This window comes from Phaseolus vulgaris, chromosome 7 (assembly GCF_051622355.1).
Source record: "Phaseolus vulgaris cultivar YP4 chromosome 7, ASM5162235v1, whole genome shotgun sequence".
Taxonomy (NCBI): Eukaryota; Viridiplantae; Streptophyta; class Magnoliopsida; order Fabales; family Fabaceae; genus Phaseolus; species Phaseolus vulgaris.
The window spans coordinates 52,667,273-52,953,317 of record NC_143504.1 but is presented as its reverse complement, the minus strand read 5'-3'; the positions used below and the strand labels follow the sequence as shown (position 1 = coordinate 52,953,317).

The following is a 286,045-nucleotide window of genomic DNA, read 5'->3' as shown; positions in this document are numbered from 1 at the left end:
ATAAATTATTATTTATTTATTTATTTTTGAAATGGTGCTAGATAGGGAAATAAAAAATAAAAGGGTGCTAGATAGAGAAATAAAAACAAAAAAGTGCTAGATAGGGAAATAAAAACAAAAGGGTGCTAGTTAGGGAAATAAAAGTCTTTAGATAGGGAATTTACCTTTTTTAACCTCTACTTTAAAAAAAAAAGTTTTAATTTCTATTGTGTGAAGAATTTATTGTTTTGGTTAAAAATGATTTGTTAACTTGTATATTTTTGTCTTGCGCTCTTGAATAAACAGTAATATATTAACTAATTTCTCAAAATCAATCAAAGAATGACAAACTCAATGAATTTTGAAAAGACCATTTGATAGGCAGAACTTATTCCCCCATAGAAAATATAGATGCCGAATCAATTACGAAATGCGACTTCAACAAAGAATTGACGACCTCAAAAACCCATGTTCTTTTACAACCGTCATCAGTGATATTTTTAAAATCTTCTTTAATTATACGACAATGATTATCCTAAGCCTACGGTATTGACATTATAATAACGGTTGTTTTCGAATCATTGTCGTATCTGTTTTATGACAAGAGTTTTCTACAAAATTGTTATATATAGTGATACTTTAGACGTTTACTTATAGACCTAGAAACATTTAATATACATAATTTTAATTAGGGGTAGTTGATATTGTGAAAGAAGGTGAAATAAAATAGGATTTTTTTTATCCTATATGCGATGTTTCTTAAGGTTAGTAATAGTATATAAAGATTTTAATTTTAGGAAAAATCTTAACATAATTTTAATCTCGATTTAGGAATGATTAAGACTGAGTACTCATACTCAATGATTATTCATGTCTTCATGACTTGAAGATAACATCTTGATTAAACATTTAGCTTTAATTGAATATTAGTTTATAAGAATATGTCAATTTTTTTATATTTACAATAACTATTTTTTTTATCACCAATAAATAATAAATTAAATATGAATCACTTCAGGAGTTGTATAACCCTTATACAGAACCTAACAGACCTTACAAACCAGCTCTAGAACTATCCAACAAACATACATCACTTAACCGACCTCAAACAAACCCAATGATCAATGCACCCGTCAGAATAAGAGAAAGAAGACAACTATATTGTTTATATGTATAAGAAATATTGTCAAATGTCTACAAAGAGTTAGTTCACTCCTTTATTTTGCTTATGTTTCTTAATTTTGTTGTGATTGTATTTCGACACAACAACAAATGATTTTATAAGTATCAGATTTATAGAGTATTAGAATAAAGTTCAACAAATCCTTTGATTGTTCTTTATTTTGTGCTTAAATAAAAAGGTGTAAAACATATATTTATTAGCATTAACTCCCATTAGAACCAAGTGTCTTATTTAGTCTAACATATGCAATTGGTTTGCAAATATTCTCCATTTAATAAGATTTTCCTAAGATAGACAATAATTATACTTTGTCGGATAAGTTTTTGCTTAAATAAACGGAAGTGAGTATACTTTGCCGGCAAATGATACGCCTTGAATTTTATTGGTGTACATGGAATACTTATAAATACTTATTCTCTGCGTAGGGAATGTCTATCTCTTAATTTTTTTCAAGAGAATCTCACAACATTTTGTCACTGTCATGATCTCTTGAAAAGTGTGCCAAAAGTTGATCCATGCATAAAATTTTCTACAAAGGAAAAATGCTAATGTTGCAAAGTTAGACAACGATATTAAAACTTGCACATTATGCTAAAGAAAAAAGAACCTACCTGAATAAGTCTAATAAGACATGTCATGTTTCAGAGAAGTTGTGTAAAAAAAGCAAAAGCATTTGTGCTTGAACATGGTTAGACAATAGCTGATGAAGATGAAAGGTTTATAAATCTCACAACGACTTCAAAGGATTTTCAATTACTCTTTTCTTCTCACCTCTATATAAAGAAGATCTCTATGATGAAGTAATGTTGACAAAACTCTTTCAATAAGAATCTCTTAATCTTAAGCAATCTTAAGCCTTGTATTTGTTAGGAAGAATATTTTTCATGTTCAAGAGCAACCTAAATGAGTGAATCTTATCTTGTATCCGTCTTAGGACATTATCCTGTTTTAGTTAGCAACCCAATGATCATTTGATCACACTCTTTGTAGCAATTTTTTTAGTAAAAATTGATTGTTGTCCAAAGAATACTTTTAGATTTAGCTAGGAGTGGATGCATTCTAAAGAATATTGAGTTTTGGCCAAAAGTGATTGTGTTCCAAATAATATTCGGTCTTAGTTAGGAGTGATTGCGTTATAAAGAATACTTGTATTTAGCCAATAATGTATGTGTTCAAAGAATACTTATTGTTTAGTAAGAAGTAGTGAGTCCAAATAATACTTATTTTGTATCTGTGTAGTGTTATTAGTGAAACCATAATCTTATTAATCAAGAATTAAACGTAATTCGGATTATCAGACAAACCAGTATAAAAGTACCTTACATAAATATTTTTCAACTCTTTTCTTTTTACATTACATATTATTAAACTATAATTAATTTTAAAAAAATAATTTTTAAAAAAAATATCTTTAAACTTTTATTTAGACAACTCGTTTTTCAGCTTGAAATTGTATCTCATAATCTTTCTTCAGACACAGTTCTTTAGAGTACTTCTATTCAATTATTAAACTTTGTTAGTCCAAATTTATCAAACAAAACTTAAAAAATGAAAAAATCTTAAAACAAAATCTAATGTTTTTTTTTATAATATTTTTAGGATTTAGGATTTAAGGTTTAGGATTTTAGTATTTCAAGAAATTATGTTAAATTTTTTTAGTATTCTTTTGTTTTATATATGTTATATTTAGGGTATATATTTTGGTTATGAAAAAATAACCATGTAGTGAATATGCAATTGAGATTGAGAGGATGGTGTATAAATTTGTATGTTTTATGTGAATTTAAAAATGCAAAATTTGGGTGTTATAGCAACCTATGATTGGACGAGAATAAAAGGTTCCTTATATTATTGGCATGGATGAATCACTTGTATTATTTGCTTTTCGTACATTTTCATTTTGTTTTTTTTAATTTATTTGGGAGAGCATAATGGTCACACTCGACTGTATCTATTTCTTAATTTATGAAAATAATAGCATACAATCAAAGATAACTTTTTTTTAATAGTTTACATTTTGTGTTAACATTATTTTATGTTTTATCTTTTAATTAATATACATAATACAATTGTGTTACTCTAAAATTTAGGAACAGATACGTAAAAGAAAATACATACGCGAAAGCTGAATATGGCCTTGATAGAGATTTCATACCATATTTATTTTAATATATAAGTTATTATAATAGAATTTATCTGAAAATTAACATATACATTTACATAATTCACATGTGAATAAAGTTTTCACTTAATATATGTTGCGTGAAATAAATCAGGATAAAAGTTTTCTGCAGCTTCTTCCTTCACCTCCGTATGTTTTGGTGGCATTTTTTCCGTAAACGTCCTTTTTTTCCGTAAAAGTTAAAATTATGAAGTTTTGGAAATATTTATCCTAATATTATTAAATTCATAAAGTATATACACATTTTAATTAATTTTAAATTATATGATCTGTAAGATATTTTAGATTGTAAAATACAGATGTAAATAGAAAAATTTTCGGATTGTACGATTGTAGAATCTAAAATGTCCTATTTTAAAAACAAAATAGTATTTGGGCTTACCTATTACGTGTCAGGAGAAACTATGCAGGAAGAAACGCCTTCTATGCATGCGCACCTTCACACTTAAATTTGGGCCCAATTCGTTTTTTGATTTGAAATCATATGAGCCTAGCGTCCTATTTGTTTCCCGTCAAGTTTTTTTTTTCTCTTTTTCTTTTCAAGATCAATAAGGAAAGAAAAAGAAATAATGTATATTATATTTTTCTTTTAAAAAAATTTCATGTTTATTTTATACCATTTATTTGACTCAAGCTTAATTTGAATTTTTGGTTTTAAAGTTTAGGGTTATAAAAAAAATTAAAGTTTCGCTAAAAGTAACTAATCTAGTTTTTAAATAAAGATTAATTATTGATTAGGTAACACTATTAGATATTTAATACTTAGCTTCCCCACATTAAGTTTAGTTTTGAAAACCTCTAAATTTTACTAGGATAAAACTTTGAAAAAGTATTTTGAATTGAATCACTTTTAATCAAAATTTCAAGAATTTTGTTTAATGGTTTCTCCAAGCAAAATTTTCAAATTTTTTTTTTCATAATAGCTTTCAAGCTTGATACACATTCCCAAGAATAATTGAAAAGATATAACAAATCGAAAAGTATTAAATACACAAATGTAAAATTTAAGTTTAGGTTTCTTAAGAAATACATTAAAAGAGAGATAGTAGAATATAATAATACAAAAAAAATCATACAAAGATAGATAAATAAACTATTGTTCATTACTTGTGTCAGTACTTATATATATAAAAACGCAATTTAGATGTGTCACAAACGCATAATTAATACAATAATTAGTTAGTCAATGGGACGATGCTCACTTGCATAAGAACTACAGAGACAAGAAAATGACAATCAAATATAAATAAAATTACGAGAAATTGCACTTATCTCCTTTAAGATAATGTTAAATAGCACTTGTACTCTCCCTAATTTTAAATAAACACTCATTTTTTATGTTTTTAATAAAACGATATTCACACTCTGTCCGGTTTTTATATAAACATTTATCTAACAAATGACATTCATGCCCTTATATTTTTAAGAAAATAAGACTCATTTTCTTATTATATTTAAACTATATACAATATTTTTTTTTTATAAAAAACTTTAATTCTTATACTTTAAACTTTAATTTTCAATTTTCATAATGTTTTTACTTAATATTTAATTAATATGATATTATTTAAATAAAATGAGTAAGTGTCATGTTATTAAAAATATGAAGGAGGAAAGTTTCATTTTATTAAAAAATTAAAAGATGTAGATGTCTATTTAAAAACTAAAAGAAGCAAGTATCGTTTTATTAATAACATAATATATATAAGTGTTTATTTTAAAATTGAAAAAGTATAAGTATAATTTAGTATAACTTTAGAAAAGATAAATGTAATTTCATCTAAAATAAAGGTTGCAATATTTTAAAGGAAAAGAAAAAAGGAATTTAAAGTTTAGGATAATAATCCATGTGAAATTGTTTAAGTAGTTAGTTGAAGTTGCTAAAAATGGTGGTGCCCTTATTATGTACTCAACAAGTGTACCAAATGATATAAATAACATTACATCAGTAGAATATCATATCCCAAAAAATTGGTGGAATACTTCCATAAAATAATATTTACACTATCTAAACATTGGGAAAGACAATTGATTAGCCTTATGAAAATACAATTGCAAATTAAATTATGATTAAATAAATAATCAAAATTAGAGTTATAAAATAGGTAGTTTGGTCCTTATCGATCTGACGATGAAGTGAAAATTATGTCAATTTAATTCTATATATATTTTGAATGGACAAAAATAGTTTGTTCAAATTAATCTTATTCCGGGCCAACAAAATATCCGGTTTAAAAGAAAATGAAAAAATGAAAAAATAAATTATTTTATATTTAAATTACATAAAGGAAAATAATTTTAACTTTTAGATGTAATAATTTGATATGATATGTACATTATAACCTCTCTCTCTATATATTTCAATAAAATATTTAAAATTATAATTATTATTTTTTAAAACAAATTGTACCCAGATTAATCATTTAAATTTACCTTATTATTTTTTCAATCAGACGTAATCTATTTTAGTTGCTAATAGAGTGAACTCATCTTGATATCTAACCTATTTGACCAACTTTAATAAAAACTGTTTTGAATAATTTTATAAAATTATGCAACAAATTTGGAGTTAAATATAATAATGGGAAATTTCCAAGGTGGGACTTGGCGTGTAACTTAAGACTTTTAATTCGTTACAGTTAATAAAGAGAAAGCAAATAGATGGCAGAAGGGGTTTAATGTGGAGAAGCAGAAACAGGGGGCAGATTATGCAGAAAATCAAAACAGAGCCACAACAAGGATGTTATTTCGGTAGCTGCAACAACTGAGTAACATGTTACAGTTTGAAGGGTGGAAGGTGCCTAATTGTGGCCTGTTATTAGAATTCCCTACTTTTAATATAAACTCCTATGTGTTTTATTCTGGTATTTGGTTCAAAATTAGATGGTCATTTAGTATCATTTGGAAATTCTTTTAGGTGAAGAATAGATTTTGGACCTTTTATTGTATAAAGATTATTAAAAAGCATTAACATTATTAAAAAGTCATAAGATAGCAAGTTAATTCCAGTTTTACATAAGATTTATTTCAAAAAAATTATTAAGTCTTCATCCAAAATTTTATAATATTAAATACTTATTTTTTTTTTTAAGTATTTTGTTATTGGATTCTTTTGTCAATAAGATAATATTACTCTTACTTGTGTTTTTTCATCTCTAACTTAATCGATAAGTCAGAAGAAGAGATTGAAGAGAAAACGAGTGAATTGATCAATAGGTTAAAGATGAAAAGATAGGAGTAATGGTAACATCACTCTGATAAAAGATAAATCAAACAGTATGATACATAGATAAATAAAATATTTTAATAGAGATTCAATTGAAAATATTCAAACACAATCTAATTAAAATTTAATTAAATCTTATAAATATTTAAAATTAATTACTTTTAAGATATTATTTAAATATATAAATAAATTAAATAAATTAAAAATCATACATAACTGTTGAATTATAAAAATTAATTAGGTAATATTACAAGAAAATTTAGTGTTAATTAAGTAGTATAACTCTCATAAAGTGTTTTGAGTCACGTTTGAATTCATTTTCGATATAAAAGGACTTTTCATGTAAGTATGCATAAGCTTTTTCGTCTCGTTCGCTCGACTTGAGGCTATGTCGATTATATGTTGATACGATCTTAATCGGATATAAAACCGATGCAATATAGTCGGATAAGTAGTTAATATGGTTAAACTCTATTTTTCTAACAGAGAAGCGAGTTTTTCATCCTTTGTTTATCTCCTAAAATTTTACCAAGATATCATGAATTCTTTATCTTTCAGTTACATGGAACTAGGGAACAACTGATAAAATATCGATTGATAAAATCTTTTATTTAGATGTGATAATTTTTATTCCTTATAAACTCACAATTGATGTAGGAAGATAAAATATATGATTGTTATTATTTAAATCTGTTATGATGTTATTCTAACGATAAAAGATAAATACGAGGAAATCGACCAAGAAACTCTATAAAAAGAGGATGACCCCCCAAAAAATAAAATAAGTATTATTCTAAGTAATATACACTGAAAAATTTTATGTTCTCACTAATCATCAAAGTAATGTCAGAGTTCTCACATTCTTTTTTATTTTTTATTTTCAAACATCAAGAAGTTGTAGTTGGAGACCATCTTCAATCATTCGACCTCGTCCCGACGAAAACAACCATTAGTAACAAAATGTATAAAAACTATTTTAAATTATTTAGATAAAATAAATCAATTTAGTTTAATGTATATTTTTATCTTGGTATTTTTCGTATAAGTTAAAGATTATTAAATACGCATGCTTAAATACTTTTAATTACTTAAAATTAAATATTCAAGAACTTTTTTTTTTCTGTTTTTGTATACAATAAATACTTTTACTTTCAATAAGGAGCATGTTATATCTTTAACCTATAACAAAAATAGTAGTACATTGCCAATACTTATTGAAATGTTAGTGGTACATTTTATTTTCAATTTAAAGCGCAAAGCATTTATTAAAAGAGGAATTAAAGCCAATACTTTTTGAGGATTTATTGACCATTTTTAGCTCTCCTTTTGTTTTTTTTTTTAAATATTGCTCTCTTTTTTTCACTTTCAATTCTCTTGAGGCATGATAATGGATAAAGAAAGTGGTGTAAGTTTGTCATATTTTGATGTTTATATTGATAAGAAATGAATTTGAGATTTGAGATATAAAGATGTAGTGGGTAGATGAGAGATGCCCTTGAGTGGCTAGATTCCTCATACTACCTTTATCTTTAACTTTGCACACCCTTCCATGCGATCATATTCCTTCCACATTCGTCTATAAATAATGTACCAATACCAACTACAAACCCTTATACTCTCTTTTTTCTCAACCCGCTCCAAAAGAAACAACTCATATACCTAAATACACAAATCATTACCATGTTTCACACTTACCCTTAACCAGTTATTACTATTAATTTTCTTTTTCCTAATGCCTTTTGGGAATATTACTAAAGTAAAGAGGGATAAATCTCAACTAAAACATTTAGCTTTGCAAAAAATACAAAGATTTGTAATCAAGTTGTTGTTCTATCTTCTTCCGATCATATACATCCTTTTATGTTTTGTTTTCTCATCCTTATGTCTCTGTCCTGTTTTTATTTTTTCTTCAATATTAAATGTTAATTTTCTCTAAATAAAATTGTTATATTTAATATTTATTTTCGGTTAACATTATTTTTAGATGAAATTTTATCATAATTCTAAGAATTTTAAAACTATTCACACCTGCCTTATGACACAATATTCTTTAGCTTGAATCTGAAACTTAAGAAATTAATTAATTGGAACTAATCCATGACACTCAAGTCCTCCTATCTTAGACCAATACCTTAAAAATTATCTAATCGAAATCGATGCATGACACCAAAATTACATATAACGAGGTGTTGGCCCAAATATTTTACAGCACGTGATTTATGAGGAGGCCATTTGATCTTGAAGAAGGTATCAAAAGTCACAAAGAAATCTGAATTTGGATTTTGTGAGGCATTGAGTATAAAAGGTGTATGTATATATAATAGAATGATAGTGAATGAGGAAGCTTGGAATTGCAGCAAAATAATTACAATAGACTAGAAGGAGTGGAGAATGCAGAAAGAAAGACATAAAAGTTTGTTTAAGCAAGCATCTGAGAAGGGCCATATATAGCAATTAAAATAAGAATATCCTTGAATCCAATTTAGCAAGTGCATGTTAATTTTCTTTTCATCCCAATGTTTGATGTCTTGCAATGTATGGTAACAATAATAGCCTTTGGAAGGTTGGAGAAAAGGTGTGTGTGGTGGGTGGCAATTACACTTAGCCCGTGCGCTGACCATCACTTTTTCTCACCGAATGCATCAACACCTTCCTTCATCCGAGTGGCTACCGCGCGTGCAAGTTTCACAAAAAGAATTCCTATTTCTCATTCCCTCTACTTCACACTCCAACTCAGTCAAGGGTCACCATCAAATCAGACACTGATCAATTTTAAACAGTGATTAAAACTATTTAAAACATTGAACACTTGTAATAATTTGAGTCACAAATCTTCTTATAATCACTGATAATCACGTAATCATCATGGCCTTTTGTTTTACTTTCTAGATTTTGTTTATGCTATATATCTTCATGTTACCTTAATCATCTTTAAAGACACATATGTGAAAGCAGTTCTGGAATTTTCTATTTACGGTGATTGATTTAACCAGAACCAATTTATCCACTCGCTTGAATAAATTATTTGTTTGAGATATAAATTAGTCATTAAAACATTATGATTGAGATTCAATATTAATAAAATAAAGTTGTCATAAATATTATTTTTTAAAGAAAGTGATAATATTATTTTTTTATATATAAAATAGAATAAATTATTTGATATAATTTAAAAATTGAGATTCTCTCACACAATAAATCCATCTTTTCTTATTTGCATGTCTAAATGAATTCAGATAAATGATGAAGAAATTATTTGTATGACTATGTAGGAAGCAGTTCAATTATTACGTATCGTACGCATGTAGAGGAAATCTGGGAGACCAAGCTGAGTGCAATAAGTTAATTTAATCGTAAATTCTGATTACGAGGATTCATTTTTTTCCTGCATCATCAAACTCGGCACTCCAGAGTAAAGGATAACCAATAACCAAAGTGATTGGATTGTAATAATACACAATTTTTTTATCCAACTTGGAGTTGTTAAAGAGGTGATACTTTTAAACTAAAGATGTGACACTTCAAAGTTACTTCAAATATTATTCACTTATTTCTCCAAATAACTTAACATTGATAATTTAATCGCTTTATTATACTATTCACCTTGAATTATATTTATTCATTTTTTAAATACTTTTACAATTCTCTAAATCTTAAAAACAAAATATCACCAAATTATTTATAAAAAATTATTTACTCTATGATTCATACACTTTTGTTTTTTCAAGTAAGTTCCTACAATTATTAAGAATTTTGTAACATTCTATGAATTTAATGTAAATGCACTGATGCCATTCATTCATATATATATATATATATATATATATAAGTGTTTTTAACCTTTATAATAATTAATTTCAAAGTCATATCTAGCATAACTTTTTTAGAACCTTTTACAGAATCATTAATGTGCATGCAAATTAAAATTAGTTTTTATACTAATAAATTCATTCAAACAAATCCCTACGGTTTTCCCAAATTTTTAATTGGATCTCTATACAAATTATAAAATTTGATGATAAAACCTAAAACTTTTTAAATAGCAATATAGAATGGCAATGTGGATACTTTATAAACATATATTAGGCAGCTATCAATTAGTACGAATCTATTTAGGAATTTTTATAAGTAAAGCTATAGACCACATGTAGTGCGATAATAATTAAACCAAAACTAATCCTAGCCTCTATTATTCTCTTCCAAACTCCTTCATCCTAAACATACCCTATGCATTTAAGATTTATAACAACACACCGCAAAATTTATAAAGCCATGGTCCATGATGATAAAAATACTACGGTATCTATCTAGACTTGTATAATTAGACTTGAAGTTTTCACAAGTTCAAGCCAAACTTGCATTACAAACCTGACATAACTATGAAAGATATACTCTTAACAATTGGGGAGGAGCATAAAAAACACAACTCCTCAGCAATCACAAAATAAAACTCAAGATCATAACTATAATCCTTAATTACTTCCCTAGTAATTATACAAATACATACACACAAGTTTGCTTTACACCCAGAATTTAGTGTCAGCAATGATCTATGTCATTTCCTGAAATGGACTGAGGGAGGCCTTCAAGCAAGCAAGAGACTGGGGGAATGGTTAGTGTCTGAGAGATTCCATAGGCACTCCAGCAGTAAGGATCATGCACTATGTCTCCTTCAGATGGAAGAAGTTCAATATCTGAGAGGGTCAAGTTGGTGCATGGGACAGAATCACTGCAAGCAAAATGCATTGGAGGGTGCCTTATATCATATGTTCCCTTTATGTTTGTGTAAGATATATTCGATACAAAGACTGCAGAGGTCTTGTTGGAGCAATCCTTACTGAGGCAGTAAAACTGATCAATTATAATGGGGTTTCTTACACTTTCCATATGAATATTAGTAAATGTCACTCCTGATACTGATCCTGAGCCACCTTGCCATGTCTTGATTCTAACCCCGTTATCTGATACTTTTATAACCGAGTCCCTCACCGTTATGTTTGAAACACAGGCTCTGGAGTTGTGATTTCCCAGACTACCAATACTGAATTAAAATAATAAGATAAGATTAGTGAACTAGAGGAACCTTTTCTTGAAAATAAATAATAAGTTAATTTACCTTATACCATGTCCAGGTCCACATGTTATGTTCTTTATATCAACATCATGGCAACCGGCTCCAATGGACACGCAGTCATCACCTGTATAAAAGGATAATTCATGAATGACTTTTGAGTTTCGATACAAAAAGAAAAGTAGTGCTTTGTTTTGTGACCAACCATTAGAAATGACCGAATTGTATATTTTGACGTCATTGGTATTTTCTATGTGTATTCCATCAGTGTTGGGGCTGAGTGCTGGAGATGTTATGTAGATTGATTCCACGTGGACGCTTTCGCAGCCATCAAATCTGAAGTGGAATTGGGGGCTGTTCTTGATTTTAAGTCCTTGTACAGTCAAGTTGGAACTCATGAAAAATCTTAATGCCTGCAACATTCGGAGTTACATTACGTTTGAACAGTTGTTTTCAACCACAATGCAACTTGTATTTGTGTTAGAACTACTTACAACAGGGCTGTCGCAAGGTCCTGGAGATGTTGTCCCATGGGGTCCCTGTGCCATTTTATCATCGGGATCAGTGTTTCAAGCATCAAGATTGAATCTTTTTTTGTGTTTCTTAATATTTTTAAATCATCAACAGTATACCTTATGAGGCTTACAAGGGAGGTCCCACCATTTTTCTCCTCTCCCATCTATTAATCCACTTCCTTCAAGTGACATCCCATTGATTCTATAGAAGACAAGCCATTGACGCCTACTGTTGTTCTTTGGCCAAGAGTCAGGTCCATCGGGTGGCATAAGAGTGCCATCAACCTTTTCACGAGTGCCAACAGAGTTAATTAGTGAGCATTACCCTTAACCATTTGTAAGAAACAAAATAATCACTAACTGTGTAAAATTTTATTACACTGTAAGGTTTGTCATGATTTTTTGTTTAAAGTATAAAAAACCCTTTACATTAATTATAGTAAGTGTACAAAAATTAAACTATAAGAAGAACCAAACATGTTGCAATTTGCAAAGTACATTACCTTTAGTACTAAGCCACCTTTACAAGGACCTGTGAAAATAGTAGATTGAATAATGAAGGAGAGACCGTGGGGAACGAGGATAACTTTAACCGCTGATTCACTTTGGCAGGCAGTGTCCCATGCCATCTTGAATGACTCTGTATCATCAGTTACTCCATCTCCGATGGCCCCAAATGCTCGAATATCAAACAAGTTATTAGATGTGTTGTGGTAGTTCTCATCAACAGTGGGGCTAGGAGAAGGAGCTTCATCAGGGGCGCTAGAAGGTCCAGGCAATGGAGAAGGAGATGGTGAAATTTCAGGTGCATTATGATAATGTGAGTGTTTGTTTTTATGGAAATGGTACCTAGCTTGGGTGGGAAGAAACAAAGTAAGAAAGTATAAGGACAATGCTAGTGATAAAATATGAGAAGGCCTCATCGTGAGTATATTCTAGTAGTGGAGTTAAAAAGGGGCTTAAAAAGGTTTAGATGCTAAAACTTTGAAAACTAGAGACTCTGATTGGGTTGTGGCTGTGAACAGCAAGATGAAAGGAATAAAGAATCTAATTTTGGAGTAATTGGGCAGCCTGAGTTTTGGGAAATTGAAAGAAACTAGTGGTTCTACCTTGCTTGTAGCAGTAGTGCACAAGTTGCAAGAAGTTTAATTCTTGAGTTGGGCCCTTTGGAGTACATGCAGAATCAGAAAGAGTGAGTTACTATATATAATGAGAAGGGATAGTGGACAATATGTTAAGTTTCATCGGCACATTATCAATATTTAATTGGTTTTGGAAGTGGAAACGACAAATACTACATAGGCATTGGCCTTCTTTTAGAGATTGTGGAGTCTGCATATGACAACTCTGAAAAGAGCAAAAAGGAATAACCAGAAGTCAGGCTGGGTACTAGACAAACCTCCCATGTTCCTCCCATTACTTTTTTTTCTTCCATAACTAAGAGGGATTTTTTATGGATAATATTTCTTAAGACAAAATAATTATATCACATAAAATCTTGTTTTCATTTATTACTAATAATACATTTTTAATATTTTTAAATAACTCATACAGTAAAAATGTATAATTAATCAATGTTTGGAGGCACTCCTTTTACAAAATTTCCGCTACTAAAATGAAATACTTACATAAATTTAGCTTAGTAGTGATTTAGATGAAATAAGTTGATAATTATAGTAAATTATGATAATTAATTATCAATATGGTAGTTAATGATGTGATTGATGTGTGCTATTTGTAGTTATCAATCAATGAATAATGTACGCATATCCCTATAAACAAAACTTGTCATTTATAATATTTTACTAGTTTTTCTCCCTATTACTGAAGTTTTAGTTTCTAATAAAGTTTTAAATTACCTTAGATTCTCTATTTTTTACTTTATTTTAAAATTGATTACTCTATCCATTTTGGTCAATATTTATTGAAAGAATAAGGTTATTTTAATAAATTTGTTTTAAAAAGTAATAGATTTGTTAACTCTTGTTAAAAAAATTGTTAGTAAAGGATTTTGAGATTATATATGATATGTGAATTGGATTAAATTCCCAATGAATATTTTGTGAATTGGATTGCAGTGGTAGCTTAATCCCTGTATGCCTAAAATTCAGAGCAGAAATATCAGAAAGAAACAGATAGACAGGGGTATGTCCGTGTGCATGTCTAGAACATACCATATTTATGTTTTCGGTCCCTTTTGGGTTCCCCCAAAACCGTGTCTATAGTCACAAATAATTTGTAGATATAAATAATTCATCCACATGGTCAATGGGTTAGGTTTCATAGTATATGAATTTATTTGTTCCTTTTCTTTGGAGTTTTGTGACAGTTTTATTTTAATTTATATATATATATATTGATTTCGATTTTTAAATGATATAAAATTATATTGGATTTATCAAAAAATTAGATATGTAAATTAATTTTAAGTCGATGAATGTAATTGAAATGTGTGGTTACATTAATATAATATAATCTGCATAATCCATTTTAGTAATATGGCATAACCGAGTTTTTGTAGTATATAGTAATCTTATGTTTATATAAAATAAATTATTATAAATTACACGTATTTATATAGACAAAATGAATTTAGATAATATTTAGATTTTACGGTAATAATTGTTGTTGGTGTCGGTCGCTCTTTTTATATTCGTTTCTTTATACTTAGTCGTTTATCTTTTGCTCCAATTATGTTTTTAATTAAGAACTTCAACTCCTTAGGTCTTTGATTTTTTGGTGCTTGATCGGAAGTAAACCTATAAAATGTTCTTTGACAATCAAGTAAATACTATGTATTAAGAGTGTATGATATAATTGACAACTCTTGTCCATAAGGCTCATTTATAATATTTGATGATGAGTCATTTTATTCATAGATACATATTTTCAATAGATCAGTGTTAATTGATTTAAGTTACCATACTTATCATTTATCATTTATGTTATTTATGTTTAATTTACTTCTTATTGTATTTAATCACGATTAGTAATAGTCTCGAGTGACTCACGTCCCTAAACTCCAATAAATACATTACATATTTTTTAGAAGTGTATTTTGTTGTTAAGTTTATAATGAATAGGATTGCATTGCCTCATAGGATACGGAATACTGATATTTAAAAGAACGTACCAAATCTATATATCTGTTTGAGAACAAGGTTTATAGGAAGAGAATGAATTATCCTACCCTATATGTCATAAGATGGTAAAGGAAAGATTTAAATTTTCTAAAACGAGTAAAGATAAAGTAACTATTTATTGTTGATGAAAAAACTAATAGTTAATATTTCGTTATGCGTGTTAATATATTAATTGATTTTTTTCATTGTAGAAATTTTTTCTGAAATATATCTTTTTTAAAAATAAATCTTTTCCACTTTATTTATTAAATTAGATACTTTTATTGTTCATCATAGGTTACCATAAGGAAAACTGTTTAGTTTTTAACTTGAAACACTCTATCCACCTATCACTCCAAAAGTGATTATATTTTCATACTGAAAAATTAAATATAACTATACAACTATCTAACTATCTTGGACTATCCTTGTCCAAAATCAAAAGTGAACTATGATAGAATGGAAGTTTAAGTTGATAATTATTTTTAAAGATTCACATTCATTATTAGTAAAATTTATAGAAATTTATCAATATTTGTGTGATTTTCGTTAATTACTTTAAACAAGTTCGTCTCTACATATATGCACTTACTTATAGGGTTAGATACATTCGGATCAATAATCAATAATTTAATATAATTTTTAAATATTTAGTCCGATTATGGGATATTATTATAAAATTTATTTATGACTTATAAAAACCATTTAATGTATTCTTAAATGGTCCGGGTAGGTAAAAGTGGATAGTTATTCTCCTGAAGTATTTCAATCTTTACACCGGAAACATTGATTTTATACCTTATACATAAATATTTTTATCTTTTTAGAATTTGATTTTAGAATTTAAGATTTAGTGTAGAGTTTAACATAAAAAAAACCATCTTCTTCTTAGGAAACCTCCGTCCATTCACATTATTATCGATAAAAGAGTCCTATGACTACAACCTCAAAAGTTTTACGACTCAATTCTCAATAAAAACACTAACAAATTCACTTCAATAAATTAATATTTTAATTATATTTTAAGATTTCTGTAACATTTTTCATGCATTAATTCTTTCAACCTCTCTCACAGCAAAAACTATCATCTTTCTTTCTACCCTTTTCTTAAGCTCCAAGCACTCAGTCTTACGCTGCGAGTTGCAATTCATCTTATCTCTCAAAGATTAGTAGTCTCCAGGTAAAACTTGTACTTGTTATAACAAAGGAAACAACCATCAAGCTAGAATGAAGAGACAAAAGAGGAGCAACGTGAACCATAAATAGTAAATAAGTCTACCTTTGATAAATCAAATTGAGTTAATTTTTTAAAATAATATTATTTAAAAATATCGCTTTTATATTTCTCTATTTTAAACTTATATTACTAATATATGTTATTTACTCTTAATTCAGTTATACATTACAAATTATTTTCACACAAACACAAAATTTAGTATTTTTATACTAGAGGCTAAAATTCTCCACCGGTCACATGCCAGAACTCCTCTTAAACAACAAGAATCCAGTTTAGTAAATAAGTTAGAAAAAGACTATTTTTGTAATTTTTTTAAAATTGTATATATCAGAAGAAAAAAAAAATCAGTCAACGCGCGTATTTTCCACAAAAATGTTGAAACAGGATAGCAAGGAATCTATCAAACATTTGTAATAACGTAATCACGATAAGTTTTTTTTTGTTTGTTTTTTTTTTACCAGCAATAATAAATAAATAAATATGAATCACTAAATAAGTGATTCAACCCTTATACATAATGACAATCTTAATCACACCCAATAGATATACTCCCAAGTATGACTATACAATATACTTCTAACTTAATCAAGAGAAAGACACCTGACATACTAAGTAAACATCTCATAAGATCATCATAATACAAACCATCGGATCTATGCACCAATCAGAAAAGGAAAAAAACGCAGACTGTGACTTGGATGAAATCTAAGACCAAGTTTTTAGTTGGACCAACGCGAAAACCTCCACTACATCTACTACTCCCCTTTAAAGATAACCCTATTCATGTGCCTCTAGACCTCATTAACTACTGCAATCCAAATCCCTCCTCAAACCTCATCCATCGAAAACATTATGAAACACACTCTGCACACTCAATCATACACAACAATAATTCTACAATAATCAAGCATATCTGCACTCGAATAACTCATGCATACTAGTCTCATCCTCCATCCCGCAAATAGAAGTTGCAAACAGTATGAGCTTAATTACGATAAATTAGACTAGTTTTATGTTTTGAATTGTGGATTTAAAGAAGCCGCATGCCTAAAAGCAATAGGAAAATTTATGCGGCTGAAGTTAATTTACTTTTGAAAAATGCAGTCCTTAAAGTGGATATAGTTAATTAATTATATTAGGCATATCAATTTAAATATTGATTTGGCTGTATCTGTAACCGTCCATCCACTCCAAAGTTCAGAATTCATGGCTCTTGCTTTGCTTTGCTTCCACTCACAACTTCTCAACTCACCATATTGCTCTCTCTATCTTTCTCTATCACCGCCCAAACTCATACTACCACTTTTTCTGCTCATGCTTCTTCACTTCCACACACAAATACAACTACGCATGCTCGTTTACTACTTTTCTCTTACTTAATTGCTTTTAGTTGCCGCCTCAAATCTCAAATCTCAGACCACAGTTTTTTTATTTTAACTAATCACCATACTTAATTGCTGTCACACTTTCTTTTTCTTTACTAGACTGTGGCTAATCTTGCGTTTTATCAAGTTAACACGCTCACTAGATCAAAACTATAGCTTAAAGCGCGAGCTATATGTCTAGTAATATTAAAAGGTGCTACATTTAACATGCAAAAAGTTGCTGCTCAAAACTGAATCCACAGTGTTTAATAATTGAATGGTTTTTACCTATCATAACCAAAATGGAAAAAGGAAAGTATAGCTTAATTAAAGGTAAGTGGCTGACTTTAGCAGCAATTGGCCTACCCAAGTTGACGAATAATATATTTTAAATATATATACTCAAATGATGGATCACGTTAGTGCTACTTATGATACACCCATAGAGAATCTACACTATCCACATACGTACTTCTATACCCCACTTTTCATATATATATATATATATTTCATAACATTTAGTAGTAGGTTGGTATATTTTCTATAATTATCAACAAAATAAAATTTCACCTAATCTTTGTTACTTACAAGCAAGACAATGTTTTCGTATTAAAGGTTGAGTTAAGGCTTAGTTTGGAGTTTTATTTTTTTATCATTAAAAAATAATTGATAAATATATGAATATTTTAAGAGTGATTCAATCCTATTACAAATTAAATCGAAAACAATCAGCTACTTCATTCAATTAAACTTAAGCTACTAAACAGATAAACATAATAACATCACACAAGCATCCTACTCAAACTAGAAGTATGTGAAGTATGTAAAGTGAATTTTTTTTAATAATAAACAAACACGTCAATGAGTCTAAATATCAATCAAATCAGAAAAAACAAGCGTGCACAACTTTAAATGTAATCCAAGACTAAACCTTAGATAAAAATAACTAAGAAAAGTAATATGAAAAAATTATAAATTTATCTTATATTTTGAGTTAAAATAGTATGTTGATCTTTTATATTAATTTTTTCATAATTTATTAGCATGAATATCTCTAAATAACCTATTGATATACTAGGTTAAGCGTCTTTGCCCAACCCTAGAATTTTTATGATCGATTCTATGGAATTGAAAAAAATAAAAAAATATGTAAAAGTGTTTTGTGTTGCCAAACAGAGGAAGCTGGACTATTCTGAAGACGAAATAAATCGAGGTGAAGCTTGAAGAGGCAATGAAAAATCATTTTTCGGAGCATCACTCAGAACTTTTCTTTATCTTTGTGTCTTGTCTTTCTTTATAATGGACTTCTATAACTTCTTTGTTTTCAAATAGGTTTGTGAGATAATTACTTTCCTGATTTTAGGTATTCTTTACTGATTAGTTTCTAATTCGTATGATTTTCATTTACTCATAATTTGTTTTGAAGAATTTTCGTGACATTAGAAAAAAGAGGGTTGTATTTTCATGATTTTAGCCTTATTCTTGTTCATAATATCTTAAATTGTGTATTCCTCTTATAACTTTTAGGAATTATTTTACTAAAAAATATCATAAATTAATTTAGGATTTTTGTTGTCCTTTAATCCATTAAAACGTATTTTTAGAACACAATGATATTATAATATAAAATTTAACCGTAGCTGAATTCTATCTATTTCAACACTTAAGATGGAACTATTAGTATTTCTGCACTCTTACATTTTTTTTAGTGCTAGAATAAAAAACTAAATACATATTATTTTATTGTAATTTAAATTTTAAATTTTAAATTTTTCTAATTTTTAAACATTGTTTGCGACAATAATTTAGTACACATGCTAAAATCTTATCCCCTTTTATCCAATACCTTATTATATATTTTGAAATTGAGAATTAATTTTTGTATATGAATTCAGTAGGATTTATATACAAAGGGCCTGTATATAAGTTATTTTAGTGGAAAATTCTCTCTTAAACATCGTTATTTAAACTACTTGGGTGATAATTTATCATGTAAACATGAATGTTTCAATTATTCTTTTCATTAAGTTTTTTCTAAACTTTTGTTAGGAAAATAGCACTTTACTCATTCACACACATTACAACACACAAATGTATAGGTCTCAGATTCCCAAAAAATGTTCTTATATGTATAAAACTGGGTAACATTTGATTGAATGAATTTCTAGGACTAAAACGAAGATGTGAAAATGGTTTCCTATTGAGAAGTCTTCCTTCAAATTATTTCAAAGGTTCTTTGTAATGTCTATCTAAACCACACTCAGCTATTTATGTAGTCAAGATGTAGTTAATTTAGGATAAAATTATTATTTTACATCTTTATTCTGCTTCAAATAAAGGATGGTCATGCTCAAACATATTAATGCTGTCACAACAAACTTTAATTTGTTTTTAGGTAAAAGAGGTTCTTCTCAGGATAAAAATAATAAGCATTAGAAAAATTTGCAAAAAAATCCATGAAGATATTGGTCTTGACAGTTGAAAAATCTATAAAACAAGAAATGATGAGTTAGAAAAAAAAAATAGAAAAAACACAAAAATTAACAATAACAAAGCAAAACGAAAACAAATCTTTCAAGCATGCATGAAGCGGTTATCACTAGTGCAGAACAGTGTTTTAACGATGGTTAAAAAAATTATATAAAGACGATTCGATAACCATAGCTATTATGGATGTCGTTGCAAATCAACAATTGATAACTATGGTTCCATAATATTTGTTACAAAACCACATTAATAACAGTTCTAGAACTGTCGTTATAAATGTTTTATAAAGACAGCTTTCAGATAGAATCGTTGTTATAAATGTATTCTTTTTACAATAATATTTTATTATTTTATATATACTCTATTCTACATAAAATATCAAATTTTCAGAACAATAATGTAATATGAAAGTGTACATTAATACATATAACATTCTACATTTTTTTTTTATAAATATATGAAAAGAATTTATATCATTCTAATAATTCATCACATGGTTACGACTACAAGAAAATCTGGAACCAAAATCTATAATTTATTCCTATATCTGGAAAAGACTTCTAGATTTTATAAAACATAATGTATTTTTTTAATATATAAAACATAATGTATTTTTTAAATAAATATATTCTAAATTTTAGAATTCAGAATATATTTTTTCAACAAATACATTTCAGATTATATAATCTACAACAAATACATTTCAAATTATATAATCTAGAAGTCTTGTACAAATATGAAAATACCTATCAGATTTTCGAATCCAAAATGTATTTATTAAAATAAATATTTTGAATTCTAAAATCGGAATTCTTTTCAAGATCTAGGAATAGATTTTCGTCCAAAGGGAGTTTCTTTCTACATCCCTATATTTTTCTTCCAACACCCCTTTACTTTTTAAAATACCAAAATTACCCTTTCACAGTTTTATGTGATTCTGAAATAAAATTTTTGTAAGGAAAAAATATTTTCAAAATAGAAGTTTAGTAAGCAAAAAGTGTTTTCGAAATAGAAAATTTGGAAGACAAAAAATATTTCAGAATATCCTTTCTAAAATACATTTTTATTTATTTCCAGATTGATAAATCCATAATTAATAAAATGTGTTCTAAAAAATATGTTTTGGAAATATTTCGGAAAAAGCAATCCGAAAATCATTTTAAAAGGGTAAAACGGTTTTCTTAAAAAATATAATGAAGTGTAGAAATAAATTTATTACGATGCAGGAAGAAACAGTCTTGTGCAAAATGTATTTATAAAAAAAAAAAGCAATCAGAGGTTCAAGTAGTAAAAGAATAATGAAAAACCATTCCAATACCAGTAAAAAACAACATTTTTCACCATATAACTAACACAAACCTTCGATGCAGGATAAACGGCCTGTGAAACGCTCTCAAAGAGTATAAAGAACCACAACAAAGCTTTAACATACGCAAATGGATTAGATCAAGGATTTAGGATTTATTTATTTATTTAGTTAAGGACAAAAACATCTTTTCACATAACCTATAGGAGTCCAAGAAAAATATGGAGGTGTAGTAAGAAACAGCCATATTGTCAAGTTAGTTGGGCTACTCAACATTGGCCCAACCATGGTTCCTCTTGGGCAACAAATACGAAAACAATAGAATTGAACTTGGATTAGATCAAGGTTCTTTAACTGTTAACTCTTTTAGTTATTAACTATTTTTTCTACTTCATTTTAACTTTCACCTAATTTTTGAGTGACTTTTATCAAATATAGTCATATACAGTTGAAAACGGTTTTACACATTTATTAATTATATTTATACGCATTTACTTAAATAGTTTCTAAAAGTATCCTTAAAACTGATATCATAATTTTAAAAATAAACTATGCAAATGTGTATAAGTTCAAATTTGATTAATTTTTAAAATAACTAATCTAAATTACTCTCAAATTTTTATTTATAATGTTTTAGATAGATTTCCGATTTTTATTAGATTAATTCATTTATAAATGAGTAGACAGTCACTTTAATCAATGGACTTATACAAGTCATTCTCACATTAGTTCTTGAACTAAAGAAAATTTTAAAAAAATGTTCATCAAAATATTTTCTTAAAAATGATTATGATTAATATAATGATATTAACATATATTTAGAATCTAAAATAATAGTAAAACTATGTTCAGTAAAATAATTGAAAAAATAGTTAGAAACTGGGAACTGCTGCATATTAAAGTTGCTAAGTTATTTTATTGAATTTTTTTTAAAAAAAATGAATTGAAGAACAAATATTTAATATTTTTTTTGAAGTAACTGACAAACGTACTATAACATAATATATATATATAACTATATGATACTTTTTTTTTATAGATTTATGTTTTACTTTATGGTTAAAAATATATTTTCAAGTGTTTACAATTTAGCTTTTAGTTATTTGTAAACTCTTCTAAAATTTTATTCATATATATATATATATATATATATATCAGTTTTAGCTTCCACAACTATATATTTTTCACATTATCCATTCTATAGATATTTTTGAATAAAATGATTATAAAAAAAATTTAATTATGTTTTTAATCTTTAAAATTTGAGATAATTCTTTTTTTCATTTTCTAAATTTAATTTCTCATCCCTAATAATTGAAATTATGATTTTAGTCTCTAAATACTAAATTTAATGGACTAAGATGATTATTTTAGATTTTAAGATTTAAAATCTTATGTTTAGAGTTTAAAACTATTTAAAATTATTAGGAACTAGAATAATTTTTAAAATTTTAATAATTTAAAAATATTTTTTTTTAAATTTGGCAAAACAAAACTGGAGTTATCCCAACTCTTATTGACTAAATATAGAATTAAACTAAAAAAGACATGTGTATGTTTGAAAATGCTCTATTTTTAATTTATGTTGACTATTATGATATATATAAACTAATATGCTTGAAAATTTGAAGAACCTAATGAAAATAACTATTAAAAAGGGGAAGGGGTAATTGTGGATTTTGAAAAGGATTACTATTTGGTGAATTAGAAATTCTTTTATTACATGATGCATATACTAAGATTCTGCAATAAATGAATAGGATGAGTGAAGCGGTGTTTAGAATAAGCTACTGTTTAGTCTTGGTTAAAAGGAGTCTTACTAAGGAATTCAAATCCACAAAAGGGTTGAGAAAAGATATCCTAAATCTCATTTTTTTTTCCAATATTGGTAGATTGAAATTCAAATCCACAAAAGGAAAAAGGGTTGAGAAGGTTTATCATCGCATGGTAAGACAGGCTGTCAAAAAACATATATACAATAGATTGAAAATAGGAAAAAGAAATACCGAGGGGAATTTGCTACAATTTGTTGATGACACAATATTTGGGTGTGAAGCAAACATTCATAACTTTGGTCTTCGATGAGAAGGGGAGGTCCACCTAAAAATGACTCTCTTATACTAAAGTCATTAAGAGCACAAATATAGTAAAATCTTTAGAGAATGAGAGATAAGAGTATGTGAGATAAGATAGATTGTACTTCCTGGGAAGTGGAATTTATAGGTTTATTAGGTGGTATCCTCTCTGAGTTGATTGTTACGAGTCTATTGGATTGGTCACATAACTACTATTTATTGTTTTATAAATAGTCTTTCATCATTTAAGACTCATTGAATATGTCGTTTTGCTTATGATGGTCATTAATGACAATAAAGACTCAGTTATGGAAGTCATGTAGTCACCCCGAACTCTTGGACGTTCCCGATTTTAAGGTGGGTAGGTACAATATTATATACTGATTGGAACACTCATTTTGTGCTTCCTATTTATATCCTTCTTTTGTCAATAAAAAAAAAACTTATTACGAAAACAACATATGATTTATATGAAAACAATCTAATACATGTTTTAATTATTCAGATATAATATACATAAGTACTTCTTAGAATTATAGGCCTTAAACAAGAGGGGGTGAATTATTTATGGAAGATTTTCGCAAATATTGAAGGTAGATTGAATCAATCAATTAGAAATCAGTTCAGCCAATTAGAAAACTGCTTTTAACTTTGATTATCAATAAAAAAAAAAAACCGGTTGTTTATATTAGCAGTGTTGAAAATCAAAGCAAAAACAGATTTAAAGAGTGTAAGGATAGAGAGATTTAACACAGAATATTTATACTTATTCATTTTTTACCAAAAGCTACATCCAGTCATCAGCACCATGAATTCACTAAGTAATCAAAACCTTGATTATACACAACACACCAAAGTGATGATCTTGAACTCTTCAAGAACACACCCCACCTTTGACAAATACAACACAATTTTCAGAACAATCTCTGAAACTACACAACACCAATTCACACAAAATTACAATCATTAAGAAAGAAATGAATGGAATACACCTAGATACAATCAAAGATTAAAGCACAGTGAATACAACACAATCCTATTCCACACTTCCAAAGATCTTTGAAATCTTGAAAAACTTATTAGAAGAATTTCTCTTAGTTGATTAACAACCTGAAGCGTAAAACAACTTATTTAAACTCCAAACAATTGGTCAAAGCATTTAATTCCATAACCAGAATCAGTTTTAATCATTTAAAACAAATTAAAGCTACTTAACAGAATTCTATTAAGGTTTTTAGAAACTCAATCAATTGAAAACACGAATCAATAAATTGAATTTGTTTGACAGCAAAGTCAAAGAAAGTCAAATTTTTTCAAAAATACTAACAACCGGTAATGTTGATTTCAACAGGTTGATTTTTCACTTCCTTTTAAAAACATATTTTTTCAAAAGAATTGAAATCAAATAACCTTGGATCATCATATAGAGTGAATTAACAAATTCAAATACTTTAGACACACAACCAACAACAATACATTCCACTTAAATTTGGAGACATTAAACCACCTTTTTCAACAACTTATACAATACATTCTTCCTTATAAAAACTCTGATGAATTATGTTGTTTACTAAACTGCACCCAAATAAATTAAGTTAATTAGTTTATTGATTATGTTCTTTATAAATACCTAACAGTAGAATTTAACTCTTTTTTTTCTATAACACTCATCATATAGAAAAGAATTAATGGGCACTTGCTTTGCCACCTGTTATGAAAAATATTTAAGAAGATGTTGATCAATTGTTAGCCACACCTAACTTCGTTGGAAGATATTTGGGAAAAGCAGGAATAATATTACCCACTTCACTTTCTCATTCATGACCACTCAGTTCCCATTCTGTACAACAATCCCTGCTTATACATCTTATTTACAAATATGAAATTATATCAATATTTGAAAAAGTAACCAACAAAGATGCGAATTAAAGGAATTTACGACAACACTAGGATGGACCACCAAAAAGTAAATAAATTGATATGATTAGTGTTTTAGAAGAAAGAGAATTCATATATATAGCCATATTTTGTATTCCATTTAGTTTGCATATGCATGTGTTGTTAAAGACAAATGTGAATTTGAGTATCAAAGTGAATAAAAACCCAATATGTGTTATGTTTGATGATTATAATAGGATTGAGATAAACTACAAAAACAAATAATCACGAAAATATTGAGTGATGACCACCAAAAAATTAAAAACAGATGATGGAGTTGTTAAATTCAATACATATATAATATTATTTAGTGAATGTAAATTTTGTGAGTTGAAACTCAAGTTTGCTACTTTGCTGTGAAAAATGGAATAAGTAAAAGAGCCTATGATTATAACAATAATGATAACAAAGGGGACTTTTATTCTCTGTGATTATTGTAACAGGAGATTATTAGTTTCAGATATTAAGTTTTTCAAAGGTTATTCCTAGGATAGGATCATCAAGTGATGGGAGAGACTTCATGAGATGAATATATTTTTATTTTTAAAATCATCCCATCTTTTGGTTTAGATGGTTAAGGATTAATCTTATGAAGATTAACCTTTTGATTTTATCATTTACCATATGTAAGAAGGTTTTAATTATAATACATATTTGGCTTGTTTATTATTAAAATAAATTTGATTGCCAAATTAATTATTTTAACTGGGTTCATATATATTTTTATTGAGGTTGACATTATTTTCTCTCCTAAAATATCTCTCAATGTTGCTGATGTATTTTAATATAGTTAGACATTCAACTCAGTAAGAATAAATTATGGATAGTAAATATTATTGAATTCATCTTTGCTTACCAAAATTTCAACCTATTTATAGAATTTTGTTGAATTTTTCCTCTAAAATAGTTATTTACCATTTTCATATAGATTTGGGTTATTTTTTGCTATTGGATGATGTCACACATCACCAATGTTGGTGGGGACTGAGAAACGCGTCAGCACCTATGAACACAAGAAAACAGTTATATTAATCGGTCGGCGTTACTCGAACTTCCTATCTTACCCCTCTTCCAACCGTAACCAACCCTCGAGTCAAAACTGACAGCTTATATCTCTAAGGACCTTATGGTCATTTCGGATACGCAACTCCCCAACACTTCAAAGGTCACACGTCAACCTGTAAACACCGTCACGTGTCGGTTAAGCCAAGCCTCAACGCGTGCAAGGCAAACGCGTTGTGGTACTAGAAACTCCACGTGTCCGTAAAGCTAACGAGGGTACAGGCAGCCGCCGGTTCCAGAGTGGAGCCTCTTATATTGTGTTTCAACCCCTTCGTGGCAGAAGCTTTTGATCACCAATCCCAACAGAAACCGCGAGAAAATTCCCCAGAAATCTCAACAGAAGAGAAGAAAATCGGAACAGTTTTTAACATCAATCAAGTATTTTTGGAACATAGCACAACAGTTTTCAGCTTTGTACAACGTTGGATTTGGATCAGTTTTCGCGAGAGAAGTTTAGAGGAGGAAAAAGAGAAAGCATAGAAGAACATGGTGGCTGAAGCAGAGGTTGTGTGTCCACAGAACGTGGGTGTGTTGGATGTGAAGCATTTTCCAAACAAGGGAAGCGATATTCACGAGATCGGAGATGCAGATGCTAATTTGCCTTCGAGTTTTGACCGAGTTCGTGTCACTGAGTTGGTCTCCGCCGAGTTACTCACTTCTCAAGAAGTTAGATTTTGAAAACCCTCTTTTTCATATTTTTTTTTCTTGTGATTTTGTGGGTCTGTTGTTGGATGACATAGATGGTCATAGAACTGATGGGGTTCTTTAATTCTTTCTGTTTGCTTGCTCAATCATGTGAATTCTTTGTTTCTCTTTCTCGGATCAAGGTCCCTCCAAGAAAGGAAATTTTCTTGAAACTTTTGGATCAGGGGTTAAGCGTGTGTGTTGAGCTTAGGTGAAGATAGCTGAATTTTGTTGATTTCGTTTAGGTTATTTACTTCAATGTTTTACTTGTTAAATTTTAGAACGTGTGTTTAGTTTAACGGCTTATTTATGATGATTCCAATTGTGTCCTAGCAACAGTAAGGGAATTTCCCTGTTCATTTGATGTTGAATTTAATGGATGTGTCTGGATGGATTTTGTTGTAGTTGGTACCTAGAAGGGTAACATTGTTGCTCGCCAACATCTGTTGTTGATCAAATCCTCCATGAAGATGTTTGTAATTTTGCAATAGATTTTTGAAATTGTGATTTGATTGTTAGCATGTGCTCTTCTTGTGGTTTGGAGCATCAGTGGTTCACAAAGTTTTACAAATAGTGATTCTTGTTTTGCTGATTTATATTTAATTGTTCTTCTGTAGGATTTTAAGTCTGCAGACAGGATCTCAGATGCTGCTCTTGAATCTACGGTTCTGCAGTTTATACCTTGCCTCCGTTCAGGTAGTTTTGCTGACATTGGGCCACGGAGATACATGGAAGATGAACATATAAGGATAGATGATTTGTCATCTCATATGGGATCACTATACAACTTTCCAAAGCCAAGTGCTTTTTATGGGGTAATCAATTTTTCACCTCTGTCTCTTGAACTTGTTCGTTCTTATTCTAAATTTAACTGAGGTTTGGCAATATCCTAGGTGTTTGATGGCCATGGAGGACCTGAAGCTGCAGCTTATATAAGAAAAAACGTGATAAAATTCTTCTTCGAAGATGTCAGTTTCCCCCAGACTTCTGAAGTCAATAATGTATTTCTGGAAGAGGTAGAGGATTCCCTCAGAAAGGCGTTTCTTTTGGCTGATTCAGCTTTGGCCGATGATTGCAGTGTGAATAGTTCATCAGGCACCACGGCCCTTACTGCTTTGATATTTGGAAGGTAATCCATACTTTACATTCTTTGTTCTTCTTTATTTGTACACTTTTAGCAGCTTACTGGATTATATTTATCTATCTTACTTGTGTTGTGTTTGGATAAATTTTTCTATTAACATTCATAGAAAATAAAAGAAACAAAATAAGTTTTTCCTATTAATTGAAATAAGCTTATTGATAAGCTAAAATAAGCTTTTAAAGATGCTAAATGAAATAAACTATTACAAATTAGTTTGTCTAATTTTAGTTTATAGAAAAAGTTTATTTATTTTTTCTTTCTTATTTCTTCCTCTTTAAAGGTTATGGAAAGTTTATCAGAATAGGTAATACGTGCAGTTTCTTTTATAAAATCCAGTTCTTGGGCATTATTGGGGTGTTCTCTATCATTGCTTCAAGATTTATTGTCCTTTTATTGGGGTGTCCTATTATTTCTTTTTTCTTTCATATTTCGTGAACCTGCTAATGTTTGAGAGGATAGATTTCGCTTTTATTGCAGTCTCTAATGTATGGATATTGTTAGATTGAAAGAAGATGTCTTTCCCTCTCTATATTTCCTTTGCTGATTTCTTGTAAGCTTCTTTCAGGCTTCTAATGGTGGCCAATGCTGGCGACTGCAGAGCAGTTCTCTGTCGCAAAGGAGAGGCCATTGACATGTCTCAAGATCACAGGCCTATTTATCCATCAGAGCGGAGGCGTGTTGAAGAATTGGGTGGCTACATAGATGATGGTTATCTCAATGGGGTTTTATCAGTTACTCGAGCACTAGGGGACTGGGACATGAAGTTACCAAAAGGTGGTCCCTCACCTTTGATTGCAGAGCCTGAGTTCCGGCAAGTTGTTCTAACAGAGGAAGATGAATTCCTCATCATAGGATGCGATGGCATATGGGATGTCATGTCAAGTCAGCATGCAGTTAGCCTTGTTCGCAGAAGCCTGAGGAGGCACGACGACCCTGAAAAGTGTGCCAGGGACCTGGTTATGGAGGCACTACGCCTGAACACATTTGACAATCTCACTGTGATCATTATATGTTTTTCTTCCCTCGACCACATGGAGCCAGAGCCATCCCCTCCTCGCCAACGGAAATTGAGATGCTGTAGCCTCTCTGCAGAGGCTCTTTGTAGCTTGAGGAGCTTGTTGGAAGGCAGTGCTAGCAACTGAATGTGTATACACGGTTCATCAAAGAATGCTGTTGAGTTTATACATACTGTTTTTGGCTGCTTCAGTTTAGACATTGGAAAAAGCAGCCATCATTTTTTTTAACGTGGTCGGTGGATGTACATAAACTGGGCCAGAGGATGGTGGTGTAAATATGTAATGTCGTTACATTATTATTTTGTACTATACCCAATTTTTGTTGACTGCCATATGCATGTCAGATTCTTGTGTGTCAATAAAACTGTTCGTAATGTCTTAGTTTATATTCCACTATTTGTCAGCAATTTTATATGATGAGGTGCAGACTGGGTGAAGCTCATTTTCATTTTCACTTTCATAGAAAAGTACCAATAGACTCGGCATAGGACTCACTGGAGCTTCGGTCCTCCAAAAGGTTTGGCAAATTTTACTTGCTAGGATCTAAATCGGAACATTTCTGAAGCGTTCAAAGCAGCTTTACAAATTTCGGATTGCGGTTTTAAGAAGATACTTTCAGCATTATGTCTGATGTGTTTATTATGCATTAAAAAACTAAGAAAAAATCTAAGCGACTCTTAAGACCATCCTTCAACATAATTTCCACTTACAAATTGGGTAATCATTCATGCAATAAGATCATCCTTCAGTAATTCAATCAATGGACAAAATTGAGATCAATATGAAAATAATCATCTATGCTTATACAAATGTATCCCATCTATAAAATTCGGGACCATAATAAAATCTTAGATGTAACCTTTGGCGAATGTAGCAAATCTTTCCAAACCACGTTGAAGTAAACCTTCAAGAAAAGGTTGCAGTGCCTGCCAATTAAATCATGAAGGGGGGAACGTCAGAAAAAGGTTCAAAGCGGTATAAAAGGTGAGAATATAACTACTATAACCGGGTGAAAATTCAAAACAAGCGAATAAAACTAGTAAAACAGTTTTCCTATCCCCTAACTTGCTCACACTAAATGATAATTAGAGATTTTATCACGGCTTTTTTCAACCTAAGCTATTACGAACTTAATTATTTTCCGGTCAGATTGCTCACCGATGCCACTGGAGCTAAAAGTTGAGGAACCTCATACGAGACTGTAAGCTGTAACGACAAATATGCAGTAGTTAGTGCTTGAGTAAGGGCCGCTAAGGTAGAAAATTCGACAAAAGAACAATAAATAATCACTTTCAAGTTCTCCCAATTTCTTGATAGAAGTCAAATGCGTGGAAAAAAAATGTTAATGGGACCAACATGAAAAATTATTACATAGATACATACATGTAGTGCACCACCTAGTTGTGCACTGGACTAATCGGAATACGCGATTAGTTGGACCATTAGGAACATGCAGCTAGTTTGACAAATACTCCGTGAGAGTTAAAATGTTATAGGCGTGCCCAAAAATTTTAAGCATGGGATCAAAGTATGAAACTCCACAAATACCCATATAGGCAACATTGGTAGATAAAAGTTGTCTTAAGAAAGATTGAATGCTTATAAATATCAATATATAGAGGTAAAAAATGTAAAAATTTGTATGAAGAACCTTACTTCTACTAAACACGATGAAGGACCTTTCGGATAGAATCGTACAGCACCTCTGCCACATGAGAAATCGAACAATTAAAAATCTTAAAAATACTTAATAATGCAATATAGTGTCTTTAGTGTCCATCACATCAAGTTTTGATTGTACATACAGTAGACTATGACAAGCGCTGATGAAACTCATGATTCTAGTGTGAAAGATGAAAAGGATGTGATAATGGATAACAAAGAGCACCCACAATATGAAAGCTCTGTTCTAGAAGGAATAAGTGTGGTGCTCGTTTGAGTTAGTTAACTTGACAATGTGTCTACTACATTATCCGTATTTCAAAACAACACCGTGCTCACATGATTAACAACTTTAATCCTTATTGAGTATCTTTATACGTCACAGCCGTACCAGTACTTATGTATAAATTCAATAAATCAATAAAAAAATAATTAAAATTACTTCAAAATTTCATTCTTGGTGGGAAAATGCACTTGATCAATTATATATATACATACACACAAATAAATAAATTATAGGGATAAGATGAGGCGGGACGTGGTAGGTACTATATTATCTTACCCACTATCTATATTAAAATTTGCAAATAATACCTAATATGGACCCATCCCATTAAGCAAGTACCTTACCTATTTGTGGATACTTTTGAGGATTCACTTTGTCATCCCTATGTGCTGATTGTTAGTGTGTTAGAGGAATGATCCTCGTGATGTGATAGGGTATTTAAAGGGCTGGGGTGCATGAGAGAGGGGGTTCATGAACCTTGGATTTGTCAGGCATCATGTTGGGCAGAAAATTTTTTCTCTAAGGAGATAGGCTTTGGCGAGGCCTGTTCATGGTTCGGTTTAGCTAAGAACACCAAACAAAATTGAAAACAATTCGTCCAGACCAAACTGGAAAAAGGTTCATCCAAACCAACTGAACAGTTTTTAAATGAGAATGGAAAAGTGATATGAACGATCGTGTGTAGAAGCGTCTAGGTCCTCTCGTAAGAGATTTCGAAGAACGATTAGGCTTTGGACAAAGGGAACCTTTAGGGGGCTTCCGATTATACCAAGAACAAGAACAATGATAGAGAATTGAGAAACGGAAACAAAGTGCATATATTATTGATATCTCAAGTAATAGTTCAATACTCTATTTATAGAGTACTAAAGATTACAAATGATAAAGATAAATGCTAGAAAGATAAATGATAAAATCCTAACTAATTAAATCCCAACTAAAGATAAATGATAAATGATAAAAGTACTTAATTAAATCCTAACTAATTAAATCCCAACTAAAGATTTAAATCCTAACTAATTAAATCCCAACTAAAGATAAATGATAAATAATAGAAACTACTAATTAAATCCTAAAACTTTAGAATATAACAATGCCCTCCCCATAACAACATTCTTGCCCTCAAGAATGGAACAATGGGTACTTCTTCTTCAAATCAAAGTAGAACTCCCAAGTTGCATCCTCAGGAAGTTGGTGCTTCCATTTCACTAAAACCTTTGTGACTGCCCTTCCTCTTCGCTTAACTGTCATGCGGTCAATGATAGCTTCAGGCTCTTTCAGTTGTAGTGGGTCTTCAGATTGATAAGGCAGCGTAGTGGAAACCACCATGTCTCCCACATGTTTCCTTAGTTGTGATACATGGAAGACATTGTGAATCTTAGAATGCACTGGAAGTTCTAGCATATAAGCTACCTCCCCCACCTTATCCAAAACCTTGTAGGGCCCAAAATACTTTGGGCTCAACTTAGCATTTGGTTTGAAGCTTACGGATACCTGCCTGTAAGCTTGCAACTTAACGTAAACTAAGTCACCAATCTCAAAACCCCTCTCGGATCTGTGTCTATCTGCTAGTTGCTTCATTCTCTCTTGTGCTCGTTTTAAATGAAATTTTATCACTTTCAACATTTGTTCTCTCTTGAGAAGGCTTCTATCTACCAATTCAATGCTGGATTCTCCTGGTAAGTATGGTAAATGGATAGGAGGTGGTTGACCATACACAATTTCATAAGGGGTGGCTTTGATGGCTGTATGGAATGTGGTATTATACCACCATTCTGCAAGAGGAAGCCATTGCACCCATTTGTGTGGTGAGTCAACACACATACATCTCAAATAAGTTTCTAAGCATCTATTCACCACCTCCGTCTGGCCATCTGTTTGGGGATGATAACTTGTGGACAGTTGAACTTGCACTCCTTGTACTGCCATAAATTCTTTCCAAAATTGGCTCACAAAAATCGGATCTCTATCACTGGTAATGGTTTCTGGACATCCATGTAACTTGAACACGTTGTCCAAAAATGCTTGAGCAAAACTTCTCGCCGTATAGGGATGAGTTAGGGCCATAAAATGGGCAGCTTTGCTCAACCTGTCTACTACCACAAAAATGACTTGTTTACCTTCTGAATGTGGTAACCCTTCAATGAAATCCATGGTGATGTGCTGCCAAATGGTCTGCGGAATGGGTAGAGGTTGTAGAAGGCCTGGAGTAGCAGCGGTGTCATATTTATTTTGCTGACACACAGAACACCGTTGGATAAAATGTTTGATATCTTTATTTAAGCCTTTCCAATAAACCACTGCCTTGACCCTTTTCACTATTGCATTCATACCCGAATGACCGCCCTCCGCTGAGGCATGTAGCCACTGCAAAATCTTCTTTCTCAATAACCCATCTATCCCTACAACCAGCCTGCCTTTTCTTCTAAGTTCATTGTTTTCCCATGTATAATGTTTATGGGAACTTGTATTCGCCTTTAACTTTGTTATGAGTTTCTGTAAGTGAATATCTGTAATCCATGATTGTTGTATATCCTGTAGTAACTCAGACTGTAGTTGTAAGGTAATTAAACCTTTGCATTCCACTATGTCCCTTCTAGATAATGCATCAGCGACAACATTTTCTTTTCATTGGCGATATTCTATGGTGAAATCAAATTCCATCAGCTTGACTAGCCATTTTTGTTGAAACTCGGTGGACCATCTTTGATCTAAGATGTATTTAAGGCTGTAATGATCCGTCTTGATAGTAAAATGACGATTCAACAGGTAATGTCGCCATTTTTGCACAGCAAAGACTACTCCCACCAATTCCTTTTCGTATGTTGAATAAGCTTGTTGTTGAAGATTAAAAATTCTACTAATAAAAGCTATGGGATGGTGGTCTTGCATCAAAACTGCTCCCACGCCTTGCCCAGAAGCATCTACCTCCACAACAAAGACTTTTGTGAAATCAGGTAGTGCTAAAACGGGAGTACTGCTCATCATCTTCTTAAGGTCGTGAAAAGCTTGTTCAGCCCTCTCACACCAAAGGAAATTGTCCTTCTTAAGCATATCAGTTAAGGGTTTAGCAATGATGCCATAGCCGCGGACAAATCTTCTATAATACCCAGCTAAGCCCAAAAACCCTCGTAATTGCTTTAGGGTTCGCGGTAGAGGCCAGCTTACCATAGCAGCAACTTTGTTGGAGTCCGTGGAAACGCCATGTGCATTAATAATATGGCCTAAGTACTCCACTTCGGAAACAGCAAAATAGCATTTAGATCTCTTGGCAAAAAGAGAATGGATACGGAGAGTCTGCAATACTTCTTTGAGATGTTGTATGTGCTCCGTTATGTTTTTGCTGTAGACTAGAATATCATAAAAAAACACCAACAAAAATTTCCTTAAAAACCTCTGAAAAATGGAGTTCATTAATCCTTGGAATGTAGTCGGAGCGTTGGTGAGTCCAAATGGCATCACCAGGTACTCATAATGTCCCGAGTGTGTTCGAAAAGCTGTCTTCCACACATCGTCGGGATTCATTCGAACTTGATTATAGCCTGCACGTAAATCAATTTTCGAAAAAGCAGTAGATCCTGCTAATTCATCCAGTAGATCATCAACTAAAGGAATAGGAAATTTGTTCTTGACTGTGCCCTTATTCAGATCCCTATAATCAACACAAAGTCTCCATGAACCATCTTTTTTGCTTACAAGAACCACGGGGCTGGCGTAAGGGCTGCAGCTTTCCTGTATAATTCCGGATTGCAAATATTCATGTATAAGTTGGTCAATAATATCTTTTTGAGTTGTGGCATACCTGTAAGGCCGTTTGTTGACTGGATTAACTCCCTGAATCAATGGAATATGATGATCATGGCCTGGTCGAAAGGGTGGTAATTGTTGTGGTTCTTGAAAGATATCTGCAAATTCTTGTAAGAGATTCGCGATCTCAGTTGGAATCTCCTGTTCTGCAGCATGTGTAGTCAAGGACTGCAACAACATGTCCTCCCCTGCACCCACGTGTATCATAGACAAATGTACACCGTCAATAAAAGCTTTGCTCAACTGTTGCTTGTGTGCAGGTTTAAGCTTGGGGGCCATAGAGCCACGTAGAACATGTCGCCTTCCTTGTACCTTGAATTCCATAGTGAGTTTGTCGAAATTCCATAAAATATCGCCCAATGTTATGAGCCACTCAATTCCCAACACTAAATCGCAACACCCCAAAGGAAGGAGTAGCATATCAGCAGTAAAAGTTGTGTTGAATTGTCCAACTAAAATTTTTGACCACGGAAGATATCTTGATCTTTGACCCATCTGCTACCACGACATTCAAAGGGGCAATTGTCTCAATTACGCACCCATATTTTTGAGCCATTTGGGTATCTAAGAAATTATGAGTGCTGCCACTATCAATGAGAATATGTAAAGGTCGTTTTTGATGATATCCAGTGATTCTCATAGTCCTGAACCCAACCACTCCTGTTAATGCGTTGACTGAGATTTGTGGTTCCTTCCATTGCAATAAGTCAGTATCGTCACTGGGAGGACTATCCTGTGCGTCATCTTCTTCCTCCATCTCCATGACGTGAAGCTGTAATTTCTTGTGTACTCTACTGTGCTCCATTGAGTGGGGTTCATCACAAAAATAACAAAGGCCTTGGGCTCTGCGTTCTGCTATGAATTCTGGCGTTAGGTGGCGTGTGGGTTTAGGTTTGGGAACCGCAGTGATTGGAGATGACGATGATAGAGGCACTGGAGCTGGACCTAAGACTCCCCTGTGGAATTTGGTCGTCGACTTGCTAGAATTGGCTGCTTCATACGTCCTGGCCAAAGTAAATGCATGTTGTAGAGATGTAGGTTGGAACATGCGTACCATCATCTGGATGTCTTGCTTTAAGCCACCAAGGAAGCAACTGAGAACATGATCATTAGCTAACTTTAATCTTGTAATGATGGAATCAAACTCTTCATGATAGGCATCAACGGACGTCTTTTGTCGCAGAGGCATTAGCGCAACCATGGGATCATCGCCAATTGCACCAAACCGATCTTTTAGACTTTTGGTGAATCCCGACCATGAAGGTGCAGCCATATCTAAATCAGAGTTCTGAAGTGCGGTATGCCATTGCAAGGCCTTTCCTTCTAGATGCACAAGTGCCAGCTGTACCTTGAATTCCTCTGAGTCTTGTCAATGAGAAAATAATTTTCGCATTGATAAATCCACTGATTAACATTTTCGCCATTGAATCGGGGAAAGTCGATGCGTGCCAACCGCGTGCCACAAACATAAGAAGACCCCGTTCGAGGTCCGCGCGACATTGTCTCAGGTGAGGGCCGAGGGGAGCGTTCACCTTGAGATTGAGTAAGTAAATCCTGGATGGTGTCTTTCATAGAAAGAGTCAAAGTTTCCTTCAACGTAGTCGCGAGTTCCATAAACCGATTATCCATCCTTTGGGAGAGTCGATCTTCCATCTCCCTAGTAGCTTGAGCGGAGCGTGTTGATTCTGCCATTGAAGTACTGGAAGGTCCTAGCTGATACCAATTGATATGAACGATCGTGTGTAGAAGCGTCTAGGTCCTCTCGTAAGAGATTTCGAAGAACGATTAGGCTTTGGACAAAGGGAACCTTTAGGGGGCTTCCGATTATACCAAGAACAAGAACAATGATAGAGAATTGAGAAACGGAAACAAAGTGCATATATTATTGATATCTCAAATAATAGTTCAATACTCTATTTATAGGGTACTAAAGATTACAAATGATAAAGATAAATGCTAGAAAGATAAATGATAAAATCCTAACTAATTAAATCCCAACTAAAGATAAATGATAAATGATAAAAGTACTTAATTAAATCCTAACTAATTAAATCCCAACTAAAGATTTAAATCCTAACTAATTAAATCCCAACTAAAGATAAATGATAAATAATAGAAACTACTAATTAAATCCTAAAACTTTAGAATATAACAAAAAGGCTCATTCAAAGAAAACCAAACTGAATTTCCTGGAATCGAATCGAAGAAACAATTTGTCCGAACCAATTCAAACTATTTCCCTTTTAACTTACGTTTTGGTTTGGTTCATGGTTCAGATTTTCATTAATACTTTTTGAACAACCGTAGCTCTGGTATAAGCTGTTTCTATGAAAGCTTTCTTGAAAATGAATAAAATCAGACTAACCCGAATTCTCTAAGTTGCAGACCTGGTTTTATGACGAGTCTCAACAAAATAACGAAATAAAGCCTCCTAAAATATTCAAATCCTGCTAACCAGTGTCTTAAGAGCATTGAATAAGAAAATAAAAAGGAGAAAGTTTTTATTGGAAATCATACAGGAACGCATTTAAAAATCATGAAAATTAAAAATTAAAAATTAGGGCGATAGTTAGCATTTCCCTAAACATTTCAAAATATAAATATATATTCTTTAATGATATATTATATTACATATAAAATATTTCTCTACTTGTATATCTCCACACAAATACAAAATAAAGTGAAGAGGGGTTTAATTATTTGTGAAAATTAAAATTGTTATTAGAAATTCTTCTTTTCTCACATCAAAGTTGTGTAACAAAAATATGGAGTCTTCAACTCACCCCCATCCCCCTATATCAATGCTAATCATGATTTATGCAGCAAATGTATTTTAGCTACAGTTAGATAGTGTGAACAAGATACAACTAGGTATTCTTTAATCATGCCAGAAGCATTCCATTCACATTCTTAGAGTTCACTACAAGTGCGAAGGCATAGATTTATCTAATATCTTAATGTATAAACACACCACAGATAAAGGTAAGGAGAAAAACGCTAACCTAATTACTAAAGATCGTCACTGCTTTAAAGGTGGAAGGGTCTTTTTACTCCATGAAATTACATGACAATATGCACTATACACAGCACAGAAGCATACCAGTTTCAGGTCAGGCTCTAAGAAATGAAACCATAAAATGTTTATATCATAGGCACAAAAGTTGGATAGTGATATTCCTTACTAGCAAAATATTACTATAAAAAACAGCTAAGGACTAAGGTGTTTAATTTATAGGATATATATTGGAATAAACTACTTTTATATTACATTCATGGCTGAATTTAATACACATACAACATTTAAGATGAGGCATACATAAGAATCTTTCTCTTTATAACTTTGGGACACTAGTGAGAGCAAGGATTTATCCTCCCTTCTTTTTTTGGGATTCATATACAAGAAAAAGGGCATAAAATCTACGTCATAAAGTAAATTCTGCCAATTAAGCATAAGCTGAGTGAATATTATTGAATACTATGCATGGGAAACAAAGCAAAGCAAGAAAGATGAAGCAAGATAATAATATGCATGTATCACACATTCCCATCTAAATTTACTCTAGATTCCTCTGCCTTCCTCAAATATGTACATACATACAAAAATTAATAGAACAAATAAAATTCTGTTAATTTCTATATTACTTCAGCATATCATCATCAAACATTCCAAGTTCATCTCTGGTAGCTGATCTAAATATAATGTATTACCACCATTGCTAGGAAAAACTACAATAAAGCTTGGACAGTTCAATATGATATAAAGGATAGTCGGTCAACAAAGATAGTGTATCTGAACTTTTCTTTGTTGTTGTCATACATCTCAAATATCTCCACACAATGTTGAACTACCAAAATTTAATTAATCACATGACATTCACTTAGCAAAATATTCTTGTAAGTTACCTGTTTGGAAGACCTTCCATAGATCGCCAGTGGATTTTCTGATTTGGAATGGGCTGCAAGAAGATGATATAACGTGAATAACAGATACCAATTGCAATTTGTAACTAAAACAGAACTTTATTGGGAAAAAAGAAGTATAGTATTAGGTTGGGGATCTTTTCCTGCATATTACGAGCAAGCCAAGAGAATTCAATATCACGACCAAAGGCCTTATATTTCAAGGTCCACCGTGATAGGTCAGGTTTGTCTGGCAGTATCTGCGGAACAAATACAACATTTGCATGAAATCAAAACGATTATTTTTTTCAGTTCATGATTATTGAACGAAAATTACAGGGCTTCAGTATTCGTAGGCACCATTTGGATCCAAATATAAAAACACCTAGACTCTGATTGTAATGTCAGGACATCCTTCCTTGGCAACAAGGCAGGGAATCAAAGATTTCAAACACACCAGCAACTTGTTTGACTAAGCAAGGAAAAAAAGTAAAAATACCAAATCTACTGTGTTACACCTATCAGACAGCCATTGTTGATTATTTATGACGACCCTTTATAACTTATTAGGTTCCATAATATCCTAAGATTTTCTGTGATGCTAAGAAAAACAGGAGTACAAGATATAAGTCACACATAAACAATTACGGGAATTTATTTCCCACACCCCTTACAAGGCCCTATCTCAGTAATTCAGAAAAATGATCCGTGAAATAGAAGGTGGGAAGCAAAGCAAGCAGACCTTAACAGAGGAAATAAAGGGCATCCATTTTGGGATGGCTTCGCGATCGGAATAACAAGCATATGCTACAGAGATGGGCACATCAATCTGCATCTTAACCCTGAAATTGGAAATACTCTTTTCTAGTTATCAACCCCAAGCCTTGTAATTAAGGCAGTATTACGAGTGGAAGAGGGTTTCTAAAGTACTCACTCAATCACACCTCACTAGGCAAATGTAAAACTGTGTGAAACGAATGATATAAATGTAAAATTCTCACGAAACGGTTTCATAGTAGCTGCTGAGTTATGAATACAGGAAGCTTAATCGTTAACATTAAGTAAAACACGAAAGAGTGAGAAAAGAAGAAGATACGTGCAATCCTGCCACTCCATGACAGGGGAAAAGCGCTTGAAGCCACGGAAGGTTGAGATTCGCTTGGAAGAAGCAGTGTGAGTGAGCCTGAAGAAGAGGAGATTGGAGGAGAGTGGAGTAGTGGGGAGCCTTGTGGAGGTGAAATTGGCGGCAAATGTGGCTCTACAAAAAGACGACATGGGAGTCAAAGGTGGTATGGAGCCTACCACAGCTGCAGACATGGTCAAAATTTTCAGAATTCAGAGACACACTTCTCTTGCTCCTCTCTCTCTCTCTCTCTCTCTTCCCTCCGTGACAATCGTGAGGATGTGTCATACAATAATCAGCATCGCACGTTTATGCGATGCCCAGATGTTGCTGTGACGCTGATGGATCCCACTTTATTTTATTTTCTCCATGAATACTTAAATGCAAATATGGGCTTTCCAATCTTTCACATGCTACTTCTTCCTGCACCCCATAAATTTTATAACTCCAAAAATATCCTTTTGTGAAAAAGTTATAATGTTTGAAGGTTTGGTGATTCTTTGGATTACACGGTTCATAATTAATTAAAATATTTGTGTACTTTCTAGATTAGATTAGGCAATCTACAACTTGTGTCTGTATATTCAATAAAACGTTATGTATTAGTGAATCGGAATGTAAATTTTTATTTTAGATTAGGTAATTTGAAAATCAATTTATGATCTGTGAGTCAGTAGAATTGAAAAAACACATTTCATATTACATAATTAAAAGTTTTTTCCGAATCTAGAACATACTTTTATGAAAAATACATATAAATTACATAATTATAAGATATTTTCAAATTTTGAAAAAGTTTAGAAGAACACACTTTTTTAAAAATATACATTTCGGAATACATAATCTAAAAACGATTCATATTCATGGATGTAAAAAAGATTTTTAAATTATGTAATTTAAAATATATTTTTAAAAAAACGATACAATGTTCAAATAACTGACAAACCATTAAAAAATAGTAAAATACAAATGAAAAATCAATATTTTTTTATCAAAGACAAATTCTCCTTCCACCTCCGTATCTTCTCCCTATACCTCAATACTTTTTTAAATTCAATAATATCATTCTAAATGTGGTGGAGAATTATTGTCTTTTTTCATTATAGGTGGTTGTTTGTGGTTTTAATCAACTCATCTACCCTTCAAACACCTTAACTTTCGGATAATAAATAAATAAATTAGAGATTTTAGTAATGGAGACAAAATGGAAGATATTTTAATTTAAGATGAAAGGAGAGGAGAAATTCTAATTGAATGAAGTGTTTGGTTTATAAGAAAAAAAAAAGGAAGTGTTACAAAATTATTAATTTCTGTATTTTTATGATTTTAAAATTTGAAATAAAATTTAAAATATTGTAATTATTACACTTAAAATGTTTTAGTCTCTTTTTACTTCAAATATTTTCAGTATTCGAGGAGAGAAAAATTAATGTATACTCCAATGTTTCTAAATTTAAAACCCTAGATCACAACTAATTGACTGTTATTAATAGATTAGTTAACGGTTTTTTTGACCATGGGTATATTTTTTTATTTTTACCAAAATAGGATGCATTTAAAAAAAAATTACAAATTTAGGCAAGTCTTGCCTAATTGGGACGACTTCATATGCAGAAGTCGTACCAATTAGGCACGACTTCTACCATGTCATACTAAAGTCGTGTCAAGTTGGCACGACTTATGCTTCATACTGAAGCCGTGCCAATTTGGCACGACTTCTGCCCTATCATACAAAAGTTGTGTCAATTTGGCACGACTTCTGCCACGTCATATTTTTTTTTTAATATATTGGGTAGTAAGTTATGTAATGTTAAAAATTAATTTAATACATAATTTTCTAAGAGTGTTAATTTTAAGGAACAAAAAATAGGTTTACGAAAAATGTATTATTTGATTTGTGATAAAAATAATTATTAGTTCAGACAAAAAAAATCATAATTTATGATTTGTTTATAATTTTGTTATTTGTGATTTGCTACATTAGTCAAATTATTTATATTATTTGACTTATTTAAAATATATATAATTATTTACAATTAATTAATTATTTGAAAATAATTACAATAATTATAGAAGCATTTTTTTATGGCATCCAGACGTCATCTACCTTGTGATATGTCTCTATTGCGCCTTTAAAATAAGCATGTTACTAAATTCATTTGGGAGGGTAACGAACGATTATCCAATTTTTTGTTCCTTAAACCTAACACTCTTAGAAAATTATGTATCAAATTAATTTTTAACATTACATAACTTACTACCCAATATATAAACAATAAAATTTAAAAAAAATTAAAAAATTATGACGTGGCAGAAGTCGTGTCAAGTTGACACGACTTCAATATGACGGGACAGAAGTCGTGCCAAGTTGGCACGACTTCAATATGACATGGCAGAAGTCGTGCCAAGTTGGCACGACTTTAGTATGACATGACAGAAGTCGTGCCTAATTGGTACGACTTCTGCGTATGAAGTCGTCCCAATTAGGCACGACTTGCCTAAATTTGTAATTTATTTTAAACGGATCCCATTTTGGTAAAAAAAAAAAAACTCCATCATAATAAAAAAACCTTAGTTAACTCAGGTATTAGTATTATATTTGCTTGTATTTTTTTTTTCAAAATTATCCTTAAACAAATAACTTATGGAAAAAAATACGGTTGATAACATTTACTGATACAAGTATTATTTTCTCTTCACTAATTAATTATTTAACATAATTATGAAAATATTGTAATTATGACCAATACTATTAATTAAATTAATCAGTTTTTTAGTAATTATATTTTAATTATAAAAATAATATATTTAGAGAGAAAATATGTTATCAATTCTACATATATATTTACATTATTGTTCTAATTAATTATAAGTAGAAAATAATATTACGCTCAGACAACTAGTTAACCATCTGTTTTAAGCATAATGTAATGATTAAAAAAAATTAACCTCTATAATTGGAAGCTTGGCATTACCTGGCTCTCATTTTGTTGCAAATGAAGGTATCAAAGATAGAAAAGTTCTCCGCCGGCTCTGTGGCTGTTGCAAGCGAATAGTCATACTTCTCCATCCAATCCAAAACACTTAACAAAATATATTAAGTCAGAGGACAACAGCGTTAACACAACCCCGCCACAATAAGAAGATTTCAAAGTCTAATTGCTTGAAGCACCATCTAACAGTGCAGGCCGAAGACACGGTTTGGTTAAAAAGGTAAGACCCACTCTCAGCTTCACAACATTATTTCTCAACCTATAAATACAGTTCCTTCTTCCCTCTTCTCTCACACTGCAATCATATATATTACATACAAAAAATGGCTGGATTTGTACACGTGCATGCAATGCTCTCAAGCTTCCTTCTAATTCTCTCCATTTTCCCATTGGCCTCCGCATCTTTGAAGGCGGATTTCTACAAAACCACGTGTCCTTCGGCGGAATCAATAGTGAGAAGTGCTGTGGAGAAAGCCGTTTCTCTCAACCCAGGCATAGCCGCTGGTTTGATCAGAATGCATTTTCATGATTGTTTTGTGAGGGTAAGCACTTCATCTTCTTCATCACTATCTATCTATCTATCTATCTATCTATCTAGTTAATTGGTGAAGTCACATATCTAAATATCTAAGATGAGTTGTTGTAACATAACATGCAGGGCTGCGATGGTTCTGTGCTGTTAGAATCCACACCGGGGAACCCATCGGAGAGAGACCACCCTGCCAACAACCCAAGTCTACGAGGCTTCCAAGTCATCGACGAAGCCAAGGCCCAAATAGAGGCAGAGTGTCCTCACACTGTCTCCTGTGCAGACATTCTTGCTTTTGCTGCTCGAGACAGTGCCAACAAAGTTGGAGGCATAAACTACGCAGTGCCAGCTGGACGCAGAGATGGTCGTGTCTCTATCAGAGACGAAGCGTCACAACTTCCCCTTCCAACCTCCAACGCAGACCAACTCATTGCTAACTTCCGACGAAAAGGCTTGTCTGCAGATGAAATGGTGACACTGTCTGGAGCCCATTCCATTGGCGTCTCACACTGTTCCTCCTTCTCCGACCGCTTGTACTCTTTCAATGCGACCTTTCCTCAAGATCCTTCTATGGATTCCAAATATGCTACGTCCTTGAAATCCAAGTGTCCAGCAGGGAGCGATAACACAGTGCCTCTGGATGCATCCACTCCTAACCGTTTGGATAACAAATACTACACAGAGCTGAAGAAGCACCGTGGTTTGCTCACCTCAGATCAGACGTTGCTCGGCAGCCCCTCAACCAGGCCAATGCTACTCACCAATGCTAAACATTCTTCAGTCTGGGCACGCAAGTTTGCTAAGGCAATGGTCCATATGGGTTCCATTGACGTCCTCACCGGTTCACAGGGCGAGATCAGGACCCGTTGTGCCCTCGTTAATTGACTCTCCACATCCTTAAATTCCTTCTTCCTTCACTCAATTGTTCATACCTCCAAATATCTATTTCTTCTTTCTTTCCATTCTTTCAATTCTTTTCCTTTGGTTACCTTTCTTTCTAATCTTCCCCAATTAAATTCAATTATTTGTAACCCAACTAATTCAAAGTAATATTCTTATCTGTTTTTGCCCTTAATCCTAATATTCTTATCTTGTCTTTATTATAAAATTTTGTATAATAAACATGAAAACGATATTTTTTATTTATTTCTCTTATAACACTACAACTACAAGAATACACAACATTAAAATCGATCTGTACATGTAAACCACACAAATAAATTTGAGTAATTCTGGTTGTATTAACATTAAGCTTGGAAGGCTAAGTGGTTTCTACCATTTTTTATTTTCGCTTCGGATTTGCTTGAACAACATCATCAACATCATGTATGATCACAAGTGGTTATTTACAAAATGAAGTTCCCACATCTATGCATGGCCAGCATAGAACTTAGATTTATTTATGGATTTTAATTTGAACTTTTATTTGGATTAGAAATTATGAATTGCATTTATATTGAAAGACTGAATATCATAAATAAGTGATTGGATGATATTTGAAAATGCATAATCAAGTGATTATGTGATTCTAAACAGAAGCAACAACTATTATTTTTACTCCTACTATTTGTGGGCTTAGCGAGGGCTAAACCCCCTTCAAGCCTTTTCGTGTTTAATCAAGATAGGGTTTGACCCTCACTATTTGCTTCTATGTTAAGGTTAGTTAAGACTTGTTCCTATCTAGATTAAAGTGAGCTAGGGTTTGACACTCGCTAGGTTAGAGTGAGTTAGGGTTTGACCCTTACTAGGTTGGTGTGCTAGGGCTTAACCCACTCTATGTTGTAGTGAGTAACGCTTCCCCTCTCTAAGTGAGGATAGAAACTTCTAGTTGTCTTTAGCCATAGTTGGGTCTCTCTAGGTTAGAGTGAACATCTAGTTTAGATTTAAAGATTCTCCATCTCCTTTAGCTAGGTTTTGGCCCTCTCACCTTTAGCTGCCAATAAGCGAGGGTCTAGCCTACACTATTAGCTTCCACCTAGAGAGGGCATAGCCTACACTGATAGCTACAACCAACAAAAATAATTAGCTTCCAACCAAGAAGCATCCATTGTGCATTGGACATGCTCATGATAATTATTATGTAGTTTGTGTGTTTTTTTAGTTTTTCGTTTGTATTTGACCCATGCTATATAACGTTTTTCTTGTAGTGTAAATTTCAAATAAAAAATATGGTGATATATTTATAGTAAAATGAGTTTAATTTTTTATACTATTAATCAATATATAGTATTAAATAGTTTAAAATTATTATAAAGTAATTATTATATATTTATATTCCGATTAAATATTTTGATTATTATATTTTATCTTTGTAGTTTTTCTTTCACCTAAGATAACAGAAGTGGACGTTGGAAAGATGATGAATACAAAAGATATAAAAACACGATAAATATGGGCACATGACAATAAATGTAACTTTAATGCATTGAATTTATTTTGAAGAAAATACATTCCTTACTCAATTTTATTATTGTTTGAAACAACAAAATCATGGTTTGTTTACGAGGGTTCAAAACAAAAAAGGCATATTACAAGCATATTGTTATAGTTAAAATAAGTATAAGTTTAATGTTTAGGAGATGATTACTCCCCAACTTGATCGATAATCAATGTCATACATAGTTAAATGAAATGGTTGTGTAATTGTGAGAGTAGTTTCAAGCTCTTCAACCGTTTTGTTTTCACATTATCATCATTTTTTTTCTTGTTCTTTACAATTAGTAACATTTGTTGACCCATTACAAAACATTTACAAAGTAAGAAAGTTCAATTTCATCCTATTCAAAATGAAGATTATTGATTTACTTATAAGAATCAACTTGCATACTACCTTAACATGTTTTATAAAAAAATCACAAAGATCAATTATTAATCATATCCACAATAAAATGGATTCCAACAATAAGTAAAAAAAAATCTTATTATCAAAACAAATGTTATAATAGAAAAAATCATCATGGGATAATGATTTTTTTTTTTCAAAATTTATAATATTTATTTTCTTACTTTATTGGAATTCTTTTACTTGTTAAGAGTTCTTCTATAGTATTATAAATATTAACAACATAGTAAAATAATATTTTAAAAAATTATTAAGCACTTATTTTCTTAAAACCATAATAAATAAACATAAAATTTAAAAAAAACACTACTTCCATAAGTTATTAAAAATTATGTGTTGGTTTAACCAAAATAAAAATAAAAATTACATATATAAAAGTTATGTTTTCAGGCATAGCTTCAATATCTTTTATTTACAACACGACCATCAATAATAGAATTAAAAAAATAGAAATAATATTTTTCATACACGATTTTAATTTTAAAAAATAAAAAAATAAAAAAGTATACTTGTATGTATGGCTTAAAAAATAAAATCAAAATCAAGAAATCAAAATGGAGTAGTATAAACACATAATAGAAAAAAAAAATGGAAAGTCATCTCAAACATAACTTCTTCATAAATGAAAAAGAAGTTCAACACTTGCTTGTGAAACACAATTTCTTCAATATGACATCTTACTTTACGAGTATAACTTACTTTTTCACGTAATAAATTTTAAATTTGTCCATTATGATAATAATTTATGTATAGTAAAGTTGTCCCTTTTTTTCCTTTTATTTTATGGATATTTTTTAACTTAATTATTTTATTGATGGTATTATTTTCTTTGGTCATTCTAAAATGATTTATCCACCCATATCACACTTTTTTATTTTACTTTTATCTCATAAAAAAATGTCATTTTTTTAATACAAACTTTTTATTAATGATATTTTTTTCTTTCGCTACACCAATTAATTGAAACTTCATATTTATATGGATGAGAAGGACTACTGGCAATGGGTAGAGATTCTATGGTTAAGGATATTTTAAGTGTACGTGTAGTTGAAGGCGATCCTTTCCCATAATCCATCCACTCAGATATGAAAAATAAAAATAGTTACTTTAAAAATAACCCAATATTCAGATTTAGATTCAACGATAACTAGCTAGACAAACACATGGTTGTTCTTGAGTAAACTTGTATCTTTAAAAATCAATTTAAGTATTTATTCAAAAATTTGAAAGACAAGGTTTAGAGTGAGTTTTTTTGTCAGAAGATTAATAAGTTAGTCATAAACAATAACTATTTTCCAAAAATAATCAATTTAGACAAGCACTTTAGTGTTTGTTTGGATTCCTTTTTATATAATTATAATTAAAATCTTGAATTTTATCAGTTCATGTTATTGAGCTTTGGGACAATATTGTCGTGTAGAATTTTCAAAACTTGCTGGTTGGTGATAAAGCTGCAATTATGTTATGTATTCATTCTTGTAAGTACTAGTAACTAACAAGTTGTTGAGCAGGTATAGATAAGTAGTCAGAACTTTCAAAGAGAATCTGATTGAGAGGCAAAATTATGAAAATGACCTCTTTTTTCATTGTCAAACTGATGTGATCTGAAATTTCCTATAGTATACAGATCAATAAAAAAATTCTGTAGTCCAATTTGAAGCATTTTTGGAAGAAGAACGCTTGAAGGGGAAAAACCTGCTTAAAGTGTAAACCCAATTTTTGTTTATCAAGACATGTAAACAAGCCACTCCTAGTTTTCTGCAATTTCCTATGTCCTAAACAATGCTGGAGGAAAGAATCTGATAAGAATCATATTTTTTGCTTTCACTATTAGTGAATAGAAGCCATAGCAGGGTATGTGAACTACCGCCAAACACAAATACCTGTATAGTAGAGAAATATGTGTAGATAAATACGTGAAAATAAGATGTTTGTTTTTGGTATAGAAAGCATAAGTTGAAGAAGACAGAACATTTGTAGTGCTATATATAGTATTTTACCAAATGGGAGCCCACGGGGTATCAAGCTCAAGAAATGGGTATGGCCACCTGTTAGAAGAAGAAATCCTCGGGTGATGAAAGAAAGCTTTTAGCTGATAATGCAATTAGTATGAAAATACAGTTACATCTTACCACGTAAAACCACATGCGTGGATGATCCATTGGAAAATTATGTAGCCACAGCTCCAGAGCATAAAATATGTGACTCTAAACCAAGGAAAAGGCTGAAAAATAAGAATATGGCAAATTGAAACTATGAGCTGCAAAAGAGAAGGACCTAGTCGTTCTTAAATCAGTTCCAAGTTTCATTTCCTTGAGTGTTACTTACAAGGTTATTCAACGCTGTATCCAAAAGAAGGAAAACTGCATTCAGACTATGCATGGCACCCATCAACTGCCAAGTGAAGACCAGCCAAAGTCATTGACTGTATCATTACTTCTAAATGTCAAGTATAATATAAGCGCTTGTTCATCCATGTAGACAAATTATTAAGGCCTTGTTTGAGTGTTGTGAGAACAAACATTAGAGGAAAGGAAATACAAAAAGACTAGAAAAAAATCATCATGCAACTTATGAACCAGTGAGCAAAAGGGATTTCGAAACAAGGTTTAAGTAGAGCAAATCTACTACTTGTATTCAGTGAAAGCACAAGAATAGAAAAGGAAAGCATGCGCAATAAAATTCAGCTTAGAGAGAGAGAGGGTTACATTACTCTCACCATGTTTAGCTTGAAATGAGAAATTGATAAGAATGGGACGATAACACACCAAAATACAATATCTGTTAGGATGACAGCTCCTGCGCTTGTCTGTGAAATGCAGAATATCAGTTCAATGAATTGGTGACAAATTAAAAAAAAAATGAAAAATGAAAGAAAAGAAGAAGTATCCTTCAAGATCTTGGATCTTGTGAATTGTGTGCCATACCATAAACTAAGTGAAACGCTGGTTTTGGTAATATCTATTTCAATGTATAGAATTTCACTACAAGGAGATGCTGTAGTAGTTTACATACAAGGACCCAAAAATAGGATATGCATAAACTTGTCAGGTTTCAATGTCTAAAACCAGACATCATCAAATAACAATTGTAAGAATAATTATCTAGAGGAAAATTGGAATCTAATATAGGTTTGACAAACCTGATAGGTAATCTGCATGAGGTACCCCCAGAATCCTACTATTTGTTTAAATTCCTCTTCAACATATTGGCTGTACAAGCTGATGGAAGCTTTCGTTTCTTTGTCTTTACAGGCAATAGGGTTTGTAGGCATACTCTCCTCCAAGTCCCTTCTCAGAAACAAATCCACTTCCTCATTTTGAAGCGGAGGTTTGTTTATGTACTGCCAACATCCGTGTGCAGATATTATTGTCCCCAACTACATAAACAAAAATATAAACGCAAATTAGATGATACACCTTCAACTGCACCGCTCATAACTCCTCATTCCCTAGAACATGTGATTTTCCTAGGCCCTACAATTTGAGATGGTAGCGCTTTACTTACAGCAAAATATATCATAACTAATGTGAAAGTCCACCTGAAATTAAAAGCAAAAAGATATAATCAGATCAAATTGTCCTCACGGTCCACGAACAAGACAAGAATCACGTGAATTGAGGCATAACATCTGGTGAGTGATACATGGTTAGAAAGTGAGTTTAAGTCCACTCATCCTCCTAGTAAAACTTTCTAGTAAAACTAGTGGCACTTATATCATTTCTAGTCAATGGAATCTCCAACAATAATGAATGATCTTACTGAGTATGATAATAGAAAGAAAAGGGTCCATCCAAGGCAATGATATCAAAATGAATACGAGCGAAGCAAAAGAATGCGAAAGCTCTGTACAAGAGAAGCCACAGAGGAGTGAACAGGGAATCCACAAGTGATTGTGGTACAAGGGCTGTGCTTTGGTCTTTATAATGTGCATTGAGGATGTTATGACAGAGAGAATGAGGATCAAAGCACAAAACGGAACTTGGCAACGAAGCCAGTAGCTGTAGCCATTAATGGAATAAACGAAGGTATGGTTTTGGTGTGAACGACATGATGTGAAAGAGGGTATTGGTTGGTTGAGGTGGAATTGTGAAAGAGAAGACGAAACGTTGGAGTTTGAAGATACCTTGGATCAGAGAGGAAGGGAAGAGGCAGCTGAAAGTCAGACAACGGTTGATCAGATATAACTGTTTTCTAAACGAGATTTTGCTTCATTTAACATTACTTTTAGGATTAAGTATATTAAAATAATTCATTATTTTTTATTTTCTAAATTTGAAAATCACAACCTTTTATAATAATAAATTTAGATATTAAATGCACTGAACATCAAATTATAAATTATAAATTAAAATTATATATAATACTTTATTTGTACTGAAATACATACGAATAGAGGAGACGCAGAGATATATATTATTTCTAGACATTATTTTTCTTCTTCATTCTACAATTAGTATTAGAAAATAATGTGGTAATTATGTCTCAACCAAAATCATAGGAAATAATAGAAGATTGGCAATTGATGCTATATTATTTCGGTAACAACTAATTATTTTAATAATTAAAATAATTTCACATTAGCTAAAAAATATCAAAACCTTATTTCTAAAATCGATTCACAATGTAACTAAGACAGTTTCAATTAAAAATAATAATTAAATAAATATATAAAATTCTATTAAATAAATATAATATCATAATTTTCTAAAACTCTAAAGTAAAATAAACACTCAAGAATATTAAAAAATCTAATCGAAATATATTATTATAATTATTTTTAAATTTGAACAAAATATAATAATACTCTTTAATGATAATAAGTTTAAATACAAAATCATGTAAAGTAAGATATTAAGACTATGTAACATAAATCTGGACTAACACGAATACAGATATACGTATAATCTTAAAAATAAAAATGTAAGACATGAGACACATATACAGATCTATAAATTGACAATAAAGATTCATGTATATAAATATGTTTGAGATGTTTTTTTGAAGCACAAATATGTTTTTCATGGTTAGTTCAAAATAATTTTTATTTTATTTTTATAATAATAATAATAAAAATTTATACAATAAATTTGAGTTTTTAGAAAATTAATGTATTTCTCCTTTTTAAAATTGTGTTATAATTGTAAAAAATTGAACAAATATTTTTTAAATTTGACACTTCACCGATACATGTTCTACAAATGTCAGATACACATTCTACAAGTGAGATGTCCGATTCGTGGGTCCTAGAATTATAAGTTAATATAAAATTAGTTAAAAAGAAAAAGCATGAATTTTAGTTCTTTACGCATGAAATTTTAATCTTTTTTAATTCTTATACAAGCCTAACCTAAAAATTAGTGTATGACTAGAGGATGAAATATGGTGGAAATTGGAAGGAAAGAAAAGAACAAACTCAGTATAGTAAACGAAGATGGTAACATCGTAGTCACAAACATCCAACGTTTGCAAGACGGCAAGGGTGAGAAAGGAAAGAAAACGTATGAGCAAGAGCCACAAAGGGTGCATTCCCGGCCAACAACTGCTCCATAACTTGGTGCTCCTCACGCCACCGATCACCGTTCCATTCTCTTCTCCACCCGCCAGAAGCCTCTCATCTTCGCTTTTGGAGGACCCTTCGTGCATCCAAACCACCCATAAGGAACCTACCAAGGTCACACCAACAATGCCGAAACACACCAGATCGTACCACTCTAATTCTATTGCCATGTTGTTGATCATCAACCTTAGACCATGGCCTGTAATTGTTGGTGGATTTTTTATAACTGTGAAGGTTGCTTTGGTAGAGGTTTGGAGTATCTACAGTTATATATAGTACTTGCCATTGCAACTGGTAGTTTTGACTTTTGAGTTTGACCGTCTGGTTTGGGATAGTTCAGGGAAGAATGTGCTTAAGCAAGAGAATTACAAAGTGGTGGGGACGCAAGAGTAGCTGCTGAATTTCCAATAATAGTCTTGAGAAGAAGCATGGATAGAGGGTCTTTTCTCAATTTTGACGTTGATGTATAATCAAAGTAGATGATGTTTTAACAATTCCAAACAAAAAACAATCACTCTATAAACTAATTTAATAAAAATATATATCAGGATTTTAAGATAAAAAATATAATTAAAATATTAATATTTTAGATTATAAGGTAGATTTTTTTTAGTGTAAAAATATCCTCATCCTATAATAAAAGTAGGAGAAATATAAAAAGGTGCAATTCACTTTGAAAAAATTACAAAAAAAATTACAAAAAAATAAGTATTTTTGAGTTAAAATTATCAACATCAGTTAAATTTATATATTTGTTACTTTATTTTTAATTAAAGTTACCAACCGGATACTTAAACTTAAGTGTATTTTATCTAAATTGAAATTATTAATTATTGACAATTTCAGTTAAATTATTTTTAAATAATTAATATTTTTTAAAATTAAAAAAATTATATAATAATAATTTAAAAATTGTTTAAATTAGTTATGCAGTAAGTTATCGATCTCACTACCCACCTTTCTATTACTCCACTCCACTAAATTCCATAACTTTCCTAAGTCCCTTTACCTTATAAAATTCTTTTCCAAGCTTAATGTTTATACAACGAGAATGACTCAATTTTATTAGTGTGGTTTAACATGAGATCGTTTTTAATGTTGTGTATTCTTCTATTGTTATAAGAGAAATAAAATAAAAAATATTGTTTTCATGTTTATTATACAAAATTTTATAATAAAAACAAGATAAGAATATTAGGATCAAGGGCAAAAACAGATAAGAATATATTAGTTTGAATTAGTTGGGTTACAAATAATTGAATTTAATTGGGGAAAGAAAGAAAGGTAACCAAAGGAAAATAATTGAAAGAATGGAAAGAAAGAGGAAATAGATGTTTGGAGGTATGAACAATTGAGTGAAGGAAGAAGGAATTTAATGATATGGAGAGTCAATTAACGAGGGCACAACGGGTCCTGATCTCTCCCTGTGAACCGGTGAGGACGTCAATGGAACCCATATGGACCATTGCCTTAGCAACCTTGCGTGCCCAGACTGAAGAATGTTTAGCATTGGTGAGTAGCATTGGCCTGGTTGAGGGGCTGCCGAGCAACGTCTGATCTGAGGTGAGCAAACCACGGTGCTTCTTCAGCTCTGTGTAGTATTTGTTATCCAAACGGTTAGGAGTGGATGCATCCAGAGGCACTGTGTTATCGCTCCCTGCTGGACACTTGGATTTCAAGGACGTAGCATATTTGGAATCCATAGAAGGATCTTGAGGAAAGGTCGCATTGAAAGAGTACAAGCGGTCGGAGAAGGAGGAACAGTGTGAGACGCCAATGGAATGGGCTCCAGACAGTGTCACCATTTCATCTGCAGACAAGCCTTTTCGTCGGAAGTCAGCAATGAGTTGGTCTGCGTTGGAGGTTGGAAGGGGAAGTTGTGACGGTTCATCTCTGATAGAGACACGACCATCTCTGCGTCCAGCTGGCACTGCGTAGTTTATGCCTCCAACTTTGTTGGCACTGTCTCGAGCAGCAAAAGCAAGAATGTCTGCACAGGAGACAGTGTGAGGACACTCTGCCTCTATTTGGGCCTTGGCTTCGTCGACGACTTGGAAGCCTCGTAGACTTGGGTTGTTGGCAGGGTGGTCTCTCTCCGATGGGTTCCCCGGTGTGGATTCCAACAGCACAGAACCATCGCAGCCCTGCATGTTATGTTACAACAACTCATCTTAGATATTTAGATATGATAGATAGATAGATAGATAGTGATGAAGAAGATGAAGTGCTTACCCTCACAAAACAATCATGAAAATGCATTCTGATCAAACCAGCGGCTATGCCTGGGTTGAGAGAAACGGCTTTCTCCACAGCACTTCTCACTATTGATTCCGCAGAAGGACACGTGGTTTTGTAGAAATCCACCTTCAAAGATGCGGAGGCCAATGGGAAAATGGAGAGAATTAGAAGGAAGGTTGAGAGCATTGCATGCACGTGTACAAATCCAGCCATTTTGTGTATGTAATGTAATATATATGATTGCAGTGTGAGAGAAGAGGGAAGAGGGAACTGTATTTATAGGTTGAGAAATAATGTTGTGAAGGTGAGAGTAGGTCTTACCTTTTTAACCAAACCGTGTCTTCGGCTGTAGCCTGCAGTATTAGATGCTGCTTCAAGCTATCGGACTTTGAAATCTTCTTATTGTGGCTCATCACCATACTTGTGTTCATACCATATTTAATATTAAATTTTGGGACAATATGACTATTTGGTGCATCAGCCACCTTACCTGCCGGAGAAATTTTCTATTCTTTGATGGCTGCAATAACTGATCATTTTGATAAAGTGAGAGCGTTTGGTATTAATTAATGGAGGACCTGGTAAGTGCAAGACAATTTCTTTTTGAAAAATTAATCAGGATTCTGTCACAAGAAGACAGAATCTCTTCTATAAGTAATAAATTAAGTGACAAGAAAATATATAAAAATTAAGGTCTTCCTTTATATTAATGAGTTCATCCAGAAATAGGCACTGGAGTGTGTTTTTGTACCTTTGGGTTGAATTTTATAACTCATTTGTGTTGAAATTTGAATTTGATATATGTACTTGAATTATTCAACTTGGGAAAGTGATTGCTAATTCAATTGGGTTGTCTCTTTGACATGTATGATTGCGTATATTGTTCTTAAATTAATTATTCAGACATTGTCATCTCTGAAATAATCTTTTAATAGTTACTTCCTTGAAAGATAAATTAATTGTCTTCTTTTTTAATCTTTGACTGAGATATCTCTTCTTTAAGAGTTTAATTTTAATAATTAACATATTTTTTATAGTAAACTAGTTAAAAATAATAAGAATATAAATAAGTTGAACTATTTTTAAATTATTCAAATTTGACTAATTAAGTTTATTTGTTTAATAAAATAAATTTAAAATTTAAATTAATTTTAATTATTGTATATTATGGATAATTAACATCACAGAGATTAGATTGAACACATATTTTTCTTTGTAGATTATAAATTGTACTACCTGATGGCCGAAAGGTCGACTAGACGACCAAGCCGACTAGACGACAAGATGCAAAGCTAAACACATAATTAGGTATAAACAAGCCAACTTAGGTGATAAGCACGGTTAAGGCATAATTGGGCCTTTGTTTGGACCCTAAAGCAGGCCCATAACAGCCATAGCCCATTTAGAGCAGTATAAATAGCAGAAGAGGCACAACACTCAAGGTAACTATTCACTCCCCACTCTTCTGGTACTTAGCTCTCGGTCTGACTTGATCGTCGGAGTGTCTTCGCAGGTACTCCCCCCGTCGTGTCCAAGCCGAAGATCCAGTTGGAAGAAGACCAACCGAAAGACCGGCAAGACGAGAAGAACAGCACAAGACATCATCAAAGGAAGTGTTCTGCAGGGTTTAGATCTTGTAGGAACATTTTGGCGCCCACCGTGGGGGCGAGAAGAAAAAACCCCACGAATTGTCCACATGGTGACTACGAGGAACATGACGGGTAACGATAGGAATGCGTAAGAAGAAACCAGCCATCCAGACCCTATGACGTTAATCTTGAAGATGCAGAAGGAAATGGAAGCTTTGAAGAAGGAGAATGCTCGGATGAAAGAAAAGCTTGCTGAGAAGCCGGAAATACCGGAAGCTGTGGATAACATCCTCTCACGGGACCACGCGAATGCGGACACACATGAGGTCGGAAGCTCGTATCAGGAAAACGTAAGGCCGACCTCGCATAACGTGTTAGGCACGACACCCCGAAGAAGCCCCTTTGCCGAAATCGTCCTTGAAGTTCCCTTGTCGGGAACCTGGAGCAATCCCACGTTGGATAAATATGATGGAACCACAGACCCAGACGAACATGTGAACGCGTACCTAACCCAGGTTGGCTTGCACACGGCAGAAGACGCGCTATGGTGCCGAATATTTCCCACCTCTCTTAAGGGGGCAACCTTAACCTGGTTCACCCGACTACCGGCTCAGTCCATAGATTGTTTTGACACACTTGCAACTAAGTTCGGAGCTCAGTTCACTACCAGCCGACCACACCACCTCACTTCGATCGCCTTGGTGAATATCCGACAAGAGAAGTCGGAGTCCTTGAGAGCCTTTATGGACAAATTTAACAAGATGGTTTTGGACATACGGAACCTAAGTCCCGAAGTGGCGATGCAACACATGGTAACTGCGCTAAAGCCGGGACCGTTTTTTGATAGTTTATGCATGCAGCTGACCACGACAATGGATGAGTTGCGCCAAAGAGCCACCAAATACATGCAGCTGGAGGAATTGAAAGAATTCCTAAACAAGGCTCGAGCACCTGATGAACCCGAGAGGACGGGGAGTTCCCAAGACATGGAACGCCAGTCGTTTGAAAATGTATTTTAGCTGATATGTATTAAGGGTGTATTCTTTCCTACCTTCAATCTTTTTTCCCAAGGCTTGTTGATTGAAGAGGTTTTAACAAGGCACCACATTTAATGAAATTAGACTTACCAGCTACGTATGAATTCCTTCGAAAGAAAAACCTCTCGGCCAAGAGAGGTCACAAGAAAACCTCTCGGCCAAGGAAGAATTCACCCAAGTGAATCCCTACCGAGAGTACGAAAGCAAAACCTCTCGGCCAAGAGAGTTGAAAGAAAACCTCCCGGCCAAGGAAGAATTCACCCAAGTGAATCCCTTCCGAGAGTACGAAAGAAAAGCCTCTCGGCCAAGGAAGAATTCACCCAAGTGAATCCCTGCCGAGAGTATGAAAGCAAAACCTCTCGGCCTCTCGGCCAAGAGAGTTGAAAGAAAACCTCCCGGCCAAGGAAGAATTCACCCAAGTGAATCCCTGTCGAGAGTTGAAAGAAAAACCTCTCGGCCAAGGAAGAATTCACCCAAGTGAATCCCTGCCGAGAGTACGAAAGAAAAACCTTTCGGCCAAGGAAGAATTCATCCAAGTGAATCCCTGCCGAGAGTTGAAAGAAAAATCTCTCGGCTAAGGAAGAATTCACCCAAGTGAATCCCTGCCGAGAGTACGAAAGAAAAACCTCTCGGCCAAGGAAGAATTCACCCAAGTGAATCCCTGCCGAGAGTACAAAAGAAAAACCTCTCGGCCAAGGAAGAATTCACCCAAGTGAATCCCTGCCGAGAGTACGAAAGAAAAGCCTATCGGCCTTTCGGCTAAGAGAGTTGAAAGAAAACATCTCGGCCAAGGAAGAATTCACCCAAGTGATCCCTGCCGAGAGTACGAAAGAAAAGCCTCTCGGCCAAGGAAGAATTCACCAAAGTGAATCCCTATCGAGAGTACGGATGAAAACCTCTCGGCCTTTCGACCAAGAGAGTTCGAAAGAAAACCTCTCGGTCAAGGAAGAATTCACCCAAGTGAATCCCTGTCGAGAGTACGGAAGAAAACCTCTCGGCCAAGGAAGAATTCACCCAAGTGAATCCCTACCGAGAGTACGAAAGGAAAACATCTCGGCCAAGGAAGAATTCACACAAGTGAATCCCTGTCGAGAGTACGGAAGAAACCTCTCGGCCTCTCGACCAAGATAGTTCGAAAGAAAACCTCTCGGCCAAGGAAGAATTCACCCAAGTGAATCCCTGCCGAGAGTACGAAAGGAAAACATCTCGGCCAAGGAAGAATTCACCTAAGTGAATCCCTGCCGAGAGTACGAAAGAAAAGCCTCTCGGCCTCTCGGCCAAGAGAGTTGAAAGAAAACCTCTCGGCCAAGGAAGAATTCACCCAAGTGAATCCCTGTCGAGAGTACGGATGAAAACCTCTCGGCCTTTCGGCCAAGAGAGTTCGAAAGAAAACCTCTCAGCCAAGGAAGAATTCACCCAAGTGAATCCTTGCCGAGAGTACGAAAGAAAACCTCTCGGCCAAGGAAGAATTCCCCCAAGGGAATCCCTGCCGATAGTACGAAAGGAAAACATCTCGGCCAAGGAAGAATTCACCCAAGTGAATCTCTGCCGAGAGTACGAAAGAAAAGCCTCTCGGCCAAGAGAGTTGAAAGAAAACCTCTCGGCCAAGGAAGAATTCACCCAAGTGAATCCCTGTCGAGAGTACGAAAGAAAACCTCTCGGCCAAGGAAAAATTCACCCAAGTGAATCCCTACCGAGAGTACGAAAGAAAAACCTCTCGGCCTCTCAGCCAAGAGAGTTCGCAAGAAAACCTCTCGGCCAAGGAAGAATTCACCCAAGTGAATCCCTGTCGAGAGTACAGAAGAAAAACCTCTCGGCCTCTCGGCCAAGAAAGTTCGAAAGAAAACCTCTCCGCCAAAAATTACATCTAGCATACGTCTTTCACCACTACATCTACACGCGCCTCGAGTAGAAGTAACCACATTCGACATCCAACAACAAAACAATCACGAACACAATCGGCATGCGAATACTCACGGCAATTCGACTCTACGTTACGTTTAAACCAACTCACTCGAGCCTGGGGGGCATATGTACTACCTGATGGCCGAAAGGCCGACCAGACGACCAAGTCGACTAGACGACAAGATGCAAAACTAAACACATAATTAGGTATAAACAAGCCAACTTAGGTGATAAGCACGGTTAAGGCATAATTGGGCCTTCGTTTGAACCCTAAAGCAGGTCCATAACAGCCATAACCCATTTAGAGCAGTATAAATAGCAGAAGAGGCACAACACTCAAGGTAACTATTCACTCCCCACTCTTCTAGTACTTAGCTCTCGGTCTGACTTGATCGTCGGAGTCTCTTCGCAGGTACTCCCCCCGTCGTGTCCAAGCCGAAGATCCAGCTGGAAGAAGACCAACCGAAAGACCGACAAGACGAGAAAAACAGCACAAGACATCATCAGAGGAAGTGTTCTGCAGGGTTTAGATCTTGTAGGAACATAAATCATCTAGTATTAAAATGTTCACAAAATATTAAATAAGAATTAAACAGATTGATATGTATTGAACAAATATTTTGGTTTCAAAAGTATACATCATCTAGTATTAAAATATTTATTAAATACTCATTAATTGATACAATAATATAATTTAGGAAAACTTTTGGAAAAGTATTGCAAATGAACTCAACATCCCAAAGTTTATTATAGTGAATGAATTAAATTTCAGCAACCCATAAACTTAAATTTTAAGTACTCTTACTTGAAATTGAAAATCTTAGACAAAAGTTTTAGAGCAATTATAACAATCTCACTCTTATATTTACGACATTATAATAAGTAAATTCTTAATTTAATATGCCTGAAATGTCCTTTAATTTTTTTTTCAAAGCTAACTCCATTATATCTTTCAGAATATACAGACATGACGACATAACATGAAGTGTTAAACTTAATAAAATGAAATCTCCGATAACTTTTACCAAAGCTTCTGTCTGCAATCATCCAACTATGTGATACTATCACTACTGTTTTGTACACAAAATTTCACAAAAATTTAGATTTTTAGATATGTAATCATTCGATAAATTTCCAGTGCTTGAATTCGTTACCTAGAAAATTTGCCTTGTTCTTGACTTTGATGAAGATGCATACACTAAATTTGATACACTTGCGGAAAATATCCCCAAGGAAATATAATCATGTATATATATATATATATATATATATATATATATATATATATATATATATATATATATATGCGGGTTGTGTACAGTAGTTTGGCTTGTCTTTTCTTGTACTTGAGTTGGCTAAGCTTGGCCTTGATGCACTGAAATAGAAAGCATTTGTTGATTGTTTGCTTGCTACGGTTCTGGTTTGCAAAGAAATATAACGTACAAAATGGAATAGTTCAAATCTTACTTGTACCAATTTGCAATATGTAGATGCTAGAAACATAACCCCAGAGATTAGTAGGTAGTTTTCTTAATCATTGTACATAAACTGCAGTGGAGCAATAGGCTTTCAAAAAGAGCAGTTGGAGGTTCCATCAAGGAATGATTACCATACAAATAAAGGCAAACAAAAACGGGGGAGCAGATGTAACACTCTTTGATATTTTACATTTATTTCCTATCAGATTCTTGTCCCTCATCTTCTTCAGATTCTGTTAGTTATATGCCTACGTGGGGGATTAATGTGTCTCTTCTAAATTGACATTGCAGCATGAGATATACAAAACGAATCCTGGGCATTCTTTAGTTGACACTTTGCATCTTGATTTGTTAATCGTGTTCCCTTACAGTATTTTCGCTGTTAATGTTTCTTCATATTTTAAAATAGGACGAGGCCGTTGAGGGATTGGCCTTTTATTATTCAAGATGAAGCAAACACAGACAGGCTTCGATACAAATAACAAGTTGATTTAACCATGAGATTAAACAGACAGAAGGATTGAATATTGATCAAATAAACCCATGGAATGATAGCATAAGTTTCCCTAAGATAAAAACATATACATTGCAAATGGTTGACAAATATATGAAAGACGAACATTTGTTTCCCGTTTGCCTTAAACAACTGAAACGTGCACAACATAGTAGATATAGATGAACTATACCAACCGAAATAGTGGTCTAAACTCTAAAGAGATGATGAAAACTTCTCATATTTTTTCCACACTCAACAAGGGTGTTATAGGCAATTTCCTATAGATCAGTGGTCATGAACTCTAAATCCAGTATAATCATTTAAAAACCACACATTATTTATTTATTGGCAAAGGTTAACCAGAACATAACAATCAATGATAATTTCCATACATATAACAAATTTATACAAGGTTTCTTGATCGTTACATCACAAAGTCAGGGTTGGACATTATAATGTACAGGGTATAGTTTAGTTTATGCACGAGCCAAAGGTTTTTTCAGTGCTATAATACATGTAAAGATATCCATCCTCATCCTTGAATGATCTGTAGACAGAGTCCATCAAACTAGCTGTAATAATCACAAACACAAGAAATTTCAGCGCCCCAGCAACAACAATAAAATTGAATAAGAAGAAAGAAACCATTGGGCTCATAGTACAGGCTTACCAGTTTGAGGCAAGGTATTCTTCACAAAAACAAAGAGAGCTTTCCCAGGGGGCAGACTAAGTCTGGAACTCAAAATATGAATGAAATGCCCAACAGACAAGTCTCGAGGAACAAGGTATCTAATAAAAACATTAAAAACCGAAATCATGATTATATTTTATGCATTTATAAATGTAATCATATATGTTCCTAATTCAATTTACGGCTACAGTTGATATCTCTTATGATGATTTCAATAATGCAAGCCGCTGATCTTACTTTTTCTTCTCCAACTCAGGCAGATCGCATTTGGCATATCTTTCCACAATCACCTGCATAAGAAAAAGAATAATCGGATTATAAAATGAGCAATTTAGGGCTACGGAAAGCATGTTCAGCGTTTCCGAGTGCTTATATAAAAATTTGGCACGTGAATCGTTCGTTATAAACAGTAGAGTGCAATGATGAACAGAGCTATAAGGATCCATCCACAAACAGAGATTAAATATTACGAAAACAAATATTGAATGATTAAAAATGAGTTAGTAATTCTAGAGAAGAGTGTGATTAGAATGAAGAAGGGGCTTACAGGGACTCGATCGGGGTATTTGGCCACAATTTCCCGCGATTCTTCGAGCCTTTGTTCTGCGCACAAATGAAATAAAATTGGTTTCAATAAGTCAACGCTTAACAAAAGGTAATAGTAACAATAACAGATTTGATTGAATGAAGGAAGAATTGAACGCACCGAAGGTATACTCATCCCTGAAACTTGAACTTCCTCCCATTGTTAGGTTGTTGTAGAGCTGAAGCAACTGGAGAGAGAATGAGAGGAAGAACGGTGTGAAGCCTTTCTTCCAATAATTCTTAACCCGTATGAAGAAGGACAAAACGTTCACGTTTTGGATAGACACGCATATTACACGTCACCACCTTTATAATTTGTAATCATAAATTACTTTTTAAACAAAAGTAAATAAGCGGGGATAGCTCAGTTGGGAGAGCGTCAGACTGAAGATCTGAAGGTCACGTGTTCGATCCACGTTCACCGCATTTTATTTTCTTTTTTACCTTCTTAATAATTTTTTATTTATTAATTATTTTATACTTTTGCAAATTTAAAAATATAATTTTATTTTGAATATTTAATATCATAGTTATTTATTATGTTTGTTTTATATTATAAGAAATTTATTAATATTAAAATAGTTTTTATTATTAATAAAATTTGTAAATTAATTTTTAAATTGGTATTTAATATTGAGTTGAGTAAAAACAAATTAAGACATTTGTAACTTCATATATAATCGAATGTTGGGATTGAATCCTTTGATCATACATATAATTATATATTAAAATTTCCATATTTCACAATATTAAATCAAGTTAATTTTTGACTCTTTGTCATTAAAAAATATATTTTAATATTTATAATTTTTTATTATGTTTGTTTTCCTTTTTATGATGCCATTTTTTATTTTATATTTTAGACTACTATTATATTTTTATTGTACTAATTGATAGTTTATCTCGACGAGTGAACCAATTTTAACTTAACACATTTAAAAAAAGATTGTCATATCTTTAAGGAATACCAAACACTTAAATAGTTAATACATTTTTTAACTAAAACTTGCATAGAAATTATATATGAAATATTGAACAAATTAAACATAAGTTTACATATATTGAGCTTATTAAGAATAAAATAAGACGATTGTAACTTTATATATGATCCAATGTTAGGATTGAATTCTTTAATCATACATATAATTATATATTATATATTGAGTTTTCCGTATTCCACAATATTAAACCAAGTTAATTCTTTAGACTTTGTCACTAAGAAATCTAACAATAATAACTTCATTTGATTCCTTAGCTAAGAACATAACAATTATAACAAAAAAAAAAACATCAAATCTGTTCCCAGCAACAACTATAACCTTTGTATGATTTAGTTTATTTCTGAAAAAAATATATATTTTCCAATAACATTCCAAATTCAAATTCAATAATATAAATTTATCTACTTGTAAGCACTAAGTATAAAACTAAACAAAGAATTAAAAGACACAATATAAAATACACTTTTATATATATATATATATATATATATATATATAAATTACAACGAAGTTTCAAAATCATTCAAATTTCAAGATAAAGAAAGATTAAATAGTCATCATGAGTAGGATAATCCTTAAGGAGAAGAGAAGAGAAAATAACACAATTGATGTATTTAAGCTTTCAACTTTGTGGTACAAGTATTATTTTTCAACTTCAAAGTATTTTTTAGATTTCACAAAAACAAAATATCACTACACACTATAAAAAAAAGTATTAAATAAAAATTAATTTTAAAAATAAAAAATAATAAATTGCTATATTAACTAAATTATATACTATTTTAAAGACTAAAAAAATTATTGATACCAAAATTAATTTCTATTATTCATAAATAATTTTTAAATTAGTATCTAATTAGTTATAAACTATTTATCAATAATAGAAATTTAATTTTTATATCAATAGTTTTTATAATCTTCAAAATAATATATAATTTAGTTAATATAACAATTAATTATTTTTATTTAATGATTTTTTAATAATATCCACTTATTTATCTTTCAGCTAATTATATGTTGAAAAATTCATAACCTTTCACTGAAGCTAGTGTTTTTCGCTAAGTGAAACTAACACTTCAAGTTAAATAAATACTTTTTTTTGGCTAAAACGAAAATACCTTTGTTGGGGCGAAATTGATGCTGAGAGACTACTTCTACTTTTCTCCTTTCCACTCAAATGAAAATATTTGGCATGAACGAACCTTGTCTTGTACAATTGGCCTCTTCTAGTTGATTAATTCATTTTTTTTTTCATTATACACAAAACGTAGAAGATTAATTCATTTATTTTTCCATTATTCACAAAATATTTTTTCTTTTTTTCATCGATTAGTTGATTTCTCTTTAAATTTGGTATTTGCTACTGCATAAAAGTATACAAAATATTATTCTACATTGAGAGAAATTATGATCAAAATTAAAGAAAAATCAAGCTATTAAGTGTTCAATAAAAAACCATAATTTTATTGAATTTTGCCACTTAGTAGCATTCATTATCTGAATCCTTTAATAATAGTTTACTACCATATTTTATTCTTATACTTTATTATAATTATCAAATTTATTATTAATTTTATTCACATATGTCTATGATATGTTGTGTTTATTATACTCTTATTTTATTATTATTTAAGATAATGTCTTCAATTATGTAAAACGTGAAGTTTAGATATCCTTTATAATTTTTAAAGTAATTATTATAGAGGTTAATATTATTCTATAATTGAGAGACAATATATAATTTTATATTATTTATGTTAAATTACTCAGAAATGATTCCAAAAGTGGAGGAGAGAGGATAGCATAAAAATTCAGAATTGCGGTGAACGTGGATCGAACACGTGACCTTCAGATCTTCAGTCTGACGCTCTCCCAACTGAGCTATCCCCGCTTGTTTATTTCTGTTTAGAAAGTAATATATATTTATACATTCTACACAATATTAATTTAATACTTAGGTTCTTACCTAAAGCTGAAGAACTAAGATTTTAATAAATAAAACACCAAGTAGTCTTGTCACATCAGAATAGGGCTTGCCAAATTTTATAATTTTAGTCTCTAACTTTTCCAATGTTATGTAAAAAATCTATATATAATTATATAATCGGGAAATATTCTCATTTCTTACCTTTATTAAATATAAAACTTCCATGGATGAAGTGTTAGGTTTAATACTTATCCAAGAATTTGTCCATATATTTTAAAATTAATAACATTATTGTTATAACAACAAAAAAGTAAAGGGCTAGGGTCCTCTGCAGCAATTCTTATATTTACTTCAAATGTAGGAAATATATCATAATCATAATCTTCTTTTGATTATGTTGTTCTAGTATATTATTATATATGGGTTTCGTACCTCTCTTGTCAAATTTATGCTATTTTGCTTGATAAAAATGTACGTTTACTAACATTACTCTTTAAATAGTAATTTTTTTAATATTTTCTCATAAACAAAATGACTTGTATAATTGGTTATTAAAGGAATTTTAAAAATTCATATTTTGCATGCCACATTTTTAATTTTCTTATAATACTCATGATATTAATTTGAGTTTAAAAATTAAAATTTGACACTTTATGTGAAATTGGTAAAAATAGAAATAATATTTCTCAATTTAAATAGTTTATTAACATACATTTCACCCTCATTTTAAAAGTCATGTATCTAATTTATTCTTATCTAACAAAGTAAATTCTAGTTATTCTCTCTCTCTTTTTTTTTTTTCTGAGAGGAATAAAACATGTATAATTTCCATTGCAATAATAAGCTCAGTACAATTGGGAAGATATGAAAAACATGGGAGCTAGCTAATGTAAGCCCTTTTAAGAGAGTGAATAGTTACATTGATTTGCTTCCTAAACTTAAACTTAAAGTTATAACAATATTTTTTTGTTGTTTAAACTATTTTTTTGTTAGAATATGTTAATGTAATACTTGGAGTGTTTTAAAAGATTAACCTCTAAATATGCTCATGAAAATCATACTTAAGTATTAAATTACGTTGACCTATATTTAATGCCTTTTACTGGCCCTTGACCTATTTGGATGCAGCAACATAAAATTACTGCATGACCTCTACTCAGTTTAAGAAAATGCTAAAAGAAACAACTCATGAATAACATTGTCTTTTATATAATAATGTCGACCAAAAGAAAAATGGTTTCTACCTTCGAACAAAATATCTTAGAGTACACAAAAAATAATTAAAGATTTTAATCAAGAGATATTTAACATATATTATTAAATATTTGAAATAAATATTAAGTAGGTTTAGTTTTTAACAAAATCGTTTTCTTAATATTTTTTTCTTATATTCGTCAGCATTTTCAAAATTGAAGTTGGTAAGAGAGCGACCGGAACCATCAGGTAACACGTCACCGGGAATTTATGCTTAGGGAATTATGTGTGTCTAACGCAATTATTTTTCTCTCTCACCACCAACCGTGACAAATCGCAGCCATTCATTTGGCCGTGAAATCTAGCCGTTACTTGGCTTCTACAAATAAAGCGTTTGGAGGTGATGCTGTGTGATTCTCACTGCTAACTGCAATTCTACGAGCTCTTCTCTCTCTGCTCTGTTCCAAACTATTATTCGTATCTCTCTCACCACAGGTACGCATGTTTATTTGTTTTTCTCTCTCTCTTTCTTTCATCGTATTATTGTTACATTTTTACTTTCTGTCATTTGTGTTTTGAGGTTTTGCATCGCTTATGTCTCTGTTGGTGCTGCTATTCTACCCTGTCGGTAGCAGTAACACTTAATATTCAAGAATAGTTTGTAGACCGTTACAGTTACAGATCTCAATTTTTGATTTATTTTTCTCTATTCCTCTTTTGAATTGCTCCGCTTTGGTTAACTTTGTGTCACTGTTCGCTCTGCGTCGTTCACTCTTAGATATCTGTTTGGATGTTAAAATATTGATTCATAAACCTGCTGTTTGTTTCAGTTCTTTTTCTAGTCGAACGTTGTTTTTGGAATAAAATTCCGTGTTTTCTCTCTCTCTAAATCAGATCTAGAGAGAGGAACAAGTGTTTTTTTAAACAACATTTCTCATTTTGTTTATGTTACTTTTTTTAATTTAACCTTAGCATTATTTCCATTGATTTGCCTGGCTTAGAGGATATCCTCATTGCAACATTTTGAAATGCAGTTTTTTTTCCATCTTTAGTTAGTGACATATATTTACAGAGTAATGTTTCTTTTCATTGTTGCTTTGTACTTTGAGATAATTGTTTATGGATTAAGAAATGTTCAATAGATGAAAATTTGGATTAAAAACCTTATTTTACACCATGTCTTAATTTTAGGACTAGTAAAATAGTATTATAAATTCTTACTCGTTTAACTAATTGTAATAATAACAATGTTGATTATTAAAACAATTTAGTATTTGTCACCAAACTTTATTGTTATTCGCTACTTATATTGGTATTAATTTGGAGTAATTAGACCTTATTTTAAAGTGATTTAATTAATTCTAGTATGTTATAGGTATTTTCACTCTCTCATAAATATAAAAAATAATAATCTAAGTTAGTTGAAAAATATTTTAAATAGAGATGTAATTGAGAAAAATAAATGATTTAAAACATGAATTGTTTTGTAAAAATAAAATGCAAATAATGAAAAAAATATGGGAAGAAGGATGTATTTTTCTCAGTTTTGCATAAAATATTACTAGATAGATAAAAAATGAAAAACGTATTGCAATTAGAGTTTAACTTCGACAATCTAAAGTTTTTCTGCAAATTTTTATTATTCAGATTATTTGAAAACTTAATTCTTGATTAAAGAACAACGTAAACAACGTCCAAGAAAATATATATAAATTTGTCTAATGCAGAAAGAGAACCACCTTATCATTATGCACTTAAAAGAAACATCACTACATCAAGTTCTGATCTCAATCTCGTCGAGTTTTATTTTAAGAAAAATACAATTTTCGTAATATGTCTTGTCATTTTATTTTTATGTTTCATGGTATGTTCTTTATTCTATACTACTCTTTGTCAGATGCCGAAGAAATTGATCTCGTACTTTGTTATCTTGGCTGATTTTGTTTTCCTAGCTAAACTTTCAGAAAGAAAAGATAAACTTTTCAGTCAGTTTCAGCATCAAATTTCAGGATTTTCCATCAATTTGCTTCGCTGGATCTTTTGTTTTTCAAGCTTTTGGGCCATGTTAGACTAAATATTTTGTTTTGTTTTCTATTTTATGCAGCTTGAGAAATGGCAACAGAGACATTTCTATTCACCTCTGAATCCGTCAATGAGGGCCACCCTGACAAGCTGTGTGACCAGATCTCAGACGCAGTGCTTGATGCCTGCCTTGAACAGGATCCTGAGAGCAAGGTTGCCTGTGAGACATGCACCAAGACTAACATGGTCATGGTCTTCGGAGAGATTACAACCAAAGGCAACATAGACTATGAGAAGATTGTTCGCGACACTTGCCGCAACATTGGATTTGTCTCTGATGATGTAGGTCTTGATGCTGATAAATGCAAGGTGTTGGTGAACATTGAGCAGCAGAGTCCTGATATTGCTCAGGGTGTGCATGGCCACTTCACCAAGCGCCCAGAAGAAGTTGGTGCTGGTGACCAGGGTCATATGTTTGGTTATGCCACTGATGAAACCCCTGAATACATGCCACTGAGCCATGTCCTTGCAACCAAACTAGGAGCTCGCCTTACTGAGGTTAGGAAGAATGGAACCTGTGCTTGGTTGAGACCAGATGGTAAGACACAAGTGACAGTAGAGTACTACAATGAGAATGGTGCCATGGTTCCGGTTCGTGTCCACACTGTCCTCATTTCCACCCAGCATGATGAGACTGTCACTAATGAACAAATTGCTGCGGATCTTAAGGAGCATGTTATCGAGCCTGTGATTCCTAAGAAGTACATGGATGACAAGACCATCTTCCACCTTAATCCTTCTGGTAGATTTGTCATTGGTGGCCCTCATGGTGATGCTGGTCTCACTGGGAGAAAGATTATCATTGATACTTATGGTGGGTGGGGTGCACATGGAGGCGGTGCTTTCTCTGGAAAGGACCCTACTAAGGTTGATAGAAGTGGTGCCTATGTTGCAAGACAAGCAGCAAAGAGTATTGTAGCAAGTGGACTTGCACGCAGGTGCATTGTTCAAGTCTCCTATGCAATTGGTGTTCCAGAACCATTGTCAGTCTTTATTGACAGTTATGGAACTGGAAAGATTCCCGACAAGGAGATTCTTCAACTTGTGAAGGAGAATTTTGACTTCAGGCCTGGAATGATCACCATTAACTTGGATCTCAAGAGGGGTGGCTACAGGTTCCTCAAGACAGCTGCTTATGGACACTTTGGAAGAGATGACCCTGATTTCACCTGGGAACTTGTCAAGCCACTCAAGTGGGAGAAGCCTCAAAATTAAGCTTTTGTTGGATGATTGATTGGAACCAAGTTTTATTCATGCAGTAGAATTTGGATCAAAATTCACTGTAGGTGACCCCCTTGCTTGGGTGTTTGCTATGGAGGGGGTAGATTTTTACCCATTCAAAAATAAAGTGTTTTGCTACACAATTTTCATATCGAAAATTGTTTTCTATGTTTACATCTGCGTTTATTTAAATAATTATAAATTTAATTGAGATTAACCCTCGTCAAAATCTGCTTTTCCGGGAATAAACAAATGCAATAATTTTATAAAAACCAACATTCTTTGTCTACTAATTGATTGGTACCTCCATTATCAAACGCACTCCACCAAAGACCAAATAAAAAATAAATAAAAAAGGAGAGAGAGTATCATCAGTTCTTTTTCCTTTCCAAGTTGAAACCAAGGCCAATTTATCAAATGAATTAAAAACCTTCCACTCTAAATCGTATTAAAACAAGTTGAAGATTTTGAAGAAAAACAATAAATCGTATATGTACCAAACCATTGGTTTTCTTAACCCAGCTTTAATGTCTCATTTTATGCATTGATTTTAATCTTCACCATGTTAACTCACATCCGAATACATAACAGACTAACTTCCTTGTAGTTGTATAGTAAAATTAGAATTGTCACATCCAAGTATGGGAAAAGGCAGGAGATAGAAGAAAACAACGAAGAAAGTTATGGGTTCATATAAATTGTAATCTATCATAGCTGATATAACAAGTGATATCAACTAGTTCTAAATTGACGAACTTAGTAAATAGTCTAGTTGGTATAATAAGTTATATGAACCATAAAATATAATATGTGTTAGTAGTATATCAATCACAATACATCCACGATTTTTATTATTTTATGTTGCGCTTACTAGGTCGTGTGTGTTCAATATTCATGAATATTCCAGAGATCTTGCTAAGATCTCATGAAAGCGGCCTCCATTGACACTCGTAGAGATGATTTCATCAAGTGTATATTTCAAATCATACATCCCGTATGAGATATGAAAATCATTAAAAATCCAAGTATTTTTTTTTAATTGAATAAAGTCCTAATGGCCTTATTCCGATGTTTTGCACCACGAACACTAATAACTTCTAAAAAACTTGTTGAATCATTTTCAACTAGATAAGTGTAAAAATCATCTCCAAAGAAAGTTTCCTTTTTGTCTTTTACTTTTTTGACATCATCACACATGACATCACTAGCAATATCTATATGTTGTTCATATATACCATTATTCTTTTAAGGGATGTCCAAAGAACTAAACTTTTTTTATTTCTACTATAGTATTACGTTCAATTATATTACTATTAAGAACAAAAAATCTGTAGACAACACTATGTTCTGCATAGCCTAAGAACATGCAATCCGAAGTTTTAGAATCTATTTTTGTTTTTAGGATCAAGTAACATCACTTTAGCTAAACACTCACACACTTAGGTATTTAATATTAGGTTGATAACTTTTTTCACAAATCATATGGTGTTTTACCAGTTTTCTTATGTGGTATCCTATTTTGTAAAAAACATATTGTAAGAAGTGTTTCACCCCCTCAAAGATTATCAGGAGCATTAAAACTAATAAGCATATCATTCATAATTTATTTAAGAGTCATATTTTTCCTTTTAACTACTCCATTAGATTCAGGTACATACAATGAGGTTACTTCATGAATAATACATTCTCTAACACAATAATCATTAAATAAAACATATTCACCACTTATATATGATCCAGTCCTTTTATTTTTTCTATTTAATTGATTTTCTACTTCTATCTCATCTTATATGTTAAAAACATATCAAATGCTCTATAAAATTAATCTTAGATATTCAGTTTGATGTTCTATAAAATGACATGTTTTCTTCATTATTTTAGATTCTACATATATATCACATTTTCTACTTTGTTTGTCATGCTTGTTAATTAATCCTAATAATTGAAATTTAATAACATATGAAGAATTTACATGTTCTAATCTAGCATGTCACACATCATAAGAGTCAACAATATAATCAGAAGACCCAAATCTAGATTCATTGATCATTTATATATTTATCTCCCAAGTAAATATAAGAAATAGTAAAAAGTAAATTTATATATTTATTATAAGTATAGGCTAGATGTGAAAATATACTAGTAATTAAATGTGATTAGCAAAATTATAAAGGAGACCTAAGTGTTGAGCATTTTAACTTTTACATTTTAATTATCCAACACAACTGTTTGTGAAAATCATTTTGGAAACTGTTTTCTAGTAGTAACCTTCATTAACTAACTAGTTCTTTTCAGCAAGGACGGATACCTTTGTCCCAATTCTCAGAGATTATTCCTCAAAATCTTGCTTGTAGTTATTTGACTATCAGAACATATTGAATTATATATTAACTGAATCTTAAAGACCATAACTTTTTTAAAAGTTGATTTATTTTGTAATTTAGGACATATTTTTGGGAAATTTTCTCTTATAATTTAAACAAATCCAAACACGCTATAACCCTAGGCATTCGATACTTCAATATAATTATCATTTATACGAACTCGTCGTTTAATCAAAGGCGGGTGTAATATTCCACACAAGTATTACACTAAAATAATCCTATCAAATAAAGTTTGAAGTAGAGTTGCATCTACATACATTGTACAAACATGACAATTTAATGACAACAAATACGTAAACAATATTGCACAGTTTAGCTAATACAAAGAACCAATCCTACAGGAAATCTCAGTCATTCAGTATATGAACGAATCCTTACATTACCTATCAAGTTTTATTGAGTTGCAAGTTAATGAACCTTAGCTTGTTCCAAAGTCCAACGTTTCCCATCTGAAGGGTCGGAACATACATATTACTTCGGGAGAGCTCTTAAACAGAAGGGCCACACAGACACAGACTGCAGCTATGGCTACCATTGAGAGCATTGCAGGTCTGTATACCATAGACTTCCCTACTGCGGTTCTGCAGAACATTTTACTGTCACAGAGTTTACAAGGCCTTTGGCTAAGCCTTACTGCAGGCTTTCCAATCTCAAAGCTAGAGGATGCCTCATTCTGCTTCTGGTTTGTATTGCTCTCTGTCGTGTTACTTGGAATCTCAACCACCACATGAGCTGCTCCATGTCTCTTGTTAATTTTCTTCTGCACCAAGTGAATGTAAGCATAATGACCACGTAAACGTGCATAATCCTCAGGTGTAGAGCCTGTGCTGTCACGAGCATTTTTCCATGCTTCAATTCCAACCTGTATTAAAAACTCCATATTAACTAACCTGAAAACATTAAGCTCCAGATTTCCAGCAAGGCATAAAATCGTAAAAAAGGTTATTTCTATCAAGGTTTCAGCTCATTCAAAGTCAGACAATATTGTTGGTGTAAGTAGTTCTGTTGGTAACCAGTTACACAGATTGTTTGTTTTCGGAAAACACAGGTTAATGATGCCCAAAAAAAATTAAAAAATGCAGAGTATGCAATGGTGACAAAAATTCAAATACTGTAACATCTAAATGCAGTATTTGGATACAGAATGTGCAAGAATTAAATGCGATGGAGGTGGTCCAAATAAAACTGAAGTAATCTCCAACATAGTAAAAGTCAATCCTCACTGATATATAATTTGATGTAGCAGAAACTTACCATGCAAGGATCATTAGTTAAAGCATCGAGCACATCCTCGGAACCATCTTTCCCAGCTGCTATATGGAGTGGTGTCAAACCAGCAGGACCAACAACATCAGGTCTAAACAAGAAGGTCTTGTTCTCTCCATCAACTAGAGCCTTGACTTCAGGTTCTAGTTCATCTGAAACATTCTCAGGAACATATCCCAAAAGCAACTCCACTAACTGCTTGCTATTTCTCCTTACAGCTTTGTGAAGGAGACCCATCTCTGAAAGTGCAAGATACAGGGAAGGGTGATCTCCTATATTTACAGTTCCATCAAGCAGTAGATTTAGAAGTTTTTTCACTGCTGCACACCAATCATGATCCATGGAAAACTCCATAAGCCACTTAAACCGTTTCAGTGGATAGAGTTCAACGCTAGAGTTCAAGTGAACCATCCTTAATTTCAACTGGCTTCTGTGAAGAAGCCAGCCCATTTCATGAATAAAATCCATGGCTTGATTTTTGGCTTTAACTTTTCCAGTCCCTTCAATATCTGGGTCAGTTTCACTTATTTCTAGAAGAGGCTCAAGTGTACAGATTTCTGAGCAAACATCCTCCTCCTCCACAACAATGAAAGGAAAAAAGCTGCTACTCAAACTCTGGTCCTCAATCTAGCAAAAACAAAAGTATAAAAAATAAAGCTCAGCCACATAGAATTAGTACATCATTGCCTATCTTACGTTAAAAATGACACACTAGTAAATATATATATATATATATATATATATATATGCTAATGTCAATAAGATTCAACTATCAGAGTTAGGAAACAGAAACCAGTGTGAGTGAAAGTGTGTCATAAAATAAAAGTAAAAACAAGGTAATATATAAATATGTTTTTCTTCTTCATGGATAAACTACTGTCCATCCCTACTTTTTAGGGTTGATAATTTGGGAGAATGAAGAAAAGCACCTCAATAAATCCTCGTCCATTCATCACAGGGACAGAACATGAAAACTGGATGCACTGAAGTTCATCAGGCTCTTTGGCACACTGATCCATTGACATATGAGCATCTTCACAGACCACATATTTCCCTTCTACAGCACACATTAACCTGATGGTAGGTTTAAGGGTCATATAACATGATAGTTCAAAAAAAAACATAGATATATTTAAACAATGTCCTGGAACTCAGATAGTACGTAAACCATGCAAATGATTGACAATTCACAAAGCAATAGAGATTACCTAGTGGCAGGGCACATAAGGTTGACACCCTTAACAGAAAACTGAGCTCTCTTTGATGCTGGTACAGCAATTGGACTAACAGTCAAAATCTTGCTATAGTTGTTACTTCTGAAGGGTAAGGAGGTATCTATGACAACTTGACCTGCAGCATGAAAAATTGCAGCAAGATAACTAATTAGTCATAATGACGTATAAATACTGTTATTCCTGAATGATATAGTTTCATACATAAACCACATGACAACAATGTAGACTGTAGACAGCATTAGAAGCACCATAAAACTAAGAATGCTCAAAGCAATCCACCACCTAAAGTTATATATCTGGTTAAGACACAAGTTAAATATAGACAAAAGTGTTTAACATATATGTCACAGCAAGTTGAAACTTTTACACATATAATAAACTTGATTACTGAAAAAATAAATCTGACTCCTGTTATCTTGATCCCCTAACAACAATGACAAAAACAACAAGACATGGCAAGAGACCATTAAAAATGAAGGCCATCTGGTGCTGCACCCTGATGTGAACCCATCCATTTCTCCAAAAAGTGTCATCTGAGACATCCAACAGCCTATTCAAACTGGAAGTCAGATCATAGCAAAGCTGCAAAAGAGGGACGAAGCATACAAGGTCAAGAGTGTCCCCAGTTAAAATATAAAACCCCGTATAAATAGTTTTAGAAGAAAAAGGCTTACTTCCTCCCACAAAGCCTCAGCCTGACGTAGATAAATGGTCAAAACAATACAACCAGGCCGAATGTAGCTCTCCATATCAGTAGGACTGTGAGATAACCAGTCAAGAATCTGGCAATTGAAACCCTCAGTGTTATTAAATTTCAAATAAAAGACAATAATAGCACTTACTCAGAGACTTTGGAAAGCATAAAGTACCTGTGCTCTAAGTACAAGAGGAAAATCATTGGGCTCTTTACCAAAGAGCTTAAAAACAATTCGATCTGTACGACTCTGAATGATCGGAAAAAAAAAATTAACCGTTAAATAAATGGCAACAACAATAATAAGTTAAATACAAAAGAAAGAGGAATTTTTTCAACAACCTAAGTGAAAAAGGGGAATTTAGATATTTCTTTACTAGTGTATTTAGCTATTCCCACCAACTCTTACCATCCCTTCACCAGCTCTAGAAAAAAGAAACCCTCCAAAACAAATACAAACCGACAACCTGAACTCAATTGCCCCCCACTCCTGCCCCCAGCCACTCTTACCAATCAAAGGTCTTGAGCCATGTTACTTCTTGGTTAATTTAAGCAGTTCACTTTTCTATAATTTTATCACCAAGCTGGCACCACATGTCAAGGTGGCATCAAAAGTCTATGAACCAAGACCACACACTTCCTTAAGTCCTTAATATACAATTCATTTACATGGTAATTTCTATCCTTTCTATTCAAAATCACATAATTATGGGAATGAATTGTCATTTTTTTTCTGTAAGGACAGTGAAAAAAAGCACAAGTAAACAGTAGATTAGCCAATTCAAAATAATGCAACAAGAAAAACAAACCTGAGCTTCTCCACTGGAACTAGAAGGAGACTGGGCAGAAGCCGAATCAGAATTTCCACTTGTTTGAGGTGGACTTGAGTGATGAGAATCTTGTTGTGCCCATGGGTAATCAAGAGAGCTAGTAACAAGATTTGCTGAGACAGGCAATCTTTCTAGATCTTCCATACCATCATCTGAGTCAATATATATGTCATTTAAATCAAAATTATTCATCTTGATCTGTCCAGAAGTACTGTCTCTGGCTTCTGAGTATGCCGGAGGACTGTTTGACATGCTGGGCTTTATAGAAGATGTAATTTGCTGTTCAGAGGCCCTAGCATCATGTGCATGCATAACTTGTTGCTGCAGTTTAGCCATGGACACAGCTTCATGCTGTCTTGTAACAGTTGGAGAACCTTGAGAACCATTGGAGAATAAAGTTGACACCATCTCTGACTTCCTTGATGAATCGCCTTCTATCAACAAATTCTCTGGTTCTCGCAAAAGGTTAGAAATGTTCTTACCCCCTTGCTCGCCATTCTGACTAGCAAGACTCCTCAGAATATGAGTTAGTAGATCCTGATCTGTAGTCTGATCTGACCTGTCAGCTATAATTCAATTAAAAATTCAATTCTCCATTCCCCAAAAAATTCTCAGTTGTAGCAGAAATACAGATCAGAAAAATAGACGTGAATATTTTTATTAAGCAAACACAATTAGATGTCATAAAACTAAAGGATCCCAAATGCCAGACTAACCATATGCTGCAATAAATAAGTGCTTAAAATAATTAGTCTAATGAGATCATAATCATAACATCACATAAGATTGACACTATTGCATAAGCAAATATTGTAAAATCATCCCCCAAAAATACTTATTCTTCAATGAAGGAGGACAAAAATTATTAGATAGCCTTGAAACTTTATCATTTTCAGTAACCATCCACAAATATAGTAACCTAACTCCTGTATCCTCCTTCGGAGAGGCCAATAGTTGGTCTCTTCATGCCAACTTGACAAAGAAATGGGCATAATTCATGTTAGTTTTAGAAAACTTCAACAATAAGACAGACCAATAAAGCTTATTTAATTACTGATTCCATTAAGTTCCCCGTACATATTACTTAATCAGCAATGAACACAGACTTAGTATTGTTATAGCTACTCACAATTCACAATATAAAGCCGTGACAAATTATTTGACTAAACAACTTAATACCATTTGGAATTTCTACTGCAATGTGGAGATATTAATCAGTAGTGAACATAATCAGGCTTTTAACAAAGCCTAAAACCTATGCCTATAAAACAAAGACGCATCAGAGAAAAAAGTCAAATAGCAAATAATCACCAGGTCAGAGTGCTAATTTAGATTTTTTATCACTTTCTCATCAGCAAAGTTGAGAGAACAGAAAGATAATTGAGCTTGCCCAGCAATTAAGGCACTAAAAATAGATTTCATATGGTAATTACCATAAGTAGATGTTGTCACAAGTAGGAAGAGCAAGGCTTTTGGACAACCTTCCAGTGCATCACCAACAGCAACAGGAAGTTTAATTGACAAAAAATGCAAAAATTGAAAAACATTTGTCCCACATGTTGTCCATCAAGATACTTACAAATTCTTATTAGTTGAAACTAATCTTGAGATAAGGGCTTACTAGGTAAAGATAAAAATCAAGCTCAAACCATTTTTGTTGCCCTCTCCTAACCTGCTAGACATTCTTCTTCTAGAAAGCTAAGATATTATATATATATATATATATATATATATATATATATATATATATATATCAATAACCTTCATCTTTTCAAACTAGAGAGACAAGAATCAAGCAATGCATATATAAAATAATCAAGCATATTACATGAAATCAAATGCTTTGGGCGCTAGATACAGAGATAAGGATTTAAAGAAATACTCACAATGCATATTTGAAAGTATCTTCAATAAACTTATCAACAGATAGCTACTAGTCTGATCATCATTTAATGAACTTCCATTAGGAACAGGTTCATGATTCGTTTTCCTTCTTCGTTTATTATGTCCTGCCAAGCGTCTTCTGCAGCTTCTCTTTCCCTCATCAAACTCTTGAAGCATGTGAAACCTGTTGATAGAGTGCCATAAAATTATATGCTAGCATAAAAATAAATAACGAACGGTTGTTTGAAGGACTGCCAAAAGATACTTATTGTGATATTCAGCTGTATTCAGATATACTTTACAATTTTCATGATTTGCTACATCTTCATATCGTAATTAATACCATTTATTCCCTTTACACTAACTGTAAATAAGTTAAACAAATTCGAACTGATCAACTACAGCAAAAGCTGAAACCAATAAAAAAAGAACGGAAAATTACCTGCTACATTGTTGACAGAATCTCTGCATTGCATTTCCGACAAGTGCCCTACTGGCCTTGGAGTGCATCTCACAAACTTTATGTCGTCTGTGATAATCCTTAGCTTTGCTTAGATCAGCACTGCAGTCCTCCACCTGACAAACAGCTCGATTTGAAGTACTTCCAGATACTCTACTCTTCTTCCCATTCATACCATCCCAGCTCGCAACTTCCCTATCCACCACTGCAGAAGCATGCCCACCAAGCTTTAAACTAAGAGTACCCGTTTCCTCATTCAAACCATCATCCTCCAGCACAATAACTCTCCTTTTCTTGTCCCCTTCCTTGCTCCCCATGGGATCCCTAGGATCTACTTCCTCAGAGCATGAAGAACTGTTGGAGGGACCTCCGGCCACCGGGATCCCAGACCCTAGAGGGAAAAATTGCTGTCCCACTCCCACACCATCCGCTGGCACTGGATTCAACCGGCTTGCGATGAACAGATCGCCATCCCATCTCCAATCATTCAAATCCCACTCCGAGGACCTCTTCCCCACACCCCTCAAATCCGAGGAAGCACCCACACCAAAAAGATGATAAGCTTCCGCACCAAATCTAGCCTCCATGGTCACAACCAAAAACTCCAAACACCAAAATCCACAACTTAATTCAGTCACAGTACGAAATTAACCACACGGAATCACAACCACTTAACCTTGCTTCCACCCCAACAGTCCCAAAAATAGTAACCCGACGCAACCATGGTTCCAATTAAGCACAATCAGCATGACCACCAAGACTTCCAATTTCCCCAAGTCAACCACAGAGACCTTGCTCAGCTCAAGTACCAAGCAACAACCTCCCCCTTCCTATCTTCAACAAAAGAAAAGGTTTATCTTAAAACTCACCAGGAAGAAAAATTAAAACAATAAAAAAGGCTATCAAGTATAATTGAAGAACAAATTGATGATTAAGCAAAGAGAAATATCGTACCGGTACGTCTTAGGTTTGGCGGGAGAAGCAACGCAGATCGGCAGCGAGTGGATGTCAGTAAGTGAGCACGCGAATGGCGAACAGGTTCTGTGGACGGAAACGGTGTTGCTGCTGCTGCTGTTGATGATGATGGCGATGTGAATGTGAATTTTATTTCTTTTTTATTATTTTCCACTATGAGAAGGTACATAGATATTCTAAGAAAAGAAAATAATAATAATAATAATTATTATTATTATTATTGTTATTAATAAATTAATAAATGGTGGTGGGATTGGGAACAGTACACCCCACCAGCCACATAGTGGTAGGGCCAGTTGCACACTCTGCGTGTCCCTCGCTCTTTACGTTATGGAAGGAGGACCCAAAAACATTAACAAAAGATGCCTTTCCTTTCCTAACCCTGCACCCTCTGCACCAGATCCACGCCGTTCATCTTCGTTAAGTAAACGTCACATTCTTCCACTCCTCTGCAACACTTTTTTCCCTATCATCACCACATGCCCACCACGTGTGACACTCTTTCGCCCCCTTTCTCATTATTTCTCTAATGCAATTTTAATCACACTCCTACCATTATGCGCTGTCTCTAACTCTTAATTATCTTACCATTATTATCCTCTTTCACATTATCGATGCTCATTACTCAACACATACCAATTTTCATAACTGTTTAAATACTAACACTCTATAATACAAAAATTATGAAATATATTATCACATCAAATTTATCTCATATATTCAATTAATATTTAATTAATGATACAAAAAAATTCCTTACTAGCACATGCAAATGTATTGCCTATCTTTTTCCCTAGTTGAGATTTCTTTCAATGAATAATGTGGAACTGGAAACTTTATTTCTTTTTCGTATATTTAGCGAGAAAAGGAGAAACTTTTCCACGTCCCTTCTAATATCATCCATTCTTTTAAATGGTTTTTTATAAGTTGGAGGCGAAGATAATGTTTTATATTTCTTTCTTTCTTTCCTATTTAAATAATTCTGTAAAGGTTTGTAATTATTTTAGTGTTGTTTTTAATTACATATATTTATTTTCTAGGAGTCGTGGTTAAAGTTTTAAATTGTTTTCAGACGAACTTTAATAAAATTGTTTTTGAATAAAACTGGATTAAAATTAATTTTGATGTAGAGTAATTTATGTTTAAATGTTTTTATTATAAAATAATATAATGACGAAATTCAGTATAAATATTTTACCTGTAGCCAAAATTATTTAAAATCAATTTTAGACAGCTAATTTGATATTGTTTGAATATTTTAAAATTTGAGTGAAAAATTCTTTTTACTAAATAAACATTCTATTTATTATACAATAATATATTCTTTTTAAAACATACAAATAAAAAAAACAGGAAAATAATAGATTATTTATTTACTAATAATATCTATTGGATTTAGATTTTTCTTATTAAGGAGCATTATTTTGCTTGAAAGTTAATAAACAGTATACTGTATTAAATATAAAATAATGAAAGAGATAAAACTTTTTAAATCAATGACAACTATAAATTAATTTATTAAAATTAAAATGAAACGCTTTTATTGATACAAAATATTAAAATTTAAAGTTTAAAAATCAAATTCAAATTCAAATTATTTATGTTTTGAAACTTAATGAACCAACCAGGTATATAATATAAATTCAAAATAAACCACAACTAAGAATCTGTCAAATAATGAAATAACCGTCAAATTAGCAAACAATAGAAAAAATAAACTTAACAAAATAATGTTTTTTCTCAAAAAATAAAAATAAACCTGAAATATTACATAATTTTGTTTTAATTTTTATGATCTTATATTTTTAAATATTAGTTTATGTAGTTTTAATTGTAAAACAGTTTTTGACTAAATTATACAAATGATAATTTATTTTTATTTTTTATTTAGTTTGTTTTCTTGTTTAAAAAAAAAAACAATTTATATCTTTAAATCTTAAATCATACTTGTAAAACTCGGATTTAATAGATAGACAAGGTCGAGTTGTTATTCAAACTGAAAATATATTTGACCTGGATGAAGACATCTTAATCTATTGAGTTAATTGAAAAAAGTTGATAATTCAATTAAAATATTAAATTTATTTTATTCAATTTCTATTTATGGATTTGTATTGATATTAAAAACTTTATTTTGCATATTAATTACTTTATCTTAATGATGTTTAGAAATTTAAATTATAAAATCATAGTGCCGTGAATTTTCTTTATTATTTTCATTTATTAATACTTTATTTTAATAAATATTTAAATTAGGATTGGATTTATAAAAATATTAGACAAATATAATATATATTTTAGATAAAGTCAACTAGATTAATCAGTAACCTATGTCAGTCATTGATTATCCAATCATTAAATTTATCCAATTCTTACAAGACTTTTTTCCCTCTCCACTGTTTATTTGTTTATTCATTCAATCAATCAATTCTCTTTGTAAGAAAAAACCCGCTTTTATTTGACACAATTAAGAACCCTAATTTAAATTTCATATCAAAGTATAACTTTAGTTACATGAGTTTGACAACTAAATTTTATATTATGAAAGAGATTGAAATCAATTTCTTATTAAAGGCTGAAATAATACTTTTGATTTATAAAGTGATATGCATTATGCATTTAATTTTGTTATAAAGTTCTTATGTTAAATAGGATTTGATATTTATTTATTTATTTATTTATTATTATTATTATTATTTTAACCCCATCCTATTGCCTATAATTATTTTTTGTTTGTGGTTAGGTGGGAGAGGAAGAAAAAGAGATTAGGTGTAGTGAGAGAAGTAGAGAAAAAAAAAAGAGGGACCAAGGAGAAAGGTGGAGAATGAATTAAAAGGTTAATTTAAAATATTAACAGAATTAAATTTAAACTGAAAAGAAAATGATCTGCTTTCATAATAAACTAAATTTAAATTTAAAAAGAAAACAAAGTGAATAAAATGCAAAAAAGTTAAATTACCATTTATATAGTATAGCCATAATTTTATTAATACTGGTTTGACTACAATTAAGTCTTGAAGTAATGTGTCAATTATTTTAATGACCGCCGCCTAATTTAAAAAGATTGGAAATGATGATTGATTATGATTATATTAATTATATCTGATAGAAATCTTCGTACGATGTATCAGTAGCTAAAATTAAAATTAATAAATATTTAAAAGAAATTAAATTATATAGTATATTTTTTCTTTCTTTTCAACAAGATTCTTTATTTTTTGTTGGGTAGTTGTTGTATATATTGGTTCTATTTTTATCTCTTCATACTCTTTTTTTTATCTTTCTCTCTACTATAATTAGAAAGTAAAAATAAGTTATTTAGAATAAAAAAGAGTAAAAAAATGAGTTGGAAATTTCTACATTATTTTTTATCTTTAAACAAAATAATAAATCAATTAAATATATAAATTAATATTTATTTATATTTATAATAAACATTCACATACAATTCACTAAAAAGACAATGAAAGAAGAAAATTTTATTTCTTTTTTGATTTGAACAAAAATTCGCTCGTGAAAATCTAGCGGAGAGTTGGATTGAGTTGCAATTCTACTTTTGTTCAAGTAAACAATCATTCACTTGGTTTAAGCGAAAATATGATTGAAAGGAAGGTTGGTTTTCAATTCTATTAAGAAAAATAGGCCAAAAGCAAAGTTTGAATTTTCATTCTATTTCCACTTTAGCAAAAATGTAAGGACCTAAAAAATAGTTTTAGAATAGTAATAGTATAATTAAAATGACACATGAATATTTTATTATTAAAGTAAAAAGTATATATAAATAAAAAAATCAGTTATTCATTTTTCATTTTTAATATAATCACCATCTCTCTAGAAAAGTTTTCTTTTTCTCATTTGTCTTCTTTTTAAATTTCCAACCTCATCTTTTATAAGACTGACAATCAGAGGCCGCCACTAGATTACTAGCAGTGAATAGAACAAAATTGTCAATCAAAATTTTAATTAGAGTAAGTTCAATTATATTCTTTTTCCTTTGAATTAGTTTTATGTTTTCCTATTTACTTCGATAGATTTTCTTTGCATGAGGTACCCGAGACTTTAGGATGAGTCTCTAAGTCCTAATGATATGTTTGAACCATTGATCATGACTCTATGGTGCATGTTACGTTATCACTGTATTTTAGATCTCTTAGTGGGCACGCGTACTTCTAATGAGGTAAGAGAAGCTCGTTTTACTTTTCAATAGAATCATAGGTTAGAAGATTTCGATGTGAAGGTGATGTGGTCACAAACTTCATCTTTTCTTGCAGTGTTTGTTGTTGAGTAAATTAGAGTGTTTTGATTGATATTGGATGTAAAATTATAGAGATGGTAGATTTTGTTGATTATGTAAATTACATGTTGATTTTGACGAGATGAAATTCTTGAATATGTTTGAATTGTACTATGAATCATTTGAAGTGTGGTTGTTTGAGTTTGAAATTGAATTTGAATGAATCTGGTTTAGAATTATAAATGTATTGGTATATAGGTTGGCATAAAAGTTCAAGAAGAGTAACTCTCCAATTTTGAGCAAAGTGATATCATTTTAATCTTGTATGTTTTGTGAAAATATATATTTGGGTATTTATTTTTTAAAGAACACTTGAAAAATAATAAATTTTATAAAGTTTCTTCTGATATTTTTGGTCAAGTGAGAGATTTTCGCTTAAGCGAAAGATCCTCGCTCAATCTAGAATGTAACAGTAAAATTCACTTTGTTTCGGGCCCATTTTCACTTGAGCGAGAACTCTTGGGTCTATTTTTGCCCAAGCCAGAGGATTCTCGCTCAAGCGAAAATAATATTGGAATTGAACATGCTCTTCGTCTCATTTTCACTCAAGCGAAAAAAATTTCGCTCAAAAGAGACCAATTTTTGCTCAAGCTAAAAAAAACTTCTTTTGATTTTGTTTTTTTAATAATTGTGTAATTTTTTTTTAATTTTAATGAATGTTTATTTTTATATCTATAAGTTAAATATTTTATCTTTAATGGATGTATGATGTGTGAAATGATTGATGAATCAAGTGAAAGTGTGATCACTACATACGATTTTCAGGAAAGAAAATATTGTGTTAAGATTTTTAGGGGAGTGTATTTATTTGTGAGAACCATGTGAAAGAGATAATCCTCACTCTACTGATATATTGGAATCATATATATGAAGAATATCAAAGAAGGTTCATATGACTAAATTTGAGATTTTAAAGAACTTATTAGAGTAGATCATATGGATTTGCTCGTGTCATGTGACGATGAATTTCTTGAAGGGGAGATTATATTGTAATGAGAATATGATAATATGACATGAGTAGGTCTCTGAGTTCTATTTTAATACACTGGTCTTATGGAAGTAGAGTTGAATGTCTATGTGTTGGTGTGAGTAGATTTCTAACATGATTCATGTTAAACACTAGATATTTATGGATACTTGCCTTTTTAGTACATAAATTTGATGAAGTGTGATGATTGATGTGTTGTGATGTAAACTGAGATATATGAGGATATTCTTGAATAAACAACAGTTAAAGAATTGAATTGAAAGTTTTAAAAATACTAGTTTATCCATTTTTTTTGTTTATGGTTGTTTTTTTAAAAGCTATAATGATTGTGTTTTACACATGAGTAGAGGTTACAAGTAATGGATCTCAACATTGATAAGCTGAGGAGTTAGTAGAGAAAAAATTAAAAATCTTTTATCTTTTTGTGTATATAAATTTGAAAATCCTTATAAAAAGGGATAAAATTTTGTAATATAATATTGGGAGTATAAAACACTCTTTAGGGAAATATATTGGTGGTAGGAAAAAGTACACCACCTTTGCATTGCTTCAATTGAAATAAATTATAGGTTCTCGATATCTCTTTGTTGCTCAGGTGTTCTAACCAGTATGCTCCATTGCTTAAGCTTTTCTGAACGTGAAACGATCCTTCCCAATTTGGAGCTAACCTCCACACTAGATCTCCTTTTCGAAGGATCTCATCTTGACTTTGGTGTTGTATCCACGGGCAACCCTTTGCTTGGACGCTTCCTCTCATATCTTAGCTTTATCCTGGAGTTTTTGGACTAGGTCAAACTTCTTTTTGAGATACTTATATCTAAAAATAGTTTATACAATAAACTAAAACTAGAAAAATTTAAAGGAGAAAACATAACATAACTGGAATTAAAATTGCAATTGAAATAAACTAAAGTTAAAAGAAATTCAATGCATAAACTAAAATGTAAATGTACAAATTAAAAGGAATTGCAATAAGTAGAAGAAAATTACATTCAAGAAATGTGAAATATCAAACAAAACCATAATCAAGTTATCTTCAACTTTGAATGCATGAAACCCAAATTTAAATTCTTTGCTTAATAAAGAAGACACAAAACCAATCAATTTGTATATTCAAAAAGAAAAAGAAAATCTTAATCAATAATTGAATTTAAAAATGAATCAATAAAAGAAAACAACTTGAAGAAAGTATCATCTAACATAGTTTGATATTTGTTATCACCTATTTCAAGAATTTAATCACCTTTCAAATATAAATTTGCATAAAAAATAAATAAAATAAGACAAAACCTAAGGGATTGAAGAATAATTGTGAACTAAGGAGGAGAGAAAATGAAAAACTCAAATATTTAAAATTGTAAACTACATGAACTGAAAAAGCAAAGAACTAAACTAATACTAAATTAGTTAAAATGTATCTGTAACAATTAATAATAAGATTACAATTTGTAAGTATAGTTTAGTGTACACTTTTTTTATCAGTTTTATTCTGTATATCTTTATATACATTAACTAACTCTTTAATTTTTTTATCCTAAAATACCGTCTATCAAAATTAAAAGTATTATTATTACATAATTATAATTATAATTTTTTTTTAAAAATAAAATATTTTATAACTATTTTTCATACATATCTGATTATAATTTTACTATTTATATTATAAAATGAATTTTAAGCCTAACTTAATTCCGTAAAAGCGACTAATGAGGTGAAATTTGCACCCACTTATATATATAATGAAATGTTCTAATCTCCAACCATTTATTTGGATGAAAATTTACAGATGTTCATATTATATAATTATAACATTATAAAAATTGTTAAAAAAAGTTATTTTATAAATTTTAGTAATATATGTTTAAATTAATTCTACTATAATGATTTTTTTTAATTGTCATGTGCATAAACGCAACTGTTTAGTATATATAAAAAGATCGACAATGTATAATTTTTAAATAACATTATGTTATAATATTATATTAAAAGCAGTTATTACAAATTTGGAAGAATAAAATAGTAATCCACACAATTAGTTTTAAGAGTAACAGCATTGGAAATAATGGATGGAACACATAAGAGACAGTAATATTTAGTACTAATTATTGATTTAGTAAGTAATACTTTAGTACTAATATGTTCAGCAGCTGTATTAAATTATAATTGAAAAGAAAAATATGTTTTGTTAACTAAAATATGAATCTCATATTGAGAGACAGAACAAATCACACAACTATTTGTAAACTGGTTCTTTTACAATGTCCAACTAACATACTTTTTCCATTTCCATTACATGGAAAAGTTAACATTTTCGATCTCTTGAGAGCCCACAAATCCAACCAAAACCGCGTAAATATTCTCCATTGTTCCTTTCAACCATTTTTTAATATTTTTTCTGCTGCATATTGGCAATAATAGGAGTGAAACAAATAAAATCAAACACATATTACCCATTAGTTGCTTAGCTTTTGCCATTAACTTAGTTTAGTCACAAAAATCCTGTAGTTTTACTCTAAATAAACCAGACCACACACCATAACTACAATCTGCCAAATAACACAGAGCAACCCAATTTGCTCCAACTACAAGACAACGTAATGCTGACACAGACACGAAAATTTGGAATTTTTGCTCCATCTTTTTAGCTTTGTCTCTTTAATTAAGATACCAATTCCGTGACGAATTCATCTCGCAACATGCATGACTCTGTTTTGGATCCCTTCCAGGTGACACTCTTTGTTTTATTCATTTTGTTTAACCAGTACTTTAACTGCAACAATATTATTGCTTCAACATGTCTAGCTCAATACCTTAATTTTTGATTCCTGAGATATTCATCACGTTGCAATGTTTCCTGACAACAGGTGACGGATTCGATTCCTTTCATCTTCCATCAGCGTAATTTGGTTGAAGAAACCAAAATCTTCCAGCAGAACATTTTCTGCATTATTAACCAATAATTGCTTTGCTTCAGCATGATTGATAGACACAATATCTAGTTATTGTTTGAAAATAATCGATAGTGTTTGTGAATCTATTTTAAATTTCTTACATGGTCTTATCTAGATTTCATTTTATTAAAACACACCATCACATTATTCGTTTCCATTGTTAATTGATTTACTAAACTTAATTGTCATTTATATGTGATATGTATAACTTGCCCAACCCTCCTAAACCTGGCCATTAGAGAATTGTGGAAATTTTAAAGTTAGACCAAACACTAATCCATCTATTTCCTTTTTGTCTAAGTCGATATTATATTTGTTTCCTTTTTTTTTTAATTAGGGTAACTCATTGAAATATAATAAAAGCCACATTATCAAGACTACAATTGCTTCAGCTGCAACCAAGACTTGGTATAGTCTTCTACCTATGAATTATAATGGGACAAAATGGATAAGACAATGTTGTCTTCAAAATAATAATTTTTGTTTTATTCTATAACTGCCTTTCAATCTTAAATATTTGGCAAACAAATTTCAGTGATGGTTATCATGGTAAATTTTGATTGGAATAGTCCAGTCAAACTAATATTTTATGGGTAAATAAACATCATATTTTTTGACAGACTTTTTAATGAATATGTTGATTCAAATCTAAACCCAGAGTTAGGTATCCCTTCTAATTACCAGTGTTAGGGACGGGTAAGACTATGCAAGTATTGTGGTTAATGGAATCCGAGTGATAATTATAAATATCTTTGTTATTATGTATTATTAACAAATATCAATCAATTATGTCTTTAATCCATCAATGATTATCTTAATATCAATAATTTATTTGCCAATCAAAACTAATGATCTAATAATAAAGATGTATCCAATGAACCTTTCTAAATAACCAATGCTTGATGATTCCTTCATATACATATAAAATAAACATAATGTAGTTATTAGAAACAACTGAATAACGAAATGAATAGAGGTATTTGGGTTCAAAATCACTCATTATATAAATCTCTTATACCTCATGTTTATGTTAATTTTTATTTACTATTATGTTACACCTAAATGTTCTTTTATTAAATTTTTTCAGAATGGAATTAGAGCCTAATTATTTTTTAGTAGTTATGATCATATTTTAAGAAAAAACAAGCTCTTTCTTTTTTATATTTAATTTTTTTTTTAACACAATATCTAGATTTTTTTTTTCATTTTAGGAGTCAAACTTGTTTCATTAATGTTTTAAAAAGAATAAATTTAAGTTATACATTTTTGTTTTTTTCTTTTTATATTCAAAATTATGTTAATATATTTAAATTGAAAATTTATTCAAAATACTAATCAAAACAAAACAAAAAATCCATAAAACTTTTATTTATTTATAATTAAAATAATTAAGTTTTGATCATCAAGATTATGAAAATTTATACAAGAAGAAGTTGAACTATCCTATGGTCAAGTTAATCATCTTGATTCCTTGAACTTTGTAAGCCTTCTTGTACTTTGCATATCAAGATTGAAAGGTGGTGAAACTGGGTTGGTGACTGTGCTAATCATCACGGTCACAACATAATCAAGATAGTAGGAATCACAAGTTCATTATAATTGCAAATATCTTTAATGTTATTATATATTGATAGAGAATTATTGAATTACCGTTTATAATCGAATATGATTTATGTATTAATAGATATCAATCAATAATTCTCTTAATATTATACAATAATTCTCTTGATATATCAGTCAATAAGTTCAACAATAAATAATAAAGAAGATGTATTCAAACCAGAATTATAAACAAATACATCTTTATGAATAATATAAGAAAATTAATTGGGTAAAAAAGATAAGAGTCATTTCCACATAGGAGAGAACAGTATCCTTACTGGACTAGGAATTTAAAGATTATTAGAACAAATCAAAAGTTGTGAATCATATTTTCTATTTGTCCACACTATTGTACAGGAGGGAGGAAATTGTCTACACTGCTTTCCAAAAGAAAGGAAATTGGTGACTTAACTATCATACAAAATAAAAGCGCGTCAGTGGGACACATAAAACTATAAAATTGTTTCTTTTTCCAGCAGGAGCTGTGCTTCTTTAGTTCTTTCATTGTGACTCTACCCACTCATTATTGACGAACTCAACGACTATTCACCATTCCACACTATTTCTGATTTTTCTGCTATGAATTGTCAATTAGTCTCGGCTAATATCTTTCTTAATATGGCCAAAGTCATGAATTAGACCATGTCTCAGCTGATTTTGTTTCCCAACTTAAATTCTTTTACTCAATTAAGAATAAGAAATCGTAAATACATTAAGATATATCTCCACAAATAAATTAATCAGACAAACACATATTATATTCATAAACCAATCCAATGCTATTGTTTGTCAAAAGCGATTTTGAACACATTAAACACGCGTTAGCAGTCACTATGACAAATAATTACTAACTTATAACATTGAAAAGATTATGTACCAAACTTACTTTCTAAAATATTATAACCTTAAAAATTCCCGGTGAGAGCACAAGATCTTTTTAATAATTATAATGATTTAATTATGAAATTTTGATGTATTTATGAAGTTTTAATGGTTTAATTAATTTACATTATGTTTAAATAAATTTTCTCATAACTATTTCTTCTAGAGAAAACAACTTACTTTTCAACTATGAAAATGATTGAAGAACTTGTCTAAACATAATTACATTGAGAGGGTCTTTATATATATAACCAATGCATTTTTTTAAAATATACATATAGATGAAAATGGTTCAAGAAAAATTTGTTCGTGATAAAAAAGGAAAATATTATTATTTGCTGTATTATATATTTATTTAAGTAAATAAAAAAGTAACTTATAAAGATATTTTGAAATTAAAAAAAATTCAATGTGTTTTGTTCTTAATGTTGACTGAAACACGGTGAGGGCGAGACTTAGTGGTATGTGTAATGTTTATACCTCGGAAGTCAAGTCTGGGTAGCAGGGTCGGTGCAGAAGACGTAAAAGAGGCTGAATTAATGGTATTTAAATACTTGATGAATCATGATACTTAGTTGTATTTTAGAGAATATATAATAAAAACAAATAAACCCTGTAACTAATAATAAACTTGTAACTCTGTAACGCAGCACAACAACCATAATTCCAATTCAAAGCGAGTCAAGAACTTCTTCCACTCTTTTATCCTACGCACTGCTCCCTGCTTATCCTGCGCCTCCTTTGCGAGATCCTCCCCTTGCACCGTCACTCTCCGCGCCTCTACACTCTTAATTCCGCTATTTTGTCATCTTATTTCGTTTCAGGTATTCATCGATCTATCACACTATTCAATGTCACTTCGTGAAGACAATTTCTCCGTCTTATTTTCAAATTTGCGATCGGTTATCCTTTTCTGGATGAACGTTTTTTTTTAATATTTCTGGCAAAATTTGATTTCGGCAGTTTTAACTTGTTCTGCGTTTCACTGATCTGTGACTGATAGCATGGGCTTTAGTTGCACTTTGCTCTGATTGGCGGAAACTGTTTCGATCCGTTTCCGCTTAGCTTCTGTATCGATTGAGATTTTGCTAACAAAAACGTTGAGCTTATCATAGTGGACTGGACGCAAACGCTGATTTCACCTCTTTGAAGTTTTTACACATCATTTGTTGTTGAAGGATGATGAAATTGTGCGAATAATTTCGTATATAATATTTCAGTTTTCTATTTGATGGTATTTGTTAGAGTTAGACAATGTTATATTGCGCTTTTTAATTGATATGAATGAAATGAGTGAAAGCATTGCGTGTATTCAAATTTCCATATCATGCAAATGAAATGAAGCTATGCTGAAATACTTCAAAATAGAAATCATTGTAAATGGACAGACACTACACCTAACAGCACTATTTCCTTCCTTCTTTCCTTTCGAATTGATGAAAATTGCAATTGTCACCGGGATGTGGACATCTTTATCGATGCATTTTTTTAAATACAAGATTAAAAATTAACTGTTATTTAGTGTGATTTAATGGGCTAATAAATATTTCAGTGAGAAAGAATCATGAGTTGTTTCAGCTGTTGTGAGGAGGATGAACTCCAGAAGTCTGCTGAAAGTGGAGGACCCTATGTAGTAAAAAACCCAGCAGGTAATTTGGCTCATACAATGCTAGAGCAATTCATCAGGGATGATATATGTTTAGTTTGCTATTCTAAGCATTCTGGCATCTTCGAGTGATTTTAGGGTTTAGGGTTTAATTTGTTTGATGTTGTTATTTTACATGAAAATTGAATTTGACAAAGTTATTGTGATAAATTCTATTATGCAGGAAATGATGGAAATTATCATGCTTCTGAAACTGCAAAGCAGGGCACTCAGCCGGTTAAAGCTCAGCCCATTGAAGTTCCAAATATACCAGCAGATGAACTAAAAGATGTTACAGATAACTTTGGTCAAGATGCTCTGATTGGAGAGGGGTCATATGGAAGAGTATATTATGGTGTTCTTAAAAGTGAGCAGGCTGCCGCAATCAAGAAGTTGGATGCCAGTAAACAGCCTGATGAGGAATTTTTAGCCCAGGTATGTATATGGCATTCTTGGTTTAATACATTTTTGTCAGGTCATTAAGTTGCTCAATTTCCATTAACCCTCTTATTTTTAAACTTTTAGGTTTCAATGGTATCAAGGCTGAAGCATGAAAATTTTGTTCGGTTGCTTGGGTACTGCATTGATGGAAGCTCCCGTATTCTTGCTTATGAGTTTGCATCTAATGGATCTCTTCATGATATTTTACATGGTAAATAGTTTTTCTTTGTTCAAATTAGAAAAATACTAACATCGATAAATGGCTAAGTTGAAATTTTTTCTGTTAGAAGAACTGAGGAGAGGAGACCATGGCTTTTGACATTGTTTTATTTTCTTTTTGTTGCCTTCACTGGCAGTATTACAACTTGAGAGATTTTAGTCAAGTCTGTATCTTTATTATATATAAATGTTCTCACAATTGTCATTGTTCATGCAGGCAGAAAAGGTGTTAAAGGTGCACAGCCTGGTCCAGTTTTGTCATGGGCACAAAGAGTAAAGATTGCTGTAGGGGCTGCAAGAGGACTTGAATACTTGCACGAGAAGGCTGATCCCCACATTATCCACCGGGACATCAAGTCAAGCAATGTGTTAATCTTTGATGATGATGTTGCTAAAATTGCAGATTTTGATTTATCAAATCAAGCTCCGGACATGGCTGCGCGTCTTCATTCTACTCGTGTCCTTGGAACCTTTGGTTATCATGCACCAGAGTAAGACATGATTACAAACTAATCAATTTCCTTTCTGTCACTAGACAGACGTTAACAATTCCTATAAATTTTGTCTCTTTATCATAGTATCAATCAATGTTTAGAAACAAATTTTTATTATATCTGGCACCTTGGCCTCTCTGACAGACTGCTGAATTACTATCTGTATAATATTGTGGATGCAGATATGCAATGACTGGACAATTGAATGCAAAGAGCGATGTATACAGTTTTGGCGTTGTCCTTCTGGAACTTCTGACTGGAAGGAAACCTGTTGATCATACACTGCCACGTGGACAGCAAAGTCTGGTTACTTGGGTACTAATTTAATCTATATCTTATCTTTATCCCTCCTCAAATACACTCCAATCAAAAGGAGGAGAAAATAAACCTTTGTTACTAGGGTACTAATTTAATCTATATCTTATCTTTACCCCTCCTCTAATACAATCCAAAAAGGAGAAAATAAACCTTTTTATTGCTGTCTATTGTTGACTCTAAAATCCTAGCTACTGACACTGATGACAGCAATGGATATATGTTGTTTCAGGCTACACCAAAACTCAGTGAGGATAAAGTCAGGCAGTGTGTTGATACAAGACTAGGAGGAGAATACCCACCCAAAGCTGTTGCTAAGGTGCTTACTGTCATTTAGTATACTTTTCTTCACAATTTACTTTTTTTTTCATTTCCTTGCTAATGTCGTATTGATGTCCTTGAAAATATTCTATTGCTTATATATTATGAAATTGTATGCATATGAACTGGAAAACTATGTAAAGCAGCTCACTAGAGGTAGCATCTGAATTCTATATTTTGTTTAGGTAGTAAATACTAAATATGCAGAAGACCAAACTTTGAATCTAAAATGTTCTATCATTGGAGGCAGTAATTTTGTGTTGTTTATAATCTCAATTTTAATACTAGTTAAAGGAACCTTGCACAGAGGAAAATATACAAATATAAAATGTAGGAACCTTGCACAATATTCTTTCCCTGAGAATTTTCATAGGAACTACAGAAATCCTGGACAACTGTCCTTCACGATAAAAGATCAATTTAAGAACAATATTCATACTTGGTTAATTACAGATGGCTGCTGTTGCTGCACTTTGTGTGCAATATGAAGCTGATTTCAGACCAAACATGAGCATTGTAGTCAAAGCTCTTCAACCTTTGCTGGCTGCACGACCTGGACCTGCCGGTGAAACACCAAATTAGTTCTCTGTTTCTCTGTCTCTATATTTGTGAGTATGTGCACAAGTTTGCATGCAAAATATAAAAGTGCTTCAGAAGATGGTGGTAAATTGCTCCAACATGACTTTATATTCAATTGTTTACACTGCATTCATTTTGTTCATAATCCATGAGGGTCTTTGCTTATATTCATTTTAATGTATTTGTTTTATAAGTTAAAAAATATATATTTGTTCTCTTTTTTTTTCCTTTCTATCCTTAACTTTTGGATGATTGCCATCTTTACGATAAAGAATTGGGAAAAGTACAAAACAAAATTGAGTATACTCAAAGCTAAGTGCAAGTCAATGGACTGCTGGAAACGGATATCATTAAAGAGCCCTTATTGTTCGATTGATTCTTTTAATCTTTTATTAAGATGTTTGTTAAATTGAGAGTTGTATAAATTACTCAGAATATCAATTTCAGAAGTTAGGAAAAAAAGGAAAATATTGTTTCACTGCTCCATTTTGTGGTGGTTGTTTCATTTGTGATTTAGTTTTTAGTCACATATATTGTTTTTTGCTCGAATGATATTGTGTTAAAAAAAATATTTGCAATGCAAAGTATTTTAGGATCATCCAAGTCTTCTTCTCTGAGTGGATCTGTCTTTAAATTGAGGTGTGATTTAATATAAGTGCATGGTTATGTTAACATAGTTTGCGATGTAATTTGCATATTTAAAGTAATTTTTTTTTAATACAAGTTTTTCATGATGGCTTTAATAATGTCACACATAAAAATAATGATTTGATTACCTATGATTAATCGTGTGTAATTAAGGTATCTTTTTGCACGGGTTGTACAGTTAGGACGGTATTTTTTTGCACGGGTTGTACAGTTAGGACACTATCGTTCTCCTCTGTTATGTTTGGTGATTTGATCATAATCAATTTCAATAGCAAATAATAATCAGGCAGGATGATGAGAGGTTTTGATGAAAATAGTTTCAAGGTAGAAACACTAAATAAACTTCGATCGAGAAGCTTCAGAAACAGAAACAAAATGAAATTTCTTCTGGTATTATCTCAGTATCAGGTTCTTCGTTTATAAGAAAAGATTCATTGAGTATAAGGCGTTCGGTATGTATGGAAATAATCGACTTTAGAAAATCATTTGATTTACAACTCAGTTTTTAACAAGGATTTGTTTAAAATGAAACTAGTATCAATCTTACGATACAAAGTAACAAGTGCTTAAAGATTACTTACACGAAATAGAAGTAAATAAGGAACATTTTTGAGAAACACAAAAACTAAAAAATTTAAGTTATCAAGACAAAAAAAGGCATGAAGTTACACACACCAACCAATGCATAGTGGATTTTGTTTTGGAATCTACTTTTTTATTTATTGAGAAGGGTGTGATTAAAAAAAACACTATAATGGTCAAGTTAGCGAAGAATAAGTGGAACTAATAGATGTGCGATTAATAAATAATTTATCTAAAATCATCAACCATTTATAGAATTTTGACAAATCTTTTAAATAGAGGAGCCTAGGTCAATCTAATTTATTCATTTCAATGTCTAATTAGTGTCCAAATTCGTGATTATGCATGTAATCTTCTTTATATAGCTAATACAAAGTGATGTTGTTTTAGGTGACTGAAACCATCTTGATATCAGACAATACATTAGCCTCCTAATCTCGAGATGGTTGTTGAGAGCTTATGAATGATGATATGAATCTGTTATTTCTTATTGTCATTTCCTTCACATCGGAACATTCATCGCTTTTTAAGAATTTGAAGATGATTTACTACAAGAAAATCATTAAACAAAAATCAATTTTAGAGACTAAAAATAATTAGTTACTATAATGACTAAGTTAGATACTATTGTATAAATTAAAAAATTATTGGTATATAAAATAGTTTTTATTCTTAATAAAATTTACAAACTAGTTTCTAAATTGATATCTAATTTTTAAAACCTTGATAGCTAATTAGATATCAATTCAGAAACCATTTAACAATACTAGAAACTAATTTAGAAACTATTTTTTTTTTAGTTTCTAAAATTGTCTTTAATTTAGTTAGTATAACATCTAATTATTTTTTGTCTCTATAATTGGTTTCTATTTCATGATTTTCTTGTAGTGATTTTAGAAACTAAAAATACTTTTGGTTTCTAAATTAGTTTCTATTATTGTTAAATGGTTTCTAAATTGGTATCTAATTAGCTACAAAAGTTTTTCTACCAAATTTAGAATCTAAATAATTAGATACCAATTTAGAAACTATTTAACAATAATATAAACTAATTTAAAAATAAAATAAAAATTTAGTCTCTAAAATGGTCTCTAATTTAGTTACTATAAAAACTAATTATTTTTAGTTTATAAAATTAATTTTTATTTTATTTTATGATTTTCTTTGTAGTGTTGAGAAATTATGCCATTTATAATGAAATCAATTCAGATTATTTACGACATTCAACCAAATATGATAGAAATCAATGTCTTATCATTTAATACTTACCTTTGCATATAAAATTAAAAAGGAAAATTGAACAGAAAGTTCTTGTGTTGATGCAATTAATTTGCCTAGAGGTGGTTTGTTTTTTAAAGTGCCCATAAATGAATATGATTATTAGATTTAAATTTTATGTAGTCTTTTAAAAAATTTACGTGATTAATCTGCAAAAGCATGTGTTTAACCCTAAATTTTAATAAAATATTTTTATATAATCAGAAGATATTTGATGCCTTTGAAATCCAATTAATATTAAGTAATTAGTGTTTTAAGTCCATACACTCACGTGTATAATTAAGACTGAAATGGTGTCTTAATGCACAAAGCCTTATAATCTGAATTAATGGTAACGAGTCCTTCAAGTTCATCACCAATAATCCTGCGGTTCTGCAAAACCAAAGGACTGCTTCAAAATATCCATGGACCAAAAAATCCAGGCTTAAACTATTCATGGCCATCACAATGCACGCAAACATTATCTACCATCAACTCAACCCAGAATCTTAGTCAGAAAATAACACCCTCACGTATTTTAGGAAGATGATTTTCACCGTAGTAATAAGCCGTTGTCGAAGAAATTACAGTGCCCTAATTAATCCCTCCTAAAATTCTGAAAAACAACGTCAATTCTGAACACTCGTTCATGTTAAGGCTCCGCTTCTGATCTATTCCAAGATAGAAACTTAGAAAAGTTAAAGTACATATATAAACCCCTTGAATCATTTGGTGATTCATTAAGAAAAATAGTATCAATAAATCATATATATCATCCTCCCAGAAGAAGAAACAAATAAGGGGAGGAAATCATATATTGCATATCTTGCCTACGTTGCTTTGTCGTCATTAATTGGTAAGAGAAAAAAAATCTGATAGAAAAGAAAAACAAAAATGAACTCAAAAGTAGTTATCTCTGGTGTTTCCCTCATCCTCGTGGTGGGTGTTGCCATCGGTGTTGTGGTTGTGGTTAACAAAAAGGACTCAGATCCTCAAATAGCTGCTCAACAAAAGAGAATGAAGGTAATGTGCGAAGGCACCGAAGACCCTCAGCTTTGTCACGAAACTCTCAGCACTGTGAAAGGTAACACCTCAGACCCAAAGGTTTACATAGCAGCAGGAGTGGAAGCAACGATGAAAAGTGTGATCCAAGCTTTGAACATGAGTGACAAGCTGAAAGTGGAGCATGGAGACAAAGACCCTGGCATAAAAATGGCCCTGGATGATTGCAAAGACTTGATCCAATACGCGTTGGACAGCATCGAGTCCTCGGTTAACTTGGTTAACAGCCAGAACATTCAAGCCATGTACGACCAATCCCCAGACTTCAGAAACTGGTTGAGTGCTATAATCTCGTACCAGGAGTCATGCACGGATGGGTTGAACAACGAGACAAACGGTGAGAAAGAAATTAAGGAAAAATTGAACACAGGTAGTTTGGACGAAATGGGGAAGCTCACGGGCATAGTCCTTGACATTGTGACAAACCTGTCCACAGTCCTTGAGAGTTTTGACTTGAAGTTGAATCTGAACCCTTCTTCTCGGCGTCTTCTTCAGGTGGATAGTGAAGGATTACCTACGTGGTTCTCTGGTGCAGATCGGAAGCTCCTTGCTCAAGTGCAAAAAGGGGCAGCAGCCGCACCAAACGCAGTGGTTGCCAAGGATGGTAGTGGTAAATTCAAAAGCATTAAGGAAGCTATTGACGCCTACCCTGCAAATCTCCAAGGCAGATATGTGATTTACGTTAAGACTGGGGTCTATGACGAGTCCATCTTAATTCCTAAGAAGTCAGCCAATATTCTCATTTATGGTGATGGCCCTGGTAAGACCGTTGTCACTGGTCGCAAGAACTTTGTAGATGGCGTCAAGACAATGCAAACTGCTACCTTCGGTATGAATTTATCTCATTTCATTTCCCAGCTTTTTCTTACTACATCGATCCCTTATTACAACTCTTCTTCTCCTAAAGAAAATTAGTATAAAATTGTTGCTTTAAATCAAATATGAAAAATACTATTCTCTTAAAAGTTGCTCCTATTAGGTATACTTTTACAGGTAAGAAGACTTAATAATTATGTTTTTTACACTCTTTTGGATAATCCTTTTTAGCCCTTCTCTCTCTCAAAAAATCTATTTATGCTCAACGTGCATTAGCTGATTCTGCATGAATGCATATACACAGCCAACACTGCACCAGGATTCATCGCCAAGTCAATGACATTCGAGAACACCGCTGGTGCCGCCAAGCACCAGGCAGTGGCATTCAGAAACCAGGGAGACATGTCAGCAATCTTTGACTGCGCATTTCACGGTTACCAAGACACACTGTACGTTCACGCGAACCGTCAATTCTACCGCAACTGCGAAATCTCTGGAACAATCGACTTCATCTTCGGAGCATCTGCTACTGTGATCCAGAACTCCAAAATCATCGGAAGGTTGCCAATGGCTAACCAGTTCAACACAGTGACCGCTGACGGAACGAAGCTGAAGAACATGGCTACAGGGATCGTGCTCCAGAACTGCGAGATAGTGCCAGAGCAGGCTCTTTTCCCTTCTAGGCTTAAAACTAAATCGTACTTGGGGAGGCCATGGAAGCAATTTGCAAGAACTATTGTCATGGAATCTACCATAGGTGACTTTATTACAGCAGAAGGGTGGAATGTTTGGGATGGGAACTTGTATCTTGACACCTTGTACTATGCTGAGTACGCTAACACTGGAGCTGGTTCCAACATTCAAGGTAGGGTAAAGTGGAAGGGCTACCGTGGAAATATTAATAAGAACGAGGCCACACAATTCACTCCTGGCCAATTCCTCAGAGGTGGAACTGATGATTGGTTGAAGGCTTCTGGTGTTCCTTACGCCGTTGGATTCATGAAAGCTTGAATTGAATGTTAGTTCTAATGGAAGGGTAATACTTCTGGCTAATCTTGGGAAGAAGTTTTTGCTTGTGTAATTTTATGTGCAACTTAATCAGAAATAATTAGCTTCGTTTTCAGACAGTTGCTTCGCTTCTGCTTCTGCTTCCAAGTTTGGGTGGAGTCATATCTTGTACATGTGATTTTCAAACATAAGAAAACTGTACAGATAATCTTTTAAATTTTTACTTTGTAAGTGTCTTATAGGTGTATTACAACTTAATGATATATGCAACCCATATATTAAAAATATCTTAGCACTTATTCCTCTCTCTTTCTCTTTCTCTTTCTCTTTCTCTTTCTCTTTCTCTTTCTCTTTCTTTTCATTACATTATATGATTTATTTTATTTTTATTGTTATTGAGAGATGTCAAATAGCAAAAGCTTTGTCCTGCAACATCATTATTCTCTCATCTAATGTTCCAAGTTGAAAAAAATATATTTTAGAAACAATTCTTAAAAATTAGTAGTGAACGTATTTTGTTTTTTTTTTTAATAATGAGGAAAGGAAGAAGCTTGAAGAGAGTAATTCCTTATACAAAATTGGCAGCAAAAAAGCATGATCGATTATCGAACATGAGAAGGTATTGTATAAATTTGCGTAAGGTTGGTTTCTAATTGGCGCTTACAGCTTGTTTGTTTAATTTTTCTATGAAAGTAGGATGAACGGAAGTAATAAATATTTTTTTTTTGTGGAGGTACGAGATAAATAATTAACTTTTTTTTAGTTTGTTTGTGAATAAAATATAAGGAAATAATTTTTTTGTTGAGGATCCCACAGTAACGTTCTTGTCAAATTAAATGTAAAGTTTTTTTTTAAATTTTGGAATTTAAGTATAAACTGGAGTGACCCATTATTGCCCAGGAAGACTAATACCGTGGTTCTAGGGTTCGTTTGTTTTGTCTTTTGTGTGTCGAAATCTACAAATAATTCATAACCGTTTTTATATTTTTTTTTAAACTTTATTTATATATATTTATACAATTTTATTAAATAAACTTTTATTTATGTGATAATTAGTAACATAAAAAAAATTACTAAATCAAAGAAAATGTTACTAATATGATTTAGTAATGTAACAAATACTTAGTGTTATTAAAGACTTTTAGTAACATTTTTATCTATTACATTTATAAAAATATCACTAAATACTTTTTTTTTACTAAAGAAGTGACATTTTGAAAATTTTTACTTTTTAATAATATTTTTATTAAAAAAGTAATATTATAAAAATGTTACTAAAATATGAATTTAATAATTTATGTTGGATGCTTTTATTCTATGAGCAAGTTAGTAATAAAAAACTGTCAACACAAATGTTAATAGTATTTCAATGTTTGTAAGTGAATTTAAACATGTCTTGTTAATAAATGTTACTTTTGTTTACCATATTGCATACATAAAATTATTAGCATGTTCTACAACTATAGTATCATGGGAATGAGAGTAACAATCATTCATTGTGAAACATATAGTTATTCAACATCAAAACCCTCCTCCTTTAATTGCAATCTCAATCTTGAGCCTCAACCACAACTTCTGAACTTCCTCATCCTTCCCTTGCCAATAAAATCCTTCAATACTTCTTCGTTCTCCTTCATCCTTGGCTTCAGTTTCACCAACCCAATGATGAATTCTCAATATAGAACCATATAGCCCCAAGCAAGGCATAGGCAAGAAGCCCTTCCCAACATGTTTCAAAAAGTAGTAGTCTTCTCTTTTCAACCCAATATTTTTCATATATTGTTTGGAATTCATTGAACTCTATAGATGAAAACCTCCATTTAAAATAAAGAACAAATTCTTTTGAACTAGTCATGAAAAAACATCTTTTTGCTAAAAAAAAAACGGAAACATACTTGTGCACATAAATATTTATTATCAATTTATATAATTCATAATTATATAATATATAGATCCGTGTTCCCGTATTCTACATTTTAGATATTATACGTATCTCCGTGTCCGTTTTATGTCAATGTCAATGTCCTTATCCGTGTATGTCTGTGCTACATAGGAGAGCAGCATGACATACAACCTAGCAGCACGACTATTGTTGATAAGTTTATAAAGAAATATATATAATAAAGAATAAAATTAAAATTAAATTATATAAAAAGTATTCAAATAATAGTATTAGGAATTGTGTTCTAGTTAATGTATATTATCTAGATGAATTTCTATCATTTCTACATGCAGATAATGTTCGGACATGTAAGAAGATTTAGGTGTGCTTATATATGAATTGTTTAAATGGGAGAAAAATATTTATCAAATTACCTAACATCTTTATTTTGTGATGGATTTCTAAAAAATAATATAGAAAGCTTATGAACTCTAAAAAAAATCTAACAATTTTATCTTATATTCAATAAATAGTACGAAGAAACTATTTTATATTTTGAATATATATATATATATATATATATATATATTATGATTCTTTAGTGATTTATATAATAAGATGTTACCCTGACAAAGCCACATACCATGATTTTATGTTATATATAAATTGTACTTTGTAATACGTCTTAGTTAGACTTATTGTTTGCATGATGTGTTTACAAATGGAAATAGTTTATGATATTGTTTTTTTGTTTTGTTTAATATATATATATATATATATATATATATATATATATATATATATCACAATTCCTTTCTGAATCGACAAACAAAAATATATGGTACCTATAAAAATTAATTTGAATAATTAAGAAACAGGAGCAATTAAAATAAAGGAAATTAGAATCATCATGTTTCCTTGTGATTAACCCAGGAAAAAGATAGGCATAATTAGAAATTTGGTATAGAGGAAAGAGTTGAAAGGTTGAAAGCAGGGGGCGGGCAAATTTGATGGACGAGCGAAGGCAATACATATTGGGAGAGTTTGATGGCGTAAGAAACTAAAGGCAATGCGAAGTCGTCGATTCATAGCAGAGTCCACAGAAGCCATCAATAGTTTCAAAGAAATATTCAACGTTTCTAAAATAATCTCAAACGTTCCTTCCATCTTTAGGAATCCAAATTTCTATAAAAATGCTTCTGCGATAATCACTAGTGCTCACATAACCACCCCCCGTAAACAACAGGGAAGAAGAAAACCTTTTTCTCTTTTTTTTTATCCATACCTATTAAAATTTAAGAAAAAACCAAAAAAAAAAAAAAATGGAAAAGAAAACGACAATGGTCTCTGCTATTTCTCTGATTCTCGTAGTTGGCGTTGCCCTAGGTGTTGTCGCTTATGTCTCCACCGGCAATGACGACCCCGGCACCGCAACCGACGACGGTGGTAAGGTCACCACCCACACGAAAGCTGTGCAAGCCGTGTGCCAAAACAGCGACGACAAGAAGTTCTGCTCCGACACTTTCACCTCCGTCAACTCCTCAGACCCAACGGCATACGTCAAAACCGTCGTGAGAAACACAATGGACGGCGTCATCAAAGCCTTCAACCTAAGCGACACTCTCACCATCCAAAATAGCAAGAGCAACTCTACCGTCAAGATGGCCCTTGAAGATTGCAAGGACCTGTTGGAGTTCGCCATCGACGAATTAGAAGCGTCCGAGATTCTTGTAAAAGAGAACAACATTAACAACATCAACGACCGCGTCTCCGAACTCAAAAACTGGATTGGCGCCGTCGTCGCGTACCAGCAGTCGTGCCTCGACGGCTTCGACTCCGACAAGGAGAAGGACATGCAATCCAAGTTGCAAACCCAAGGTTTGGACGACGTTGGGAAGTTAACGGCGTTAGCGCTTGACGTTGTGTCCAGCTTCGCGGAAATACTCTCCGACTTCAATTTGGATCTCACTACCAAGACTTCGTCTCGTCGTCTTCTCGATTTGGAACAAGATGGATATCCATCGTGGTTATCAATGCCGGATCGGAAGCTCTTGGCGGATGCAGGTAAAGGAGGTTCAGTTACACCTAATGTGATTGTTGCCAAGGATGGTAGTGGCGATTATAAGACCGTTTTGGATGCTATTAACTCCTATCCCAAGAATCAACAAGGAAGATACATTATCTACGTCAAGGCCGGTACCTATGATGAGTACATCACCGTTGACAAAAAAAAGCCTAATCTTCTAATCTACGGCGATGGCCCCACAAAGACAATCATCACCGGCAATAAAAACGTCGTCGATGGTTTTAGGACGATGAGATCCGCTACCTTCGGTGAGAAATTCTTTTATTTTCATTTCAATCACATGTGATTCTAGCTAGGAATGATAACATGAGAAAATAGTATGTTAATATGTCACTGATTCTTCGCAGCGACGGTTGGAGATGATTTCATTGCAAAGTCTATGGCATTTGAGAACACTGCCGGCGCGGTGAAACACCAAGCAGTGGCGCTGCGCGTGCAAGGTGATCGGTCGGTCTTCTACGACTGCGCCATGCACGGTTATCAAGACACACTGTACACCCACGCACATCGTCAGTTCTACCGCAACTGCGAAATCTCCGGCACGGTGGATTTCATTTTCGGCTACGGCACCACCCTGATCCAGAACTCGAAGATTATTGTGCGGAAGCCCGACGCGAATCAGCAGAACATTATCGTGGCGGACGGCACGGACCAAAAGAACATGCCAACAGGAGCGGTGCTGCAGAACTGCGAGATCGTTGCGGCGCCGGAGCTGGAGCCGCAAAAGAAGACGTTTAAATCGTACTTGGCGAGGCCGTGGAAAGCATATTCGAGGGCCATCTTCCTAGAAAACACGATCAGCGATGTGATTCAGCCAGATGGGTATCTTCCGTGGAATGGGAACATGTTCCTGGACACGTGTTACTTTGCTGAGTATCAGAACACTGGCGCGGGTGCCGATGTGAAAGCTAGGGTCAAGTGGGGTCGTGGGGTCCTTAGCAAGGCTGACGCTAGCAAATTCACTGCTGATACGTGGCTCCAAGCAAACACGTGGCTCCCTGCCACTGGCGTCCCTTTCGATCTTGGCCTCTCCAAAGCTTGAACTCAATCTCATCCATCAACAACCTCTGTCACATCATTCTTTTTCAGCAATTAAGAAAAACAGTCGCCAACATCTTGGTATATATCTAATGTCACTTAGGTTTAGATGAACCACGATACTGTATAGTAACCAAAGATTAGAATTTCCTAGGATCATCACTTCAGATTCCAAGAGTGAATGTGAGTATTTAGTTCTAATTAATAAGGTACCATTCATTGTATATATATCGATGAAGGGCATGAGAGGCTTGTCAATTTATTCAGGGGCTATCTTTTTCTTCCTATCTTGTTAACTAATGTGTTAGTGCGCTTTACTTTGCCTATTTTTATTATTCAATTAATGAGCTATTTTCAATCAAAATCAAGTCTGTTTAAAAGATACAGTAACCTTCTGATTTTTGTTTGCCCTGAACCAAACATTATCGTTACAATCTTTCAGTGACCAATACCCTCCCACCACCGGTGGAACTATCATTTCCTCCACCTTTTCCATATCAAATATGTACCGGTTGTACCGGACGAGTTGTAATTAGTACCGATCAACATGTTTAAAATATATCGTACGAAAAAAATAATGTGTTTTTAATTACTATTCATATGTTAATTTTGGTTCAAGAGTAACTTGACTCACTATAGTCATATAAATAAAAATAAGCATAATTTTTAAGGAAAATGTACATTATTATTATTTACTTATCACATCAAATATCGAACACTTACTTAAGCGTCAGAGTACCTTTTGTAGGTGTCCTCTCGACTGAGAGTGAACGAAGAATGAGAGATTAACTAAAGGTAGTCAACGCGAGCAAAATAATGAAGCCGAGACTGAATCTAAGAAATTAGAAGAGAAGGAACAAAGGACGATAATACTGACTGAAGTGAAGAAGTCAATTGTTTAATCGGTAGGAGTTATCTCGATCTCTTTTGTACAAGAACAACACATATCTTGGGAAATCATTGTTCGTGTTATTTCTCAAATAACTTATCTTAAAGCACATGATATTTATGCATGCATATCAATAATATACACGTCTATAGTGACTTTCTATATAGTCATTATAAGCTAAAGTATTTATTTACATGCAACCCTTGCACGACACTATGTGATACACTGTCTGGACCTACTTCTGTCGCCCATGTCGTCTCTGTGCGCGTTTAGAGTTTAGGGTTTTGAAGGTTGGACAATCTAGTAGATGCAACAGTGTGCCAAAGGTGTTGGGGCACATACGCTCTGATGGTGCCAATGAGCAGTATCGCAAGATGGGTATAAGGTTATAACCAAATTTTATTAATAATTGCATTTTTGATAGTGCTGTAAAAAATTGTAATTGAATGTTTTGGCTAAAAATGAAAGTTCAGAGGCATCTAGAATTTGGAATGTAGGAAAGGACCTAGGTTTCTCTTGTTTGAGTAGTGACGAAATTATTTTGGATAGATTAAAGTGTTTGGAAGAGACGAATAATATGAAAGAGGTTTTAAATAGGGGCGGGTTCAGGGGAGGGAAAGATAAAAAAGTTAGGTTCTATTGATTTTTCAAGTAAAGTGTTTTCTGAGTGAGACATGTTTTTGTATAAGGGTTGGGATACCCCTAAAGTATCTCATTTTTATATTATTTTATTAATTTTTTGCTGATAAAAAAAAATAGGGGCGGGTTAAATGTTTTAGATGATGAAACTGATTAATATGAATATTAAGGGGCTTGGAGGAGGGATAAAAAGGAAATATATCAGTGAACCTATTAGAAAGCAACAAGTTGGCTTCTTATGCCTTCAAGAGACAAAATTGGATCAAGTTAGCAAAGAGAGGTGTTATCAAATTTAAGAGTCAAATGAGATTGATTGGATGGAGAACGGGGTTGTGAATAATGGTGGAGGGATAATTACAATGTGGAAGAAAAATTGCTTTGAAATGACAAGTTACAGGAATGAGAATAATTTTTCAATTATAGAAGGTGTGTGGAAGTTAGGAACGTCACTAGAAATAATGGTGGTCAATTTCTATTGTGTAGGGTAAGGGAAAAGAGAGTTTTCTGGGAAGAACTATCTGAGGTAAAAAAGTGTCACCCAATAAAAATGTGGTGTGTAGTTGGTGACTTTAATTCTATCAGATTTGTTGTGTAGTTGGATAACATTTTAAGGGTATCACAAGAGAGGATAATGAAATGTTGGTAGGAGTTATATCTGAAGTGGAGGTTAAGGAGGTGGTATGGAATTGTGATAGTTTTAAAAGCTTTGGACCGGATGAGTTTAACTTTGGGTTTATAAAATTCTGTTGGGATACTATAAAGGGTGATATCTTTAGAGCGATCCAAAGCTTGAGGGTGGTAGTTGGCTGAAAGGAACCAATGCTTCTTTTATTACATTAGTTCCAAAGGTTGTAAATCCACAACATCTAAATGAATTTAGATCGATCTCCCTGGTGGGGTGTATGTATAAAATTGTCTCTAAAATGCTATCCTCAAGGTTAAAAGGAGTTTTAGACAAATTTATTGACTATAGGCAGTCTGCCTTTTCTTGAAGGAAGGGGATTGTTATTGCGAACTTGATTGTTATCATTCGTCATGGAGTGTCAATCTTCACTAAGCCCTCATTATTAGCTTGTACCAGTGATTACAATGACCAATTAGCTAAGAATGAATGAATTTGTCAGCAAATCCTAGAAAGCAACTAAGTTAATACAACAAATGAAAGAGCTAACTTGCAAATCAAATGACTTCATAGTTGGAGGACATAGTAAAAGAGATGCAACAATAATTAGCCATGATAATGGAACGACACATTGACGACACTTTAACAGGAACAAGTCAAGTCCACCCCCACTATGTTGGACACTTTGATGATCAACCCCATCTTTGAATAATTACCTACTTTATAAGTTTAAATAACTAATTGTTTTCATGTATTAAGTGTCTTAATAAATGTAAAAATTGATGATGTTGAGTGTCATAGTGAAATGATAATGTAAATGGTTGATTTACTTGTTGCATATTGTTAGATTCACTTATTGCATATTGATTATTGTATTCATTGAAATTGTATCTACTTCCAATTACCACTCACGGTTGTAATAATTTATGTGTTGTATATGAAACTTAATGAGTAAATTAATTTGTGTCTCATTTATAAAATACATACACATACAATTTTATTATCATATTTGTTTTCTTTATTTTATGCTTTAAATAACGCAAAAGTAAAGTTATTAGTTTTAATCAATCTTGGGAATAATATTTCGTGGTTTTAAAATACTATTTTGTTGCTTATATCTTTTAAGTTTGTATTGACAAATGAGTTTTATTTATATATAAACATCAACTAAATTCCTCAAGAAAGAATTTAAAATATGAACAAAAAACATTAACTTGTAATCACAATATATATATTTAAATTTAATTTATTAGATAAAACTTTAATTCACTACGTTACACTCACGAAATGTTTAGAATAGGGATTAGGTTTAATATCCTACCACTACATTCTATGTTTTTAAAGATCATTGAAATCTCATCGAGATTTTTCAATTGCATGGAAAAAATTCAAAAGACAAGAATAACGACTTCTATCACAAAATATAAATCCTGGATTACCAAGAAAGTAACAATTTGAAGAAAATAGTATGAATGGAGTAACAGAGTAAAAGTAAAACGAGTAAAACTAAGTAATATGAGAATATTAAAAAATATCAAATTGGATTAATAAAAAACGTACCATATTAGGAAGATTTTACAATGAAAAAAAATGAAGTATAAATTATTATTATTAAGATAATTGAAAAGTTATAGTCATTATAACAAATTTATATTAAATTATTACAAAAATATTTAAAAAAACTTAATAAACTTATTATCGTATTAATTATATAAAATAAAAATATATCTAAGATTTAGATAATTAAAAAAATAAAAATATATACTTGTTATAATCTCATTAATTGATATCGTTAATATATTATAATAAATTAAAATAAAATGAAAATTAATAAAACTTAGACGATAAAAAGATCGAATATTATGATAAGCATGCAAGATCTTTTTAGAATATACTAATATAATTACATGGTTATATAATTTATTATATAATAATATAATTGTACTCTAAATTAGAATCGTAAATTAGTTTTTTTTTCTGGTTAATTTGAGAAATAAGAAATGAAGAGTAGAGGAGGAAAACGTGTAAAGAGAATAGAGTTGTAAAACGGGAAGCAGAAAAATTATGAATCTGTTTGAGTGACTCCTGAACTATTTTTTTCTCCTTACCAGCGAATTGATCATAGGAATAGGTCTATAACTGCATGGAGTATTTTTAGGCAATAGTTGAATCCATTTATGGCGGAAGACACAAAAGCCACAAAACCAAAGCTGAATTCCATGTTCTAAGGAAGTGTGATGAGGTATAAATAGAACCCTACTTCTGCATGGTTTATCATTCCAATATCCTCAAACAATAATAAACAGGGAAGGAAAGGCATATCCTTCCCAATAATCATTTCTCTCCGATTTACCAATAAAGAGAAACCCGCAGCAAGATTGCTATAAGCCCAAAAATAGAATAAAAATGCAGGCAAAAATACTCGGTTCCGCCGTTTCGCTCATCCTTGTGGTGGGTGTGGTGATTGGTGTGGTTGCTGTGGTTCAAAGCCCGAAGGCCCAGACCAACAGTACAGGAGACCTAAAAACCACGAACAGAGCTGTGACAACGTTGTGCCAAGGCTCAGATGACGAAAAGCTGTGTCACAATGTGCTTTCCACCTCAAACAGCTCAGACCCGAAGGATTACATTGTCACCGTGGTGAAATCCTCGATGGACAGTGTGATCAAAGCTTTCAACATGAGCGACAAGCTCACAGTGGAGCATGGCAACAGCAGCGAAGGAATGAAGATGGCTCTCGACGATTGCAAGGATTTGTTGCAATCCGCGATGCACGATCTTGAGGCCTCAGGTGTGATGGTCAAAGAGAGCAGCATCGAGGACGTTAACGATCGCACTGCCGAACTCAAGAACTGGTTAGGTGCTGTTGTGGCCTACCAGCTATCTTGCCTCGATGGCTTCAACACCGACGGCGAGAAGAAGGTTCAGGAACAGTTGCAGGCCGATAGCTTGGACAGCGTTGGAAAGCTCACTGGATTGGCACTCGATGTCGTGTCGGGGATTTCAAAGATTCTTCAATCCTTGGACTTGAACTTGGCTTTGAAACCCTCCACTCGTCGCCTTCTTGAGCTTGATCAAGACGGGTACCCCACTTGGCTCTCCGCTGCTGACCGAAGGCTCTTGGCTCAAGGAGCTGTTCCCCATGCTACAGTGGCTAAGGATGGCAGCGGCCAATTCAAAACCATTACGGACGCCATCAACTCCTACCCCAAGAATCACCAAGGAAGATTTATCGTCTACGTCAAGGCCGGTGTCTATGACGAGTACATCCTTGTTGACAAGAACAAGGTGAATCTTCTCATCTATGGCGATGGCCCCACCAAGACCATCATCACCGGACGCAAAAACTTTGCCGAGGGTACCAAGACAATGAGAACCTCTACCTTCTGTAAGTCCAACTTCCTCTCCTTCACCTTGATCAATTATCATATGTATCTCTAGTTAGTTAACCAATCTTTTGAAACTGTGCAGCCACGGTTGCTGATGATTTCATGGCAAAGTCAATTGCATTCGAGAACACCGCCGGAGCAAAAGGACACCAAGCAGTGGCTCTTCGCGTGCAGGGTGATCGTTCAGTCTTCTTCGATTGCGCAATGCGCGGTTACCAAGACACATTGTACGCACACGCCCACCGTCAGTTCTACCGCAACTGTGAAATCTCTGGCACAATCGACTTCATCTTCGGATACGCCACCACCTTGATCCAGAACTCCAAGATCTTCGTGAGGAAGCCCGAAGCAAACCAACAGAACATAGTAGTGGCAGATGGAACAGGACAGAAGAACATGCCTACAGGCGTTGTCCTCCAGAACTGTGAGATCATGCCCGACCCTTCACTCGCCGCTGATCGCTTGACAGTGAAGACATACCTTGCCAGGCCATGGAAGGCATTCTCCAGGGCAATTTTCATCGAGAATGTGATCGGTGACTTGATCCAGCCAGAGGGCTACATTCCATGGAACCCTACTGTTGAGCCCAACACCAAAGACTGTTTCTTCGGTGAGTTTGGCAACAGTGGACCTGGTTCAAATGCTAACGCAAGGGCACCCTTTAGCAAAGGTGTGATCAGCAAGCAAGAGGCTGCCAAGTACACTGCTGAGCCCTGGCTCCAAGCTAGTGCCTGGTTGCCCGCCACTGGCATTCCCTTCGACGCTGGCTTCGTCAAAGCCTAAGTTACCCTATCCCAGAAGAGACACCCCAACTATAACTATTTTCCATCTTTTTGATTCTAACCATATCCTTAGTTACGCGAAACCGACAAAAAACAAACATTAAATCGATATGGCACGGCTTGCTATTGAATGCAGCCATGTAGCCGATCGATCCTTCAAGTAGTTTGAGGATGTGACTTGTAATCGTTAAATATATAATATTCAAATCAATTTATTTTTTATCTACTTCATCTCTTTTTTTTTTCTTACTTCAGTACTATAATTTTGCATATAAATTACTAGAATCAACAGATATTAAAAATACTAAAAAGAATGGGTAACTCTTATTCATTTAGCACCACCTCGTTTTCAATAAGTTATTACAACAATATTCCAAAAGTATAACTCTAGTGACTTCCTCCATCAATTCACACTTGTGTGCTACTTTCCATTGGAACTGTCTCTTCTCCTGTGTCATTTCCTTCCACTGGTCCTTTGTACCACTATTTCTTAAATTGTTTTGTTTTTAGAATTTGAAATAGAATATGTTCTACAAAGCTAGAAGCTTGCAAAACACTTGTTGTTGTCTTCTTCTCTTTTCGGTCTCTTGGTTAGGCTTTGATCTGAACACGATGGGGTGTGTCTGCGAAGACACTTTGACGATCAAGTCGAGAGTTAAGTATCAGAGGAGTAGGGAGTGAATAGTTACCTCGAGTGTTATGAGTTTGCTTTTGTCTCCAATTGGAGACCCAATTGCACTTAACATGTTTTGTACTTAACCTGATTTATTCTCGTCTAATTGCGTGTTTAACTGTTAACTTTGTCGGCTAGTGAGACTTATTCTTCCCATAACTTTATTATACTTCCAAACTCAAATGATAATATTGTTGTCAAAAGAGTTATCCTCTTCAATAACCTTAACCAGATCTTTCCATGATCAAGTTTGAGTTGTTCCATTGCCCACTCTCTTTCATATTTTAAAATTAAGATTTCGTAATTTAATTTATTGAGTTTGTGCCTATTATTAATTTAAAAATATATTATTTTATTATTATTTTGGTATTATCATCTTCTTGTGAAATTCTATTATAATAAAACTTCGGAACATTTGAAAGTTTCTCAAAATTAAACTTGACCTAAATATATATTTTTTATTATGAATTGAAAAGAGTGTGGTATAAATGTAGCGATAATCTTTAAATCTAAAAAATTATATTTTAAAATACCAATAATTAATATATCTAACATTTTAATAAATGTATATATTTATCTATGAAATTGCTTCCACCATTTATCTCTGGTTCGTCCCTTGCCCCGAGTTCTGAAATGATAGGTCCCTACTCCAAACATTATGTTCATGGAAATATCTAAAAAAATGTATTTTGACAATTCTGAGATTTATATATAATTTTAATGTCACAATTTTAATAAAAAATGTATAATAAAAATAATTTTATAATTAAATAATATAAAAAATAATTAAATTAATAGTATTAAAAATTATAAGGTGAATGTAGAAAAAGTTAATATGTAAATGTAGCAAGCTAAATATTTTATTAAATACCTACATTTACATCAGACAAATTAAAATGCAAATAGGCACGTCATGCTCTATCGACGAATCCTTAAAGTTAGTGTTGGATATTTCACAACTAGAGATTAAAATATTTCATAATATATAAGTGGGTGCAAATCTCATCTGATTGAGCCGGTTTTATGGGGTTGAGTTAGGCTTAAAGTCAACTTCATAATATGGTATCACGAGTTGACAGTCTCGGCATGAAGGAGATGTGTTGGAGATCCCACATCGACCGATTTTATGAGGTTGAGTTAGGCTTAAAGTTCACTTTGTAATAATTAGTCTCAACTTTATATTGTGTTTTTTAATTAAAAATACACACCTTTCTATAATTAAATGGTATATATTAAAAATTTACTAATGATTTAAGTCTAAGTATATATATTATATTATTTTCATGAAATTAAAATACGAATTGAAATATAATTTGACTATTATTATTATTTTTAAATATTAAACCAATAAATTCATCCTAAGATTATATTTTTTTAACTACTTATAATTTATTCACTCTTGTTTTTTATTTTGGCATCCCATATATTATTACTTTTCTATAAGAATAAAATTAAAAATAGTAATTAATTTTATATGTAAATTTTAAAATGGGATATTTTCCAAATTACTTTTCAAAAGTGAAAAATTAAAAAAAAATTAATATTAAGTAGTGAGTATTTATATTCTAATACAAATTTTTTCTCATATTATTTTCTTAAAAAAACAGTCACGTGTACTTGAATGCAAACTTTATTTATTTCTTTTGTATAAAAGTTGCGTCATATTGACCACTCTTTTCTCTTTAATTGGTTACTCCAATTAGTATAAGTTTATTAATATGTTATTTTCCTTGTGTATTTCTTCAGTTTAGATCTCGGTAAAATCAATTATTATAAATAATTTGAAATATTTAAATATGTATTAAATTATATATTTACATTAGTTGTTATTTATCATAAGAAAAAACACAAGAAATAATCATGTTTTTATTACTTAGGTAAGATCCACTTGTTACGACTTTTAGGTACTTATTATAAGCATTGTCCGGTATTGTTCGACAGGTTAAGGTGTCGAACATGGGCTGGTCCGAATCTTTCATGGGCTTTGCTTTGTTTGGTTAACTTACTTCATTAAGGCAATTACTTCCTGCACCATATCCTGCACCCAATTTCACTATGAAAAGATAAAAGTGTCTTTAGATAAATGGAGGTATATATAAAAATACATTCTGGACCCCTTTTTCTGGAATATGTTCTGGATATTTTTTTCCAAAACAAATTTTTTGTATTGTGGATTTTTTTATCTAGAATAAATTTTTGTTCAAGATTTTTATTTCCAGAACACAATAATCTCTTATGGATTTACTTTTTTCCAGAATGTATTATTATTAATTTCAAACTTTTATTTCCGGAATAAAGGACTTTTTTTTTAAATTTAAAATTATGTAAGTGCAGGTTTAAAATATTGGGTGTAGAAAGAATTTTCCCTTTATTAATTAGAACGGGCAAATTCTTACTCGATAGTTTTTTCTAGCATCTTAATATTTTTAAAAATACAAATTATATTCTGAAATGTAGAATTTGGAAATTATTTTCAAATTTAGAAAATATGTTTTGAAATATTTAATTCGAAATATATAATTTATATTTTGAATTATACAGTTTAAAAAGTTTTTTTTAATTCAAAATTACTATACAAGTTGTATTTCAAATTGTAAAGTTCGAAAATTCACAAAATACCTTCTAAATTATAATTTTGAAATATAACTTATACTTCAAATTATAGAATTCATAAATTCAAAATAAAAAATTGTAATAAAAAATTGTATTTCGAATTGTAGAGTCCATAATGTATTTTGAAATCTAGAAAACACCTTCTAAATTTTACAATTCAAAAAAATAGGTGCAGGAAGAAGGTATGGGTGTTCAGAAAGAAAATACCATTAGGATGATACAAATAGTTACTCCATATTCCTTTTTTATTTAAATGTGATTTTTAAAGTTTAGAACAACATTAACATTATTTTTGGTCACTTATATCCTTATTTTTTTTATCTTATTTTTAATTAATTTACATATATGTATTTACTATGATATAAAAAAAAATCTTATAAATACTTGGTTAAAATAAAAAACACAAAGAGTGAAGGTTTAGAAGAAAGTTCGACCTCTTCCATGAATGCAAAATAAAATCCCAGTGATATTTTCTCTTTGAACAATTCTCCTTATAAAAATCTGCTTGACCAGTCATTCCTCAAAGTATTTTTATATGTATTATGAATATTTCTTTTGGTGATTAGAACATGGAAAAATATCTTAAACAATGTTAAATTAAAAAATATCTTACCTAATTTCGCTTTCAACCTTCGAAAGTGACCTCATCGCGATAGGTGAGACATCGAATCGTTTCGAATCTAACAGAAAGATAAAGCAACGTTCAATTGAAGCCACCAAGTTCACCTACCATCCTTGCAACGTAAAATGTTGAAAGTTGGAGAAGAAAGAAAAACGTGGATAGAAAACTGCGTTTGCTTTGTCACCGTTCTTCTTTCATGTTCCAGTTATTGACTTCAAGTGCTGGAAATTTGAATTGGAAAAAGAAAAAGAAAAAGAAGATAAAATAAAAGGGAGATGCTAATTCTTGCAAGAAATCAATATTGAGGTACTTCATTTTGTCTCTAGTTAATTATCTTTTTGTTGTTTCGGCCATAAGAATCAACCTTTCACTATCATAATTTGAGTTTTATTAATCTCATGTAGCCAATTTTGCTGGTCATTGCAGGCATCTGACTGCTCCAAGCACTGTGAGATATTATATGAATCGTTTTTCAAAATAAATACCATAATGTAAATGAATTATGGTAATCCTCATAGTTCTCTGAAGATGACATCCAAAACGAGTGGCGTGGATGATTTTCCTAAGGGTTTGTGTGAGTGGAGTTGGAAGGAGAACAAGTTGTTTGAGCTGGCTTTGGCCGTGGTAGATGAGAACCACCCAGAACGGTGGGAGATTGTGGCAGCCATGGTGGGAGGAGAAAAGAGTGCAGGGGAAGTTCAAGAGCAATATGTATCTCTTTTGGAGGATTTAAATCTCATAGAATCTGGAAAACTGGACCATGAACTGGGAGTGGGAGAAGCTCACCCCTGTGTCCTAATTAACTCAATTGAATCCTTGTGCTTGTCTGATAGAGATAGCAGCATGTAAGTCCCTTCTTTTTCTTTGTTGAATAAAATGATTTTCTTATCTTTCTCCTTGTTACAAGTCTATTCTTTGTGGTTTCCCTATCTTTTAATTGTACTCCTTGCTTTTCTGGGCGAATCTGTTCAATTTGGATCATTCCTGCAAAACGAAACTCAGATAACCTCATGATATTCTCTAATCTTTCGCAATATCACTTTACTTGGTTTCTATCAAGTAACATCCTAATCTTTCAATCATTTGAAAATTTTTAAAAACTAATTTGACATATCACATCCGAAATCGAATTGAATCTTAAGAATTCGACTTTGATTAGATTTGTACTTATATACTATGAAATCTATATATCTTTATTCGATGTCTATACACTCGGTGAGTTTACATAATTCTTTAGTAGGGTTTGTAAATGGAAAAATGTCATTGGAATGAAATCTCATTGAAGATAATAATCATTTTTCCTACAAAGATTAATCACATTAAGTTGTGAGTAATTGAAAATTGGATGACATGTAAATGGTAGAGGATGGTTCAGTAAATTTTGAGATGATTCTACAAGCAAAGGGAAAGAAACTCCTAGCCATACAACTTGTCTCTCTACTTTTTTCATACCTTGGCTAACATGTATAATCATAGATCTGTCTGAATGAAGGGTGAAGCATGGTACGAAGATGTGAATCAAGTTGTGCTACCAATATGGAGCCATACATAGAAGTGATGTGAGTGAGCCTGGACCACAGGAGAGGTTAGTGATACGAATGTTTTCATAGGGTCAAAGCCATTTTTCAATACCTACAATATGTTGGTACCTTGAAAAGTTGAACCCAGGGACACATTATAAAAAAAATAGAGAAACAAAAGAGAAAAAAAAGACAAACAAGATTTTTATTTTTTATTTTTAGCAGAATACACTTATTTTAGGTCTAACTAAAAAGAAAGAATGTAAACGTATCTTGATTTGCATGGTAACAGTTAAAATGCTGAAAGAAAAAGAAAATTGATATCATATAGATTATACTCTCTGAATAATGAAGAGGGGATTAAGAGAAGGAGAAATGGAGACAGAGCCAGGGAAGAGGCAGTGCATGAGCAGAACCACAACAGATAATTTCTCCTGTCACTCTCACTTTCTTGGCTCCATTGTGTTGATAACTCCATCCATGCTCTGCCTGTTCCCCTGCTCTGTCCTGTCTCTGACTGTTACCTCAACCTTGTTGACATCCTTAACATTAACCAACATCTCATTCTGAAAAAGATTAGTCTCCCATTAGAAATTTTGTTAACTAGATTAAGCACAAAATGCACTCTTCTTGAGTGTATGTATGACTCCATTCTATCCTTATATTTGATCAAAGGAGGAATGCTTTGTACTATGCAGTACATGAATGATTTCTGTACTACGAAAACTTTTGTCTTATGAGTACTACTAGGTAGCACGAGTGTACTGCTGTCTTTTGGTTTGTAGTACTACTATGGTACTGCTTTTTGCTAGTTCAATGTTGTCTGGTACATCAACATTTAAGTTTAAAATTTCATGAATTTCTCCAAGTAAAATTAGTTATGATAGGATGATGATAAAGGAAACAAATTTAATTACATAAATGTATATTAAAAGTAAAAATAAATAAGTATTTTTCTTTATTTGGGTGAAAATCCCTTAAACTACTGGTATAAAAGAAGAGAGAGTAGTTATGCAGAAAAGAAAATATTTTACTAAAACTAGATTACACCCTTTCAAAAACGAGAAACTAAACAAACCAATCATATTTACGAAGAAAAATTATATTTCATTTTATGAATGTTATTAATGTTCTGGACTTTAACAAACATGGAAATTTGTAAATCAACCAACTAATTGTCAATATAAAATGGAACTACCATATCTACTTTCCTATGCTTCAAATTCTAAATCCAACAATTCAAGACAATCTTCGGGATTTTGACCATGAACTAATAATTGGTTTGGTGCCTTCCATTTCATCCATACTAAAGAAAGTACTAATTCTCGTATTAAATAATTTTATCTTTATTGTTTTAGTCATTATTTTTTATACCAATTTCAATAAGTGTGTTTTGTGTAGGTATTATTATGTTGTACAATTTTACTTTTACTAATTTTGCAACTATTTTTATATTATGGTAATTGTCTTCTGTTATCTTATAAAAATATGGATACACATCGCTGTTGCCTCGACATTTCCTCTAGTAGTTATAATCATCATTGTATTAAATATTATTATGCTTAACAATTGCATTGAGCAAAATTTGAAAAGTAACTTTTAGCACAAAGTTTTGTACTCTCTCCTTATGAGAAGTGTTGTTCTAAGCCTTTTATAGCATATACACGATATTTATATTTTGTTTATATTAAATGTTAAAAAGTGAGTGCTGATAAAAAAAATTATGAAAAGTGAGTGAGTTAAAAGAGAAGAGAGAGACACTAGATAAAAGAAAAGTTGTTTAAATTACGAGAGAAATAAGGTAAAAAATAAAATATATTAAATTCTTATCAACAATTTTATTTTTTTATTATTTTAATAGTATTACTTTTATTATTTGATTATTTCAACATGTTGTGTGTAAATATTAATAAGATATTTATGAGATAATTAACTATATTTGAACCTATAATCAAATATTAATTTTTTTACAATTTTTTTTATGTTTTTGCAATAAAAGTTAGATAAAGTAAATAGATGTTGTGCACCAATATTTAACTTTAGAATATGTTTTTAAATAGGATTGAAATCAAGAGAACTATTGAATTATTACTTGGTCAGTCGGTTGGCATGTAACTCATTCCTTCCTTTCGAACTAACTCCTACCACTCTTCACTCCTCGTTTCCATGAACTCCGTGTTTGGATGGTACCTGCTGACGCTCAAGTCAAACTTCAACACTTAGCACTCAGTGTTTAGTACTAGATGATAACGTACCTGAATTTTTGAGATTTATGTTTATTTATATAATTATCGTGGAACATTTACCATTATACAAGATAATGAGAAGAATAAATATAAATCAAGGATAAATGTATTATTGATTCACTACTTTGAAGAAATTCTCTAAAATAACAACCTAAATTTAGAACTTCAAACTCTCGTAATACATAATCTCACACAAATAAATTAATTCATATATCTGTTTATTATATAGGATGAGAAAAAATGTTCGAGAAACTTTCTAAAGAATTTAAGAAAAACACAAATTGGTTAAGCACATAAACCTAATGGTAGTTGAGAACTAAATATAACGAATAAGTTCAAGAAATTTCCTAAATAAAGTTAAGAGAAGCACAATTTTTCCGGGAGTCATGAACCTAATAATTGTTGAGAACTACATATAACAAATATGATGGACTTTGCAATTTCCTTTATCTCATGTAATAATGTACTTAGGTGCATAAAGTAACTTTAGCTACTAGTTGTTATAGTTTGTTTATAACACTTAACCACATTGTGTTTAGAACATACTAGAAGCTTCTGAAAAGTTCTATAACTTTTAATATATTCTAAAACAAAAATTTCAATTTTTACAAAATATTTTTATTTTTTGAACTATACTCTCTAATCTCCATAAATGTTTTTGTTATTGTTATTCTTCCTTTTAAAAGTTTTTTCTATGATTATTTCCTCTAACTATGCTTATGGAAAAAATTCTTTAAAATATTTCTTCTCTAACCTCATCATATAACATACATTTAGTTGATAATTGTAACTTTTTAAAATGTGATCATTATTAAAGAAAACAATTGGAAAATTTTATATGCATTTTTTGAAACTAGTAACCTATTAATGTCAATGTTAAAGCATGATGAAACATACAATTACAACATTGTAAAGTGATTTTTGAAGGTTTAGCTAAATGTTGTTGGCAACCAGAACCATTCCAGTTGTGGCTATATGGAGTCTATGGAAGTCAAGGAATGAAAAGCTTTGGGAGAATAAAAACATGCCGTGGAATACTAAAGGCTATTGATTGGATGATGAACATGGGACAACTTTCGAGATGGTAGTTATATATAAAGTTAACAGACCACACATTGAATCTACAGAACTTGGTATTCAATGCCAGCATTTACTTAAACACAGACAACTATAGTGTGAATTTTGTGAAGGGACAAACAAGTATTCGTCTCATCTCTTGCTAGGGAAGCAATATATTATTATGCTAGTTTCACAATTTACCAACACGTACCTTCTTGTGTTTGTTCTGTAAAATAGAAGAGCACTGTCACCAACGTATTACCAAATGTTGTATCACATCACATATGTTCTTGTGTTCAACAAAATGGTTACAGCCTAACAAGTTAGGTGGGTGACGAAAATATGGTAGATCGGTCCCATCGTACTCAAGTTCTGCACCTATATATTTTTGTAAAAGGTGCATTGTTTCGATAGAAATGGTTTTTACACCTACCCGTCTACCATCCTAGACCCCTTAGTTTGTGTTATAATTCAGAAGTGAAAGAGAGAGGATTTGAGAAAAATGAGAGTGTATTTGGATTTAGGTATGTTAATCTATATTTATGAAAAAATTTATTTAAATTTGTGAGTGATGTGATGGTTGTGAGAATTTTTTTATTTTTTTAAAGGTGTAAAATGTAAGATTACAAATTTATCTTTAGAAAAATAGAATAATAATAACATATTAAGTATTTTTGTCTAAATTTAAATGAATTAAAATTATTAGTAGTATAATCCGATATAGTTAAATAATTAATTTTGAAAAAAAATACGAGTGACTTGATAAAAATAATTTACATATAAAATTTTGAATATATATAAAAAATTATAAATTGTTATATAGAAATAAATAATATTCATAAATTTAAAAATTTTAATTAGAAAATCCTTTTATATTAAATATAAATATATATTTATTATAATTATTATTATTATTATTATGATATAATTTCTGTATTATAAATACCTATATATTTTTGTATTAAAAAATTATTTTATTATTATTATTTTATTTTACTAAAATATTAAGTAAGTTAAATTTATTTAATAACTAATATTTGTAAGTAGTAAAAAAAAGTGAAACCCTAAATGGTGAATTTGTAAAAAATCCAATGCTAAAGTGACTTTCCCTTTAGTTCTCTTTATTTTAAGGGAAGAACATATTTCATCTTCATACTTATATTCTCTCCTTCTCTTATCTACAAAACCATGAATCCAAATAAGAAATATATCATCATATCTTTACTTGTTAACAACACAAACAAACCCTTAAAGAAAAAAATTGGTGTTTTTTATGTCGTCAAAAGAAAAATACCACACTCAACTGACCATCAACATATCTTGGGTTGAGTTTTAAGATGATTACAAATTTAAAATAAATAATTTAAATTAATACGAAGCATTTTATTAATTCTTTTAAAAAAAATTCTTTATGTATTTACATACGTAAAACTTTTATAAAATATTCTTAATGTCAAATATTTATTTAATCAAAACTAGTAATTTTTTATATATTTTTATTAAAAATTATCATAAACTACAAATATTATTAATCATATTATTAATACGTTTATAAAAATATTACATAATATTTTTTATTAAATATCTTTATATCACATTAAAATAAATATAATATATAAAACTTTCAAACGGAAACTAGAAGAACTATTTTTCGCGGTGTTTGTGGGGTCTCACCATAGTGTTAGTGGTTAGTGTCAACATTGAACTTATGCTTGTGGGTCGTATAAGTCTTCTCGGTGCGGTTGGGAACGACATCGTGTCAAGGATGCAAATCTACTCTAGTTTGTTCTGATTTTTTGTTTTTGCTTTGATTTTATTTCTTTCCTTTTCTTCTATTTCCCGATTCTTTACTTCATTTGGCACGATTTGATTGCGAATTTCTTGATTTGTTGCCTAAGTGACGACACAAAAAAACTGTTAATCCTAGAACTTTTATGTTGTATTTCTGAAATTGTAACAAGAAAATCAATCTGTTTTTTTTTAAATTAATCTGTTCTTTTTCTGTCAAGATTTTCTAAAGAGTGTATTTGCAAAATAAATTCTAAGTACAATTCACCCCCTCTTGAACTTATACTCCCATAATTTAAACAAAAATTACATAAGAAACAAATCGTTACAAGAATTCCGACAAACATTGGATAAGGTGATCGAAGTTTTCTCAAACAATTTAGATAAGTTACATAAAATTAAGATGAGAGGGACAACCTAACAAAAAGTGGGTCACCAAAACATGTCCAATAAATTGATGTGTGGAACAACAAATGCTAACTAGCACTGATTGATGATTTTTTTTTTATCTTTTTTTTTATCAGCAATAAAAAATCAATAAATGAGAACCACTTCAGGGGTGGTCCAACCCTTTTACAAACACACATACAATTTAACTCCTAACTCGACACCCAAAACCGCCGGTCAAAAGACCAACCAAACCAAGCGCTAACTAGTTTTACCGAATCAGCCGTATACAGGCCAAAGGATCCAGAACCCAACAGGGATAGGAAAAATAAACTTAGCGGGACTTTGCAGCAATCCAAGACCACACCTTTACTTGTGCTGAGGCAAAAACTTCTAACACATCCGCCACTCCTCCATTAAAGATGACCGAGTTCCTATGCTTCCAAATTTCACTCACAATTCCAACCCAAATTGCCCCCCAAACATCATTAACCGAAACAGATGTCTGACTCAACCTGAATTGAATAAAATTTTGCATTGGATCCAAATGGATTACGAACGACACTCCAAGCCACTCAAAGCAAAGGCACCAGACCCTCCAAGCAAAGTCACAAACGGCGAACAAGTGACTCGACGACTCATCGACCTTCCCACCCAAGCAACATACAGGGTTTTCAACCACCATCCCGCACCTTACCAAATTAACCCTAGTTGCAATCCTATTTTCCAAAACTCTCCAGGCCAAGAATACAGCAGAAGGCAAAGCTTTACACCTCCACAACCTACAGTAGGTCGGAGAGGACTCCCCATCACTAATCCTCCTTACCTTGCTATAAGCTGAGTTAACAGTAAAACTTTGAGATCCCTCAGCCTTCCAGACCCAGCTATCCACCCCTCCCACATCCATCTTCACCCCTTGCAGCAACTGACTCAACTGCTCCTCCAACAACTTCTCCCAGTCAAAGAGGGATCTACGCCAGCACAAATGCCAAATCCAAACACCATTAAACCAGTTCCCGAACTCGGCCACCTTAGCAACTTTAGCCGTGCTAAGCGAATATAATCTCGGAAACATTCCCTTCAGAGCACCACAATTCAACCAGCTGTCCTCCCATAATGAAATATTTCCTCCATCACCAACTTTCCACTCAACCCCATCTTCAAAACTTCTGCCCCAGCCCACCGAGGCCCAAACCTCCTTCAAGTCTCTCCACCAAAGAGAACCCCTGCAGGGTTTACCTTCCGCTCTCAAATTCCTCCATCCACCATATTTAGAGTCAAGAATCTCTTTCCACAAACCTCCCTTGGCCGACCCCCACCTCCAAACCCACTTGCCTAGCAGGGTCAGGTTAAAAGTCTTTAAGTCAATGATTCCAAGACCACATGTCACAAGATTAATTATGTAAACTAGCACTGATTGATGATATCATGTAAGAACCCAACCCACACAAGAATCTATGAAATAAATTATAACTAATTTTATCTACTTAATATATGTCACAAAGAACCAAAACAACAATAAAAAATCACCACCAACAATTCATATTACTCGAGTAGTCAATCTTATCTATTTCCTCAATATTTGTAAACAACTCCTAAGTACATGACACTTCCACGACAACTGATTATAAATGATAGATGATAATCATTTTTGCCAACTTTGATAATTTGATGTCAAAATGTTGTAACATTAACTTCAACTCATACTTATATGCAATGCCTTTGTTCGAGATTTAAAAAAATAATTTGACACTTCTTATACTTACTATCCAAATTATGACATAAATAATCACGAGTGCACAAAATGATATGCAGTTTTCATTTAGTGTATGACAATAACTCTCTACAAGAACAACAAGTAACATTTCACTATTTCTATCAATTAATTATTATATTTGTCTTTATCAAACACAATAAACCTAAGATTTTTTCCATAAAAAAATTTCAAAATAAATATAAATAAATAAAATATTATCAAATATAGAATAATTTAAAATATATTCTTTAAAATAATTTAAATCCAAACATATCCAAAATGATATGCCAACGAGCTTATCCCCCATTACATAAATAACACAATGCTTTATAATATAAAATTCTTCAAAAACTGAAAAATATATTCTCCAAATTGTAAACTTTATTGTTCTTCATATGCAATGTAATATGCTCCCCACGTGATTTATTTACAGGATTAATAATCATCAATGAAAATAAGGATAAGTTCAAAATTAAGTACAATAAATATAATTATTTATATAAAAAAATCATCAAACACATAAAATTTTCAATCAACATATCTATTTAATAAAATAATTAATTCATCAATTTTTAGAAAATTAATATTTTTAAGTAAAATCTTATATTAAAGTTTATTAATTCTACTTTTGATGTGACTAAGAATTTTTCACACAATGCCCTTAGTTTAAGAGATCTTTCACATATTACGTCACAGACAACATATGTTCTTCTCACAAAAAATATGAACTTTTTTTTAATAATAAAATTTTCATACTTAAAATATCAACACCCAAAATTCCATATATAATAATAATAATATATATTAACCACAACAATTTAATGCATATTAACCACACCAATTAATATATACCCTAAACCAATTAATATATATTAACTACAATAATTTAATGTATATTAACCACAAAAACAATAAATTCTCATTAACATGAGCAATAAATTCGCATCAACATAAACAGTAATTGTAGTAACAATAATAATAATAATAATAACTAAGAATATTTAAATAAAATAAATAGCATGATTGTTTTTTCTTACAACACACTTTTTTTTATAAAATAAATTACAATAGAATAAAACATATAATATAATTAATTATTTTAAAATCAAAAAAATTATTTTCTGAATTTAAAATACAACATAAGTATTTTTAATATATGAAAACTTTACCAATAATAAATAAAATATATAATAATCAATTTTTTTATTAATTTAAAAATTAGTTTATAAAAACTACTTTAAATATAATAATTATTTTATATTATTTTTCATGTATATAAAAATATCATTTTTTTATTATATTGTGGAACGCTTACTACATACATCTTCACTTGAATTATAGAATAGTTTTTGTAGTGTTACAATTTACATTAGTAAAATTTTCCTGTTAAATTACTTATTTTGCTCCTATAATATTAATTTCTAAGTTTGATCAACAACTTTCATTTAATAAATAATTAAACTATAATTGATAAGGATCGTAAATTACAAAAGAAATATACTCGATAAAAAATTTATAAATATTTTAAATATTCATTTTTCAAATTAATTATTTATTTTAGTTCTGCTTGATCTCCTGGAAACCAATTTCGACCTATTTTTGGTGCCACATTGATAAAAGGATATCATAATTCTCTCTTCTAAAGTTCAAATTCTGAACAATTACATTTTTTATAAAAACTTTGATGTTAGATTTGATATCCGACACCTCAAATAACAATACTCATATGTTTTCCGGTAAAAAAGTATTATTATTAAAAAAAATGAAAAAATATGGAATACACTAAAATCCATATGTTAACAAAAACGATACATAAGTAAATTATATTTATTCATAAAGAATTTTAAGAACAAACTAGACTAGATGAAAGTCTGTTATACTAATGAAATGATTCTCTATGAATCAATTTTAAATTAGTTAATTTATCCGCACACACATTTTCTTCACAAAAATATACATTCTCTTCACAAAAATATATGTGTAACTCTAAACCTGATTTTCTCTACAATACATTAAATTTGAATAATTAAATCTCAAAGAAATTTATTTTTGTAATTTAAAAAAAGTTTTATTTATAAAAAAAAAATTGACAACTTGAATAAGTTCATAAAAACACATGCGCCGAACTGAAATAGCTGTAAAACTGCTAACTTTAAAACTGAAGTTGTTGGGCCTTGTGGTAATTGCATCTGCTTCACCAGCAAGATTAATTGAAAGGAAATGATAATTTCACAATAAAGAATAAATTTGTAATTAAATAATATAAAAGAATAATATTAAGACTTGTAATGCGATTGAATAAAAAATTAGAATTCTCAATATATCATTTCCCTAATTAAAAAGTTATTATCTTTAAAAAAATACTCACTAAAAGACCATCAGAACGAAAATCAAATATCAACCATGCTGTTCAAATTATAGTTTACACTCTACCAAATCATAATCTGGGATTCAAAATGTTATTTAAACCATACTCGATCATGATTTTGCCGAACACGTTATTTTGTGGATGTAACTTCAATCTCCAAGCTAAGATTTAGCGAAACAATTCTTTATTCCATGAAGAGGACTTGACCGATGAGATTTTTTTTTGATGTATATGTTCATAAGTTCTAGCACTCTTAGGTTTTAGAAGCCTACATTTTGTGGAGAATCTAAAATCCCAAAAGTTGTGCGTACAATCATTGTTCCTCACTACTTTCTCTCAGCCTTATCTATGAAGTTGGTCCCTGATTCGGTTAGAATGACATCAAATTCACTGAGAGTCCACTCTGCTACTTCATCTTTGTCGCTAACAAATATCTCAACACCAGAATCAATAGATGTCCATATTCTTTTGGCAGGAGGAGTGCCTGGGTCCTGCATCACATGACAAGATAAATTATAATGCTTGGTGACTCATTAGATTCCAAATAGTACAGTAGTAGTTCAATTATTGACCTGATAAAAGTATAGTCTACTTGATAGCCCTCCAACATCCAGTTCCCAAGTCCTTGCATCCCCCACCCAACCATCACCTTTTTTTGTGGGATACCCATACTCACCCCATATAGGGTGAGGTAGCAACTGAACAATCTCTTGTGCCTGAGGGTTGCTGTAAGGGTCACAAGTGCTCACTGGCAGCTCCAAATGCTCACCATTCCCAGGACCACAATAGTAGTGATATGCTGAGTAGGGGAAATTGGCTGTGTCATTTCTATAGATTTTCTTGTTGTCTGGAGTTATATGATAGGGTGGGCAGTTAACCAAGCCTATGGGGCTGCACCATGCTGGGGTTTCAGGGTTGATGATCATCTCACTGTATCTAGTGACATCAGTGAGTACATCTCCATCACAAGGAGCACCATTGTTCTTCCAACAGCTTCCAATGTCTAAAAGGTAGAATTGGCTCTTGGCCCCTCCCCCCTGCTTGATATCCAAGCTCAACCTCACCTTAAAATTTGGTGACTCTGGAAGCTGAATCACAAACCAACCCAAATGGTTAATCATGAAATTAATACGCCTTGCTAATTAAACTATTAATTAAACAGAAATGGAAATCTTGGCATTGGATTTTGAAGGAAATGTTGATCTTGAACTCACAGTTTTTAGCATTCCCCTTGTGTCATAGTGGTAGCCTCCAGAGAATCCTTTGGTTGCATCAGCTCTAAGGTACAACATCAACCATGGGTATTTCTTTGAAGTCTTTAGCTTGTGTTTGAACTCCCAACTCCCAACATTAACTTTCTTCTCCCAAACTACCTCGTAGTAAGATACACCATCATGTTCTCCCCCACAATCAGAATCCAAATCATAGGTACCACTGAATCCCCCAACCATTCTTCCATCTTTGAGCTGTGTCTGTTGATGGCACAAGATGGGTTGGTTCATGCACCCTTGTCCAAAACAAGGAAACCGTCCCGGACTAAAAGGGGGTACCTTTTTTCCATCCTTAGGACATAGCCCAGACCTGGTGTCGTAGTTTCCATTTTTCAGCATTACCATCCAAAATTGCCATGGCCTTGGGGTGTCTGCAACTTCACACAAAGAACCCAGATACAATTCCTTTTCAATTGCATAAAGGTCTGTATTATTGATATATTGTAATTTTAGGCCAGGAAACAACTTCCCCACCCCAAGTTTGTTATCAGCTTCTGTGACCTTGTGAATCAGAGAACCTGTCCATCACCACCACTCACAATTCTCAATAAAAGAAAACACAATGCTGATTTGATAGCAAAAAAACTAAAATATGTGCGAAATTATAGAATAAGAAGACAATATAACATGCATAGTATGTGACACAATATTGAGGATCAAACATGCAGTAAACTGAACTACTATATTTTATAGGACTATGTTTGTGCGATATGGCTTACCCGAAAGATCAAAACAGTCAGCAGCTCTTGGAGCACCCATGTGAGGAGCTTCTTGAGCAACTTCGTTGCAGAAGTTCCAAGCTTCAAAGGCCACCCTCAGACCATCTCTCTGCATTCCTGGGTCTCCTACAGCCGAGACATGACTCTTCTCTGTGGACACAGCAGAGGCACTGAACACAAGCACATTCATGAACAACACAATCAACATTTTGTTCATTGGGAGGTTCAGAGGCAGAGGAGCATGGTAGAGGGTCTAATCTAATGTTAGGAGCACTTTCTCCTTCTGGTTCAGGTGGAACTTTCTTAACTTCTAAGTGCCACTTCTCCACCAAATTATTGTATTTTGTGAGTACTGAATGAACAGGTGTCGTTAATGAGAAATTTATAGCCACAGATGGATCTCTATCAAATGGAGGAGACTAGGATAAGTCCAACTAATATAGCACATGGGTGAGCCAATTCGCTTTTGTGATTATGATATGCGTCACTTTTTATTTACTAGTAACTTGTGAAAATGACTTTATTTACTATATCGTTTGTAACCAGCACGACTTTTTATTTATGAGAAAATAAATATTAGAGAGAATTATAATTTTGATTATAATTTAAAGCCATAGGTACTTATACAAGTTTCTGAAGTTTAGAAACTAATTAATTGAAATTGTGTACCTGTTGAACGACTCCAAGTTTCGAAAAAGCATGTTTCCTACACAATTCCAATTGATTTTAAAATTAAACTTCTTTGCAAGTTGTGTAGATCAACTTCTTTACAAGTTGTGTAGGTAATAACGAGTTTGATGATTGTGATTTAGAGTTTAAGATTTAAAGTTTAGGGTTTAATTGATTTATTCTTGTAATTGAGACATGGTGTATTTGGTTATTTTAGTTATGGTAGAACAATTAATGGTTTCGTGAATTATTGTTTTAATGGTAGAAATTTGTAAACATTATTGGTTTAATAGTTGAAATTTGACAAAAACACTTTTGATAACTTGGTGACAACTAGTTATTTTTAAATTTTTATTAATTAATATAATTAATTATTAATAAATAATATAATTAAATGATATTAATTAATATAATAATATAATTGAATAATTACTATAATGAAAACAATTATAAAACAATCAGAAAAAAGACAATTTTTTTAATTAAAAACAAGAATGAAAATACTAATTATTAATATTGTACTCGTCAGACGTGTTCGGGACCCGACCTGAGCACTTAAACGTGTCTATCTTGGTCCACTTAATTTAAAACCCAAATAGATAACTCGACCCAAATGATAACAGGCTCAATGACTCCAAAAGAAGTCGGCCTTAGCAACTAGCAAATACATTAAAAGACAAATGTATTATTCGGTATGCTCGAACCATAACCCAAACACTTACTATTTGGTATGTTCGGCCCGTAGTCCGAACACTCGGGTGTTCGACCCATTAGCTAGAGCAACAATTATAAATGTTGAATATATTTTTTGATCCAGAAGTTGGCCCAACTACGAAAAGGCCTAATAGCTCCAAACGACATTCATCTTTGGTAAAATTGGCATGACCCAAACCGTAAATGTACATTATAATTGATTCGGTTACTTGTTTCAAACAAGAAAGGACCTAAAGACAATACTATGCAAAGATATAACCCCAAAATACGAGGGGAAATATTAATAGATTAATTATGCAGTTATCAACTCCTAACGAGTGTTATAAAAGGGCCTTGAGACTCTAAGCATAGGATAAGTTGACTCTAGCAACCACCACAACAATCTGACCCAGGTCAGCCTGCCAGAACAAATATATTTTTCCATTTTTGTTTATTTGTTACCGTTATAAATTTTTGAAATGTAGGTATGAAATTTATTTATTGTGTGTTTAAAGTAAGAAAAAAAATTATGTTAAGTCATGTAATAAAATAGAGATGGAAATTAAATAGTAAGATGAAACTATGAATGAAAAATGAATAAGTAAATAATGTTTTATTAAAAAACTTGTAAAATTTGTTTTATTATAAATAATAACAAGTTTTTATATGGTAGATATATGGAAACTTTTGAAGGAAATAAATGGTTAAGCATGTAATGTAAGCACATTCTATCGATAGAAAAATAACATAATTGTATAAATCTTATTTTCTAGAAGGGCAATTTTCTCTATTGTGACCTTCGTTATGACCATATGAATATTTGTTAGGCTTATTTGATATTGGTTAATCCATTTCATTATGTATACGATTAATAGTTGATCTTTCCTATTCTTTTCGTCGCATGTGTGGGTCGAGTATAAGCTTTGGACTCACATAAGGAGACCAATAATCTTCATTTTGGACCAGATGAAATTGGACCTCGTTGGCCTTTTAAATGTTGTGGATGTTGTAGACGCGAGCAACAAATGTGGCCAATTGTAGATGACATTACAGATAAACAAAGAAGATATGCTAACAAGGTAGCCTAAGCGCTTGAAAGTGGTCACAATCACACCACCACTCAGTTTCACAATGTATGACATAGGTGGTCGTTGAAGCTCAGGAGTCAGTATCTCCTCAACCTCAAACTCTAAGTTTTGCCTATCGTATCTTGTGACATGACACATGATTGATTGTTGTTCATTTTTCTACAATAAACTTGCAATCTTTTCATGATAAATATGACATCTCACAGCATGAACTTTGTCAAATTCCAATTGTTAAAACAACGACTCATCTCTCCAACATCAAATCGTCAAATGATGTACCAAAGCTCAAATAAGCAAATGCAGCACGATTGAATTAAGAAATAAAAGAAATACACTACTATCACAAAAGATCATTTAGTACTTCTTCTATATAAAAAAAAAGTTGAATTTTTTAGTTTACTAATTTTGTAACTAGTTTTTTTTTTTTTTTACTCTGAAGTCCTCCAATAAATCTACAACTTCAATTAATTAATTTTTAAACTTAACAATGTGTTACTACAACCTTATAATAATAATAATCAAAATTGGTATTCTCTCTAACTATTTTTTTCCTAGTCTCCTCCATTTGATAGAGATCTATGTGGTTATAAATTTCTCATTAACGTAAATTTCCCCCCGGGTGATGCATCATTTGTTACCGTCAGATATAAATATAGTATTGAAATAAATAAATGATTTGGATACTTTACTGGCAACTTTTTGGGTAGATGTGCAATGAGAAAATTGAAAATAGTAATTTATTCCTCGTGTATGATGGTACTCGTGTACAACCAAGATCATTGTAAAATGAACCATAATTAATTTTAGTTCAGTTATGTTTGATTTTTTTAATAAATTAGTGTAATTTGATAGATTAATTATTAAAAAAGGTTTTAAATTATTAAAATAGATAAATTGTATAATTTTAGTGTAAAAAAATTATATCTAGCTGATACAATTTTAGTGTGAAAAAGTCAATTTAAATTAAGATAATTATCACTTTCTAAAAGTAAACACAGTTTTTAATATAATTAAATTTTAACTAAAATTATACTAATAAAATTTTAACTAATAATAAAACAGTTTTAATTATATTAAAATTGTATCAACTTATACGAATTTAATTAAACATATTGAAGTTGTATTAAGTGAATACAACTTCATTTTCGTAAGACTAAAGTTATATCGGATTGCCACTATTTATTTAATTTAATAATTTTTAATTTTTTTTATCTATTTAAGTAATTAACGTATTAAATTTTACTAGTTTGATAAAAAGACCTTTGTCTGCATCGATGAGTCCGATTTTGCGATGTTTCAGAGTATCTAAATTCTGGGCCATCCTTACAGTGAGATGAGCTTCCTTATCTAACCAATAGTATCAACAAAATATGGATACAAAAATTTGGTATCTTTATTCTCAATCCTCTTACTATGTTCTTGTTACATTTAATCAATTGGTAGTTATTTTTTTGTCTTTACTCATAAATTAGGACAAGTTCTGTTTGACTAGTAGATATTATTGGATATCCATTTGAGGTAAGTGGGGTAGGTGGATCTTCAGACAAAATTTGCTATACGGAGATTTATGATTCAACAATCATACTTATACCTTAATACCCATTCCAATTATTTTACACTTAAATAAATTATTATTTTAACATAATATAATATTTTATTTTAAAAAATAATTGTAAAATAGTTATTTTTATTATTTACTGTGTAAAACAAACTTTATTATCTAAGATTACGATGGTAAATTATCTCAAACTGCCAAAACTCGTCACAATTATTAATGTGAGTAGCATAAGCACAAATTCTGTAAAGTTTGATACAGGCTTTCTAGTAAGCACATGACAAAAGCCCACACTTAGCCCAGGGAATTCCAACAGCTATTTTTTTTTAACAGCTCATCACCATCTTATAAAACTGGTTATAATCAAAGTTTACTTTTGATTAAAATTTGTTTTAGAAAACAAGTTTGAAGTATTACTTAGTATAAAGAAACACAATTCTAAAAAAATCAAGAGTGTGATTATTACTTTATTAGATTAGCGTAGTTTTTTTTTTATAAAGTTTTCGTGTTAGGCATCACTATGCAACTTGACATCTCAGCTAAGCTGACACCTCAAGTAACAACAATCATCTGCCATCACATGAAAAAAAATATTATTAAAAAAAAATAAAAAATACAAAAATATGGGGGAACTAGACCAAAACTCATATGTTAACACAAACGATACATAGGTAGATTATACTTATTCATAAAGAATTCTAAGAACAGACTAGCTGGGAGTCTATTATACCAATGAAAAGATTCTCTATGAATAAATCCTAAATTAGCCAACTTATCAGCACACGCATTCCCTTCACGAAAAATATGAGTTACCCTAAACCTGATTGTCCCACAAAAATTAAGACAAGTATTCCATCGATTCTGAAGCATCCACGGAACATTAGTCCTAGTAGTAAACGCAGCACAAACCAAGGCAGAATCACATTCAAGCCAGACATAGTAAGTCCCATTTTTTGAGCTTCCTCCATAGCATGTATAACTCCATAAAACTCAGCAACCAAAGCAGTTTGAACTTCAAGAAACGCTGAAAAAGCACCAATAAATTCTCCCATACTCCCACGAAATATACCTCCACAAGTAGCAAGACCAGGATACCCCCTAGCAGCCCCATCAGTATTAATTTTGACCTAGCCTGGTGAAAGAAATTCCCATCTAATAGGAAGAGGACGAAGAACTTTACCACTACGAGTCTTAATACCGAAAAACTTAATCACGTTGAAGACCAACATATCATTCTTCATTGAAGCTTTAGACGAATTTCCCACTAGACAAGTTAAATTTTTAATTATCGAAATAGCCTTAGAAACCCCAATCTTATCTTGAAATCTAGCATAATTCCTCATACGTCATATCATCCATATAGAAAAGGTTATCACCACAAGCTTAATCAATTTAACCAAAGGACTACCATCACTCTTAATAAAAGAAAGTAGATCATCTTTATTAGAGAAATGAGAAGTAAGAAAAATTTGTCGTACCCAACTCCAAATATGCAATGCGTTAGAACATTCAAAAAATAGATGTTGAATAGATTCCTCTTGCTTTTCACAAAGCGAACACATAGAACATATATGCAAACCCTTATTCTGAATATGTTGATTTGTAGGAAGTCGCCCATGAAAATTTTCCAGAGTACTAGAGTTTTGGAAGGCGGAATAAATGAAGACCAAATGAATTTACCCCAACCACCTGGAACTCCTGGTTCCAAGAAAAAAGTCCTAGCCGATTTAAGAGTGAAACGACCAGACTCATTTAGAATCCAATTAGGAATATCCTGTTCCTCTCTAATCATGATATGATTAAAAAAAAAAAAAGACATCTGCTGTAAAGAGAAGGGAATATTCCAATCACAACCTGTCCAACTAGTACAAAAGTACTTAGTAAATATTTAAGAATAATTTATTTTAGGAGTTTTTAGCTTAAAACTTGAAGTTTCTTTAATTTTTTTATTTATTATTTCTTGTATTTTAATATATTTTTTATTATCCTTATTTTCATTTCATTTATTATTATTTCAATTTTATGCACATAATTAATTATTAGACTATGTTTATTATTTGTGGGATTAATTTTTAATTTTGTATGCAATTCAAAATAAATAAAAAATTAACATTACAAACAGAAAGTAATAAATATTTAATTATAAGATGTTATATAAACCTTACACACAATAAAAATTATAAAAATAAATTCATATAACAATAATTTAAATCAATAAATTAAAAAAAATATAACTTAAATTATATCAATACTCATTAGATCAATTCATTTAAATAAAAAATCAACTTATTTAAATAAAATAATTTGTTTAAATTAAAAGAAGCATACACTTTAAAATAAAAATAAAAATAAAAGTTTAATAAGAATTATTTTTGAATTATAATTATATAATAATATATGTTTGCTTAAAAATAGAAATTTAATTTGTGTAATATATATATATATATATATGCCATTTCAAATTTACTAACTAGTTTATCCGATATTTAAGCAAGCACTTTTAATATAATAAACTAATCTATTAGTTCAGAACCCGTATGATAGAAATAGTTTATCAAATACTAGGTATTTAGTTTTCCTTAGACATACGCAATGTTTCTTTTATACAACTAATTGTCTAATATTTTCTAGAATTAATTGTGTCATTAAAATTTTATACATGTTCCTTCCATTGCTCGTTTATTTAAATTATGGTTGAAAATGAAGTAAATTATACTTTATATAAAAATATATATTAATTTATTAAAAATTTAATTAAAATTATGATTAAATTTAATCCATTTATTAAAAGTGTAATCCAATTCATTTATTAATAATTTTCATAAATGGACAACCAATATCTTAAAAATTTAAAAAATTTCAATATTATATTTTTTAAAATTGAAAAAAATGTAAATCAAATTTGAAACTATATATTTTTTTTTTAAAAAAAAAGCATATTTAAGAAAGATTAAATTATAAAGATTAGTTAAATTAACTTTGGTCCGTTAAACATTCACAATATAGTTTATTAAGTTTAAAAAATAGATGAATTAGATAAATTTACACGTAAATGGGTATATATGGATTGGGGACAAATTTTACTCTAGTACACATCTAACAAATATTAACTTGGTTAGGGTGATATTGGAAAAATCTGGTATTACTTTCTAAATAAGAATGCTATATTTTTGAATTTGGGTTTTTTTCATGAAAGTGGAGCAATGTAATACCCAAACTCATACAAAAACAAATTACAGAACACTTAAAACTCTTGTATTGTTCTTATAAAAGGAGTAGCTAGTATTACTGGGAATAGTGTTGCTACTAAAAATCAGGAAAGATAGTTTTCAGCTGGCTCTTATTTGATCCAACAAAGACTAAGATGTTATGGTTTACAAAATTAGTAAAGATGTTGTTTTAATATTTAGCTTTTTATTTAAAACTAATAAGGGAAACTTATTTTACATTAAACCATAACATGATAGATTAAGCTGGATTCTTTTTCCAGAAAATTGCACTGATAGTTAATACTTATATATCAAATCATTTTCACATGCACTTAAATACTTAACATATTTATAATTTTACTCGTAACCTTCGAAGGTCATATCAAGTACGCATTTTTTTAAGCATGTAGTGAATTTTCTCATCTCTTATCTTAACAAGATAGAGTTGAATTTATCATTACTTTTTAGTTTGTCTGTTTTTTCATTTTTTATTTTTTTTAATTCCACGTCGACTAGAGATAAAGACATTTCATTGTATATAAGTGGGTGCAAACTTCATCTCATGAGCCAGTTTCATAAGGTTGAGTTAGACTTATTTTTGTTGTATATATTGTATGAGATCATTTTTTGAACATATTTTTTTCTTGATGAAAACAATTATCATTTTTTGAACATATCTATGGTGACAACTCTAATTAGCGCTAAAAATAAACGTGAATTTGTTGATGGAAGCATAACTAAACCTACTAAACAAATTTTTTGTATTTTTCTTGGCACTACTGCAATAACATGGTTGTATCTTGGATTCTCCACTCTATCTCAGCTCCTAATCAACAAAGTATGTTATGGATGGACAATGTTGGAGATATTTTAGGTTAACCCGTCTCACCCCATCCATACCCTACCAGGTTGACAAGTTAGGTGGACTGGGTTAATATAAACTGACGGATTCAAAATGTTGATATGTCTCACCTAAATGAAACAGAATAACGAACTTGTCCACCAAACCTGATCCACTTGTCAACTTAAAAAAAAAAAAGTCAAATAAAGATAAAAGTAAAAAATATTCAATAACATATAACTTACCATAAAAAGTAAATGGCCATTATGATAGATGTTGTAAGTTTAACAAATTTGGTGTAGGTCTTCAAGATACTTAAAGTTTTATAATTTGTTATATTTATAGAACAAAAAAATCATGAAGATCTAAACTACATTACACCTACATTGCCTAATTGTTTCTTTAGGTTGTGTATCTGTTTCTAAAGTGGGAGCGAAGAGATGCGAATGCAGCCTGAAAAACGAAATATAAAATTATGAAAAATGAAAAAAAAAATATTAGACTTTTCATCCTGCGAAAGAAAGTCATTCTTTATAAATATTTTATTAATTTTTACTTATAAACAAAACTCATAATCAAATAAACAAAAAATATAAGTAATTAAAATTAAATTAAATATAATAAAATGTTTATTCTTTTTTTAACATAATAAATAATTAAAATAGTTATAGTTTGAATATTTAAGGTAAAGTTCATTAATCTGTACCTACAATCCATAAATATAGATAAACACTATTAACTTATACAATTTTATATTGAAAACATTGCTTAAATAGTTTTTAAAGGATTAGAATGACAATAAGTAGTTAAATTAAGAAATAAAAAAAGAAAGAAAAGAATATATTTTATTTTTAAAAATTAATAACACCTTGTATATTAGTTCACGTAAAATAATGGTGTACCTTTCATAGTGTTAAAAAAAGAAATAGTGTTTTTACCTATTTCTAACTTGTGAGATTATCTCTCTACCCATTATACATTTTCTTTGTGACCATTACACCATTAGGTACCCTTTAATTGATACGTAAACCTAACATATTTTGGCCTGCAATTAAAACCTTTTATGTTCATTTTGTAGAGGCTAGCAGAAATTCGGCACTATAGTTGTACTAAGAGCTTTTAATGTTTATGAAGTTTTATTATGGTCATTACTTGCAAATTTTCATCCCATGCAGTTTTAGAGTTTTTGTAAATAAAAATCTAATTCAAATACTATTTTTTATTTCTAAAATTGCTTTAGTTTATAAACTTGTACTTTACTCTCTTAAAATATCTTCGTTAAACTAAGTTGTTTCTCCGTCATTTTTTTTATCAGTAATAAAAAATAAATAAATGGAAACCACTTCAGGAGTGGTCCAACCCTTATACATAAAGAGTTAGCGCCTTATCAACCTCCAATCAAGGAACACCTTCCAACTTAAATAAGAAACAACCAAACTAAACTCAAGAAAGCATTAAACAACCAGTTTCATACAATCTACTGGGTTCAAAACCCAATTGGGATACTTAAAAGAATTACAACAGGATTTTGCAAAAACTCAAGACCGAAAAATTTAGTCATGTTATCTCCCTGATTTAATCAATTTAGTGAAAAGATAATAAATGGTAAAAAAAATCCAGGTCAATTAAAGTTAATAATATCAATGCAGTTTAAATTAATAAATAATTTAATATTTTTTTGATATTTTTTTTTATCTTGTGTGACTCTTCAACAACAAAATTCATATAAAATGTAATGATTTCACTATAAGAAAATTATTAAATAAAAACTAACTTTAAATCAAAAAATTAATTACTTACTATATAGATTAAATTAAATACTATTTTAGAGACTAAAATAATTATTGATATCTATATTAGTTTTTATTATTGATAAATAGTTTCTAAATTGATATTTAATTAGCTACCAAGATTTTAGCTAATAACTTTAAAATTTAAATAATCGATAACTAATGAGAATGATGATTCAATACTTGATATCAGTGAAACTTTATCTTTCTACACAAATATGCCAACCTTAGATGTTGATTACGAAGTTGATGATGTCCATATCGCATGTGATGACCATCATAAAGGGTTGTGGGAGAATGTTTCAACTTAACAATGTAAACAATTTACTTATGTTTATTGTTTATAATGCAAATTTTGTATGTTTACTCATGTTCATATTGTATAATGCAATATTTGTATTAGGCTTCATTCTTTTTAATAGTTTTTAATAAGATGTAAAATTCGTTAGTTTATTTAAATAAAAATAAATGTTATATATTTTTTTTTCCACAATGTTTATTCGATATCATTGAATTATCATAAAGTCTTCTTTTTTTTCAGTGAATAATCAATATATAATATCAAGACAATCAATCTTACAATACAAATCTTAACTGACTAAGGCAACATGTATAAAAGCAATTAACTTTTCATGAAATTTACTCCTAATTTTACGTAAGTTTTAATAAATAACTAGGAGTATATAGATTGAATATGTTTTGTGTTTCCAGTTTCCAGCGTTTTGGAGCAACGAAAGTGAAAATGAAATAACGTTTGGATGGTATATGCACAAAGTTAAGAAAATGGAGGAGATATATGTTATTAAATTTTCCACACTAGTTAGTTATGTCGTGAGCGAAAGAAGATAGCATAATAAAATATATTAAAAATATTTTATTAATAGTTATATTTACTTTAAACACAACCAATTATAATTTTAATATAATCAATAATGTCATAAACATTTTATTAATATATATTAGTTTTAAAGTTATATTACTTTTTGTTATAATAATAAATAAATATTTATTTTAATTTTATTTATTTTATTTAAATAATATCCTTTTTACTGTATTAATTTATTTTCAGTTTTCATCACACCACCTAAACAAAGTATTGATAGAGTGTTTAATATTACTTTATGTTATGGAAGAAAAATTTTAGAAAAACTATGTCAGAGAATTTAAAATTTTTTCTACGTTAGTATGCCAAAATCTTTATGCTAAAATGACCCAACTGTTAGACGAAACAATTAATGCATTGTTAATTTCCCGTGGCCATCACGGAGAAGAATCGATCCATTAAAATGTACATTGACATTTCTGCATAACCACTATAATTTTTCTTTCTTTAAAATTTTAGTTTGTATTTCCACTTTCTATTCTTAAGGTAGAATATATTTTCCCTACGTGCTTTCTGTCTCTTCTTTCTCACTACCCTTGTTTGTTGATCGCGAGTTTTTTATTTTCCAGATTTTATTTCTTGTTCATATTTTCTGTTTAGCTTTGTTTCAACCTCACACTGATTCCTTGATTTGAGGTGTTATTGTGTTTCTGAGTTGTTATTTTTATTTTCTGAATTTTGTTGCATGGTTGGAACGTAGAGGGCAGTGATATAATGTGTGAGATGGGTGTGGAGAATGGAGATGAGATCAAACATAAGGAGGCAAGCACATCAGAGGGAACACGCAAGAAACAGAAAGAAAAGGCAGAGACAGTTCCATTTCATAAGCTGTTCGCTTTTGCAGACTCCACTGACATTCTTTTTATGGGTGCTGGGAGCATTGGTGCCATTGGAAACGGCGTCGCTTTACCTCTCATGGCATTACTAATAGGTCAAATAATTGATGACTTCAGCGCCACTAAGCCAAACTCTAACGTACTCCAAGATGTTTCCCAGGTAAAACCATCTCACTCACCTCTCTCACACATCATTCATTAATAATAAATTTTGTTCTATTTTTGTTTTTTTATTTTATTTTATTAATATATATATATATATAGATCAATTCTTTTCTCCATGAAATTAAAAAATTAATAATTTTACATTCACAAATATTCATGAATTACATTATTAAACTCATTTATTGACTTTAAACAAAGACTATAAGGAATTACGATTGTATAGAAGATACATATCTAACAAATTTCACTAGATACTAATATCTTAATAGATATTATTTCTCATTTGTGAAACAATTGAATCATCACATGACTCATTCATTATATTCATATTGTATTATCGAAGTAGATATACAACAGATTAATAATATACAAAACAAAAAAATAACATTCGATTTACTATTATATAAATATATAACTTTATGTTATGTTTAAATTTTTATTTAAGAAAATCATAAGGGTATAGCATCTCACTATTATTGTTAGGAAATAAAAATTTCATAATAAATTTAAATTCTAGTAAATATTTTTGAAGACTACAATCATAATTTTAATATAATTCTATTTCATATATCACTAACTATTTTTAAAAAATACATTTTATTTCCGTACATATATTTAAAAAAGTTACAAATATTAAAATATACATTATATAATCAAATTCGTAATCCAAAAACTAGTAAGCTAGAATAATGAAAGGATGTTAGTAGTTTACTGAGATATGTTTTGATTTTGTAAGTAGGGTTTGGAAGGTTTGTTAAGTTACAATAATCTGAGTTTGTTGTGATTGATACAAACGCAGGTTTGTCTTAAATTGGTATACTTGGCACTAGGATCTGGAACAGGAGCCTTTCTACGTAAGTACTTCTATTTATATATATATATATATATATATATATATATAAGTGTTTCTATTTATAAGTTTTTTACTTTAATATTAAAATATGTATGTTTCATTTCAGTTATATCACTTCTATTTTTAAACAAAATTTTCTCCATACCCAATTTAAAAAAAATCCATACCTAATTTTTTAAATTAGATATTGCCTATACAAAAAAATTCATAAAAATCGAGACGAGACTATAACAAATTCATTTCTTATCTCTAATTGGCATTATTATAATTGTTTATCTATTAATAGATAAAAACTATTTTTTGCTGATGTTTGCAAAATTTTCTCAACCAATATCACTAAATTTATTTTTTGATAGATGTTAATTCATTTTTTTTTCTATTGAAATATGTATTGCTTATTTACTTATTTATTAATATTGGATAGTTATAAAGTAATAGTGTTTTTATTTAGTGGCAATGAAAATACTTTATTAAATAAATTTAAATAAATCTATTTAAATAAAATATTTCAAAAATTAAATAATTTAAAGATCAATAAAATAAATTTAATTATTCTTGTCAATACATAAAAACAAGTAGTTATTCTGGAGAAACCATTACAAACTAAAAGATGACATCACACTCTATTTAACTTTAAAAGATAGATATTAATATTTTTTATATTATTAATAAAATATCATTTATATGTTTTTATTTATATTTATAATTATACAAAAATTATATATCAACATAATAATAAGTTTATTCTAATCATATATTGTATAATTATTTATTTATTTTATATGAAAATAATATATTTTTCAAAAATATAAATTTTTATTTTAAAATATAATTTATAATTTAGTTGATTTTTAATATATAGTAATTAAATCATTTAATTTTTTGTCAAACAAAAAATTCTTTAAATTTTTATTTTAAAACTTTATTCTCTTAGTTACATAATTTTTTATTTAAGTTTTAGTAAATATGATATTTTTTTAAATATCATTTTATTAAAAATATTAACAGATGGAGTTTAGTAGAGCACTAGGAAAGGAGGTAAATTATGAAATGAGTAACTTGACCACATTATAGTTAGGGAGGATGATATGAAACCACATGAAGAACAAACACAACATTAAAGTTGAGTTGAGAGAAGCATTTGATTTTTCAGAGGTGTCATGTTGGACGGTGACGGGGGAGAGGCAGACTACACGAATAAGGGGACTCTATCTGAAAACTGTTCTGAGACAAGATATTGCTTTCTTTGATGAGGAAACAAACACCGGAGAGGTCATAGGGAGAATCTCAGGTGACACCATTCTCTTACAAGATGCCATGGGTGAGAAGGTACCTACCTACCATATGCTTATGCATGCAGCAACCTGCAAGAGATCAATTTTAATGTGTTTTTCTCTTATCAGGTTGGGAGATTTCTGCAGCTTATAGCAACATGCACTGGCGGATTTGTGATAGCGTCTGTGAAAGGGTGGCTTCTCACTGTTGTCATGTTGTCCACTTTTCCGCTTCTTGTTTTGTCAGGTGCTGCTATGGCCTTCACCATAGAAAGGTTTGCTTCTAGAGGTCAAACGGATTATGCAAAAGCTGCACGTGTAGTTGAACAGACAATTGGCTCAATAAGAACCGTATGCTTTTTGTTCAAAGTTGAAACATAACTATAGAATTCTATATATACTTTCTCGATCAATATACTCAGTTCTTGAAGAGACATGATATTCATATTTCTTAAATTCCTTTGTGTATTTCCAGGTTGCAGCCTTTACTGGGGAAAAACAAGCAGTATCTAGTTATAAAACAGATCTTGCACATGCTTACAAATCAGGAATTCAAGAAGGTTGCATTTATGGAGTCGGTACAGGCACACTTTTGTTTGTTACTTTGGGTACTTATGCTTTGGGTGTATGGTTTGGAGCAAAGTTGATAATGGAAAAAGGATATAGTGGGGGCACAGTGATGAATGTGATTTTTTCCATACTTATTGGCTCATCGTAAGTATCATTTTAATTTAATGTTTTTATTCTTTGAAGGAAGTTTGACAGTTCATATAGCTTTATTTTATTAAAACTAACACACATGCACGCACACGATTTTTATCAAATAGATCCATAGATCTTATTTACATAGTTTTCTTTTTTTCATATCTTAGGTCTCTTGGACAGACATCCCCTTGCATAAATGCTTTTGCTTTAGGTCAGGCTGCAGCTCACAAAATGTTCCAGACAATTGAAAGGAAGCCACAGATAGACGCTTATGATCCAAATGGGAAAATATTAGAAGATATTGAAGGCGAAATAGAGTTAAGGGATGTTTATTTCAGTTACCCATCAAGACCAGAAGAACTGATATTTGATGGATTCTCTTTTCATATAAAAAGTGGCACAACTGCAGCGTTAGTTGGACAAAGTGGAAGTGGAAAGTCTACAGTTATCAGCTTGGTAGAAAGATTCTATGATCCACATGCTGGTGAAGTTCTTATTGATGGTATTAACCTGAAAGAATTTCAGCTAAGGTGGATCAGAGGAAAAATAGGCCTTGTCAGCCAAGAGCCGGTGTTGTTTTCATGTAGCATTGAGGACAATATTGCATATGGAAAAGAAGGTGCAACAATTGAAGAGATAAGATCTGCTGCTGAACTTGCAAATGCTGCTAAATTCATTGATAAGCTTCCACAGGTTCTATGCTCAACTTATTACAAAACTAGAGAGGAAGACTTTGGAAAAACAGGGGGGATTGATACTTTTTATACTACAATACCCCTTAATCATTAAATGACTTTTCACTTAACATGTTAAATAGTTATAATTAATGTTAATAACCCTTTTAATAGTTACATAAAAATAACACACCTTAATGCATATTCATTCATATCATCTCATATCTTTACATCACTTCATTTTCAAGGCTACTTCTTTATTCATAATCTTGGAACTTGTTAAGTAAACTTCAACTTTTTACCTCTGCATGCAGGGATTGAACACACTGGTTGGTGATTATGGAAGCAAGTTATCTGGTGGGCAGAAGCAACGCATTGCCATTGCAAGAGCAATCCTGAAAAATCCTCGAATTCTACTTCTGGATGAAGCCACAAGTTCACTTGACGTAGAGTCAGAAAGAATAGTGCAAGAGGCTCTAAACAGGATCATGATCAACAGAACTACTATTGTGGTGGCGCATCGCTTGAGCACAGTGAAGAATGCTGATACGATAGCCATCATTCACAAAGGGAAAATGATTGAGAAAGGTACCATACGATTCATTGAAATGATGCCTTGTTTTGAGTTTCCATTGATTCATAGATTATTAACTCTTTGATTCTGATACAATCCATGCATCATAATCATCACAATATTGCTTCTATATATCTTACTTTAGTGTAACCAGTAGCCCCGCCTTCTTCAAACGGTACACAACTTTTATAAAAAAAATGTGTATAATTCTACTTTAACAGTTTTTATAAAAATAATTTTCAGATTCTCCATTATATATCTTTTTGAATTTTTATGTTGTGTTACATTATAAATTCATATAAAAAAAAATCAAGTTTAACGTGACATATCCTATGTATGAACATTTTTTTCTATCATTTAACATGTATAAACCTATTATAATATATTTCAAATATTTATATTTTTAATAAGATAAGAAAAAAAGTTAAACAAAAAATTTAGATAAAACTAAAAATTATTAGGTTAATAAATAATAAATTAAAAATATATTCAATTTATTTTATGAGAAAATATATGTATTTTTTAATATATGAAGTAACATTTTATTAACGATAAAAAAATAGCAGAATAAAAATTTAATCTAAAAGATCAAATAAAGAAATCAATTATAAATTATAAATATTTCACTCAATTAAAATTTTATCATTCATTTATATTATAAAATAGTTTTTTTTTTTCAAAATCATGATTTCTTTTAATTTCGTCTCATTACTTAAAATGTTCTTAATTTTATCTAATTAGTAAAAAAAGAGAAAACATTCAAATAATGAGGATAAAAAGTTATTATTAATTATAATTATTGATTAGCGGTCGAATTAAAAAAATTATAGTGTAGTCCGTCTAAGACAATGATAGACTACCTAATGCCAATGAAATGAGATGATAGTATACTAGTAGTCAGATGAACTCAAATCGTCTTTCAACGAATTCAATAGTGATTCTAGTGAACAGAATTCAAAATTAGCAATAACAGTTAAGCAAAAGGGGTTATGATTGTTAAGTAGGAAAATATAAATATAAATGATGATTTAAAATAGAAAATAATGCAACTTGACTCCCAAGTTATTCCACCAATGAATTTCTCATAGATTCTCTAAATATTATTCATTTCTCAATCCTCAAATAGAGCTAAACCAGATTGAACATGTGTCAATTTGATTCAACTTGAAACTCAAGTTATTCCACCAATGAATTTCTCATAGATTCTCTAAATATTATTCATTTCTCAATCCTCAAATAGAGCTAAACCAGATTGAACATGTGTCAATTTGATTCAACTTGAAACTCAACAGTAAAACATATGTCTAATGGTTTAATCATTACCTACTTTGTTTCCATGTATATATTCCATGAGAATGTTTATCTCCTATCTTTTGAATCATGCACCCAAAAAATTAATTAGAACAATCTCAACTAACTGAGAAACCAAACTTTTAATATAAGAAAGACTCTCAATCATGCACTCAAGTATAATCTCTCACAAAAACTCAGTTTTCCAGTAGATTAGAAAATAAAAAAACTGCTATAGAGAATTGAAAAAACAAAAAAAGAATCAACAAAAAATGTTTAACTTGGAGGCAAAACAAAAGAATTATAAAAAAGAAAAGAAATTAAGAAAACTCTGTGAACCTCCCTCGTTTCTCCTTAAAGCTTATGTCTTTTTATAGGTCTTTCTGCTCCAAGGTTCTTGAAAAAATATTCTATTTAGATTTTGTTTCTCAGTTTTCAAAATTATTGTATTTTGCAAAAGATTTGTTTCCTGTTTTTAAGATATTGTAGATTTGATTTTGTTTATCTGACTCATCCACAAAAGTAGTTATTTTCTTTGGACCAGTTACCCTACAAACAAAGAATTAACAAAAATAATAGTTAACACTCAAATAAACTCAATTATATAAATATTTATTAAAACAATAAATTTATTTATTATTATATTACATAGTTAAACATATAAAAATTCGTTACTTTTATTGAAGCAGTATATCTATTTTTGTATATAATATATATTTATATTTCTAAATACCTAAATATAAAAGCATCTTGAATTAGAATTGCTTACTCTTTAGATTGTGTGTTTATTAATCAGGAACACACTCAGAATTATTAAAGGAAGATGGAGCTTACTCGCAACTTATACGCCTACAAGAAATAAACAATGATTCAGAAGAAAGTGCAGATCATCACAGCAAGAATGAAATTTCTGGAGAATCCTTTAGACAATCTAGTCAAAGGAGATCATTTCAAAGATCTATCAGTAGGGATTCATCCAAAGGGAACAGTAGCACCCACTCTTATTCTGTTTCCTTTGGTTTATCCAAAGGAGTTAACGTCCCTCATTCTGAACTTGAAAACTCACAACCCAAAGAACAAGCACCAGAGGTTCCACTCAGCCGCCTTGCTTCCCTCAATAAGCCAGAGATTCCTGTTCTTCTGATTGGATGTGTAGCTGCCATAGCAAATGGTCTTGTAAATCCAATATATGGGTTGCTGATTTCCATGGCCATGAAGACATTTTATGAACCTTTTGATCAGATGCAAAAAGACTCCAAGTTTTGGGCACTGATGTTTATTACCGTTGGTTTTGCAGCATTTCTGACAAATGTTGGACAAGGATACTTCTTTTCTGTAGCAGGATTCAAGTTAATCCACCGTATCAGGCTAATGTGTTTTGAGAAGGTTGTCAACATGGAGGTTGGTTGGTTTGATGAACCTGAAAACTCAAGTGGTGCCATCAGTGCCAGACTCTTTGCAGATGCGGCTTTGGTACGTGCCCTTGTTGGTGATGCGCTGGGACTATTAGTTCAAAATTCAGCATCTGCATTGGCAGGTTTGATCATTGCTTTCACTGCATCTTGGCAGATGACGTTAGTTATTCTTGTCCTGGTTCCCATTTTAGGATTCAATTTTTATGTTAAGATGAAACTCTTGAAGAAATTCACTGCAGATGTAAAGGTTAGTTTTGTTTTCCAAGTACATAGTTATTATATGAGTAACCGCATTATTCAGATTATATGTTTGTTGCAACAGATGATGTATGAGGAAGCAAGCCAAGTTGCTAATGATGCAGTGAGAAGCATAAGAACAGTTGCATCGTTCTGCGCTGAAGACAAGGTTATGGAAATGTACAGGAAAAAATGTGAGAACCCCATCAAAGCAGGAAGACAAGGAGGATTGATCAACGGATTAGCGTTTGCGCTTTCGCTTTTCACGTTGCTTAGTTTTCAAGCAACCGGTTTCTACGCAGGTGCTAGAGTTGTGGAAGCTGGGAAGGCGCCGTTCTCAGATGTTTTGCGGGTACTGACTCTTTCTTTCATGTTTATAACATTCATTATAAACTTTTGGAGAGAAATGCGTAAACAATATTGCATTTCAATCTTTGTAGTTGTTTTCATGCTTTTCAGGTTTTCTTTGCATTAATTCTGGTAACTGCTGGTATCTCCCAGTCAACCTCCCTTGGTCCTGACTCAAGCAAAGCCAAGTCAGCCACTGCTTCCATATTTAGAATGCTTGATAAGAAGTCAAAAATAGATCCCAGTGATGAGTCTGGCATCACACTGGATAGCGTGAAGGGAGAAATTGAGCTTCGTCATGTGAGCTTCAAGTATCCATCTAGACCTGACATACCCATTTTCCAAGACCTCAGCTTGGCCATCCATTCTGGCAAGGTACATACAGTTTGAGTTTTATATATTTTAACTTTTCATTTTCAAAAGGTACTTCACCGCCAAAATTGGTGTTCCAGACGGTGGCTCTTGTTGGTGAAAGTGGAAGTGGGAAATCAACAGTGATAGCCTTGTTGCAAAGATTTTATGATCCTGATTCAGGGCAAATCACACTTGATGGTGTGGAAATTCGTGAGTTACAACTCAAGTGGTTCAGACAGCAGATGGGGATTGTAAGCCAAGAGCCAGTTTTGTTCAATGAAACAATACGTGCCAATATTGCCTATGGAAAAGAGGGAAATGCTACTGAAGCAGAAGTCATAGCTGCTACAGAATTGGCCAATGCACATACATACATTAGTGCCCTACAACAGGTAAAATAAATAAGCATTCCTTAGCTTGCTTTGTGTTGTTGTTGGGTTAAGGAGTTTTGTTAGTTCATTCCTGTGGCAGGGTTATGATACTTTAGTGGGGGAGAGAGGAACCCAATTATCTGGTGGGCAGAAGCAACGGGTAGCCATTGCACGAGCCATAATAAGAAGTCCAAAGATACTACTGCTTGATGAGGCGACGAGTGCCTTAGATGCGGAGTCAGAAAGAGTTGTTCAAGATGCATTAGAGAAAGTCATGGTGAACAGAACCACTGTGGTCGTGGCACATCGTCTATCCACAATAAAAAATGCAGATGTCATTGCTGTTGTCAAAAATGGAGTCATAGTGGAAAAAGGAAAACATGAAGAACTCATCAACGTCTGCGGTGGATTTTATGCTTCCTTACTCCAACTTCACACAAGTGCTTCCACACCTTGAATTTTGCTTGGAGAAAACTACACATATATACTCTTTTTGCAACTTTCTTTTTACGATTTATTTGTAATCAATTTTAATCAATCATAAAGGGATAACTTCATCCCTTTTTCAAAATTAATAAAAAATATATTATTATTAAAAATTCATATATTAATAATTCAAAATAATAGTTGTGTTTAATAACACTACGCATGATTTAATGGGATAACTTCTACTAATGAACAATTGCCTGAAGAATAAGTGGATATATCATTATTATATTATATTATATTTCACAACAAATTAGGGGTATATAAAAAAAAATAACCATTAATACTATAACATCCCCAATTTTATATACTTCAAACTATCATTATATTATATTTCACAACAAATTAGGGGTATATACAAAAATTAACCATTAATACTATAACATCCCCAATTTTCTATACTTCAAATTATCAGAATATTTTACTACAAAAGTATTTTACTTTTTTTATAGGAATTAAAATATATATACACCAAAACAATTGTATAAAAAGATTCCCTACTAATTCTCATATCCTCACTGTTTAGCTTCATCTCCAATGCTTAGCTCTATTACATGTAAGTTTTACTTCCGTGTAAGAAACAATATCATAGTATTTTTTAAAAAAAATATCCACAAAGCATCCAAAAAAGAAATTTAATTATCAAAGGCTATGAAACTCGAACACTCCTCTTAAATGACATTTCGGTTCGGACACCGACACTTGTATGACACTTGTAGAACACGTATCCGTGAAGTGTCTAATTCAAAAAGTATTTGTTAGATTTATAATAATTCTAGTACGGTTTTAACACAATTTTAAAAAGGAAAAATACATTAATTTTCTCAAAATTCAAATTTTATTGTATAAATTGTTATTATGATTATAAAAATAAGAAACAAATCATTGTCGACCAGTCATGAAAAAACATCTTTCTACTCCAAAAATAATCTGGAACATACTTGTGCACATAAATCTTTATTGTCAATTTATATAATTCACAATTATATAATATATAGATTCGTGTCCCAGTGTCCTACATTTTAGATATTTTACATATCTCTGTATCTGTATTCGTGTCGTATCAGTGTCCATGTCAATGTATGTGTTACATAGCTCAAAATTCTAAAAATAACCTAACATGCATTAAAAAGTCTTGATTGATTAATGATCTAAACACACCAGATACAAAATCAAATTATTTATATAAAAATAAAATTTTTAAAAAAATAGAAAAATCCTTATTCTAAACAAAATTTTTGATAAAACAATTTTACTTTACTCATAATCATGAATTCAAAAATATCTTCAATCAATATAACGAAAGAATGAGTCAATTTTTATAAAAAAATTTAAAAGAATAATAATTTTTTCAAAATAAATTATATAAATGTTTAGCTTTAATAATAAAATATTTAAAGATTATTTTAATTATTCTATTTCTAGACGAGTAATATTACAATATTAATATATATAATGTAGTTTAAAGTTAAATTTGGTGTTACAGCAACTCCATTGGAAACAACGCTTATTAGATTATAAATTTTCATCTATATGAGTGTTTATTTTAAAATATTCATTTGATAAAATGTTTGTAAAAATACTGTGGTCAAGGAATCCAAAGAATCTACCTCGAAACTGTGTTTTCTTATGAGAAACGATACTTTAGCTAAAAGTTATATATAATTTTGTATATATTGATTTAAATATAAATATATGTATATATATATATAATAAAGGATAAATTTATAAATAATATAAAAATATTAAAATAATAATATTAAGAATTATAATATAATTATGTAAAAAAGAGTAAAGTTGTTAATAATATATCATTACTTTTTCTTATTGTAAAGAAAACGAATTGCCAGTTGTCTAATCGAGAAGATATGCACGTATGAGCTGAAATTTATTCTGATTAAAAAAATTGTTCAAAATAGTGATCAGATTAAAAAAGAATTGATGATCGCTTAGACCAAGATTTCAAATGCAAGTTGGAAACACGAAAAAATATTTTTCTTTTAAAAAATTATTTCAATTGGAGTCACCAAATCAAAGACCAGCTTGTTAAGAAAATAAACAACATTTTGTATCCTAGTTTTAAGGAGATTTTTTCTCCAATTAGCTTAGTTGTTCTTGAGTACCTAAGTTTCTCCCATAAATGTGAAGCCATTGACTCTGAATATTCAACAAACACATTTCCCACATTTTTTTTAATTTTCAAATAAATATACTTGATAGGACGTGCTTGCATTATTTTTTTCCAAATACTAAATTTTCAAGTGTCATTATTTTTTCACTTTAATGAAAAAATGCAAGATTTTAATTTTAAGAGGAGTTGCATATCGATAATCAATTTTATTTTATTTTAAATATATTTTAAAGAAATAATTAAAATAAAAAAAAATAATTATATAGTAAATTTTAATTAAATAACCCTTATATTGTGATATATTTTAATTCAATTTGTGTTTCAATATTATATAACAAAAATTGCATTAGAATTTTCCTTTAAAAATAGAATGGAGCTATAGAAGCAATCTACGTGGAAAGTATGAAACAAAATATATTTCAAATATATTCCGAATCAAATGACCAGCTGTGATATGATGATATGTTTGCATTAAATTTGTTTCTATAATATAAAATACAGAAATTCTTAAATTTTATGGATCCAAATTGTTTCTTACTCTAATAAAATAGAATTCTAGAAACTAAATTTTGAAATAAAGAAAAATATCATTAATTAAGTAATTTTGAAGAAAATAATTATAAAAATATATATTTCTTATTCATGCTATAACTTGTAGTTAAGTATCTGATATACTCAGAATGTAGTAAATCATTTAAAAATAGCATCTAACGGTCAATCATCGTCTATTATATTTTCAATGATGATTTTTTAATTATAAGTACTGTATAAGAGCTGTAATACAATATATTATTAATTATATAAATAAGGTTACCAAATATCATAGTATTTCTCCTAACCAGAATAATCAGATCAACTTTTGTTAACTTTAGATTTACATTAAATTCTTATTTCGGTTTTTACTTATTCTTCATTAAATTTTGCATTGATAGGGACGTTAAACTTGAAAAGATTAAACGTCTACCTCATTAACTATTGAATGACGTTGGGTTTAATGTTAAAATACATATAAATATAGTTTAATTGAATTTATATATTTTTAAATAAAAGAATTTGGATAAGAAATTAGAAAATGGAATGGTAGAAGCAATTTGTCTTTAACAAAATATATATTATATTTTTTAACTTATTGAATTTTTTTCCCTTTACTATGACATATGTGTAAAGTATTTGTTAGCTTTTGATAATGACTATTTCTTACAATATATTTTTTCAGTCTTTCCTCTTCTTCTTTTCTTTACAGGTCTTGTCTCTTACTAGTGATTGTCTATTTAAAAAAAGTGAATTTAAGAGTTTACTTCAACTTATTTTCATTTCCATTCCGCAAATTAATGTTAGTAAATTAGCTTCTCGAAAATTTAGCTTTGGATTAAATTTAATAATTGAAAAAAAAAATTCACTGTAGGAAAAAAATGAGAAATATATTTCTCAAATGATAATTAGGATGATATTTGAATATTTTATTATTCAGATTTTATTTAAAAATAATCAGAATTTTTATATAGAAGTTTTTTTTATCTAGATTTTTAACCTCATTTTTCACAAAATTGATCATAGAAATTTACTTTGCACTCATCAAAATTATTATTAGTATAACTTCATTATACAATTTTTTTTATTTGTTCTTTGGGTGTGATGTCTTCTCAATTAGTATTTGTTAGTTCAAAATTTTATTGATATGTTTGGATCATTAATTAAGATTATGTGGTGCAAGTTAGAATATTTGTCTTATCTTTAGGAGTTGTAGTTTTTTGTGAGTAACCTATTTTTAATAAGATAGAGGGGAACTAGTTTTACCTTTCAACCCTTTGTTAGATCATGATTGTGAAGGTGATAGGTGATAGGTGATGTGATTACAAGTTTTAAAATTCTCTAATAGGGTTTGTTGTTGAGTAAAATAAATATTGATTGATTGAGATTGATTTTGAAAGCATATAGATAGTAGATATTTGATAATTTGGTAATTTAAATGTTTTAATTTTGATGTCAAATGAATTCTTTAAAAGTTATTGAGTCCGGTTAGGAATTGTTTGAAATGTAAATAATAATAAAAGTTTAATGTTTGAGTTGAATTTGAATTGATCTTATTTAAAAATCTTGACTACATAGATATTTGTTGACATCTTAATTCAATGAGTAAAAGTCAAATAATGAGAAAGGTAGTATTATATTGATCATATAATGTTTTATAAAATATAATTTTAGTATTAAATTGAGTTTGGGTAAAACTTGAAATTTAGTTAACAGGAAAAATTACATTACTTTCAAGTTCATTTTCGCTCGAGTGAAAATTGAGTAAAAGTTTGACCTGCTCTCAGATCCATTTTCACGCGAAAATTGAGTAAAAATTTGGATTATATATTCTTGTGTCTATTTTTACTGAAGTGACAGTAGTTTTGCTCACTCGAACAAAAATAGTATGAAACTTGATATCAACCCATCTTATTTTGATATATGTATATATTTTAAATTTCCAATAAAAAGATATATATATATATATATATATTTATAATATTTTCTATATACATATATATATATATATATATATTTAATCATACTGCATCATAAAGTTTTTAGTATAAATGCGAAACCTAGAAATCGATCACTGATCCAATTGGAGTACCTCTACAGGATAGACCTCAACAGAAAACTGAAGAGTAACGGCAGCAAGTGATTGAGTTCAGTAGTTCCTCATATAAAATTATTGACTCTCGAGATATAGTAATATGGAGAAGACAAAATTGTTTCAAGCACCGACAGAACCGGAAGCACCCTTTGTTTCAAACAGGGGAGGGCGGGTTATTCACATTTCATTTGATGGTCAGAGGCGAATTGAAAGCTAAGCTGTGGTAATTCTAAGGATTCCCCCTGGGAAAAAGAGAGATGTCTCCTACGTTACCCGTACCATGTGGAAGTAGCGACGTAATTTCATAGAGTCATTCAGTCTGAATGCTACATGAAGAACATAAGCCAGATGCTACATTGTGAAAATTAAACTAATTATGTCTTTTTATTTATTTATTTATTTATATATGTATGAGATATTATTGAAAGAGAAAAAAAAAGATAAAAGTAAGAATAATTGTATATATTCTACATATTCTTCTAGAAAACTCTATAATATTTAAGAAAAAAAGAGTTAAATAAAATTTAAATAATTTATTATCTTTAAAATATACAATACTTGTTTTATAAAATAATAAAAATAGATATTTTTTCACAACAGCCAATATAAAATGTTTTCTGCATTATGTATTCCTTGTAAAAATATTTTGGATCACTTCTTTCAATTGAACAAACAGAAAATAAATTTATTAGTATTTTTAACCGGGTCTAACTTTGATTTATGAAGTTTATTTTAAAAACTTCTTGTTCTGTCACCACATTGTAAAAGATTCTCAAAAAAATAAAATTGCACGGAAAATAGAAAATAAAACAAAATATATTAATGATGAAAGAGATTAAAATAATTAAATATTCAAAACCAAAAAGAGTGTATGCTCATTAATGTTACAATTATTTTAAAATATATGAAATAAGTTTAATCTTTCTAATTAAATTAACTTGTCTTTTTATTTTAAAATCTAGTTAATTAAAAAACGATAAATTGTTGTTCCCAAGTGTCGGAGTTGACTTCTTTAACTAAAATTTCGAATTCTAAAGAACATAACTAAGAGGGAGGACAAATGCTTAAAAAATAGTAGAAAGAGAAACAAAAGAATATAAAAGTATACAAATATTAATAATACGTATTAAAAAAATAAATTAATCAATTTGAAACATTTTTGTATCAAATGAAATTTATTAATGAGTTGCATTTATAATATTAATGAATTTTAATTAACAAGGGATAGTATAGAAAATTAATGTGTTAAAAAGATTAAGTCAAAATGTATACTCAGGTAAAGATGATATAGCAACTGAGGTTAAAGACTTCCATTTAGTCTGTCATGGGATTAACATGTAAAATTATTAAAATATATTAAAATTTATAAAATATTTAATTGCAATTTAAAATGTAAAATTAATAATTTTTTAATTTATACAAATAGAACTATTAATTAGTCATTTAAAAAAAATTAATTAAATATGTTTTTACTGTGTGTACATAAGCTAATTGACTAACCTCGCAGTCCACTTTGTTATGACACAAGGTGTTTTATTTTACTAACCGTGATTTACACTTATAAAGTTCCAATCATATTAATTATAATCTAATAATAATCTTATGAATGTATATAAATAAAGATAGTAATTAATTAATTAATTAAAAATTTAAAAACTATTTATAGAATTAAATGTGTTTTGTTTGTTTCTTAAATATATATATATATATATTAAAAACACGTTGATTAAGGAGTCCGTTTCCATTGAGTTTAATCATAGTTAAGTCAAAACGGTTCTGGTGACCATTATTATTACCACCCTTAGAATAAGGATTCAATGGAAAGTTTAGAAAAAAAATAAATTAAATGTGGTATGAATATATATGTGCGTGTTTTCATTGTTAGTTGTCCTTGCGCATCACGTCACGGAAGAAGAAGAAAATGCTTGCTCTTTAAGCGATGACATGTGTATATATATATATATATATATATATATATATATATATATATATATATATATATATATATATATATATATATATATATATATGAGTGTGTGTGTATGTATGAATGTGAACATTTCTACAGAACTACCCTCCATTACAGAATCTTCTTAATACACTTGTCAGATCTCAGTAGGAACCATCCTACATATAGTTTCATTTTCCATATATATATATATACACAAAAACGCTTCTCTCTTCCAGTTTTCTTTCCAAAGGTAAAAAATACAATAAACTTTTTCCCTTCTTTCTTCTTCTCTCTCTACACTGTTTTTGTTGTTGTTCATATTCAAGCGTTGAAACTTGAAAATTTGAAACGCTACTCATTGTGCGTGTTGCAATAATAAAGCATGATATGGTGTAAAACTTTGACTCAAGTGCATCATTTTTCTTCTTCCGCCCTTTAACAGCCACCTACTATAATTTTCCGGGGAGAAGAGAGTGAGTTTTTTTTTTCTTTTTGCAGTGTGGTGGGTGACAAAATGAAACGAGTTATTCATCCTTTTGTTTGTTGTATGGATCAGCGAATTCAAGCGTGTGTTCTTCTTTCTTTAAACTCCACCGAAACGGCACGTTTCCATAGCAATATATTTGCCTAGATTAGTAGAAACTTTTGTTCGAGTTGCCAATATCAACACAACACTCTGTTTTTTACATGTATTGCTCTGTTTGTGATGGTTGTGAATGAATCTCGCTTTGGAAGCAAACGATTGCTTCACGTCTCCGCGTGTTTGAAGTTTCATTTGGTGAACGCCAGCTGGCTCCGGCAACTTGATTTGCATTGAAATATTTCAAGATTCTTTCTTTTTAGTATGAAATTAATTTCAATCCAACAAACACAGTAGAAAGTCTTTTTAGTGTGTTGTTTAGCTTTTGTTCAACCTATCACTGAGTTCGTGATTTACGTTGTCAATTGCAAGTTATTTGGCTTGTGATGCTTTGAGGTGTTAAGGTTTTTGGAGTTGTGATTTTTGAATTTATTTTATTTGGTAATTTTGCGTAGTTGGAGAGCAGAAAGCGCTGATCTGACATGGGTGTGGAGAATGATGAAGAGAGGAAGCATGATGACACAAGCACGTCAGAGAATCGTGCAGGAACCAGCACGAATGGGGAAAGAGAAGAAAAAAGTAAACAGAAAGAAAAACCTGAGACAGTTCCATTTTTCAAGCTGTTCGCTTTCGCAGACTCCACTGACATTCTTTTGATGGTTGTTGGGACTATTGGTGCCATTGGAAATGGGATGGGTTTGCCTATTATGACGTTGCTGTTTGGTGAAATGATTGATAGCTTCGGTAGTAACCAGCAAAATCCTAACGTGGTGGAAGCAGTGTCCAAGGTAAAAACACAAATGTCTAGGTTGGTTAAGTGAGATTTGTCTTGACTTTGTTAATCAGCTTTTGAACCCTTGTTATAAGTTATAAGGAGATCTTAGGTTGTTTGATTTGATTGATAAAACTACAGGTTTCTCTAAAATTTGTGTACTTGGCAGTGGGATCTGGGATGGCAGCGTTTCTCCGTAAGTATATTTTATAATTACGACGGATCACTTTGGTTTGTGTTGAACCATTTGACTTTTCTAGACACCGAAGTTGAGAGAACCATTTCATTTTTCAGAGGTGACTAGCTGGATGGTCACGGGGGAGAGACAGGCAGCACGAATAAGGGGACTGTATTTGAAAACAATTCTGAGACAAGATATTGCTTTCTTCGATAAGGAAACAAGCACTGGGGAGGTGGTAGGGAGGATGTCAGGTGACACAGTTCTCATACAAGATGCCATGGGTGAGAAGGTACCAGTCATATGCTGCAACATGCAAAAGATAATAATTTTTGCAGGCTTGAATGCAAATTAGGAGCATAAAGCCACTTTGAATATGCTAACATTTGTTTTTTTGAACAGGTTGGGAAATTTTTGCAGTTAATGGCAACATTCGTTGGGGGATTTACTATAGCATTTATCAAAGGGTGGCTTCTTACTTGTGTCATGATGGCCACTCTTCCACTTCTAGTTTTGTCGGGAGCTGCTATGGCCGTCATCATAGGCAAGATGGCTTCTCGAGGTCAAACGGCTTATGCAAAAGCTTCACATGTAGTCGAACAGACAATTGGCTCAATAAGAACCGTATGTTGTTTTGTTGAAACCTAAGTAGATATCTGCGGAATTCTATAATTTCTCGATTGAATGTACTAATTTCTTGTTGCCTACGTCTTGACATTCTATGATAATCATGTTTTATTTCCCTATGAATATTTCCAGGTTGCATCCTTTACTGGGGAAAAGCAAGCAGTAAATAGTTATAGCAAATTTCTTGTGGATGCTTACAGATCAGGAGTGAGTGAAGGTTCCCTGGCTGGAGTGGGCCTAGGAACGGTTATGCTTGTGATTTTTGGTGGTTATGCTTTGGCTGTATGGTTTGGCGCAAAGATGATAATGGAAAAAGGATATAATGGGGGCACGGTGATTAATGTGATTATTTCCTTCCTAACTGCTTCGATGTAAGTAGCATTTTATTTTAATATATTTCCTCTGCTAAGGAAGTTTGGGGAGTTCATTTTTTTAAAACAAACCAAAATGTAGCCACATTTATAAATAAATAGATCCGTAACTTATTTACATGATTTTTTTATTTTTTTTTCAAATCATAGGTCTCTTGGACAAGCATCCCCTAGCCTGAGTGCTTTTGCTGCAGGTCAGGCTGCAGCTTATAAAATGTTCCAGACAATTGAAAGGAAGCCAGAGATAGATGCTTATGATCCAAATGGAAAAATACTAGAAGATATTCAAGGCGAAATAGATTTAAGGGATGTTTATTTCAGTTATCCAGCAAGACCTGAGGAACTGATATTTAATGGATTTTCTCTTCATATAGCTAGTGGTACAACTGCAGCGTTAGTTGGACAAAGTGGTAGTGGAAAGTCCACGGTTATCAGTTTGGTAGAAAGATTCTATGATCCACAGGCTGGTGAAGTTCTTATTGATGGCATAAACCTGAAAGAATTTCAGCTTAGGTGGATCAGAGGAAAAATAGGCCTTGTCAGCCAGGAGCCGGTGTTGTTTGCATCTAGCATTAAGGATAATATTGCTTATGGAAAGGAGGGAGCAACAATTGAAGAGATAAGATCTGCATCTGAACTTGCAAATGCTGCTAAATTCATTGATAAACTTCCACAGGTTCTACGCTGTAGCCAGAGTACTTCAATTTAAGGCTACTTCTTGATTCGTAATCTGGGAACATTAGTAATTTTCTACTTCTTACCTTATCATGCAGGGACTAAACACAATGGTCGGTGAACATGGAACTCAGTTGTCTGGTGGGCAGAAGCAACGCATTGCCATTGCAAGAGCAATCCTAAAAAATCCGAGAATTCTACTTCTGGATGAAGCCACAAGTGCACTTGACGCAGAGTCTGAAAGGATAGTGCAAGAGGCTCTAGACAGGATCATGGTCAACAGAACAACTGTTGTAGTGGCACATCGTTTGAGCACAGTGAGAAATGCTGATATGATTGCTGTCATTCATAGAGGGAAGATGGTTGAGAATGGTACCACACCAGTTCATTGAAAACGTGCTTTCTTTTCTATTCCCACTCGTTAAACGGTTGATCATAAATATATATGCGCGCGCGCGTGAGACTAACTCTTTGATTCTGATGCATACTTTTTTTGCATATAGAGTATATTTCGAATCATCACAATTTTGTTTGCATATGGAATATAATTCAAATCATCACAATTTTGTTTGCATATATCTCGCAATAACTTTGTGTGTTTATTAATCAGGAACACACTCAGAATTACTGAAGGATCCTGAGGGAGCTTACTCTCAGCTTATACGCCTACAAGAAATAAGCAAGGAGACAGAACAGAATGCAGACCATGTTGGCAAGAGTGAACTTTCTTCTGAATCCCTAAGACAATCTAGTCAAAGGAAATCACTTCAAAGATCTATTAGCAGGGGGTCATCCTTAGGGAATAGTAGCCGTCATTCATTTTCAGTTTCCTTCGGTTTACCCACAGCAGTTAACGTTTCTGATCCTGAACATGAAAGCTCAATGCCCAAAGAAAAAGAGGTTCCACTCCACCGCCTTGCTTCCCTTAACAAGCCAGAGATTCCAGTTCTTCTGCTTGGATCTGTAGCTGCCATAATAAATGGTGTTATACTTCCAATATTTGGCCTGCTGATTTCCAGTGCCATCAAGACATTTTATGAACCGTTTGATAAGATGAAAAAGGACTCCCACTTTTGGGCACTGATGTTTTTGACCCTTGGTATTGTATCATTTTTCATAATTCCTGCGCGAGGATACTTTTTCTCTGTGGCAGGAAGTAAGTTAATCCAACGTATCAGGCTAATGTGTTTCGAGAAGGTTGTCAACAGGGAGGTTGGTTGGTTTGATGAGCCTGAAAACTCGAGTGGTTCAATAGGTGCAAGGCTTTCAGCAGATGCTGCTTCAGTGCGTGCCCTTGTTGGTGATGCCCTGGGACTATTGGTTCAAAATTTAGCGTCTGCAGTAGCAGGTTTAATCATTGCTTTCGTCGCATCTTGGCAGCTGGCACTAATTATTCTTGTCTTGATTCCCTTGATTGGGGTTAATGGATATGTTCAAATGAAATTCATGAAGGGATTCAGTGCAGATGCAAAGGTTAGTTTTATTTTCAATAGCTGCACAAATTTATAAAAGTAACTATTATTCAGACAATGAGACAAATTTTCAGTAGTACTGAATGTTTGTCGCTGCAGATGATGTACGGAGAAGCAAGCCAAGTTGCTAATGATGCAGTTGGAAGCATAAGAACGGTTGCTTCTTTCTGTGCTGAAGACAATGTTATGGAACTATACAGGAAGAAATGTGAGGGTCCCATGAAAACAGGGATACGGCAAGGGTTGATCAGCGGATCAGGATTTGGGGTTTCATTTTTCTTACTGTTTTGTGTTTATGCAACCAGTTTCTACGCAGGAGCTAGACTTGTTGACGCTGGAAAGACAACCTTCTCAAATGTTTTCCGGGTACTAACTCTTTCATACTTGTAACACTCATTATAAACTTTTGAGGGGAAAGTGAGTGTATAAAGAGTATTAGATTTCAAGATTATGTTTTTACTTCCTAAAAATGTATTTGTTTTCATCTTTTGCAGGTTTTCTTTGCATTAACTATGGCTGCTATTGGAATTTCCCAATCAAGCTCCTTTGCTCCTGACTCGAGCAAAGCCAGGACAGCTACTGCTTCCATATTTGGAATAATCGATAAGAAGTCACAGATAGACCCGAGTGATGAGTCTGGCACCACATTGGATAGTGTTAAGGGAGAAATTGAGCTTCGTCATGTGAACTTCAAATATCCTTCTAGGCCTGACGTACAGATTTTCCGTGACCTCAGCTTGACCATCCATTCTGGCAAGGTAGAGTTTGAGTTATATATTTCTACTCAATTTCAGTTCAATAAGCACCAACTAATGATCACCATTAAAACTGTTGTTCCAGACGGTCGCTCTTGTTGGTGAAAGTGGAAGTGGGAAATCCACTGTGATTGCCTTGTTGCAAAGATTTTATGATCCTGATTCAGGGCAAATTACACTTGATGGGATAGAAATTCGTCAGTTACAGCTCAAGTGGTTAAGACAGCAGATGGGCCTTGTAAGCCAGGAGCCAGTTTTGTTCAATGAAACAATACGTGCCAATATTGCCTATGGAAAAGGAGGCAATGCTACTGAAGCAGAAATCACGGCTGCAGCAGAATTGGCCAATGCCCATAAATTCATTAGTGGCTTACAACAGGTAAAACACTGGCAAGCATTTTCTTAGCTTCTTTTATGTTATTATGTCTTCGCAACATTTCTATTGGCTGAACTGTTCTTATTGTCAAATGTGTTTGACTTTACGCTGTATATTCCCTCCTATGGCAGGGTTATGATACTTTAGTGGGGGAGAGGGGAACCCAATTATCTGGTGGGCAAAAGCAACGTGTAGCCATTGCACGAGCCATAATAAAAAGTCCAAAGATATTACTCCTTGATGAGGCGACGAGTGCCTTGGATGCAGAGTCAGAAAAAGTTGTTCAAGATGCATTAGAGAAAGTCATGGTGAACAGAACCACTGTGGTCGTGGCACATCGTCTATCCACAATAAGAAATGCAGATGTCATTGCTGTTGTCAAAAATGGAGTCATAGTGGAGAAAGGAAAACATGAAGCACTCATTAAGGTCAGTGGTGGATTTTATGCTTCCTTAGTCCAACTTCACACAAGTGCTTCAACAGTATGAGTTTTGCCTGTCTAATTCCATTCTTTTTCCTTTTTCTTCTTGTATAAGATCCATGCCCAATATTGTTTCCCTATTCAGTTAAGAAATTTGATTTATTTTGCACCATTGCTTAATATCAATGACAACAGATAACCAAAAATATGTGAGAAGGATGGAAATATCTGCAATAGTTTTTTAAGCAATATAGCAATACTTTATCATTGATATTGATCCACACGTCTTTTAACTTTCATACACTCGTTGGGACCTACAGATCTCGGTGGATGTAGTTTTCCAACCAAGTTAGTCAAACTATGTTTTGCTTTTTTATCATATAATGCTTAGATGTTGTCACTTAGGTTCGGGTGCATTAATATTAAACAGCGGATTATCCGTAGCAAACATTACTATTAACTCGATATCTTTTTTACATGCATTAATTCAATGTATAATGTTAACAAGAAAATATAAACATAATAAAGTGCATATATAGTTATACTATGTGAAGTTTGAATATTAACATGAATGCTGTTTCGTCTCAATTTTTATTTTCCCAATTTCAATTTTTATATTTTTTTATTTTGATTTTTCCGGATAATTTATAAACATTCAACATTTTTCTTACAGCAAAAATTCAACATTTTTAAAAAATATAAAAAGAAATGTTAATTCTCAAACTTCAAGTCATAATTACTAGACACACGTATAAACAAATAATAAAACGTCTACACCAACTAATTCTTTGACTATAAGTTAACAGATTATATATATATAACGGATCAAAAACATTGAAACCTTATTCTACTAGGACAAGTTTGTTTCAAATTTAAGTAGGAAGTGAAAAAAACTGGAAAAAATATTTATCGTACTCTAAAAAACAAATAAATAAAAGAAAGGACCAAGTTGCCAACATTACTTTTCATTAATTCTGACAACATAAACTTAAATACTCATTCACTAATGACATTCATACATAGAGTATATAATTTTTCTGTTGTTTTTTATTTTTTTATGCAACATATTATTATTTATTTTTAGTTTATTCTAATTTAAATTTAAAATAACTATTAAAAAATTAATTTAGAATATTAATCATACTTTTAACAAAAAAATATTTTTGGATAAACTACATTTTAAAAATATTGCAGCATTAGTGATTATTAATTCGATTTTTTTATTTTCACACGTAAGCATTTAATAAAAACATATTTCATTCCCGCCTAGAAATGACATTCCTATAGAGGAATTCCGGGAATAATTAATAATATATGATTGGTTATCACTTTATTTCCCTAAGAATAATCTTTTTATTTTCAACAAAATTCTACTCATATTTGGTCCAAAAAATATTCTTAGGAATATAACATTTTTTTTAACATATCTTGAATTGAAATGAAATAATAAAAAAAAACATAAACAAACAGATAAATGAGTTATAAAAGTATGTGGTGCTAACGATGAATAGACGAGGATGAAGAAGAAGAATGAATAGATATGTGCAAACGTCATGCATGACGAAATTTCATTCATTATTATTATAACCAAGAAAAGGTGGAAATTAACCTATCAAAATCCTTAGTTGTTACCTTTTGTGTTTGCCATTTGGTGAACATTGAAATATAGAAAGTTATTTATTACAAATAAAAAGTTAATAACTTGATTAATTAATGCATTAGACGTATCCCGTGGAACACCACCTAATTCTAGGTCTAAAAAGTTTTTGAGGTGTTGTACCAATTTTTAAATAAAAAAAATAAGTTAATTATAGATGTTTAATTTTTTATCATAATTGTATCACGATTTATTGAAACTGCTTGTCATAAACGGACACTAATCAACTAATTCTTTTTAATGATAAAGGTGGGGAATTTTTATCTATAAGTTATTATTTTAGTTTCTTAATTAAAGTATGTTATATTGGTTTTTTAAATTTAAAAATTAGCAAATGAATTTTTAAAGAATATTCATTCAATCACATTAGTTTGAAATTGAGAATATATTTTACTGAGAAAAAACAGTTAGTTTTTTAGATTTTTTTTTTATTTTAAATATTAAATTTAGAGATTTAAAATAAAGAACTTTGAAAATTTTACAGCTTTTTGTTTCAAAAACGACAGTACATACTTTTAAGGTGTAGATGGTGGTTTAGTTAATTTTTTTTATAAGAGATTTTATTCCTTTTTTACATGAAGAGTTTTGGTTCCTAAAAACTGTGAACAATATTGTTTTAAAATATATATATATATATATATATATATATATATTACTAAATTTTTAAATTAAATTCTGATATGTAAACAATAAACTAAAAAATAAGTATAATTTCAAAATATTGTTTTTAAAGTGTCTTTAATAGTTTATAAAATTGTCATCAATATATCTTAACGTGCTTTTTATACAACTTAATGATAAATTCTAAGATTTTATTTATTTATTAAATATTCTCAAAAATAGCTACTAACTAAGATATTTGAATTTAAAATTGAAAAGAATGTTATTATCTAATGTGTCATTTTAAAGGTTAACAATCCATTTCTTTTGGAGCTTAAGTAAAGTCTGAATTTCTAATAATGCTATTATTTGTTGTGTCACGTCAATATTGCGACATTGCCTGTAAAGTAAACCCTCTAAAAGTAATACATATGCATTCAAATGCATTATTCATGCATCGGTGATCTGTTTGAGGTTGAGATGCACTGCATTTTCACGATTCAGCCATAATATTCACTCATCCGTTCCAAATCATATATATTCAAAATAAGTTTTAGTATTTAATTATTTTTCTCAATAATATTACTAGAGTTAATTATTGTATATGAAGTATTATTTGTATTAAAATTTAAAATCTCATCACAAATTTATTTTTAAAAGGTGTTCCTGTAAATTAAGAAAGAGAAATGTATTTAAATTGTTTTTGATCTCGACTTTTAGACGATATGTGACTATTGAATATACCAGAACAAGTTTGTCACTGGAGGATTGAGGGAACAAGGATTTGTCTTTAGAACAACTTTTCCATTTGGTAATTTGTCTTTGGAACCTCATTTTAATCCTCACAGACGACACCAATGTTCTGACCCAAATCCGTAGATATGACATCACTAGGGTCAATTAACATATTCAAGATATTGTCCAACACCAAATGAAAACTCAAACATTACCGAAACAACTCGTAATCATCAAGTTATTCAGGATAATCAAGATTGCGCCGAGGACATAGTTGAATTCCAACCATCCTCCGTTAGGCCATTAACTCAAGAAGAGTATCTCCTTGTTGCACTCCAACACCAAGATCATCACAGAGAAAGACTTGGAGCTTCGAACAACGGTCCTTCAAGGCAGTTTCAATCGTTTTGCAGAACAATATGATGATAGCTAACATGAAAGGGTTTCATCATTTCACATCCAAGATTATGGACATCCATCCCCAAAAATGGAAGAGGTCAAGTATGAAAAAATACAATGAAACGTTGAATCTCAAGACCCATATCCAAGCTTATATGACACAAGTAAATCTCTTTTTGGACAACATGACCATACAGTGCAGGTTCTTTAAACTAGACTAACAAGAATTGCCCTAGAATAATATTAGTCTCTGCTAAGAGTTCAATAGACTCTTCCCGCACATTTTGTGTAAGATTTCTTGTTAGGTTTGTCAATTGTAAACTTATCATTGTGACATGAACTCTTCATAGCTCTTATAATCATAAATATTTTATATTCTTATTTACTTCATTTGTAGGTGAACCTCCCTTCTTTCTTTGTGACCATCAACACAACGAAGTTCGGTCTATGGAAAAGTCATCTCTTCTCCACCTCAAAACTTTCCATATCTATTTTTAGTAAAAACAATTTTATGATAATTAACTCGTAATTATTATTTTATATTTTATATTTTATTTTCAACTCATCAATTAAATCATTTTCAATCATCTTTAAGAACCTGTTGATTGATAAATTAAAAAAAAAAAAAAAAAAACATACTAATTAATTGACAATTTAGAGATAAAAATAAAAAATATTTTAAACATTGTATAAAAAAATAATAAAATTTATTAAGTTATAAATATAGTATAATCATTACTAAACAGGCTGAAGATAAAAATTATACGAAAAATAAGTTGTATTAAATTGATAGTCATAAAGAACTCATTTATTAAATAAACAAAAAATATAATTTTTTTAAATTATAGAGAAAATTATAAAAGTAAATTATTACTTTAAGAGACTTTATTTTAGAATTTAATATGATACATCAATATCAAAAATAAATAAACATAGCCCATATTCAAAATTTGAAAAATGAGGCATTTAATATAGGGGGAAAAAAGATAAGAGACTTTGAGAGTTTGAAAACTTGAAGTTGGTTAAATATTACACTTGGATTCATGGTCAAAGACTTATTTGTTTATTCTATTACGTAATACTGAGGTATTCACACACGTCATCTTAATAGTTTTAAAGTTAGTAACATAGTTTATTTGGCCATTTTGGAATAAAACATATTTTAGTTCTTCAAGATTTGCTTTTGTTGTTCATGTGATTTCAAGCTGGAGATAGCGTTTACGCGAAGCTCTTTTAAAAATTTGCGTTTGACGTTGACAAATTAGATTCGCCACATGCAAGAATCATTGTCAAAAGGAATATAAAAATGTAACATTTTTTTAATTAAACTTATGATAGAGGTGCATAGAATATTGCAGTATATTTTATTCACTTTCAAATTTTTGTTTATTACATTCGCTAAATTAATAGTAATATCACGATTTGAGAAGTTGTTTTCATTTGCAAGACATGAGAATTTTATATTTTGAATGAACTCAAGCACTGCAACATTAAGTGCTTATTTTATTTGTAAAATATGGTGACTTAAATGTATTGATGAAGATGCAGGAGTGCTACAAAAAATAGAATAAAGGCTTCACCACAAAAATGTCCAAATCTAATTTTTTAAAATACAAATTAAGCATCCCGTTTTTTAAGCTTACTTCAGTGCTTCATTGGACCCACCTAAGCCTATTTCTTTTTAGTAGAAGAGTGCACAAATGATGAAGGAAGAATATTGAAATTGAATCCTAGATTAACATAGCTCTCAAAGTGGATCAAAAGTACTTAATTTATTAGATTTTAATTGAGTTTTATTTTAAATTATTATTTAGTATTTATGTTTGATATAGATATTTAGCATTATTATTTACATAAATTATTATTAACTTTTTCAGCAAATTGTTAATACTAATTCTAATAACATATAATAACAATAAAGAATGATACATTTTGGATAACTTTAAGCTTAACAACTTAAATAAATTTGAGTTTGATCGATCATACTATCACATATCATCCACCATTAACATTGGTAATTAAAGAAAAAAACAACCCCACATTAACAGAAGACTAACACTTAAACCAAGTTCATGGCATGACCTGCAAAAAAAAGTTGCATCAAATATCCTTTCACTTGCTATTAAGAAGTAGACTTTAGGTCTAACTCAACCTTATAAAATCAAATCAATGAGATGAGATTTGCACCCACTTATATACTATAAAAAGTTCTAATCTTTAGTTAATGTGGGATCTCCAACACTTGCAGCAATGAGCTTTAACTAACCAATTCAAATTGAAATCATAAAATATTGATTTACACATAATATTTATTACTTTAAATATTTATTGATTAATATCATAAAAATATGAAAAGAACTTTTATGATTGAAGAAAATAAGTTATGCAACTTCTTATTTTTGTTAAGAAAATATTTTGCATAATCTAGGAAATGCGGGAAGATATAAGAGATAAAGAAAACCTTACATGCTACCTTCCAATGTTTTTTTAAACAAATTGTCTAGAACATATGAAATGTATCAAAATGAGCTTCACATAATAGAATTTTCAGAACAATTTTTTCACAATATAAATGATAACTTCTAGAAGTTTTCCAAAACCAGTTTTTTTCTTCAGTTCTTTCTTCTTTTTCCTTTCAAAATTTGCAATGGAAATGGAAGTGCAGTAGCAGCGATGCCGGCATGACACGGTTCAATGAGAGGGTATTTTAGTCTTTTAAATTAGTATGGAGTACAATTAGTAATAGTAGGAGTGCTTGAAGTAAAAATCTTATTTTTACTCTACGCTCTTTTTATCTTGATTTGTAAATGGAATCTCAATTTTTAAAATATTAATTATTGAAAATAATATTATATCATTTTAAATTATTCATTACAATTTCAAAAATATAATTTATATATTTAAATATTTATGAATTTCATTATTATATTATAACTTAAATAATAAAGATGTATTTATCATGACTTTTAACTATATTTAAAAAAATATTTATATTTACCTTGTACGCTAGACGTACTAAAATACTATTTATGAAGGAATTGTAAATAACATGAATATAAATTATCTTAATTCAAACATTTTGATTAATTTAAAAATATTTAATATTAATAATTTTTTTAATCTTTTATCGTGCCGTGCTCCTTTTGCAAGCCAGAGATATTATTAAAATTGATCAAAACACAAGATGTGCCTGAATAAGAGAATTACATATGTTGAATAAATGAATTAGAAAGAATTACAGTAGCACGATACATATACACTAAAATTCAGGATGAAAAAATTCTTCAAACAACGATTCGTATTGTGAAAGTGTTGTGAAAGTGTGAAACCGTATCGTTTATACGTATCGTGTATTGTCTATTCAAATGTTATAGGCCAAACAAAAGAGAAAATGGAATGAGAGTGCATGTTTTTTCCTGCACATATTCACCGCAGAAAAGAATAGTCCATCATGCTCTATTATCCCCTCTTGCATTTCACTTCTCCTTGACAAATGTTAGAACTTAATTGGAATAGATATCATACAAAATAAAATAAATTAAACATGAGATAATATTAATTTAATAAGATATGGACACATCACATTTACAACTTCGTTAAATTTAAAGAGCATAGCATAGTAATATTTTAAGTCCCCTTATGAATAAATAAATATCGTAATTGTAGATAATTCGACATCTAAATCATACACTTATAGCATCTGAATAATATAGCAACAAATCAAATAAACTTGATCTTCTAAACAAAATAGTAATCATAAAAATGGCAAGATTATAATAACAAAATAGAGCTCTCTTGTTGCTGTAATGTGAGCTGGACATTTGTACTGCTTCTTATGCTCAGCCCTTGCAAGGGTAATCTTCATGCACTTTCCAAACAACCATTTCTCGCATGTCACAACAAATCCAAACATAAGCTACATCTCTCTCTCTCCACATGCCCCACACAAAGTCTCTCTATCTTCCTCTTTCAAACTCACACCCTCTTCATGTCTCTCTTTGATTGTATTGTTTTTTAATACCTTGATCCAGAACCTCAGCATTTGTCAAACCAAAATAGAGCAAAAATACATATATGGTCAAATACCAACAAGAAACCAGTTCAGATTACAAATTGTAAAAACTTTTTTGGCTCCGTTACTTCTCCACTTCCCCCTACATTACGTAGTGCTCTTGTTGTTTGTAACATAAATGAAATCGCAATCATATTATTCTCAATTCAATGAAGATAAGCCTGGGATAGTTATTATAAAGAGTTGCTACTAATTTTCCTTGTCTCAATCCTAATGACTTGATTTTAGTCTAGTTTAAAAAGTACTGAAGAGGTGGGAAATAGGTTACATTATTAAGAAAGAGCATAATTCTAACTGTTCACATAGAAACATATGCCAAAACTTAAAATCTTCTTCCAATATTGTTGTTCCAAGTTTTCACAACACAAGTAAACTAGTGAAATAATAAAGAAATAAAGACCACTGGATTTAGCATGCTAACCAGTCCCAACTTTGAATCTGTTAACTCGAGAGTCAAACAAAAGGACTCTCAAAAGTCATACTAACAATCTCACACAAAGAAAAAGAAGAAAAAAAGGCAGCGAACGAAAAAAATAAAACACGGTTGGAAACCATTAGAAATAAAGGCTTAGAAATATTGCCAAATTATAATATATAATATAAATGAGGTGTAAATCTCAGCTTTGTGAAGCTAAATTACGCATAGACCCAATTTTAAGACACAAATCAAATAAATGCTCAAAGTTGAACTCAAGAGGATGAACAAACCAAAGTTGAACTTAATCAAAATAAACACTTTAGGGCTTTTAATCATGAAAATAAATGACAGATGAAGCTATTCAAACTTTTAACCGGCATTAAGACAGCAAAATCAGGTATCAGAAGTAAAATCTCTTAACCCTTAACCCTGCCACATTCGTCACCATCCTAACAATCTTTTTAGCAAAAAATAGATACGATGTAATTTGTATTAACAAAGTTGACTCAGATACCCACAATTTCAGACTGAAACAAAATTAACTTTGACTATTTGGTTAAAATAAGCTGTACACACTCCCGATAATCATACATGGCCAGTCGGCCACAGTTCTAAGTTCTGGCTACAAGATCCTGGTTCCCTACGGCATTCTCTACACCCATCATCATCAACATTTTCTTTAATGTGAATAACCTAAGTATCTCCTATCATATGGAAAATATCCAATTATATTAATCACATAATTGAGCTTTTATTATTTTTCCACTTATGTTGGTTAGATCGACAGTCTCGGTAGTTAAATCTCTGCAGCTCAGTCATTTCAACAACTGAGATGTGCAGCTTTCCCTCTTAGTAGGGGGTAACTTCTACAAGTGAAGCCTCGAAAGTAAAAATTAATCAAAACCTTCCACGTTTCAGTGTGCCATAGATCAAATATCAAAATAGATATTGAGATCATTTTAGGCGTTGTAAGAAGTTTTACTCAGCCTTCTGTAACCCTATGGGAGGAGTGGGTATTAGAAACCTTTCCATGTGGAGCACTTTTGAAGTAGAAGAATTTGAAATGAACAAGAATAATTTGTAAGACATGGATAGAGATCGACAACATTGTAATATTATTATGAGTAAATTGTCCTCTTGTTCTTTTTTAAAATTCACTTGATATCCCTCCTTTGTTAGAATCTACCGAAAACTATTTAACTGTTTGGGATTTGTTACACCATCAACCCCAAACCCGTAACATTACCTATTCTGGAAATCCCAATGGATAATGTGTCTGGCAAATGCCTTTTAATGAAACTTTTGGTCCAACATACACCTTTCTTCTTTGTAGGCTATCCATTAAAAGGAGCAAAGAGTGGGGGAAATTATTACAGCTGGAACGTGCAGCAGTTTGAAGGAGAAAGGGATAATGATTGTGGTTCTTGAGTTTGGAGGCCAGCACAGTACGTTAAGCTACTTAATTTGTAGTTGGTTTGTGGTTTAATCCTTCAAACACTATTAAAATGTAATGTTATTTTAATAATATTTCCTTTATGTGTACCCACCTTTAGGTTTAGGGATTTTGACAAGTGTCTTGCTTCTTTTTATATTTACATCAATACAAAACACAACAGTGCAAGAGGGGTCAAAGCAGGTACAATCAAGCACTGTCTTCTTCATCATCTTTGTTGTTGCCGTTGTCCACCTTTGAGCCATTGTTGTTTTAATAAAGAAAAGTTTGCCCCGAGGAGCGCAAGCCAACAGTGGTGGTCTCACAACCAACCGATCATCCACAAGCCAATCTACTCACTTCTCGTTGGTGGTGTGTGTCCTCCATATGCCACCTTCCCGTCGTTGGAATCCCTTGGCAAAACCTTCATTTTTTTGTTCCAACTCACCTTTGTGTTTGGACACGTGCTCTCACGATTTTAGGGTTTCTCGTACTTGTTCTCAAGTTTGGTCACTTCTCTAAAGTGGCTTCAATAGGTTGTGCTCCTTTCTTTTTGGCTACTCTGACCATTACAATTGCAAGGCTCAACGGGAAGAATTATTCATCTTGGTCTACCTCTGTGGAATTATGGTACCCTAATCAAGGATACCATGATCACTTAGAAACTGAAATCAACTATATTTCTGATGCAGACAGATCAAAAAGTGGCGAAAGATTGACTTCCAACTATTTGTTTTTATGGCAATCAGTTGAGATTGATGTGTCTCTTATTCGAAGAATACAGAGGAAATTTTTGCTAATGATATCCAACATCTTTATGATTCAACTCAAAGAGTAACTTCTCTCAAACAAACCAACCAAGATATGGTTTCTCATATGGCAAAGGTTAGGGATGCACTAGAAGTAGTTAAAGATTCCTAGTGGCAGACTCATTAGAGGAACTCAACAAGAAACTTGATAAATATTATATGGTCTTGATTCTAAAAAGCCTACATTCATATTTTGATCATGTTCGTGCTCAAATTATAGTTGGTGATAAAATCCCTTCTATGGATGGTTGAATCACTAACTCAGGTGTGCCTAACATGAAAGATGACAATCAACATGAAGTTATTGAAACTACCATAATGGCAGTCCCTCGTGGAAGAGGAGGTCGGAACATACGAGGAGGACATGGTGGTACGTCCTCAATGCTCAAATTGCAAGAGAATGGGTTATGCCCAAGAAAATTGTTATTCCTTGCATGGTTTTCCAAACAAAGCTACTCATGTGTCTAATCTGAATAAATAGAATCTAAAACTTTTTATGGAGAGTACAAAGAATTGTTTAGGTACAAGTTTGAGAAATAAATCAGTCAAGGTCAATTCTCTTCAATGTCAAGTGTGTCAACTACATCATTTCTTAATATGTGGAAGGTCATAGTCCATGAATTCTTGAATCAGGTGTCTCAGACCATATCCCTTGTAATATTTCTTCATTTTCTTCCATTTCTTACCCAAAAATTCCTCATCGTGTTACTTTGCCAATGGATCCAAAGTGGCATCTCAAGGAGTTGGCCAAGTTTCTTTATCCCCTTCACTAAATTTAAATTTTGTCTTGTTCATTCCTCGTCCTTACAATTTAATTTCTTTGAGTCAATTGACTCGGTCTTTAAATTGTTCTGTGACCTTCATTGTTGGTTCCTTTATTATACAGGAACACGGTACAGGTCGTTTGATTGGAAGACATGAATCACAGGGTCTTTATTATATGAAACCATGTCCTTCAATATCTTGTTTTGCAACTCCAACCACAACTTTTGCATGATCGTTTGGGTTACCCAAGTTTATCCAAATTGAAGATGATGATTCTTAGTCTCAAACACATTCAAGCTTTAAATTGTGAACTTGTCAGTTAGAAAAATATGTTAGATCTTTTCCTAAAAAGTTTAAAACACGATGTAATTCTTTTTTTTCTAATATTCATTCAAATACTTGGGACCAAGTCATGAGAATTCATGAATGAAAGTTCCTCACTCTTTAATCAATGAAAGTTCATCACTCTTTAATTTTTCCAAATGATCCTCCATACCATGTCTCTGCACATGTGTTAATGTCTCTCCAAGTCTTCACAGGCTTTTTGCAAAGGCTATTAAGTGTGTCTTTTTGGGATATTCTCGCCTTAAAAAGGGTATAAATGTTATTCTCCCTCAACTAGAAGGTATTATATATCTATAGATGTAACCTTCTTTGAAGACACCCCTTTTTTCTTGTCCTCCATGGAACACTCTTCATCTATTCAACAGGTCCTTCATGTTCCATCCTACGATCCATTGATTATTCCTTCTTCCTCTTAAACTCAAGCTCAAAGTACAAATAACATTGCTCCACCAACTTTTCTCATACACCAGCATAGAGCACAAATCACACCTTCATCATTGCCTAAAGAAACTCGTGACTCAAATCCTTCATCGCCAAATTCTCATACCATGGATCTTTCATCTTCATAGCCTTCTCTTAACTCTGATCAAGCTTGGCCTATTCCTCTAAGAAAAAGGTATTTGATCTGCTCGTAATCCATATCTTGTTTATAATTTTTTAAGTTATCATCACTTATCTCATTCATTGTTTTCTCCTTGTCCACCATTATTGTTCCTAAAAATGTTCATGAGGCACTTGGTCATCTTGGATGACAACAAGCTATGATTAATGAAATGCATACACTTAAACATAGTGGTACTACGGAGCTTGTCCCTCTTCCTCTTGGTAAGAAGCCTATGGGTTGTAGATGGGTCTATGTTGTTAAAGTTGGTCCTACTAGTGAAATAGATCGTCTCAAAGCTCGTATAGTATTTAAGGAAGACTTACACAAAGAAAGTAAGGTTTTTGGATTATAATAGGAGGTAGCCAGATTGGGGAGTTAAATGAGAGGGCACTTTTTATATTACACCAGTGGAGTAGGACAATTTCATTATTCAACTAAAAATAAACAAAAATGTTAGTTAATGTCATTTTCTTAAGAGGGTAAAAGTAATGCAAAATAATGGAGGAGTTTAAGGAAAAATCTGGAAAAAAAAAACAAAGGGAACGAGTATAATTTACTCTTATTTTTTACTATAAGAAAACTAAGATAAAACAAAAATTGAAAAAAAAAGAGAGGATAATGAACCATCCTGGACAAAAGTACACAACAGAAAGCAACCAAGAAAAATAATCATTCCATGGAACAGAGCTGTTCAATCCCTCAACAATTGTTATGAACTTTCGTGTAGGAGCCTCATGGACCTAGAAATAGAGTAATCCTTCTTGTGACTAATGGTGAAAGCAAGATGCAGACTCGTCCATGACAGAACCTCCTAAACTATCACAAGTTTTCTGAAACTTATTTCTCATTGATAATATTCTAATCAATTCTGCTGTTTAAAAAGGCTACATAGTTATCCCTAACAATTGTCCCAATTGATAAAATATAAATAAAGAGATCCCATAGAAATATAGGATCACATCTAACAATCATCCTAGTTAATAAAATAGGGAACTGAAAATTGGATTCTGGTATCCAGATCTTATTAGGAAAGGAAAAGAAAAAAAAAAAAACAAGATAGATTGAAATAAATAAAGATTTAAAAACAGATATATGATAATCTCAAGTAGTGGACCACATCAACAACATGAATGTTCCTTCCTGTTAACAACTATCGGTAATCCATTAGAATCCCTGAATAAAGACAATCTAACACTTAAAAAGAATTATTAGGCGACATGACAAATTGACATCATTACTTTTGTAAAGCAACAGCTTTAATGAATTATTTAGTTTTAGCAAAGTCACAACATACATTGGAATGTAAGGCAGTGACATGATAGTCTGACATAATCTGTAACCAGGGTTGTACAAAGTTCAAATAAAGAATACAGGAAAAAGCAAATGAAACAAGAGGAAAGGTACGATATGCGAGGACAAAGACAGCCAATCCACCCTCAAATTTGAAAAAAATAAGGTATAGTACTAAATATCTCCACTATTAACCCAGGCTCATCATTTGGTTTTGTGCGACACTAAAATCAAATTATATCATTAGTTTCTTACTATTACAACCTAAGCAAATATATTTATAAAGCATATTCATTATAAATAGAATCTGTTGTAGAAAATACGGAGATCAAAGTTTTCGAATTGCACTATGAAGCTACATTGCAAAGTATCTGAGAGTAGGAATACTTCTTCAGTTATAAGAAATTCAAGACTAAAAAAACTAGAGAATGCAAAACAACAACGGGCATGTAAATAAAATGTCACTGAAGATACATCTAACTCAAAATCCAAAGCCGGCCAGGAGTGAGTAAAACATATACCTCTTTATTTCTCTCCTTGCAAATCACTCCGTAGGAAGCCCGCTGCAAATTTTCCCATCCTCCAAAAGCTTATTAATCGCTGTCTTAAGCCTCTGATAATCGTCAACAGTATTATAAACTTGATGAGATATCCGGACATAACCAGTTATAAATCCATCCTTGTCCCTGGGATCCCTATCATCATTCCTCAAAACCTGGTAATATACAGGAACTTCAATTGCATGATAGACCCTTAGATACGACCTTAACCGCAAGGCATCATCATCACACATCACGCAGAGCTTAGAAGGCAACCCCACCATAATCATGCCAGCGCACATTTCAGGAGGCGACCCTAGAATCGTTCCCCAAGACTCCGCCAACATGGTCCCCATTTTCACTACCGCATCATGGTTCCTCTGCATGATCCCCTCAATCCCACCCTCAAACCGATTCACGAACTCCAAAATCGACGGCACAACAAGTTGGGGGCTATAGTCCCGCATCCCAACCCATGCACTCTCAACCGGTAACCCCTTTCCGTACTCCTGCGAAACGATAGGGTGGTGCACGTCGTTTGAATTCTCTTTACAATACAAAAAAGCCACCGAAGGCGGAGAGAAAAACCACTTATACAAATTGCTCACGTAAAAATCAGCCCCAATTTCCTTCACGTCCACGGGCAAGCTTCCAATGGCATGAGCGCCGTCCACGAAAATCTGTTCCACCCCTTGCTCTCTGCAAATCTTAATCAATTCGCGAACGGGGAGAACCACCGAAGGCATCGACGTTATATGATCGATTATAGCTAACCTAACTCTTCCGCCGTTGAGTTTACCTTTCTCGATGCCTTTCTTGAACTCGGTTACGATTTCCTCGTCGGAACGCACCGGGAAGGGGAGCTGGACCTCGACGATGGTGCCGCCAATCGGAGTCACGTAGGCTTCGATGGACTTCTTTACGGCCTGGTAGGCACAGTGAAACATTATGACAGAGTCCTCTCGGCGGAAGTGTCCGCGGACGAAGCGGCGGCCGATCTGCTGGAGTACGATGGCGGCGGCCGTGGTGGCGTTGTCGACGAGGGCGATGCGATCGACGTGGTCGGCATTGATGAGGTCTGCGACGGTGGTGCGTGATTCCAGGATGCCGCCGCGGAGCACGTTGAAGAAGAATTCGTCGGGCTGCTGGAGAAAGCGGAGCTGGCATGCGGACTGCGCGGCGAGAACAGAGCGCGGGCAGCTTCCGAAGCTTCCATTATTGATCCTAGCGACGCCGCGTTGGTGGTGGGAGAATTCTTCTCGGATCTCGGAGTCGGAAATGGGGTGTCCAAGCTTGGGTTTCTTGGCGGCGTGGTGGTTGTGCTCTACGGCACCGTTTCCAGGGTTTGGGATGCTGTTATGGGATTGGGGAAGTGTGGTCATTGTTTGGGTAATCGCAGGGTTTCAGGTTGGAGATAGCATGGGTTGGCTGAACAATTGGAGGCTGGAGTGCAGAGACTGGAGTGGTGCGGTGAATTTGTCGTTATTCACTTCCTCTTTGCTCTTTTTTTTTATTTTGTTTTTGACTAATAAGATTGCCTCCTTTTCAAAGCATTTTAAGAAGAAAAAGGTAAGACCACAGCGTTTGTTTGCGTTTTCGGTCTCCTGTGAGGTTTTGTAGCAGACCTACACGACTTTAATTTTTATTCCGTTTTAGAATAAATGTTCAGGCAGGGGAATCTGTGACGAGTTACCAATTTAAGAGAAACATTAACAAAAATCTTACTCAACTTTTGAATAATCTGTTCCTGTTCCTACTGCAAGTAGCTTTTTAAAGAAAACTTTAATTTTTTTATTTGTCATTATTAAAAATTTTAAGATAATATAATTTTTTTAATTATTTTCTTTTTTTATCATGCATTGAGAAATATTTAGAATGAGAAAACTGAAAAATATATAATAGGTAATTTGTTTAAAATTGTACTGAACATAAAATAATTAAATGTTTTCTTTAATTAAAGGACTTAAATGGCTATAAACTTACGGAATAATATGTTTTAAATTGTATAACTTAATTACAAAATAGTCTTGTAATTAGTGTTAGGTTTTTTTAAATTATAATTTAATCACAAATTTTTTTTAAAAATTATTAAAGATATTCACATTTTCATATAATTTTAAGATTAATATTTACACATTTATACTTTTAATAAAATGACATTGTTTTAAATTTTAAATAGATTTCACATTTGCGCTTTTACAACAAAATATTCATTTCTATTATATTTTAAGTAAAATTAAATTAGTAAAAATTAAATTTCTTTTAAAATAAAATATAAATATTTTTATGAAAAAGTTAATGGTTTAATTATTATATATTAAAAATATCTTAACAATTATAGTTAATGACATAGTATTTTATTCTATGAATCCGAATACATGTACATATAAGAAAGATTATTTGGATATGATGTCCAAACCTTTTGTAGAAACAATGAAGAAAATAAAGTTTGGAGAAACACTAATCATGATGGAGCTTTCTCTAAATCAAAGTTGTGGGAGTAAAGTTTTGTATAATGTTATTAAGTTGTTAGGTTTTATGTGGCTTGGTTTGATTAATTGTTGAGTTGGAAAAGTTTGATAGAATTCTTGGGGGTTAAAATAAAATTCTTAATGGATAAACCATGATTTTAATCAATTAAAATATCGAATTTGTTTTTGTAAGGAAGAGAAAAAGTTTTTACAAATGTGAATCGAATGGAAGGTTATAAGTCTTCGACACTTAGTACATAAGATAAGGTACTTATTAAATTTTTTTTGACTCAAGTCAGTGTCCAGTATTTAAAGGTCGATGATAATAAATATTATTAAATGTGTATTTTAGCTTAGGTACATTAAACCTATTTATCGAATTGTTGAGTTGAGCTTTCGAGGTGTTGGTCCTGATTAGCACGACTATCACTATTAAACTTGTGGTAATCTCACATATGATGAAGGACTGTTTGAAAGGACCCAATATGACCTTTGTGACAAGGAACATGATTAGAAGATTGGAAGAAGAAGAAATTTAGAAGACTATATTTTTGTGGAAAACTAATTGTTGATTATTCTTCCAATTTTTCTAGTATTGTAAAAATTGTACAAAGTAATATAGGCTTTATATTGGGTCATTTTCATGGGTTATGTACAGGGCCAATTAGAGTATGGTGTAAATAGGAAAAAGAGTTTAGTTAAAGTTACAATTGGGTCTCCATGAACCTATTACAATTCTATATCGTCGTCTAGGATTTTGTAGTTCTCTCAAAGGAAGCTTGGGTGGAGCCAACATGACAAGAAAGGAGTGAGTACCCAGTTGCACTTACTCATAGGAGGCGTGACCTACATGTGGTAACATCTCAATGGAGAGCTTTTTTAGCCAATGCCAAAACACCACTTGTTATCAAGGGAATTGATAGGATTCTCTCCAATGAGAGGCAGACACTTGTCAAGTTAGGAGTAGAGCATTTTTAGGTTAATTGTTTTTTTAACTTTGGCACCTCTTAGCACTTTGTAATCTAGCTTAAGCTTTGTTTGGATTAGAGGGTGTGGGGGAGTGGAAAGTTGAGGGTATGAGTGAGTAGAAGTATGAATAAAGTTGAGGTTGTTTGGATTGGGGTATGTTAGAGTGAATGTGTGATGAAAGTTTATTGAAATTGGTTAGTGATGGGATTGTTGTAAGAATATTATAAATTATTTTGAATAGTAAAAGTTGTAAGATTACAAATTTATCATTCTATATAAAAGAAGAATAAATAATAATTAATTTTTTTTGCATATTTTAGTTAATTAAAATAATTTAAAGTTTAATTTATAAATAAAAAAAATGTAAAATTGAAAGAAATAATGAATTATAATTTAAAATTTAAGTATAATTTTATTATTTAACATTTTATTAATTTAATTATTTTTTTACTTAAGTTAATTTATTTACATAATTTTAATATTATTTATGATTCTTTAAATTATGTTATGTTATATAAATATAATTATTTTTAATAATGATTTTCATTATTATCAATAAATATATATATTTTTTAAAAATAGATATTTAGAACATTAACTAGTTGTCAAAATATATAATATAAAGTCATTACATTTGATCTGAAAAGAGATATAGACATGTTAATTTGTTTGTAATTTTGAAATTATATAAAAATAAAGAACATAATAATATTAATTAGAAAAAGAAAAGACATCCCACTAATAACATTTTAATCCTTGTTAGAAGTTAAATATTTAAATAAATTTTGTATTCGCATTAATAAATCAAAATTTAGATTATTATAATATATAATTTAAAATATAATAATTTTTATTATTATAAATATATTTTTAGGTATATAGGTATTTTCATTTTGTTAAAAATATATTTATTTTATTATGAATATATTAAATATTTCTTGGATATTTAAAGTTTATTTATAATAAAATTAAATGATTTTAATTAATATTTATTATCATTATTTAAATATATTTGGAATAAAATAAATTTAATATTTTTTATGTTTTATGACATGTGCATAGTTTAAAAAAATTGAAATGTGAATGGTAAATATTATGAAAGAATGAGGATATATAAGTCATTTTATATATTTAAGAATCCCATCATTTCTTCTCTCCGGACTTCTGTGCAAACTTTGAGAAGAAGCCCTCAAACCCCTCTCACACCTTTCCGCGCCCTCTCACCTCCTCTCATCGGTGGATCCAGAGGGTGCACCCTCACTTCCGTCACCCCTCATCCAAACAGGCACTTACTTACTAAAGAAATGTTGTTGAAGTTTGTGCACAACTTGTCTTTTTTTCTGACTATTTGTTAGTTTAGAATTACTTAAAATTGGTTTTACCTTTTCTAAGTATCTATATTCACCAACCAAATTTATTTTCTCTATTTAAATTTCTCCATCCATTTAACTCATAGAATACATCCATCAAACCGCAACATATAAAAATTTACAAAAAAAACTACATGGAATCAACGTAGGACTACACTAATTAAGCTTCCGAGGTGTTGGTCTTGATTAACATTATTATTACAGTTAAACTTGTGTTTGTTTGATATATGACGTTTAATTATATTTTAACTAAGTTATTAGGTGCAGGATTGAATCCAACAACCGAGGTGTGTTCGGCCTGGTAGCAAGGTACATCGTGTGGACGTCTACCTTTCAACCATATATTTTAGAAATAATTGATTAAAAACACTTAAAAAGTCAAGATAGATTATGTCGTTATGTGTCAATTGATTAAGTTAAGGCAACACAACACAGTGTGAACTTTGAGCTACCTCTGAGATGAGGAATGGATAACCCTGTCTTTTCCAAAATCATACCAAAAATACCGAATCATCTTACTGGAGGTAGCTTCATCTCCTTTGATAACCCCCTCTAGATACCCACATTAACAATTCATGTTCTCCAAGTTATAGCAAGAAGCGGGAGAAATTGCAGTTTAATACAGTAGACCAATGTAACACTTTTAGGACCACTGAGCTTTCTCAGATTCTTCGACAGAGATCACTTTGGTAATGAAGAAATTAGATAACACGTCAATTTTTGTACACACAATAAACTCAGTACAGACAAAAGGCGCCAATTTTACTAACCAAAAAATCCAAGTCATTTGGTTGAACTCCACCACACCATATAATGACTGTGGTGTAATGACAAATAATTTTATCCTTAATGCCACACACTATTACATTCCAGTGCATTGAATTATCAGACCAAAATACACTCACATAAGGCATACAACACTTAAGCCTATTCCAAAGTTATTTCCAATTGAAGCCAATTACTAATGAAGAAGCGAAATTCAAAGGTTTTTCCCCAACATATATTCCCATTACTAAGCCAACACCGATAAATTCCTATTACACTATGTAAGCCTGTACTAAAACCAGTTTCTATTGTTAAGCCAATTCCTTTGTTAAGCATGCCCTTGTCTTGGTCGAAAATACTAAGTATAGTAGCATTGAGCTTGAATTGGACTTGAATTGTTTGCCACTTGCTCCCTTACACTCTTGTTTCTTTGGCTGAATCCTGTACCCTTCCTTTACTTGGGCTCGAGAAAACCTAACTAAGTCTATTCTAAACATTACAAATTACACCTAAAAATACAATAACTAAATCATAAAAATTACAAAACAAATACAAGTGAGAAAAAAAAAATACGATGAAAGTAGATGCTAAAAAAATTACAAAAAAAAATATTCTAAAAATACAAACAAAAGATCTTTCTCATATATGCAGTCATCGGATAGACACCAGGAACTAAAAAGAATTAGTATGAGCTATGTGCTCTTCTCTTCGTAACCCAATGCCTTTTCTTTTGACAGATGTAAACAAATTATCATGGACACAGATAATTACAACTGAATACCTGCAACCAAGTGGGTATATGCACCATTGCACTCTTATCTTTTCAATTATACAGTCGTGAAGCCATTATATCCTTATTCATTATATTCATGATTCTCTTTCCATGTACCCCACTTTTTGGGATAATTATGCTTGTACAAAAAACCACAGATTTAAGTGTCATCTAATACATTGTTTGCTGAAGTATGAAGCGGAAGAAAAAAAAGAAAAAAAGTATATTTTCAACCAGAAAGTTGACAAAACTGATCCACAAGAATAATTACCAGATTTCCATTCCAACAGAGTTCCTATCTAGCCTCAATGCATGTTGGTACTTAGCATAAATTACAGCAAGTCTAATATGTAAGACAGACTAAGTGCCCTAAGGAAGCAGGTGCATTGTGCTAGCCTTTGTCCTTGGCACAGTTTTCCTGGAACAAAACCATAACGATAAAATAAATCTTGAAGAAATAATAGTTGAACCTTCAATCCCATGATTTGCGCTCAGTAAATTTCAGTTCTCCCCTCTCACATTCATGGAGGTTTTATTCAGCAAATAGTTGAACTCTTGAATAAATAATACATGCATTAGTTCTTGATTAAAAAGGAAACAACCCAGCTCATTGATTCCTATAAGTGTCGAATGGCAGCAGCTCTCTTCGAATTTAATAATGTGGAAATGCATCTATAGTGCATGGTCGGCAAAAATCTATCGTGACATATAACAGTGAACTGTTAAGCATGTGGTCTGAACTATCAAGTGTGGTCCATGTCTGAGCTGATAGAAGGTGACTAAACATCTATGGACAAGTTGATTTCCATGTTGTCTATAAGTCTGACTTTCCCAAACCATGCAGCGATACAGAAGACAACAGGACCCTTGATCTGTTCTACTTTCCCCAGATTATTTTGATCAACAATCTGCAGTAATACGTATGTAGTTGCATTAAACTGTACCTTCTATTATTCATTAATTCTACTTCTCTATTGTTTTGGCTTCATTCAAGGATCTGTTGGGTCCAAATATTTTTAGTAAGACAAACGTCATTGCCAAAGTAACTATGGCATTAATCATTAATTGTGAGCTTTCAAATTAAGCACAGAACAGAAAAATATTTAGCATCTTACCTCAGCATAATCAATCCTTCCACCGGCCTCAGTAATACACTGGATGACCAAATTCTTCAGCTTCTCACAATGCACTTGACCATCTTCTGCTGCTGATTTAGCTTTTAACAATGATTTATTTATTGATAGTGCCTGAAAAGAATTGAAATAAATCTCTCTAGATATTAGGCAAAGTATACTAACAAATTGTTAAGGCTTAGTGCAGCTGAAAGTGAAGTGGATGACATAAGAAAAGCTCTGTAACATAATTTTTACATATTCTTTCACAGATGCTTTACAATTAAATGTCACTGCTGGCTTTTAGCAATTAAAAATGCTTGGTTGAATAAAATACCTTTTCCCTGTCTTCAGGTGAAAGGTGCACATTGCGTGAACTCATTGCCAGGCCATCACTCTCACGTGTTATTTCAGCACCGATAACTTTTATGGAAAAATCAAGATCTCGAACCTACAAAAAAACATCAATCAGTCAGTCTACGAACCATCATCTAACACTGTAGTAAGCATAGCAAAAACAAATTTGGTTGACAATGCTAACTTCATTTATTTTTCATTAGTGAGTGACATTGTTCCCACAGAACTACGTATGATATTAACATTAATATGTTATAATTCAATGACCAATTTATTATTAAATTGTATGACAAACACGAAATCATAATATTAGTTCTATCAGGAACTAAATCAACACCTATTTAAACAAAAAATATTACATCTTTTCTTATAAATGAAAACAGAAAAGCTCTGAGAAATTGGTTACCATCCTCTGAATAACTCTCCACTGTTGATAATCCTTTTTCCCGAACACGGCCAGATCCGGTTCCACTATGTTAAACAATTTGGCCACAATAGTAGCTACCCCTCTGAAGAAAACGGGTCTACTCTTCCCACACAGTCCCACTTCTAGCTTCTCAACTCTCACCCAACTCTCGTGCCCCGACCCATCACCATCAACGCAAGACGCCGCAGCGCCGACCCCACTAGCCGCCACGTCATCACTATTATTTCCATAGTCGTACAGGTTGCGGGGGTGGAAGACGACGTCGACGCCGCCGGGAAGTGCGGCGAGTTTGCGGAGGTCGCCTTGGAAATCGGAGGGGTAGGTGGAGAGGTCCTCGGAGGGCGCGAACTGGCCCGGGTTGACGTAGATGGAGACGGCGACGACGTCGCAGAGGGAGCGGGCCTGGGAGACGAGAGAGAGGTGGCCCATGTGGAGGAAGCCCATGGTGGGAACGAACCCAATTAGCTTGCCTTGGGCCCGCATGGAGCGAGACCAGTTCCGCATCTCCTTCTTGTCGGAGATCAACTTTGGGGTGGTTGTGGCCATTCCAAGACTTTGGAATACGGAACCGAATGGAATAGAACGATGATTGTGATGGCTGAAAACAAATGACACTTTGGGACTTGTTTTAGTTATTGAGGATGATTGTGTTTTGTCATCGTGTACTCATTTGTTCTTTTTACCCAATCTTTGTTTCTTATAACATATTTAGATAAATTAATGTTAAGTAAAATAAAATATTTTTGTATCTTTTTAAATACTGATTGTGTGATAAGCCGAACAAAACTTTTAATTAAAGGATTGCTACAAGATATTTTGGCAATGAAATAGATTCTTTCATTTCTAAAATAAGGTCATTAAGTATGTGTTTGATTAAATTACTTGTTTTCCTATTCATGATGAATTGATGATTATCATTGAAGTGTTAAATATGGTATCATTTTAAGGTACAATATTGATAATAAACTATATACTAGAAAATTAAAAGTCATAACAAAAGTAATAAAATACATAAAATTAATTTGTATTGCTCGAAGAGAAGAATTGAAGCTGCCAAAATGAATTAATGTTATGTTAATATTGCTTCAAGTAAAAGTACTATAGAGAACACTTTGGAAAGAGTAAGAAAATAAAGATAAAATATAATTTTATGAGTTAATTATAAATATAAAATTTTAAAAATGATTTAAGAGCTTACAAGTACAAAAAGTTTTACATTGTGTATATAACCACTGAAAGTTGTAGAGGATTCATAAAAAAATTATTTCGTTATATATAATATGTTAATAATAAAACTATTGTGTTCTCTGATAAATTTATTCTTTTTTGTAGTAGTTATTGATTTTGTTTAGATTTTTCCTAAATTCTTAATAAAAAATTTATGTACCTCAATTCAAAGTTTAATTCCCTAATGGTCATTGGTTTATCTTTCCTCAATATATTTATATTTTTTCTATCTCATATTTTTTCTAGTTCTGTATTAAGGTGTTAACGGCAAAAACTGATAACGAATGAATGTTTTAAATTTAAAGTTTTAAAATAAAAAATAAATGATTAATCATATGGATTTTTGAATCATCCTCACTTGTGTGTATAACCAACTTTGTTATCTGGATCAATACATTGTATTTCTTCTTGTGGTTATGTAATAAGATTTTAATGAAAATAAAAATCACTAAGTAAGAAATGTTTTACATCGAAAGTTACACAATAATAAATAAGTGGTTATTTTGGTTTAATAATGTTAACATATGATTTTTTTAAGATTCATATTCATGTACCATCACCAACAATTCCACCAATTTTAATAAATAATTTTGTTTCAATTAATTTAAAATAATGATTTTTTTTTTCAATATACAAGAAAGTTACTATTTTTTTTTATTAAAGTTTATTTAAGAGTGAGATTCTTCTCCGAAGACTGTTACTATTACTACAAACGCCCCGTCAACACTAGATTCCCCTTATCTTATCTCTCGCTGTGTCCACGTTACCAGTGATATCCATCACAAACAATATTTCAGAAGCAGAAAGAAACTCAGCATCTTTGTTTGCAGCTTTACTAGTCACCACACTCGGGCCATGGCCATGAAACCTATTTTCATCATCCAATCTAATCCAAAATCCTCACTATAATTCATTTCTTCAAATTTTCTCTACAATTTCTCAATCCCAACCATGGCCTCGTCGTCGCTCTGTTCCTCTTTCACCTCCAAAACGTGGAACCCGCGCACACTTTATCACCACAAAACCCTAACTCCACCGGCTTCAGCTTTTTTTCGCGGAGACCTGCTGCTCCATCCGCCGTCGTTTACCGACATACGCCGGAGCAGGAGGCACCGATCAGGTGTGGTGGCGTCCCTCGGTGGTTTACTCGGCGGCATCTTCAAAGGCGCCGACACGGGAGAATCCACGAGACAGCAATACGCTGCAACCGTTAACATTATCAACAGGTTGGAACCGGAGATTTCCGCATTGTCGGATTCGGAACTGAGGGAGAGGACTTTTGCACTGCGAGAACGCGCGCAACAGGGCCAATCATTGGATTCTATCTTGCCGGTTGGTTTGTAGTTTTTCTTGTAGTAGTTCAAAAGCGGTGTTTGAAATCAAATGCAGTTGCTCTTGATCGTGACTAGGGAAGTGAAGTAAAGTGTGTGCCCTTGTGTGTTGCAGGAGGCGTTTGCTGTGGTGAGAGAAGCTTCGAAGAGAGTTCTGGGCCTCCGTCCCTTCGATGTCCAGCTTATAGGTATGTCTTTAGTCGATGAATAGTTTATGGAATTGGACTGTCATTTTGATTGAAAATAACTTACATGTAGTTAAGTGTTTTTTGTGTTGTTCTCCTAAGTGAAGTTTCAATTAAAATAACTGACGCAATAAAGTTTGTATTGAAGGTTAGAATTCTAATTCTGGTTGGAGATCAGTGCCAGAAACAGTAGTGGAACTGTATCTTAGTTTTGTACTTATTCTATTGCCTTATACACATTGTTATGTACTCTAGCTCGTACTGTTTAGTTTCCATATAAATATATGCAGAAGAGAAAATTTCGTAAATATTGTTCGTTTGGGTATTGTAGGAGGCATGGTTCTTCATAAGGGGGAAATAGCTGAAATGAGGACTGGAGAAGGGAAGACACTGGTTGCAGTTTTGCCTGCTTATTTAAATGCATTGAGTGGGAAGGGAGTTCATGTTGTAACTGTCAATGATTATCTGGCTCGGCGGGATTGTGAGTGGGTTGGTCAGGTTCCACGCTTTCTTGGATTGAAGGTTGGCCTCATTCAGCGTATGTCTCATATTTCATTTCTTCCCTCTCCTCTTTATGTCTGTATTCTCTATCTACATCTGTATTAATCCATTAGTTAGTTGGGGTAGGTTGTGGCCTATCTGGGTAAACTTCTTTGTAAGCACTTTTGGAGAAAGAAAATAAGAAGAAAAAAATAAAATTAATTTCTTCATAAGCTAAGATTAGTTTATGGATAAGTTAAAAATTTGACTTTAGAGAAATAAAGATGAGAGCAATTATTTATGCATAAATTCATTTTAACTTGGGAAGAAACTTATTTCATTTTTCCTTGTTTTCTTCTTCTAGAAGTTCTCATGGAGAAGTTTATGCAAAAGGCATTGTGTTTCAAACTTCTGTGTTGCTTTGTTTCCCTCCATTCTACTTTCATTTCTTAATAAATGTTGATTCATACCTGACTTCATTTGTTGCTGGTTTTTGTTTAGGGTTTTATGTTTCTTTTCTTTTACTCTTGTTATCAACTAAGCTTCTTTAATATGCAAACCATTTTAAATCTTTTTTTTGTTGCATTCTAACCCATGATACATTTGTTGGCAGAGAACATGACAAGTCAGCAGAGAAAGGAAAATTACTCATGTGATATAACATATGTCACTAATAGTGAACTTGGTTTTGATTACTTGAGAGACAATCTTGCCACGGAAAGTAATTTTTCCTTTACATGTTTCAATATGCTTTTTAGATTTTAACTTCCATCCTTTTAATAACGTGCTGAACTCTTCTGAACTGTGGAATGTACAGAGTGTCGAAGATCTTGTTGTAAGGGGTTTCAATTACTGTATCATTGATGAGGTTGATTCAATTCTTATTGATGAAGCTAGAACACCACTTATTATATCAGGACCTGCAGAGAAACCCAGTGATCAATATTATAAGGCTGCAAAGATTGCAGTAGCATTTGAGCGAGACATACATTACACTGTAAGTATGCTAAATTATGTTTACATTTTGAAATTTAATGTATTATGTTTATAAGAATAATACTCTTTGTTTCTCTATTGATACCTCCTCAGCTTACTGTAAGCAGATCTGGTACTTTATGTTTTTAAAAGTCTTGTTATGCATAGTTAAGGAAATTGTCAGATTTAATTTTACATCGCAGCATCTACCGTTGGGATTGTAATTTTTAATTAGAATATGGAAACAAGTTATAAATTGGGACTGCATTGTCATTGATTAATATTAATATTTTTATCCCTTGATACAAGCATGACAACAATGGCAAGTGAAGTTCCTTCCTGATTATTAGTTTTTTCCCTTTTGGGAGAGGTATACTTACTTCATGAGAGGAAATGTTTGTTTGCCTTATTCTTAATGAGATATCTATTCCAGCTATGGTTTCATTAGATATCTTAATCTTACAACTGGAATCACTCTTTTTTTTTATCCAGTTTCTCCACCACCATGAACCACAGTTAGATTCAGGCACATTGTACTTTTTAGTTATTGAGAGAATTTGTGTACTCTATTCTGGATCTAGGAAAGAGCTCCCAGAGATTTTTTTTATCTTTTGGAACATATAGGAACAAATCAATCAACTTATTGATATTTGAAGACTCACTTGATTCTTCCTGTACCTATGATTCCATTGGAGCCAAAAATGATACATTGGAAGAATCATTGAAGTCTTCCAGTATCAATAGATTGATTGTTCTGCATCTGCATAATCCAAAAATGGAAGAAATATCTTTGAGAGCATGGACAATATGTTCAAATTGGTCATAACGTTAGTAAAACAACTAAATGTAATTTTTTCATCAATTATTATTTTTATCCTTCACTTCAAACAGGACAACAATGCTAAGTGAAATTCATGAGTGATTATTAATTTTTTCCCTTTTTCAAGGTATACTTGACGAGAGGAGATCTTCATTTGCCTGGTTTGTGATACACAGATGAGATGTTTACTTGTTCATACTATTTTTAAACAACAAAATGTACAAATTAGATGAAGGAATATTTACCCTTGTTTTTTTTATGGAGGTTATGGACCTTTCCTGTTTTTCGTTTTTCAACCATCTGCCTATCTGGGGATAGGGTGGGGGAGATTGAAAGAAAATATGATCAGACTAGTCCTAGGTAAATGAAAATGAGGGAGAAGACAAGAAGTTGCCTTGTAAATATGAGAAAAGGCTATGACATTATGAAAGAATTTTGCATTGTAATATAATCACAAACTCTCGTGTAGGATCAGTTTATTGACCTTTACAATAGCTACCTTAAAATTCATCTATCGTGATTTTGAATTACACTGATTGTACACAGTCATTAAACTCTAAATATTATATATTTGATGACAGGAGATATGCTTATTTTATTGTAAAAAATTGCATCTTTGAATTTTATTATTTTACTGAAATTGTCATTGCAGGTGGATGAAAAACAAAAAACAGTTCTACTTTCTGAGCAGGGTTATGAAGATGCTGAAGAAATTTTGGCTGTCAAAGATTTATATGATCCACGAGAACAGTGGGCTTCATATATCCTAAATGCAATCAAAGCAAAAGAATTATTTCTTCGAGATGTAAACTACATAATTCGTGGAAAAGAGGTCTTTATTGTTGATGAGTTTACTGGTCGAGTCATGCAGGTATTTAAAGTTTCTATTGACTTCATGACAATAAACAATTTAGTAAGAAAAGGCAGGGAGAATAGTAGTGCCAGCAATAGCATATTCTTGATCTACATTTGATATAATTATGTTGTTAGTAAGATATTAGGTGTACTACTATAAGCTCTTAGAAGCTATTAGAAGATTCTAGAGATCTCTTTTTAATCATTACTTTAGGATTAAATTTTTTATATATAGAAGTTGATGTACTGTTTCAAATCAATCATTTGTATAAAAATATTCTTTCATTCAGATTAATCCTTTTCAAGTTGGTATTAGAGCTCTTGATCTTGGGCCCTGCATCCGCATTTATTCTTTACCGTCTTCGCTACGGTTCTTTTTTGGGTTGCCTGAAGTGTTCCATTTTCTTTGATTAATTGGGGTTGCCTGAAGTGTACCAAACTTGGCACTATCCTTGCTATCTCCGTTGCCGCAATCGTCGGAGTTGTCACCACCATCACTGGAAATCACACCACGATCTCACCACGAGATTTGTCATCCTCCAAGACCACACTATTCTGTTTTATTTATCATATTGTTCTCTTTATTATTTAGGAGAAGATTGAGGAATCCCTATTCTTTATTTTAGCATGACAACTCCAATAAGCAATCCTGATCTTCCACACTTGCACGATGACAACCACCTTATTGGTCGAAATTATCTCCACATACATACGTCAAAGGGTACAAGTAGATTCTTCAACCATATTGAAGGAAAGGCTATATCTCACGATAACCCTAATTTCCAAATTTGAGACAATGATGACTCCAATTATTACATGGTTATGGGGATCCATGACTATTGAAATTAGTAGAAATCATATGTTCTAGATAAGTGCCTGTGAAATTTGGGAATACCTTGCAAATACTTATTCCATGTGAAAGGACTTCTCTACAGGTTATGAGTTAGAAAGCAAGATCTTTTGTCAAGTAGGACACTCTCTGTTGTAGAATATTATGGAATGTTGAAGGGTTTGTGGATTGAGTTGAACCTGTATCAAAATTTGAGGCTTGAAAATAATAGAGATGTTGTCACTCTTGCTCAGTTTGTTGAACATTCTCATATATAAGTTCTTATCAGGATTGAATCTTGAATATGACCCTGTTAGGGCACAAATTCTTGGGAAGGAAACACTTCTTTCTCTTTTTGAAGTCTTTTACATTGTCTAAGATGGGAGACTCGTCGAATGGTCATGATGAATGAACCCTCCATTGAAGGAGTTGCCATGTTCTCCGGAAAGACTTCCGAACCTGGGACTTCAAATCTTGCAAACATAAAACGGAGTTTAAAAGGAAGGGAGAATCGGGGGTGCTCTCATTGTAATAAATCTAGCCACACTAAGGAGACTTGTTAGGGCACAAATTCTTGGGAAGGAAACACTTCTTTCTCTTTTTGAAGTCTTTTACATTGTCTAAGATGGGAGACTCGTCGAATGGTCATGATGAATGAACCCTCCATTGAAGGAGTTGCCATGTTCTCCGGAAAGACTTCCGAACCTGGGACTTCAAATCTTGCAAACATAAAACGGAGTTTAAAAGGAAGGGAGAATCGGGGGTGCTCTCATTGTAATAAATCTAGCCACACTAAGGAGACTTGCTTCAAGCTACATGGAAAGGAGAAAGCTCTGGATCGGAATTAAAAGTACAACCCTCAAGGAAGCTTATTAAGAAACTTCAAATTCTGAAAATGTTGGCAAGTTCCTTCATCCTCTTCAATTGAAGAAGGAATGTTTGCACTACATGCTGAAATTTAACATCTAACATCTCTCATGGAGTCTATCAGTAAGCCACGTTCTGGTACTTGCTATGTAACCATGATCTAGAAGAAATTCCTCTTTTAATGTTTCTAAAACTTTATGTAAGGACTTTTGGGTTCTAGACTTTGGTACAATAGATCATATGGCCCCTCATTCATCTCTTTTAACATTATATGTTTCTTTATTCGATAATCACATTATTGTTGCCAATGGGACTTGTATACTACCAATAATTGGATGTGGTAATATTTCTCTTTTGTCATCCCTCAGCCCCAAAGATGTTTTTTTTATGTTTCAAAACTTTCCAATAATCTTATTTTTGTTTAAGAACTTACTCATGACCTAAATTGTTCGGTAACCTTCTTTTCCACTCATTGTGTTTTTTAGGATCTTGTCAGAGGGAGGATGATTATAATTATAAGGAACAGGGAGGGTTGTATTTCTTTAATAATAACTTGGGAATTAAAAATAGTATCAGTAGACAAACGACTACCTCTTGTCTTTAGTCTTGCATTACTTCGACTCCTATCAAATTTGGCTTCTTCATTGTCGTCTAGGACATTCATTTTTTTTTTTTTTTAAAGTCTATGTTTCCTTCTTTATTTTCCAAAAAGTTTGTTGAATCATTTAATATATGTCAACTTGTAAAGCTGCATCGTGCCACATATCCTCCTAGTAATACAAAGTATGTTCATCATTTTGATGTTTGGGGGCCTGCATCAAACTCTAGTATATATGGTGCTAAATTGCTAAAGGGTATACTCAAACTTATAGTGTTGATTATGAGGAGACATTTGCTCTAGTGACAAAAATGAATACTATTAGAATCATTCTCTCATTTGCATTATTTTGGTTGGGAATTGCAACAATTTGATGTGAAAAATACTTTCCTGCATGGATATTTGGAGGAAGAAGTCTACATGGAAATTCCTCCAAGTTTTAGGTCTATTGAAGAAGGGAATAAAGCATGTTGGTTGGGTTGGTATATTCACTTAAGTCACTGATGTACTGTTTCAAATCAATAATTTGAATAAAAATCTTCTTTCATTCACTTAATCCTTTTCAAGTAATTGTTATTATAAAAATTATAATGTCAGCCCTTTACACTCTAATTTTTAATGTAAGGAGCTTGATTAAGATAATGGCAAAAATCTGCCTTATATTATGGCTTACAAATGTATTAAATCCTAACTCATGCATTGCATTGTCTTATACTGGATAATTTGTGACTGTTACTCAGCAATTAAAGCATTATTATTTAATTATTGATACTAAAAGAATAGTTGCAATTAATATATACTAGATTTAGTTTGAAGTTTCTGCAAGAAAATCAGTATACAGTCTACACCTGGACGGTACTTGACCTCTCTAATTGAATTGCAAATTAATAGAGATTCCACCTTGTGATACATTTTACATTCTGCCCTTATCTTTAAACAAATTGCAGTGATCAGGTATATACAATGATATTTTTTTGCTTGTGATTACAATGCCAAACCTTGGTGTTTACGTTACTATCTCATTATTGTAGAGTACCTGTCTTGCCAAAAGCAAAATCTTACAAATTACTGGCACTCACTACCACTTCTATCTTGAGAAAACAAATAGCTAAACTTACACTAAGAAAGAACATGTCACGTGTTCAAATTTCTGAGTAGTTAATTTGGATTACTAATTTTTATTTACTTATAGGGGAGAAGGTGGAGTGATGGCCTTCACCAAGCAGTTGAGGCAAAAGAAGGGCTGCCAATTCAAAATGAAACTGTCACGTTAGCTTCCATCAGTTACCAGAATTTCTTTCTTCAGGTTGGAAATGTTATGTTTGAGCTGGTTAAGTGAATCATCATTTCAGAATTTTATTTGCCTTTGAACTTACCTTGATGTTTTCAACTATGCACCTCTACAGTTTCCCAAACTTTGTGGTATGACTGGCACTGCAGCAACAGAAAGCACAGAATTTGAGAGCATTTACAAGCTTAAAGTTACAATTGTGCCAACAAACAAACCTATGATAAGAAAGGTTTCTTCTTGCTTGTCATTATTGTGCAACACTTTAATAAAATGATGTTTTTTTGCCACGTGGGATCTGTATTCCAATTCCTGAACAGGAGGAATGATAATATATTTATTACATCTATATGTGCAATGTATGTGTAAATTATTATAGTTCCGTCCAAGGTAGTGTGGGTGGATTACTTCCATTTAAAGTTAAGTTCAGAAGCCTTACTGTTCATCTTAGTAGATTTAGTTTGTACATAATAAAACAGTTTTTATAAATTGTTTGTTGTTTGTTTAGTTCCTAATCTTTAATTTCTTTCTCAGGATGAATCTGATGTAGTTTTTAGAGCAACTTCAGGGAAATGGCGTGCAGTTGTAGTGGAAATCTCTAGGATGCATAAAACTGGTCGCCCAGTGCTTGTTGGCACGACTAGTGTTGAGCAGAGTGATTCTTTGTCGGAGCTATTGAAAGAAGCTGAAATTCCGCATGAGGTAAGGTCTCTCCTGTCTTGTTATACTGTACCTTACAAAAATATATTGAGGCATCATTTATATTGTATGCACTTTTTCTATTTACAAAAAATCCATAAAAAAGATGGATCATATTTTTCAAGAAAGGCTTTTTCACTTCCTTAAAATAATTTGATAAGTTATACATTTTTTTTCTATGATAATGATTAATACATCTCACGAAACAACGTTGAAAGACATTCATGCTTTTAAATATTTATATTATATTTTTAGGTGACTTTTTGAATGTGTAAAAAAGTTTTTTATTTTTTCTTTAGTGCCTGAAGAATCCACCCATTTTGAGGTGTTGGCTCTAGTGGTTGACAAAATAATTCTTTGATCAGAAATCGAATGAGGGGTGTTCAACATGTGTCATACAGATGTTGGTCTAAGTAAAACATGTCTGACATAGACACTCCACCAGCCCAAGCAAGAGAGGAGTGTTTATGCTTAATAGACATTGTGTCATTAGAATACTTTGTTAATGATACCTGTTTCAAATTATTTTTGTCTCTTAAAAGGTAGCCTACTCATAGCCTAGGACAAGTGTTGATATAACACTGGCCATCTGCTCATCCATTTTATAGAATAAGATGCAACCACTTTTTTTCTTAATATTTTTTGGTTTATAATGAAATATGTATTGTTTCTAGGTTCTTAATGCAAAACCAGAAAATGTTGAGAGGGAAGCAGAAATTGTAGCACAGAGTGGTCGTCTTGGGGCAGTGACAATTGCAACCAATATGGCTGGTCGTGGGACAGATATTATCCTTGGTGGTAATGCAGAATTTATGGCACGGTTGAAGCTTCGTGAGATATTGATGCCTAGGTATTATTTTATTATGGAGAACGTGTTCTTCCATGTACGTGTTTTAAAATGGTATTTGGAAGAAAAGGGGATGGGTTTAGTGGGGGAGGAGAGGATACTTAAAGGAAGATGCTACCTGGGGTGGGCTTTTAATGTTTAATGAGTGAGATGCTCTCTGCAAAGTAATAAACAAAAGTGCTTGAATGGAAGTGTGTTTGCCCGTTTATAAGGGAAAAATAACTTGTCTGAAGTGAAAGGAGTGAGGTGGTTATATTACGTAGTTTAGGGATTTCAAGCACCTCCCACTGTGTGTGCGAGTAATGCCTCTTTATTTAAAGGCAGACCTATTGTATTTACGTATGTATACTTGTTGATTGCACTATCTCACTGTTTTCTGGGATTTATTTGTCACTGATACAACCTTAATGGGAAAACATATTCTGATTACTCCTATCCTATGGTTAAATTTCTATTCTTAGAACCTGTTTTTGCGTTAGATCTGAAAGTAAAACTATTTCCAAGTTATTGAAGTCATCTTACCAAAACAAGAATTACATTTTTTCTGTGAACAAATGATTGCAGAGTTGTTAAGCCAGCTGAAGAAGGCTTTGTTTCAATAAAGAAACCTCCTCCCTACAAGACATGGAAGGTATGATGTTTTTCTTTTAAAGTATTGCTTATGTAACTACAATTATGGTGTTGTGCACGGACATCCTCTCATTTACTCTTATAGAAGGAGGATGTTAGCAACCTATTCTTAGGCCAAAATGCCCAATTTATTATATCTGAAAAGCAAAAGGTAGATAAGGGTATTTAAGACATTTTAAGAACCTTTAAAGCAATTGGGTAGAAGAAAAGATGAGTTTTATTTTTTGAATGAAATCAAATGCAAAGCAGGAGAAATTTTGTTTCTCCAATGGTTTCCCTTTTTCACAAGATTTGTAATTATTTGGTTGAATCCCACCTTCATTCCATTTACCTATTGAACCGATCCCTTACTAAATAACTGCTCTAATTGTTCCTAATCAACTATCTCTAATTAATTTTCCTTCTGCTCTGTTTTAGCTTCTCAATTACAGTCTTTTAAAATTTAAATTAATTAATAACTTTTTTTTTTCTTATTCTTTATCTCTCTCTTCCGACTTTTTCATCATTTTCTAAATTTAAGTATACTAAGACTAAGAAAGATTCCACTAATGGAAAAAACGTGAATAGGTGCAGGTGGCAATGACAGTTCTCAAAATTATGATTGTTCATTTTGTTGGAATGAATCGATGATTCATAAAATTTTCACGCTTAGAAGTTGTGGACAACAATCATTAGGCAACATTAAACCCAATGATGAGTATGTTTGCATCCTACAGTTTGCAACAGGTGCAGTATGCAAAGAAAAGAATGGTATGCTTGAACCAGGCTTTTTTGCTAGATCATCTTTCACTGTGAAAGATGTGCAGTTATGGTTAAAAATGAAGGAGGGAAGAACATGGGTTGGTGTTATAAATAGAATTAATTTGTGAAAGATGAATATCTGGATGATGGTGGATAGGGAATTCTGGATGTCTGTACAAAAAGAAAGTTGTATTCCAAATCTTTTTGTTTTTCAAATATATTGTATTACAAAAAGGCACCCATAAAGCTATATTGGTTTAGATGTTATGTGCTTTGAAAAGTGTTGCATGTTTATATGTTTGTCTCTAAATACTTTTTATAGTAACTGTTTTGAAACTCCGCATATTATTCAGGTGAATGAGAAGTTATTCCCATGCCAACTATCAAATAAAAATGTGAACTTGACTGAAAAGGCTGTGCAATTAGCTGTCGAAACATGGGGCAAGAGATCATTAACTGAGCTTGAAGCAGAGGAACGCCTATCCTATGCATGCGAAAAGGTTAATGATAAATTTTACTTTCTTAAGACGAGTAAAATTTTCTTTGATATATCACTTTTGTGAATTTTCATTTGTTATAATCAAATTGTCATTATATATTTTTGATGTAGGGCCCTGCTCAAGACGAAGTCATTTCCAAACTGAGAAATGCTTTTCTGGAAATTGGGAAAGAATACAAAGTCTTCACTGAGGAAGAGAGGAAGAAGGTCAGTATGTTTCTTAACTAATACTTCTCCTCATACGTTGCTTTTGATTAATTATTAATGATCGTTATGACTGCAGGTTGTGGAAGCTGGTGGACTCCATGTGGTGGGCACAGAGCGTCACGAATCACGTCGAATTGATAATCAGGTATTCTTTTTCTTATCTCCTTTTCCTTGTTGGACTGAAAGGAGAGGGAAGCAGGGATGAAATTGTTGGATCATTATTTCTGCATATCTCTTACTTGATTCTTTCATTCTTGTGGCTGTACTAGCCACTCGCACCCTGTCAAATAAGTATTTGAACTTGAATCGTTGATTTTTATCCTTTAAGTTGCGTGGTCGAAGTGGCAGACAAGGAGATCCAGGTGGGTCACGGTTTTTTTTAAGCCTTGAAGATAACATATTTCGCATTTTTGGTGGAGATCGAATTCAGGTAATGCATTTGTTGTGCTGCTGCAACACTTGGAATTCTTTTGCCCAAAACTTGGTTAGGTTAAGATTGTAATGTGTACTGTGTAGGGCTTAATGCGAGCTTTCAGAGTTGAAGACCTACCTATTGAGTCCAAGATGCTGACTAAAGCATTAGATGAAGCCCAAAGGAAAGTGGAGAACTATTTCTTCGACATTCGGAAGCAGTTGTTTGAGTATGATGAAGTGCTTAACAGCCAAAGAGATAGAGTTTATACTGAGAGAAGGCGAGCCCTTGAATCCGATAATCTTCAGTCTCTTCTTATTGAATATGCTGAACTGACAATGGATGACATTTTAGAGGCAAGTCTTGCTAAAATTATGCTTCTCTTTATACCTTGCTGTATTGTCTAACTTGATAATGCATTCATGATGGATTAGGCAAACATTGGTTCTGATGCTCCAAAGGACAGCTGGGATCTTGAAAAACTAATTGCTAAAATTCAGCAGTAAGTGAACTCTTTTGCCCTTATGCTTGATGACATGCTTGATTTATTTATATGCAGAACTTTTTTCGTTTTTACTTATTGTTATTCATTAATGCAAAATTGATCTGAAATGGTTATAAATAAGAGGCAGTACAGCCGAGTGCTTTCTACACAAACAATTCACCAAATCTCTTCATGACCATGATGGAAGGACTCTGGCTTACCCTAGGTCTATTTATTAAATAAGTTAAGCCAAGGCTTTTTTTAAGAAGCGTATCTAGCCAATAAAACTTATGCTTTAGGTCACACAAAAAGCCTTTTAGGCTTAATTATTATTGCTGTTGTTATTGTTCTTATTATTATATCATGGAATTTTTCTATATCTTATTATTATTATATTTAAAGATTTTAGTCCGTGATCTAATATAAAGGCTTAGGCCCACTCTTATATATTGTTGATTTTAAGAAGGGCCAGATTATGCCTTATAAAAGGTCCATGTCATATCAAGTGAATAAACTAGGTTCAACTTTTAGTTTTGGAATCCCGACTTGGTAATGTAAAGCTTGACTTAGCTTAAGGTATCTTCTCTATGGCCAGCCAACCAACCTTTTCAACTATGAACTAGCCATTTTTTTCGCCCTCCATGATGTCTGACTGCATTGGACAAGTTAGAATTGCCCCTGAATTGGCAAAACCTAGGTGTTTTCATTGAATTGGCTAAGTAGGGGCTGCTTTGGTCACATTGGTGAGACACACCTCAATATGATTACTGATTACATGATGCAACAACCCGGCAAGAGAACAAACGACTATCTGTTTTAACATTATTGAATACTTTGGTAAAAATATATTTTCTAGTTATAAATACTGGATTATGTATAGAATCAAAATATCTTCTAATTTATTTATATAATTTATTAATGTAATAAACGTGCTATTAAAAATTATTAGTTATTTGCTTGATTACTTTATTCCAATTTTTCTTCAAAAAAATCCAGTTAGGCCATTGATTGAATAAGTTGAATGGGTCTAACTATGACCCCAAGCTGTTCTGCTTCACTAATCTTTTAATTTCATTCTGTATTGGTGTTAAATGGTAAAGCAGTTAATTTTTTCCTCAACCGAAACTAAGATTTCCTCGAGCAACTTAATAGCACCCTTCACATTATCTGGTCCACTCAGGGAGGGAAGTAAGGGACTGTTTTTTTTTAAAATGTCTGATTTCTACTTGTAATTACAAGAATGACACCTTGTTTTCATTTAGTTCAGTTTTCAAAGAGTTGTTCAAAGATACTATGAAAAACTATTTTTTTATTATTTCTTATATAAACTTGTAAAAACAAGAAACATAAAATAGGGTGTCGTTTTTTCAAATAAAAATAAAATAGAAAATATTTTCTCAAATCAAAATATTCCTTTTCTAAATGTCAGCCTAAAGTCCAAACTGAGAAGTCAAAATAAGAAGCATCTCTTGGATATTTGTATGAATTTCTATTTTGTCCATTATGATTTTATGCATTATGAGGGGGGTATTTGAGTTTGATAGACATGTTTTTTCAGTGTCAAAGTTATTGCATTGTTAATCGATTAAATGTTATCTTTGGTATAACTTGTAGTTATTAATTTATTGTCGAAGTCAACAAATTTATAGCGTAAAAGTTATGTTCTCTTCCTTTATTTGGGTAGTGTAGTTTCTGTCTATTCACTGTCAATGTAAAGTTTTGCATTGTTAATAAATAAAAAATTATGAAAAATATTAATTTTAAAATAGTATTATAAAAATCAATAAACTTATTATGCATGATATATGTAATTGAATGCTAATATAAAATATTTTTACACTTCGATGCATCTAGTTATGCATTTGATAACCATGTTTTCGGTCAATCTGGATATGACAATTAAGCTGACAGGAGATATTTATTTTTCATCAGATATTGCCACATGTTGAATGATTTAACCCCTGATTTTCTGAAGAACGAGTGTTCGGACTATGAAGCATTGCGGAATTATCTCCGTCTTCGTGGTCGTGAAGCCTACAGGCAGAAAAGGGTCAGTTTAACAATTATTATTTCGGAATTAAATCCAACCATTCTCCTTATGTTCCTATAATTAAACAGCATATTTGAGAGGGAGCGGAACTAACAACTAATTAAATCTTTTACACTTCAAAAAGGGGTATTATTTTAGTATTTATGTTTTGGGGGGAAGGGAGAGGAAGTTATCTAACCTCACTGCTGCAATTACTTTAATGGTGTCTATAGGATATTGTGGAGGAACAAGCAACAGGCTTGATGAAAGAAGCAGAGCGGTTCTTAATCTTGAGCAATATTGATCGGTTGTGGAAAGAACATCTGCAAGCACTAAAATTTGTTCAGCAAGCCGTAGGGTTACGGGGATATGCGCAGCGCGATCCACTTATTGAGTATAAACTTGAAGGCTATAACCTCTTCTTGGATATGATGGCACAAATAAGAAGAAATGTCATATACTCCGTATATCAGGTTTTGCTTTAATCCAGAGTTTTAGAGCTTTCCACCTTAAACGTTATTACAATTCTTATAACTGCTTCTTTTCTTCCAACTCTTGCCAGTTTCAACCTGTGCTGCTGAAGCAAGATCAGGATAAAATAAATAATGGGAAATCAGGAAAACGTAAAGCACGCACTTCGGTTAATCCAAATCCTGATCCAGTTGGCACCATCGAGCCCTCAACATCAACTACTGCTTCCTAAGACCATTCACGAGGAGTTCCAGCTTACTGAACGAGAGGAATCAACTAAAGCTTCAGTTGTTTCTCCATGTTTGTAGCGATTTGTTGTAGAGATTTTCATATGGTCAAAATAAATTTATACATGTATAGTAAGCTTGCGATTAATCTTTCACGATCGTAGTAATGTATGGTAAAATATAAATTTTCATGCTCAAAAAAGGAAAAAAAAATCAAAAGTGCATTTTCATCCCCACTTCCAAGTAAGAAAAACCTAACGACACCTAAGAGTGAGACCAATAGTATTGTTTATAAATCCAATACATTATGATTAAATGACATCTTAACAAAATAATTACATTTGTTACATTTGTGACAGGAACTCGGAAATCCCTTTCACACGTAAAAAACTATTCTTGCTGAATTTTGACCGACTCAGGTGGAAGTTTAAATCTATCACCTTGAACAACCTATACATTGAAACATTGAGAATAGTTTGACTCAGTCAACCAAGATCCAAAAATTTGGGGAATGTGATGTTGAAAACTTGAAAAAAAAAAATCATTGTTACTCCTCGACAGAGTCTGTAGCAGTTTCAACTTTATTATCAAAATAAAAATCCAATAGAAAATTATTAATTTTCGAAAAGGCAAAAGCTAAAATCACAGCAAGAAAAACCAAAACTGAGTCAAAAAGAGAATCCAGATTGTAATAATTTAATAAAAAGAAATAACCTAATAAAGTTCGTATAGACATCACAATTTTCTACATATAAAAATTCTGAACAAGTTCTGAAAGTTATTATCATATTGAGTATAGCAGATGAATACCTAAAATTGCTACAAGTTAATTACAAAGTCATGATGGAAATTGTTTTTTTAAAAAATTAAATATGTAAATCACAGGTTTTATAAAAATTAATTAACTAACTAAGAGTAAACATAGTAAATTTACATTAAAAATATTAAATTTACATATATATATATATATATATATATATATATATATATTCTTTCCTAAGTTCAGTAGATGCTGTGTGAATCGAGTTAGTATGATTAAATATATTAATTTAATTTAATTTGAGTTAGTAAAAATGAAATATTTTAACTCTTTTTAATAATTTTTATAATATTACTTTAACGCTTATTTAGTGGTTTGCATAAATACATGTTTTAAGATAGAAAGGTATTTTTGTTTTATTTTCATGATTTAAAGTATTAATTTTTATTTCACGTTATTGTATTTGAAGAAAGGTATCTTTATTACATTTAAGTTTTAAAATAGTTAAGAAAGTTGGTTAAATTGATTTAATTAAAATCGATAAAGTTGTGTTATTATTTAAATCTGATTAAATCTCTCTGTGCTGAGGTGGAAACACGAAAAAAAATACACCTTCACTTGTATCCTTAAATTTTTTATTAAATCTCAATTAATTTTAAAAAAATTATTATTATATTAATGAAGTTAAATATTATTTTATAAATTAAAAAATTATTAATATTTGAAATATGTGTTATTATTAATACAAATTATAAAATAATTGTTTATATTAATATTTAATATTAATTATCAAGATTTCTTTATTAATTACTTTAAATTTTAAATTAATTTTTAATTAAATTAAAATGTTTTGAGTTTGAGTATTGTGTAGATGGTCCTCAACTTCCATTATTTATCATCAACTTTTGACTGCATATTCATTTATTGCCACTTATTACTATCTACGGAGACACTCAATAAACCACCAACAACCTCATTTTTCTTATTTTCAACTACCAATCCCAATATTATATACAAATCTCTCCATTCCCTCTTACTCTTCATTTTTCAATAAAAAAACATTTCCTTTTATTTGCCATTTTTTTATAAAATAATATATTTTTTAGTTATACTTTTAATTTAATTAATTAAAATGAAAAATTAGTTATGATTAGAAAGAAAAACATGCAATAAGTATATATTGAAATAATGAAAAATAAAAAATATAATAAATAACATTCAAAATGTACATTTGCAATAGAAAAATTAGATGCCTTTCTTGTTCTTTTTAAACAAGTATTTTATGATATGTTTAGGAAATCATAGGAAAGCATTAATAACAATGAAGTTATGTGAATTGCAAAAAAATAAAAATTTAGAAAATTATAAGAGAGAGCTTTTATAAAATTAACTAAAGTTTGACATATTGCATGTTTTTCTTTCAAATTTATGGAGAAACACATTCATGTGGCAGTTTCTCCTTGGATTCTCTCAATAACCACTTTTTCTTCAATTATTTGAAGATATAACTCCTTCTATCTTCATCATTCCATCAAATTCTAATCTATACCCATTCCTTCATAGAGTCTAACATTTTTTATCTTTTATTTTCGTTTAGCAATTACAACTTCCTTTAATAAATCTATCTACATACCACATAGTTTTTTTTATTACCATCTATATCAACTATATAGTTTGAAATTCTTTTATATATATATATATATAATTTATATTGTTTTAAGATTTAATGTTTCATTATCTTATAATTACAAAACTTAACTTCTTAATTTTATATTTAAAATAATCCACTTTTAGTTTTGTATATACCATGTTTAATTTTTTTAGTTATTATAGGACTAAAAGGAATTATAAATTACAGGTGTAAGAACATAAATAGAAAATATTTATTGCAAATAAAGATAAGTATAAATAAAATAAAATGTTAATGTAATTTAGTTTGTTAAAAATATAACAGATAGTTTTAAACTAATTAAAGTCAAGAAGGATAAATTGTGTAATATAACTGTGGAAAATAACAAAATTCCTATTTCACTTATATGTATATAACAAATTATATAGAAATTTAAATATCCGATAAAATTAACTCCTAAAAACGTTAATTAAAACTAGATGAAAGAAAAACTAAAATATCAGCTATCAACGACCTTAAAGAATATTCTAACACTTTTTCTTTTTCTTTTTTGAAAAGATATTGAATGCAAACTGGTTTTGGTATTTTTGGCTAATCCACCTTCTTCTGTTCTTCCTTTCTTGCCTCCACAATTGTAGCTAATGTCTTCCCTGGCTCAGGTTTCAATTACAAATTGTATTCTACAAATCAAATAAAACAAAGAAAATAATGGAATGAGTGAAGTGCTTGAAAAGTTAGATAGATTAATCAAATATTACGTACGAACTGGAAATTGGTTTACGATCAAAATCAAAATCATAGGTTATCGAATCGGAAGTGGTCAGTGCTTCATGCAATTGGAAACCTCTGAAATTGTCTCCGTCTGCGTCACTGCTTCAGCAATGGAATCATCGGTGAAATGCCCAAAACCAGATACCGTGATCATCTGATTAGAGTAGTTTCTTCAGAGCGATTCCTGTCTCAAAAATCATTGCTTGCTCTTGGTGGCTTTCTGGGTTGGTTAATTGGTTTCTTCCACAATGGTTGAGAGAGAAAGAGAGAGAGAGAGGGGAAGAAAGAGTCTGGAAGAAGATAGAGAGACACACTGAGAAGGGGTTCCTACTGCTTAGTTTTTGAGGGGCATCAACAGTCCCTGTCAATGATTTTTACTTGGGTTGGGTGGTGCTGCTGCGTTACCTCTCTCACTCTCAAATGGCTCATCCAATCACGATCAGTAGCACACTCCTTTCTTTTTCACCGATTTGATCAATCAACCAAAGCTTCTCTTCTTCTTTGCCCCTTTCACCCTCTCTCTCTCTCCCTGCTCCTTTTACATCACTAGGAGGATTTCAAATTGGTCATTGAGGGTGGCTCAAAAGCTCCGCCTCTGGTCAAAAGGGACAAGTGGATCTCACTCATATGAAGAGACTTTCAACTGTGAGTCAGTCTCTGTTTGCGTTTATTACCCCCACCTTTGCCCTTGATAGGTTTCAATACAATGTTACTTTTTTGTTTCCACTGACAAGCTTAGTAGCAGTGCGTGCAGTAGTAAGATCTAAAAGCAATTTTTTTTACACAGATCAAGAACAGCAGCAGCATTCATGGGATTCTTCGTTGTTTACCTTAGTGTAATTTAATCCCTGTTACTTGTTATCCCTCATGCTTGAAGAGGTGGTCAATGAGAACTGATTGGTCTTTGGTTTTCTAATTTTCCCTGTTACTTTCCTGGTATTTGAAAATATCTTCTTGTTTATTACCTGTTTGGTGAAATGTAGCTGATCTGAGTAGATTTTTTCAACTCATCAATTTGGAAATTCTTCAACCCGTCTCATACAGTTCTTTAATTTCATAATATTGATACCTGATAAGATACATTTCGAACTGCTATTGTAGCAGCTGAAGAAGCATGTAACTACAGCCCATGATTTTATAAAAAATTGATATTTCGCGCAATGAGCACGGTTCTAAACTGATGGGGACATGTGTCTCTTGCAGTTGCAGTTGGTGGGTGTGTTTCTGGTTCTTGCTTCGTTCAGTTGTAGCCCATGGACAGTGTGGGGCAGCTCGTACTGCAATCGGATAAACTTGAAGGAAGTCCGGCCTCACAGTGTCAGTATTACCGAATTTGGTGCAGTTGGCGATGGGATCACTCTCAATACAAAAGCATTTCAGAATGCCATCTTCTACCTAAATTCATTTGCAGACAAAGGTGGTGCCGAGCTTTTTGTCCCCGCAGGCCGGTGGTTAACTGGAAGCTTTGATCTCATCAGCCATCTAACACTGTGGTTGGACAACGATGCAGTAATTCTTGGTTCAACGGTAATCTGATGTAAATAATATGGTGAAATGCAAGGAAAAGGAAGATTAGCATATCTGCCAAATGTGTTTGCTTTGCTGGCTTGTCTGCAATGTAATTATGAATAGCACACTGTCATTTTCACCATAGACATAACCTTCCTCAGCTATGTTTCTTTCTCATGCCTATCAATCAATTTGGAAATGTTTTATTATAGTTAATTAACATAGATACTTCCTGAGCTATACATGTATTAATTTACAATAAATTTTTGTTACTATTTGATTTTTTGCTTCAGAAATCAATTTATGTTTGTAACTGGCTTAAGTCTAAAAGACCTGGTAGCTTAATCAGTTGAATTTGCTGTCTCGTTTATTTTATGTAACAAGTGAAATAAATGCAATATCATGCTTGTTACAGAACTCCGAGGACTGGCCAATTGTGGAGCCTCTACCATCATATGGTCGTGGAAGGGAGTTGCCGGGTGGAAGGCATCGAAGCCTCATTTATGGGCGTAATTTGACTGATGTTGTCATAACAGGTTGATAACATTCAAGAAGGAATTATCTTCTATACCTATATTTCAATCAATCATGATTTTTTTCACACTCTTTTCACCTATATCTCCCGCTTCCTTTCATACAAATAAATCATTATCTATTATTATTTTTTTCTCCATTCATGTGTAATCAATCTCTTCCCTCCCAAGGTGTATGCACGGGCAATGGGTGTGAAAATAATCTTCTGTATTTTACTTATTGATGCCATTGGTATCCCAATGAAGGTAACAATGGAACTATAGATGGTCAAGGGAGTATCTGGTGGGACAAGTTTCGGAACAAAACATTGGGTTATACACGTCCTCATTTGGTCGAGTTGATGAATTCAACCGGGGTTCTCATTTCAAATGTAACTTTCTTGAACTCACCATTTTGGACTATTCACCCTGTATATTGCAGGTTTGTTCCCTAAAGAAGGATTAATTTATATGTCCATCCATACTTGTTTACAGAACTTCATGAACTTAAATTAGTATTTTAAAGTTATGCAATAGTGAAGCTTTCATGATTAGGGGGAGATTTGAAACTGTTTTTCTGGATGAACAGCCATGTTACAATTCAAAATGTCACAGTCATTGCTCCTCATGGTTCACCAAATACAGATGGCATTAATCCAGGTGAGTTTTCTCCGTTAAGTAGGAAAGTCATACACTGTGGCAACAATGCACAGGTATTCTAGGTTGATCACTCATCATATTCTCATATATACATTCTAATTGTGTCCAGATTCTTCAGACAATGTATGCATTGAAGACTGTTATATAAGCACTGGTGATGATCTGATTTCCATCAAAAGTGGATGGGATGGATATGGCATCTCATTTGGTCGGCCCAGTACAAATATTAACATCCGCAGGCTCATTGGGAAAACAACGAGTGCCGGGATTGCTATCGGAAGTGAGATGTCTGGAGGTGTATCAGAAGTTCATGCAGAAGATATTTACATTTTTAATTCACGTAGTGCAGTTAGAATAAAAACTTCTCCTGGCAGGGGTGGTTATGTTAGAAATGTCTATATCTCTAACATGGTATTGGCTAATGTAGATATTGCTATTAGGTTCACTGGTTTATATGGAGAACATCCTGATGACAATTACGACCAAGAAGCTCTACCGGTAATTGAAAGGATTACTATCAAGGATGTGATTGGGGAAAAAGTCAAACGTGCTGGCCTTATACAGGGTATTAAAGGTGACAACTTTGTCAATATCTGCCTATCAAACATCACACTTCATGTGACCTCAAAATTGCCATGGAACTGCTCTTACGTTAAAGGATATTCTGACCTGGTTTCACCGGAAGCCTGTGAGCCTCTCAATGAGCGAATATCCCCTGAGCATTGTTCCGACTGTTGCTATGTACCAAACCACTTAACGAGTTTGGGGAATCAAAATTCGGGTGCTTGGGTTTAGAACATCAAGCTACCTAAGTTCACTTATAGCTGAAATTTGATTGATGAGTTTCTTCAACAAGACAAATTTTACCTCAGAAGTTGAATGGTGTTGCTGATCTGCGGTTGTCTGTCTGCAGAATGACACCGAGAGATGATTGTTTCTTGTAACTTGTGTGCAGTAACAAATAATTGAGTTATTTATCAGAAATTGAATTTGCATGATTTATTGTCTTGCTTTCCTAGCTACTTATTATTTTTGAAAAGTAAAATGATTTTTTTTATACATTTTGCCTCCTTAAGTTAGCAAATCTCTATTAAGGAATTCAACAACCTTAATCCATCAGGGGAAAACTATTTATATAATCTTGGGATCTTGTTTTGCACAGAAGTAAAATGAATACACAAATATTTGTTTAAAAATAACTTTACAACAACAATTGTGGATAGCTGGGAAAAAAAACATGATTGCATTGCCTTTATATGAGAATTAACAAAACAAATGAGTCATACTTACAGGTACATGGACTAGCAGGAACTATCCCATGTCATGTATATTAAACAGGAATCCATGTTACATAAATTAAAGATCACGGGTATAAATTATATGGAATCAATGATATATAGAAAATGGATATGGAGAATGCACATATCAACAACCCTTTCTCTAAGGCTGAGAATCTCAACTTCTAAAATACATTGCTTCTTGGGGATGGCTCGCTATCTTTGCCGATAGCTGAACATAGAACCTGCCTTGAAATATGTGTTTCGAGCTCCCTGGACACATCGGTTAATTTCAAGTCGAAACTGCTTCTATATTTGTGATGTGGAGATGCTATCAAGTTGCTAGAGAACACCGTAGTAGGTGAGCCAGCAGAAAATCTCCTTCTCGGGCTGGTGTAGCTTCCTGGTGATCCAGTAAGTCTCCCTTTTGCTATAAAAGATGTTGAGCAAAACTCCTCAGTGTCTATAGTTTTGTCCGAATTCATCAATGGTCCGCATTTTGTTTCCAATGGAAGAGGTTTTAACGAGTTATGTTCCCCTGCTGGCTTTTCTTTCATAAGCTTTTCCCTGGCCTTCTCAGCTGCCAGTAGGGCTTTTTCCCTGGTCAACTTTATGAGTTTCCACGGGTTAATGCTCACATGGAACTTCTTAGTCTTGATCAAGGGGGAAGGTTCAGTTTCTCCTTCAATCCTGATAGACAACCTCGGTGAGCCCTGAAGCTCAAAACAAACCTCCCAGTTGGTTTTGAATCATAATCAGGTCATAAAATGAAATAATCTATCTCATTCTTACCTGATTTCCTTTGCATAGAAACTTGGACATTAGTGTTGACTTCTCAGGTGAGTCAAAATCCAAGCTCTCATCTGAAGAGAAATCAGAATCATCCAATGATTCCAATTCCATGGCTTCATTCTCTTCTTTCATCGCTAGAATATAGTCATAGGTTCTCATTCCCTTCATTAATAACACAACAGAATTCAACAACCATAAAGACATATAGCTAGAGCTTGATGGCAAAGCACTTTCTCAAACTGATTATTAAAGCAGGTTCTTTCTTCTAAACACTTTGGCAAACTGATTTAATAGCATCTGTAACTGTTTTAAATAAATATATGATCATTGATAGTTTCAAAAAAAGGAAAGAAGGCTACCTTTCGTATAAGAACCACATGAAAGAAGAAAAGCTGCCCCAATGCTGCTGAACTATAAGCTGTCAATAGGAGAAGCAACACCTGCAGCAGCATTCCGTGAAGTTGGAAGCAAATAGTGAAGTTAAATTTTAGATTCAGTCTGGAGCAAAATACAGAAATGTTAAAAAATGATTTATGATTTATTCAACTCTTACACATATGGCGGCAAGAACTCCTCTTGGAAATTCTATATAGAGTTTCCTCTGAAGCTCCTTTTCTATTCCCCTTTTATCAGCAAAACACCTGATAAATATGGCTATCGCAGCCCCTCCTTCAATCAAGAGCTGAAACATAACAACCAATGTTGGAAATACCTAAAGTCACCTAACTCAAACACTAGTTATTTCGGTACTAAAATTGAAACAACTTGTGATCACTCACCATTAACAGCACAAAAATCATGAGAAGAAAGAAGGTTGTGTAATTCTTTTTTCCAACGCAGTTATTCAGCCACTGGAAACAAGTGATAGAAGATATATTTACATCATAATAACAAAAGAGAATATATAAATTAGAAACGCGGAACATAATACCTACCCTACAATGGTGATCAAACCCTTCAACACAGCGATTACAAGTCCTGCAGTGCTTACTGTGCTTTTTCACCTAATTCAGAGTAGAATTAGATTTAACAGGTTAAGATAAGGATTTGTTTTATACACTTCTTCATACGCATTTATAGAAGAAAAAACAAGAAAGTATAAGGACTTAAATAAGATAGTGGTGTGCATGACTCATATTAGTTAAATTAGCTTCTGTATTTGTTAAATCTTAATAATAGAACCATTCTTGAATCAAGTTAATTAACTTCTATATATGTACGTGTGAGTGTTTTTCCCGATCATTTAAGAATCCGATTGATATTGCTAACATAACTGCAATAAATTATCTTATAAATTTAATTAAACTTATTTAATCTATTTTTCTTATTTTCTTTACCCCCACATGATTGTTGAAAGGTTTATCCAGCAAGCTAGATTAATTGAAGTACCTCAAAATCACAAAGTGCACAAAAGGAGATGTCATCCTCTTTGAGATTGGGGGCAATGGCATCATCATCGTCCTTCATGACAAGGGGGAATGGCAAGAGAGGCTCCATTTGTGGACTTGTCTTCAAGGGATCAAGGTACTTCCTCTTTATGAACGTCCTCAGCAACTTCCTCTCCACCCTCCTGAAAAACCTTATCACAATCTGCCCAAGAATGAACCCGTAATTCAGCTTCGGAGTCACATTTGACGTCCCTCTCTTATTCTTCTTCTTCTTCTTCTTCCGGAAGCTGGTCCTGTCCGTGGGGTCAATCGCCGTGCACCTCACGAACAGAAACATCACGGAGGTTGCCTGCGCAAAAACACGTGCGGTGTCACAGAAACCGAACAGAGTCGAGACTGAAAACAAAGACGACGTACCACGACGGAAAACGCGAGGGTGAGTGTTAATTCGGCGGTTGGGTTTCCGAGGAAAAGTCCGAGGAAGGTGTAGAAACACACCACCAGAAAAGCGTACACTGCCGCGCCCACAAACTGCACTCACAAAACAGAAACTCAATGAATCTGATATGATCGAATCCTTGCTTAGATTTTGTTATTTGATTCTGAAAATTGAAAATGTGTAGAAATAGAAAAGACCTGTAAGGTATGGAGAGGGCGTTGCCAGCCATGGCGTCTCATGGTACAGAGTAGCAGTGAAATGTGGGTTTGATGTGTGAGGACGAAAAGAGAGAGAAAGGTATTAGAGTTGCAAGTTTCAACTCGAGTCGACTCAACTCAGCTCAACTCACCTCAACGGTCTAGTATTTGCTTTCAAAATTTAACTCAACCGGGCTCCATTGGATGCCTTTTTTCTCCATCCAACGGACACCAATAGTACTTCTTAATTTGCCTTTCCCCGAAAGAAGACAAATTGATCCAGTTCCAGGCCTTTCTTTATGGGCGGGCTCCATTCTTCATTCACCAAAACTTTTGGGCCTTTATTCCTGCAATCTCCAGGTAATTGATTCCCGCACCCCGATATTAAACTGCACCCCATATTTTATGTGAAATGACAAAAAAAAAATTTCTAGTTTAAAGAGGAGATTGTGGATAAAAATACATTTCGAATTTAATATTCTGAAATGTATTTCTAAATTTGGATTTTTGAAATACTTTTTTTGGATTCAGAAATCCATTTATTTTTTTTGTATTTTAGAATTATTTTTTCAGAATAAGATTTTTATCTTTTAATTCTATTCTAAAATTTTATATACGAACACAAAAATCTATTCTAAATTTTCTTTTTATAATATATATTTTAGTTCCAAATTTTCAATTCTAAATGAATTATAATCTTAAAAATTCGAAAGTTTTATTCTAAAATTTTATTTACGAACACAAAAATCTATTCTAAATTTTCTTTTTATAATATATTTTTTAGTTCCAAATTTTCAATTTTAAATGAATTATAATCTTAAAAATTCGAAAGTTGATGGTAAAAGATCGTCGGTGCTGAAAGTATGGGCCCAAGCTCCAAAGTAAGACACAAACCAAGCATGCTATACTATTATTAAATTATAAGGGTTTAATTCTATTTTATGGTTTCTATATTTTAATTTATGTGTGATTTTTATTATTATTCATATTTAAATTTTATAATTGTATAAGTATTCCAATTGAGTTCCTCACCTTGAAATTTCATCCGACGAAGTTGTAATATATAATTAATTTGTATAAATTAGTAAAAGAAAAATGCATAAAATATATTTAAATAAAATATTAAATGTAAGATTTTGTGTGTGCAAGTATTTTGTATGGGCTCCTTTTTCAGTAGAAAAAAATTAAAATAAATTTTATTACTAAAGACTAAATTTGCAGTGTCTAAATTAGTTATGTACAAAAAGTAATTGAAATTACCCAATTCATATGTGTAATCCTTATTTTTTTAAAGTGAGTCAATCTTTGTGATTTCTATATAAGTAACATCTACTTAACCTTATTGTTGTGTACTCCGAAGAATCATATTACAAAAATTAACTTTTTTTTTTCTCCCTCTCATTTAAAGACATAAATATATAAGTATTTTAAATTAAACATCTCATGGAAATTTATGAGAAACATATATAAGCAAAAAGTTCTTACATTCACTTCATAAAGTTTTAAGCACCCTCTTGAACTCCTCCTCATAAGTCCCATTTTCCTTGAATTTACATTCATGCTTCAACAATGTAACCAAATCTTCCACATGTTAGGCAGCAACACATTTTGTGGACATTTTTCTTATTCTGATTGCCCAACACACTCCTAGTTTTTTTTACTATACATCACGAGATAAAATAATAATGAGTGTTGAATGTTGACTTTTTCCTTCTCATACAAATTTCCTCTAAAAAATAAACTATAGTCTTATATATTTACACTCTATACATAGGGATAATAATATGTAGGGTAAGCTAATATTAATTCTTGTATACAAACTGGTGGTGAACCGATAAGTGGTGCATGCATGAATGTGAAAAAAATTAAGTGGATTCAGGTAACATAGATGTTCCAAGGGCAAGAACATTTCTACCGTTACTATTGTTATTATTTCCATCATTGCCTCTAGAAGCTCCAAGAATTGACGAGATAGCTGCTGCTAATGCTACAGTGAAATTTGGATTCGAAGCAACAGCTGCAGTCATCACATCGGTCATAAACGAAGGTTGTCTTTGGCCTAGTGAATGTTGGATTTTGTGAGGGAAGAAGATAGGGTGCCCTAGTAGATGAGGAAAAGTAGTTGCAAGCAATGGAAGAGAGGTGTCCCGATGCAGTTGCGTAGGGTTGGTGGTCATGTCAAGGGTGATAGTGGGAAATGGTGCAGAGGCTGAGAACGTTGGCATTGGGATGTAGGGCATGGAAGAGAATACTCCTACACTGTTGTTTAGTGCTTCGTTACTAGCTATTGAACCTGAAGAAGAAGATAATAACATAGCTGCAGCTGCTGAGGTAGAATTGGCCATGACCGTGGCTGAAGGTGGAAGAGGGTGGTTGTGATTGCCTTCGTAAGTTGTTATCAACACACTCATGTCCTCTGTGCATCTTTGCACCTATTTCACATGCATTAACAAACTTAATCCTTTCAAAGAGAAGGAAAGATAAAGCTTCAGCAAAATGAGAATTATTTACCTGTTTACGAACCGGGCATCCTACTGCCATGGTGCAACGATAGTAGGCACGAGGACAGGGATTACCCTTGGATATTTTTTGCCCATATTTCCTCCATTGACATCCATCGCAAATCTGAACACTCACATTCATTAGATGCATGTAAATAGATGCAGCAGGTAATATATTTAGTTTGATTATTACCACCGGAGCTTCTGATCTTGCACGCACGGAAACTCTGGCTCTTCTGAAAGGAGTCTCACTGGGCTTAGATTCTTCAAACTTGGGACACTTGGATGATCCCAAACTCTGTGAGGACGATTGTTCAACAACATCTTCTACACGATCATGATGAGCCTGCTTTCCAATATCAAGTTTAGTCACCAAGATGTACATTTTTTTTAATAATTAATTATCTACCTATGACTTTCTAGAAAAATTAAAAAATCAGTACCTCTTGACCAGATTTATCATCGGAGACTGATGCAGCAACATTAGCGTCTAATTTGGTGCATGATAGTGGGTCCAATAAATGTTGACCAGACATATTATCATTTTTCTCCCCGTTCTGTTCCATCCACTCGATTAGTTCAGTGCTTTTGATTTTAACTTTATATATATGTTTGAATGTAAATTTTGACATTAGGTTTGGTTGGGAAAATCTAGCATTTAGGTTAACTAGTTAATAGCTGATGGTTTATAATGGATAGTGAATTCATAGCTCGTACTCGTTAGATTTCACAGTAAAGTTATATTATTTTAAAAATGAGTATTACTTAATTTATTTTAAATGATTCGTCCTCTACAAATTTAAATATTTGATTAAATTAAATAAAATAAAATCTGGCATGTTCATGAAAATAGAATGACATATTTCCACATTTCGTAATTAATTGTGTAATTCTTTTTGCGATACTAGTCCTTACAATTTATATGTAAATAAAATTCAACTGGTCTATATTTATTACTACATTTAAGTCTTTTTCTTACTCTTATCTTCTGACTAAACACCTAGAGTTCATGGAAAGCCTGAAATAAACACATATATCATATATGGATTCAATGACTTTTAAGGATGGAAATAATGGCGACCTTTCTTAGTTATTTTAGATCAATGTCCCAGATTGAAATTGGTAACACTGTGAAAGACACACACACACATATATACATATATATATTATATGACTGTGGTTACCTGATACGGCTTTTGCTTCTGCATAGCAAGGAAAAATTGTAGATGGTGGTAGTTTTTGGTGATTTGGTCCAACATAGTTTTCAACTTGTAATTCTCTTCTTGTAGTCTCAGAAACTCCTTTTCGAGTGTATTCAGCTGAAAACAAAAAGAGAAAAACAAAATTGAATCTCAAAACTCAATTTCAGGCATCTATTTAATTTTGAGGATCATATAATGATCTTATGATGCAAACCGGAGGAGATTTAGGATCTTGATCTGTTGGTGTTGATCTTGACAATTCATCAGTCTGACTCGGACACATTAAATTCAGCGTGGTCTGTAATTGCACAACATAAAAATAATCAATATTAGGTATTCAGAATCTAAAGTGCAAGCATAAATGGAGAAACCAGAACATTGAATGGACAAGTCAATGTGATTTTGCTTGATGTTATGAAAACTTACATTGATGAACTGATCAGTGAAAAGAGGTTGTGATCCGTTCTCTTTAGGAATGTTTGAATGAGTATTTGAGTTATCAGTATGAGTGTTCTTAGACGGTGAAGTTGATGAGAAAAAATCCAGTTCTTTGACGGAAGGATCGTGATGCTGTCCGGTGTTGACGGTTGTAGGATCAAGATTCATGAATTGATGACGGTGTTGTTGCATTTGGTGGTGGTTTTCCATGCTCAATCCTACTGATATACGGGGAGAGAGTTTAGAAAGAAAAGGGCCAAAAGGGATTTCAACGCCAAGGGTTCAGATATGTGCTACTGATATGCGACTCTATATTTCTCTTCTTGCTCCTTTCCAAGTTAAGACTTAAAACTCTCTTTTTATATGTTCAAATACTATTAGGACGAAATAAGACTATTTTTACATTAAGAAAAACTTTCTGTGATGAAGCCAACGGATTTACGAAAAACAAAACATACTTTTCACATAATCAATTATTAACGTATAAAATATTTATTAATTACTATATTTTATTAATATTTATATTTACATTTATATAAAAGGCTCATTTAGTAAATTTAGTAAATGGGTTCTTCAAATAATTGGTATTTCTTGAAGTAGCAGTAATGACGAAGAGGTTAATGAAATAAACACTATAAATTATTACTATATTAATTAAATTAAATATTATTTTAAAAATTAAAAAAATATTATCTAAATAATTTATTAATAAAAATTTATAAAATAATTTTTAAATCTGTTACTAAAGTTTTAACTATTAACATTTTAAATTTTAAATTCTAAATTAATATCTAAAAATAATAAAAACTAATTTAAAATATAAATAATTTGTAAATAAAATTTTAGGAACTAATGATTATTAATAATAAAAACTACTTTAGTTATCGATAATTTTTATAGTTTATAAAATGATCGTAGTTAATTATTTTGATTTTTAAAATTAGTTTTTATTTCATGATTTTATTGTTGTATATATTTTATTAAATATTTAAATATATACTTTTATTCTAAATTTATTAATGATTTTTTATAATATTATATATTTCTTTCTCCAATTTAAAATAATAGCTTTTTAAATTGATTAAGACATATTAAACCAATAAAAATAATATGTAACCGTTGAAATATGTTTCCTTTTAGTGAAAATAATTTTATGTTAATTACTCTCAATATGTATTATCAAAAAATAAAAGGTATTATTAATTAAAAAAACTGATGGTTTTAATTAAAATAGAAAAAATATCTTGTTTTGTTTGATCTTCCTCTCTTCTTTCAGAGACGTTTGACGGCACGGCTCTATCTGAAGGTCGTTAGAAACTACAAGGGCTGGGACCCTCTTTCCTATTAGGATAACCCCTCCACGTCAACCTAGAATGTCATCAAAAATCATTAAATAAAATAAAAGTAATTAAAAATTGCTTATTTTAAAAGAGTATATTTTTAACTTATGAATAAAAAGAGAGATTGAAAGGAGGAGAGAACCAAGAATAACTACTGAATCTATAAACTTGTTATTTAATTTAACTGCAAAGAAATAAGCAAAATAAGTAAAGAACTAGTTTTTTTTTATTAAAAAAACATATAATAAAAATATTTTAGAATATCACAATCCATATACATGAAAAAAAAACCTGCACTCCTAAAATAAACTTTGTACTCTAAGTTTCAAAAGCAAAGTATCTTCATTCACACTCTAAAATACTAAAGAAGACTATACTACCTAAACCTTAAGAAATCGTACTTTTTTCGGTCTTTCCTCTCATCTCTTCAACTCAACCTCATGTTTTGTCACTCATACCTTTAAATTTTATTATTTTTTATGTTATCGAATCTTTATATTTATTCACGACTAAACATTCACTTGTGACCGAAGTGCCTTCTTATTCCTTTACTTCAATAGTTCTTCCACAACTGTTATATATCCACATACAAAACTAGATTTGTTTCACAACTTCACTTTTCTATCTGTCATCCTAAATTATGAGAAATGTATTTTTGAATCTGATGAACCGTTGATGCAGTGAAGAACTAGTGTAACGTTTAATGTAATTAATATTAAAAATACTTATACGAGAAAACAAAAAGAATAAACAAAAGAGGCGATTTAGTTTATTGTTAAAGAACGCGTTTCTTAATGATTCTACGCCACAACTGATTCGCACACTAACCAACAAAATATTGAAATTAGCATAAAAGATAGACCGTGACTTTTCACCTCATTAATCAGCAGTCTTTTGTGTTAACAAACTACAATTATTATTCATTAGGAGTGTTTTCTAACCATAACAAAATAACATTTTATCATAATATTATATAATATTTGTTTATCGTTAATAAAAGTATAACTTGTAACTTATAACTAATATATTAATTCAGCATTATATTTTTTTAAAATATTCTATTCTTATTAAAAAATTATGTTTTTTTATTTATTTTTTAAAAGTTGTAAATGTATTTTTACTCGATAAGTAATCTTATTTAATAAGAATGAATCGAATTTAACTTTTATATTTTAATAAATTTAAACTTTTTTAGTTATCAATTTAAACTATTTTTGTGGTGAGTTTCTTGATAATTTTTATACTGTATAATTTTTTTATGGAATGAAACATTAGTTACTTCAATTTATAAAGTAATTTTTTTATAATTTAAATTATATAAAAAAATTAAAAAGTAACCAAATAAATGTTAAAAACAATGTAATATTTAAAATAAATATTCAATAATTTTCAATTAAATAGTAAGAAATAATAAGGGAATATATATAAAAAATAATAATAAAAGGAGATTAAATAAATTATAAACTACAAATTAAAAACTTACTAAAGTATATAAATTACAAACTCCTAAATTAAGTTATTTTGAAATATACCAAACATTTGTTTTGATCAAATTAGTTTTTAGACTAGTCAAATAACGTAATAATTAGTTTATTACTTTCACCAAATACATTCTATAATCACACATTCTATCTAATGAAGAAGGAAATGTTTGGCTAAAAGAGTTTGCTGATTTTTCAGAATTGGTTTTTGACGAATTAAGAGACAATTAATTTTAAGTCATATATTTTAATTAGGTCCTCTCTTAATTAATATAGCGCTCAAGCCCTTCACATGTAAATAATCACAAACACCACTTGAAAATTTCATTGCATAAAAACTAACAAAGGGTAAACTTATTTTTTTTTTAATCAACACTTATAAATTGAAATATAAAACTTCAAAAAAATATTTTCAGACATCTTATTTTCTCATTTTTTTTTCAATGTTTTATCTTTTCTCTATTTTAAATGCTTGTTTGTTCAGTTCAATTGTTTATATTTTCCAATCTATCTCTTTTATTTATATTCTTGAATTGAATTTCAATATTTTCAAAAAATACATTATCAATAATTTAGAACACTGGAATGCTATGATTTAAATCATTCACTATAAATGTAACATGTAATTTACATATTAAAAACATTAATTTATTATATATTTTAATATTTAATGAAACGAAGATCTTTCTAAACAACCCCACATACAGCCCCTTTCTCTCTCACTCTCTCTAAATTGATGAATTAAAAAGTCTGAGTTAAATGGTCAAACTGTGGAAATTGAAGTCAATGATTTGCGTGGTTTTGGACGTGGCACTTGACGTGAAAAAAATATATAAATGGGTTTCATTTGGCACTCTTCCTTGGTGGACTAGAAAACTACAAAACAATGATAGTGCTGATGAAAAACCTGCGCTGAATTCCAACCCAAAAAAACTATTATTATTTATTATATTGATTAAATTAAATACTAATTTAGAATTTATAACTAAAATTTTAATAATTAAATAGATATCAATAATTTATTAATAATAAAAACTATTTTTACTACAATTTTTTTTTATTAATCTTTAAAATAATATTCTCACCTCATATTTACAAACGGATTTTAATGTGAAAGTAATAATTTTCAAAACATAATGAAATATCCATAGAAGAAAGCAGCTATGGTATACGACATAGAATAATGAACCAAAATTAGCCCTACATAATAAAAAATTGAACGAAATTATCTCACCTTCAAATTAGCATATTGGTATGATGAAGTCAATGGCAGGTTATGTAGGTTTCTCTTCCATTCATCTTTCCTTGTCGATAACTTTGAAAAACATGCCATTCCATAAACTACAAGTCTTCAAATCATCGCCATCCTAACCAGCATAATTCATTTTTCTAGTATATTTTTAAATTCTATTTTCTTTATGTGAACCTCAATAACGCACGCCACCCTTCTTCTTCTTACACTCAGACAACAACACCTTAATTACCACATTATTGCACAAATAATGGACCATTCGGCGTAGTCAAATGAGAAATTTGTATCATCGCAAGGCTAATCTTTTTACTTATAAACTAAGTAATTTAATTTAGTATAGACCACTTCTTTACATAAATTAATTCTAGTAAGAGTCATGTATAAACAGATCGTCGGTCGATATTCATACTTAAGGACATTAACACCGTATCAGTACAAATCAAGAGATTTTGGATAATCAATATTAAATAAGCGACAATGTTTACTAATAAATTAAGTCAATAATAAGATCAAATATAAGGAGAAGGGAGATACCACTATCCTATATAAGGACAAGAAAACAACTCACATAACAAAACAAGACACAAAGTACCTTCAACTCATATTTACCTTATACTCATTATATTTTATGTTTTTACTAACTTAAACGTCAAAATATCTTTTACAAGTGAAGCCATTCATCTCTTTGGAGTCCATGACCTTGTAAAGATACCATCAGTGATCATCTCGGAGTTTAATCGACCTCAACTGAATATTGTAGGTTTGAGATCGTCAATACTTTTGTTTGGAACACTATTATATATCTATCTAGCCTTAAGATGAAAAACTAAAAAGGGTTTTGGATCGTTTTTGAACGCAGCCTAAAAGGTATAAGAATGATGATACTAAAATTGATTAAACTTATTGACAGAAAATCTTGAAAACTAAGTTAGTACTATAACGTTTGAAAATAATACTTTTGTTTTAAAAAAAGTAAAGTTAGTATTTTGTTGAAATTGAAAAAATAAAGTCCATGCATAACCCATGCAGCCGCACCCTCACCCACGCATGGATGTTGCATATTAATATTTAATAGAGGCCAATTAAGGGAAAAAAGACTATTTAAAAGGAGATGGAGTATGGGTGTGTTGTCGCACGTTGGGTTGAAAAAATACTCAGACATTGAGAACGAATCTTCACGTGTGTATTAGTACTATGAGCTACACTGCACCTCCTCTATAGTTATATCTTACATAGACTCCAATTATAAAAGCATTGATTAGGTAAGAAGTAAAGTGAAGGTTGAATAATCTACCCCAATTTCGCTAATCTTTGTTTCTTTATTTTCTTAAATATAATCTCTAGTGTACTGAGACAAGGAAATATAACTAACACCATACCAAAAATTAACAGAAATTAGCAAACACGCAAGATCGTAGTGTTGCAATCTGATTTCGTGTCGTTAAATCTGTTCTCATGCTTTAGTTGTGATTTTAATATATAAAGCATAAGGAATAGGGCGGTGACTTTGAGGGTACAAGTGAGGGTTTAGAGTGGACCAAGTTGTGGGTATCGCCCATGATCGATCGCACAAGGAAGAGACCTTACTGGTACTGTGTGCCCCATGACGAGAAAGATAAAATAATTACACTAATTTTAACCATGATATTGTACCAAACATCTCGGAAACTCGACCACATGAAATCATTTATATAGCATTACAAAAAATTTAAAATTATTATCCACGTACATATAATATATAGAGGTAAATTCAACATTATATAAGATTGTTTTTTACGGATAATCCGTAAGTAATATTAATTTATTAATAATATTATTAAATGTTATAATAATATTAAAAAATATTAATATTATTGGTAAATATCAAGCAAGAAAAGAACAAGTCATTATGTATCTTTATGGAACATTTTGATAAACTTGTCCTCAACATTAAGAAACTTAACCGTTCCTAGGAAGATCCCCACATCGTCAATTGTTATTCGAAGATTCATTACAAACGCAATTACGAGCATAACACCAAAGAGTGTATATCACTCTGAAATAAGATAGAAGAATTGGCGCAAGTTGGACATATCTACTAGTTCGTGCAAAAGAATCGGGAAGTAGGTCACAGGTTAAACCAAGATGACGATAGGGAATTGAAAAGGAAACCTTCAGTTCATTAAAATGACAATGAGTCGTGAAACACTTTTAAAAGGAGTTATCAACATCATATATAGAGGATTTTGTAGGAGGTGAAACCTCGTCCTCGTCCCAGAAGAGACACCTTAGGATTATACAATTTATCCACACAATCATGATGAGACCAAGAGTATGCTTGCCATAACTTTCACCAATAACGATTTCATGGAATTAACCCAACCATGACAACCATTAGTGCAAAAACGGTGTTTAACGACAATTGTACGACACGAGCCAAACGATGTCCATCAAAACATGGTGATATTTTTGTGAAATTACTTAATAAATTTTTATTAATTATAGAAACTACTTTAGATATCATTAGTTTTTTTTAGTTTATAAAATTATTTCTAATTTAGTCAATATAATAACTAATTATTTTTGTATCTAAAATTAGTTTTTATTTAATGATTTTTTTATAGTGTTTTATTTATTTTAAAGAATCAACTTGGTTAAAATTGATATATTATTACAATTTAAAAAAAAATGAGTGTGATTAGTGAGTCATGCATTAGCGTATGCGCGAGTATTACAAAGTTTTAGGATCAAGTAATGTTGCACTTTAAATTTTTATTAATTAAATTATAGTAATTTTGCCTTTAAAAAATTATTAATGGTTGGTTTTAGTTTACTAAGTTAACATGTTAACTAAAGTTTAATTATTGTTTTAACTTTCTCCATTTGATTTTATGGAATTTTAGAACTCATGTAGTTAAAATTCTAAGAAATAGGTATTTGGTGTCATTGTGTCGTTTAAAAGATTTGCTATTTAGAAGGAGAAACAACTAAAACATAATCATTTTACTAGAGAAAAAAAAAATCACATTCTGTATAAATTATGCTTTACATGTTGAAACTCTTTCTTTTCTACAATATTGACATTTACATTGATTGTTTCTCCATGTAGGTTATCTCATTTTTTTTATATAGCATTGACATTTACAATAGAGAGAGTGAAATATACATTTTATCTTATAATCTAAATTTATAAAATTGAATTAAATTTAAAGTTAATTGTAATAAAAGTTAAAGTTAAACATTCCTGAATCTCATTAAATAAACATACATTTTTTTGGCAAATAATTAAAAAAATTAAATTCAATGAGACATTTTAGAGGTGTCTCAACCCTTATACAAATTCATTCAAAACTGGATTAAGATACTTATAAAAACTCATCCTATTATGACGTCATGCAAAAATCAGGTTTAAAACATCTTATAAACCCTAAACCCTAAACAAACACACTACAAGTCTACAAATTAGACCCAAAAGTTGCAAGTGGCAAGAGATCTGGTTTCATAATTTTGTTAATGTGGAAACGAAATGGGGCAAAATTTAAAAGTTTGGTTGTGGAGGCTAAGTCAAAAGTGATTCACCCGTGTATGTCTAATTTAGACAAAAGGATTCTGTCAAAAAAAGAAAAATGGACAAAAGTGATAGAAAAAACAAAAACAAAGAAGGCGACAAGAAATAAAATGGTTTTATCGAGAAAGTGTGACTTGAAGACAATCTTTGATAATTTGATAAGTCTGGCATATAGATCTAGAAGAGCACTGATTAAGAATTAGACTTTCTTTCAAAAATCAAATGGCCCACTAATCTATCAAAATTCAAACAAATTTTGAAATATATGCATAGGTTATTGTATTGTTAATTATATAACATAATTCGTCCCTTTTAAAATAATAGTATCTTAAACTTATGATTATACACTAACCAAAAAATATTAAAAATTTACTATTTTTATATCTGCTTTTAATATCACTGGTAATATATCAATTATTTTTAATTACATATAGGGAAAGTGATAGATAAAATAAATAAAAAAAACCATTATTTATAAGATGAAAGGAGTATATGAAGTTGTTGGTCTCAATTTTTTTTAGTTTAATGGGACTTTGTTCTAGATGAAAGATTATTGGAACATGTTTGTGTTATTCAAGTCTCTATCAATTAGAAAATAAGAGTGCCATTTTTTGGAAGCTAATTAAAGTAAAGGAATTACAAGAAACTATCTTTATGGAATCAAATGGAGACTTTCTTCTTCATTAATCTCTTTCACATATTATTAACTATGAACTTCATGAACACAGAGAGTCTTATAAGTATTTATGGAAAAGGATAAATATCTTTTCAGAGACATTACATCTTTATGATAGATTTTTTATCAATTGAATGTTTGTAAAGATCTTAAAAAATAAAGACATTTCTCAAAACTCAATTTACTTGAAATAGATTATGTAAAAAATTATGGAAATACATGCGCTTAAAATTAAATATGAAAATGATTAAAGAAAGAGATAAGTTATTGAAGTAAATAATTAGAAATAAAATATAAAAAATATTATATTAACTTGTTTATCTGTAAATGTTTCCTTAAGAATTTGTAATTTAAGAAATATTTACACTTTTAAACTCTTATTAGATAATATACGTTTTATAGAATACAAATTCTAATAATCCATAATTTCCTAATCACTCTTAACAATCACCACCAGTGATCATTTATATTTTCAATCAATTAACTTGATTTTTCAAAGTTTTCACTTTCTTTATCTTAAGAGACATTTTTTTACTAGAATAATACATATGTTTCTGCATATATGTATTTATATTTTATATATATATATATATATATATATAAATTTATTATTTATTAATTAAAAATAAAAAAAAATTAAAATATGTATATATATATAATTTTTGTAAAAATAGTATTAAAAAATATATAATTATTATTTAAAAAAAAATAAAAATATTTAGTTATTTAAATAAAAATATTTAATTATTTATTTCATTAAATTACAGCAAATGGTTCATCCTTTCTGTATAACAATATATAGGTAAAATGAAATAATGTGGTAGTTAACTATACTTAAGTGGGCCAAAAATCCATTGGACCCAATCCATCTTAGTTAGCTAACCCATTGAATTTTGGAATATTGCATTCTCCACCTCCATGATTTTAATATACACCAATGGAAGTGGTGAAATGATTATGTTTTTCTTATTGAAAATACATTCTCAATTATAATAAGATTTAAGATTTTGAATCTAGATGCATTAATTGGGATTACACAATTTACGGTATATTTTCCTTTCAGAAATACATTTTAAAATACAATTCGAAATTCCATTTTAGATTGTATATTCTAAATTATATTTCTAGATTTCACTGTATAAAATGAAAGATGTCCCTTTTCCCCTATTGTAGTTTGTGTCACTATTGTTAAGGATGCCTCCAACTGCACAAATGAACAGAGTTAAAATATTTTAGAATATATTTCTGAAATAAAGTCCAAAATACAATTTTGTATTTTGAATTGTATAATATGTTTAATATTTTAAATTATATAAGGTGAGAGTTCTTCGTATTATACTATCAGAAAATGAAACTCAAAATGTGAAAAAAAAGATAAATTTAGGATATTTAAATTTATAGAAATGCAGATTGAAATCATGGGCTGCAGAACGTTGGGGCCTGATTTTTGATTGCCCAAACCTGGCCCAATAACTTAACTTCTTAATAGCCATCTTTTCACTGTTGACACAACCATTTTACAGAGATTAGTGTATGTTTAATTTCCACAATTGTTTATACAAACATAGATTCTTAAATTTCACATTATTTATTATAAGGTTTGGTACTTTAATTTCTCCTTATAGATAATGTTATTAAGTCAACATTACTTGTCGACCACCGACAACACACTAAAATTAATTGTTTGAAAATCGAATTTTGAATATTTGGAAAAAACTTTATTGATGACAGCAAAAAAAATCAACATTCTGTGGTCAAATTTCGGAGTGCAGGGTGGCACTATTGAACTCAAGTTGCCGTGTGGCTTATGGCAAATACTTCCTCAATTCTCGCCATTCCACAATATGTGAACACAAAACAATCACAAATGCAATCCTGTGTATAAATTTTGGTGGGGAAGACAATAAAAAATATTAAATAATATTAAAGCATATTTATATTATTTTTTAGTGGTGAAACTACTTATAATGTTTTTTATATTAATTTTCTAACATTTTTATTTACCTTTTAAAAACAGAGTCATATCTTATATTTTATATTAAGACAATTCTAAGCAATAAAGTAAAAATCAACAAAAAAAATAAAAATATCGGAAAGTAAATTCCAACAATAAAATAATAAAGCTTGAAAAACGAAAATATACACCTAAATATTATTTATTATAAAAATTTTACATCAATTGTCCACGTCAAAATCAAGCATTCCAAAGAATATGTAGATAAAAAAACAAAAAGAGGAAAAAATGAGAATTTGAAGTACAAGTATTAATTTTCTCATTTAATGGCTAGTTATTATTGTTGAAAATGGCTTAAAATTATCTATCTATCTATTATTATTATTTATAAAATAATTTTTAGATTGTTTTTTGTCCTTTTAATATGACCTTTTGCTGTTGAATGATGTGTTAATATTTTTTCTAAAATACCCTTAATTAATTAGCATATTTTTACTAGAAAAGTTAATTAATATTTAAATGAATGATATGGAATTTCTTTCTTAATCTGATTTGATAATATGAATAGTTAAAAATGTCATACATTATTTTAACTTTAAACATGATAAGAAATAATTTTGAAATAGAAATATAGGTTATTTACTAATTTATTATTTATAATAAAAAAAATTGTAGGGAATATTACGTATGACATTAACATAAAAAAAAAACTTTGTTGTTGACCTTGGAAGTCTCCATAGTGTTTTAATATGATAAATTCAACTTGTGTGTTCTGACAGTTTCCTCTTGGATGGTGTCTATCTATAAATGCCTTTCTCAGTTTTGCTGTTTCTCTCACAGCAAAAGAGGATTTGAAGTTGACCCTTTTTGTTTAACAATGGCACTCTCATTCTCCTCTATGGGTGTCTTTCTCTCCACCTTCTTATTCTGCTTCTCTTTGGGGGCAGAAGCTCGTACATCACCCGTTTCTTCTGTGGTTAGCGAAGAGCTTTTTAATTCCATTTTCCTACACAAAGACAACGCTGCATGCCCGGCTAAAAACTTCTACACCTATGATTCCTTCATCATGGCATCCAGAAGCTTCCGTCGATTTGGTTCTTGTGGAAGTTTAACCACACGCAAGCGTGAGGTTGCGGCGTTTCTTGCTCAAATTTCGCATGAAACCACCGGTGGGTGGGCTACTGCACCCGATGGACCCTATGCTTGGGGATTGTGCTTCAAGGAAGAAGTTAGTCCTCAGAGTGATTATTGTGATTCCACCAACCAACAATGGCCTTGTTTCCCAGGAAAAACTTATAAAGGAAGAGGACCAATTCAACTTTCATGGTATACATGCATTATACATATAATATTTGACTGTTTCTTGCTTAGTTTTCATGCATCCTCGTTGTAAAATGTTTTACCATGTTATATACCCTAGACATTATCTTGGAAGTAATTATCGTAAAAAAGAAAAAAGATAAAGAAGTTATGCATACATTGTTTGAACTCATCATGTGTGCTGTTAGGTTGTTTTGTCTGCTAAATCTAACAACCTTGTTATATACAGCAGTTTATAATTTATGATTATGTAGTAATGTGAAATATTATGCAATATTGATGAATTGAGATAAAATATGGTGCAGGAACTACAACTATGGAGCAGCAGGGAAGGCCTTGGGATTTGATGGATTGAGAAACCCTGATATAGTGTCAAACAATTCATTGATTGCCTTTAAAACAGCTTTGTGGTTTTGGATGACAGAGCAAAAGCCAAAACCTTCTTGCCACAATGTGATGATTGGAAAATATGTGGCCAGAGAGGCTGACTTAGCAGCTAATAGATCTGCAGGGTATGGCCTTGTGACTAACATAATCAATGGTGGACTTGAATGTGGAATTCCTGATGATGCAAGGGTGAATAACCGCATTGAATACTTCAAAAGATATGCAACATTGTTTAATGTAGATACAGGACCTAACTTGGATTGTGCATACCAAAAGTCCTTTTAAACTGTTTCTTAATAATTATTTTCTTTTATGTTCTTTTCTCCGCCAAAATGATAATGTACTCGGTATACCTAGTGTTTTAGATTTCAATATTATGAACAATAAAATAAATAAGATTATTTTGAAGTTTTTTCTTATTTAGGTTAACATTCACACGTGATTTTTAATTTAAATGCATTAATTAATTTTATATATAATGACAAACATGTTAATATCACAAATTGATTCAATGTTCTTCCGAGTTCGATATAACTCTTACAAAATCATTTTAATATTATAATGTGGTTTTCTATTTTAACTTTTGAAATTTTTGAATATTTTTTGTTTTTATCTCGATTTAGTGTTAATTATTTGTTAGTAGTTAATTGTTCTGGATGACGTCATAAATTTACTATGAATTATGTCAAGAGTATTTCGTAAGTCGAGATAGAATAGTCGGAGAGGTAATTTTGGCAAGATGAGTTATCCCAACATTTATGTAGTACAATGATTTCTTAGACTCGAGAAATGTGCATCGTGTTTTGAAAGAAAACTAGTACACCACTTGTTGCCTTACGAATGAAGAGAATTTGCTCAAATTAGAGAGAGTCATTTGTTAATCTTTGAGTGGAGAGAAAGTTGCTCAAATTAGAGAGAGTCATTTGTTAATATTTGAGTGAAGAGTATTTTATGATTTTTGGCACCAATTAGCACTATAATTAGGGGTGCTAATCACCTTGTAATGAAACTTGGAGTTGTTAAAGAAATGTTGCCAAAATTTCAGCACATTTATCTCCTTGTTTTATCTTTGTTCGCACTTGTGAGTGTCTAACTTAGAAATTTTTTAGAAATTAATCTTACCTCTTCTAAACCTCTACTTTCACCACCAAACTCACCTTATTCAAATATGAAATTTATACATTAAACCTACATTTTACCAACAATCCGCATAATTCAAAGAAAACACAAAAACACGTGAAAAATATTATATATATATATATATATATATATATATATATTACATACCCACTTTTCAGTAGTTATATAGTTCTTTTTTTTGGAGGAAAAATTATACTACATTTATTTGAAGATCCATCTTTCATCTTTTAATGAATGATATGCTATTTGGCCTCTTTCACGTACTTTATAATGTCTTCATCCATTAATAGTAAACAAGAAAACTTCTCTTTTGATGTATTCTAATAAATAATTTCTCTCTTAGATTTTTAGTCTTGTGTTAACACATTTTCTTTATAAATAATACAATCATTTTTCTTCTTTTTATCAATAAGAATAAATAAATATGATTATTTAAGAGGTAACTCAACCCTTATACAAAACAGAAAAATAAAAAAAATTAAAATCACACACTTCTACCTGCCCCAATCACCTAGTGAAACACAACCTGCTATAGTCCAAAGATATTATTCCAAAAAATCCATGACAACCCATGAAACCCATACATGACATAAGCCGAAGGGGATATACATATCACGTTCCCATCATGGCCACAATACTAATCAAGCATTGTCTACTCCATAAATGAAAAGACAATCCTCTAATACAGACCAAAATAAACTTATCCACAACCAAAAAATCATTATCCCTAGAAACGATGAAATAAAAGATAGACTCAAACTACTTTTTATTTTCTTCCATTGTATTTTTCATCGTCTCATCACTGTCACCGGAAAGAAGCACATTGTTCTCTCCCAAATATCTTACTCTAATAAAATAAAACCCCCTAGGATAAAACTTTCCTTTAAATACCGCGCCTTGCAGCACTCATATGTTCTTCCAATATAACATTTACCCAGTCACTCCAAAGGTTCAACCTTTGTATTAATTTGTATAACATTATTCTTCCTAGAGTTGTGTGCACCTCTGTTGCTTCCACCCCTTACTTCTTGGGCATGTGACGATTCCTTATTTCTCCATACTTTCTGATGTGAGTTGATTTTAGATTGACACATTTTAGAGATTTCACTTTTATTTAATATTTTTGAATTAGAAAAATATGGTGAGAAGCTTAAAAAAATTGTCACTAGAAACGAACTTAATCAAGTGATTAAGTAAGTGTCAAGGTTCTCTTCTAGAGAGCAAAAGAGAAAACACAATAATAAGGTGATTATGATGATGATTGCGGAAGGGAAACACAAAAAGATGGCAAATAGCAAGGTAATGACCGAGAAAATGTAGATAAAGAACACAAATGAAAAAGGAATAATGGAATGGCGTAATGGAAGAAATGAAAAGAGAAAGATCAAGGAAATCTTATGGAGAATGGAGGGGATGAACATGCCACTTGGAATGATGAAAAGTTCCAAGATGAGCGGTGAAGATTCGTCTCTTGGAGTATGCTCTCATAAGATAAGACCCAAAACTTTAGGAGAAACACTCAAGCCGAGCTTTCTTACTATTCAAATTCAATGTGAAAATACAAGAGGCAAGACACCCTATTTATAAGAGAGAGTTTCTTGGAAGGCAAGAGAGAGAGGGAGAGGGGCGGCCAAGACTAAGGCCTTCTAGAAACTAGGTCAAGCCTAGTGTGTCGTCCAAGTTAGGTCTTCCTTCTAGAATCTAAGGTAAAATGAGTCAACATAGGGGCGATCAAGAGTGTTTTTAGAAGCTAGGGAGAGTTTGGTTTATTCAAGCCCAATTTATGCCAAGTGCACCCTAATCTACTAAAATTAAAAGTAAAGAAACTAGTTGGTGCTCAGCTCCAATCATGTGGACTCCGCTCTTGGTAATCCTCTAAAGAATGATAGACTCTGATGTACTGGTTATGGACTGATCCTGACTTAATCCGGGATCTTGTGTCATGCTCCTAGTCATCCTTTTAGAAGGTTGGACTAGCTGAGTGTTGTTATATCTCTAAAGGTTTCATCACTTTTCTATATATAACTGGTTTTTGCTTAGAGTTCCACTCCACCTTTGAAACTCCATTTCTACTATATTTAAGTTTGTTCACTCATAATTTCCAATTTTCGATCCATACTGCGTCCAACTTTTTCTTATGTTCAAGTTCATAGACATTCACTACACCTTGAAACTTGACAAAAGATAACTTGACAAAACCAAATATTTGATTATTAACATTCACCCTTCATCAACCACCCTTCTTCATTTAAGGAACACCTTTCACAAGTCCTCTTCATAAAAATTAGTCGAAAAAATTGTGAAGAAAAACGCAACCTGCTCCCCCCATCACCTTTAATTGTAAATGTGATAAACTATGATGGGAGGATCAACATTAAAACTGCAGAAGCAATACATAGCTATTTTCTCTCATTCTCTCAATACTCTGCTTCTCAATCCTTACTTTAAAATCATTTCTTTTAAATTAAATTTTAATCAATAACCCTATTCTTATGTCAATAATTATTTTCTTATATATATTATTCTCACATCAAGATATTTATTTTGATAAAATTTATTTTTCAACTTAAGTTATTTTTATTATAAGAGTCATTTTATGATGTTTTAATTTAATTTTTGATTGTTTTGTTATATTACATATTTTTAAAAAATTAAATTTTTAGGACATTTCCATTTGACGGGTCATATACAAAATTATAAGTTTAAAATTGAGTCTTATAAGAATTCTTTATTATGTCGACATGACATAAATTTAAGACCTTATATATATGTGAAATAATATTTTTCTGGACAACTAAATAAATCACATTAATTAGAAAGCGAGTTTTATATTATCCCTTTGCATTTGAGTAAAAGTTACAAACATATCTTAAAAGTGATGTGACACATTCCCTACAAAAATTAAATTAAGACCTAATTCTTGTGATGGAGATGAGCTCATTCTAATACAAAGGTCTCATTCAATCCACATTAAATAAATGTTTATTTTGTTGTTAATAAAAATATATGTTTTTAAAATAAAAAATAATTTTTTTCTTATAATCTAATTTTTATTAACTATTTAGAGTCTTAATTTTTTAATATATCGATAAAAAAAAAGTCATCCACACTTTTACTTACGAATATATTGAAATATTGATTTGATTCCTCTCTCTTTTGATAAAAATCTCTACCTATAACACCTGGTTGGTGGCATTTCGTTAGTAATTTATTTCAAGTTGATGAATATAGAATTTCCACTTTTATGATCCTTATTCCTTATTATTAGATGCTATTGCCATAAGAAACATAGAAGATGACAAGAAAAACAAACGATCAAAGTGAAACCACAACAAGGATGCTGTCATTTCATAAAATCTTTGCACTTTATCTGAGGATCATATTCTTTTGTCTCTCTTTAAAAATAAGCACAGTTAATGTGTTTTGCAATTATGGAAAACAAATAGTAAGCAAATTCTTGTGGAGAATAATGGAGAGCTTCGAGAACTACATTAAAAGAATGTAAAATATGTCTTATCCTTCAAAATATTTTCAAATTAGTTTTATTTTTCACAAAAAACTTTAAAATATTTTTATTATATTTGGAAAATGTGGTGCAGTTATAATTTCTTGTTATGAACTAAAACCTTGCGTTAAGAACATATTAACTTTTTTTATAGAAATTAAAATTAAATTTTCAGAAACTAAATGTAATATCAAGCGCAGCATCTCGGTTCTTTTATAGAAATATTTCTTTTAAATTTTCATTTTTTCTTCTCTTTACTTTGCTTTAAAGGTTTATTTTTGTATATTTTAACTATAAACAAAGGTCATATGTCAACTTTTTCGATGATTATTAAAAATTAGATGAACTATTTTTAAAGAAATTTATTTTTTCAATCATATATTTTTTATTGATAAGACTCAAATATTGTTTGAAAAATACGAAGCTTATCTGATATGTAACAATATAATTTTAGTAGTTTAGCTGTCTATTTATTTTGTGGCATCTTGGGAATTTGCTGGCCAACACATTTCAATGTCATAATAATAATTTGGGTGAAGTGAAGGTACATTGGGCAAAGGTTGGAACCTGTCTTCTACCAATCTACAAGGGTCTTTATCTCAATTAGAGAATTGTGCCTAAAGATTCTGTAAGTGTCTTTGTAGAATTTATTAAATGATTAGACAACTACCCTAAACAAATTCATTCCATTCCCCAATTAAATTCTAGTCTTGTCTGAATCAGATTTTAATATATTCAGTAATCAAAATCAAACATTTGTGTGAATGAAATTCCAATCTAAACACCAAATGTGTACATAGACTAATCAAAAATTCAAAATCAAACAATGCATATGAATAATAGTATAACATTACTTTATTGTGCTACACATTCTCTTATGTCTCTCCCTTTATTGCTCCTCATTCCTCGCATATACACCATCTGTTTCAGCTTTGCTTTCTGTCCTCACCACATATTTTTCTGCAATTTTCCTTTTATTTTTTTTATTTTTTTGTGTGTAAGAGAATGCGAAGGAGCAGGATCTTAACAACCCAGGAAATTATGTCGGTAACAAGAAAAGCTAGAACCCAAGTTCTAGAGCCACTGGAAACTTAAACAAAAGGAATTTTTGTTTTTTGTTTTCATATAGAAATTTATAAAAGGATGCAAAAAATGTAATTATTTTACTTCTTGGGGCACTTTTATTACAAAATCTCCTAATTTTAGAATATATCTCAATAAAAAGGCAAGAACATTATTTAAACTCTCTTTTTTCATTTCCTTTTTCTTTTGATTTTTCTATTTCTCATTATCTCAACCCTTTCCAATATCCAAACATACTGTAAGAATATACATCACTTTGATAATGGATGACCACTGACATTAAGTCACAAAAGAACCAATCTTTTGTCATATGCAAACATTTATCACCCATATGTCTCAACCCTTGTGATCTTCAACCTTTTTACAGCTGAAAGGAACATCCTACATGACCAAAAAAGCAAGTACATCAATGCTTAAAATGGAAGAAAAGATGTAGCAATGGGTACAATTTTGATCTTAAATTGAACTAAACCAGGTTTTGTTTGAAAGCAAAGTTTACTTCTATTTTATTAGTAATCTTTTTATCAAAGAAAAGAAAAGAAAATGTAAGAGAAAGTTATGGTTAACTTACTCCCAAGGAACGTCTCCAACCATAATCAAATCTCCTTCTCCATCTTCATAAGTTAGAACATGGCATCTCTCTTGTTGCACTCCATCCATCTCAGTCCCCCCTGTGCAAAACAGCCACATTCCCTATGAGATAATGATACGTACACAAAGTAAAAAGAATTAACTGAGAGAATAGTATTAGATTATACACAGAATGGTAGTGTCAAACATTTGTTCGAGGGTCTTTACTAACTCGTGATAGCCATCATGAGCTAACAAATTGAGTTTTCTACCAATTGGAATGCCTTCCATGTACACCTTCACAAAGAAGCTGGTATGATCGCTGCAATCATTCACTTCAGTAGCTTGTGAAAAACTACTTAGATGTGGCAGCATCGGTTGCCAGGGCCCCCTAACATATGAGAATGATACAAATACTTGAGAGGGTGAACAACTTTTCATGCTAGCCACAAAATAACCCATCATAAAAGAGAGTTGCTACATAGTACCCTTAAAAATCAAAGAGAGTTTTGATACTGAGTCAATATAGTTGAATAAGTTTGAACATACCAAATGAGGGAAGAAAGAGAGAGTTTCTCAATATATATCAGTATCAAAACCCTTAAATTTCTGAGGGAACCATTTCATGCTGACAAATCATGTTTTCCATATACTATATATACAATACAAACCCTGAACTGGAAGAGCCAACATGTTGAGTGGCGGAAATGCTGAGTCCAAGCCTAAGATCTGTGCGAAGGTCTTGACTATGTTGGTGTGTGAGAGAGGATGCAGTTGAATTGGAAGGGTTGTTCCTGCAGCTGGTGATTGAAGAGGAGGAAGAACTAGAGGCTTTGCCCATTGTGGAAGGAACTAGTTCGGTAGATTACACATGAAGCCGCCACAATAAAGGCCTTAAATAAAGAAAGCAAGAAAGAGAGAAGATGAGAACGCTTTGAAGAAGACTTTTTCAGCTGCTGCGCCACCCTCCATTGGCCACTCTCCTTTTTCTTCCTCCCATGCAATTGGTAGACCTAAAATGTCGTCATGGTAGCCGACAACTACACGTGTAAAATAAGTAGAAATCAACATAGTATTTATACTATGTCAACATGTTTTTTGTTTAATAATTCAGCCTTCATAAGTATATTCGGACTAATTAGTCAGTCAATTAATATTATCCCACGTTGATGGTGCATAAAGATTTGAGTTCATCAAGACTTTTGTGATTAAACACTTCAATTAGTCGCCATTTGAAGACGATTTTTTGGCAATTACTATAGAGACAATAGTTAGACAAGGCGTGTGGTCCGTAATACACTGATTATGTTCTGAGGAGGATGGAATGAACCTAAATATCGGACCATTGGTTGGGTGAAAATTGGGGTGGACAAGAGGACATTAATGTTGATCTCTGATACCTTGCATAAACATGTAATATCCATGTAATCAATGTTCAATGGATGTAATCATCGTGTTGCTCGTGGGGATCTTGGTTGCAGAGACCAAATGTATTATTTTCCAATGTATTATGGCATTGGTGCAAGTGAAGTGAGGCTACAAATACTGCTACGTACCAAGGAAAGCATATCAGCGTATGAACAGCAGAGAAACATTTAAAATATGAGAACAGAATTTCTAGAAGTGTTGTCTCATTCCTTTTCGAGAATTAACTGCACTAGACAAACTTCACCACTCTTTTCTTTCATTTATGCAGAGTTGTCGTGTGCATTTATTTCTTCCTGATGTGTTCATTTTGCATTTTATTTTGCATGGCTGCTTTTCACTGTATTCAATATGGAAAGCAATTTTAGGATGATACAAGAAATAAAATAAAGAACAAAAGGTCATATGTAATCTCTTCTTCGTGAACGTGAAGTACGTGAGAAGTTTGAATATATTATTGACTTTTTTATGCCAAAAAACTCGAGATCTGGTCTTGGGGACTGGCAATCAACTCGATTTGATAGCATAAGAAAATAATAAAGGAAAAAGAGAATAACTTCTGTGCAATATCAAACACATGTTGGAACTGGGAAACGCACTTTATAAAAAGTGTAATTTTATGTTTAATTTATTTGCCCTCATTTCCAAATAATTATTACTCACTTTTACTTTATTTTAAATCATTTGTTGCTTTTAGAAAAATATACCAAGTCTCCCTCTATCAACTTTTCTTTTATATATATGCTTTTAGAATTAAATAGCAATTCTTCTTCTATCAATTTTTTTTTATTGTTTGATCAAGGAATGAAGTTGAAGGTGAGAAAATGATGAATTTGAAGGAAAAGATGGTTGAAGGTGAAAGGTGAAAGTTTGATCATGAGTGTGATTGATAATGTATTTTAATTGATGAAATTATAATATTATAATTTTGTCTTTATGATTAAAATTAATTTAAAATAAAATATAATATTTTTTTACATATAATTTAAGAAGTATATTTTAAATCTAGTTTAGTCTTGTAAAACCAGTTTATAATGAGGTTTGTACTCATTTATTATACTATATATGAAATATTAATGTAAGATTTCCAACATATTCTTGTCGAGACGAGACCTATCAACTCAGATTTCCAACACATTCTTGTCGATATGAGACCTATCAACTCATGTGTGAGACTATAATATTTTTTAACATACAATTTAAGAAGTATATTTTAAATCTAGTTTAATCTTGTAAAACCAGATTATAATAACGTTTGCACTCATTTATTATACTATATATGAAATATCAATGTAAGATTTCCAACACATTCCTGTCGAGACGAGACCTATCAACTCAGATTTCCAACATATTCTTGTCGATCGATATTAGACCTATTAACTCATGTGCGAAACTATATATTTATGGGTGGTCCGATAACGATCCCAATGTAGGTAGTCTGATAAGTCCAATAATCCTTTGCTGACACATACTCTAAATGATTCTGATAACATAATAAAAAATGAACTTTAAATGTAACTCAATCTTATAAAACATTATTTTAACTACATTTGTAAACTCATTTAAAATAAAATATGATTTATCTGACATTGTAAATACATGCAAAATTTTGGAAATAATTTTTATAAAATTAAATAAAATTTAAATATAAATAATTATAAAATATTTAACCAAATTTGTAAACTTCGTAACTTAACAAAAATAAACATCAATTGATATAACACCTTATAAATATTAAAGATAAAATGATACAATACAATATGATGAAAATAATAGAATTATTGCTATAATAAAAAGAAAATAGAATTAAATAACAATTATTAGGCAAAAAATAAAAAAGAACAACAATATATCATAAGAGCAATCTAATATTATCAATAAATCTAAAATTGTAGACAAAACCATTTTCATAAAATAAAATTATTATTGTTAATAATATTATTATTTAATAAACTTATTTTAATTTTATTTATTTATTATTACTTTATAAATTTTTTATTATAATTTTTATTTATGATTTATTATTATTTTTTATATATTATTACTAATTTTAAATATTAATTTTTTCATTATTATTTTAATTTAGAAATTTTAATATTTATATTATTAATTTTATTTTATTATAATTGTTATAGAAAAGTATTTATATTATTATTATTTATTTTTAAAAACATATTGGATTATGTTATAAAATATAATTGATTATTCCAATCTATAGTATTTCATTTTGTTTTTATGCAATTCCTTTAAAGTCTTCATCATAATCAATTGTCTCTTCCAACAAAAACAAGTATGACGACTACGAAATTCTTATATATTATTAACATATAGTAAAAAACACAAGGATAATTTCACTTGTTTTTCTCCTTCCTTTCTCATATCTTACAAGAAACACCACATTTTCTTCTCTAGCATTTCTCTGCTGATCTCCTTGCAAATTACTTGATGAACTACGATGTAAATAAAATATGATATTTGATATGATTTGCCTTTGTTGGAATTTATTTATATAAAGAAGAGAAAAGGTTAGAATTAGGAAGTTGGATGTAAAGAAATGGGAAATGGTAGGTAAAAATGAGAAAATGTTGAAAAGGGTGAAAAGGAAAAAAAAGTAAAATGTTCCCCACCATCCCAACCAGAAGGTTGCTTGAATTAGCCATGAATCTGTGATTTGGTCTCCAATACAGTGATTGTGTTGAATTAGAAAAGCAGGGTGTAACCCACATCCCCTTTTTTCTTAAATACCCCTATTAGATGTGTCTTGCAATGTGAAGACCAAATCGCCCATTTTCCTTCTCCCTTCCCGTTCTTCCATCATCTTGTTTTTCATTGCTTCCCTTCTTCCTCATCATTCTCCATCCCTCACATTCATTCGTCAAACTTTCTTTCTAGTTTAACTTTCACATCTCCCATGTAACCATGTCCCCACGCTAACTCCACTCTCTCTCTCTACTTTCTTTTTTTCTATTACTTTTTAATTCTATTTTTTTATTCAATTCCCTTAGCTCACTATATTTACTTCACCTACCACTTACAACAGTTTCTATACTTCATATATATATATATAAAAGCACCACATTCATTCTAGATTTAGTTAAAGAGACTGAATGTAAAATAAAGAGACAATAAAATACTAGAATAACAACAGACAAAAATAAAGACTAGACATATTATAAAGAGAAACAGATAAAAATTAAAAAAGACAAAATTAATATTAGTTTTTTTTTAAAAATGTTTATTCATATATATCATTTATTATAAATAACTATCTAATAAATCAGAGAGTAATTAAAACAAAAAAGAAAGTAACTTTCATATAGAGAAGCTTGAAGAAACAAACTAAATCATTTGACATACATTCTTGTCTAAAGGTAATAGAAAAATCAAAGACGTATCATAAGTCAAACATACAATAAAAGTATATTGATATTGTTCAACAATTTATTCGGCAATATGATAATCACTACTACCATATCCCAGTAATGACAACAATAAACCGGTGATTTGAGTATTGTTGTTGTAGGTCCAAAATGTATGTTGTGCAAGTGCTCTAAAATCTAATTTAGATTGAATTTCACCCCTTCTATAGTCAAATGCTAAGCCGAGCATATTTGGAATTTTGAGCTAGAGAAGAGCAATTGGTTCCAACACTTCAGTAGAGTGTCACTCTAGTGATGATGCAGAGAATTACATTATTAGAAAATCATTAAATAGAAATTAATTTTAGATATAAAAAATAATTAGTTACTATCTCTCTTTCTTAATGACCAAAATCGTAAAATAACCTTTTTATACTCTAATCATATGGTTAAAGCATTTAATTAAAGAGCTAAAAGCAGTTTGAATCATTTAAAATAGATTGGTACAACTTAATAGAATTTTGTTAAGGTTTTCAAAAAAACAACCGGTTGAATTCTTAAAACAACCGGTTGAATTGGTTTGACAGCAAAGTTAAACAAAGTCAAGTTTTTCAAATCCTTTTCAAAATCCACTAAGTGTAAAACAAATGGTTGAATCGACATTTCAACAGGTTGAATTTTCATACTCTTTAGAAAACACATCTTTTTCAAAATGATTAAGATTCAATTAATCTTAGATCATGATAAAGAGTGGATTAACAAATTCAAATACTTTTAGGCACACACACAACCAGCAGCAAGGTCTTCAGGCATTCCTCTTGGATTTGGAGACATCAAAGCACCTTGTTCAATAGAGCTTAGTCGGCTCGGGCCAATGTCGAGTCAAATCCACCCGTGCCGATGTCGAGTCGTGTCCGTTCGGGTCGATGTTGAGCTGAGTTAATATGGTTCCATGTCGAGCCAATTTGGCCTGGGCCCATGTCGAGCGAAGTCGGTCCTGACCAATATCGAGCCGAGTTAGTCTGGGCTGATGTCGAGTCAAGTCGATTAGGGCCAAAGTCGAGTCGAGTCGACCCAGGCCCATGTCAAGCTGAGTCAACCCAGACCCATGTTGAGTTGAGTCAACCAGAGCCCATGTCAGGCCAAGTCGGTCCTGGCCAATGTCGTCCCGAGTCATTCCGGGTCAATGTCTAGCCGAGTCGACCGGGTCAATGTCGAACTGAATCGACCTGGGCCCAGGTAGAGTCGAGTTGGTTCGGGCTCATGTCGAGTTGAGTCTTGTCTGGGCCCATATCGAGCCGAGTTGACCTGGACCCATGTCGAGCCGAGTCGGCCCAGGCCCATGTTGATTCGAGTCGGTCCTGGCCGATGTCGGTCTTGGCCAATGTCGTCCCGAGTCATTTCGGGTCAATGTCTAGCCGAGTCGACCGGGTCAATGTCGAACTGAATTGACCTGGGCCCAGGTAGAGTCGAGTTGGTTTGGGCTCATGTCAAGTTGAGTCTTGTCTGGGCCCATATCGAGCCGAGTTGACCTGGATCCATGTCGAGCCGAGTTGGCCCAGGCCCATGTTGATTTGAGTCGGTCCAGGCCAATGTCGTCCCGAGTCATTCCGGGTCAATGTCTAGCCGAGTCGACCGGGTCAATGTCGAACTGAATCGACCTGGGCCCAGGTAGAGTCGAGTTGGTTCGGGCTCATGTCGAGTTGAGTCTTGTCTTGGCCCATATCGAGCCGAGTTGACCTGGACCCATGTCGAGCCGAGTCGGCCCAGGCCCATGTTGATTCGAGTCGGTCCTAGCCGATGTCAGCACGAGTCGATAATGGTGAATGTCGAGCTAAGTCAGTCCGGGCCAATGTCGAGTCGAGTCAGTCTGAGCCGATGTCGAGCTGAGTCGGCCCAGTCCCATATCGAGCTGAGTTGGTCTTGGTCGATGTCGAGCCGAATCTGCCTGGACCGATGTTGAGCTGAGTCGGCGCAGGCCGATGTCGAGCCGAGTCAGCCCATACCCATGTAGAATCGAGTCGGTCTAGGGCCATGTTGGGTCGAGTTGGCCCAGGCCCAAGTCGACCCGATTCGGTCTAAGTCCAAGTCTAACCGAGTGGGTCCGAGTATAGATCTAGCCGAGTCAGTCCAGGCCCAAGTCGAGTCGGCTTAGGTCTAGGTCGAGTCAAGTTAGCCCGTCTGTAAATCGAAATGGATTTAATCTAATTGACAGAATGAATTTAATCTAAATTTAATGCATTTTAAATGAATTTGAAAAATCTAAATAAATTTTATCTAGTTAAAATGGATAAAATTTTAAATTTATTTGGATTTGATTGGATTTTAAAAAAATCCAATGGATATGACCACCCCTAGAAGAGAATCCTAAACTATATAACTATATTTTTACTCCATCGGGTTCACTAAATTTGTTATGGTAAAAGCCCTTAATCTCTTCTTTTACCATGTTTGACAATTCTCTCCATTTGTCCCTAATATTGACGCCTTTTATTTCATTTTTAAGTCTCCTTCATTTTGTCATAAAATGAAAAAAAATGCGTTCAAATCTCCTTGTTAAGCATTGTGTTCTACATTTTTGCTTTTCTAAAGCTTCTATCTTTAAGTTGCTTCTCCCCAACTCTACAATTAGATGTTTTCTCTCTTCTTTTTCTTCCATTACAAGACCTCTCTTCTCATCATTCATGTCTATTTCACTTATTATTAAGATGATCATTTCCTTGCTTGAGTATATAACCCCAAAGACCTCCCTGTTTTATGTTTTAAGATCCATATTTAATCTTTTTAATTTCTCCTTTATAATGAATATTCCACTACCTTTCACCTCATAACTATTCCACCATTCCTTTACTGGATGTTCATCCACTCTCCACTTTCCTTTTGTCATCAAAAAATAGTTAGGACTATTGCAACTTACCCTTGTCAACAATTTTGTATTCCAGATGCTTAAAATACCTCTCCCCCCATTCTAAGCTACTTTGTGTGCCCAGTCAATGTTATTATCCCCTATATGACATAACATAATTCCTTACTAACTGTAACTTTTGTAGTTTCTTGAATGCAGAGCATGGTTGCATCCTCCTTACCATTATTTCTCTCAAATGCCTTCTTTTGGTTGGATTCCCAACCCCCTTATGTTAAATGTTATGATATTCATTTATTTCTATTTGTCTTCACTTCCCCTAGTTTTTGGTTTTTTCCTATATCCCCTTTTCGAGTTCTATGTTTTCTCCGCTTTGGCCATCGTTGTTGTAGATGTGGAAATCTCCTCAATCCTACTCTAGAGGATTCTCACGTTCCTCTCCCTTAATACACATGAGTGATTGATTGGGTTAAAGTGGAGATCACTTTTGAACGAGATATCAGGCCAGATGAATGGCTCGAGCCTTTGATTGAGTTGAATGTTATCCTTGCATTATTCCCTCATTTCATGACTCCTCAATGTCTAAGAATTCGTTACTTGTTGAGGCGTTTAATGATGGGTCGTTTATGTTTATCCTTTCCCACATATTCTGCTGATGGTTGTTCTTCTTCATGGTGATTTGGTAGATTGTTTTGTTAATCTTCTTGACAGTCTTTACATCTAAGACAATCAACATACGTACTCGTAGTCTTGCAAATTGCTTTGTCTATTGAAACAAAAGTTGCCAATGTTGCTACAACCTTCTCAAAGCCTTCTCGTCCCCACACAAAAATAGGTAAACCCCAAAATCTTACCCAAGTCATTCACAGTTCTCCTCCACAACTTTGTTATATGTTAGCATTCCCATCCCTTTTGAGTAGCATTGTATTATCTCCAAGGTATATCTAACTTTCATGAATTTTATTCTCCCATGACGAGTCTTTCTCTTACTATCTTTGTGTTACAATTGTTGTGAATCCTACCTATAAGGTTGCTCGTGAGCCATTCTTCCTCGACCTCCTTCCTTAAGAATTCGATTTCTTCCCACTTTTGTGTGAAACTCATTGTTTATACCTCCTGAGAGGGCTTTTAGGTTAGACTTTTCACTAATTTTCTTCCTCCAAGCTTGGAAGTGTTTCATTTTATGTTTCACATATAACTTTATATTTCCGATCCGAATCGAATCCAACTGTTTCTCCAATGTCGTTGGATTATGAACCCGTGTGAATCTCACAAAGCCGAATCTTTACCCACTATTGAGCTTTCAAGATATGACAGAATTTTCCCCCATCTCTGAAAAAGTTTCTACATGTCATATTCACCGAAGTTGATAGTGAAATGGGAGAAAAAGAATAATGTTCTTTCCATTACAATTATATATGCTAAAGAAAATGATAAACCCAACGGAGACAAGGTCTAGGCGCTAGAGAGAAATTGATAGAAATTGACACAACGGAGACAAGGTCTGGGCACTAGAGAGAAAGGCCTTGACGCAACGAAGAAGCCATACAGGGGTAGCAAAAATGTAATCTTCTGAACTTTGAAGACGTATGCAAGACCTACAACAAATTTGGGAATTACCTTTTTCGAATAAAAGAGGATGTGACTTACTTTTTGTAGATTGCAGAAATCTGTATACAAATAGTCTCTTTTAAGGGCTTCGGTTCTATTGCTTAAACCAGAAAATCATTCTTTTCATCAGGTAGTCAACCCGAACTGCTACTCGATATGATCAGATAAATATACGAAGTTTTGATTATGCGTCTATAGACGATTTTGTGAATCCCACAAATATGTGATGCTGAGCGTAAATGGAATCGTCCAGTCCAGGGCCAGCGAAATCGCACTTGTTTATGATTGAACTGGAGATTTTGACTACCTTGACCCTCCTACATTAGAGGGAACAAATGGAATGATAAAAAAATAATAGCTACCAGTCCTCCTAAATACGTGATAAGTACATAATGAACAAAATAAAGTGGATTTTACATAATCTGCAGTAGAAGCCACCAAAAGCCTAACGAACGAATTTGAGAAACTGTGATTATTTCAATTCAATGGAACACGAGAGTTCCCACCCATTCCATGAAAACAAAAATTGCCACTATTTGTACACTCTACTTGTGAGATAATCGTTTACTTCAGCTGCCGCCTCATAAGCTCCCTCAACGCATCGTCCCAAGGCAACACCAGACACATAGTTACCCCCGAGGAAGAGCCCTTCAAACCCAGTATTTCTAAGAGAACCTTTAGCAACGTCTAGAAGATCAAGATGGCCAACTAAGAACTGGGGAATAGCTTGAGGCCACAGTCTCACCCCTAATACAAATGGGTCCTGGGCATTTGGGTTTATAAGGATTTTCCTCAAATCTCGATCAACTGCTTCAACAAGTTCACTGTCCGTCTGCCACAAACAAGACAATTTAGGAGGAAATAAAAAAGAAAGGAAACAAATCTGATTATACAGGTAGAGATACAACTATTTTTTCTTAAATAGGTTTTTTTTTTTAAATATAGCAAATTCATGCTTTCTTCTGTTTACCTAATATGTTTATTTTAAAAATAAGCAGTTTTCTGCTTTTTTTAAAGAAACAAATCCTATACACATATTTAAAAAATGACTTAACAGTTCTTTACACCACCATCCCCGAAGTTTCCCATAAAAGCTACTGTTCACCCTATTGATTGCCATAACAGCTCAACCAATTCCATATATGTTAACACTTCATGTTTCTTATTAATGTCACCTTTTGTAAAATTCCAGTATTGGTAGCCCCTCCAATGTAATTCAAGAGTAGAACCCTTCCAGGTGGTGCTCGGTTGGGGAAAAGTGATGAGCTATAAATAGTTCCTGTCAAGCCCACAAATATGTTCTTATCATCAAACCTGTCAAAAACTGGAATGCACTCTACAGTCCGCAGTTCTAACATGAATGATAATTAAGAAGACGTGGAACTTATTGTGTCGAAAGACTTCACTTTTGCCTTAAAAAATTAATACTCGCCTAATGTCTCCACTCCTTGGGTACGGGGATGCAATTGACCAAACCCCTTCAATTCACCATCTATCAAGCATTCTGATCTAATAGCTTCTTTTGGATAGGATATGGAAACTGCAGCAACTGGAGGGTAATAAAACTTTGAAAGTGCATCTGCAGCAGCAGCCTGCAAGAGATATTAAAAGGTTGTCAGGAAATACAGCCCTCAATGTTCGCATTGGGAACTATCATGGCAAAAATTGGCCATTTATCAAACTAATTGGTTGAGATGCATTTTGTTATTTGACTTCAGTAAAAGCCCGTCACAGGAAATGTAGTTATTGTAGATATAACTTTCATTCTCATGGGAATAAGAGATACTCACCCTCGAAAACACTTAAAACATGAAACAAACACCCCCAGAGGTTTTTAGAAATATGACAATTCATATGCAAAGAAAAACTGAGCCCTGGAAAAACCATATCATGGATTAATTGTACCTTCCTTTGCATTATGTGTGAGGTGGTAGTGTTTGCACAGGAAATCAATTATGGCTCTGAAAGATCAGAGAATAATAAAAGTAGAGATACATGCAACCATAGGCACAAAAGCATATGCACATGCATGTGCCACTCACAACACACTCAAACAGAAAAGAGCCAAAGGCATGCAAACAAAGAAAACTAACGACCTACAATTAGGCATCAAAAAATGCCTGCTATAACTCCCACACCACACAATTTCAACAGGTCATATCACCCAAATTCAAGGATTCCACCCAAAAAAAGTCATTAATTAACAGAAATAAATTGCATAATCCCCTTAGAGGAAGAAACTTACCGACAAGGGACGCAGCAATGTACTAGCAACATGGGAAGGAATGGTAAGGACAACAGTTTTGCACTGCAAAGAAACCACACCTTCTGGTGTTTCATACGTCAAACTGTACTCTCCACTGTCCAGTTTACTAATATTTAAAAGCTTCCAAGATAACTTTACTTTGTTGCCTAATCTGTCAACAGGATCACAATTCACAAGGATTGTCAATCTGGAGAATAAGAGGAAATTAACTAGAACATTGGTACAAGGCTACATTTAGTACCTAGATGAAATAGCCTCTGGCAACATGGTAAGTCCCTTCCGGAAAGATCCAACAGTCTGACCCTTTGGTTTTGGCAGACGCCTACATGATTAATTGAATTAGTGAAACACTCCATAAACTATGGGGAAAATCCAGAAACTCCAGAACAAGTAAACTAGTACGGGTCTCGAGGTGGTTTTGAAGCTGCATTTCTCTCTTGTATTGCTTTGAAAGCTCCACCAATAATGCTACCACCATTTTTTTCCAGCCTCCAAACTTTGCCGAATGCTGCTTTCATACTTAATTTTGAAGGATCACCTGCATAGACCCCTGTATATAACAAAATTAAGGTAAGAAACAGGATTTTCAACAAAGACTGCTAAACAAAAAAGTAGAAATATACAAATGGAAGAGAAAAAGCATGAGATAAGCTCATCACTGATTAATAAGTAAAGAAAAAGTGTAAGACGCAGTCAAGTCTTTTATGGGACATTGCGGCTGACTTACATAAGATCTGTAGTAAGTGCTTGTCCAATTGATTATTTGTACATATACTTCAATAGCATTTATAAGAGGAAAAAAAGGAAGAAAGAAAATAGTAATATTTTGTTAATATTACTTGATAATGTGGTAAAACCAAGTTTAAATGTTGTCAAAACCACCACATGCTATGAATCGTGATGAACTAACTATAACATATCGGACTTGCTTCTTGACAAGTTATTCCCCTTTCCCAGGCCACAAAAAATTCCCAAACAGGAAAATCACGCTTTCAGTTTAGTTTTGCATGGTGGACCAAAGGACCACTGAACAATAATTAGAACAATACTGAACAGCCTCAAAAAGTGGTCACTTATTTTTCAAGTACCATTATGAACATAGAAATATAGCCATAAATTAAGAAAAAAAATTGCCCCATATGAAAATTTTCAAACTCAGTTTTCAAAAGACAGGTTAGAGAATGCGTAAGAAACTTCGTTCCAGAAAACTCTACCAGAGCATAATCATAGAAGGTTTGTTAGAGGTTAACAAACAAGAATATAACAGAGCAAACAAATTAATGCTCTTACCTGAACAAAAAGGCTCTATTAATCGTTCAAAGACTTCATCACCAAGGTTCCGACGAACAAACTCTTCAACCGATTCCTCATGACCCTGTTACCTTTGTCAACATTATATTACATGAGAAAACCAAATTAAGAACATCTGCATTTCATCCTTTCGGATATTGCATTTGACACCGACATAATCAAAGAAACGAAAGAAGGCACACTGGAGGAGGAGGCCGAATTCCAAGCGCACCAAAGCCAGCTCTGATCTTTCCACCAAGGCTCATCAAGTCAAAGAAAGGCAAATCAGACGGCTTCCCAGGCACGGGCTTCAACTTTCCATTCCACAACACAAACCGAGGTGCATTAGGATCCCCCAGAACAAGTTCGTCCTTTAAACCACTGTCCACCTACAAAATGCAACAACAGAAATCACGTTAACAACAATTCAACCAGAGACACTAAGTGTATGTTTGGATGAGCAATGGGGAAATTGATTTTAAATGATATTGTTTTAAAAAAAAAAAATGGTTAAAATGAATTTTGACATGATATGATTTTTGTTAGATTTTTTTATTATAAAAGAACATTAGTCATAAAGCTCACTAGAAATTTTGTTTATCTTTTTTTTAAGGATGTGTTTGAATAAATTTCTTCACAAATATTTCTAAGAGAATAAAATAAAAATAAATAAAACCCCATAAAGTAAAATAAAATTGTGCAAAAGCAATTTTTTGAGAATCAAATTTTTATTTATAATCAAGCTAGTTTCATTTTATGCAAAATTTTATTTCATTTGTTTCATCCTCTAGTAGAGCTTATCTCCCAAAAACCTTAAAATTGTTTCATCTAATAATCAAATCCAAACTCATAATCAAATCCTAAACATGATCTGAAATCACATTAGCTGGTATTTCAACTTGATTTTGGGAAACCAATGGGAAAGCAAACATGCACTCAATTGTGTTACAAATCTCACATTGACTAGTCATATAACCAAAATAAACCGGGACAACCCTCACTCCAAGAGGTTGAGTTAGCCACAATCCCAAATTGGGCAAAAGAAACATTACATACCACCATGGTGAGCATTGGATCAGAGGGCTGAAAACTGTTGGGACCTTCTTCCCAGAGATACCCGTCCCTCTCCAGCGTGGTGATGTTACCTCCAACGCGGTCTCGGGCCTCAGTCACGACGACGTTGGATTTGGCGTGTTTAGTGGAGAGGGCCTGGGCGATGCAGAGGCCGCTGATGCCTCCGCCGACGACTACGCAGTCGACGGGGGCGGAGTCTCTGGTTTTGGGCGGAGATGCGGTGGATTCCTTGGCAATGGAGCAACGAATAATAGGGTTACGGTGAGAGGAAGGGAATTTTCGAGGGGGTGAGGTGAAGAAGGAGGTTGGGGAATGGAGGGAGGGGCGGAGAAGGGTTTGGTTTGGCGGGAATAGGATGTCGTTGAAGACGGTTGCCATGGCGGGCGCACAGTGGAGAAGGAGGAACTAACGGCAGCACTTATCTTCGACCTGTGCTACAGACAAGGAAAATGGGAAACACGCTAAGATTCTTTGATTTGCTATATGAAAAAAAAACTCTTTAACACTTACATCATAAGTTTACTTATTGAATGTTTGACGTCACATTTAAGATGATAATAGTTTTGTTGCTGCCCACATTTAAGATTATTTATGTTTACAAACAAATAAACTTTTGTCACTTTTTAGAAATACCTTACAAAAATTAAAAAGTAGTTCTTTTATTAATTAATTTGTATATAACTTTTAAAACAATATTTTTATTTTATGTATAATTAATTTTAATTTAAAAAAAATATTCTTATATTTTTCTTATCACCCATTCCAAGTGGAGTTATATTCTTATTAATTATAAGTCTATTAGAATTTACAATTTTTATTTATTTATCATAAGAATGTCTCCCTAATAATTGTATGAGTCTTTGGTTATGATACACTAGATCAAGGATTATACATAGTGTAGTTTTTTCACTTAAGAGCATAATGGTTAATATGCTGATATATCTGAAAGTATATAACTAATATTTGTGTTTGTTATAAATTTTATTATATTTATAAACTACCATATTTTTTTATACAACATAATCTTTGCGCATTTTTTTCTTCTATATTGCATAATGTGTTTTTAGTTTACATTTACTACTTTATATGGTTAAATTAAAATATTCAACAAAGAATATTCAAATTAGAACCAACATTATTCTTAGAACTCGATAATAAACAAAATAAAATCAATCAAAATATGAAAGAGTGTGTTGATGTAGCTCCATGAGTTGATTGTGAAATATGGTATGTAATTCATCTTTAAGTGGAAACTTGTTATTTTATTGATTTTCTTTTCAATGTTCTGAGAGAACTTTGGTGTCAATGTCATGCGATGAGGTTGAGGTTGTCATCACAAATTATAACGAGACGAGAAGGTGTTTTACTCATGATAACTGGGAAACTTCAAATAAATTATATCTTATTATTGGTTAACGGTATTTCAACAATAAATATTGATCACATCGATAATCTCTTTAAACACAAGCTAAACTATGGAAATACAATAACCGTGTGTGGTTGGGATAAAGTGAAATTGTTGGAGCTCCAAATGATAGTTCACGACAAAAAAGATAAAATTGTGAAAGACAAAATAAAAAATAATATAAATTATTAAATTAATTAGCTAATAAAGTCTTATATAAATTTTATAACATAATGAGTGTCATTCCTTAATTTTTATATAATAAATATGCAGGGTGAATGTAGATAGTTTATGATGTTAAAGTATTCCCTCGTTCTATTTGATTTATATTTAAAAAATATAAGTTCAATAATATCTTTAAATTTTAAATATGAATATATACTAGACTTAACTTAACATATATCATTTCAAATATGTATTTTTATTACCTTTCATCCCAAAATTAGTGTAACTTTAATTTGTATTTATTGCAATTAGGAAATGTTAAAATGTGTGTGGTTTGTTTCAACATATGTGAAGTGATATGCGTGGAAAGTTGATGGTGGGCTAGAATGTTTTTACTTATTCTCTCAAATGTAATATTTGATATAAAAGTGAGCAAGAGAATCTTGAATTATCCAAAATATCATTTTGTCAAACCTCTTGTGCAATTGGAGTGTCTCATGCGAAGTTCAAGAGTTGTCTACAATGTTTTTTTTTTTTTTTCACAAAACAAGCCAACGAATGGCCAATTAACAAACCATTTGTTAATTTTCTATGGCTACATAATTGACCATATAGCCTGTATTATTGTAACTTTAAAATATCACAATTGTTGCAAGAGCCTATATAATCGAGTATGTAACATCCATAACCAAAATTTATCCATTTTCATGCATTATGCCCATGTAATCAATCATCTATTTAGTATAATGATAATGTAGATTAGTTGGGGCACATATAAATGTATTAAATGGAATATAATCTACTTACTATAATTGATTGTGTACCCATTTTGAATTCAAAATCTAGTGCAAAATTGAATTTAAACAATATAATTTATCTATTGCCCTTTTATTTATTTAGGTGCAAAGACAATATGATAATTGCATAAAAAAATATCATATTTTTTTATATTTCAAATCAATCACATACTCTATACCTCAATTGAAAAAACCTTATCATAAGTTTGGTTTGAACAGACAATAATTAATATTTATCTTAAATTAGAACAAATTATCTATAATAAAATATGTATTTCACGCATACAAACAAATGCAAATTAATTACAGTGTGTTTTCTATACAAATCTTATATCACTTCTTAACAAACATGCATAATCTTATAAGTCTTATAACTTATGATGCAATCATCAATAGACAACTAAATGAATGATCTATTGCCTTTATTTTAAAAGAATAAGTTAATACATTAGTTTTGTTCAATTATCTTATAGGGAAAAGGAATGTTCTTAAAGAATATCCATAAATATTTTTTACAGTCAAATAATGAAGTATAAAAGTGTTAAAAGTTACAAAATTCATCAAAATGGCACATTCACATAAGAAAACACCACTAATTGCTTTGTTACACCTCGTTTATAGTACAAAGATTTGACAACATATAAAAATTGATCAAGCTATAAGTAATGGGAGGTATCATATATAAAAAGTCTAAAAGATGAACTAAATTTAATATTCCACAACATAATCCTATCATATGAAGGAAGAAGGAGAAAAAAAATAAAAGATGTGGAAATAATAAATAATTTAAAAAATCCTCAATACAAAAGGAAGAAAACACTATGAATATATAATAGAAAAATAAAAATATTAGTGATTTATAAAAGTTTAAATATTAAAGAAATATATAAAACAACCCCCGCAGTTGTATGTATATATATCTTTTTATTTTTATATTTTATTTTTTAATAGTCACGCGGAATGTGAATCATGCAAATCGGAGGACGATTGAACTCATTCACATACTTTTCCCGCCTTTTCTCTTCAGTTTTGATTCCATTCTTGCATTTCAGCAAATCAAATTTACATCCCTCAATTCCATTTCATAGTCATCGCTCTAATTGTTTCTTTTTTTCGTGCAACTCGCAAATCTCTAATCTATATAATACTCTTTCGACATTGTTTTGGTTCAGATTGATTTTACACTCTAGCCTTGTCTCCTTCCAATTGTTGAGATCGTTTCTACGTTCTGACTCCGAATTCTTCAATTCCCCTTTTTCGAGGGTTTTTCGTCAGGTAATCGAACGATTTGTATGCTTCTCTTTCTTGAGTTTTGAGGTTATTATTTCCAGTCTGTGTTAAGGATATTTTAAGACTGATGGTTTCTTTATGTTCCGCGTTGTGCTGACTTTGAACGGAGGCTTCGTGAGCAATGGGTTTCTCTCATAGTTTTCTGAAAATTGTACCGGGTTTTGTGTGGATTTGTTCTATTCATTTTATTTGGTTTTGTTCTTACTTTTTTTCAGGTTAGTTAATGACGCCGTTGCTTAGCTTAAATTGCAACTTTCACTTTATTTGATTTTGTTCTTACTTTTTTTTCAGGTTAGTTAATGAGGTATTGGCTTTTCTAAACCAGCAACTGAAAATGGATATTGAAGCGCGTCAAGTTTTGCATGATGTAAGTGGTTACAACCTTGATTTGGCGAATTTTCTGATTTGACTTAATTTGGTCACTATTGGTGTGCTCCTTCGTTAATTAATTTATAATCAGTATGAAACATTGTCATTGGATAGTTGATTTGTTAGCATAAGTTTGTTCACTGTGAATTGTTCATGTTAGTTTGTGCTTGCCATTTGTTCTGATGCAAATGCAACTTGAGTGTTCTTGATATTTTTTTAGCAGTGTTTAATACCACCTTTTCTCCTGTGCACAAGACTCTTATGGCTACGTCATAAGAATTTAGAAATTCAATTTAGTTAGAGATATTAAATTAGTTATTAATTTGTATCATTTTTATTATTGAGATTCTGAGGACGTTATGCATGAAAAGCAATTATCGCAATAGACAATTAGGAAGAGACTTTAGAGAAATAGCAGTAAAAACAAACTACCCTTAAAAGTTCTAATTAAAAGGACCAGGCATTAATAAATAAACTGTCTGTTATTTTCCAGAGCCCTGTTTGATGTTAATGGCAACGACCAATTATAATTGTAGTTATGTTTGTATTACTGAGGGACAAAAGGTCTAGATATTCATGGATTTGAACTATGTATTCAGGAGCAGACTAGTGATTGTAGGAGTTTTGGCAGCAATATCCGTTCGTCCAGCCAGACACGGAAAATTTCTATAGGAGTCATGGCAGATTCAAAAACTAGCACAAGAAATGGAAGCACGATAGGGGGCGGGGCTGTCGTGCCAAATACAGAAAGGGAAATCTCTACTGTGGGAAATTGCCCTGGAGAAAAAAGCGAAATTGAAGGAGTAACACCTTCCCTTAATATAAAGCATTCTGGAGGTCCACGAGAGCTGAAGTGTTCTTGGATCTCCAAATCCTTTTACCACAGAACACCTACTTCTGAGGCCATTCTTCAAGCCAACCAAGCCTCTAGTTTACTAGTCTCTCCAGTTGGCGGGGACGAGCCTAATGGAATAGAGCGTGCAGCGGAGAAACATTCGGTTCAGCTTTTCTCATATCAGACATCAATTTTAGCTTCTAATAATTACAAAAAGTTTGATGCGGACGCTGCCAGAATAAAGGGAAGGAAGGACGAGACCACTGACAAGGTAAATGAATTTACATTTACCACAGCACAACAAGTCTTCGAGTCAGACAAAACCAACCCAGAAGACAAAGTAAATAGAACAGAAAACAGAACCGAGAATTTGAGGATGAAGCTTTGCCAAATATTGGGGACCACTTCTTCTCACAAGAGTCGACATTCAGGTTCTCCCGCGCATAACAAGGACGAGGAAAGTTTGCCGCTTAAGCAGCGTTTGAACGATAAGGAAAACAAATGTGCTAAGACCATACAAAATTCGGATACTATAGAAACTGATTCTGAAAATCCTGATTACACCCTTAAGAGGCCAGTAACTCGTTCTTGGAGCAGAAAGAAAACGTCTTCCAAAAAACTATCGGGAAAAGATAAAAGTGGCCCATCTTCAAAAAAGACTGAGAAGCAAGGAGAAAAAAGTATATTTTCTTTTAAAGAAAAACGGATTGGGAGGCGAGATGCTTTTCCTGATGATGGTTCCTTGAAGAAAAAGAATCAAAGAAAGAATTCAACGCTTGAGAAAAATAAGGTCTGCGTAATTGAATGTGACACCGCAGATAAACTTCATCAACACACTTCGAAGACTGATCTACCGCTGCATGACCAGACAACATTTTCACTTGGAAAAATAGCAGGTGGATTTATTGGTCGCTTACCTGAATATCAGACAAAATGCCCTCAGACTGAGAAAATAAACCAGGATAGAGAATTTTACCAGCCACCAATTGTAAATACAGATCAGCATGGAGAACCTGAGGTTTCAGAAAATGAAAACCAGCAAGAAGATAGAAGTAGCCCAGTAATTCAGAATGTTGCTTCTAAGTTAGAAGATGATTTTCCAAGTCCTACATTTCAAATTAAGACACCGATTTTAAGTTTTTCTCCAGAATCAACACCAAATACAGGCGGAAAGGAAAATGATATAAGTAGTCCAGCATCAACTGAAATAACATTTTCTCTGGGAAGCATTCATAGTTTAAGAAATCTCCAGGCTTCGGAGCCAGACTTCAACATCAACGGGCTAGGAGAACAAATGCAACCTTCTGTATCCTTATCACATCAAAGGACTCAAGTTGATAATTTTGACTGTTTTGGAAGTGAACTGGAAGTGTAGTGTTTCTGTTTTTTGCCATTCCTTATTAGATTTCAGGATATGGAAGAGATCGAGTCTTTTATTCCCAGAAAAGATAAATCTTCCGAGACAGAGAAAAAAGAGCACGGTGGTTTATGTGATTCATCATCTGAAGAGTTAAACTTTGAAGGATATCGTGAAGGTTTGAGTTTCATTAAATAATAATACATACATTAATCTTTTGCATATTCTGAATTAAATTTGCAGGAGATCTTACAGAATCAGCTGCACTTCTTTTCAAAGGCTGATTTTAAGTATAAATCCCATCTTAAAACTAAGTTAAATTGGATTAAGCACCCAGTAGACACAGAAACTAAAATAATCCTTCTATAATTTATGCTCACTTAAAACCCTGGAAATAATGAGCACGTTTCTTTCATTAGACTGATTCATCTCCCATTTTCTTCTGTTTCCATGGGTATTTTCTTTTAGATTCCTAATCACTCGTTTTAGCAGAAAATGTGTTTTCATAGGAAACTCCAAAGAAATGGAAGGTTCCTACATGGTTTGTTCTTAATGAAAGGGAAATGCATGGAAGTTACTGGCTGGGTAGAAAACAACATCATCAACAAAAAAATAGAAGATTCCTACAAGTAGGGCAGTTACATGTAAAGAATGCTATAAAAATTTCTCACTTGGTAGAAAATTATATTTTTTTTTGTAATTTCCCAAGGTCTTTACTGTGTATAGCATGTACCTAGTCCTTCATAACGTCTAATCTGAGACTGATATCTGCTCTATGACGATTAGTTACTGTTGTTCCTTATACAGTGTTCGGGTGACCTTCTATGTCCACTGGTCTTGTTAGGTTCTTACACCTGTTTAGTCCTTATTTCGAAAGGATCATCTACCAAACCAAAGCAAAACGATAAGGTGGGAAGGGGAGGGATCCACTGGTACGGAGTGATTGTTGATGGCTCTTCCAGTAGATTAGTTTCGAGGAATGAAACAAATTCATTGAACTTGATATGCCATGAATAATTAAAATGCATCACATATAATTTTTAGTGGAATTTGCATTACCTGCCATCTAAAATCTCTGTATTACTTTTAGTTATCTGATGCACATGCTGGTTTTACTCTAGTTGCACAAGCTGTTATCAGAAATTCTGTGTTTTTCCTCCCTTGTATACTGTTATGTCCTTTCGAAGAAGAGCCATATCTTAGTTGCATCTAAATTATGTTAGTGAAGGTTCAAGAGTAAGACATGCTTCAGAGAGGAAAAGTTTTGCTCTTCATCCAAAGAAAAAGCTGTGCAAGCATGAAAACGGTAAATTTAACGATAGGAGCCCAGCTTCAGCGTCTTCAAAAGGTAGTAAATTCACTTTGTACTTGATATTTATTTATTTCTGAATATGCTATTAAGATATATGCACTTTTATGCTATAATTTACACAAATGATTTGGTACAGGAGACAGTGATTGGATTGGTGAAGCTTCTGAGCAGAATCAAGATGGGTTTGCAAGGTGCTTTATCTTTTTTCGTGAAAAACTTATCAATGAATCACCAGAACAATATAAGTTGCTACTCATGCTTGCATAATATTTTAACTGTATCATTCTTGTCAATTTGATAGAGCTGTTGAACTGTTAGCCTTGGAATTGGGCAAACTTCAGAGCAAACTTAAGTCGATGACAAGTCAGAAATCCTCAGAAATTTTGAAGTCTGTTGCAGAAGAAATACATCTGCAGCTGCAGAATGTTCATTTCCAAATCCAGACAGACATGTAGGTGTATTAGACTGATGAATTCTTAAGCTTCCGATATCTTACGCTTTAGTGTTTTCTTGTTTCAGGGGAAAGCTTACAAATCTCAGTAAATCAAAGAGAAAACGGCAGGAAACTAGATTTGAAGGTAACAAAATCTGTAGTTTTTTTTGAAAAACAAAACTTCTATTGAATCAACAAAAAAAGTTTAACCTTCCATAAAGGCAAAACAAAGGAATTATAAAGAAAAAAAAAACTAAGAAAATCCTATGAACAACAAATAACTTATATATATACCTATCACCACCTCTGAATTTTATATTCATCGTTTTCCTCATATTTTCTTTTCTTTAGTGGCATTTTCTTGCCATATGATTTTATTACTTTGTGTGTAGATGTTTTCTCTTTCTTCCTCCGTACCTTTTTTAACCTTCTCTTCCTCTAACAAAACGTAGACCAACAGAAACAGTTGAGGTTAATATACAATAGATTCAAGGAAGAGGTTAATCAGCATCTACAGGATTGCAGATGCACTGTTGAAGATCTTGAAGCAGACCAGATAGAGATCAAGAGAGCCATCGAAAAGCAGAGTATGAAAACATAGTATTTGTATTACCTTATTTTATGTTTAAAATAACTTATAATTAAAATTTAATTGTAATATTTTTCAAAGGTAGTTTTTCCCAGATAATTAATGTAATCCAAATATGCAAAAGACGTCCTTTGGATTCATATACGCCCTTTGGTTTTTAAGTGCAATATATCTATAAATAAGAGCTCAAGGCTCGCGTTCAATTCAGTTTTATATGAAAAAAAAAGGAGTAACGAAATGGTGTTTATGACTATTAGAGTTGGAATATAGGGAGTAGTGCAACTCTTTCATATTTCTTCCCCCTTTTTGAGCAAATAAAGGTATAAATTTCAAATCGCCAGAGCCATGATACAGTTTGCGGATATTTATGTCATCTTCTGTATCCTTTCTGTTAACCATTTTGTTTTACAATTTTAATTACGTGAAGATAGTGTCAATGTATTACTGTGACAAGTTTTTCAATTTTGATGAAAAGAGTCTCGATGTATTATGCAACAAAAATTGTGGACAATTACATCTATATGATATTTTGGAAAGAAAACTACTTGAGCAACCACTTCGTGGTTGGCTCGATAAGGGATTAAAGCTCGGGAGAGCTCTTAGATCGAGTCTCTTGCTATGAAAAGAAAAGAAAAAAACCACCGTTTGTATTATTGGTAAGTATCATTTTGGTTGTGGCCTTATTTTGAATATATTTTGTTTATAGGAGTAGCACATAAGAAGCTTCTGTCGCAAGTTGAAGAAGCAATGCAGATCCAACTTGATGACGCTCAAAGGAAAATCAGACTCACCCAGGAGGCAAGTATTTGTTACACGCAGTTGCTTCATCCTCTTATGATTTTATATGTATGTGTTCGTGATTCGTCATCAATCAGTCGCATAATTCTCGAATTACTAGTGTAATGGTACAGTGCACCATACTATTGCGTTAAGTTATTCTTGAATCACGGGTAATGATATTTGTCCGCCTAAAAATGTGGTGAACTGATGTTAAAAGTGGAGAAAGAAAAAAAAAGGTAGAGAGAGAAAATGGTAAATATGATGCATGTGATGAAAAAAGGGGGGAAATAGGAATGAAAATGACGTGAAAGAGAAAATAGGTTGATAAGAACTTTGTCTTGAAGCATTGTCCGCAAAACTACAGTAATTGAAGCCTGCAAATGCAGGACGGCCAACCATTTGGATTATGCTTGTTAGGCAGAGATACTCTCCAGCCAAATCACCATGAAGCCAATATCCTGTCATATCTTAGCTCTTCATTGATGATGGCAGCAATTAACGAGGAGATAATAAAATGAATAATTTTTTATTTTAGCTGTAGAGAAAAGATGGATGGAGAGGCAAGGCAAGTTAGAATCCGTACACGTAAAGAAAATAAAATTCGAACATTAAGTTTTGTTGGGACCAGACTCTTTTTTATTCCCTTGCAGTTCAGCTGCCATTAGTCGTTCTGTTTAGATTTTCCTTTTCCTTATTCATTGTCATTTGTTTACAACATTGTTAACCATCCTTTTAAATGGATGCAGAAGGCAAGAGGGAAACTTCTACAATTGAAGCAAGTAATAGCTATGTGCTTGAAAGAAGAAATACTAAATTGATATGATTTCTTCTGATTCCTTGCAAGTAAGGAAGTTTGCTCTGAAGGAAGCGCGCCTTGAGATTTCGCGGTCCTTAAGACTGGAATCATTAAAGATTTCTATGTACGTAATATTATGACCCCTCCCTCTTCTTTTAACTGCATAGAATAGATGATTTTGGCCTAGTTCAAGTAACATCACCTAAACTTTCTTTTATCAAACTTGAATACTGGGTCTATTGTGTGTGATTTGTGGATAAAAAACATTTACAAGTGTCATTGAGATAGTTATTGTTTTCCCTTTATCATTTTCTGATTTTCCAACTGCAATTTGGCGGGTTCTCTATACTGTTTTTACAACTTATATTTTAAATGCATGCTGTTTGAATTTTAGGCCAAAAAGATGTTTGAGTTTTGTGACACAGTTGGTTAAAGGAAAACAGTGAAACAAATAGAAATATTTTGTTTAGCTTCTTTAAAGTTTGTTTGTTATGTTTCAAAAAGAATTCTTTGTTTGTGATGGGAAGAGAGAAGAAATAATTACTGCAGTGTTGAAAATAATAAAATTTTGGGTCATTCTAAACGTTGAAGTGGTTCAACAAAAGAGAAAAACAAATATATATATATATATATATATATATATATATATATATGGATGATGAAAGATATTTTTTTTAAGTTGAAAAATAAATGAATGATCGTAGATTATTTTATATTCAAATTTTTTCTTTAAAGTTTTTATGCTATTTATTTTGATGATTATTATGTACAATTCTATACGCCTAAACATATAATCAACAACAATGTAATAATCATAATCAGTTTACCCTCTTCCAGATAAAGTACAAAAATTACCCTTATAATGAAAAACAATCGAATATTTTCTCATATCGTAATATATGGCTTTTACATAGAATTGATAATTGTTAACATAAAATCTCAATGACACAATCAATTTTTCTAATATGATTATCATGAATATATGTATTTTTTAAAATAAATTGTAATTATTATTATTGCTGCACTTTATTTAAGAATAACATTTATAAGTAACTTTTAAAAAAAAGTAATAAATTTACAAAATATGTATAAAGGAAGTTATGTATTTAGTTATGATGATAAATAAGTTTTAGTTTTACTTATCTATAAATTAATGTCTCGAAAACTTTTTTTTAAACAATTCTTCTAACTATGATACGATTTTATACTAGTCACCCTCTTAAAAATATCAAAACAGTTTATTAAGGGGACGAAGTTCCCACATTTTGTACCAACGACTTATTAATAGTAATGCATTAATACAAACTCTATTGTATTTCAGTTATTGTTGTAAAACCCATACGTACTTGGATTGATGTTTTCACCCATTTGATATTTGGATAAAAAAAATGTAATCAATCTGATATGACTGGTGGATCAGACAAGCTATACGAAAATTAGATTATTTGATTTGATGAATTAAAACAAACTATCATTTTTTAAAATACTATATATATATACATATTAAATCTATTTAGAGGGTGCTATTATTATTATTTAGTTATGACTTATCTTATTATTAAATTTTTTATTTTGGATATTATTTACTACAATAATACTTTGAATTAGGAATTTATATAAGTTTTTATTTTAAAAAATCTTTGGTTTAATTATATCAATTAAATTATTAATTATCATCTTAATTTAATTATTTTTTTAGTAAAGTTCCTTCAATTAGGATTATATATTCTGTTCATATCTATTCTTGAATTAACATTTAGTTGTATTTGTTTTTATTTGATTATTAGGGGATTTTCCTTTATTAGGAAAGGATTTTGTAAAATTACTAGATGTATCCTCCGTTTATAATCATGATCTTATGTTTCCTTAGTGGTTATGAGAGCCAATATCATCCAACTTTTATTTCTTTTTCATTTGTTAAATGGTTCAATATCAAAATCAGATCTATCAATGTTCAGCAGTAATATTATTTAGAAATATCATAATAAGATCTCTAGATACTTAATATTTCAATTTTTTATAATTAAATTATTTAAAAAAATTAAAATAAGACCTAACTTTATAAAAACTTGACACTATTATTTTAAATTTAATAATATTTAATTGTATCTTATCTTTTGACCTTATCTTTATCATTATATTAGTAATGTTTTTTTTTATGAGTTACATATAGGTTCAACGCCAACTAATAATATATATGGAAAGTTGTCTTTTTTAATTATGTAAATGGATAAGTTGTGTTTATTATGGAGAAGTCGTATGAACTTGAGATGACTTTATTAAGATGAAAGGTGAAGTCGTGTGACTTAGAAACAATTTCAGAGTGAATGATGAAGTCTTATGAAACATGAACTACTTTACTTAATGCAACAAATTTATTTTAACATATTAAATGAAGTAGTGTGAAGTCATGAGAATTTTCATTATTAAAGGTTACATTGAAATTCTTAGAAAGTAGAACAACTTCTTCCAAACTTGCCATTTGTCTTCTAACATTTTGCAAGTCTTACTTTGGTGTATGATAATTTATGTTTGACACACATTTGTTTTCTTGAGAGTGTGACATGGTACATGAGACTAAAGTGGATGAGTGAGAACGCCATTCATAAACATTCATAAGAAAAAGTTGAGAGTGAACTATAATTTTGTTTTCATTAATTTATTTAATTACAGAAACACTAGAGAAAATCTAGCAAGTACTTGTAAAAATTATTTAAAAACAATAAGAAGTTGTTTTTTATTGATAATGAATAAATTGAATAATTTGGAGTATTTTGAGGGATACTTCAACTCTTATATAAAAAGAGTCAATCAAACATTCCTAAGGCTTTCAGAATGACCTTTTACCAAACTTACCATTACCCCGAACAAAATTAGTCCACTTTAAACAGAATGACCATTACTATACATGTACAATAATGAATAAAAGTGCTTAGTATAATCATATGCTTACTCATATCTCTATACCTCATATCCTCAATTACTTTATATTTTTAGCTTTACATGTAATTGAGTTTAGGCAACTTATGAGATCTAAAACTCAATCAAAATATGAAAATTAACGGATTTTACCTTGCTAGTCAATCAAGATCAAACTTTAATATAATATGATTTCTTTGCTTCTTAATTTTTGCAACTATATATGGTCACACACATACATGTCCATGCCTTGTTTCCATCTGTCTTCACCCTGCAAGAAAAGAATTGATAAAAGTGACTTTTTAACTCAAATTTGCATTGTTGTGATCTCGTTCATCCAATTAATACAATCATTCAACACAATAAAAATAAAAAAAAAATTATGAACAAATGATTTACTGTTTCTAGTTTTTAACCACATAGGAAACAAAAAAACACTAGAAGTCATATAGCTTTTCTATCTAAATTATCCATAGTTAACATTTATTTCTAGACATTCTTGAAAGTAAGCATTTATTTAGTTTTCAAAACACTATAAAGTTATAACAAGGGTTCATAGAGTTATGTGAAGAAGTCATCCTAGATTCTAACAACTTCGGTATAACCTTCTACAATAAAAATTGTTATGGCTTGATATGATTTCACCTAGTTTATTAAAACAAATTTGTTATATTAAATAAAATCGTTTTTATTTTACATGACTTTACATCTGTTTAATAAAATCGTTTCAAGCTTCCCCTTGTATGATAAGTTCTTTTATGAGCCATATTCTTTTATATTATATGGTAAGGTGGATAAGGCCGAAATAAGATGATGATTTTTCATAAAATTTTCCGTTGATCAAGTGGTTGAGAATGGGAATGTGAAAATGGATCGTACGGTAGGAGTGAGTGGGGTCCCACACCACAAAGTACAGACAAGGAGACGTTGGGACACGTGAATCCAGTGACGTTACCACGTGAATCCTACGTACCTTCCTTCTCCTCATTATCTAATTCAAATAACTTGTAAAAAGACTGCTTTTAAAGTCATGACAGTGAAAATATAATATAATATAAAATTTATTTATTTATTTGTAATTTATATTTATATTTTTTTGTGAATATCTTATTCTTAAATAAAAAAGAGAAATAAGTGTCCACTTTATTACAATATAAAAAATGTAAATATTATTTATTAAAAATATAAGAGATATGAATGTTTATTAAAAAAATCAGTGGATATAATTATTATTTTATTAGAAAAAATAATGTTTATTTAAAAAATGAATGACATTTTAGTGTCATATATTATTAAAAACAGAAGGAATATGTATCCAAAATTTTCCTTGTTAAAACTAGAAGGGTGTCCCAAGTAAAATATGAGAGAATATAAAATATATACTTTTTCCTTAACTCAAATATACTAAGCAACTATATGATTCCTTCCTTATAATTTTTCTGATAAAAATAAAAATTTGAGTTAAATATGTTTTAGGATTTAACTTTTTTTATCAATTTTAATCTTAATATGTATATTTAGAAACAATAACTTTAATCATTACTGTAAAAAGGCGCAATTAAGCGATTATAAAAATATCAAAAAGTTTATCAAATACAAAGTGAAAATTAATTATATTGTTTTATCAGTTTTAATTAATAATAAAGGTAGATAAAAAATTAATTAGGGAGGCTTATCTGGTTAAATTACCTTCCAACATGTTACCAAAATTATCTCATATATCCAGCTCTGAAAATAGTTATTTGTACGTGGAATGAGGGAAAAGCCTCACCTATTATATTACAGATAAAATAAATAGTATAATATGATTGAAAAAATGTTACTTTTGAAACGGTAAAATAAAAAAAAACATCAGTTTATCAATGATTTAGTTAATTTAATTTTAAAATTATTCTATTTCAGTATAATGTTTTTTTTTTCCGGTTAATCTCTTATATGATTGTCAACATTATACATACTTAATATGATTTCTTTTTATGCAGAAAGGTTAACACAGATATTGATACAACACAGACACAGAGATATATATAATCTCTAAAATGCAGAACATGGAGATATGTATAATCTCTAAAATACAGGACACGGAGACATGAATCTATATATTATATAATTATAAATTATATAAACTGACAATAAATATTTATGTGCACAAGTATGTTTTATTTTTTTAAAAAAAAAATATTTATTATAACTGGTTTAAAAAGATTTGTTCCTTATTTCTATAATCATAATAAAAATGTATAGAATAAGTTTGAGACTTAAAAAAATAATATATTTATTTTTTTAAAATTCTATTAGAACCATACTAAAATTTTCATAAAATTAATAAATATTTTTTAAATTATGGACGCTTCGAAGTCCTATAAAGTGTCGTCCTATAAAGTGTCGTATATTGTACAAGAGGTCTGTGTGACCTCATTGAAGGTGCTTATTTGGCTTGTTTTAATTTCCCAATTTTCAACTCCTCTTGGTAGTTGCTACCCAACAAATTGGCAATGGTCCACTTCACTCCCTTCACCACAAATATTTCCCTATCTAATCCATTGCTGCCTAACTTCCATATATAATTTTGTGGACATGATGTGACACTAAATCAATTTTACACTGTTAACATGAATGATGAGAAGGACCACTGTAGTTATTATTAATTAATTTCACAGATAATCTGAGTCATATCTTGCTTTTCATCACTTCCACCCTTTCTCCATTTGAATACAACTATACTTCACACTTGAATGATACCTTCTTTATGGTTTAATAGAAAGAATTTGAGTAAGTATTGTTGCAGTGCTAACATTTATTATTAGCTAAGATAGTATAAGTATGCCTGATACGAGGGGATGAGTAGAAGCTCCTCCTATCTTGATTCCATGTAAGTTATTGCTTTGGATTTATTCTCTTTTTTATATTCATGCACTTTTCTGTCTCTCTTTCTTTTTGGTTTATAGCTAAATTGTGTGATTTTGTTCCTGTTATGGTAAAGGTTCCTTTGAACTGGCATGGGAAAATGGTCAGCTTCTTGGGCAGCAAGCAGGTTCATCATCTCCCTCGTCTGAAAATTCAATTGAAGCAATTGATGAAGGTGCCTTCAATGCAAAAAGTGCAAGGTTGAGTTCACTGTACTCTCTCATGGACTTTCCGGTTCAAATGGATTCTGCTCTGGACAATTTACAACCAAGTTCTTATCAAAGTAGTGAGTTTGCAAAGGCTGCTTCTAGCACCAAAGGTCCTGATGAGCATTCCTCAGTGATAAACTCATCATATGGATCAAAGGGAAGCCAAAACCTTTTGATTTCTGATGCATCAAACCTTGTTCCTGATGAGCAATCTCCAGCTGTTGGTCATAATAGTGCTCTCAGTATTCTCGGATCTTGGGGTAATCATCGTAACCAAACCTCAATCTCAGTAGGACTTGAAGCAAAGGGAAAAGCTGATACTAAGTACAGTGATGGAGCCTTGTTAGAATCTTCTTCCCTATGCTCCCTTGCAGCCTCAAATAACAGAAATGTGTGTAGTAGGAAACATGATGGCATTGATTACTCAAAGCATTTAAGTGATGTAAGTGGAATGGTATACTTATTTTCATCTTCTTAGAAAGTATAGCATGGTTATCATTTCTCAGGAGTCTTGATTAACTTGGTGCAGAATGGCAAAGAAGCAGAAGATGTAGTGAAGGAAAAGCCTGCTCGGGAAGGCACCGGAGTGAAGAGAAGTAGGAATTCAGAAGTTCATAATTTGTGTGAAAGGGTGAGGGAGGGACATGTAGGAGATGATAAGAAACAGCTTAATAAATTATGAGGTTGGAGATTATTAGATTAATCAATAACATGCTATTGTTGTGGATGTTTGCAGAAACGAAGAGATAAGATCAACAAGAGGATCCGTATATTGAAGGAGCTCATACCCAACTGCAACAAGGTTTGGACTTTGGATGCATATAATTCCCCCATCTCCTTTTCTGAAAATTGCGCTTGTTTTAATTCCATATATAAACTGTGGTGTCCTTTTTGTATCTTACTTAGACGGACAAAGCTTCAATGCTTGATGATGCCATTGAATATCTTAAGACCCTCAAGCTTCAGTTAGAGGTACCTTTGAAGTCTTTTACGTCCATCAAATTGGTTTTAGGCCTTATGTTAATTAAACAGTCATGTATATGGATATCTTGAGCTCAGTGTTATGCTGCAGATTATGTCAATGGGTGGTGGATTTTGCATGCCTTTGATGATGTTACCTAATGCATCTCATCTTATGATCAAGGCACCCCATTTGCACCAGTTAATGGGAGTTGGAATGGGGTTAAGGCCAGGCACAACCATCCCTATGACACCTTTGCCTGCAATCACTGACAACAGAGCTCAAATGTTTCATTTCCCTAACCAAGTGCCCACCATGCACCCTTCTCATGCACCTTTCATTCCAATGGTTGGAAATCCTTGTACACAAACCCCTCTTGCAACTGGCACAGCTACCAACATGGCTGAAAACCTTCCCAGTTAGCCACTCTATTGGCCTCACTCTCCAAAAACTCATCTCTTAATGGAGAAGCTGAACATGCAACAAAACAACCATTGAATCAGGTTTCCCCTCACCACTAGCCATTAATTTGTACCCTACAGAGAGAAACAATAAAGATAAAAATTAGCATGTCGAAGGCAATTGCTAGAAAATGTCGATTCACATAAATATGGTGGTATCTGATAGTAGTTTTCCTTGCAAAGTGCTTCATTCAGTAACACCACCGTGTTAAGCATGAGCAAATGTTGAAGTAGAAACCGCATTCTATATTTATAAACAGGAAAAAACATATCTTAAAAAGCATATACATAGGACAAACAGTTATCCATAGCTTTCTTTTTGTGGCAATTTACATTGTGGCGGTAGGAAATTAGAATATTTCCAAACTTTTTGATCTTGGATATTGGGTATTGGATCTTGGCCTTAGCCAGTTTGATGATAATATAAATAAGGTCTAGTGGTGTTGTATATGGTAAATATGATATAAATTATTAGTCCTCAAATAATATATGGAGTACACCAGTACATTGTGATTAAGTTTACAATCATATTTTTACTCCTAATTCAAAATCAATCAAATTTAATTACTTCTTCTGCCACGTCTCCACATAACATATATTGAAAGGCTTGTTCTGTTCTGATACTGACTTGAACAAACTACTAATAATCATGTTATATCTTTCTTCCACCCATTTAAATATCTATTTAGTTGGGTCTTTATAACAGTAACTAATTTAGGCAGTTTCTTTCTGAACCCTACATTTTTCTTCCTCTTCCTGCACCCCCAAAATTATATAAATACTAAAACTGACCTTCACCTTTTATTTGTAATCGGGATATGAGAGTGTGCTACGGATTCATCAATCCATAAGTGAATCGTGTTGTTTTTCGGATGAGGGAGTGTTCTGGAAATAAAGTTTACATAAATTGTTGATTTTCATATTGTTAAATCCAGAAACCTAATTTCTATTACGGATTGGTGGATCCATAATGATTTTTTTCAATTATGGATTTATGAATCCAGAATGCATATTTTGAATTATGGATTGACAGATCCGAAATGGTTTTTTTAATTATGGATGTTCTGCATTTTTTATTTTGGATTAGCACCGTCATTCATGTACTACCGAAAGCACCAATCCGGAAGGTTACCGGATGCGCCAATCCAAAATTTTACCGGAAGCGCCAATCCGAAAATTTACTGGATTTCGTAATCCAGAATGCAAAAAAATAAATGTACAGTTTTTATACAGATACGGTTTTGTCTTTGCATAATATTATGGGGGTGCAGGACAAAAAATGTAGGGATGCAAGAAGAAACTGCGACTAATTTAAGATGAAGGTGGGCATAAGAGCACGTTGGGCCTATTGGCTTAGCACATCCACGACGGGGAAAAAAACTGAAAAAACAAGCCCCTTGAATTTGTGTGATATATAAAGTTGAAGAATTAAAATAATTCTTTTTACAATAATTTTAAATAAATTTGGTTAAATTGGGTTAATCATAACCTATAATGGAAGACAATTAGTAAAAACAGATTTGAAGTAGTTAACTTTGTTTACAAGTTTAGAGATATTAGTACATTATAACTAAATTTTTAACATGTAACTTTTTCATATATGTAGAACTAAATTTTAGTCAAAGTCAATATATAGTTTTCTTCTAGAATGAACAAGGGTTGAATACAACAATTGTAATTAATTAAAATATTAGAGAGAAATTACCTTTGTAATTGAATGGCACACTTAAGCACTTCCACAACAATGGCAAAGTTAGAGAAATATAAAGGTGAGCATTGGTGGTGAAATGTGTATTGCATAGAAGATAGGAGTCTATTAAATAGAGATGCTTGTGAGTTTCAATAAATGAAAGTTTGAATTCAAGCTTCATTGGCAAAAAGAATCTTTGTCATTGTGATTATTGTATTCACACCAAAGTGAAAACTGCAGTCATGTGAAGATAAAGCTAGAGAGAAAATAAAGCATTGTTTGTGAGAACTTCATTGGCAAAAAGAATTTATGCCATTGTGATTATGTACCACACCAAAGTGAAAACTGCAGTCATGTGAAGATAAAGCTGGCGAGAAAATAAAGCATTGCTTGTGAGAAAATAAAATTGGTGGTGCACGATCTTGCAATTGAAGTTGTCAATGGTGTGTGAAACTTTTTCATTTGGTGTCTATGCAAAGTTGTATTCTAAATTACACAATCCATAATACAAAAAAATATATATTCTAAATTACACAACCTGAAGTATAATAAAATGGATTTAATGTATTTTGGATTATAGAATCCATAATACAAATTGTAGAATTGAGAATATAAAATTTGTATTTCTGATTGTATTCTGAATTCTATAATGGATTTAATGTATTCTGAATTATAGAATTCAGAATACAAATCAAAACTTATATTTTGGATTGGAGAATCCATAATACAAATTTATATTCCATATTTTGAATTTTATATTAAATAATTTAATTTTTTTTTTAATTTTAGATTGTATAATTTGAAATACAATATTTATATTTTGGATTGTAAAATCTAAAATAAACAATTTTGATATTTTCAAAAGTACGGGAGTGTGAGAAAAAATTTGTCCTTTGGTCATTTCTTCCCAAGACGTTCAAATAAATACAACATAAATATCCAACTTGGAATCTTGTATGCTCGTTTGGGTCGTGCTCCAGTGGAATCAGCAATTGTGGATCAGTGGCCTATCATTGTTTTGATGATATAGACAACATCTTCTCCTAAGGCAAGACAATTTTTGCACTCAATTAATTTTGACTATCACTCAACAAAAAATTTAAAACTCCATTATGTCATTTTCACACATTTATTTACGCATGTCAATATCCAAAAGTGATTTTTATATATTTCAGATTTTGAAATCTGAAATGTTATTTTCATATTTCATTTAAGTTTTTGAATGGTCATATTCAGAAGTGAGTTATAAGTTTTAAATTTTCATATTCAAAATTGTGTGCTATAAATAGTGTTGAGGATTGTAATCTAAAACTCATTTATGTTTGCTTACGAATCTTGACATCCGGAATGTCATTTATTTTGTCCATATAAATTTTCGGATGATAAAATCTAAAAGTGACATATTAATTTTATATTTATATATCCAGAACTTTATAATTTGACTTACAGAAACAAAAAATTTAAATTATTAATGATAAAATAAACATTTCAGATAAGTGTACTGAGTATACATAAGTGTATGTGTATTGAGTATAAATGTGAATTAATATGTTGCGGGGAGAATAAACCCTTCCTAATCTGAGACCAAATATATGCATACTTTCTTTTGAAGGTGTACTTTGAAACAATATTTACCATAAAAGAATTTAATTATTAATAATTTTTCGTACATATGCTTACTCACGTACAAAATAAATTTAAAATGAAATGAATAATTACACATATTGGATAAAAGTTTATTTATAGTTTTTCGTTACAACTTTAACAGTTCTTAACCTTTAATAATATATTATTTAAGTATATTATATACATTAAATGAACATAAATAGTGATTTATTATTTATTTAAATCAATTTTATTAAATATATATAAAAAAATGGGGTGGTGTATTTTAAAATAAACCAGTATTCATTGTTTCTATAAATAATTAACTGCTAAAATTTTTTTTTTCCTTAAAGTAGAATTGACTCAAATATTAAAAGTCGCTTAAACTTGATGTATACAAAAAATACGATCAAAGTTCATTGAGCTTTTCAATAGAAAAGTATCAATGAAATGGATGTATAAATATTTAAATAAATCATTGTAGTTAGAAGTATAAATTATTTTAATATATTATCCATTCAAGTTATTTCGAAAATGTTTTTATTTAGTATTGTTTGATAAAATAATTAGTCTTTAAAATGTACAAAAAGTACTTTTTAGTCGGAAAAATATTGTTTTTGAAGGTTGTTTCTTCCTCCACCTTGATAGTTTTTCTTGACACCCCATAAATCAAGTGAAAAGAACATTTTGTTTTAAAAAAATTATTCTAAATTTTACAATGTGGAAGTGTATTTTTCTTCTATTTACACCTTCCAGATCGTAAAATTTAGAAGGTGTTTTCAGATTAATACCTTTTAGATTATATAATTTAATTTATTTATTTTTAAATATATTATGGATTACAGAATGCATAAGTATTTTGGATCTGAAAATACTTTCCAGATTTAATAATTTAGAAATACCTTTTGAATTTCATAATCTATAATGTATATTATTTTTAAAGAAACTCATTTGAAATAGAGAATTTGAAATATTTTCAGAGAAATACCTTCCAAATTTTATAATCTGAGATTTTTTAATCATTCATTCTTAAAAAAATATAAATAGAATAAAATATATTTTTGATATTTTAAGAAGTATGGAAATAACACAAGAATTATCAAGGTGCAGCCTTGAAGAACAATGTTTTGGAATCAGGCTTCCAGCCCAACTCTACTCTAAAAAAGGCTTTGCATTTTAGAATTACTATCTGCAGCCCTACTACCATTAAGTACACATCCATCATTAAAAAAGTGTAAATTTTCTTAATTCCTTCCCTGTTACTCACACCCCTTTTACACCAGTAAGATGGCAACACATTATTCACTGAATCATTAGCTGATGAGACTAAAGCTCCAGAAAAAAAGCTATGTCAAAATAAGATTTAGCTCATTGAAACTCCTATTACATTGCATGGTTCATATTTATGATGTAATGGGCGATGAGATAGCTGTGTTGACTCCTATTTATATCTCACGAGAGAGAAGAAGATGATGAATTTTTCTTAAATTATTTTCAGCCCCTTTTCTCATTTATTTTATGTTCTTATAAGAATTCAATTCATCTCTCTCTCTTTCTCCTAAAAATAAAGATGAAAATGTAATGGGCGATGATAATTTTTATATCTCACGATGATTAGCCCCTTTTCTCATTTATTTTATGTTCTTATAAGAATTCAATTCATCTCTCTCTCTTTCTCCTAAAAATAAAGATGAAAAATAATAATTTGATTTAGATGCCAATCTTCCACTTGAGCTTTCTTCCTTAGAGTTAAAGTCAATTTGTAATAATGACTGTTTGATACTCTATCTCTTTCCCTTCCCGTCACCTTTCTCTTTTAGTTTTCTAATTTATTTTATACCCTTTTCCACCAAAACTTTACTATATATGTATATGTAACCTATATAAACACATACATACCAAACTCTAATCATTCATCACAACTCTAATATATACTCCACTCACTTTTTTTCTTATCACCTATTTTAATTTCCCTTTTTTCCGTTATGATTTAATTCACACTACATAAATATCACTTTCATCTTATTTTCAGGTTTTTATTTCATCTATTACAAGAAAAATTTATTTTAGCTCAACAAAAAGCGAGAGCTAATAAAAAAGAAGTCACTAGTAAGGGTGACGTGTACTTAAGTTGGACACAAAAATAAATATCAAATATTGTGTCCATAATGGAGACCTTTAACTCACACTAAAAATTATTAAAATAATAATAATAAGTTAGCGTCTAGAACGGGGACACAAAATATATGCAATGAAAAAAACAAGTGAGAATAAAATTAAGTCTAAAATGGAGACACAAAGCATATGCAATAAAAAAAATAAATTGCAAAATGATATTGCGTCCAGAATTGGGACATAAAGTGGATGCAAGTTAATATTTTATTACATTTAGCATAGGTCTAGGCGACACTAATATTTGTTTTTCAGGTAGTGTCCCCAATGACGACAATTTACTAATATTTGTTTTCTCACGTAATGTTTTCAACGACGACGCTAGGTTTAATTATTGTTAGAGATCTCACATCGACTAGAGATTAAAATATTTCATAATATATAAGTGGGTGCAAACCTCACCTTATAAGCTGATTTTATGAGGTTGAGTTAGACTTAAAGTCGACTTTTTAATAAAAATGGTTTCTATTATATTAATAAAAATTTATAAAATAGTTTCTAAATTGGTATCTAAATTAACTACCTAAGTTTTAACTACTAATATTTTAGATTATAAATTAGTCTCTAAAAAACTAATAGAGAATAATTTAGAATATAAAGTAGTAAGTAACTAAAACCTTAGTAGCTAATAGTTAGATACCTATTTAGAAATCATTTTATAATTTTTTATTAATAATAAAAACTATTTTAGATACCAATAATTTCTTTAGTTTATAAAATGATCTCAAATTTAATCAAATAATAATTAATTATTTTGATCTCTAAAATTAATTTTTATTTAATGATTAGTCAATATTATTAAATATAACAAGGCTTTAAATAAAAATTAAATAATATTACAATAATCAAAATTAAAAGATTAAACTAACGGAAAAAAAAACTTACAAATATAAAAATTTATAAGTTATATATCCATAACATCTATTTTTAGAAGAAGGAAGAATATTTGGTATTTATGCTTCTATTTTTTTCCCACTTAAACTTATGTTTCCATCTCTCTAACAAGTAGCATCTTGTACGGTACAATAAAATGATAGTGAGATTGTTTGAGCCAAAAAAATGACAGTGAGATGAGATATGTGTGTGAAAAGGAAATAATTAAGTGGAAAAGTAATGGGCCGTATTTGAGTAATTGTGGTGTGAATTGGGTTTATGTGATTCATAATCAATCAGATTCAGATTTGGTGCAATGAATAAGAGCTGGAATTTATTTAAATTATTTAATTAATTATGTCTTGTAATATGAGGGGATTGCTTATAAGTGACATGTGCATGTGCTAATGTTGCTTTTAACGTTAATGGGCCTTCATTAAGTGGTCTACAATAGGGGTCTTCTCGAATAGACACTTCTAAGTCGCATAATTTATTAGTACTCACATGAACATGGGGTGCTTCCTCGAATAAAACCTCATTTTTTTTATATATATCTTCATCTTTTACATGTTAATTAACATCATGTAATCTACTACACCCCAATTAACCTAGTTTATCTAAATTCTTTACCATTTTCTTTTCACACAATTTTCACTTTCTATTTACTGCCTGAAATGAAGCTATTCGGAAATAAAATGATGTATTATAATATAAAAATGAATTGAACTGAAAATGAGAAATTATTAGCAATAATAATGAGGACTAAGCAGAATGTGTGATGGTTGATATTTCTTATCAATTGGTTGTGATGGATGGATTAGAGAAAGTGAAATGAGGGAAAATGGTGGCACCTGTCACTCATTTGTTTTCAATGACACATAAATGATGCCTCTTACGATTTCAAGTAATATGTTGATTAGAATCTACAAAAGAGTTTAATTAATTGTGTTTGTGACCTCCCTTTACTTAAAACCAGTCCCATCACTACCTAAACACCATCATCTTTTTTTGTTCTCCTTATTAACTTACTCATTTTTTATATTCCTCATTCAAATTTAATGCCCACTTTTTGTATTATTTATAAAATATCTCCATTCTTATTATGATTTTTAAATACTAAATATAAAAATAATTTGAATTAAAGATTTTTAAAATCAGTTCACGCATCATTTTATATTAAGGTGGGTTGGAGTTCAGAGGAAAACACACATTTAACTATTCAAAATTTATTTGGTTAGCTTCAATTTAAGTTTTCTGGGATCAACTCAAGCTAAACCGATTTGGATATTTTTATTTTAAAAAATATTTCATAACATTGAGTATATCAGAAAAGACTTAAATCACGAATATAACTAAAAAAATATAAAAATGAATATAATCTGATTATATATAGGATAACAAACAAAAGAGTTATAATGACATTTATTGTTCTAGAAAGAGAAAACATTTTTTGAGAGCAAGGGAAAGCTATAGATTGTTAGATAATATATATATATGGTGGAAATAGCGTGCAATAATATAAAGAAATTCCAAACAGATGAAGGAATTCGGAAAGAATAATGAATAAAGAAACAAACAATGTGAGATATTAGTTAGGGATTAGTAGTCAAAACTTTGAATACGGAAAATATATCAATGGAGAACATGATATGACTTCAAAAGCCTTCATATATACATCCTTGATTTGGGTTGGATTTTGTTAGGTTTGATTTAATATATTTGGTTTCACCTATTTAAATTGTAATTGACATGATGAACTGATTCAAGTTTTTTTGGGTTACATTACTTCATGTTATCTATACATTCAATCTTGTCAATGATTTAATATAAGATTTTTTCCATATTAATATGAGTTTTTTTATGACAAGTGTTCTTTTAAAAGGCAATATTTTATTTGAAAGGTTGATAAATATTAATATAATTTTTTTATTGATAATAAAAAATAAAATTAATAAAAGTACTAGAGATATTCCATATCATATATAAAAAATCTTATAGCAAAATATAGTCGAGTTCACATGTCTATTTCATAATTTCATCTCATAGTGCAACAATTGTTTAACAAAATATTGACCGTTCAAGACACAAAACAGGGATATAAACAAATGGGCTACTTAGTCTCTATTTACAAAAAATACTACATTTCTTATATATTTATTACAAAATACATATGCAAAAAGATTACACTAAAGAGTGTAACCAAATGAGTTAATTCCATCAAGAATGATTCATACTCTTACCTGTTAATTGAAACTTCAAAATACTTATATGAACAAAATGAATCAATAATTATGTTGTCTTATAGATGTCTAACATAAAATGAGAATTCTCAAAAGAGCTAGTTCTTATTTAAATTTCTTTCGTGTTTTAAATATTTTTGTTTGAAAAAATTAATTCAAATTTCTTAATCTTTAAATTGGTAATTTGAATAAGATAATTTATTTTATCCTATATATTATACACATATTTAAAAATTAAAAATTAAAATTTAAAATAAATTTTTTAAAATAAAATGTGTAAATTTAAATATTTAATAATTAAATTTTAATATAAAATAATTTTAAATAAACTATAATATAAATATCGATACTTTTTACAATAATATATATAAAGGAAAAAGAAAGTAAAAATAAAAAGAGAAGAGAAACGAGAAGAAATGAATAAAGAGAATAAAAGAGAAGCAACTTAAAAACACAAAGAAGGAAAAAAGAACGATAGTGAAAAAAATATATAAAAGCGATAAATATATAGAGATGAAAAGACATAAAAGAGTTGAGAGAATAATGAATGTGATTTTTTTTATTGTTTTTCAGTAAAATTTCAATTTTTATTTCAATTTTAAGCAATGAAAATATTTTTATAAATTTATAGAATTTCAATTTTTTATTAACTTTAATATCTAAATACAAAATTTAACCATAAAACACTTTAATTTATAAAAAACAAGATTTAGCTCTTAAAATTTGTTATCCAAAATAAAGCATTACAGGAATTTCGCTGAATGAAAGATATCTGCACAAGGAGAAAGTGTGTTTCAGCATGATTTAAAAGAAAACTAAAATGTTGGTGAGAGGAGGAAAGCTCTCAATATATATATATATTATTTTTCTTGTGAAAAATCAAACATATTACATATTTTATTTATAATAAATTTAAGTTTATTACCTAAACTAAGACCTGTTTATATAAATATATTAATTGCTTTATTGAATTCAAATTAAAAATATTATTTGAAAAAAAAATCATTAAATGAAAATTAATTTTAGAGAGAAAAAACAATTAATTATTATATTAACTGAAAATTATTAATATTTATTATTAATAAATAAATTTTTAGTATTTAATTAAATATCAACTTTATAATTTAATTAGTTGGTAGATAAAATTTTGGAAGTTAAATATTATTTATTAATAATAGAAATTATTTTAGAGACTAATAACTTTCTTAATTTCTAAAATAGTATAGTTAATATAATTATTAATTATTTTTTATTTTTATTTAAGAATTTTTTTATTAAAAAGGGTTTGATTATTTTAATTATGTACTCTTATACATTAAAAATAAAAAATTCAACTGCATTTTGGGAATAAGTAAATAAATGTGATATTTGTACATGATAAAATATTCTTTTATAATTCTTTTACATTAATATAATTGATGTCAAAGGAATATATATACACATTCTTATTCATGTTTTGATAATTTAGTATACAAGTTTATGCAGTTGAATGAATGACCTATATCTCTCTAGATTTAACATTTTTTAGCATGATACTAATTTTCTGACTCATATAATTATATACTTAATTAGAGTGAATGTATGTTAATTGATGAGAAGTCTGTACAATAATACACTATCATATATGAATTAAACAATATTTGTGTAAGATTAATAAAAATATATTATTCATTATATCATTAAATGTCTCACATTGATTATAATTAAATAAATTCAAAGAATTAATTAAAAGTACAACAGTAAATACACGACTTGCAAACAAATTTTACGGAATTTTACTTATTTATATAGTGTTACTTTCATCTATACTTTAGAAGTATGTAATTAGTAATATTTGGTAGTTTTTTTATCTACATTTAATATTCTTTTATCTGTAAAAAAAACAATGATTTTGATACAAATATTACTTATATAATTGCACGGATCATTATACGAGTAAAATATTAAGAAAAAAATTTATAAAATATAGTTTAAATCTACTATAATCTAAAAAAAATCACCTTTTTTTCTACAAATTAGTTGCAGAATGAAACAGATACAAAGTTGTGGTTTGAAAAGTTGGGTTGTTGACAGAATTCATCATAGTAATGATGTTTTCCTTACGACATAGATCTCCCATTTCCTTTGTGCCTCCACTTTACTTATGACTTGGCCTGTCTCTAACGTAGGCCTCTCAGCCCAAAGAACACAACACTTCTTCATCTAATATTTTTTAGCCTCATCGCAGATTCTCTTTTTATTTACTTATTTTATAACATATGCCATCAAATTTATCAATAGTACTGATACTTTATTTGTACTTCAAGATGAGAAAATGTGTATATCACACTCTTAATTAATTTTTACAAATTCTATATATTTTTATTTAAAAAAATATTGATAAAAAATCTTAAATCCTAAACTCTAAACCACTTTATTTAATTCATTCATGTATTAATTTAAATAGTTTAATAAATTTTATTAGCTTATGAGTTTGAAAATGACCTCCACCTTGTAATAGTAAGATTCAAGTGTAATGAAGGTGGAGAGAGCTAGTTTTGAAGGATGTGAAATGAGAAAAGAACAGTTGTAAGAGAAAGGAAAAGCACGTGACGTGATGATAAGCTTGTGGCAATAATTAATTACCTGACGGTTATGCCGATTTGGAGGAGAATAGTATTTATTACAGTGTTGTGTTGGAATGAGCATTGTGGTGTGTGGTAATGTCCGACATGGCTTGCAAAACGCAATTTGATTAATATTGTTTGGCAAGGGATTAGTACTATTGTGATGATTAGGATGTGATGATTAATGAATAAATTAAGCATTAAGAAGGAGGTTAAAGAGGGATTTGCCGACAAGCAGCGTATGGAGAACACGTGGCAGAGAATGGAGGCGAAGTTAAGTTAACCCTGGTGAGTTGATTGTGTTTTACGTTAATAGGTAATAGGAGGAGAATGAAGTGAATGCATGGTGATGGTATAATTAGTTGTACGGTCTAATCGAGGCGTGCATCACATCAGTACTTAGTGATTGAGGAGGGTCCCTTTGCTAAGATGGTGTGAATTTAATTGCATTGGGTCCTGTGTGAGCTATAACCCATGTTCCACTGCTTGTCCCTTTCAACTTCCTCTCCTGTGCCCAATAATTCAAAGCAAATGCCATTTCTTCACAATGGAAGATATCGTCTTCCACATGTGTGTTCACTCGACCTGAAGATCGTGACATAACCTTCGATTCCCCCTCTCTCTCTCTTCTGTCACCATGCTGCATCTTTACCACTTTCACCCTACTTTTGGAAACCATCATTTTAGATCGTCATAAAATTATTAAATCATCTTAAAACTATTAAGTAATGATAAGTGCCCTGGAGAAAAGTTGAGAGAAAGTGGTGGTGGTAGGGCATATGGAAGTGAGTCTGAAATTGATCTTGTGGTGAAGTAGAGATATACGTGCACGTATGGGATACAGTAGAGAGAGGGAAGTAGGGGCAGAGGTAGGGTAGTCAAATAAGATTGCATGTGTAGGGGACTGGGACCCCAAAACCCTTCCTAATGCTCTACTACATGCACCACCCTTCTGCTTAGCCAATTCTCAGAGACCTCAGAGAAGGAAAGAGACATTTTAATCAACCATGTTAGATAAATGTACAATTAAATCCTTTAGACAAACTTCTAATGCCTATTTTCTACTTTATTCAACTTTTTTTATAAATGAAGTGTAAGTTGTATATTGATTTAAAATAGTTAAAATATATATGGATTAATATCATTAATGTAAGAAAATTATTAAATAAAAATTAGTTTTAAAGAAAAAATAGTTAATTAATATACTAACTAAATTAAATACTATTTTAGTGGCTAAATAAATTATTAAAATTTAAAATAGTTTATATTATTATTAAAATTTGTAAATTAGTTTTTAAATTAATTATCAATTTTAAATTCTAAAATAGTTGATAGCTAAAATATTGATAGCCAATTAAATATTAATTTATAAATTTTATTAAAAATAAAAACTGTACATATTCTCCAGGTACATTTAGATAATAACTGTTTGTTTAATATTATATATTTAAGACACATAAATCAGACTATCGGTTATAGGTATTAGCAGTTATAGTTACTATTTTAAAAATTTATTTATATTTTATGATAATCATTCAATGTTTTTTCTTAATAGTCTCAGTCCAAGAGAACCTATAATTAGGTGAGGACTCTACTCTTAGCTTCCTATTGACTTAAGCATCAAATAGTCTTTTGCAAGTAGACCTCTCTCTCTCTCATTGAAGATCAACTCGTTCCGTGAAAATACACCATCCTCACCGAGCTGCATTCTCCAAATTTATTTTTAGTAGGAACAAAAACTATTTTAAATATTAAAAATTTATTTAATTTTTAAAATAATGTTTAATTTAGTTAATATAATAAATAATTATTTTTATTTTAAAATTATTTTTATTTAATAATTTTATGGTATGAAAGTTAAAAATTATAAAACATTAAATTTTTGTGTTTATTATTATCATAAAAAAGATGGACATTTTTAGTTTTTATTCTTTTAAATTCCTACTTCAACATAAATAATGTATTAGATCATCTTATCTAAAGTTTCGGGACCAACAATAAACATTCTATCAAATCATCTCTATTACATTAGTCACACTACATTATAAGTTTAAAATTTAGATATTCTATAAGAATTTTCACTTATTTAAGACCACTCTTTTATTTAAATGAAAATCATAAAGAGATTATTTTAAAAATGATGTGATATTGTAGGATAAGAAAAGTTAATTGAATATTATTAATGATATTTCCAATGAGAAAGAGTTAACAATTTATAATGAATAATAATACTTATTACTACTCCAATAATTATTATTATTAAAATTCTGTCTTTATAACTCCTAAGTGTTTGAATTAGTAAATAACATAATCATAAATTTATTCTCTTTTAATAACAACAATAATATGAAAACTAGTTACATTTTATCTCTTAGTTTTAAACACCTAACCCATTCTAATGAGTTAACTTAAGAACTTTTTAAATTGTGGATGATATGAATTACGACAATAGTTCTTCTTATAAAGAGTGTCATCATCATGCATGTATTAATTACACCATATTTAAGTTCTCAAATTTTATAGTTAATGGTGGTAATGAAATCTATAATGAATAAATTTCATGTTTATTCTTGTTTAAATTAATTTAAATTATATTTTTTTAAAATAAACACATGATCACAAATTAAATGAGAAAGCATAAAATGATTAAAATTTCATTGCAAATGTACTTACAATAATATCACACTATGGAGATAAGTCTTATTCCTGTTATACATTATCCTTATAATTTCTTGAAAGCCTTTAATTAAAATATCAACAAGCACTAATTCAATCAATCTTAATATCTCTTAATATCTTGAATGAACATTTTCTTATGTTTTATACAATTTTATGATTAAAAAACTAATATGAATGTGTTTACTCCAACTTTCACTTTAATTGTTCTTAATCATAAATTTACTAGTAGCAGATCATTTAAGTGTCTTAACAAAAATCTACATATATGTCTTATCCTTAAAATATATATTATGTCGACAAGAAGTTTATATATGTCATTCTTCAAATGTATATTATGTTAACAAGAAAGTTAATATAGTTTACTTAACAGAAGTAACAAATTGTTGTTTTTACTGGAAGATTGTTAGGATTTTTTGGAAGGATGATGTATCATTGCTCTAATGTTGTCATGTCTAGATTTTTTTTAGTCATTTTCTATGAAGTTTTGATTGTTGATTTGTGGAGTCGGTTGGAATTCCAATTGGGTGAGTGTTGTGTAATTTGGTTTTGATATTTCTTTTTAAGGATTGAGATACTCTGAAATGTTTCATTTCATTTTATTTATTATTTGTTAATAAAAAAAATTAGAAACTTAATTTTCACTCCACTAAGATACAACTCATTGATAGATTTATTAAGCTAATTGCAATCTAAATGTTCACCATCACTTTTTTTACACCTAATTATTATATAATGGATATAGAAATCATCATTTAACTTCTCATTATCACATAAACTGATTACCATGTTGAAGGATAGTATCTATATATAAATTATATAATAACTTATGTACAAAGTTTATAAAATATAATAAATATGTCATCATATTTGTTTGTTATTAAATAAGCAATAAAAAATTGTATAGTGATTTTTGAGGAGGGTTGATGGTATATGGCACAGGATAATGATGGTAAGGTTTGACAGCAAACAAAACCGTGTGTTAAAGGATCATGAGATTGTCTGTCTTAAATTAATTGAATAGGGCTCGGTGGTATGGAATACAAGTTCTCCAACAGTTATTTCTATGAAAGAGTAGTCTTTTTCCCTTTTTGGCAACATTGGTGCTAGGTGGAGGAGGATAATTTAATACCTCATTATTTAATGGAATAGTTACTGCCTCTACATGTGCATTTGCAAGATGGGGTCAAATTTGGTAAGTAGGCACTCTAGTACCAGGCACCCAAATGTTAGATCAATAAGGTTACAAATTAATTCTTCTAAAGTTCCTCATGCACTACATCTATTTATTCTTCATATCAAATTTACTTATATTTTGTAATATAATATAAGAAAATCATTAAATAAAAATCAAATTTAGATAAAAAAATAATTAATTACTATATTAATTAAATTATATATTATTTTAAAAACTAAAAAAATTATTGATATTTAAATTAATTTTTATTATTGATAAATAGTTTTTATTATTAATAAATAATTTTAAATTAATATCTAATTAACTACCAACTTTAGAATCTAAATAATTTGTAGTTAAATTCTTGATAGCTAATTAGATAATAATTTAGAAAATATTTATCAATAATAAAAACTAATTTAGATATCAATAATTTTTTAGTTTCAAATAATATCTAATTTAATCAATATAATAATTAATTTAATCAATATAATAATTATTTTTTTTCTAAAATTGATTTTTATGTAATGATTTTGTTGCATAGTATATTTCAAGATATTTTGACCATTATACTAATTAACCTAATCAAAGTAACATGCAAATTATTGTATTTTAAATTAGATTAAAATATTTTAGTATATGTTATAAGATTAATAGTAGAATACCCAGTTGAAAAAAAATATAGCAATTGAAACAAAAAATATTATTAAACTAACTGATTTGTAAATAAAAAATTGTAAAGTTCAAAATTAATTAAAAAATGGAAATATGGCCATTTGTATGATTTTCTATTCCATTAGATATTCCAAGAAGTAACTTCAATAATAACGTATAATATAAGAATAATTTAATTTAATTTAAAACTTCTAATAACTACAATTTTTAATTATCAGCTAATTTTGTTTATATTTGACTTAATTTTTGAGATATTTATAAGCTTTCATTTGTTAGAGAGCAACATGAAGTGGGCATGGGAAAGGTATATGTATGGTTTGACTTGTTTAGTGAATATAAAAATCTATCCATACATTATACATGACATAATGAAAGAATAAGTAAGGTATGATTTGAATAAGGTGAACAGTAAATATTAGAGTAGTCTTTAGTTTGAAACTTGCTTCTATATATGCTTGTATTTTGTTTTTATATAAGGGGAATCAATAGAAGCCAGCTTGGCCTTAATTCAGAGGGGACAAAGGTAGTGAAGGAATACCAATATACCTAAATCTAAAATGGATAAGACCGGACCACAACCACACTCCTCTAATATAACTAGTTACTTTGGTTAACCATGCATCTTGGTAGGCCATGCCGTGTAATCTTCTCTAGTTCACAATTTCTTGCAGAATAACTTCCTCTTTGCCAATGGAGAATAACTTCTAACCTTACTTTTCCCATTTACAATAAACCACGTATCTTCCCATCTCTCTTAAATTGTGTGCTCATGCAACTCTTATGCAACATATGCCAATTTAACTTTTCTCTTTTTTTCAATTGTATCGGTCGACACCGAATGAGCCATGTCACTCGATCTCGGTGACAGACTGATCGGTCAAATGCTCCACCAAATTCGGGTAACACCCCGAGATATTAGACAGTGCATAGGCAGTTATCTGGTTAGTATTCTAGTTAGTCAATTCATGTGTTTTCTCTCTTATATAATCTCTTGTAGTTTCACCAGAGTAATACAATAATATTTTCTCTCTCATTTTCTTATATTCTAATATGGTAGCCACAATTTATTTTTTTTCTCTCTGTCAACTCATGACCTCCCCTTCATCTTCTTCATCGTCATCTTTTTCTTCTTCTACCTCTAACCATTCTACTCCTATTTTGTCCATGGCCACCTCCACCAATGTTCACCATTTTAATATCCCTATCTCCCTCAAACTCAATGACGACAACTTCCTTGTATGTAAACAAAAGGTTCTAGCTATCTGATAAGTGTCTAATTTTCATAATATTTCATATTAAAATACAGGCACTCATGAATATTAATTGCTAATTTACATATAAAATAATCCCTAATTTATGAGTTTATACATTTTTACATTTTTTATGACGTGTTTAGGGAATAATGGAGATTTGAAATAAAGAAGAATGATATATGCTAAAAGGAGAAAGCTGGAAGGCCCATAACGCACAAAAAAAAGTCAAACTCAGCAGCAAGAATGCATCAGATTAATTGTGTTATTTTTATGTTTTTATTCCCATGAGCACAATGCAGGAAGTCACCTAACCCTAGCAAATTAGGTTAAATAGGGGGCTAGAGGCACAACCCTAGGGTGCCAGATTGAGAGAAAAACATCATGGAGTGAATTGTAACCAATTGGGAGAATGAAAGGTGCTAGAAGTATGCGTGGCTAATTCTACCCTTTGGGATTGTGAGTAATCTGTTTAAACTCTTATGTATTGAGGTGATATTTAACTATGATATAATATTATGTTCTTGATTGATTATTCGTATTGTTGTTTTGCTTTTAAATATTTGTGACATGTTTGAGGATCTTAAATATGACTGATAAGTATTTTTAGGATTCTGACCTAAACAACAATATTTAACATATTTGAGTGTTAGGAATAGACTTGAAATGTCAATTGCTATTAACATCTGAGCTTGATCCTAAGTTGTTCTTATAAATATGCGAGAGATCGATATTTAGGGAACATTCTTAAGAATTTTATATGTGAGAAATCGATATAAATGACTTTTATACGAGCATCAATTTCAATCAAAGAACATAATGTTAACATGCTAATCAAAATATGTAAGAGTGAGAGAGATGAAACTCAATCCCTATTTTTCCAATTGATCAAGCAATTACTCTTTGATTTGTTTTCTTGTTAATTCTTGTCCTATGCGGTGAACAAGGTGTGCCATTTTATGCACAATCCACAAAAGCATCATTGGAAGGCAGTCAAATGCATTCTACGTTATTCAACGTAGCTCCTCCACAGATGTTCGTGCTTTTAGTGAAGCTGACTGGGGCAACGACATTGACGACAGGAAGTCTACCATTGACTATTGTGTCTATTATGGTCTCAACATCATTGCCTGGTTCTCCCACAAACAACGTGTTGTATCACGTAGTAGCACCGAAGCTGAATATTACAACATTGTTGTATCTCTAACTGAAGTCATTTGGTTGCAATCTATCCGACATGAACTGCACCTTTCCTCCATTCAACCACAGTTAATCTCGGACAACTTGAGAGTTGTTGTTCTCAACGCCAACCCCATCATGCATTCTCGAACCAAGCATTTCGAAATAGACTTACATTTTGTTAGAGATTATGTTCACCAAAACAAAATTCATTCGCTTCATCTCCCTACCAGATTCCAAATGGCTGATACATTCACCAAACCTATTGCTGGTCCCTCGTTTCTGGATTTTCGAAGTAAACTTATGGTTGTTGAACCACCCCCATAAGTTTACAGGGGAGGATATTAGACAATGCATAGGCAGTTATCCTATTAGTACTTTAGTTAGTTAGTTCGTGTGTTTTCTCTTTGTATATAATCTCTTGTAGCTTCACCACAGTAATACAATAATATTTTCTCTCTCATTCTTTTATATTCTAATACGAGAAAATAGAAAACCTCCCTAAAAATCAGCTAACACTGATATATGATAGATTTGACCCATTATAACATAGGGTCCATAACTAAACACTATAAATAAACCCTCTACAAAGGAATAAGGTATGCTTTTTATCAGTTCTTAATATACACTCCAAATACTGAGTACTTACTTGATTGTCGGAATACCTTTTACATGTCGACCTTGACTGAACACTAGCTAACTGAGGAAAGAGACTTAGAGTAAGGAGTAAGAGAGTGACCGAACAACCGACACGCCAACGATTCTACAACCAATCTCAGGTATTATCCATGTCCACTTTGTTTATAGAAGTACAAATATCTGTCGCCAATACATGATTTTAATCAACAAAAGATCATATATATATATATATATATATATATATATATATATATATATGAGTAAATTTACATATAATTTTTCTATTTACACACGCATTGCTATCGATACAATTATTTTAACTAATTTAGTTATTTTAATTGAAAGTTGAGATATTTACCAATTTTGAGTTAATTATTGTGGTAAATACTCTATAATTCAGATAAAATATAAATATCACCTTATCTTCTATTATTATATTATCACATTTCAACATGTTTGTTAATTATTAAATAGATTTTTTTTAATTTCATTAAATAAAGGGTTAAATATATTTTTCGTTCATGTATTTTCATGCGAAATTAATTTTCGTCTCTAGTCAAAACTTTAGAGCCCTTGGATACTTCTAATAAGAAAACTATTAAAATTGATCATTATCAACATAAACAAATTGAAATTCAATGTGAACTATATTATAATATTATAATATTCACGTCAACTTTCATCACACATTCATATTTTAACATTCTACTTCATTTACATATTTGCTGAAAATTTTATTTGTTACATAAATAAATATCTATTTTAATAGTTTTTTTATTATAAATATACAAAAATTTTAAAATTTAAATTATAAAATAAAAGTATAAGACGAAAAACATATTCAACATTAAATAAATAAACTAAATTCAAGATTTTAGCCGGACAAATGTACCTTGAACTTAAAGACGTATTGTATAAACTATTAAAATTAGTATGTTCTCGAGAAAATTCTAAAAATGAATTATTAGTAGCGTATAGTTTATTGTTAAAATAGTAGTTTGTGATAAACATTTTTCTAAAACCTATTAAAAATAACAATGTATTATTGTATAATAATGTAAATCTTCTTACACTTATATATTAAAATGGTTTTTTACTTTGTTGTGTTATGTTAGCATGAGGTGGTGGTGGTATGATGTGTTGGATTATTAATATTTCCCATAAACGTCAATTAGAAAGTAACAAATGTTTTAATGAATAAATCTAAAACAGTGTAGACAATAGTTGACTAGGGGAAACAACTCATGTGCGTGAATATGATAAGCTCGCCAGAGTATACATTACTATAAAATATATAACGATTAGGATGAGCCTAGTATCTTTCCCTTTCTACTTTTTTCATTTTTTTGAATTATGTAGTTTCTTGATTCGTTTATGATTGAATGATATAATATTGCCAAGTTTATATGACATTGATTATTGGGTAAAGGAGTCCATTACAACAGTCTCATAAACAGACAACCTAATAAATATTATTATTATTATAAAAGGAAAAGACTCCCATATTCTCCTTCATTTGGAGGTTTCTTTCAAATGCTCATAGTCATATTTTAAGTTTATGCCTACTTTTATACCATTCAATTGAAATAAAATTATTAAGGGCTGTGCCTTTGGCTGTCTGTTTGTAAGTATGCATGCATACATCCATGGAGAATATTTGCTCAACTTCAAACTTAAGAGTTTCTTAACAAAAGTTTCATGTATATTATTTTCAATTATACTTAAAAAATTGGAGAATCTCTTTAATTAAAATTAATAAATGGCTTATATGCCGGCACATAGCACCAACTGCAAAAGGTGAAATAGATCCTCATTGTTCTCTGTGACGAGGGGTTGTTTCCCAACAATTTGTTACTCCTACAATAGAAGTTTCTTGTGTCTTCTTAAAAATTTATAGCTTTAATAAAAGAATAATACAAAAAATACTTAATTGAGTGTTGTTGTTATAAGACAAAGACACATCTTATTCTCAACCACAAATCTTAAATTTTTTAAAAATTTAGATTAAATCTAAAATCGTCTTATAAAACTTTTAAAAATAGTTGTTTAAAGATATTTTTACAGTGTTCTTAAATTAAAAAAATTTGAATGTCTTGAGCGATTTGGATAAAAATCGACTCTTTTAAATTAAGGTTGTATAGATTTTGTCACCTTCTTGGTCATTATTTGTAATATATGTGGGTTAATGATATTTAGAAAAATAACTTCTTTATATGTTGATTTACCTTATATTTATACTACTTTGTGGTGTGATTTTTGTTCATGGGTCTTAATGTCCAACTTTTTGTTGTACATATTTAGCCTAGTTTATTAATGTGGAAATCTTTAATTTTGAATAAGACGAAAGTTTACATGGTGATTATTTGGATAATTGGCGTGGCGTTTAATCGATGTTATTTGGATAATTGGCGTGGCGTTTAATCGATGTGAACTATGTAACTTAATTTGATCTATTTTTTTTTGTCGATAAGTCGAGGTATCAACTTCTGCTCATACTAATTTGTTTTTGAATGGGGTTAGAACCAAGAGAACGATTACATACTTTCTCAATCGGTCAGTCTTCCATTACTCCTTCTCTTCTCGGAATAACTTCCTAACTCTCCCATCACTCCTCTGTTCCTCGTCCTCATGAACTCCAAGCTCGGATGATACCTGCAAAAGGCACTCCGACACTCAAGTGAGATCTCGATATTTAGTGCTCGATGCAATTAATGTGTGATAATATGTGACTATTTATATGATTATCATGAGACGTTTGTTATTGGACCGGATAAGGATTTTGGATCATGATTAAGAATGTATCATGTAATGTTTAATCAGTGTTTAACCTTGTTAATCTTTTGTTAGCATAATGAACTTGGTCATGTCGGTCAACTCTGATCGGCTCAACCTATTGTACAGACCCGACCGGTACATGTTCTTTCAGTACTCGAGATGTACAAGATTGATATAATAAAATAAAATTTACCTTGTCACAAAATAATTTATTGAATATCATTTATAAAAAATACACAGGATGTATCATTTTATTAAATGTTAAATATATTTTTCGTTTCTATACTATAACACGAAATTAGTTTTTCTGGTCCAAACTTTAGACTATTCAGGTGCTTGTAATATGAAAATTAGTATTTAGAATTTAAAATATTAGTAGTTAAAATCTTGGTATATAATGGTTAGATACTAATTCATAAACCATTTTATAAATTTTTATTAATAATAGAAATCACTTTAAATATTAATAATTTTTTTAGTTTATAAAATATATAGTTAATATAGTAACTAATTATTTTAATATTTAAATTTGATCTTTATTTAAATAATTTTGTTGTGTATATTTTCAAAGTTAATTTCCTTTTGAAGTTTCTGCTTGGAATAAACCCTAATTTGAATCTCTTTCTTATGTGTTTTGTATTCATTCACGTTGATTTTTTCCATTTCATTCTTCATTCTCAAGTTGACTGATTACATCAGGTAAATATTTAAACTCTAACTTCAAATTCTTTTGAACCCTACATTGGATATTAAATTTTATTGAAGTTTATTTTACTAACTATTGAATTCACTCAATATTGATTTCACTAATTATTAATTTAGTTGTTTGTTTATTGTATGATCGCTGTATGAGATGAAATGGATTATTAATGAAGATATGACATAATACTTAATTCAAGTTAATACTTAGTC

General features: G+C 31.4%; 29 protein-coding genes, 2 non-coding genes and 2 pseudogenes across 57 annotated transcripts; 17 read left to right on the top strand and 16 right to left on the bottom strand.

The window, feature by feature from the left end:
- Positions 1-10,853: 10,853 nt before the first annotated feature.
- LOC137830179 (polygalacturonase At1g48100) lies at positions 10,854-13,389 on the bottom strand. The gene is made up of 6 exons (XM_068637355.1): positions 12,660-13,389; positions 12,274-12,441; positions 12,136-12,180; positions 11,847-12,054; positions 11,687-11,768; positions 10,854-11,611 (listed from the first exon to the last, which is right to left on the bottom strand). Exons 1-6 carry the CDS (start codon positions 13,077-13,079, stop codon positions 11,110-11,112), a joined length of 1,425 nt encoding a protein of 474 aa, XP_068493456.1. The 5' UTR covers positions 13,080-13,389; the 3' UTR covers positions 10,854-11,109.
- A 13,506-nt stretch (positions 13,390-26,895) lies between these two features.
- Positions 26,896-29,977, top strand: LOC137830176 (putative protein phosphatase 2C 49). The gene is made up of 4 exons (XM_068637352.2): positions 26,896-27,413; positions 28,049-28,246; positions 28,325-28,560; positions 29,141-29,977. Exons 1-4 carry the CDS (start codon positions 27,234-27,236, stop codon positions 29,715-29,717), a joined length of 1,191 nt encoding a protein of 396 aa, XP_068493453.1. The 5' UTR covers positions 26,896-27,233; the 3' UTR covers positions 29,718-29,977.
- A 303-nt stretch (positions 29,978-30,280) lies between these two features.
- LOC137830178 (uncharacterized) lies at positions 30,281-40,719 on the bottom strand. Of its 2 annotated transcripts, XR_011084163.2 has the most exons (8): positions 40,343-40,719; positions 39,989-40,088; positions 39,416-39,506; positions 39,250-39,307; positions 38,349-38,423; positions 31,248-31,296; positions 30,750-30,797; positions 30,281-30,517 (listed from the first exon to the last, which is right to left on the bottom strand). XR_011084163.2 is itself a non-coding variant. In XM_068637354.2 (7 exons), the coding sequence occupies exons 1-7, from the start codon at positions 40,561-40,563 to the stop codon at positions 30,440-30,442; spliced, it is 645 nt and encodes a 214-aa protein (XP_068493455.1). In that variant the 5' UTR covers positions 40,564-40,719; the 3' UTR covers positions 30,281-30,439. The 2 variants fall into 2 exon arrangements, 1 of the variants encoding a protein (XP_068493455.1); XM_068637354.2 differs by lacking the exon at positions 38,349-38,423.
- Positions 40,720-43,660: 2,941 nt separating this feature from the next.
- On the top strand, positions 43,661-44,960 carry LOC137830177 (peroxidase 5). The gene is made up of 2 exons (XM_068637353.2): positions 43,661-43,904; positions 44,021-44,960. Exons 1-2 carry the CDS (start codon positions 43,686-43,688, stop codon positions 44,774-44,776), a joined length of 975 nt encoding a protein of 324 aa, XP_068493454.1. The 5' UTR covers positions 43,661-43,685; the 3' UTR covers positions 44,777-44,960.
- A 3,335-nt stretch (positions 44,961-48,295) lies between these two features.
- On the bottom strand, positions 48,296-52,545 carry LOC137830175 (uncharacterized). 4 transcript variants are annotated; one of them, XM_068637350.2, is made up of 8 exons: positions 52,150-52,545; positions 50,241-50,274; positions 49,876-50,112; positions 49,453-49,542; positions 49,062-49,127; positions 48,866-48,957; positions 48,734-48,781; positions 48,296-48,616 (listed from the first exon to the last, which is right to left on the bottom strand). In XM_068637350.2, the coding sequence occupies exons 1-8, from the start codon at positions 52,473-52,475 to the stop codon at positions 48,502-48,504; spliced, it is 1,008 nt and encodes a 335-aa protein (XP_068493451.1). In that variant the 5' UTR covers positions 52,476-52,545; the 3' UTR covers positions 48,296-48,501. The 4 variants fall into 4 exon arrangements, 3 of the variants coding, with proteins under 3 accessions (XP_068493451.1, XP_068493452.1, XP_090160387.1); XM_068637351.2 differs by having other exon boundaries at positions 48,866-48,940; XR_016522886.1 differs by lacking the exon at positions 48,296-48,616 and having other exon boundaries at positions 48,757-48,781; positions 48,866-48,940; positions 49,062-49,158.
- Positions 52,546-53,495: 950 nt separating this feature from the next.
- Positions 53,496-54,772, bottom strand: LOC137828283 (peroxidase 5). Its single transcript, XM_068634776.2, has 2 exons — positions 54,526-54,772; positions 53,496-54,437 (listed from the first exon to the last, which is right to left on the bottom strand). The coding sequence occupies exons 1-2, from the start codon at positions 54,742-54,744 to the stop codon at positions 53,682-53,684; spliced, it is 975 nt and encodes a 324-aa protein (XP_068490877.2). The 5' UTR covers positions 54,745-54,772; the 3' UTR covers positions 53,496-53,681.
- A 6,631-nt stretch (positions 54,773-61,403) lies between these two features.
- On the bottom strand, positions 61,404-62,587 carry APG8H (Ubiquitin-like superfamily protein). The gene is made up of 5 exons (XM_068637356.2): positions 62,434-62,587; positions 62,275-62,330; positions 61,965-62,017; positions 61,707-61,825; positions 61,404-61,608 (listed from the first exon to the last, which is right to left on the bottom strand). Exons 1-5 carry the CDS (start codon positions 62,471-62,473, stop codon positions 61,508-61,510), a joined length of 369 nt encoding a protein of 122 aa, XP_068493457.1. The 5' UTR covers positions 62,474-62,587; the 3' UTR covers positions 61,404-61,507.
- A 78-nt stretch (positions 62,588-62,665) lies between these two features.
- On the top strand, positions 62,666-62,738 carry TRNAF-GAA (transfer RNA phenylalanine (anticodon GAA)). Its single transcript has one exon. It is a non-coding gene; the product is annotated as a tRNA-Phe (tRNA).
- A 2,393-nt stretch (positions 62,739-65,131) lies between these two features.
- TRNAF-GAA (transfer RNA phenylalanine (anticodon GAA)) lies at positions 65,132-65,204 on the bottom strand. The gene has a single exon. It is a non-coding gene; the product is annotated as a tRNA-Phe (tRNA).
- Positions 65,205-66,728: 1,524 nt separating this feature from the next.
- LOC137830172 (S-adenosylmethionine synthase 1) lies at positions 66,729-69,911 on the top strand. The gene is made up of 2 exons (XM_068637347.1): positions 66,729-66,929; positions 68,539-69,911. Exon 2 carries the CDS (start codon positions 68,547-68,549, stop codon positions 69,729-69,731), a length of 1,185 nt encoding a protein of 394 aa, XP_068493448.1. The 5' UTR covers positions 66,729-66,929; positions 68,539-68,546; the 3' UTR covers positions 69,732-69,911.
- Positions 69,912-72,287: 2,376 nt separating this feature from the next.
- On the bottom strand, positions 72,288-79,668 carry LOC137830171 (squamosa promoter-binding-like protein 1). Of its 2 annotated transcripts, none has more exons than XM_068637345.2 (11): positions 79,445-79,668; positions 78,473-79,320; positions 78,033-78,214; positions 76,126-76,712; positions 75,492-75,566; positions 75,297-75,404; positions 75,087-75,204; positions 74,596-74,737; positions 74,317-74,461; positions 73,376-74,014; positions 72,288-72,983 (listed from the first exon to the last, which is right to left on the bottom strand). In XM_068637345.2, exons 2-11 carry the CDS (start codon positions 79,075-79,077, stop codon positions 72,540-72,542), a joined length of 3,045 nt encoding a protein of 1,014 aa, XP_068493446.1. In that variant the 5' UTR covers positions 79,078-79,320; positions 79,445-79,668; the 3' UTR covers positions 72,288-72,539. The 2 variants fall into 2 exon arrangements, with proteins under 2 accessions (XP_068493446.1, XP_068493447.1); XM_068637346.2 differs by having other exon boundaries at positions 78,473-79,324; positions 79,445-79,628.
- Positions 79,669-90,632: 10,964 nt separating this feature from the next.
- On the top strand, positions 90,633-94,414 carry LOC137830169 (pto-interacting protein 1). Its single transcript, XM_068637343.2, has 8 exons — positions 90,633-91,006; positions 91,735-91,831; positions 92,012-92,262; positions 92,353-92,479; positions 92,705-92,978; positions 93,164-93,296; positions 93,529-93,615; positions 94,071-94,414. Exons 2-8 carry the CDS (start codon positions 91,747-91,749, stop codon positions 94,197-94,199), a joined length of 1,086 nt encoding a protein of 361 aa, XP_068493444.1. The 5' UTR covers positions 90,633-91,006; positions 91,735-91,746; the 3' UTR covers positions 94,200-94,414.
- Positions 94,415-97,274: 2,860 nt separating this feature from the next.
- On the top strand, positions 97,275-99,856 carry LOC137830168 (pectinesterase/pectinesterase inhibitor). Its single transcript, XM_068637342.2, has 2 exons — positions 97,275-98,574; positions 98,866-99,856. The coding sequence occupies exons 1-2, from the start codon at positions 97,578-97,580 to the stop codon at positions 99,570-99,572; spliced, it is 1,704 nt and encodes a 567-aa protein (XP_068493443.1). The 5' UTR covers positions 97,275-97,577; the 3' UTR covers positions 99,573-99,856.
- Positions 99,857-101,080: 1,224 nt separating this feature from the next.
- LOC150025993 (uncharacterized) lies at positions 101,081-101,633 on the bottom strand (annotated as a pseudogene).
- A 1,034-nt stretch (positions 101,634-102,667) lies between these two features.
- Positions 102,668-104,859, top strand: LOC137828211 (pectinesterase). The gene is made up of 2 exons (XM_068634690.1): positions 102,668-103,785; positions 103,885-104,859. Exons 1-2 carry the CDS (start codon positions 102,774-102,776, stop codon positions 104,577-104,579), a joined length of 1,707 nt encoding a protein of 568 aa, XP_068490791.1. The 5' UTR covers positions 102,668-102,773; the 3' UTR covers positions 104,580-104,859.
- Positions 104,860-108,998: 4,139 nt separating this feature from the next.
- On the top strand, positions 108,999-111,122 carry LOC137830164 (pectinesterase 4). The gene is made up of 2 exons (XM_068637340.2): positions 108,999-110,113; positions 110,197-111,122. Exons 1-2 carry the CDS (start codon positions 109,132-109,134, stop codon positions 110,895-110,897), a joined length of 1,683 nt encoding a protein of 560 aa, XP_068493441.2. The 5' UTR covers positions 108,999-109,131; the 3' UTR covers positions 110,898-111,122.
- A 3,715-nt stretch (positions 111,123-114,837) lies between these two features.
- LOC137830165 (protein RADIALIS-like 3) lies at positions 114,838-120,057 on the top strand. Of its 6 annotated transcripts, XR_016523270.1 has the most exons (4): positions 114,848-115,110; positions 115,231-115,649; positions 116,297-116,389; positions 119,498-119,632. XR_016523270.1 is itself a non-coding variant. In XM_068637341.2 (3 exons), exons 2-3 carry the CDS (start codon positions 115,300-115,302, stop codon positions 119,619-119,621), a joined length of 447 nt encoding a protein of 148 aa, XP_068493442.1. In that variant the 5' UTR covers positions 114,838-115,110; positions 115,231-115,299; the 3' UTR covers positions 119,622-120,057. The 6 variants fall into 6 exon arrangements, 5 of the variants coding, with proteins under 5 accessions (XP_068493442.1, XP_090161094.1, XP_090161092.1 ...); XM_068637341.2 differs by lacking the exon at positions 116,297-116,389 and having other exon boundaries at positions 114,838-115,110; positions 119,525-120,057; XM_090304968.1 differs by lacking the exon at positions 116,297-116,389 and having other exon boundaries at positions 119,486-119,617.
- Positions 120,058-122,138: 2,081 nt separating this feature from the next.
- LOC137829407 (uncharacterized) lies at positions 122,139-122,879 on the bottom strand. The gene has a single exon (XM_068636208.1). The coding sequence runs from the start codon at positions 122,877-122,879 to the stop codon at positions 122,139-122,141; it is 741 nt and encodes a 246-aa protein (XP_068492309.1).
- Positions 122,880-125,941: 3,062 nt separating this feature from the next.
- On the bottom strand, positions 125,942-128,421 carry LOC137830163 (uncharacterized). Its single transcript, XM_068637339.2, has 4 exons — positions 127,919-128,421; positions 127,143-127,717; positions 126,501-127,016; positions 125,942-126,419 (listed from the first exon to the last, which is right to left on the bottom strand). The coding sequence occupies exons 1-4, from the start codon at positions 128,133-128,135 to the stop codon at positions 126,255-126,257; spliced, it is 1,473 nt and encodes a 490-aa protein (XP_068493440.1). The 5' UTR covers positions 128,136-128,421; the 3' UTR covers positions 125,942-126,254.
- Positions 128,422-139,224: 10,803 nt separating this feature from the next.
- Positions 139,225-148,309, top strand: LOC137830162 (ABC transporter B family member 11). Its single transcript, XM_068637337.2, has 12 exons — positions 139,225-139,642; positions 140,447-140,501; positions 141,654-141,829; positions 141,904-142,125; positions 142,250-142,488; positions 142,647-143,172; positions 143,468-143,741; positions 145,814-146,679; positions 146,755-147,021; positions 147,129-147,392; positions 147,470-147,763; positions 147,843-148,309. The coding sequence occupies exons 1-12, from the start codon at positions 139,361-139,363 to the stop codon at positions 148,197-148,199; spliced, it is 3,822 nt and encodes a 1,273-aa protein (XP_068493438.1). The 5' UTR covers positions 139,225-139,360; the 3' UTR covers positions 148,200-148,309.
- A 6,708-nt stretch (positions 148,310-155,017) lies between these two features.
- LOC137830160 (ABC transporter B family member 21) lies at positions 155,018-161,434 on the top strand. Of its 4 annotated transcripts, none has more exons than XM_068637333.1 (13): positions 155,018-155,186; positions 155,972-156,304; positions 156,430-156,484; positions 156,583-156,758; positions 156,869-157,090; positions 157,226-157,464; positions 157,615-158,140; positions 158,238-158,511; positions 158,750-159,612; positions 159,711-159,977; positions 160,106-160,369; positions 160,452-160,745; positions 160,874-161,434. In XM_068637333.1, the coding sequence occupies exons 2-13, from the start codon at positions 155,999-156,001 to the stop codon at positions 161,228-161,230; spliced, it is 3,843 nt and encodes a 1,280-aa protein (XP_068493434.1). In that variant the 5' UTR covers positions 155,018-155,186; positions 155,972-155,998; the 3' UTR covers positions 161,231-161,434. The 4 variants fall into 4 exon arrangements, with proteins under 4 accessions (XP_068493434.1, XP_068493435.1, XP_068493437.1 ...); XM_068637334.1 differs by having other exon boundaries at positions 155,183-155,409; XM_068637336.1 differs by lacking the exon at positions 155,018-155,186 and adding an exon at positions 155,344-155,714.
- A 6,743-nt stretch (positions 161,435-168,177) lies between these two features.
- Positions 168,178-176,489, bottom strand: LCD (Pyridoxal phosphate (PLP)-dependent transferases superfamily protein). Its single transcript, XM_068637332.2, has 2 exons — positions 174,811-176,489; positions 168,178-168,575 (listed from the first exon to the last, which is right to left on the bottom strand). The coding sequence occupies exon 1, from the start codon at positions 176,208-176,210 to the stop codon at positions 174,834-174,836; it is 1,377 nt and encodes a 458-aa protein (XP_068493433.1). The 5' UTR covers positions 176,211-176,489; the 3' UTR covers positions 168,178-168,575; positions 174,811-174,833.
- LOC150025992 (uncharacterized) lies at positions 170,308-172,414 on the top strand (annotated as a pseudogene).
- Positions 176,490-181,383: 4,894 nt separating the features above from the next.
- On the bottom strand, positions 181,384-183,810 carry PANC (pantoate-beta-alanine ligase). Of its 2 annotated transcripts, none has more exons than XM_068637331.2 (4): positions 183,051-183,810; positions 182,625-182,738; positions 182,291-182,422; positions 181,384-182,172 (listed from the first exon to the last, which is right to left on the bottom strand). In XM_068637331.2, exons 1-4 carry the CDS (start codon positions 183,615-183,617, stop codon positions 182,161-182,163), a joined length of 825 nt encoding a protein of 274 aa, XP_068493432.1. In that variant the 5' UTR covers positions 183,618-183,810; the 3' UTR covers positions 181,384-182,160. The 2 variants fall into 2 exon arrangements, with proteins under 2 accessions (XP_068493432.1, XP_068493431.1); XM_068637330.2 differs by having other exon boundaries at positions 181,384-182,083.
- A 1,184-nt stretch (positions 183,811-184,994) lies between these two features.
- AGY1 (Albino or Glassy Yellow 1) lies at positions 184,995-200,002 on the top strand. 2 transcript variants are annotated; one of them, XM_090305475.1, is made up of 20 exons: positions 184,995-185,630; positions 185,745-185,817; positions 186,146-186,336; positions 186,908-187,011; positions 187,112-187,291; positions 188,742-188,960; positions 192,431-192,544; positions 192,645-192,758; positions 193,061-193,228; positions 193,900-194,075; positions 194,637-194,703; positions 195,797-195,943; positions 196,054-196,149; positions 196,226-196,294; positions 196,478-196,579; positions 196,666-196,917; positions 196,996-197,063; positions 198,978-199,095; positions 199,308-199,547; positions 199,637-200,002. In XM_090305475.1, the coding sequence occupies exons 4-20, from the start codon at positions 186,913-186,915 to the stop codon at positions 199,775-199,777; spliced, it is 2,370 nt and encodes a 789-aa protein (XP_090161601.1). In that variant the 5' UTR covers positions 184,995-185,630; positions 185,745-185,817; positions 186,146-186,336; positions 186,908-186,912; the 3' UTR covers positions 199,778-200,002. The 2 variants fall into 2 exon arrangements, with proteins under 2 accessions (XP_090161601.1, XP_068493430.2); XM_068637329.2 differs by having other exon boundaries at positions 184,997-185,630; positions 186,146-186,352.
- A 2,700-nt stretch (positions 200,003-202,702) lies between these two features.
- LOC137830156 (putative polygalacturonase) lies at positions 202,703-206,612 on the top strand. Of its 6 annotated transcripts, XM_068637327.2 has the most exons (7): positions 202,827-203,578; positions 203,721-203,812; positions 204,137-204,460; positions 204,858-204,978; positions 205,222-205,396; positions 205,544-205,614; positions 205,724-206,612. In XM_068637327.2, exons 2-7 carry the CDS (start codon positions 203,801-203,803, stop codon positions 206,407-206,409), a joined length of 1,389 nt encoding a protein of 462 aa, XP_068493428.1. In that variant the 5' UTR covers positions 202,827-203,578; positions 203,721-203,800; the 3' UTR covers positions 206,410-206,612. The 6 variants fall into 6 exon arrangements, with proteins under 6 accessions (XP_068493425.1, XP_090161321.1, XP_068493428.1 ...); XM_068637324.2 differs by lacking the exon at positions 203,721-203,812 and having other exon boundaries at positions 202,703-203,578; XM_090305195.1 differs by lacking the exon at positions 203,721-203,812 and having other exon boundaries at positions 202,761-203,578; positions 205,510-205,614.
- A 222-nt stretch (positions 206,613-206,834) lies between these two features.
- LOC137830155 (DHHC-type zinc finger family protein) lies at positions 206,835-209,978 on the bottom strand. The gene is made up of 9 exons (XM_068637323.2): positions 209,708-209,978; positions 209,489-209,602; positions 209,073-209,420; positions 208,619-208,687; positions 208,463-208,534; positions 208,237-208,365; positions 208,043-208,123; positions 207,684-207,845; positions 206,835-207,604 (listed from the first exon to the last, which is right to left on the bottom strand). Exons 1-9 carry the CDS (start codon positions 209,747-209,749, stop codon positions 207,077-207,079), a joined length of 1,545 nt encoding a protein of 514 aa, XP_068493424.2. The 5' UTR covers positions 209,750-209,978; the 3' UTR covers positions 206,835-207,076.
- A 1,130-nt stretch (positions 209,979-211,108) lies between these two features.
- On the bottom strand, positions 211,109-214,183 carry WRKY47 (WRKY family transcription factor). Of its 2 annotated transcripts, XM_068637322.1 has the most exons (7): positions 213,837-214,183; positions 213,625-213,708; positions 213,393-213,527; positions 212,652-212,765; positions 212,402-212,554; positions 212,219-212,332; positions 211,109-212,139 (listed from the first exon to the last, which is right to left on the bottom strand). In XM_068637322.1, the coding sequence occupies exons 1-7, from the start codon at positions 214,056-214,058 to the stop codon at positions 211,573-211,575; spliced, it is 1,389 nt and encodes a 462-aa protein (XP_068493423.1). In that variant the 5' UTR covers positions 214,059-214,183; the 3' UTR covers positions 211,109-211,572. The 2 variants fall into 2 exon arrangements, with proteins under 2 accessions (XP_068493423.1, XP_090149500.1); XM_090293374.1 differs by lacking the exon at positions 212,652-212,765.
- Positions 214,184-224,924: 10,741 nt separating this feature from the next.
- LOC137830153 (Chitinase family protein) lies at positions 224,925-226,213 on the top strand. Its single transcript, XM_068637321.2, has 2 exons — positions 224,925-225,424; positions 225,724-226,213. The coding sequence occupies exons 1-2, from the start codon at positions 224,976-224,978 to the stop codon at positions 226,088-226,090; spliced, it is 816 nt and encodes a 271-aa protein (XP_068493422.1). The 5' UTR covers positions 224,925-224,975; the 3' UTR covers positions 226,091-226,213.
- A 5,369-nt stretch (positions 226,214-231,582) lies between these two features.
- LOC137830152 (auxin-responsive protein IAA30) lies at positions 231,583-233,080 on the bottom strand. Its single transcript, XM_068637320.2, has 4 exons — positions 232,775-233,080; positions 232,292-232,494; positions 232,105-232,204; positions 231,583-231,914 (listed from the first exon to the last, which is right to left on the bottom strand). The coding sequence occupies exons 1-4, from the start codon at positions 232,942-232,944 to the stop codon at positions 231,857-231,859; spliced, it is 531 nt and encodes a 176-aa protein (XP_068493421.1). The 5' UTR covers positions 232,945-233,080; the 3' UTR covers positions 231,583-231,856.
- An 8,622-nt stretch (positions 233,081-241,702) lies between these two features.
- LOC137830151 (Flavin containing amine oxidoreductase family) lies at positions 241,703-246,527 on the bottom strand. 2 transcript variants are annotated; one of them, XM_068637319.1, is made up of 9 exons: positions 245,974-246,527; positions 245,121-245,306; positions 244,918-245,002; positions 244,030-244,177; positions 243,869-243,949; positions 243,607-243,778; positions 242,794-242,953; positions 242,537-242,640; positions 241,703-242,193 (listed from the first exon to the last, which is right to left on the bottom strand). In XM_068637319.1, exons 1-9 carry the CDS (start codon positions 246,367-246,369, stop codon positions 241,894-241,896), a joined length of 1,632 nt encoding a protein of 543 aa, XP_068493420.1. In that variant the 5' UTR covers positions 246,370-246,527; the 3' UTR covers positions 241,703-241,893. The 2 variants fall into 2 exon arrangements, with proteins under 2 accessions (XP_068493420.1, XP_090160669.1); XM_090304543.1 differs by having other exon boundaries at positions 245,093-245,306; positions 245,974-246,464.
- A 2,793-nt stretch (positions 246,528-249,320) lies between these two features.
- On the top strand, positions 249,321-256,427 carry ASY3 (asynaptic protein). 5 transcript variants are annotated; one of them, XR_016523582.1, is made up of 11 exons: positions 249,321-249,633; positions 249,940-250,015; positions 250,617-252,158; positions 252,264-252,387; positions 253,433-253,557; positions 253,658-253,712; positions 253,823-253,972; positions 254,041-254,099; positions 254,407-254,541; positions 255,250-255,341; positions 256,070-256,427. XR_016523582.1 is itself a non-coding variant. In XM_068637318.2 (11 exons), the coding sequence occupies exons 2-11, from the start codon at positions 249,983-249,985 to the stop codon at positions 256,139-256,141; spliced, it is 2,376 nt and encodes a 791-aa protein (XP_068493419.1). In that variant the 5' UTR covers positions 249,321-249,633; positions 249,940-249,982; the 3' UTR covers positions 256,142-256,427. The 5 variants fall into 5 exon arrangements, 4 of the variants coding, with proteins under 4 accessions (XP_068493419.1, XP_068493417.1, XP_090161568.1 ...); XM_068637318.2 differs by having other exon boundaries at positions 250,623-252,158; positions 253,438-253,557; XM_068637316.2 differs by having other exon boundaries at positions 253,438-253,557.
- A 5,285-nt stretch (positions 256,428-261,712) lies between these two features.
- On the top strand, positions 261,713-264,033 carry LOC137830149 (transcription factor PIL1-like). The gene is given in 7 exon segments (XM_068637315.2): positions 261,713-261,910; positions 262,022-262,596; positions 262,684-262,785; positions 262,891-262,956; positions 263,061-263,126; positions 263,227-263,524; positions 263,527-264,033. Coding segments are annotated over 6 exon segments (1,071 nt in total). The 5' UTR covers positions 261,713-261,910; positions 262,022-262,167; the 3' UTR covers positions 263,637-264,033.
- The last annotated feature ends 22,012 nt before the right edge of the window (positions 264,034-286,045 follow it).

What these genes read in the sequence shown, in the direction of transcription:
- LOC137828283 (XM_068634776.2), bottom strand. Translation starts at nt 54,744, where the DNA reads ATGGCTGGATTTGTACACGTGCATGCAATGCTCTCAACCTTCCTTCTA. An exon ending in TTCATGATTGTTTTGTGAGG is followed by an intron (nt 54,438 to 54,525) that starts GTAAGCACTTCA and finishes CATAACATGCAG; the next exon opens with GGCTGCGATGGTTCTGTGCT.
- LOC137830162 (XM_068637337.2), top strand. Translation starts at nt 139,361, where the DNA reads ATGTGTGAGATGGGTGTGGAGAATGGAGATGAGATCAAACATAAGGAG. An exon ending in AGGGAAAATGATTGAGAAAG is followed by an intron (nt 143,742 to 145,813) that starts GTACCATACGAT and finishes TTTATTAATCAG; the next exon opens with GAACACACTCAGAATTATTA. An exon ending in TGGCCATCCATTCTGGCAAG is followed by an intron (nt 147,393 to 147,469) that starts GTACATACAGTT and finishes TTGGTGTTCCAG; the next exon opens with ACGGTGGCTCTTGTTGGTGA.
- WRKY47 (XM_068637322.1), bottom strand. Translation starts at nt 214,058, where the DNA reads ATGGAAAACCACCACCAAATGCAACAACACCGTCATCAATTCATGAAT. An exon ending in TCACTGATCAGTTCATCAAT is followed by an intron (nt 213,709 to 213,836) that starts GTAAGTTTTCAT and finishes GTGCAATTACAG; the next exon opens with ACCACGCTGAATTTAATGTG. An exon ending in AAGATCCTAAATCTCCTCCG is followed by an intron (nt 213,528 to 213,624) that starts GTTTGCATCATA and finishes TTTTGTTTTCAG; the next exon opens with CTGAATACACTCGAAAAGGA.
- LOC137828211 (XM_068634690.1), top strand. Translation starts at nt 102,774, where the DNA reads ATGGAAAAGAAAACGACAATGGTCTCTGCTATTTCTCTGATTCTCGTA. An exon ending in GATGAGATCCGCTACCTTCG is followed by an intron (nt 103,786 to 103,884) that starts GTGAGAAATTCT and finishes GATTCTTCGCAG; the next exon opens with CGACGGTTGGAGATGATTTC.
- LOC137830165 (XM_068637341.2), top strand. Translation starts at nt 115,300, where the DNA reads ATGAATTATGGTAATCCTCATAGTTCTCTGAAGATGACATCCAAAACG. An exon ending in TCTGATAGAGATAGCAGCAT is followed by an intron (nt 115,650 to 119,524) that starts GTAAGTCCCTTC and finishes GTTGGCAACCAG; the next exon opens with AACCATTCCAGTTGTGGCTA.
- LOC137830151 (XM_068637319.1), bottom strand. Translation starts at nt 246,369, where the DNA reads ATGGCAACCGTCTTCAACGACATCCTATTCCCGCCAAACCAAACCCTT. An exon ending in CCAAGGAGTGGAGACATTAG is followed by an intron (nt 242,641 to 242,793) that starts GCGAGTATTAAT and finishes TGGGCTTGACAG; the next exon opens with GAACTATTTATAGCTCATCA. An exon ending in ATACTGGAATTTTACAAAAG is followed by an intron (nt 242,194 to 242,536) that starts GTGACATTAATA and finishes TGTTTGTGGCAG; the next exon opens with ACGGACAGTGAACTTGTTGA.
- LOC137830153 (XM_068637321.2), top strand. Translation starts at nt 224,976, where the DNA reads ATGGCACTCTCATTCTCCTCTATGGGTGTCTTTCTCTCCACCTTCTTA. An exon ending in GGACCAATTCAACTTTCATG is followed by an intron (nt 225,425 to 225,723) that starts GTATACATGCAT and finishes AATATGGTGCAG; the next exon opens with GAACTACAACTATGGAGCAG.
- ASY3 (XM_068637316.2), top strand. Translation starts at nt 249,983, where the DNA reads ATGGATATTGAAGCGCGTCAAGTTTTGCATGAT. An exon ending in AATCAAGATGGGTTTGCAAG is followed by an intron (nt 253,713 to 253,822) that starts GTGCTTTATCTT and finishes TCAATTTGATAG; the next exon opens with AGCTGTTGAACTGTTAGCCT. An exon ending in GCAGGAAACTAGATTTGAAG is followed by an intron (nt 254,100 to 254,406) that starts GTAACAAAATCT and finishes AACAAAACGTAG; the next exon opens with ACCAACAGAAACAGTTGAGG.
- LOC137830176 (XM_068637352.2), top strand. Translation starts at nt 27,234, where the DNA reads ATGGTGGCTGAAGCAGAGGTTGTGTGTCCACAGAACGTGGGTGTGTTG. An exon ending in AGTTACTCACTTCTCAAGAA is followed by an intron (nt 27,414 to 28,048) that starts GTTAGATTTTGA and finishes GTTCTTCTGTAG; the next exon opens with GATTTTAAGTCTGCAGACAG. An exon ending in AGCCAAGTGCTTTTTATGGG is followed by an intron (nt 28,247 to 28,324) that starts GTAATCAATTTT and finishes GCAATATCCTAG; the next exon opens with GTGTTTGATGGCCATGGAGG.
- LOC137830169 (XM_068637343.2), top strand. Translation starts at nt 91,747, where the DNA reads ATGAGTTGTTTCAGCTGTTGTGAGGAGGATGAACTCCAGAAGTCTGCT. An exon ending in TGTAGTAAAAAACCCAGCAG is followed by an intron (nt 91,832 to 92,011) that starts GTAATTTGGCTC and finishes TCTATTATGCAG; the next exon opens with GAAATGATGGAAATTATCAT. An exon ending in AGCAAAGTCTGGTTACTTGG is followed by an intron (nt 93,297 to 93,528) that starts GTACTAATTTAA and finishes ATGTTGTTTCAG; the next exon opens with GCTACACCAAAACTCAGTGA.
- LCD (XM_068637332.2), bottom strand. Translation starts at nt 176,210, where the DNA reads ATGACCACACTTCCCCAATCCCATAACAGCATCCCAAACCCTGGAAAC.
- LOC137830177 (XM_068637353.2), top strand. Translation starts at nt 43,686, where the DNA reads ATGGCTGGATTTGTACACGTGCATGCAATGCTCTCAAGCTTCCTTCTA. An exon ending in TTCATGATTGTTTTGTGAGG is followed by an intron (nt 43,905 to 44,020) that starts GTAAGCACTTCA and finishes CATAACATGCAG; the next exon opens with GGCTGCGATGGTTCTGTGCT.
- LOC137830179 (XM_068637355.1), bottom strand. Translation starts at nt 13,079, where the DNA reads ATGAGGCCTTCTCATATTTTATCACTAGCATTGTCCTTATACTTTCTT. An exon ending in TCCCTTGTAAGCCTCATAAG is followed by an intron (nt 12,181 to 12,273) that starts GTATACTGTTGA and finishes AAAATGGCACAG; the next exon opens with GGACCCCATGGGACAACATC. An exon ending in GACCTTGCGACAGCCCTGTT is followed by an intron (nt 12,055 to 12,135) that starts GTAAGTAGTTCT and finishes CGAATGTTGCAG; the next exon opens with GCATTAAGATTTTTCATGAG.
- LOC137830163 (XM_068637339.2), bottom strand. Translation starts at nt 128,135, where the DNA reads ATGAACAAAATGTTGATTGTGTTGTTCATGAATGTGCTTGTGTTCAGT. An exon ending in TGACTGTTTTGATCTTTCGG is followed by an intron (nt 127,718 to 127,918) that starts GTAAGCCATATC and finishes GGTGATGGACAG; the next exon opens with GTTCTCTGATTCACAAGGTC. An exon ending in GTAGACTATACTTTTATCAG is followed by an intron (nt 126,420 to 126,500) that starts GTCAATAATTGA and finishes CATGTGATGCAG; the next exon opens with GACCCAGGCACTCCTCCTGC.
- LOC137830171 (XM_068637345.2), bottom strand. Translation starts at nt 79,077, where the DNA reads ATGGAGGCTAGATTTGGTGCGGAAGCTTATCATCTTTTTGGTGTGGGT. An exon ending in TTCTGTCAACAATGTAGCAG is followed by an intron (nt 78,215 to 78,472) that starts GTAATTTTCCGT and finishes CTCTATCAACAG; the next exon opens with GTTTCACATGCTTCAAGAGT. An exon ending in CTTATGTGCCCTGCCACTAG is followed by an intron (nt 74,462 to 74,595) that starts GTAATCTCTATT and finishes ACCTACCATCAG; the next exon opens with GTTAATGTGTGCTGTAGAAG.
- LOC137830156 (XM_068637324.2), top strand. An exon ending in ATTCACCCTGTATATTGCAG is followed by an intron (nt 205,397 to 205,543) that starts GTTTGTTCCCTA and finishes CTGGATGAACAG; the next exon opens with CCATGTTACAATTCAAAATG. An exon ending in TACAGATGGCATTAATCCAG is followed by an intron (nt 205,615 to 205,723) that starts GTGAGTTTTCTC and finishes AATTGTGTCCAG; the next exon opens with ATTCTTCAGACAATGTATGC.
- LOC137830152 (XM_068637320.2), bottom strand. Translation starts at nt 232,944, where the DNA reads ATGGGCAAAGCCTCTAGTTCTTCCTCCTCTTCAATCACCAGCTGCAGG. An exon ending in GTTTGACACTACCATTCTGT is followed by an intron (nt 232,205 to 232,291) that starts GTATAATCTAAT and finishes TGTTTTGCACAG; the next exon opens with GGGGGACTGAGATGGATGGA. An exon ending in GTTGGAGACGTTCCTTGGGA is followed by an intron (nt 231,915 to 232,104) that starts GTAAGTTAACCA and finishes TTGGTCATGTAG; the next exon opens with GATGTTCCTTTCAGCTGTAA.
- LOC137830175 (XM_068637350.2), bottom strand. Translation starts at nt 52,475, where the DNA reads ATGATCAACAACATGGCAATAGAATTAGAGTGGTACGATCTGGTGTGT. An exon ending in TCATGCAGATTACCTATCAG is followed by an intron (nt 49,543 to 49,875) that starts GTTTGTCAAACC and finishes TGCATTTCACAG; the next exon opens with ACAAGCGCAGGAGCTGTCAT. An exon ending in ACCCCGTGGGCTCCCATTTG is followed by an intron (nt 48,617 to 48,733) that starts GTAAAATACTAT and finishes TCTACTATACAG; the next exon opens with GTATTTGTGTTTGGCGGTAG.
- LOC137830168 (XM_068637342.2), top strand. Translation starts at nt 97,578, where the DNA reads ATGAACTCAAAAGTAGTTATCTCTGGTGTTTCCCTCATCCTCGTGGTG. An exon ending in AATGCAAACTGCTACCTTCG is followed by an intron (nt 98,575 to 98,865) that starts GTATGAATTTAT and finishes GCATATACACAG; the next exon opens with CCAACACTGCACCAGGATTC.
- APG8H (XM_068637356.2), bottom strand. Translation starts at nt 62,473, where the DNA reads ATGGGAGGAAGTTCAAGTTTCAGGGATGAGTATACCTTCG. An exon ending in AATACCCCGATCGAGTCCCT is followed by an intron (nt 62,018 to 62,274) that starts GTAAGCCCCTTC and finishes TTTCTTATGCAG; the next exon opens with GTGATTGTGGAAAGATATGC. An exon ending in GAATACCTTGCCTCAAACTG is followed by an intron (nt 61,609 to 61,706) that starts GTAAGCCTGTAC and finishes TGATTATTACAG; the next exon opens with CTAGTTTGATGGACTCTGTC.
- LOC137830160 (XM_068637333.1), top strand. Translation starts at nt 155,999, where the DNA reads ATGGGTGTGGAGAATGATGAAGAGAGGAAGCATGATGACACAAGCACG. An exon ending in TGGGATGGCAGCGTTTCTCC is followed by an intron (nt 156,485 to 156,582) that starts GTAAGTATATTT and finishes TTCATTTTTCAG; the next exon opens with AGGTGACTAGCTGGATGGTC. An exon ending in TCCTTCCTAACTGCTTCGAT is followed by an intron (nt 157,465 to 157,614) that starts GTAAGTAGCATT and finishes TTCAAATCATAG; the next exon opens with GTCTCTTGGACAAGCATCCC.
- PANC (XM_068637330.2), bottom strand. Translation starts at nt 183,617, where the DNA reads ATGGCCACAACCACCCCAAAGTTGATCTCCGACAAGAAGGAGATGCGG. An exon ending in CACCTGAAGACAGGGAAAAG is followed by an intron (nt 182,423 to 182,624) that starts GTATTTTATTCA and finishes AATTCTTTTCAG; the next exon opens with GCACTATCAATAAATAAATC. An exon ending in GAAGGATTGATTATGCTGAG is followed by an intron (nt 182,084 to 182,290) that starts GTAAGATGCTAA and finishes GTATTACTGCAG; the next exon opens with ATTGTTGATCAAAATAATCT.
- LOC137830172 (XM_068637347.1), top strand. Translation starts at nt 68,547, where the DNA reads ATGGCAACAGAGACATTTCTATTCACCTCTGAATCCGTCAATGAGGGC.
- LOC137829407 (XM_068636208.1), bottom strand. Translation starts at nt 122,879, where the DNA reads ATGTTTCCGAGATTATATTCGCTTAGCACGGCTAAAGTTGCTAAGGTG.
- AGY1 (XM_068637329.2), top strand. Translation starts at nt 185,250, where the DNA reads ATGGCCTCGTCGTCGCTCTGTTCCTCTTTCACCTCCAAAACGTGGAAC. An exon ending in CATTGGATTCTATCTTGCCG is followed by an intron (nt 185,631 to 185,744) that starts GTTGGTTTGTAG and finishes TGTGTGTTGCAG; the next exon opens with GAGGCGTTTGCTGTGGTGAG. An exon ending in TCATATACTCCGTATATCAG is followed by an intron (nt 199,548 to 199,636) that starts GTTTTGCTTTAA and finishes AACTCTTGCCAG; the next exon opens with TTTCAACCTGTGCTGCTGAA.
- LOC137830178 (XM_068637354.2), bottom strand. Translation starts at nt 40,563, where the DNA reads ATGTCTGCAGCTGTGGTAGGCTCCATACCACCTTTGACTCCCATGTCG. An exon ending in CCTTTATTTCCTCTGTTAAG is followed by an intron (nt 39,507 to 39,988) that starts GTCTGCTTGCTT and finishes TTTGTTCCGCAG; the next exon opens with ATACTGCCAGACAAACCTGA. An exon ending in TTTTAGCTCCAGTGGCATCG is followed by an intron (nt 30,518 to 30,749) that starts GTGAGCAATCTG and finishes TTTAATTGGCAG; the next exon opens with GCACTGCAACCTTTTCTTGA.
- LOC137830164 (XM_068637340.2), top strand. Translation starts at nt 109,132, where the DNA reads ATGCAGGCAAAAATACTCGGTTCCGCCGTTTCGCTCATCCTTGTGGTG. An exon ending in AATGAGAACCTCTACCTTCT is followed by an intron (nt 110,114 to 110,196) that starts GTAAGTCCAACT and finishes GAAACTGTGCAG; the next exon opens with CCACGGTTGCTGATGATTTC.
- LOC137830155 (XM_068637323.2), bottom strand. Translation starts at nt 209,749, where the DNA reads ATGAGACGCCATGGCTGGCAACGCCCTCTCCATACCTTACAG. An exon ending in GCCCTCTCCATACCTTACAG is followed by an intron (nt 209,603 to 209,707) that starts GTCTTTTCTATT and finishes TTGTGAGTGCAG; the next exon opens with TTTGTGGGCGCGGCAGTGTA. An exon ending in GAGTTCTTGCCGCCATATGT is followed by an intron (nt 208,124 to 208,236) that starts GTAAGAGTTGAA and finishes ATGCTGCTGCAG; the next exon opens with GTGTTGCTTCTCCTATTGAC.